The sequence below is a fragment of the Pantherophis guttatus genome, chromosome 3 (genome assembly GCF_059756535.1).
Source record: "Pantherophis guttatus breed Tessera chromosome 3, ASM5975653v1, whole genome shotgun sequence".
NCBI lineage: Eukaryota > Metazoa > Chordata > Lepidosauria > Squamata > Colubridae > Pantherophis > Pantherophis guttatus.
The window spans coordinates 172,786,516-173,074,873 of record NC_142065.1 but is presented as its reverse complement, the minus strand read 5'-3'; the positions used below and the strand labels follow the sequence as shown (position 1 = coordinate 173,074,873).

Sequence of the window (288,358 nt, the reverse complement as noted above, 5' to 3'; positions counted from 1 at the left end):
GTGTTCTAAATTTCTTTTTTTATTTCTTCTGGATGTTGATATAATTATTGCAGCATGTATTATAAGTGGCCCAGACATATATTCAAAGAAAACTAGATGTCATTATCTTCATAAGAAAAGAAAAATCAGTGAATAAAATTGTCCTAGTCCGTAGTGAAAATGAATTTCAATACAAACAAAACAAAACAAAAGGATTTTAACTTGCATTATAGTGGGATTTTTTTCACAGATGCTAGGGCATTTCTGTTCTCAGTAAATTGTCTAGAAGATCTAAAAGCTATTTGTATTGGTAACCACTGTGATAGTTAAATTTGAAGATTATTTCCAATATATATCATTTGTAAGGTATAAAAAATAAAATATCAACATTCCTAAAAGGTATGTGCATAACCCAGAAATCTTACTTTCTAAATTTTAATTTTAACACTAAAATGAATGTAATTTCATTACTATTTAGAAATTTGACCTATTATTTGCAGAAAATTTTTCACAGAAACTTTAACTAAAACCTTGTGTCTGGGAGGACTTCTACAATGTTATGTGTGCAAGCTACAGAGAACATTATCTTGCCTCATGTACTGTACAATAAATTAAGATAGCTAATTAATCCTTTGTTAGATTTTAAATAGTATAATGATTCTATCTGTGTACAAACATTAAATACAGGATAAATATCCCTTTTTCATTACTTAGCAATCACTGAGCTATATTATGGTGTGTTTTGGAAGTTCTGTACAAAAGAGTATGATTGAAACTACTTGGAATGTGATTACTTACTGTTGTGATGAATTTTATTGATTTTAGTTTCTGGGAAAGAAGACAATAAACCAAAAATTGTGCTGATTTAGCAAAAGCTAAAGTCTCTATTTGGTGGTATGCATTACTGAGAAACTACCATTCTGGATAATCTCAGAACATACTAAAATGAATATTTCTTGAAACTTCTCTAAACATTTTTTGATATTTATCATTAGTTGTTTGATATATAATTCTATGAACTATCCAGAATATATTAATTATAAGCCAGGTTTCCTTTGCAAAAGCAAACAAAATTTTTCTACAGCTTGGAAACCAGAATGGCCACATTCACAGAACACACAAAGCAAATAATCTGCATTGTGGTTTAACAGGATATGTAAAGATATGACTTTCCAACAAACATTGCACTTGCTTCATTGGCCCTGTGTCTTTAATTTGTCAGAGTATTGGATTAACTCAGAGGTGTCAAATTTGTGGCCTGCAGGCCATATGAGTGACCCGCTTGCCATGCCCACCCTTAGTTTAGCAAAGGGGAAAAAATCATGATACGTCACATAACGACGGGACAATGCGAGTTTTACACCCCTGGGTTAACTGGATACAAAGTGAACTGTTACATCAACAATGTCACCAGCTACAGCTAAAAGGCATAATGTATAACTACTTTAAATAAAGTCTCAGAGTTTTTTAAAAAAGAGATTTGCTTATGTGAAGGTTAAGAAAGATAATCACATGACCCCGGGCCACTGCAACTGTCATAAATACATGCCAGTTGCCGAGCATCTGAATTTTGATCATGTGGCCATGGAGATGCTGAAACAGTTGTGTGAAAAACAGACATAAGTCACTTTGTTTTCAGTGCCATTGTAACTTTAAACAGTCACTAAACAAATGGTTGTAAATTGAGGACTATCTGTATTTATCTCAAAAGCTTGCTTGCATACATCATGCAAGCATTTAATAAGCATTTATAATTTCATATAAGAGGCTTAATGAGGTGCTGTTGAATTGATTAAATTGTAGACATTAAGAACTCTTATTCCTCATGAGAGGTATAATCTATGTCCTTAGCGTGATTTGTTTAATTTTATTGTTGGAACTTTTATTTTCAAATCATTTTATTGACTCTTTTTTTATATAACTGTACACCGGAAACTTGCTAATCAGTTGTTGCTTGAGGGAAAAAAAAAACCATGCCTTTTAGTAAACTGTGGTTAAATTATTTCCCTGATATTTTTTACAATTCAGGATCATCACGACATGTATGAAATCTATAAATGAAAAAAACTGAACTTTTGTTGAAGTAACAGATAATGGCTATTGGGCCTGTCATAAAATGAGGTATTTAATTTTATGACCTCTAGATTTACATAACAGCTGTATTATTTTAGTCAATGTAGTGCTATTCTTTTTCTGAAATATAAAAAAAGAAATCTCTGATTCAGTTCACCATTTGTTTGTTGAATGTTTAGTGCTCTTTGTAAACCCAGTTACCAATTTGAAAGAATAATTTCTATCCTTGTCTAGGAAAACAAAGGACAGACCCTATTTTTGAAAATGTACATGATAGTTGGGTTCTTAGGCAGTAGTGAAATCCGAACCGCTCTGCTACTGGTTCGCTGGCCGCGCATGCACACTGAGCGCTGCGTGTGCATGTGCAGTGCACACCAAATCCGCACTCTTCATGCACACATGCGCAGTATTTAGTTTAGTTTAGTTTAATGCGATTTATATGCCGCCCTATCTCCAATGGACTCAGGGCGGCTCACAACAATAAAATGCACAATTGCACATTAAAACAATATAAAATTAAAAGTCCAAATTAAAACAATTTAAAATAAATTTAAAATCTATTAACCCCCCCCCCATCAGTCCAGGCTGCAAAACAGCCAGGTCTTCAAATCACGGCGGAATGAGTGAAGGTCAGGGGCCATCCGGAGCTCCAAAGGAAGTTGGTTCCAAAGGGTGGGTGCGCCCACAGAGAAAGCTCTCCCCCTGGGGGTCGCCAGCCGACATTGTCTGGCCGACAGCACACTGATGAGGCCCTGTCTGTGGGAACGCACCGGGACACTCCCATCACAACCCGCGCAGCCGCATTCTGCACCAGTTGAAGCCTTCGAGTGGTTTTCAAGGGCAGCCCTAGGTAGACAGCATTGCAGTAGTCAAGACGGGAGGTGACCACCACATGAGTAACGGTGCATAGGGCATCTTGGTCCAAGTAAGGGTGCAGCTGGTGCACAAGGTGGACCTGGGCAAATGGCCCCATGGTCACGGTCGCTACATGATCTTCCAGAGACAGCCGTGAATCCAGAAGGACACCCAAGTTGCGGGCCCTATCCACAGGGGGTAACATCTCACCCCCGATGGTCAACGATGGGATATCTCGATTGGACCCAGAAGCCGGTACCCACAGCCACTATGTCTTGGCAGGGTTGAGTCAGAGCCTGTTCCTCCCCATCCAGGTCTGTACCGCTTCCAGGCAACGGGACATCACGTCAAGGGCATCACTAGGCTGGTTCGGGGTGGATATAAAAAGCTGGGTTAAATCAGAATACTGATGATACCGCACCCTGAAACCACGGATGATCTCCCCAAGTGGCTTCATATAGATGTTGAACAGGAGAGGCGAGAGGACTGACCCCTGGGGCATGCCACAAGTGAGGGGCCTTATAGCCGATCTCTGCCCCCCTGCCAACACCGCTTGCGTACGGCCCGAGAGATAGGAGGAGAACCACTGTAGAACAGTGCCTCCCACTCCCAACCCCTTGAGTCGTTGCAGCAGGATACCATGTCGATGGTATCAAAAGCCACCGAAAGATCCATACTGCGTGTGCAGTATGCACCAAAAGGAGGCTTGGGAAGGTAAGTAGAACAACGGGGGGGGGGGGGGAATCAGCTGTGCAGCGCAGTTTAGCTTTGCTAGAAAGCAGGAAATCCTGCTTTTGTAGCAAAGCTAAACCCCACTGCACAACTGATCGTGAGAAATACTGGCTTGGAGGAATCGGTAGCTTTTTTAAAGTACCGGTTCGCCCAAAACGGTAGCTTTTTAAACTGCCAGCTCAACCAAACCAGAGCTAACTACCGGTTTGCTCGAACCAGTAGCTTTTTTTTTTACTACTTGTTTGCCCGAACTGGTAGCTTTTATCACTACAGGTTTGCCTAAACCGGAGTGAACCGGTAGTCATTCACCCTTGTTCTTAGGCTTTCCTTTACTTTCTTGGGAACAAAAAAAGGACATACAATAACACATGATCCCCCATCAGAGTCTTATTTTTCTTTGCAGCCCTTTCTATAATAACTACTTGATTATCTACTGTTATGTGGTTACATGGTCAGTCCAAGAAGTGCAGAAAAGAAAAGCAACATTTGGGGGAAAAAATCATGCAAGAGCAATATGGAGTACTTTTGCTGTGAAATTAACAAGCAAAGGACTTAGCCACCTCATATATATTTTCAAAAGCACGTGTTGTTTTATCTGTAGAAGAACAAAAAGGAAGATGTTATTCTTGCAACATTTATACTTCTGTAGATGTACTGACAGTGAAAGACTTATATCCTTTCCAGGCAGAGTCAGTAGCAAGATTCTTCTACAGTCTTCCCTGAAGTTAGAACTTATTTTTCTCAGGGTAGTTGTCTGTGCCATTCATTTAGAGTTGCCAGCAAAGTTTTATGAGTTTGAGATGGAATATGGCCTGCCTCAAAGAAAAATCCACATTTACAAGACTTCAAATATAAAAATCTCCTTTTTTTTTATAACCTTGTAATCCTTTAATTTGGGGTAGAATCAGGGCTACTGGATGGAGCTGAGCATTTACTGGCTGGATACCATATCTGATGCCATGTAGGGTTTGCAGCAGATATTTAGAGACTTAAGACAGGTTTAGAATAACTTTATTGTCACTTTGAATATACACTAATCGGCATAAATTAAAATGAAATTATGTTGTATGCAGTTCTCAAAGCATCTCCATCTCTAATATAAAGATAAATATGATTAGATAGATAGATATAGATAGATAAATTCAAAATTATGCATGTACCCATATATATTATAAGGGTTGGAAACAACACAGTCTAGTTCAAATGTATATGTGTACATGGCGAGAGAAGTAAATCTTGCAAATTTACCAGACGGTAAGTTTTGCTAGAAATACTTTGAAAGCTCCTCACAGAAGGGAGCAACAGAAATAGACCGTGAAGTGGGTGTGTGGGGTCTCTAACAATGCTTTGAGCTCTACACACATAGCGCTTATAAACAATATCCTGAATGATAGGAAACAAGCTTCCTATAATCTTCTCGGCTGTCCTTACCACTCTCTGAATGGACTTTCTATCTGAGGTACTGGGGCCACCAAAGCAAACAGTGATGCAGTTTGTTAAAAGACTCTCAATCATGCCTCTGTAAAAAGTGGCCAGGATAGAAGGAAAAAGATGTGCTCTCCTCATCCGATGCAGAAAATTTAGATGCTGGTTTGCACGGTTCACTAAGATATATTTTCTTTGTACCCAAGTGCAAAGAAAGTGCACCTTGTCACTATCTAGAATTGAACTCTCAACTTTCAAAGTGGGAGGTGAGTGTCTTCACCACTAGGCCACTACACTGTTCTATTTACAAAACTCCAAATATAGATTAACATCAGTGGTGGGATTCAAATTTTTTTAATACCGGTTCTGTGGGCATGGCTAAGTGGGTGTGGTGTGGCTTGGTGGGCATTGCTTGGTGAGCATGGCAGGGGAAGGATACTGTAAAATCTCCATTCCCTCCCCACTCCAGGGGAAGGTTACTGCAAAATCCCCATTTCTTCTCGATCAGCTGGGACTTGGAGGCAGAGAATAGATGGGGGCAGGGCCAGTCAGAGGTGGTATTTACCGGTTCTCAGAACTGCTCAAAATTTCTGCTACCGATTCTCCAGAACTGGTCAGAACCTGCTGAATAATACCTCTGATTAATATCCTACTTTGCTCACAAGACTATTATGCTGCTCAGAACAACTTTCCTACTACTTCCTGTGTTATATAAATAGGTGTTTCATGCAACTTTGCTTCCCCTTCCTCATTATTATTGTATTCCACACATATTCCACTCAGTTTCCTAAATCCATGTACAGAGGTGGGCAGAACCAAGAGGAAGAATCTATTTCATTCATTTTACTGCAACTTCTGATCTCCTATTTTAAGAAGGACCTAATGACTATTTGCAGGTAAAAAAAGCAAGTAAAACTATCTGAGGGTTGGGTTCCTTCTTTACAAAAATGTTTAAACTTATAATTTTAAACAAATGAACACAAAAGATTGAGTAAAGCTATGATATATTTATGTGTAATTTTTCTGATTATCTAGATCACTAGTGAAGTTGAACAGCAACAGAAACAATAGAATCAAAGGAATTATTTCTTCACAACATAAATAATATCTGGAAACCAAGGCAATTAATACTGATGACTTCAAAAGAGGATTAGAGCAATATATGCATGATAGATTTATAAACTGCTTGCATTGTAGTTCATGTCAGTATAAACTAGAAGAAGCTGGACTAAAGGTGTCTACTCTGACCCAGCAAGGCTGTTCTTATCTTTATAGCTGTAATTGACTTAAAACAGAAGGATATAAAATAGAATAACATGGCTGTTTTTGTGCTGTTCTTCTGTTCTATGTTCTCTTTTACCAGAGATAGAAAAAAGATTTGCTGCTGTATATAAGTTTTTGCTTGCATCGTTTTTCTGTAAACAGAAGATGGCAGCAAACAAAAATTATTCCTAGGCATATGGTTACACATATTATCTCATCTATATTTAGAAGCATAGAATTGGCCTAAATATAAGAATTTATGTATATATGCATATTGATATACTGCATTGAGCATTGTATACCAAACTGCAGAATGAACATTCTAGCAATGTCCAGACCTAATCCAACATTAACCACTCCACTTGTGTGGTTGATAACTGGGTTTATTCTATAGTGCCTCCAGGAAAAGGCAAAAGTCTGCCAGTTCCCCAGCGTGCTCGTTATGGAGAGATGCCACCCACTCAGTTGCTTCCCCCTCCAGTACCGCTGTCACCACCACAACCATAATCCACTGTGACGGGTACTTCAAATGGCTGAACACCTGGTTTAAAAACAAAGCCAGGCATTCAGGATCTCCATCAAAACTAGCCTTCATGGGAGGGGGTTCCATGGGCATTGGATAAGGTGAATAGCCCATTGGCCACCCTGGACCCTGGTCAGGCTGTAGTTGGCCTGGGACCTTAGGTGCTGTCAATGGGGCCTGGTGGCCATGGGGTGGGCCTGCTTGTCGCAGAGCCTAGAATGATGGGGGCCCATCCCCACTTGGCCTGTCTTTCCAGTCAACAAACCCTGCTGACCTCTCAAGATCCCCCATTAGGAACTCTGTTCTGGACCCCTTGCCATTAAGGCTTCTCATAGTCTGGGGCAGTATCCAACCAAAGCTTCGGACTGGCCAATCCTGTACTGTAAATACTACCACACACAGAACAGCACACTCTGCTAGAGAGAAGTTCTCTGAAGTTGGGTTCCAACATGAGTCTGAAAACTCAGAAGACTAAATCTATTGTCCCGGTGAGTGACCCAGATTGGATCCTGCAACATTAGCCTGAGACATGTATATTCACCTTCATTCATGGACATTATTTTATTCACAGTTATTTGAAGAGCTTCAAATTGGTTTAGGAGCAGGGGAGGTAGCTATTCCTACATGTACAATTAAATGCCATAATTTCCAAATAATGATAAATGAGAATGAGAGTCTCCAGCAGACCATGTATGCAGGCAAAGCAGAATATTCATAAATTCAGAATACTTCAAGAGAGTACTTACTGGTTGATGGTAGGAAAACCAAAGAGGGCAGAAGGCCATTAGGGAAACATGTTATACCAACCTCTCCTCATGGATTTAATTATCACTTATGAAGAATTTTTTGACATATCCTGACTTAACAATGTCAAATGCTGCAGGGATAGATAATTATTTTCTAACAATTTCTTCCATATTGTTTCTGGTAGCCTAAAATTATGCCATAATCATTTAATAAAGTCATATCATTTCTGTCCAACTACTAGGATGCAGTTTTTCATTTCAATAGCTCCCTGAAAATGTTTATAATTCATGATTTTCTAATAGTGCTGTATCTTCAAAATATGAACCAGATGATTATTGTGAGGGCTTGAGAAATGTTTCACAGCCAGTGTAATAGGATACATATAATTTATAAACAGTTCAGTGAGACACTTTACACCCAAGGAAAAAATATTAATATGTTCAATTAGACACTATGGTTATAAAATGCTTTCAAATAATCAAAATATAAGATTAAATACACATTAAGATGTATTATTACAGCAGAAATAAATACTGCAAGTGTTTCTATTTAAGATAAATTGAATTCACTAGACTTCTGGTATTAAGTATGTCTTCAAACCACTAAGGTTATATCAGATTATGTGCTGCATTTGTTTAATATTTCTTAGCTATTTGATAATGCCTCAGAGAAAGATTTAAAGAATGTAGGCACACTATAAGTAGTTCAGAATATTTTATGTAATATTGTAACTGAGAATGTATGAGCGGTAAATAAATATTGTTTATTACCTTAAACTAATAGGTGTCAAGGAAAAAAATAAATAAAAAACAAGAATGAAGTGCTTTAAGAAAGAGAAATCTTACCCCTTACAATTTAATGTATCTTTAGTTTAAAAATTAGCTGTTAGTTTTAGCTAGTCCTTAATATGCTTTCTTTACTGTACTGTCATTCAGAATTTTCTCCATTATAGTAACATGTAATAGACAAAGTAGTGCACAGCCATCATAAAAACAACTATACAGTTAACAATATGTATGTATAATACTAGCTGGATACCCATGCTTCACTACGAAACTATGTGATTGGGCTTGATAAATTGAACTAACCAGTTCTGGATTAACGCCCAGGTAGATTCCACAACGGATGTCTCTCTCATTGTCATCATCACCAACAAAGTATATCTGGAGAAATGAAGGCTGCTGCTGAGGCCCAGCCATGATATTCCCTATCCTGTGGTAGACCTGCCCCTGCACTTTGAATGTTGGCATACAATTTCCCTCCTTCACGGCTCTGGCTCCAAAATACATCATTTGGAAGTATCTGTTGTACTTCTGGGCAGCGGAAAGAAAGTGGTCTGCTGTTGGATGCTAGTGGGTGAGAAGGCTGTGTAAGGGTTCAGGGTAGGCCTCAAGGGGAGGGAGCTGGACTTTACCGCCACTGCAGCACATCCCGGGAGTCTCATCCTGCCACTTCAGGTCACGGCACCAGGCACAGGGTAACCAAGGTCCAAGATCAACAATCTTTTCCCTGGAGTAATCAATCTGAAGTTCATATTTAAAACCAGACAAATACTTATTAGTCCAAGGCATTGATCTGATTTGTGATATCTTTTCATTGTATTTAGCTGTAGCTGCCTGATTAACGTAGGGATTATTAGAGGCATACTTTTCTACAGCCTCTCTATTGACTTCAGGATGACTTTGATAATACTTTTTTGCAGCTTCCCTTACTTGTGTTTTCCTAATCACATCTGTAAATCTTTTCCTCTGTTTTTTCCCTCTAACTGGTATTACAGTAGAAGGAATAGATTCGTCTGAACTGAGGAGGTCAGTGTAAGAAGTGATCTGGGGCTGGGACACTATGCAGGAGAAATTCGGTTCAAAATACATTGGCTCAGTGGTGGTCAGTGATTGAAACTCATAAGGGAATAACTCTCCCACCACCTTGAGTTCAGAAGCAGTTCCATAGGTGGAAGGCATAGACATTTTGGTGAGGTAGTGATTTTTAGTACTGTAAGGAGTCTCAGACCACTCCTGAGAGAAAGAGTGGAATGTCTGCCAGTTTGACTTGAGTAACGGAATGTGAGGCAAGTGGCAGTTGGAAGTTTTCAGGTGGGGAGGGGGAGTAGAACGTCTAACTCCTTAGCATCAGAGCATGTTAATATACTGTATTTGAATTTACTGTATATGAAATACTAATGATCTGATGGTCATTTTGAAAAATCATTTCTTAGCAAGCACCTAGAAGCCAAGAGGAACTTAAGTACCAAATTTCAAGTTTGTAGGCTTTACTGTTCTGGAAATTTTGTGATGAGTGAGTGGATTTTGCTTTTATATATATAGATTCATATCAGACATGAAGTATGACAAAATTTCATTTCAATCTACCACACAATTCTGTAATTTTAGAGTGGATATATGACAAAGTGATCCAGACAGGAGAGGAAAGTGGTATATTACATTTAACTTAATAGCATACCATTGTATGTGCCTGATTAGCTTCCAATTTCCTCATTCCTATGTTCAGGAAGGCAAGGAGTGTAGCCTGGCCAGCCAAGAGAAGCCATCATACCCATTCATTATTGGCAATGCTTTTAAAATGAATGGAAATTAAGTAAATGGATTCAATTTAATTCAAATTTTAATTAATTAGGAAATGAAGACACACTATTGATTGTTAAACCATAGGAAACATCTGGGCTGCATTAGATTACAGAAGCCTGTCCTTCGGATTGTTCTATTATATTGTTATATCAACATTAAGGTAAAGATAAAGGTAATTTTTTTTTAAAAAAAGTAATAATTTCAGGAAAGCTGATCTAGAAAATATATCTTCTGCCATTCATATTCTATACTTGGACATAATTATTTTACTTATGTGCTATTTGTTCTCAACTGTCGTAATTTTTACTTATGGTATATTTACAAATTCAATTCAATTACTTCCTTGGGTCTAGCTATGCACAGTAGTTTAATATTAGAAAAGCTGCTTTTCCACTTTTCAGTATTTGCTGAAGTATTGTGAACACCAGAAAAGAAAGTGACTGGCCAAGAAGCAAGTTTGCATAAAATATGACCTATGCTGAAGGGAACTTTAATATTTTATTTATTTATTTATTTATTTATTTATTTATCTATCTATCTATCTATTTATTTATTTATTTATTTATTTATTTAATCAATCTATCTATTTATTTATTTATTTATTTTTCATTTATTTATTTATTTCGTCAAGCATGTATTTTATGACAGATACAAATGTAAACATAATTATAAATACATGAAAAGGATATGAATAAAAGAAAATATTAGGACAGAGATGGTAGGCATGCTGGTGCGCTTATGCACGCCCCTTACAAATCTCTTAGGAATGGGGTGAGGTCTACAGAAAACAGAGGTTTTACTTCACAGTAGGTTGTATTGTCAATTATGCCAATTATGTACCTATGCTTGTACTAGTAATAGTGTAGGCAAGGCAATTGGGATAACTTGCCTCTAATCCTTTGAATCTGTTTTGCTTCCTGCAGGCAATTGCAATGTTCTCTACAATTAATAGAACTTTTTCTCATTTAATCAAAACAATTCAAAACTATTGTTATGTGATACTAGTTTCATTAAACATGAGTTTGGAATCTACCAATTTGCTTGTTTATAAACTCAGCATGACTTTTTTAAAAAACTAAGAACCTTTATTAAGGTCATCATTAACCATTTGAGGTACTGTAGGTTCTCTAGAATTTATCTTTCTTTTTTCTTTTGGGTAAAATGTGAATTTTCTGTTTAAAATTGGACATATTGATAATATAATTATATCATCACAGGATTAAATAATTAGATTTAAGCAAAGTAGACTTGGTGGATAAAGCCAAAATATGTGAACCTGCCTCCTAAAATAGATAAGCGTAGGAAATGTGAGTTCACGTTCCTATATGTAAACCAGACAAGGCCAACTCTTCAAGACAGCCAGAATAATGTAGTGATAGCCAAACTTTTCATATCCAGAAAGTCAATGTGGTGTGATGATTAAAGTATTTGAGTAGGACCAGAGAGAGCCTACTCAAATCCATTCCCAGAATGAAAATTAATTAGGTAACTTTCAGCTGAAGGATGTACAGAGGCAGTAGGATGAAAAAGTCATGATGGCAAATATAACCAATATGTGCATTAACCCATAGAACCCATATGGCTCTGATTGTGCACTTGCACTTGCCATTCTTGTTTTTGCTCTTTCCTACACATTTTTCTGCTGAGCCAGTAATTCTTTTGCAACCACCCTACAATACCTCAGATGGTTACATGGTGGGCAAATGAAGGGAGATCCCTTGTAATTTGCCTTCAGCTCTAGAAGGAAATAAACTTAAACTTTCACAAACAATTATCCTATATACAGGTAGTTCTCTGTTAATAGTAACTGGTTCAGAATTTCTGTTACTAATGGAGCAATGAAGTTATAAAATGCAACATCACATGATCTCAATACTTAACAATAGCAATCCTAGCACTTCCCATTGCTGTCATTGACTGAATTCCACCAGTCATTAGGAAAGAACCTACCCTGATTCAAGCCAATCCCAGATCTAGCCTGGCCAGACTCCCTCCTCTTCAATTCTCCCTTCCCCACCTATTCCCCCATCTCTGTCCTATGGACACTTTATATTCTACCTCCACTGTTGGCTTTGGTGCCCTGTACTCCACTCACCCTGCTACCCTGTGCTTCGCTTGCCATTCTGGCCTGCCAGTCTAGTTGCCTTGCAAGAAAACCATGCCTACTGGTTTCCAAATGATTTGTGCTATTCTCATAATACTGTGGAAAATCTTCAGAAAGCTTCTGAGGCCACTTGAAGCATCAAACAGTTGATTAACCAATGGCCTTAACTTGTGGAATACCAGTACAGATAAAATACATCTTAGTGAGAAATTTATGCTTTATGCTGCTCTCTATTTTTACACATTTTAGAAGACAAAAGAAAATCAAGAGGATATTCTTTAGTCAAGGAGCAGAAGCAGGCAGGGAAGTTGCAGAGTGATGGAGAAATGTGTAACAAAATAAGTAGCCATTCAGCCCTCTCACAACAATAAAGCTTAAGAGCACTATATATATAAAATGTAATATTGGAGACAAAACTAGGGCAAAAGAATAATGAATGCCTGTAAAAAAGTTGGCTTCTGAAGGCTAAGTATTATGTCAGCAGGAAAGAAACCATTCTGCTCCAGTAAAAAATTGCAGCTACTACTTTCCATTCTAGATCTATAGCAATCTGAAGCAAAATATGACATCATAAAGTGCACACATGATAAAGTGGGGAAAAGCTGTGTAATAGTGCCATGCTACTTGATGCTACTCAATTTTTCTTAAAGTACATATGGAAGAAAAGTGTAGCCTGGTCCAATAAATGGATGATGTGTACATTTCACTAGTAGTTATGCAGTATGAGACTCTAGTAGCAAGAACAAACTCCCATACAGAGCTGAGGTGAGAATTTTTACATATTTATCAGTGTGCTGAATTCTTACACACAAACATCTTGAGAGCAATAAGGAAGGTTCTAAATGTTATTTCCAAAGCCCTAATAACTAAGTCTTAAGAGAACAGTTTTCACTATAGCTCATAGCAACTCATAATTCTTCTTCTGTTGCAAGCTGAGCATTTTTTTTTCTTTTGTTTATTTTCCTGAGTGATCCTAACTAGCACACATGACTTTAGACATATTATTATGGAGGGCAAAATAAATCATGATGAAGGACATAGGAAATTATTCTTTGGCTTTCACTAGTAAACTCCTCGAAAATGTGAAAATACAAGAGAACATCCTGTTACTATGGCAACCATGCCTCACTGGCAAGACAGAATACATTGGCCTAGTTGTGTCAGAAATGAGGCGGGGGAGAACATGGCTGCAAAAGTTTTTATTTACTTTTCATACTTGGAAAAAAAATATCCTCATGGGCACCAAATATTTAGGTTCTCATTTCAGCTTAGTCCTATTAATCAACAAATATGTGAAAAAGAAATATGTATGTAAGCAATCAAAGGTGTTAAAATGCATGAAGTCCTTGGAGATTATTCTCCATAACAGAATAAGTCTTCAAATGTGGGTTAAGTGGGGTTTTACAAGCCTTGGAGGAATACCAGAAAAAATTGATAATGAAAAAAGAAGAAATGTTAACTTTCACTGACAATGTTTAAGAATAAAAAGGAAATTTTGTTTCGGAAGATTCTGTTAGTTGACAACAACAAGCTTGTAGAAATGATCTATACCAATTAGAGTCTTTACATATCAGCTGCTAAACACCTGAAACCATGTTAATTTCCAACCGAATGATGGCAAAGTCATTTATGGCTATTAAGAATGATGTTGATAAGCATCCTAGCAGGGGTGAAATGCTCCCAGATCGTACCGAATCACCTGATCTGGTAGCAATCTTGGCCGGTGGTTTGGCGATCCGGTAGCAACGGCGGAGCATAGCTCTGCCCACCCGGCCAGGTGTCATTACTTCTTGGTTGTAACCAGGAAGTAATGTGTTTTTTATCTTCTGCGCATGCACAGAAGGTTTTGCACATGCACAGAAGGCTTGCGCGCACCTGTGACACGTGCGCGTGCTTCCGAATCAGTAAGGAAGATAAGTAGATTTCATCCCTGAATCCTAGGCTTGATTTCTTTTCAGAAAGATAGATCTATCACTTAATTTTAATTGCTGTTTATCATCATCTTTGTTTTCTGATTGAGAATCCAGTTCTCATGGCTCTTGAAGCTAATGCTCCAGGTTATGTGGTATTTACGTTCAGAACATCAGCTGTTAAAATATTAACATACTTAGCATGCATATTTGAAAGAAGGTTGTTGTAAGCACGTATCCATAAATTTATAACAGAATCTGTAGTCATGACACCAGAAAAGGCAGGATTTGATTGTTCAGATTATTACATCAATTGGACTAATCTTTTTGTATACAGTAGCCAAGTGCATGGGGATTTTATTTGTTAAAATTATTCCCCACTCCAATTTATTGTGTTCATGTATAAATGAGTCCGATATGGTTCTAGACTGACAATCTAGACTGACAATCATTCATTGGTATCCTTCAGTCTCAAGAGACTATGGTATCATGCTCTGGAAAGAGGTCCTAAAACAGCATCTAGTGTGACTAAGAAGGCCAATTCGAGAGTGGCAATCCCTTCCACAGTCAGGGCAGATACTGTCCCCTGCCCAGCCCCCAGATTTCGCTGATTCCAGGACAGCCTCTTTGCCTCAGCCTGCCAAACAAGTGTCTCTTCGAATTGGAGAAGGCCATGCTGCATCTTTAGCCTCCAAGCTGAATGATCGGAGGTCAAGGTTTCCCAGTTGTTAATGTCCATTCCCAGGGCCTTTAGGTCCCTCTTGCAGATATCCTTATATTGCAGCTATAGTCTCCCTCTGAGGCGCTTTCCCTGCACTAATTCTCCATACAGGAGATCTTTCGGAATCCGACCATCAGCCATTCTCACAACATGCTCCGGCCAGCATAGACGTCGCTGTTTCAATAGTGTATACATGCTAGAAAGTCCAGCACGTTCCAAGACTGCACTATTTGGAACTTTGTCCTGCCAGGTGATGCCAAGAATTCTTCGGAGACAGCGCATATGAAAGGTGTTCAATTTTCTCTCCTGCCATGCGTAGAGGGTCCAAGACTCACTGCAATACAAGAGTGTGCTCAGGACACAGGCTCTATAGACCTGGATCTTTGTATGTTCCGTCAGCTTCTTATTAAGCCATATCCACTTTGTAAGTCTGGAAAATGTGGTGGCCGCTTTACCAATACGTTTATTTAGTTCAGTATCTAAAGAGATAGTGTCAGAGATAGTTGAGCCAAGGTACACAAAGTCATGGACGACCTCCAGTTCTTGTGATTGTAATACAGGAAGATGAATCCATGTCCTGACCCATGACTTGTATTTTCTTCAGGCTGAATCATCCTTTTAATACTTGTAAAACAAGGTATGAAAATTACACTACATAGGATGTGTACAGAGCCCAGGGTTGTTGCATAATAGCTTCATTAGCAATTCCTGGAATATTCCAACTTTCCCCAATTTAATGTTCTCCAGATATACTAGGAACAAAACTATTCTTTTTATGAATTATATATAAATTTGTGAGTTATAGACTTATATAAATAACCTTCAAAGGAAGAATATACTGTATTTTTTGGAGTATAAGACATACTTTTTTCCCTCCTAAAAGAGGCTGAAAATTTGGGTGGATCTTATACTCTGAATGTAATCCCGCCCACCTGCCAGCTCCCACCCTTTGGCCTCTGCGCATCCTCTTCATGGCTGCAGAGATTGCCACCGACAATGGCTTGTGTTTATGGGCTCCACGCATCACGTTTTCAGCAGAGATGGTATTCAGCAGGTTCTGACCAGTTCTGGAGAACCAGTAGCGTAAATTTTAAGTAGTTCAGAGAACCGGTAAACACCACCTCTGACTGACCCTGTCCCCATTTATTCTCTGCCTCCCGAGTCCCAGCTGATCAGGAGGGAATAGGAATTTTGCAATAACCTTCCCCTGGAGTGGGGTAGGAATGGAGATTTTTCAGTATCCTTTCCCTGCCACACCCACCAAGCCATGCCACACCCACCAAGCCATGCCCACAGAACCAGTAGTAAAAATTTTTGAATCCCACCACTGGTTTTCAGCCTCCAAACACTCTGTTTGAGAACCCTTCAAGGTTGGGGATCACCAAAGCACATAGCTGCTGATTTCCGGACGAAAACGTGATGCGTTTGGAGGCTGAAAACATGACATACAGTGCCCAAAATGGCTACCCGGAACAGCTGCTGCCTTTTCTTACCACTTCCGTGCTTTGCCTGCTTTAGTCACTGGATGATCAGATGTGCTTTTGAAGCTGTTTTTCAGCCCCAACACGGTGCTTGCAAGAAAAGCACCGTAGAGCCTGTAATTCAGTGGACTAAAGCACTGTTATTAACATCTGCTGCTTGCAATTACTGCAAGTTCAAATCTCACCAGGCTCAAGGTTGACTCAGCTCCATCCTTTCAAAGGTAGGTGAAATGAGGACCCAGATTGTGGGGGCAATAAGATGACTTTGTATAAATATACAAAGTATGAAGGCTATTGTTTAACGCATTGTAAGCCGCCCTGAGTCTCTGGAGAAGGGCGGCATATAAATTAAAGCAAAAAAAAAAAGTGATCTTCTGCGTTTTGCCTGCTTTTCTAATTGCTGCTCCCTTTGACTATCAGCTGTGCTTTAGAAGCTGTTTTTTAGCCCCAACCAGCCCCAACCTCAAAACCAGTGAGCGAACTAATGTGCTGAAGCTGACCAGGCTAAGGACGCTAGCCAGATGCATACTTGGTAGGCAGAATTTTTTTTTCCTATTTTCCTCCCCAAAAAATAAAGTGCGTCTTACACTCCAGTGTGTCTTATTCTCTGAAAAATACGGTACTTTAATAGAAATGATGACTATTATAGCATTATTATTGTTATACCTTTTGTTCAGCCCTTTCCATCATTAATGGTTACTGTATCTGTCAATTTCAACCACCACTATTGTTGATATGAAAAGTGTAAATTCAGAACACATAACAGATTCATTGAAATGAAAAGGCTGGACTTTAATCAAACAATCCCATTCTTCATTATTTCTTCCCCAAATGCTATGGTATGGATAAGACTGTTATTTGAAAAGTGCAAATGTAAAATTCTTGTGAAGATTTCACTTCATTGGCTTTGTATGTTCCTTCATAAGATTCTGCTTAAGAGAAAAAGGAAAGAGACACAAACTATATTAATTTATCAGAAAGGGAAAAGGTTGAACTAAATCTTATTCATAATAAAGAAAACAAAGGCAAATGCAGGAGAAAAAAAATCAACATATTTGATGTCTTACTCAGGAATTTTACCACTAACTCAGGAATAACCCAAGGAATCACCCAAGCATCTTAACTATACATTTGATGCTAATAATTGGTATAACTGTTGGTATAGTTTGCATGTAAAAAGTTTGTAAATTGTATACAGACTTGCAACCACAATTGAACCCAGATTGTATACAGACTTGCAACCACAATTGAACCCAGATTGTATACAGACTTGCAACCACAATTGAATCCAAATTGTATACAGGCTTGCAACCACAATTGAACCCAAAATTTCTGTTGCTAAGTAAGATAGTTGTTAAATGAAGTTTGGCCCATTTTATGATCTTTCTTGCCAGAGTTGCTAAGTGAATCATTTCAGTTGTTATGTTAGTAACTGTTGTAGCCCGCCAGTGGCCAGCAGAGCTGGCAGCAGTTCAGACAGTGAGGAGGTTCGGGAGGAATATGACCAGTTTTGGAGTCTGGGGAAGGCTTGGATGAGGGCTCTGAGTCAGAGGCAGAGAGGGGGCCAAGGCCACCTGGTAGTTCTTTGCTGCCTCCAGAGTCTCCAGAGTCTGACATCAGCAAGGCAGAAGAACAGCGGGAGCCTGTTCCCAGTGTGCGCATGTGCAGAGCTGGCAGAAGACAGGAACAATTAAGAAAACAGGGTCAATTTGGCAGTAAGGCTTGGAGATGATTGGCCTCTCCCATAAGACATAAAAGAGAAGTGAACGGGATGTGAGCTTTTGCAGGAAGCAATTAGTTCATCTGACCGGTAAAAGATTTGGAAAAGTTCTGTTTGACTCTGTGCTAAGTTTGGCCTTGCCCTGCATGTGGCAATTAGTTCTCTGGCAGCATTCTAAGGGAGATAAGGTGGGTGTTTGTAAACACTTCCCTGAAAGATGGTTTGAGAAGCCTTTCGGACTGGGAATGACAATAATTCACAGCTGTATGAATAAAAGAGGTTTGCCGGGACTAAGATAGTGCTGTATACTTTCTAAGGAAGCCTAGGTCAGAACAGTAACATGGCTGTTGTAAGTGAATCTGACTTCCCATTGACTTTGCTTGTCAGAAGTTCTCAAAAGGTGATCACATGACCCTGGGACCCACAAATATGAGGCATTTGTCAAGCATCTGAATTTTGATGACCACAGGAATGCTGCAAAGGTCGTAAGTGTGAAAAATGGTCATAAGTCACTTTTTTCACTTTGAACTATGAATTGTTCTAAGTCAAGGACTATCTGTAATTGCTCTATTAGCCTTGCACTGCTTCTTTCTAAAAGATTTAATGCTAGCTGCATGCTGATTTTATGGATCACACTCTTGGTTTTTTGCTTACATCTTTCATGAGCAAACAAATTGGGTCATGAAATGTCTGCAAGCGAATAACCAAGCTCAGGAGCACCAACAACTCCACAGGTATTGTTTATTGACCTCTACTGGAGTCACATTCTTTTGCTGCATACTAAATGCTGGTTATGTTTTCAATTGTTTTGCTTATTTTTAACGTGAAGTTGATTTGTTTTCCCCAAATTGTTAAGAATACTTGTCTCAAGTATTTGTTGATAATATCCCAGTTTCCATTCCACGTGAATATAAGAGAATTTAGCAGGAGAGGGAATAAATTAAAATTGACCTAGATAGAGAAGCTCATAGCAACCAGTCCTCAATCTTAGCTATCTATGAAGGTTATCTGTTTTGGTTAGGCCAATGAGCTTGAGCAAAATGTTTGAATCCTATAAAGGAAATAGATATTGTCAACAAAATAATGTGAGTATACTATTTTAGAACTGATAACACTATAAGAAATATAAAATATCACAGGTCAAGATTCTATGAGTCTCAAAATTTAAGTGTGTGTGTATGTGTGTGTGTAAACAATGGTACCTTGGTACTCAGCTTTGAAACTCATCAAATTTGGTACTCAACACTTTTTGATATGAACATTTTGTCCCAGTACTTATCGTTTGTTTGGTACTCAATGCACAAGCTAGAACTTGTCAGTGTTGACTGTCTTGTGACTCACTACATTATTCCTATGGGAAAAATTTGTTTGGTTCTCATTGTGCCTCCCGGAACCAATTAATGTTGAGTACCAAGATATCAGTGTATACATATATGGGTATGTTAAAACTAAGTTTCATAAAGTGTACTCACAACTTAAATCTATGAACCAAAAGTTTTCCTTAATTTTGTTGCTCTAGTTATTCTGGCAATAAGGATCCTCAAATAAAAACTTTTTTATTAAAAAAAAAAAAAAAAAAAGGATCCTCAATTGGTTTCAAAAGTTTCATAGAAATGCATACCTCTTCTTTCTGTCTACCAATCCAGAGAAATAGGGCTGTGAATATTTTTCATCAGCCGGAAAAAAAACTGTAGCTTTCAGAATCACTTTAAAGACATATTGCTTTGACAATTTTGATTAAGACAGTCTGGGCACCTGTGCTAGCTTTTGCATTAATGGCTTTGCTTCTGCTGACTTTGTTGTGAATTTGAATAAATGAGGCCCTAGTTCAGTTTAATTCCTTTTTGTTTTATTTTTTTCTTCTCTTCTTATATAAATTTACTGAAAGGGTTACAAGGATCAAAACAGCAATCACAACATATAACACTTTCTCACATTGGATAAAATGAAAACTTACTATCATGATTCCTATCCTGATGAAAAGACTTTGAAAGCAGGGGTCAAATCCAGCAGGTTCTGACAGGTTCTGGAGAACTGGTAGCGGAAACGTTGAGTAGTTTGGAGAATACCACCTCTGGCTGGCCCCAGAGTGGGGTGGGAATGAGGATTTTGCAATATCCTTCCCCTGGAGTGGGGTGGGAATGGAGATTTTGCAGTATCCTTCCCCTGCCACGCCCACCAAGCCATGCCCACAGAACTGGTAGGGAAAAATTTTGAAAGTTTGAAAGTTCCTGATAATCTGCTATTCATTTATATCATTTCAGAATAAATTATTCTACGGAAAGTAAAAAAAAAAGAATGAAAAAAAACCCCTACCAGATACAGGATGGTTGGTAAAGGTGTTTAAAAGCAGGAAGAAGCTAAAAGATCAAAACATTACTTCGTCCATTAAAACAAAAAGCTTCATTAATAATTTACAGGTACATGATTTAAAGATTAAGATTATATTACATATTAAGTCATGAATTGTTTTAAACATGGAATATTGAAGAAGTCACACTGAGTCCTGTCACCCATAAAATTAAATAAGTCCCAAGTTAGTATAATGCTGTGTATGATCCTAGCAAATTAAACCCTCTCTCCACCACTTGGTAGAGAAAAAAAATACAACTATTTTCCCCAAAATAAGACATCCCCTGATAATAAGCCCAATTGGGCTTTTGAGCGCATGGCAATAAGGCCAAGCACTTATTTCAGGGTTCAAAAAAATATAAGATAGGGTCTTATTTTCAGGGAAACATGGTACTAAGAGCAGGAGTATATATATATTTTTTGCAGTTAAATCTCAAGATTCAAAACAGGAAATAAAAAGGAGATATTTGGAGATTGTTTTCCCTATCACAGTATAAAGGATAAATTGTAAAATAAAAAATATTTTTTCCACTGCACTTTGTTATTATGGAAGTAATGTGGGGATAATACAGGGTCAGCTACATGAACATTGAAGGGCCCTCTTTATCTCCTGATCATAAGAAAGAAATATGCTTGTTTGGACATTTCACCAAGTCAGCTAAATTCCATTTTTGTTAATACATAACATCTGAGAGACTAAGCTGTCACAGTTGCAAGAAATCCATATGAAGCAAGAGTCACTTATTAACCAAAGCATCAGCAATCACAAAATTAATAAAGGCTACTAGAAATTAATGTAGGAATTTAGTAATATAGAAAACTGATGAAAGTATCAATCATCACCTAACAAATATATGTTAACCATATATGGAAAGCTGCTGTGCTCACATCAAACTCTTTGTCATGTTAAAGTATAAAAGCAATTGTATCAGAGCTCTTCTTGGTTCAGAATTGCAGATACAAATCTGATTCTGAAACTGCGCAATAAACTGTCTCTGGCTGACCAGGAATGTTGTTTGGTCTCATCATTCCATAACAGAAGTGTTCGAGGCTTCTAGGAATGGTTTAAAAACTAGCACTAACACAGATTCTGGTAGTGAGTAGCTGCTGCTAACAATAGGCCAATAATGCTCCACTGAATTTTGTCTGGTACAAAAGAATGCAAGGTATCTTTTTTTGCTGGTCTCATCCATTCTTCCAGTCACTACAATTGAAAAGAAAATGCAACTGATCTTATATTTGTTGGGTTTTACTTGAAGGTTCATAATGCCAAGTTCATTTTATTCATCATATAAATCCTAGTCATGAGTTTGGTTTCATGTTCAAACAAAGAATGTTGCATAGCTCAGGTGTCAAACTCGCTGCGTCATGTTGCCGTCATGTGATGTTTCACAATGTTTTCCCCATTCATGGAGCTGGGGTAGACATGGCTTACATGTGACACATCTGGCCCATATGCCGCCAGTTTGACACCCCTGTAATATATAGCCTTTCTTATAGTTAAAATGATATAAGGACACTTAGACTATTTCCACATGAAGTTTCTCTGGAAAAAAAAGTAGCACAAAAGGTAGAAGACAAACTCTTCCAATTAATATTTTCATGTAGAGCAGTGGTCCCCAACCTTTTTATCGCCGCGGCCCGCTGAGCGCGCGCAGGGGTGGAGGCACGGCCCAGGAGCTTTTGCGCACGGCCCATTGCGCACGGCCCAGGAGCCTTTGCGCTGCAGCGTTCATGTCCCCCGGCCGCTGCGCGGCCCGGTGCCAGGTACTCCACGGCCCGGCACCAGTCCGCGGACCGGGGGTTGGGGACCACTGATGTAGAGTTTTAGTAATTTAGAACTACCCTTCTAAAATATTGAAAATTGTTGCAAGGCAGCTAATTTTTTTAAAAAAACCAGCATAACCAGAATCTCATCTAGAAACCTTACGGTATCTTAAAGCCCCATAATTTTACTTACTTAAGCATTCCACAGATATTTTAACCTTCAAGTTGTTACAAGCTGGGTTGCATGCCTTTAATAGTTGCATTGATAGGACACACCTTCAGCAGGTGCAATTCCTAAATCACATGTCCCAAAGGTGCTTTTTCAAGAGATAACTGGACTTTCTGGTTTTTCTTTGAAGATGTTTTGTTTCAATTGACAACTATACTATGTAATAAGGCACATTAGGCATACAATTATTAACTGTAAAAAAGAAACCTGGGCTTGGGGAAGGAGGGAAATAGTGTCCTGTTATCCCAAGGTGCTTTTTCAAAAGGCAACTGAAGCTGAAGAAGCTTCTTGGATGAGAAGTGAAACATCTTCAAAGAAAAACCAGAAAGTCCAGTTGCCTCTTGAAAAGGCACCTTTGGTACAACCATGACCTGGATGACTGAGAATTTCCATAGATAGTCCTAAACCACATCTGTCAAAATTCCCATTTCCAGCATAGCAGGTTTGTTATCCTTTGCCACGATTACCTCAGAGAAGGATAATCATAGAAATAGAAAGCCTGCTCCTTGTTGAAGAGAGCCCTTTGTGCTAAGAAATAGCTTTCTTGCTGTGGGATAAGAGGGAACACAATAAAAGTGATGATTTCATTATGTTTTATAGCCAATTTTCTTTCCTGCTTGCTTAAAATACCTGCTAGGAAATTAAGTTATAATTGAAAATGGTGTTGATGCTTAAAGTAGCAAAATATGTTACTAGAAATGTATATTTACTTTTCATGAAACAATTCTAAGAAAATAAATAGATTTTGTTTACTAATTTCATCTAATTTGAGGTTTTTCAAACTTAAAAATGGAGCAGCATTTAAGCCATGAAAGACGAAGAAAGAATTTTCAGAATGCATTTCCTGAATTACGTCAAGTATTACTGATTCTTGACATGTTTGAAGGTAATATAAGCTCATTGGAAAAAAAAGAATTATACTCCACAGCTTAGAACAAGCTGCTTCCTTCAAACCAAAAGAAATTGTAACTGATAACATGTCTTGTGACATCATGACATAAGCTCCACAAAAGTACAAGGGGGTAGCATTTGTGTCATGACACTATGAGGCACATTTCATTTCTTGTCTCTGTGAGGTTGCCCGTGCTTCAAATTACATTGTGACAAACTCTGCAACTAAAATGTCATCCTAAAATAGTCAAACTAAAACTTGTAAATGTTTCCATACAGCACTGAAGAAATTGTTCACAGTTCAATAATCCCAACCAAGGCATTTTGCTTCTTGAAAAGAACCTAAATGTTTCTCCTCTTTTCTGCATTTAATTCTTTGGACCCAAACTCTTGCCTTCATTGATTATCACCCTATTATTCAATCTAAAGCAATCACTTGCTAAATGGCAATGGCAAGGCAAGCCCAGCCTAGCATGGAAAAAAAAGAGTTCGAGAATTTAAATCTTAGATCTAAATTTTCCCATACCATTAGATAGTTGCCAATTAAAATCAGCAAGAAGCAAATAAAATCCTTGAGTATAAACTCATATATATGTATGCATTCATATACCATGTTTCCCCTAAAATAAGACCCTGTCTTATATTTTTTTGAACCCCGAAATAAGGGCTTGACCTTATTTTTTGGGGGGTCTTATTATTTTGAGGCACAATTTGGGGTTGGCAGGTGGGGAAGGTGGGGAGGGGGAGAAGCGAGGGGCAGGCAAAGGGGGGGGAAGAGATGGCAAGAATCAGGGCTGATGCCAGCAGCTGATTGAGGCTGCAAAAGCAGCAGAAGGCCCCACGTGTCTCGTGCCCCCTTCAAGAACAGTCTTACCTCAATCGGTTGCCAAGAGCTTGGCCCTGATTGAGGGTCCCTGCAGTGGACCCTGCAGTCCGGCGCTTGAGAGGGTATTGGGGGGGAAAGCCCCTTTATGCAATCTAGCCTCTCTTTCAGGTAGACAGGAAGCCCCCTCCAGCTGGTTGAGAATCGGGCAGTCCTGGGGACCGCTCCCCGGCTGGACATGGAACTCCGGCAGGAAGGCATCTCCTTTGGGCTACTGAACTCCAGCCGGCATGCCTACTTGGTGCTGCAGGTGCCAGGCTACAGTCTTGGGTCTGGTGGGTGCTGCAGCTCTGAGGCCAACTCTGCGCAGAGCTGACACAAGAGTTGCAGCGGCCACCAGGACCAGGGCCCGAAAACTGCCTGGCTCGGCATAGCTGTAGCCCGGCCGGCCCCTGCAGCACTGAATAGGCATACAGGCAACGATCAGCAGCCCAAACATTTGACAATGCACGCCAGTGCCAATCAGGTGCCCAAACACTTTTCACCTGCTTTGTCTCCCTCTGGGCGAAAAGTGCGCAGCAGTTCAAGAGATCAAATCTCTCTCTCTGTGTATGTGAATGACAGAGAGAGAGAAAAAGAGAAACGGTGGAGTGGAAGCCTTCCCTGCCCAAAAGCAACATGCAGCCTGCAATTCTCCTTACTATGAGAGGCTGCATGTTGCAAAGAAGAACGAAGCAAGGCGGTGCAGGGTGGGGGTTGAGGACAAGGCAAGGCAGGGGTTGCAGAGCTGCCCCAAGGCCCCGCATCAGCTTACCTAAAGGCCCTTCAGCCAGGCCACCCATGCCAAAAAAGTCTCCCCCCTCCCCCTCCTCCAGGGAAGCCACATCCCTTCACTAACTTGCTTTCCAGCTCCATTCTCCACTGCGAGTTCAGGACAAGAAAAGTAGTCTGTTGGATGAGGGTAAAAAAAAATACTGGTAGTTCAGACCTTCCAACTTCTCATGAAGAAAAAAAAATCTCATGAAGTTGGAAGGTGTTTTTATTATTATTATTTTTTTGCCCTGCATGTGACAGTGGAGAACGGAGCTGGAAAGCAGGTTAGTGAAGGGATGTGGCTGCCTTGGGAGGTTTGGGGAGGTGAGGGACCTCTATATGTGTGTGTGCGTGAGAGAGAGACAGAGAGAGAGAGAGAGAGGGTGGGGGTTGGAGAGAACATTGCTGCCAACCCTGGATAACTCTCTGAGGTTGGATCGGATCTCTCTCTCTTTCTCTCTCTCTCTCTCTCTCTCTCTCACACACACACACACACACACCGTTCTTTCTTTGGGATCGCAGCACAGACAACCCTGCCAGAATTGCAAGGCTGAAGGCTTCGGATGGAGCATTTTGGGGATGTGTGTCTGTGCTGCAATCCCAAGTAAAGAAAGATCAGCAGGAAAAGGGGAAGGCCAGCAGCTGGGGAGGTGCTCTGGAGATCTGGGCTGATTGGCTCAGCTGATCAGTGGGCAGCAATTATGGGGCTGAACCTCCAGGAGGTGACCAGGGAAGGGAAGGGCTGCCTCCTGTGCTGGCCACACCCACCTCTTCACTGGGACATATTTTTGGGAGAGGGGGTATATTTATTCCCACCCCAAAAATCAGGCTTGGCCTTATTTTCGGGACATGTCGTATTTTCGGGGAAACACGGTATTACCTTAAGAAATACAAAATATTTATATTTGATGCTAATGTTAGTTTTACAACTTTGATTAGCATAATTTTTACCAAATGAAACTTTCTCAATTACTCTCCTATTAGTATGCCAGACAGCAATAACTACAAATAAAACATATTGAAATCCAGTTTATTTTCAAAAATAGCTAAGGTCGGGTATTTCAGAATTCAGTTCAATATAGTTTGTTCCTATATCAACCTTGTCTGCATCAGTTTATAAAATATGGTGCAGGAAGCAGCTTGTGCAAAATGAAAAACTGAGCAGTTAAGCACAAATGGATAAAAGCTATACGAGTTATGATCAATAGAAAAACCAACAACATATCTCTAAGCTAAAAGCCTTAGTTTGGTAAATTAATTGTTTCCATTTGTCTATAAAATAGATAAAACTAAGTTGGGACAGGATTTAAAATTAGCATTCATTAAGGACAATAAGGAACAATTTCTACTCTCCTTTACAGTGACCATTACTGTATGTTTTGAAAACATCCATGATGTGCTGCCAACCCAAAAGGTTCAAGTTCTGGCACAGCTAAATCAGCCCAGAGGAATGTGAGAAATGATTCCATAATCAGTATTTCCAACTTTGTTCTGGGATTTAATTAGAATAATTAAATAGTTAAACAGGTGTCCATTATTAAACTATATACCAAGATTACTAAAATATAATTCCAATATCCATGCAACAGGTTAGGCAATGAATAGAAACACAGAAATCTAGAAAACTGATGGCAGAAAAAGACATTGTTTTCTTATTATTTATTACATTATTTTTATATTTTATTTTTATTTTAAATTTTTATCAAATGTGGTAGTAAAGTTTAAGGTTTTCCTTTTCCAGTTGAGTCTGACTTTGGGGACAGTCCTCATCTCCGTTTCCAAAGAAGCCAGCATTTTCCAAAGACATTTTCTGTGGTCATGTGGCCAGCATGACCATATGCCAAGGTGCATGGAATGCTGTTATTCCTACCGAAGTGGTACTTATTTATCTACTCACATTTTCATGCTTTTGAACTTTTAGGTGGGCAGGAGCTGGGATAAGTAACAGGAGCTTACCCCATTGGGTCTCAAACCCAGGTTATCAACTGAGAAGCTCAGCATCTTTAATCGCTGAGCTATTGTGTCCCCTTGTCGGATGGTAGACATGTGTTTATCCCAAGCATGTTTAAATTCAGTTACTGATTATTGATCCATTACCCGTGTTCTTGATTTTTGCTTAATCTTTAAAATATTGACTTCTAGAACCTTAATATATTTAGAGTTTTCAATCATATCCCCTCTCTTTCCCACATGTCCTCCAGACTGTACATATTCAATTCCTCCAGTCTCTCCTGATATGTTTTGTCAGACCTTGCACCATTTTTGTTGAGTGCCTCTGAACTCACTCAATCTTATCACTATCTTTTTTTAAGTGACTGTTTCCAGTGGACACAGTCTTCCAAATGGGGTATAACTAAAGCCCTATATAGAAGAATTAGGACCTCCTTTTCCCTTTAGTTATAGAAACCCATAAAATAATCCATGGGAATTATTTTTGGAATGTCTTAGAACAGGAGTGTCAAACCTGATTTCATTGAGGGCCACATCAGGGTTGTGTTTGACTTCAGGGGGTTGGGGTGGGAGTAGCTAGGGTGGGCATGGCCAGCTTGACATCACTCATGTAGGGGGTGCCTGTGGTGGCCCTGCAACCCTTTGCCAGTGAAAACAGGCTACATTTTCGCTGGCAGAGGCACCGCGGGCTGGTCCTTCGCTGTTTCCAGGGCGGTCCTGTGGGTTAGATCTAAGCACCTCATGGGCCAGATCTGGCCCACAGGCCTTGAGTTTGACACCCCTGTCTTAGAACATATTGTGACATACTGAATCTTTGGAACATAGTATACACTTATTACTTTGTTTCATTTTCAAACAAATGTCCATTCCTCTTAGCAAGTAAGATTTTCTCAGATTTCAATGAAACTTTGGCCTGCATTTTAATTTCATCTGGGAGTAATTTTCATTTATTTCCAAAAACAGAGTAACATTTTCTTAATATAAAGCAACCAAAGTATTGTAACACTGATTTTATTGTTTTATTTTTATAATATTATTTTTTTCTTAGTAAGGGTATTTTGCTTCCCCAAGTGCAAATGAGATTCTGAATTAAATGTTTTCAAGACTATATATTCTTAAATGAAAATGCAATCCCATAAAAATTCTGGAGTTGAGCCTAATATACTAAACTTTTTCAGTCCTTGTATATACCAATTACATCACTATTTTTTTTAAAAAAAATCCCAAAATCTAGACAACCGTGAAGCTAAATTGCAGTAACTGAAAACCCATTAATCTTGTCTAGTGGCCATCTTTATGTTTGCATATCAGATGTAATAGGACTAAACTAGATATATTAAAATGACTTATCCAGAGAAGATTTCACCAGTTCTGTAAAATAGAACTAAATTAGTCATTGACAATAACAATTGTAAGTTATAATCATTACAATAATTTTAGTTATTAAAAATAAAGATAAATGTTGAACAGTTGGAATATAAAATATAACAAATTAGAAAAAGCAGATACAGGACAACCTTGGATAAAAACAGAGTTAAGCAAGGTCAGGCCTGATTAACACTTGGAATGAAAACAACCAGGAAATCTGAGAAGCAAGCGGGGAAAACAATGGTGAAGAAAGGTATTGAAAAAATATTTTATATTAGTCATTAAAATAATGACATGTCCAAATAGTCACCAAAGCGAAACCTGACTTCAAGGAAGATTTTATCTTTAATACTGCTTAATGCTGTTGCTTAACCCTGGTATCATAAAATATGATATTTTACATTCTGTGAGTATAATTTACAAAGTGGCAGATGTGCCAAATTACTCTTTCAGTTCAGCAAACCTAGGAAAATATTCCTCCTGTTTCAGAGTGCAAGAATTTAGGTGTAAAGTTAATGATCCTAAGGCAATACTTCAAATTGTTTTTATATGTAAAGCTAGGTGCAAAGAAGATATTTAAACAAATTGGTAAGTAGTGGGAGTGTCAAGGTTTTTTTTCTGGACTGATTGACTATGGAGCAATTCTATTCTGCTGAAAATTGACAAACCATAAAACTTGATGTATGTGTCGGTATGTTACTTATACAATATTTAATATATAAGTAAGATTAGTGCTCTGATGGGTCACCCATTAAGAAGCAGTATACCCCATCCTAGGAAATAGTAAAAATTAGAAGAATGTAACTCTATAACGGGTCAGTTTGAAATGGAGGAAATGTAATAACATATACTCGGAATTAGATACAAAAATCTGGCAACAAGAAGATAAGCAGCAGAAACTGCAAGTAGGAACGAAGGATACGTAGAGCCTAAGCAAGGTATATGCTCAAGCAGAGCACAACTCCATAGACAAACGGATATGTAGACTAAAAGCAAGATAGAAAGGAATAGCTTTGTGAGACTTTACTTCCCTATTTCTGGAAATCAATTGTATAAAAGATCATGCTTTGCTGTTCAGGATCTCAGCTCCTTTGGCAGCTGGGACCCTTTTGCTGAAGTGCTTCAATGAATGCTTTGTGAAAGTCCATCATTTGTATCTAGCTCTGATTGGCTTCTATGCCAGGCTGACCCATTTTTGGACAACACACTATTAAAATTTTATAATTGTTCATTGTTCAATTGAACAAGAGTATTGACCAGCTCTGATCACCCTATTAGGGAGAACATCTATGTGGGCTAGAGAGAAAAACCTTCTATGGGGTGCATTATTTATTCTGCAATAGTAGGTGCAGAAAAATAAGAGGACATTGCCTAGGGAGCTTCTTAGTCATCCAGGTCATGGTTTCCCCAAAAGTGCTTTTTTAAGAAGCAACTGGACTTTCTTATTTGTCTTTGAAGATGTTTCACTTCTCATCCAAGAAGCTTCTTCAGCTTCAGCTGCCTCTTGAAAAAACACCTTAGGATAACAGGACACTATTTCCCTCCCTCACCTACCCATGTGCTATTTTTTTTAAATTAATAATTGTATGCCTAATGTGTCTTATTACATGGTACAGTTGTCAATTGATGCTATTTTATCCATGATTAGTGAGTTATGGCTAGGAATTTAAGAGTGATGGCAACATTCACCTTCCAAATATTATCTAAGTAAATAAATAAAAAAAATAACTAGAGTGTGTATTTATTCAACAGTTAAATTTAATAATTATTAAATAGTTTTTGAGGCAACATGACTTATTTAAATGCCTAGTATTTAGTCTTTTTAAATATAGAACAGATGTTCTCAGCAGCTGAAATCTGTATGCAGATTTTAATCTAACATTAAAACAGTTTCCTTTCCAACCTGCTACTTTCCAGATGTGGCAGGATTACTGTCACTGTGCTAAGTTTCTGGCCAATGAGTCTAATGAACTTGGAAATCTTCCCACAATTTGACAAAGCAGCCCCTGCTTCTTTCATGCCTGCTTTTCAAACTTCAATGTATCTGCAAAGGATAAATACAATTAAACAAGTTTTTATGTGGACAGCACACACAGAAGTCAGATATTAATAATGTGCAAAGGTATACTGTTGCAGCAGTAAAATAAGTGTAAATTAGTTAGCAAAATAACTAATAATTGCCTTATTTCATTTTTTTCCACAAATTTCAGAGGACACTTTCTGCGCAAACATAAATTAAAATGGAAAGCACTGTGAAGTATTTTTTTGTCACGGTTCTGTCAGTTCTAATAATTTCCTATTTATACTAATATATCCCAGAACGTTGGGCCTTGAGGAATAGCATACTTTTTCCTATAAATTTTGCAGGAAAAGACACAATGGCAATATCATCTCACCTGTGTAAGGTCATTATTTATTTTTGTGTTTCTATATAGGTAGTTCTTGACTTACAGCCATAACTGAACCCAGAATTACAGTTTTACTTCATGGCAGTCATTCAGCAGGTCACCACATGACCATGACCTGATTTTACAACTTTTTTTGTGGAAGTCATTAAGCAAACACCATGGTTGTTAAGTGAACATACTTTCCCCATTGGGAGTTTTTGCCTGAAACACTGAAATTGACAAAAAAAATTCAAACTTCAGAGTCATGTGACTACAGGACACTGCAAATGATCATAAATGCAAACTGATTGCTAAAATGCAATCACAAGGGAAGTCACAAGGGAAGAACTTTGAAAATGGGTTGGAAGTAGCTCTGGGGAGGTCCATCGTAACTTCGGATGGTCGCTAAGTAATGACTACCTATATGGTTCTGTGATTCAATAGCAACACTGGACTATGTTTGAACTCTCATGTTGGCATCATATTTCTAAATACAGCAGATATTGTAACACTGGAGCTTGCTGGCAAACATTGTTTAGATATTACCCTCATCAAAATGACAGCACCAAATGAGAATAGATTTTAAACATATGAAAAACTCATTTCGTTGGTGTCATTCCCTGCTTCCAAAAAAAAAAAAAAAAAGCCAAGAAAGGACCTGCCAGAAAATGTAAACTCAATAGAATGTATATTTCCAAATCTCTGAATTGTGATGCTCAATTCTCTTCGTGTGTATATGTGGAAATATGAGGTTCTTCATTTTTATCTTTTTAACATTTTTATTTATTTACATGAACAAAGCTGGGGAAAGTTGACACCTGGAAAATGGAAACAAGTGTGACTTCTTTCCCTTTAATGTATGAAAATGAAATCATGAATTATACAAAAAATTATGGAACTATTATGCAAAGTAGGGGGGTATCATAAAATTATCTCTGTTCAGTAATGATAAAATATAAAACAAAAATCTTTAGCTGTGGCATTTAACATCTAACGAATCTTTTTAGCTCCTTTTACAGAATATTGCCCAGGGAAGTTAGGAAAGGTGTTTTCATATTAACAGTAATGTGCAAAGGAGCACGTAATGGTAATGAGGTACTGGTAGCATTTTAAAGAATTCACTCTTAATTCTGTGTAGAATCTGAATTAGTTTACTCATGTAGTTCTATGTTGTATCAATATTAATGTAAAGATATGTAATACCAGTAAACTCTGGGATCTTTTTTTAGTTTAATGAAACTGAATTGCACATACTTTATTTCTCTATTGCTCCCAAGGAAAGCTTAGACATTTCTTATCATATAATGTTTGGCTAGAGAGTTGAATGCCAGGAAGTTGAGGAGAAAAAACGCAAGACTTAATAAAAGTATTTCTACCCTCACTCATAAGCATTGCAAATTTTTTTTACAGATGTTTACAAATTTAAAAAATAGTTTTCGAATAGATATTATTAGGGAAATAGTAGTTTCCCAAAATTGTGTTTAGACATTCTTGTGCAGATTATATGATTGTATGGCTATTTGCAAGTCATGTGGCAGAACCCATGCTTTAAAAAGTGAGTGTTGAAAGAGCAAGATCAGCATCAAATTTGATTTCAGTTTTGAAGATGATTATAATTGATACAAATGCTTCCTAATTAATGATGTCACCTTTTTTTAAAAAAGCAACTTAGAGTGGGGTTGTAGTAGATTATAGGAAATAGTAAGATTTAGTATTTAGTTCTCCCCGCCCCCCGATTTTTGCTGTAACTCAGTCTTGAGGTATTCTACATGCAGAATATAATACTATTAGTATTCAGTAAAGTATCATGTGAAGTGTTAATACCACTTTATAATGCCTTGATAAGACCACACTTGGAATACTGCATCCAGTTTTGGTTGCCACAATGTTAAAAAAGATGATACTCGAGAAAGAGTGCAGAGAAGAGCAACAAAGATGATTAGGGGACTGGAGGCTAAAAGATATAAAGAACGGTTGTGGGAATTGTCTAGTCTTATGAAAAGAAGGACTAGGGGTGCCATGATAGCAGTGTTCCAATATCTGAAGTGTTGCCACAAAGAAGTGGGGTCAATCTATTCTCCAAAGCAACTGAAGGCAGGACAAAATGCAATGGATGGAAACTAATCAAGGAGAGAAACAACCTAGAACTAAGGAGGAATTTCCTGACAGTTAGAACAATTAATTAGTGGAATAATTTGCCATTAGAAGTTGTGAAGGCTCCAACATTGGAAGTTTTTAAGAAGATATTGGACAACCATTTGTCGGAAATAGTATAGGGTTTCCTGCCTGAGCACGGGGTTGGGGATGGACTAGAAGATTTCCAAAGTCCCTTCCTTCTCTATTATTCTGTTTTGTTCTTATTTAACTAATAGTATATTATATATTACTCATAACATTTGTCTTATATGCATTATAATTGTCTTGGCATTTGATTTTTATTTAGTCATTTTACAGTAGATATTGCTATTTTGCTTCATATACTATTAAGGCTTTCCCTCTTATCTTTTTAATTCCATGGAAATGAGATGTTATATCAAATGAAATTAGAACAGGTTTCTAATTTGGGAATTCTTCAGTTTCCAAAATTGTTTTCATCTGGAGCATATTAATTTTTTTAATACTTTGCATGTACAATTAAATGCCACTACAATTGCAAAACATTGTTCTCTATGTATGTATGTGTTATCTAATTATATAATAAAGTTCCTATAAAAAGTATCTTTAAAAATTGAGTTTATTAAACTTCAGTGGCATTTTTTAAAGTTAATAATGAGTAACAGGCAAATAACCTCATTCCCTATTAATTGAAAAGTAAGCCAGTGGAAGAAAATAGAAGCTTTTATAATACAACTTTCTTGAAAATAATAAACCTGATTATTGTGAAAGTATATTTAAATTGAGGAGAGAGGGGAAAGGTTCATCTACTAAAGGATACAAGCTTTGTGAGAGTGGCTTCAACATTTGGTTCAATTTGTGCTCTTCAGTAACTCTCTCTCCCTCTCCCTCCCTCCCTCCCTCCCTCCCTCTCTCTCCCTCCCCCCCCTCTCTCTTTTGGCTGCCTGGTGATATTTCTGGCTTGTACTTAAGTACATTTATAGATTAGGAACATGATTTTTCACTATTGCTCTGACATTTGTTTGCTTTTTGGAAGGCTTAAAATATATAACTTAAATTTGTCAGAAGAAGGCAACTAGCATTCATAGTTTCTGTTTAGGCTTTTTAATACTAACTTCCCTGTCCTCATGGGCATCTACTGAGATACAAGGGATCAAAATGTGGACATATGTGTGGCACATGTGTGGCACAAATTATGACACATCATGAAAACACCACCCACTGATCAAGATGGTGCAGTTTCTGCAGTTTCACTAACCTGCTCAATTCCTATAGTACCAATTGAACAAGTCATTATCAAAAGAGCTACTTTTGTTATCAGAGAAGGTCTATATTGTGGCAGACCTGAGTTATAAGATGAAAGCTTGAAGTCTCAAAGCAATTCTCCCAGAACATTGGTTTGCACACTCTAGTTCAGGGGTGGGTTCTACTTACCTTTACTACTGGTTCGCAACGGGACCGCGCATGCACATGTGCAGATCTCCCATGATGGTGCTGTGGCGGGTGGTCGGAGCCTCCCACCAGTTTTACTACCAGTTCTATAGAACTGGACTGAACCAGGAGCAACCCACCACTGCTCTAGTTCTATATCCTAGCTGCTTGGTAGTTTTCAGTGCAACCACATAATTTCTAGCAGGATGCCAAGCATATTCCCCATGGTTCTGTCATGTGAAAGAAAGAAATCTTCTGCAATGGATGTGTCGTATTGGCAAGTGAAAAGGGAGAAATGATCAAGACAGAACTAAATTGTATAGTATTATTTATGGCCATGTAAAGTGAGGAATTGAATAGAGAGATCAGCCTCCATTCTTTCATGGGGAGATAGGTCACACGAGATGAATGCTTTTATCACAAGAGATAAATAAAACCAAACATTATTTTTTAAGAGAGAATATAGAAAATTCCTTTTTAAACTTTAAGGAATGTACAAAACAGCAACCGATAGAGAAAATAGAAATTCTGAACTACTGAACTTATAGACAGCATCTTAAAATAAGCTTGAACGTATAGATTTCTTATTTATCCAAAATATGATCCTGGTTTGTTCCCATTTAGAAGTTAACTTTGAGATAAAGAAGTTCTGGGCTGCATAAAAATGCACTATAACTGAGCTTGAGTAGAGACACTAAATAATAGAGGTGATAAAGTTTAAATAACAACATGCATTTTTTTAAAAAAAGTAATTCTAGAAAATATTTTAGTTAAAGTTATTACCTACTCCTTAAAACCCTATTCCTGCTTGCTTCCCTTATCTTCCAGGTTCTTGTGGATGTAGTAGTAAATACAACACTTGGGAGAGCAATGCAATTTATCTCCTTTTACCTAGCCTTGGTACACAACTTCTACCTTTCCTTTCTAAAGTAGCAGAGGAGAGGGGCTGAGGAGATTTTTCCTTTTGCAACACACTCAAGATTATGCCTGAGAGAAAATGTTTATTAAGAATGTCTGCTTGACACACAGCTAGTAGTCTGAAGTGCTGTAAAAGGAGGCTCGCCTCACAATAGATTAGCTCTTAATTGCTTGGATGGCATTCAAGAAAGTTCTCATACCATCTTCCATCTTTAAGGTGATAGACAGTGATAGTGAAAAAGATGTGATTTATACAGATCAGTGTTATAAAAATTGCCCCAGACTGACTGAGAACAGATTATCTCAATGGAAGGAGCACAGGAAGCTCGATGCATGTATTACTAATTTAATAAAATCTAATAAGAGCTTTCAGCATAAAGTCAAGTACTTAATACATTAGTGGTTCATTAATGTGCAGTAGGATTTCCAAAACAAAAGGAAAAGCATCAGCTTAATAAAATACTAATAAGTGAAGTACTTATCATGACAAAAGCTTACAGAGTACATGCTGAAAGTTCTCTCCATTTCGTTCAGCTCATACATACTGTTTCTCAGTAAAGAAAGCCTGATCTACTGGAGTCATTTAATGGAGAAAGAGTAAGACTCCCCAGGTCACATTTTTTAAAAAATCCAACAACCTAAAGGGATTTTTGGTACACAAAGAAACCTGGATTTTGACAAGAATGGTCAATTTTCATTTTCCATGCACTTTTGTTCTCAGAACATTGAAAAGACTCCCAAAATGGTTTCTCACCAATACTATTTTTGGCTCTTATAAAAATCTTACTGAAAGACAGAAAACTTTTACTGTTCACTATTGAGCCTACAGTACGTTAAAATTCAAGTGTCCAACTGATTATTTTCAATTGCTAGCATTTATTTTTACATAGATACCCTTGGCTAAAACAAAAAGATGATAAGATGTAGAAATTATCTGCTGCTTTCTCTTTTCCTCCTCGTTTTGTTATTTTTTTTCTTTTTTTCTTTTATTTGTCTTTTTTTTAATTATAATAAATTTATTAAGTATAGTTTCTTGGCATTTTGGCTAAGATCAAGAGTATTAAGTTGATAAATTTTCAAAAAGGATGATAGATTTTTTTTAATCAACAGAGGCTCTGCTTCATTGCTGATATTTGATACAGCAAAAGCCTTTATTAGAATCATACTATCGAGTGCATTTCTCATAAAAAGAAGCAATGATTACAGTTAGATCCCTGCAGGATAAAGTTTTAAAATTATTAACTCTTTATGCATCCCATCTATCTCCTGAGTAATGTAGAACTTTGGCCTGCTAAATATGAGCTCAATAAGAACTCATCACGACAGATTTGTTATTACTTTGTACTGAGGAAAGGGAAGTATGGGGCTCAATTTCAAAGGCTCAGCAGCTTTCTTGGAGATCTAGGTCTCTTTTATTATGTTCACAATGCAAGGGTTCAGGATGAAGGACAGCTCTATTTGAGAAGCTCAACCCATCAAGATTTGCATACCAAGAACCATTGTCAACAGACATTACTGATCTGTATAGTAAGATGCACAGTAACTGCATCTTCCTAGGGTTAGTCTGAGCTTGTTCTTCCTTTTAAAATTTTAATAGGTCCAGACACAGGATCAGGATGTCTATAACATCTTGGCTTGAAAGTGACAATGTAAAGATAGGTGACAGATACTGCACTGCATAGATACTGCAGTTTCCTATAGAATTTGAATAATATAGTTGATTTGTGTTCACATATCCAAAATGAATCATGTCTGTTAAATATCTTCCATTAAAGTAAAATCACAGCTGATTCTTAGAAGCCTCCTATTCTATGCTTTTATGTATCAGTTAAATTTTATATTATGCCATTCTTTAAGCTAAGTGAAATGTTTCATAGTTTTATATATCACCAAAACATGAATTTTAATTATAATTATCTTACAGATTTCATACTTTAAAAAAAATCCATTACACTAATTCTTCAATAATCAACCAGTTGGAAATAGGAAACAGGATCTTATCATATCATGGTGTCAGTAATAAGATGTAGACGTTCATGAAACTGCCAATCTCAAAAGAACTAATCTATTTATGCCCAATTCTTTGGTTTTTTCCTTCTGTAAAACAATTATTTTATTACTGAAACAGCAAAGCACTATATCAAGATATGTCCTTCCTTCCTTTGATACCATGCTGAGAAACACTGTGCTTTTTTGAGTATTTTTTTTTCTGTGACTGATATTTAGTGGATAAACTATGACCAACCAACCCCCCCGCCCAGATGATTATTGTTTGTTAAGGATTGGTTCTTTTAAAAAAGAAATACAGACACACATAGCTGATGTCTTCATAAATTATCAATTACTTGCTCTGTCATAAACTTTCACTGTGCTAAATGGAAATGACTTGCTTCTTATTGACAAATCTGCAGGTTATGCATTCCTATTTGTTTATTTTGCTTGGAGAAAAGCCTATTTTTTCCATTTCTGAATGATCAAAAATGTTTTGTCAATGCTACCCAATGGGCCACTTTCTGAACAAAGAAAAGGATCAGCATTTTTTTCACCAAGTATCAATCTTACAATCATGATTATGAATTCTTCAAATCTATGGATGCATGTTATCCTAGAAAAACATGCAAACATTCTGGAGACAAAATGTTTAATGATTTTTTTTATTATTAATGCCATCTTTTATTTCAAGATGAATTCTGTAGTGAACATACTTTTTTTTTTTTGTTTGTTTAGCATTTTATGCTACTTCAAATGTTAACATTTTGTTACTGTAACCAACATGGCCTTGGTCATTATTAGTATATAGAATCTCTGAACAGTAATTTCTAAATGTAGTAAACCAAGGTAATTCATTCTTATTATAGAGGTTATTTCCAAGATCTGTTTATTTCTAGATCCATTATGAATAATGTGCAAATGTATAATGAAGGTGCTATATCATGCTATCACACACATACTCCACACACACACACACACGACAGTTTCTCCTTCTCACTAAAGTTTTTTAATCAGGTTAAGATCTTAATTTCATGTGTCTTTTCTCCTTAGTTTGTAGGAAACAAAAGCCACAAGGCTTTCTGAAGTGGATTTAGAAAAATATTTGGAATTATTTAGATTTTAAATAACTTAATTTTCCACTGAAGTGCTTTGGTTAAAGGCCAGGGCCAACCAGTTTAGGATACTTAATTGGTATGTCTTTTGGCATCTGTTTAAAAGTCCACTTTCTTAAACATCATTAAGATGGCAATTATGGAAAGATGTGGTTGCTTTTCCTTAAACATAATATTAATCTATCTGATGAAACACTGTGGCATCTTGCATTTCAAAGACATCTTTGAGCATTTACATTTAAAAATAAGCAAACCACTGAAACCGATTTCAGTTTATTCATACAGTACATCCTGAAACAAACCAAAGCTTTTCTTATTATAAATTCTGCTTCTCTTCCCATTTAGAAACAGATCACTGAGGAAACCTGTTGCTGTTTGCTTCTTTTTCTTTAATTTTTTAAATACTTTCTTAGTTGGTTGGGTGAGTTGCTATTACACTTTTCACTCTACTAAATGGCTCTCCATTTGCAGATCTGCAGGCATCTAGAAATTAATAAACCAAAACTCTCAGGAACCAGAGCCAAAACTGAAGAGTGATGGATTCTCTGCTGTTATTATACTGTATAGAAACAACCAAAGGGACAAAGAACAGCTAAGTGACGATATAAGAGACTTTATCTAACTTAGTGAAATTTCAAGGAAAATAAAGTGGGTTTTTTTTAAAAAAAAAAATGCATACGCTGAATAAGCATTAAAATAGTGCAAAATTATTTGGTGAATCACAATCTAGGCAAAGCTTGAAATGTTTCCAAGTTGTTTTGAAACTCATTTAGTTAGCATGTAAGTAAATTTTGTTTCTGACATCTATTTTCATGTTTCTCACTGTTTGAAAATGTAATGCAAATTGCTTTGTTAGAACAGCTCAAATTTGCATCCTAGAAAGACACCATATAATTTCTCACAAAAAAGTGAGAAAAAAACCCCATAGAATTTCTTGCCTATCTTCTCTGCTAAATTAATAATTAATTCTGTACTTTAGAAATTTCATTCTTTTAAAATAAAGGAAATCTGTAGCTTCCAAAATGTACATTTAAGACAGCCTATGGCTCAAACATACAAAGAGCTGCATTTCTTAAGAGTAATATCACTAGATATAGTCAGATTGTCTTTGGATCCATATTGTTATTCTCTTTTTATAATGATTGTTAATGTGCTTGTGAATATTTCCAGTGCTGTACAGTGAATAATTTCCTTCTTGTTATGTCATTAGTTCCTTTTCATAAAGTATTTGCTTTTGCTGATAATGTCTGATGAATTGTTTTGAGAAATTCCTATTACTTAATTAATGTAATAATGAATGTACAGGTGTCTCAATAAAGGCAGTAAAAGAATGTTAATTATAGAAATTTTAAAATGCACTATAAAAACAGTATTTCAAATGAAGCACTCATTTCAAACATAAGAAAATATGCCTTTTTAAAAGCATAAATCATAAATATTGAAATTATCTTGTTTAGGCCCAATCTTTAGCAAAAAAATAATGGTTATTTTGATTATCAGATTATCAGAAATATATTGCAGGGGTGAATAATTTCAAAAGGATTAATTCTTTCCATTGTACTTTAAAACTAATTTTATTTTATTTTTTTCATTTTTATATGAGAGCAAACTTCACATTATAATAACCCCAGCGGCCACTTGTCCTCTACTTAAATTAAAGTCAGTGGGGCATCATTGTAGGTTGAAGATAGTTGATTTTTTTTCTTTTGAACTCCCACATGTAGGACTTAATTCTTTCACTTTTTCACTTTTTTTATGATCTTGTTTCATTTTATTGTCTACAGCTCCCAGGAAAAATATACAGAAAGGGGAGAAGGTCATCTGACGATGAAGGAATCTACACTAGAAAGCAAGGAAATGAGAAAAAGGTGCTCGGGCAACAGTGCAAGTCCTTGGCAGAAACATCTTTTAAAAATAATCCCATTTAAGAAATAACTCATCATTGAGCTGGCCCACATTAGCAATTAATTTAAAAGCAGCCCAAATACACACACACAATTCTATAAGAGCTGTCAAAGGACTCAAATATTATCCATTATATCTGACAACTCCTAGAACAGAGTGTACTTCTTTTGCTGTAGCTTTCTATCTACTATATAGAAATGTTTGTAAAGAAAGAAATAGTAGGTTGTTCCTTAGGACTACAGCTGAAACCCTTTTTCATCTTACATCTTTTCCCTTGAAAACCTTTTATTGAACCCCAGCATGTGGGACTACTATCTTGAGATGATAGATGTTTTCGAAGATTGCTTTATCCTAGCATCATGCTATTTCATTGATAGAAATCCAGAGCATTTTTTGTCCTGTACTACTTTTTGTTCTCTACTACTGTAATATAGCTGGCAACAATTAGTGGAGTAAAATCCGCAGGGACTTCTTTACCTTCTTACTCCTAAGGAGCTCTTATAGAGTTTATATCAGTGGTGAAATCTGAACCGGTTTGCTACTGGTTCATTGGCTGCGTATGCACGCTGAGTGCCAAGTGCGCGTGCATGCAGAGTGCGCATCAAATGCACCCTGCGTGCATGCATGCATAGTACCTGCCAAAAGGAGGCTTGGGAAGATAAGTAGAACACCTAGTGGGGAATCATCTGTGGTGCATGAGCTTGGAAACCTTTTAAAAACCTTTTTAAAAGCATTTTTTACTACTGGTTCTCCAGAACTGGTAGTAAAAAATGCTTTAAAAAGGTAAAAAAAGGATTCCAACGATCACAGCTGTGGCACGCGATTGTCTGAACCTTTTTGTTTTTTACTTTTTTAAAGCATTTTTAACTACCGGTTCCAGAGAACCGGTAGTAAAAAAGTGCTTTAAAAAAGTTTTTAAAAAGGATCCCAAGCTCGCGTGCCACATCTGTGATTGTTGGAAACTTTTTTTAACCTTTTTAAAGCATTTCTATTTTAAAAATGCTTAAAAAGTAAAAAAAAAATGTTCCAAAGATCAGCTGAATGATGCGTGATCCTCGGAACTTTTTTTTTTGGTACTTTTTAAGCATTTTTTTTACTACCGGTTCTCCGGAACCGGTAGTTAAAAATGCTTTTAAAAAATATTGGTGCATACTCTGCATGCGCGCGCACTTGGCACTCAGCGTGCATACGCAGCCAATGAACCAGTAGCAAACCGGTTCAGATTTCACCACTGATATAAACTCTATAAGAGCTCCTTAGGAGTAAGAAGGTAAAGAAGTCCCTGCGGATTTTACTCCACTAATTGTTGCCAGCTATAGTACAGTAGTAGAGAACAAAAAGTAGTACAGGACAAAAAATGCTCTGGATTTCTATCAATGAAATAGCATGATGCTAGGATAAAGCAATCTTCGAAAACTTCTATCATCTCAAGATAGTAGTCCCACATGCTGGGGTTCAATAAAAGTTTTTCAAGGGAAAAGTTGTAAGATGAAAAAGGGTTTCAGCTGTAGTCCTAAGGAACAACCTACTATTTCTTTCTTTACAAACGTTTCTATATAGTAGATAGAAAGCTACAGCAAAAGAAGTACACTGTTCTAGGAGTTGTCAGATATAATGGATAATATTTGAATCCTTTGACAGCTCTTATAGAATTGTGTGTGTGTGTTTGTGTATTTGGGCTGCTTTCAAATTAACTCCTAATGAGGGCCAGCTCAATAATGAGTTATTTCTTAAATGGGATTAATTTTAAAAGATGTTTCTGCCAAGGACTTGCACTGTTGCCCGAGCACCTTTTTCTCATTTCCTTGGTTTCTCTGGAACCAGTAGTTAAAAATGCTTTTAAAAAGTAAAAAAAGAGGTTACCCTGACTATCACTAAGTGTTGAATTTTTTTATACTTGAAGAATGTATTTTATTCTCCTTATGTACACTGAGAGCCTGGAGACCAAAGACAAATTCCTTGTGTGTCCAATCACATTTGTCCAATAAAGAATTCTGTTCTGTTCTGTTCTGTTCTATTCTAATTTCTGGTCTTCCTATTCTTTTAATTCTACTAAACCAGTCCACTATTTCAGCTATGTATCTAATGACTGGAATTGACCAAGTGTTCATTGCCTTGATGATAATTCCTCCACTGAGTTTGGACCTGAAGATCTTCTTTACTCTTATGATGTATTCACTTTTAACCCTTTTCCATGTATTTTAGGAAATATACTTCAGTGTGCTAGATGTTGTCATCTTGAAAGATGCCCAGATATTTGTAGTGAGGGATATTCTTATTTTATTTATTTGTATCCTATCTTTATTATTTTTACAAATAACTCAAAGTGGCAAACATACCCATCATAGCTTCTTCCTCCTATTTGCCTCACAACCACCCTCTAAGGTGAGTTTGGCTGAACAAGAGTGAATGGTCCACAGTCACCCACCTCACTTCCATGGCTAAGGTGGAACTTGAAGACAGGGTCTCTTGTTTTCTATCATGGTACCTTAATCACTACACCAAACTGTTCTACCGCTACCCAGCAATTATGATGTAAAATCCATACTTTGTATGGCAACAATAGCCACATTTCCCGAGTACATCTTTCCCATCTAAAAAAATCAATTCAACTCTGCTGTAAACTCAGAAAATGATTTCATTGCATCTATGGAAAAATGGACTGGTAATAAATGACAGTGCACATGATTGCTAGATCTTAAAATATCCAGTACTTTCCTCCCACTAATATAATATGTGCTGTTGATTGGTTGAGCATTTCTGTATGCCCCGTTTCCTTTCCTAATAAGTATTAAGAATGTCTTTCTGCTGGCCAGCGAATATATGGCAGGGTATTCATTTTTGAAGGTAGAGGAATTTTGTAGATAATAATAAGGAAGTCAATAAAATTATTTGCACACTCCTGGACTATTTTTTTGCTCCATAGCAAAGATGTGACATTTTCTGGAATGAGCAGGGTATCCTAAAATTAAAACTCACTGAGTATTCATTATATCCTATGTCCTTCCACCTATAAACTTGCAAGATGAAATAAGAGTAAAGAGCAATATTTTCCATTGCCCTCAATGTTTGTTTTTAATATCTACCTATTTACCTATCTATCTACTTCCATCCATCCATCCATCCATCCATCCATCCATCCATCCATCCATCATTTAGCTATCCGTCTGTCTGTCTGTCTATCTTCTATCTATCTATCTATCTATCTATCTATCTATCTATCTATCTATCTATCTATCTTCTATTATCTATCTATCTATCATCTGTCTATCTATCTCTATCATCTCTTTTGTCTCATCTATCAATATTTACAAACACATGCACATACTATACATATACACATATACACATATACATATATAAAGCAGAGTATCATGATGTGATGGAAGCAGTGATGTTTTTGCAAAGATTAAATGTTTAGAGATATGTAATAAATTGTGTTAGGGTAAATATATTTTCGCAAATTTTCCCCTTTTTTTACCTCATTAAATTTCATCAGCTTTTTAAAACTTCTCTTTTGAACCATCCGTAAGGTTGTTTGTTATGAAAGAGAAGAATGTTGGTATATATGTATGATCCAAACTTCCTGATCATTTCAGTCTCTCACAGAGAATTGGGATGACTTTGGGGAAGGTTAAGATGGGAGGAACTTTGCAATTTCTTCTTTGCTCATTTTTTAATATTTCCAAAGTAGAAGGTTTCAATTTAGGAAAACCTCTAGAGTGGATGTTTAATTTGAGGTCTCCAATTCAAGCTCTCTTCTCCCAGATCATATATCATTAATTTATTACACCACTGATTTACAATAAGAATTAAGATAATAATGCATAAATTGCCAAATAGATACCTACAAGTTATACCTACCTACAATTATTTTAACATAGATAATAACAGAGAAAATCAAAAACAGATAAATTTGACAGAGTTGTTTGGCTTCAAAACTCATTTTAATTCTTTAAATGTTGGTAATAAAACTTAAAAATTGAAATGCTGTATTAAAATTTGAGTTAGCCTGCCTCACTTTTAATCCAGTAAAGAGCTCATGGAACCCTTTCATGGTAACAGAAGCATAAATCTCATGTGGCACATTTACACAAACCTACTCAACAACTTGTCTAATAAACTGTGATAATATATTTCCAAAATGCCGTATTAAAATTACATCTATGTGCAAAACTTCTAGATCTCACTGGAATTCTTGTTGCTATAGCAATAGCTAGATATATTTTGTTGCTTTCTTGGGAAATTGTATAGGAACTTGAGCACCTGTAAATCAAAAACATTTGATAGATCAAAGGTCTGCTTGTGGTCATGATACAAGAATAACTGCCAAAAATGTCTATGAATATTGTTTATGTTTTTAATTAAGAGCTAAAGATTGGAGTTTGATGTCTAAAACAAAATTGTAAAAATTTAGCGCCTTACAAATTTGATGCATGTTTTCTCAGAAGTAAACAAGCTTATGTTAACAAGCTTATGTTTCCAAATACATATACTCCACTTTTAGAAATGAATATCAAGTTGGAAATACTGGGAAATTACACTTTGTTCATTACTTTTCAATTGAAAGTAAAACATTTTCAGATTTAGGTAACAATTAACAAGCTCTGCCAATCATGAAGATGTTTTGTACAATTTGAATTTTCTCATTAGACTTTAGTGGGATTTGATCTGTCCATCTGAGAGTCTAGTGGAGGAAGAAAGAAATTACTATTCAATATATGAAGAAGATTATGTGGCAAAAATGGGATGTTTCGTGAATTCTTATTAATAACAAACATTGCCTATTATGAGCTTTCAAAGACCATGAGTATAGCATTTTAGTGATTTTATTCAAGTTTGGAAGAAATGATCTAAGCAAAAAATTCAAGACTTAATTCTGAACAAAAAGAAAAAGAAGCAGGAAAAGCCCTATTGAACTGCTGACTTTAATAGATAGGTCATATTATAGTCCCAACCATCAAGAAAATTATGTTTATGCAGGACTAAATCAAACTGGATTTGTGGAGTTAGAAGGGCTTCAAACTTGCAGCTTGGTGGCCTAAAAGTAAGATGTTTCCCTCCCTCTTGGAAAGTTGAGAGTTCAATCCTAGCTAGTGACAGATGTCTCTCTTTGCAGGCTGCAAATAAACTTTGCAGGGTGCAAATATTTGCTGTGGACTCCACATAGGTGTCAAGAAGGGCATCCAGCCAGCAAATGCTTATCTCCATTGGGCCATCCTGACTCTACTCCAAATAGAGAGATCACAGGAGTAGTGGGTTGCCCCCGGTTTGGACTGGTTTGCAAGAACCAGTAGTAAAACTGGCAGGAGGCCCTGCCCACTGCCCCGGATGTCATCATTGGTGATGTGTGCATGCATGATCCCGTTGCGAACTGGTAGTAACGGTAAGTAGAACCCACCCCTGGATCACAGGGTCATAAAAAGGGGGGCTCACACTCCAAATTCAATTCCTAGAGAATAATTGCTTCATTAGAACTTGATAGCACAATTAATAACATAATCAAGATTAAACATAAAAATACTATTAATATTTCTTATCATTAGAATTGATATTTACTTTACCTACCTACTTTGTCTAAGCATTTAGAAAAACAGCATGAGGATACATAATACATGTTGCAAAAAAGGGACATTGACAAAACACAAAGAAGGAATGCAATGGTCACATTGAATTGGATAAACATTTAATATTATATTTCACTAATGAGCAGCAGGGGTATATGCTAACGTAATTATACATCTGTTGGTATGCACCAATAATTCTGTTATTATTGCTAGTGAAATCAAGAAGTGGGTTATGTACTATTAGTTTACTTTATTTTAATGAACATTCTCTTAATTTTAGCACATCATATATTTTTTACTCTTGTATACTTTCATTGTTCATATTTGATTTTTTTAAATATGTGGTTTACATTGGGAGAACATATGATGTTATTGTTGCTTTTAATTGTATCATGAATACAATGTTGTCATATTCTCTATATTCTATACTATAAAATTATACTATAAAATTGTTATCTAGGACTGTTATCTAGGCATCATGGAAACAACAGGAATAATGTGGAATTGAAATTTTCTCTTGCCAATGGTTTCTGATTCCTGGTTCTGATTTCTACTTATTGTTTGGTTAATAGCACAGATTTCATTTGATTGGAAGTGGGGTGGGAAGAGAATGAGATATTTTTTATCTTCAAAACGAAGTTAACTCTGATCAAAGCAACTGTAGTTCTCAGGGTTTATTTATTTAATTATTAATTTTTTTTGCTGCTCATCTCATGCGAGATGACGCTGAGTAGCTTACAACATTAAAAGCAATAAAACCATAAATATATATATATGTATAATTAATCACAGTAAAAATACAGATTATGATTAAAACATGGTGAGGGAGGGGGAGATGGGTTCTCCTATTGGTCCATCAACCATTTCCAGTATGATCCTAAATATAAAGCAATGGCAAGTAATAATCAACACCTTATACTCAATAATTTCACTCAGCAGGATGGTACACATGTATAACTACATTATGGATATCAACAATTTTGATGCTGTTATCAATTTTCTGTGTTTGGTAGGAAGAAAATATGGAGCAAATGAGATAACAAAAAAAGTGCAACATTGAGTAAATCTTTTTTATCATTCAATACCAATAACAGTAACTCCTCTGGTGCATTTTTATCTAGTCCTGGCCTGGATAACTCTCCACAATTCTATGGGATGTAAGAAGAATTAAATCAGTTTTTGTGGAATTGGGATCGTAGAAACACCCAGGAGCATAGAAAAGTCCAGAGGCAGATGCATGAATAAATGTCTTAAATGTATTTATTCATATAATAAAGCATACTAACTATGTACAAAGGCTGTCTTAGTATTCATTATAGGATAGGGGGCACACAGTGTGTGTGACTACCCTGATCAGAGATCAAGTCTCAAGGGGAACAAATGCGAAAAGAGAGAGAGCAAGGTGGAAAAGTTTGGAGGAGGTTTTATACTCAGGGTAAGCCTCTCCTTTCCACATAGGGCTGGAGGCACTCTCTGCCTCCACTGGTGTCTATATGACACATGTGCCAATGGCTTGCAAATACTTGACAGTTTTATCTTCAATTAATATAATATAAACAAGCTGATCCATGTTTGGATTCAGTAGAAAAAGTGCATTGGATAGTTATATTCACATGTTGCTTATGGATAGGAGCATATTATTAATCAGACAGAAAAAATAGAACTTGCAAGAACAAATCTTTTTGGTACTATAAACTTAAAATATTTTAAAGAAATGTGACTACTAAATGAAAGCATAATGCACAACTCTGATTTGCATTGAGTGTGCCTGTGCATAATGAATAACATCAGGCCTAAAGGATAATCAATGAATGTTCTGGTAGCACATGAACATTTGTTGAGCTGCTATGATAAAACAGAGTCCCACACCTAAAATCCAACATACAAAGGAAAAAAAAAACATTCTTTGTACCCTGATTGTTCCAATTTGTAAGCACGTTAGCAAAATAGGATCACTAATGTGTACAAAAATACTAAACTAATTTGATACAGTTTTAGAATATTTTTTCAAGATTTATTCCTTCCAAGACTAGTCATACATTCTTGCATCAAAACACTAAAAAGATTATGGGAAACAGTTATCCATAGTATGACAAATCTATATATTCCATTTTAATGACAAGACTGATACGTTATAAAAACCTAAATAACACAGAATAGTTTAATATATTCTCTATTAAGCAGTTTGTTGGTCTACTAGGTATAGTTTCAAATTAAATCAGAATTGAGGTGATTTGTTTCTTAGTAAAATTTTCAAATTTATATAGTGTAGAATGGCAGCTTAGGGAGTGTTTTTCATTTGCTGCAAGGACAAATATAGATTTCCCACCGCATTATGGGAATAAAGACCCTTGGATCCAAATTGATGCCTAGTTCTGTTTATTAAATAAAATTCCTAATTGTATTTTTGTAGAGATACCTGTACTGATTCAAAGGCTTGGAAGGGCCAAAGGCAGTTGGAGAAAAATCAGTAATCAAGGATATATCAAATATTTTAATAATAGTTCAATCTTGAAATTGCTTTCTCCATATAAAAAAGTCAAGATGACAGTAAAGCCATCTAATCAAAGCCTTGTTCCTTTTTAGTTCATCAGGCAGGATTGCAGAGGTGTAGTCACTGCATTTTATTTTAGGTTCTACTTTCCCTCTGGATGTCCCTGAATATGTGCTTATTTGTTGAAGATATAAATCCTTATTTTCCCTACTTCCCGTGAGAATCAGTGATTTTATTTTCCAATAGCTGGATCATATCTGAGAGAGAAAGAGGACTTTGTTTCTTATTTGTTAGGATTTTAGGGATGGGTGTTAATGATTGACTCTGATTCAGATACTTCTTTAAAAAGGGAAGGAAAAAGAATAAGTAATTTGTCTATTTAAAAAAAAATATCCCAGTGAGGGATTACCTTGATATGGTTGTGGAATTTAACGTACTCCAAGGAGGATGAGAGCTATGCCAAAAATTCAACCATACCTCACAGATCTCAGCAGAGGCCAGCAGTTGCAGGACTAATGGAAGAAAAGCTGTTTACGTGTTGCAAATATACAGAGACTGAAAACAAAGACATAATGATCTGTTATTACAAAAGATCAATGAGAGTGAGGATATCTGAAAAGAATGCACCGGTTCTGGAAAGAACAACATCAAGTAAAAGAAATAACAGAATAGAGGCTAGCAGATCAACACTGATTTATAATGTGAAATAAAGTATTCACAGAAATAGAATTGGAAGAACTGCAAAGGTCTATCCAGGGCAAAGAAATCAAAGCCTTGCCAAAAGTAACTCAAACTGTAGAGGCAAACAAGAGCCAATTAGTAATATAGAAGTTGGCACCACTATTGAATCGTTTTCAATCCCAAATTAGGCACCCTCTTCTCTGCCTTCGCCTTAGAAACCACAAAGATCACTAACTGAAAAACAAGATGAATTGGAACAATAAACATCTGAGCATCTAGAACAACACAAACACAACAGAATAAGGTTGTCTTAACTGAAGTTTGTTGCAAAAAAAAGCAAGCATACAGTAAGTATTAAATGATGCCAGTATCCTAATATCAAATACAACCACCAGTTCACTGCAAGAAAAAACAACAACTAATGTACAGCATGGCTGAAGTTGTAGCTGAATACATTGGATGAAAAATCAACAAACAAGAAAAAAACTCCACTCTTCCACTCTTCCAAGCAAAGTGGAAGAGAAGATTGGGAAATAAGATTAGCATGCTAAACTGAGATACAAGAAAGCTACAACAGAGGAAATAAAAGAAGCTGAAAAAGAAAACAACCAAAAAATATCTAATCAAGAAGCATCAGCTAGAAACAAGGAAGATCAATGAAATACAGCCAATACATTTAAATTGCACATTATAGTCAGAATCTCCAATTTCAGTTGAATCAGAAATGTTTATATCACTCCATGAATGGAGAGATTGCAATGAACCAATCTATAACCAATAAAGGAAAAAACAGTGCAGTTCTGGGAGCAGCTATGGGACAAGTCAAAGCAAACAATGCAGCATGGATGAAGGAGATGGGTGGGAATAAAAAAAATCACTGAACTTAAAAAAAAAACTTTTAATAACAGCAGAATAGGGATAGCAGAATACAATAGAGAAAAGGGCAAAAGAAGATCAAGAAGTGGTGAACACTGGGGACCTGCATGGTTTTTGGTTGAAGCATTCACTGTTTGCCAAGCACTTTAGCAACAGATGGCAAGGAGGTGAAATTGAAGACTGGTTAACTTTTGGTAAATATCACACTGACTGTGAATATTACACTCAAAAAATTGAGACAAGATTTTTATTTTGCTGGTATAATGTTCATGATAGGACTGTAATAGAGCCTGTCAATTACAGTTACATGTCATGTCTCCCCCACATCCTTGCTCTCCCAATAAATTATTAAACAAATACACAAGTTGTTAATCAGTGCCTCAGGGCTGAGGGAGGCCCTTGGAGGCCTTGTGCTCTGGGCCTCCCAAGACCTCCCCCATCCCTGCAAGACAGCCTATGTTCCCCTTCCCATTCCTTGGGTCCACACGTGCCTTTTCCCACTCCTACCAGTTCCCTCCAAGCTTTAGGCCTGATTTCCACCCCACTAGGCCAAACATCCTACTCCTCACTTACCTTTTGAAGATTTTTAAGGCTTTCCAGGGACTGGAATTATTGCTCGGCTGCAAGGTATAATTCTGGAAGTAGCTGCCATTTTGTCCCATTCAGAGAACTTAGTGCTACATTTTGGGGCCTTAATGAGGTCCACATAGTGCTGTAGAAGCTTTCTGCAATATTCAGAAGGTTTTGCAATGCTGTGCAAAGCTCGTTAAGGCAGGAAGGAAGCAATTTGTTTGTAGGTTATCCACAAGTGGGGCCCTCCTTTCAAAATGAGGTGTGGAGAACTTCAAAGATAGATAGGTGATGGGCCTGTGGGGAGCATGCCCAAGCACTTCAGGGTCCTGTGTGGTGGGATGAGAGGGGAGAGAGGCAGGGTTGCTGCAGTGTCCCTGTTTTAGTTGTAATGACTGCAGGGCACTGCCATTGTAACTTTGAAACAGGGTGGCATGTAATTTTGAGGCATCTGTTATAACTTTGAACATTCATTAAGTGACCTGTCATATCTTGAGGACTAGTGTATGTTATTCCAAAGCCGATTGCCAAAATCAGTCCTTCATATTTAAAATTTGCTGATTTTAAAGTGCAATGCTCAGTAAGTCTGCACAGTGATGCAAAAAGTTCTAATGGTTGAAAGAGTGTTTTTTTTTTCAAATGATACAAAACAGCTCCTTTAAGATCCTGGTGGCTCAGCAGACTAAAAGCATTGTGATTAACACCAGCTGTCTGCAATTACTGTAAGTTCGAATCTCACCAGGCTCAAGGTTGACTCAGCCTTCCATCCTTTCTAAGGTAGGTAAATTGAGGACCCAATTGTGGGGGCAATAAACTGACTTTGTATAAATATACAAAAGGATGAAGGCTATTGCTTAACGCATTGTAAGCCGCCCTGAGTCTCCGGAGAAGGGCGGCATATAAATCAAATTAAAAAAAAAAAAAGATGTGACCAGATCTAGTACATAGTACACACAAAGTTGACATATTACATAACAACACAAACAGGGCCAGCTCTAGACATTTTGGCACCTGAGACAGTCATATTCTGGTGCTCTCTGGTTTCACTTATCTTCCAATTTTTTAGGCATTTAAAAAAGACTCCCTCTTGTTGCTTTTTTTTTCTTTGAGTTTTTAAGATTTACACTTTTGACTTTATTTTCCCCCTCAGACATTCCCTCCCTGTTGATACTGTGAAACTAAATTTAACTCTTCAGTGGGCACACTGGTTAGAATACATGATTACAGCTTTTTATTTTTTATTGAGTTTTGGGAAGTCTTTTCAATTTTGGCTCCCTATGCCCTAGTCTTAGCCTAGAGCTGGCCCTGAGCACAAAACCTTGAATGTACAGAGAAGGCATATACAGTAAATATATTATATAAGCAGATACTTCAGAAATAGTTTAAAAAAGTATTTTATTTTTGTTTTGATTACGGTTTATTACAAATCAAGGAAACAAAATGAAACAGGAAAGGTTTTATTAGAGGTACAGTGAGAAGCTTAAACAACTAGATGACTTATGAGTCACAAAACATTACAAATAGCCACAAATGTAACTAAAAACAAAATAAATATTTAGAACGTTTCATGAGGTCTTTTAAACTTTAGTATTTATAAAATATATAATACTTTATCTTACATTTGCTCTGCCATTTTCCCCAGTCAGTATTTAAAATTTATGAGATATTACAACATACAAAGCAATGAGAATAAACCTAAATCATATCATTTTTTATATAAGGGGAAACATAGCTGACATTATTTTAATATTCTTTGCCAAGAAATTGTATCTCCTTCAAAAATAGTCATTTTCCAACCCTATATATATACATATTACTTAGACATAATTATATCATAAAGTGAGAGAAAAATACCTTTAAATATAGAAATAAATGCAACCATGTTGTTCAGTAATGTCTGAGAATTTAATATTATAAGAATGATTAAAACTCATAACTTTAGAATATTTGAATGGGATAACATGTATTTAGATACATACTTTGGCTATAATCCAGTGATCAATTAAACTTTATAAGTAAACCTTTTCAATACTTTAATTTGCTGCTCTGTCACTGATTGTTCAGTGGCTCTGTTTGTATCAAAAGGAAGAAAGCATATATACAAACACATTACATATTTCTTCATTCAGTGCAGATATATGCTAGGGGTTTCGTGCTTGCACTGATAAGACTGCAATCACTGTGACTTTGTGTGCACACTGATTCATAGAGCAATTCGTCAACAGGAATAATCGATCTCTGAACTGGAGGTCAATATCTGAATTCAAGCAAATCAAAGCATTTTCTCTTTTGTAACATAAAAATTATAGATTTCATGAAATTTTCAGTTATTTCCATAGGGATTCATTTTCTAAGGGTGATTGATATCATTAAAACACGGTAAATTATTTTCATGAAAATCAGATTAACATAATTGTCAACTTTAAATGTCTGCAGACTCTAAATAAAGACCCCATTATTTCAATTCAAATGACCAGCCATGTGCTATAATATTATCTGCCATCAATATTTCTATTTAAATGTTTCCTTGTGCCCTTTGCTCCTGTCTTCAATAACACAGAATAGCCTAAGGATTATTGTATAATAGTGGTAGGGAAAATAATATACAATTTGTTGAGAGTGGCAGCAGAACTGATATATTATTGAAAAACATTACCGAATCTACTATTATATGAAATGTTAAGAATATTTTATATTTTATTCACTTGAAGAGTATATTACAAGGTTATTGTAAGCACCACCAACAATGGCATCAGACTGCTTGCTTCTTTATATCATTAGTTTTATCGTCTAAAGTGAAGGAGCCTTCATGGTTTGTATCTAGTTGTATGCAGGCTTCTGTAAGATAAGGTGCTCTAATGTACTATAGATTTCAATAGAGTAGAAGAGTAGTTGCCATATTAGAAACTGGGATTCTGGAGTCACTATAGTCAGAGCATTTGCTTTGGAAGTGCCAGAGTCCTCTACAGTTCTCTAGAACTTGTAATATACCGTGTCTTCTCTTTTAAAATGGCTTATATAGAAAAAAATAGTTTTAAAGAAAAATAGGTGACTGCTCCTTCATCAGTGTGAAATCTAAAATTTGTTACTACCAGTTCCGTCGGCGTGGCTTGGTGGGGAGGTAATGTGACTGGGTGGGCGTGGCCAACTTTTTTTTTTTTACTTTTAAAACCATTTTTTCTACAACCTCTTTGGCTGAAGAGGTTGTAAAAAAATGCTTTTAAAAGCCTCTGACGATTCCAGCTGAGTTGCCTGATCGTCAGAGGCTTTTAAAAGAAAAAAGCCTCTGCCAATCAGGCAACTAAGATGGGATCGTCAGAGGTTTTTAAAAGCATTTTTTCTACAACCTCTTCAGCTGAATAAGTTGTAGAAAAAAATGCCTTTAAAAGTCTCTGAGAATCCGAGCTGAGCCGCGCGATCATCAGAGGCTTTTTTTTTTTTTACTTTTAAAAGCATTTTTTTGGCCAAAGAGGTGGTAGAAAAAATGCTTTTAATTTTTTTTAAAAAGCCTCTGATAATTGCGTGGCTCAGCTGGGAATGGGGGGGGGGCAGGGATTTTTGCTACCGGTTCTCCGAACCACCTGCCTCCATCGCTACCGGATCGGGCGATCCGGCCCAAACCAGGAGCATATCAGCCCTGTCCTTCATGACTACATACTTTGATGACTTCGTTAAATATTAATCCCATTCCTTCTCTTGCTATCTTCATCTTTTTCAATTAGGAAGTTTAGCATCTTAAATACCAATTTCTTTTACATCTGAATACTCTGAGCTATTTTAAACTCTCTCTCTCTCTCTCTGTTTGTGTGTGTGTGTGTGTGTGTGTGTCTGTGTCTGTGTGTGTGTATGTGTCAGTTTTCAATTTTCAAATCAGTTTTTGAGTTAGTTCCTGCAGTTTTCTTGTCAAGATATTTGGGGGGGGGGCGGAAGGGGGGGCGGGCCCTCTTTCTTAGGGCTGAAAGAGAGTAACTGCCCCATGGACCCCTAGCTGACATTGTGCTTAAGGAATGACTGAAACTCGGTCTCCTAATATCACCATTCCAAATTGTCCATTAAATAATGCTACCTATACTATGTAACCTATGCATCCTCCTCATTATCTGAAGCTCTGAAAATTTCAAAAAAAAAAAAAAAGGTTTAAAAGTGCCTATTGAAACAATTAATCTTAAATCTTCATATTAAAATAAACAATATTTGCTCTATGTTGTAGCTTTAAAAATAGAAAGGTGACATTTCATTTAAATATACTCTTTTCAAAGTAACTTATATATTGCAACCTTAAGCTATCGTTTTCGGTTACCATTACTCTATTACTGGGATCCAAGGTCTTCAAATTTACTATGGGTTTTCTGTCTCGTGCTTTTTCACCCAGGAGCTACCTTGGAGGATTGGAGGCACCATGAAACAATATCATAGATACTTCTTCTCTACCTTGTATAAGTTCTTTAGAACAATATTTCTAAACCTCAATTACTTTAAGATGTGTGGACTTCAAATATTCATTTTAAATGATAATGCTACATTTTTCAAACATTCTCCATATCAACAAATTATATAATCATTAAATAAATGAAGTAGGACTACATAATTAATCTCTTAATTCTATTTGGATATGTAATTCAAATAGATCTATTTCAATGTCATATTGTTTTATGGCTTTTAACATAATTTCATAACAGCCAGTTTGGGACATATAACTAGGTATACTGGTCACAACTATAAGAAATTAATATATTACAATTATAATTGTGCAGCATGTAAAGAGTGGCATTTTTAAGGCACAATCAAGATAATTTCCATTAATGAATATTCATTGTTACATGAATTACAAGTTGAATAATAAATGTAACTGTTTTATATGTAATCATGCTTTACACATATACTTGACTTTTTACTGTTTCTATTAAAGTCAATATATTTATTTGTTCTAATTATAAATATTTAGATTGTTTTCTCCCAAAGATAGCAGTTGTGAATTTATATAATGAGTCAAATTTATATATTGATTCCTTGATTTAGATAATTCACAAAATGGACAAATCCAATGACTAATGGATCATTCTGTCAGATGTTATCATGAATTCGTAATTCTAAACAATATGGAATAATTTCACTAAATGCTTTGATATACTTCCTACAAATGGCTGTGTTTGCATCAAATGGTAGATGCTAGTGAATCTTGGCTTTGTTTTCCCATATCATAGGCCATCTCTCTTTGTGTCAATATGCTACGTGTACAAGAAGAAGATTTTGATATATCACATGTTACATTGCTAAGTAACATCCTGGCAAAATGTTATAATATTCCGATTTCACAGAATTTGTATTCTACTATTCAGCATATACAAGAACCATGATACAGTTTCCTGATTATAACATATATTATTTTGTTTAGATAATATCGATAACTCAATCTTTAAACTTAAACTTTAAAGTATTTTCTTCATTTTGTCCTGTTTTTATATATTTCATGGAGCAGAATAGGAGATTCACCTTGGAAATCTTTCTTCTTGGCTTTACAAAATGTACTGTATCTTTCATGATATGTGGAAATTGTGTAAATGTTGTACACTAGGGTCACTACTAAATAATTTCCCCAATTTTTGAAAAGCAGGCAGATCAGTGCCATTGTGCAAGTAACATATTTTCTTCTAGTGTACCAATTTTATTTGCTATCTCTAATAAACAATATAAACTGAAACACAAAAGAAAATTTTCTTTTCTTTGAAAATGGGGAAACGTGGGGTATAGATCCCCTCTAAATTACTGCTATAAATTTCAAACCAAGATATGCTTGTCTAGCTATAATATGAAATGTTGGTGACATTAGGAGTTAAAATATATTTCTTCCTTCCAAATTTAATGATAGCTAGAAATAATTGGAATGTAAATAACTAATAATAGAATAAAACTTTTTAAAAATAGGCTATTATTTTACATTATAATATATTTGTGCTATGTTTTTACATTTGATCAAAATTCAGAGAGGCAATTTTCTAGGTAGCTGATTTTGTAAAGTGAACTCATTTAAACTGTTTTTGTCCATGCGTACTAATATGTTTATTAATCTAAATAACTACTGTGGCTTTGTACAGAAGGTGGCACACAGTTTGTGGAAAATCACATCCCATTTTTTTGTAGGAAAATATGATGGGGCAAAAGAAGTAGGAGATGAACCACCTTTGGTGGAAAATAAAATAATAAAAAACTTAAGAATGCTCTGGAGAGAACTGAGGGTTTTTTGTGCATTTTTTGATTAATGGCAATAGAGAATTGTACATAAAATTTGGTTACACTGATTTAAATCTTGTTTATGCATCCTAAATTTGTGCATGATGATGCCCAGTGAAAAACTAAGTTATTCAATGAAAAGAAAATCATAATTGTTCGTTGGAACCCTAGCATATTATTGACTCATATAATAGTTCAAAATTTACAATTCCATCTCAGCATTCATCATAAAATAATTTAAAAGGCATGCTTATAACTCCTTTTAGGTATTTTGTGTGTGTGCACATAGTACACAGAAAAGGTTATATCACAGTGGCTGGCTCTTCTAATGCATTTAGAATGATTGCTTTATTGTCAGAGAACTCTCTTCTTATTCATATTATTCAAATGTGTGGAAATACTGTAAGCACTTTCAAATATGAGAATTGAAGGAGATCTCTCTCTCTCTCTCTCTCTCTCTCTCTCTCTCTCTCTCTCTCTCTCTCTCTCTCTCGCACACACACATACACACACACACTCATTAGAGCAGTCATGTCTCTTTTTTCAGATTGACATGCCTGCTCCCTAAACTGCTCTTAGCTACCTCTGAATGTATGAAGAGCCACTTGGCGATGCCTTTTCCTACCATGAATTATGAAACACCTCTTTTGAAGGATCTGCCCAGTCCTTACATTATGAGCAAAAAGGGTTCTTATTGGCATACTCAGAAACATGTTTTTCTAAACACTTAATATTTCACATATAAGGAATTTATTAAAATCAGTCTATAAATATTATAGTTGAAGATGATACTTATTAAAGAACATATCTAGAAAGGGATTATTATATATTTAGGATTAGAATGATAAGAATTCCATTTTAGGTTTTTCTTTTTAGAACTTCTCAATTCTTTTCTTAACTACTATGAGAATAAAAAAAAAACTTGCTTATTGTAGGGTGATTTTTTAATAATTGTTAGTTAAGCTATAAAAGTGTAAATAAGTTCCTTATGAGAATAAGGGACTTATTTCTTAGTTGCTTTTTGGTAGACAATATGAAAATTGCATTTAAAAATTAAACTTTGTACAAGATTTTATTGTAAATCAGTGAGTTTGGGAATTAAGAACCAAATTTGGCAGATTATAAGATTTTTTTTTATAAAATGTAATAACAGGAGGCATAATGTAACATTATCTTCTAATTAAGTCATATTAAAACCACTCTGAATACTAGATTTCATCAATAAATCAAATCTGTATCTAGAAATACAATACTTTATGGATTTAAGGCAACCTTTCCAAAAGTAATGAACCCAAATGTACTGAGATAGAAACTTTTGGAATTTTTCTACAGAATGCTGTTGGAAGCAGGTGTGCACACAGGAAGGCAAGAGATAGCATAGGTTTTAGGATGTTGTTATACAAGTGACATGCATTATGTACTTTGCATCAGTATGACCCATGTCATTGACACAATGATTCATGTCATGTCAGTGTGTCTTAGAATGGACACCTGCATCTGGAAGCTGCTGTCCTGGTATATTAAGAGTTGCCAGGTCAAAGCAATCTGATTTAAAGCTAAGACTTTTAACTATTCTTAATTTAAATTTAAGCTACGGTTTCATTCTAATGCTTCAGTTTCAATATTCTACTCCAGAATAAAATGTTAAGTTTGAGAAAATGTAGATGTTGTAAATGCTCATATTTTTTAGATTGAATGACAGGGGACACAATAATTTGCTATAGTAGGAAAAGAGTTCCCATACAGCAGGATTTGCAAACTGTTAGCCCTGAGCTCTTCCAGTTGTGAGCATTAAAAAGAGGCAATAGGAAACATTTAAAATGAAACCAGAAAGAAGAAGAAAAGTCTAACCTTTATAAATCCAGGGAAAACCAGAAAATGACACTTCCCGTTCCATTGTTTGTAATCCAACATTTTATACAGACAAAAATAAAATATATTGGGGCATTCTGACAAATGCTACAAACATTCAAACATTTTGTTTTTATACAACAACTATGTAAGAGGAACACACAATTATGTTAAGTTCCTCCTATGCCCCCATAAGCCCTTTTCTGCTCTCTGTGAACACAAAGTCTAACAGGCTTATATTGTAGGTTTCAACTGTGAATGGCTTCAATATATTTAGATTTAATTTTAAAACTGTTGGCCTAATATGGCTATACGTTGATCATTACAATAATGGCTTGAAAGCAAAATAAAAATGAACAAATGAACAAAATTGCAATGATATTTAAGGTGCTTTCTTTTTCTTTTGTTAAGGAGTTATCACTTTTCATGGCCAGTTCATGGGTCTTACACACTCTATGCCTTTTACTTGTCATTCTTTCATATATAGTCTATCAAGAGAATGTTACTTCAAATACAGAGCTGAGTAAATTGTCATATAAAAACATTTGGAAACAAGGAAATGATACTGCTCTATTATTATTGAGATTTGAAAATTGTATTAAATGCTTAAGCATGGTGATGTATCAGTTATTTTTGTTTCTTTTTCTTTGAATGCTGTCAAAGCACAATCAAATTATAGTAAAAAGATATTGTTCCACAATGGGATTTTCCAACTTCATTGTGTACTGCTGCTTTGTAAAATTGAGTTTTAATTTATGATCCCATATGACCATATTCTGTAGAAAGATGTCACATGCCTTGAGTCGGTTCTAATGCTTGCTGTTCTTCAAGGAATAAGCTGATAAATATTTATACAGCAGTCTTACATACTTGTGGAAGGATACAAGTACAAGACTGGGAGTTATCAAGTCATATATTTTAATTTGCAGCTGCCAGATGATGTGGCAGTAGTAGTAGCAGAAGAAGAAGAAGAAGAAGCAACAGAAGCAGAAGTAGGGGCAGTTGTGGCTTGACTGCCAACATAGAGTGGGTCCAAGCATGCCACTTTAGCTGCAAAGAATGAGTGGATGCAATGCAGAACTGCAAATAAATTTGAAAATTCCAATTCCTGAAAGTGAAAGCAAAATGATCAGGTATGAGAGACAAGCCCATTTATTTAGTTATCATATATTGTGATAAAAGCACCAAGTAGCGGTTGTAGAGACACAAACACAAAGGCTTAGGAAAATCAAATATATTCATAACACACCCAGTTCTATTATTTATTGTGAAACTAAATGTTTTTGTCTTACTACAAAATTACTTTCTTTGCACCCAGATTACAAAACTCACAGTTTTTATGATTTTAAAATATAAATTTGTAACTATAATTATTTTATATTTTCAAATAATTGGGAAAAGGTAGTTAAATAAAAAAGATACTATGTGATGGGTATAATCCTTGTGGTTTGCTCTTTTAAGTAGTCTAAAATAAATTTTAGTTTACATACATTTTTAATCAATGCAGAAACTCAGAAAATTTCTGATCATAAAATTGTAAAATTTTTTAAAATCTCTGTGTTCGTGTATATCAGAAATACAAAATATCAGAATATTGTATATAAAGAGCCTTTTTACCCATTTCTTTGCCAGGCTATTCCTCAAGCACATCCTGATTTTGGTCATTAGAAGTCGAAACAGGAGACCTTACAACATAACCCACTGTGACATTACTAATTTTTTGAAATTTAGATTTTATCTTATGTATCCCTACTGAATAGGAAAAATTACAAAAGAATAAAATTGAGCTTTATGAGATTTTTCCTCAAAGCCTCCAATCTCCAACTTTTCAGCAGCAGAAGTTACTGCCTATATGATATGATGGCACAACTAATGTATCATTATTGGCCCCTATCAGTCCTGATATTTTAAAAGAGAAATAAGTGATTTTTCTACTTTTGTCTGCTACTCCTACTTTGTGTGTGTGTGAGAGAGAGAAAGCTAACTCAACATCTTTGAGTTAGCTTTCACTCCCAGTAACAGTATGGTCAAGTCCCTGCAGTTTTCTTGGAAACATTTTTGAAAGTGGTTGCCCTTGCCTCATTCCTAGGGTTGAGAGAGAGTGACGGCCCATCCAGCTGGTTTCAGGCTGAATATAGGAATAGAACTTATGGTCCATTAGTTACTATCCTGATGCTTTAACCACTACACCAAACTGCTTTGTCTTCTCTTAGTTAGCCATAGTCATATTGCTGTGCCAATTCAGTTCTGAACTCAATACACAATGCTCTGGCCAGTTTTGGACTCAGACAAATTGGTTAGAAAAGGGTGACAGTAAGTACGTCCTGTTACTTAGTTATCAATAGTTTGATAATAGGAAAGGAATTTTGTTCTTCTCTTTACCTTTGCTTCAATCTGCTTAGTGTCGGAATTTTGAAATAAAAATTTAATTTTGCTCTTGCCATCATCTGAAGACCCTTTAAGCTGGGAAAATTTGTACCGCCATAGTACAGCCTAAAGGAAACAAACAACAAAAACACATATATACATTAATGTACAAAACTGCTACAGAAGAAAATGCATATCTGAGAAATTTTCAACCTGCCAATATTAGCAAATATATATATTTTCTCTCATCTGAAGTGAACTTTTTAACTTCAGTGATCCTATTTAATAACAGAAGAGAGACATTGTGAAGAAAAAAAGTTATTTAGTTACATTTTATTAAACAAATGGCCAGTGTAGTAATCTGGCTCTATTTTCTAGTCATCTTTATTACTAAAACAAGGTATCGGTTTCCCATTATGCAATCAGTGATTTGGTAACTACTTCATTTATAGCTGTTGGCAATATAAACTGAGAGAATGCCATCTACAGGCAATCTGAAGATATATTAAGAAACTGTAAGTGACTCTTGCTGCTTTTAACTAATAAATGGAAATTTTGAATGAGCATTAAGATGTATAGATCATTTGAAACTAAAATATCATCTACAATGCAAATCTGCACTATGGAACAATTCATCCTTTCTTTTAAACCAAGATTGATGAAGTACTATAAGCGCCACCTACCAAACACATATCTTGGATATACCAAGATATTTACAACAGAGTTCTCAATATGCTAAAGTCAGACTGGAACTTATCATGTTTCATACTCCATATGTACTCAATGTATATGTATATGGGTTGAATGTCATTCCCATATGACATAGTTTTGGAATCCTTCTCTGAGATTTAATATTATCCTATGTTAAGCATAGTTTTAGCTTAATACTGCATTTTTTAAAATTGGGGGAATATTGTGGAATGTTCTGTATCTCAATTTGGTTGATGTCATACAATCACAAAGTATTGAACCTCCTTAAGGGACAAAACATAAGAGACACCATCGATTGACAGGGCTTGTTTCTGTCTTGGAAAATTACAGATTAAGAGAAAGAGTGTTTTAAACAAAGAGAAAACACTCCTGTTAATTAGATATATAATCCTTTGTGTGGTATACCAGTATACATATTATGAATATACTTGCCCCTGAAGAAAGGCGAAGCAAAATTTAGGATACAACAAAAGTAAAACAGGTATTGTATGTCGATTAATATGGGAAAACAGTAATCAAAATGGTATTGTTTTCTTCAGCAATAATGATAGATATTAAAACTCATCTATAAAGTCATAACTTAGCCACCCTGAGACAATCTATGTTGGCCAATATTCTGCCTATAGTAATATATAAAAACGAAAACTTAAGAGGCAGGATAAGATACAGATATCTATCTCCTAGTGTTAATCCTTGAGCTAATATCATATTTCTTCTCTTCCTCACATTCTCCCTCCTGCCCTCCCTCTCTCCTATCTATCTATCTATCTATCTATCTATCTATCTATCTATCTATCTATCTATCTATCTATCTAATCTATATTTCCCCCGACAAGCATACCAAGAAAATAATTACATAAATAATAAAAAGAAAGGGTAATTATGTATATATTGATGTACACACAGATATATCGTGTTTCCCCAAAAGTAAGACCCTGTCTTCTATTTTTTTTGAACCCTGAAATAAGTGCTTGGCCCAGGGGTGAAATGCTCCCGGTTCGGACCGGATCGCCTGATCCGGTAGCAATGGCGGCAGGTGGTTCAGAGAACTGGTAGCAAAAATCCCTGCTGCTCCCCCCCATGCCCAGCTGAGCTGCATGATCATCAGAGGCTGGTTTTTTTTTTTACTTTTAAAAGCATTTTTTCTACAACCTTCCCTACAATAGGGAAAAAAATGCCTTTAAAAGCCTCTAATAATCCTAGCTGAGTTGCCTGATTGTCAGAGGCTTTTAAAAGCATTTTTTTCTACAACCTCTGGCTTGGCCTTATTGCCATGCGCTCAAAAGCCTGATTGGGCTTATTATCAGGGGATGTTTTATTTTGGGGAAAACAGGGTACATGGACAAATTCTATGCTATAGAACTGAGTTCCCCAACCTTTCTGGCTTTGTGAACCAGTGGGCGAGGAGACAATGGTTCAGCCCAAGCAGTGGGCAAGTGCATGGCACATGCAGCTGCATTTGCATGAGCGGCGGGCACATGCACCTGCCCCTCATGCAAATGGAGCATGCACGCATACCTGATACTCAGGCGAGTGGGGATGCACATGTGCACTTACCCGCCACTTCTGTGGCTCAGTTCCAAAAGGCTCAAGGCCCAGTAGTAGGCCAGGGCCTGAGAATTGTGGACCCCTGCTATAGAAACTCTCTGCCATACATTTTGTTATCACACCTATAAAAAAACAGTTATGTCTTTGGTTACACCCATAGTTTTTATGCCATTGGTGGCACCTGTGGAGATCCCTCAGTTTAGATGGGCATTTGGTGATCAAAAATGTTGGTCTCAGTAACAGGAATAACACATAACACACACATCACAAAACTATGAGATATAAGACTAAAGAAATAGTAATATGAGCAATCTGGGAGTGTTCAACATATGTGTGCTGAGAAAAATTTGGAAATATCTGAAAATCTTTAGAAATAAATTCTTGGAAATGAATAGGCAATTTCAGTCAAACCAGTCGAATATGTGAATTGTATAAATTTTGGCATATATTAGATTTCTACTAATTTTAAAATAGGTAGTTGCCTTTAAATATAATTATAAATCAACATTAATTAGTGAATGATTATTAAATCAACTGTTATTTCAGAAGGGTTTTCAGAGACAGAACATGGATGCCTTCTCTATACTTCAACATTCCTTTGTTAAACTTATGGAGCAATACTGCTCCATTAAACTAAAAAGGAGAGACAAATAACTTTAGGAGCAAATGTCAAAAGATTGAAAACTCCATCCATTAAAGAATGTTCCTTGCCCCAGTGATCCTACGGAAATTACAGCTTTCATTTACAGTTTAGCACCACCTGATTTGCTGATATGTTTTCTGCTGCTGTCTTTTTGCTGTGAAGTAGAGATGGGAAATTTGTCTGGTTACTTCCAACTTCCAACAAACCTCACTATTGGCTCTGGTGGCTAGAGATTGACACTTCTGGTAGCTGAGTGAGAGGTGGGACAAAAATGGCTTCCCTGTAGTAAATAGGCTTGAATTTGGTAGAAACTAAGCATTTACAATCCATTTGATTCAAAACTTTTGATATTTTGACATTGAGAAAAAAACACTAATAAATCCATAACTGGGGAAAAAAAATAGGCTTGAATTGGATTTTCAAAGTATGTGTATGACTAAGGAATTATCTACAAGCAATTGCTCAATAGCAATTTTTTTTTTTTTTTGGACAACCCTTTGGTAACTGTTCTGTTGCAACCAAAAGTCCCTGAAAGGGGTAAAAATGGTCAATATGGGCACAGGATCCAAATAAGAGGAATGAATATACACAATGCTGATCCCAAAATGTTTATATAAACTTTTAGCAAACTTGGAGCAGTAAGGATGCAATTTGACTAAGCTTCCCAGTGTTAGGAATAAGATGTTGGCAAGTTATCCTTTTCTGTGCATGCTGGTGGATATTCTTATGCATTGCTTTATACTTATAAGAAGCATGGAGACCAGAAGATGATGCTAACATGAAGCATATTCTAAATCTAAAAGGATCTGCAACTGTTCAGATTTTAAGATCTTCATATAAGATATTTCTGGGCGGTTCAGTATGGAGACTGTAAAATCTTTGCTCCAAAGGACTTCACCTATTGCTTATTCTGATATCTCTGTGATGCCAATTGACAGTTTCCTTTTTTTTTTTTTTTAAAGAAAGGGCTTTAAATTTGAATATTTTTAAACAGCAGATTATGCATTTTCACAACTTTAAAAAATGACTTTGTTTTGTATCTTGCTTACATAAGATGCACAGGAACCATACTTGAAGAAGAGAGTGACTTAAAATAAATGAAGTAAACCACTTAACATTCATGAATAAATGCAGACTGCCTGAAGGAAGAAGCCAAAATAAATAAACAAAACACAGAAGTGCTATAACTGCATAACTGAGCAAGATTTGCTAACTTGACTCTATATTAGCATGTAGAAATTGTGCTTATTGATTTATTTGATTCATATCCTACCTTTGTTTGTACAACTTTGTATATAACACTTCCTCCTATTCTTTTCCCCACAGTTAACCTATGAGGCGGGTTGGGCTGACAGAGAGTAGCTGGCCCAAATTCATGTGGGCTAAGGGACGCACAGAATTCTTGGTCTCCAGACTCCTACTCTAGCACCTTAATTGCTATTCCATGTGACTTTCCATATAATAATAGCCTAACAAATGGTCCAGTCTTTCTATTATCAGACTGATTTAATGTATCAAGTGTGGCAAATGTTAAGTATGGTAGCAGATAACCTTCCCTTCTAAACAAATTACATTGTAAGAGGAGTTATCATTTGGGAGGCCAGATCCCACAGAATAAAGTAGAAGCAAGTTTGTCCATTGTGCTGTAGGAAAATAATGAAGAATGGAAATGGTTTCTTCTGCATGCTGTTTAACCAGGTGGGACACTACTGTGCTCGCAAGGCATTTTTTCCCCTATTTTTTGTTTTGTTTTGTTTTTACTGCAAATGATCTCATGACAAGTTTCAAAAGAACCCCATTCTTATTCTTTTTTACTGCATCAAATGGGTTTTCTCAGTATGAAAACATTTAAAAAGAAAAAAAAGTAGCTTCAAACATGTATATTATAAAGCCGTTCTATTTAGTTATGCCTTGAATTACCATCCTTGCATCAGCCACACTTCCTGCAATTTTATACTCATCATGAATAAAAATAGCCTGCAGTATGCTGGGTGCTGGGTTTGGCATGGTGAAAAGCTGTAATTATTTCTAGGGCCCTTTTCCTTGCTTGGCACACACATTATTTAATTTTAATTGGAAGCTGCACAATTAGCTTCAATGCCTATTAATAAGACCCAATTTCAGAAAATATGGAACTGCTAAAGCTATTTGAATTCTAGAGCCAGCAATATTGAGAAAATAAGACCCATTTAGTACAGTAATACTTTAGCAGTGGACAGCCAAATGTCTTGCAGAGTCAAAAAAATACAACATGAAAACAAGTGTCTATGTTTGTTTACTGCACAACAAGTGATATTCAGAAGCAAGCTGGTTCTGAATTAAAATAAATTGTTTGACCTGTGGGTGCCCCTTTTCCATATTCAGGATGAAACTTCCTCTAAGCAGTATTCTAGGAGTTTCCTCTGTTGCTTCCTCTCTCCAAATTCCTCAGAGAACCAGGAAGCTGCAGTGGGCCAGTGATTGAAAGATGACCATTCAAGTGTTAGTTGCCCCAGCTGCCCTTTATTCCTATGGACAATTAGCCAAAATCCCTACCAGACTCTTGGATAACTCTACAGGAACCATTAGAATAGAATAGAATAGAATAGAATAGAATAGAATAGAATAGAATAGAATAGAATAGAATAGAATAGAATAGAATAGAATAGAATAGAATAGAATAGAATAGAATAGAATAACAGAATTGGAAGGGACCTTGGAGGTTTTCTAATCCAACCCAGGAAGGAAACCCTACACCGCTTCAGACAAATGGTTATCCAATATCTTCTTAAAAATTTCCAGTGTTGGAGCATTCACAACTTTGCAGGCAAGTTGTTCCACATTTTAATTGTTCTGTCAGGAAATGTCTCCTTAGTTCTAAGTTGCTTCTCTCCTTGATTAGTTTCCACCCATTGCTTCTCGTTCTACCCTTAGGTGCTTTGGAGAATAGTTTGACTCCCTCTTCTTTGTGGCAATCCCTGAGATATTGGAACACTGCTATCATGTCTCCCCTAGTCCTTTTCATTAAACTAGACATATCCAGTTCCTGCAACTGTTCTTCTGCATTAACTGCCTGGTTGGAGTGATTTAATAGGATCTTTTTCTGTGGGAGATCATGTTGTATCTACCCTGGGGGAGGGAACAAATCTAGTGCATGACTTCTTATGTCTAGTACCAACTATTCTAGTTAATCATAAAAGGGATGGATGTTTTAATATGGTACTCGTTGTTCTCTTCTATGTTCTCACCTGTTAGTTATGGGTGAATTTTTACTAATGTGTTTGTATTGGGAGTTTCAGCAGATTAAAAAAATCAAGATGGAAGCTATGACCAATGCAAAACATATAAAAAAGAGTGAGGTATAATTTTCCAGTTGTGCCTATGATTCTATTGAAGAATTATAGATGCCCCTGGTTTTGGGAATCTGTGTGTCTGTGTATTCTATCTCTATTTTACCAAATACATTTGGATATAATAAAGTAATGTCTTTCTAACTTCGTATATTGCATCTAGTTTTGGTTGCTACGATACAAAAAATGTTGAGACTCTAGAAAGAGTGCAGAGAAGAGCAAAGAAGATGATTAGGGGACTGGAAGCCAAACATATGAAGAACAGTTGCAGGAATTGGGTATGTCTGGTTTAATGAAAAGAATTACTAGGAGTGACATGATAGTAGTGTTCTAATATCTATGGGGCTGTCACAAAGAAGAAGAGGGCCCACCTATTCTCCAAAGCACCTGAAGGCAGAACAAGAAGCTAATCAAGGATGGAAACTAATCAAGGAGAGAATCAATCTATAACTAAGGAGAAATTCCACGAAAGAACAATTAATCAGTGGAACAACTTGCCATCAGAAGTTGTGGGTGCTCCAACACTTGAGATTTTTAAGAACAGATTGGACAACCATTTGTCTGAAATTCCTGCTTGAGTAGTGGGTTGGACTAGAAGACTAAATTTCTTTTCAGCTTTGTTATCCCATTTGTTATCCCTTTGTAATTCTAGTCCAAATTACCTTTGTTAGCTGAGGACTACCTATACTATACCTATACTATTTGCAAGGAACTAAATGGCAATTTGTAATTAATCAAGAAGAAATTTTGTTGATGTATTATATTAAGAGAAACAACTTATACTCAATATTATCTGTTCTGATAATATTATTGTAAAATAAAGCTTTTTTTAATAGTATTTTTATTTATATATAAATATTTTGAAAACAGTGTATTGTCCAGTCATTTCATTTTACCAAAAAAGCAACAGATATAGTAATAATGACAATAATAATAATATACATAGTAATTATAGCAATATTGTTATATTAGCTTATTTATGGTCATGTTCATTATACTAGCATATTTATAGTCATAGACAACATTCATCTTTTACACGCACATAACAATAATCTTTCTTCATCTAACCTCTACCTCTTATATCTAACCATTGGTAAAACCTATCCCATGTTAAGTAGTACTCCGTATCTCCTTTATCTTTTATTTTCAATGTCAGTCTATCCATCTCTGCAGAATCCAATATTTTCTGAATTATGCTTTCATCTGATGGGGTGTTCTCATAAAGCTTTAATTGATCATAATCAACCTGTCCTTTGAATGATACCAGAAAGATAATCTATAAATTAGGAGATAAGTGTAAGATCAAGCTTCAGTTTAAGAACATTATTATTTGGGGGAGACTAAGCAATGAGATTTCAAAGTACCCCATAACATGTTCTATAGAAGTAGAAATTCATACATTATTTATTATTTTTATTGCTATGTACATGACTGCACAACTCAGGTTGCTCAGACAACTGAAAATAATTTATATGTACTGGCTAATATCTAGGGTTCAGTAATAAATAAAACTCAGATGCTTGAAATCTGAATGTCCCAAATATTAATAATGATGAAATATCTGGGGTTTTTCAGTGAAAATGCCATAGAAAATAATAACTGGTGTACTGTGTTCATGTCAGATTATGAAGATATTGAATGACACAGAGTATTTCTACCTCCAAATTAATATTGGAGGTAGTAATAGTGAGTAAGAAATAATTCTCACATTTATGACGGTTGCAGTGTCCCATGGTCATGTGATCCCCTTTTGCAATCTTCTGACAAGCAAAATCAATGGGGAAGCCAGATTCACTTAACAACCGTGTTATTAATTTAACAACTGCAGTGATTCACTTAACAAATGTGGCAAGAAAAGTTGTAAAATGGGGCAAAACTGATTTAACAAATTTCTCACTTAGCAACATAAATTTTGGGCTCAATTGTGGTCGTAAATTGAGGATTACTTATATTGATCTATGACAGCAGACTAGTGAATACAGATCTATATTCCTCCTACACAATTATAGTATTAGATATATGGAATGGGAGTTCATAAGCTGTAAACTACTTACATTTGAACAAGACCTTTAATTAGCTTTTTTTATTCTTGAAATATAATAATTTAAACCAAAGTGCCTGGAAATTGATTAAAGCTCACTAATAATTAGTATGTTGAAACCCATTAAATAGCTAGTTGAAAATTAATTGAAAGACAATTTTTAAATAATTTGTTGAGCTACTTGTAAGTAATTATGAGATAAATGAAATGATTTGTAAGTAATTGACTTAATTTGATTTAGCGTATAATATGTTAACAGTGAATAATTATTTTTTTCTAATGACTGGGGAAAATACGTAGGAATACAAATATTAAGAAAAATGATGGGTTTAATGTCTAATACATTTACAAGAGGAATAAAGCCATATTCATTAGAAAAATTGGTCAAAGAGATTTATTATGTTAAACTTGTACTTTGGGAAGAAGTTAATATTGTTTAGATGGAAATGCATGAAAAAATAGAACAGAGGGAAATGAATGAAAAATAAATTGATAATGGCTTTTTACAAATCAAAAGAAAAAAGAAATATGTAACAAAAATATGTCATGAGAGAACAGCAATAAATACAATACAAAAATTAACAAATAAGAGTAATATTGCATGGTTAAAATTATTAAGCTAGATTAAATAAAATACAAAGAGCTCAGTCTGAATACAGATCTAAATCATTACTACTATAATGAAAATGAAACCTATGTACAATAAATCATAAATTTTGGACCCTGTAGACAGGATTTATACCAAAAGAAGCCATCCCTGGATCCGGCAATATTGGCCAACTATCGTCCTGTCTCCAACCTTCGCTTCATGGTGAAGGTTGTTGAGAGTGTGGTCGCGCGACAGTTTCCACAATTCCTGGAGGAAACATCTTATCTAGATCCGTTCCAGTCGGGTTTCAGGTCTGGGCACAGCACGGAAATGGCATTGGTCGCGTTGGTTGATGATCTCTGGAGGGCTCGGGACAGGGGTTGCTCCTCTGTTCTGGTCCTGTTAGACCTCTCAGCGGCTTTTGATACCATCGACCATGGTATCATGCTGCACCGGCTGGAAGAGTTGGGGGTGGGAGGCACTGTATTGCGGTGGTTCTCCTCCTTTCTCTCCGACCGGTCGCAGTTTGTGTTGGCAGGGGGGCAGAGGTCGACCTCGAGGCCTCTCGTCTGTGGAGTGCCGCAGGGATCGGTCCTCTCGCCCCTTCTGTTCAACATTTATGTGAAGCCGCTGGGCGAGATCATCCGTGGCTTCGGGGTGAGATACCATCAGTACGCTGATGACACCCAGCTGTACATCTCCACCCCAGGCCACCCCAACGATGCCCTTGAAGTGATGTCTCAGTGCCTGGAGGCTGTGCGGATCTGGATGGGGAGGAACAGGCTCAAGCTCAACCCTTCCAAGACTGAGTGGCTGTGGCTCCTGGCATCCCGATATAGTCAGTTGACTCCATCACTGACTATTGGGGGCGAGTCCTTGGCCCCCACAGAAAGGGCTTGCAATCTGGGAGTCCTCCTGGATACACAGCTGTCCTTGGAGGAACATCTGACGGCTGTAACCAGGGGGACCTTTTATTAGGTTCGCCTGATTCGCCAGTTGCGGCCCTTTCTTGATCGGGATTCCCTGTGCAGAGTCACTCACACCCTCGTCACCTCTCGCCTTGACTACTGCAATGGTCTCTACATGGGGCTCCCCTTGAGGGGCACCCGGAGGCTCCAGCTGGTCCAGAACGCAGCAGCGTGGGTAGTGATGGGAGCAGCATGGCGCTCCCATGTAACACCGCTCCTGCGCGAGCTGCACTGGCTCCCGGTGGTCTTCCGGGTGCGCTTCAAGGTGTTGGTTATCATCTTTAAAGCGCTCCATGGCATAGGGCCTAGCTATCTTCGAGACCGCCTGCTGCTACCGACGACCTCCCAGCGACCCGTGCTCTCCCACAGAGAGGGCCTCCTCAGGGTGCCATCAGCCAAACAATGTAGGCTGGTGACCCCCAGGGGGACAGCCTTCTCTGTGGGGGCACCTACCCTCTGGAATCAGCTGCCTCCAGAGATAAGGAGAATCCAAGACGTCAGTGCCGTCCGCCGTGCCCTTAAAACCCACTTTTTCCAGCAAGCCGGGCTGGCTTAGGAAGAATTTTTTTTAAAATTTTTAAATGTTTAATTGGTTTGTGGTTTTTTAAATTTTGGGCCAAATTTATATAGATTTTAATTGTTTTTAATATTTGTATTTCATGTTTTTTAATTCTGGCTGTGCTCAGGGAGAAGGGCGGTATATAAATTGAAAAATAAAAATAAAATAAAATAAAATTATAGTAAAAATTGGGAAAATTTTGAATTGTTTAAACAGAGTTCCAAATGCAAAAAAGGCTACACCTACAATTTTTTTTAATGAACAGTGTTTTCTAACAAAGATTATATTATTATTATTATTACACATACACCAAACAGTAAAATACAAAACATAAATAGCAACATTATATAATATCGACAATTATCTTTACTTTTAAATTCAATCTTCCTAATAATTCTCTTATTCTTATATTATTCTTATTCTTATTCTTATTAGGGTGTAATGCTAGTTTACCTCGTTATGGTGCACTGTGGATAGCGCGACAATGTGAACTAAACAAACTAGCCAGACTACTCTGTAGAATTTCTTGGCTCTCAAAATATATGTCCATGTATGTCCATAAAATAAGTCCATGTATAATTAATTAATTAATTAATTAATTAATAGCTTAAAACATAAAATAGAATTTAAAACAAGAATTTTCATATCTATTTTTGAATACTTATTAACTGAATTAACTGAAAAGAATTCTAGCGGTTAGAGAAATGCATTCCTGCTATGGTTGTGTTATTTGTGGGCTGTGTAAAAAGAAAATACATTACTGTTGATTGCGTTCTGTTCTCATTCAGCTGCAAATATTTAGCTCTGTTTATAAAGTTTAAATGTTACTAAAATTATAGATCACTCTAGCCATTTTTTCTGGGCTGGCTGCTAGGTAGTATTTAGTAGTCTGGTAGATAGTACTTAGGCCTATTTCTGGCACTTGTTTCAAGTGTCCATTGTCTCCTGGGAAAGAAGAATTGAACCGTTTTTGAACTTTATTTCTTTAGAAAAATGTTCAACAACTTGAGTGAAAAATACTTTGCTGAGTGATTTGACAGAAGCACTTACCAAATATGCAGTTTCAGTATTGAAACTGAAATTCTTAAAACTCTAAGAAAAACTTAATCTGACGCAAATGCACACACATGTGTTGTAATGGAATACAGGATGTGCCCTGTGGATAGTTCCAAACCAAATTTAGTCTTCTGATCAGGTAAGTAGTTTGGAAGAATTAGTAGTATTGCCTGACAAGACCTGAAGCATGTTTCTGGACTGGCAAAATCAGCAGAAAAGCACTGATCACCCTTGCAGTAATCATGGTAATGTGAGAATTGAGAGTATGTCATGAATTTGTCAAAACAAATTACTTGCTTCAGGTGAGTAAGCAAAGTATGTTGCCATAAGGTTAGAAAAAATATTTCAAGGACTGAGTCTGTATCTAATGGTTACTGTCTGCTAGGGCCGCTGGTATTTCTCTTTGATCAGTACGTTGTGCCAGTGGGGTATTATGATTAATTCAGTTGTATTAAGTTTTCTCTGCTACAAAGATATACTTATGAACCCATAATTACATTAATATCCTCTGTTCCTACAGTTTCATATCAGCTGGATTTCATCAAAGAAAACAGTTTCTCTAGGTGGATATTGGTTTACATTTTATAGGAAAGAAGCACAAGAAGACACAAAATATAAACTGCAGGATCCAATTTGGGTTAGTCACCAGTACCAGAGATTTAATCTTCTGAGTTTTAGGACTCATGCTGGAACCTATCCTTAGGTTAATTTTTCTCTTGCCAGAATGTGACATTTTGGTGAGAGAGAAGTTCCCTGAGGATGAGCTCCAGCATGGAAGCTTGGAAGACTACACCTCTGGTCCCGATGACCAGATTGGATCCTGCAACATTAACTTGGGACATGTATACTTGCCTTCATTTGTAAAATATAGGCTCTTCCTTGCTTTGCTATTACCATTGCAGAACTACAACCTGATTTATGAGTAATGTGGAGAGTGCATTTTTTTTTTTGCTATAACAACTAGATCAGAACAATATCATCTAATCCTGAGAGCAATCTATAAATAGAAAGCTATTTCAGCTTGTGTCATTTGTTCTAAGTTGGGGTAGGGAGATGGAACTATTCTAGGCACCTTAGTCTAAAATCCTTAGAAGTTATAACTGTTGTCAGAATAATTAATTGTTAAGGGAAGGCATCTGCTCTGGTTTTGTTTCCCTGGGCAAGTATAGTCTCTACTTAACAAACTTTTGAGTTGCATTTTTTTCCCAATATGAACAAACCTGTCTGTAACTCCAACCTAGAGGGTCTTGGCAGTCAGGAAAAAACAGGACAGGATTAGTTTATGGTGCACTGCATATATACATTTGGCAGCACAACTGCACAAGTCTCATATCGATGGCTGCATCCTACACCTGAAGACAGTGGAGATAGGTACAGAAACACATGAAAGAGGATCCAAACTCCTCAGGAAGGAAGAGGATTGCCAAAGGCAAACATGAACAGCAATCTTGGAGAGTTAGCCTATGGAGTCTGTGATTAATTGGATGGAGAAGAAAAAAAGTTGAGTCACACCACGTGAGACCATCCAGGATAGTCCAAACCCACATGTACCCTGAACTCCCCAGAGGGGCTCATGGTAGGGGAACTGGGCAGAATGGTCAACAGGACCTGGAGCTATGAGTTTCTGTGCTGTTGAGAAGCCCCCACCAAATTAACCCCTGTTTATCCCCATGGAGAATGGTGTAGTGTGAGCTGTCCACCATTGTTCAAAACTAACCAGTGTACACCTCATCTCTCTGCCTGTGAGTTGTGTTGGGTGGTGGCACATCATTGTCTTGTTGGTAGGCCTTAGTAAGAGTTCCAATGGCCTGTGGGATGACCAGTACACTCTGGTGCCAGTGGCCAAAGCTGCAGTGGATCAATGTCAGAGAGGTCTTCCAGAACCAAAGCCAGGCTCCTCTACCACTGAAAAAATGTCAACCTTGACCAGTGATGATTAACCTTTTCTGGACCGAGTGCCTAAAGCATGCATGTGAGCACTTGAACCCCAAAAATGCAATGCATGCATGGCCCCACACACATGCACATGTGGCCCCCCTGCATGCCCCCACCTCCGCACATGCACTCATGCCCCCACATGCTCCCCGCCCCCCTGGCAGAGGCCCAAAGACCATCTGGTTGGTGGGAGGCGCGCATGCATGCACAGTGGAGCTGAACTGGGTGCCATAGGTTCCCCATCATGGACCTAGACCATTCCCCAAGAGCAAGGATTGAGAAGAAGCTGAGGCACTCACTACTACTTTGAGGGTATGAGGGTTATTCTGCATGTTTTTTTTAAAATGTTGATTGGATCTATGAAGAAAATGGACTTACAAATAGCTTCTTGAAATGTAGCCTGTTTGTAAGTAGAGCACTGTAATTCAAAAATATTATCTTTTCATGCAGTAGTTTTCATCCCATTACTATATTACAATTTTATAGCAAAGAGTAAACGTGACAGTATGATATATTTGCAACTGATCTTGGTAAACTGCAATAATCAGCAAGATGAGAAATGTAGCTCAATTTAGTTTGACCAAATTACAAACCAAAACTGGTCCATCTCAGACTCCTGGTGATTCAACATGAATGCAATCTTCTATGTTTTTCCTCTTAAATTCATTTTAGGGTCACCAGTACTCTGATTAGGAGGCAGTATCCATTCTTTCAGCATAGGAATTTTATATTCCATTGGATTATGGAGAATGTGGCAGTAGGATTACGGATATAGTCAGTAGTCCAGAAAGAATGGGGAGGAGACCAGAGAAGAGTAGATGTGTACATCAGATACTTTATAGTACAAATACTTTTAGCTGTGATCACTTTTTGCATTGTTATCTCTTGTTTTCTACTTATTCAAATATTCTGCTATGGCAGAAGAAAATAAAATCCAGTGCTTCTTTTTAAAAAATTCAGACATGAGAGAAGTCTATAAGTCATAGTCTCAGAAGGCCTATTTTTACTAGAACAAGTTAGATGCTGACATTACAAAAACATAATTTCACAATTCTATTTTTTTCAAAAAAGATCTGCATATGATTTTATAATCTTTTTTTTTCAATCAATCAATTTTCTTGATTTTTTTTCTCCCTGACACATGATTCTCTCACCAGAAGTACTTTCGCCAACATGTTTTACCTTCTTCAAGTACAAATGACCATAGCATCACATGCTGACTATTCACCATTTTCTTATTTATTTTCATTCATCAATCACTGAAATAACTCCATCATGTGATTCTTGGAATTGGAGCACTGATACAAATCTCTTGTCCTTACCTTTGTTGCAGCATCGAAGCATACAAAGCCCATGCCAAAGTCTATGGTAAGCCCCATAAGATGACTCTCCAAAACACAGGCATATGTCTTACACTGGAAAAAAATCAAAACAATGCAACAGATTAAAAGGCATTTTACAGGCTATATTCAATTTGTAAAATTGTGGTTAAAAGAAAAATCTGAACATTAGTATACATCTTAGAAATGAGTCCAATAAAATGCTTGCAACCATATGTAGTGCAATGTGAGAAATCTCATTTTTCTCCCCCAGAAAGGGTGAAGGAGTCCATCTCCTTGTCGGCTACTTGTTCTTAGCTGCAATCATTGGCTTTGCAAAACATGAAACCATCTTTAATGTGCTATTTCATCCAGAGCAACCCCACACTAATCTGAGGGACTTTGTCTGCCAGATAGCATGAACATTTCTCAGGATTCAATTTGAGTCGGTCACCGGAACCAGAGATTTAGTCTTCAAAGCTTTTAGACTCATGCTGGAGCTCATCCTCAGGGTACTTCTCACACTCATTTTGGTAGAGAAGATCCCTGAGGATGGGCTCCAGCATGAGTCCAAAAGCTCAGAAGCCAAAACCTCTGGTCCCAGTGACCAAACCAGACTGGATCCTGCAACATTATCTTGGGACACATATATTTGTCTTCATTCATGAACAGTCCTTACCATGGCCAGGAAGATGATCCTGTGCCCTCTCCCCCAAAAGTGAGCAGGTCATTCTATAAACGGATCACACAGTTTTATTAGCAACAATATGAAACAATCCATTGTTGTATTCTGTAATTTTTGTTGTTGTTTTTTTTACTTTCCAATCATGCTTATCTTCTAAGTCAAGAAAGAAGTTAAGAGAGGAATGCAGAGGATGTCATTCACTTTTTATAAGAACTCTGTTGACCAATGCATAGGATGGGATTATTTCACAGCTGGCCTCACAGTAATTGCTTGTAAATGACCAAAGATGCTTTTTCAAAAGACAACAGGACTTTGTTTTTCCTTGAAGACATTTTGCTTCTCATCCAAAAAGCTTCTTCAGTTCTGATAGTAAATGAAACGTCTTCAAAGAAATACAAAGTCCAGTTGCCTTTTGAAAAAGCACCTTTGGGACAACCATAACCTGGATGACTTGAGAGTCTGCATAGACATTTTGCTTGAAAAGGGTCTTCCAAGATATGTACCACTATATCTGTTACTAAGCAAGATAAAGAATAAGATTTAACTCAGATGTTAAGGACTGTGTATAATTCATGCACTTGGTATGTCTCTATAAATGGTGCCCACAGGTTTGGATTTTAAAAAACTATGCCTTGTCTCACTGGACGTCTAGCAGTGTTTTCATTTCAGGCCCTTGTGTATCTCCGAAAGTGAAGCCTTGTTGTTTGCAGACCTGCTTCTTTGTAATAGTTTATTTCTGACAACTGACCGAGTTTTTAAAAAAAGTCCTGGAAGTGAATTGGGTATAAGCAAGCACCTTGGCTTGTACTTGAGTTATATGTAGAAAAATATATGCCTTTTACTAAAAGATAACTTGGAACATGCTAAACTAATATCAAAAAGATTGTAGATTTACAAGGCATAGTATTCACATTAAATCACTAACACATTTCTATAACGAGGCTACAATAATTGCTAATAAAGTCTGCATAAAACATATACCAAATTGCTTAAGAGGAAAGGAAGGTTGAAATTGCTTCCACATGAATTCTCTTTTATTCTTCTTAATCAAATTGATTATAGATTCATGTCTTAGTTTGGCAGATATTTATAGAACAAATAGATAATCTGAGACAATCCTATAGTCTTTTCCCAACTTGTAAAATATTTTCTTGGCATTCACCTTTTCAATATGTGCTTTCTTAAGGTAAATTACATAGCCAAGTAATACATTTAGTATCCGGAATATCTTCACTTTGCAACATACCATTATTTCCAAAAGTTTGCTTATCTAAGAAACAGACAATGGATTTATCACTTGCACTCTCAACGTTTTATGGCTCCTTCTAAACCTGATTTAAACTGATACAATGCCACAGATGCCAGAAAAGAAATTTAAGTTGCTTTCAATCAAAATAGTTGTCATCTTATCTTCCCAGTATTCTTCTTTAATTTGACAAGTGCCTTTTTCCTTAGAGATTTTGTATAGGTGATACATTTGTATTGTCATCTAAATTATGTATTGAAGGTGATGCTTTTTCTATCCTGTCCTTAATAAATGAGAAAGTTATTTTCTAAACACACTGGCTACCCACCTCAATTATGCAATATAGTATTTCTGTGAGTACATTCTTCACCTATAAGTCTATCAATGCCAAGCACAATTCCTACCAGGAAACATTGAAAGGTTAAATATTATAATGGCTTTGAGCAATTATTACAAATTGGTAGAAAGAATTTAACATACATCATAGCTCAAATGGCAAAAGGTCAGTTTTCAGCCTCTTACTTTATGGCTTTTAATCTTAGGCTGCATTTCAAATACAGTCCTCTGCTTATGTTAATTAATCTTTTGCAAAATTAAAATAAGAATGCTGCCAAGACAGTACATAATACCAGAGGTCTTTTCAATATCAGAATCCAATTCAAGGTGACGGCTACCCCCTTTAAGCACTTATATGGTGTGCATGGAAGCAGGTTATCTGATGGACAACCTCTACTGAAAGTATTTGCCCATCCCACCAGAATGGAGAGAGTTCCCTTAAACATTGCCACTTTGTAGGTCCTTAGAAGTGAGCCTTTTCTGTTGTAGCCCCTGGAACAGATAGCCAAATATCCACCCTTTTAATCTTCCACAGAGACCTTGCTCTTTCCACATGCCTGGTAGATAAGCAGGGAAGGATGAGAATGTAATGAGCTGCATCAGTGAAGTGTAGTTGCAGCACCAAGTTTTTCTGTTTTGGCTATTATTGTTTTTGTTTTAGCTGTATATATTGCTTTTATTCCTCGGTTGTAAGCTACCCAAAGTTTGGTAGCTAAACAAATGCCATTAATTAGTTAATTTACAATAAACCTTCTGCCATACAGAATGATTTTTTTTGCTTTTAATTTATTAATTAATTAATTTATTAATTAATTTTATTTCTATACCGCCCTTCTCCCAAAGGACTCAGGGCGGTGTACAGCCTAATTAAAAACACAAAGACAGACAATATTTAAAATAATTAAAATTATTAAATAATAGGCCTAATTTATAAAACCCCGAATTTAAAAACCCAATTTAAAACCAATTAAAATCATTATATTGATAGCCCAGCCTGGCGGAACAACATGGTTTTGAGGGCACAGCGAAATACACGGAGATCAGAGATTTTGTGAATTTCTGGGGGGAGTTCATTCCAAAGAGCAGGGGCTCCCACAGAGAAGGCCTTCCCCCTGGGTGTCGCCAGCCGACATAGTTTGGCCGATGGCATCCTGAGGAGACCCTCTCTGTGGGAGCGGACTGGCCGGTGGGAGGCTACTGGTGGCAGAAGACGGTCTCGAAGGTACCCAGGTCCAATGCCATGGAGTGCTTTAAAGGTGGTAACCAACACCTTGAATCGCACCCGGAAGACCACTGGTAGCCAGTGCAGCTTGCGCAGGAGGGGTGTTACGTGGACACAATGAGTTGCGCCCATAACCACCCGCACGGCCGCATTCTGGACCAGCTGGAGCCTCTGGGTGCTTTTCAAGGGGAGCCCCATGTAGAGAGCATTGCAGTAGTCCAGTCGGGAGGTGACAAGGGCGTGAGTGACTGTGCGTAAGGCGTCGCGATCCAGAAAGGGCCGCAACTGGCGGATCAGGCGAACCTGATAAAAAGCCCCCCTGGCCATGGCCGTCATATGTTCTTCTAAAGACAGCCGTGCATCCAGGAGGACGCCCAGATTGCGGGCCCTCTCTGTGGGGGGTAAAGACTCACCCCCAATAGTCAGCGATGGTACCAGCAGACTATATCGCAGCGCCGGAAACCACAGCCACTTGGTCTTGGAGGGGTTGAGTCTGAGCCTATTTCTCCCCATCCAGACCCGCACGGCCTCCAGGCAGCGAGACATCACATCAAGGGCATCGTTGGGGTGGTCTGGAGTGGAGATGTACAGCTGAGTATCATCAGCGTACAGATGGACTCTCACCCCAAAACCACGGATGATCTCACCCAGCGGCTTCACATAAATGTTGAACAGAAGGGGCAAGAGGACCGACCCCTGCGGCACTCCCCATGCAAGGTGCCTCGAAGTCGACTTCTGCCCCCCTGTCAACACGAACCGTGAGCGGTTGGAGAGGAAGGAGGAGAACCACCGCAAAATGGTGCCCCCTATTCCTAACCCCCTCAACCGCTGCAGCATGATACCATGGTCGATGGTATCAAAAGCCGCTCAGAGATCTAATAGGACCAGGACAGAGGAGCAACCCCTATCCTGAGCCCTCCAGAGATCATCCACCAACGTGACCAATGCCGTTTCTGTGCTGTACCCCTGCCTGGAGCCTGACTGGTACGGCTCCAGATAGATAGCTTCATCCAGGTGCCCAGGCAGTTGTCGTGCCACCACACTCTCAACAACCTTCGCCACAAAACGAAGGTTGGAGACCGGACGGTAGTTGGCTAATTCAGCTGGGTCCAGGGAAGGCTTCTTGAGGAGGGGCCTCACCACCGCCTCTTTCAAGGCAGCGGGAAAGGCACCCTCACTCAGAGAAGCACTTATAATCCCCTGGAGCCAGCCTCGTGTAACCTCCCGGGAGGCCAGTACCAACCAGGAGGGACACGGGTCCAATAAACATGTGGCAGCACTAATCCTACCCAGAACCCTGTCCACATCCTCAGGAGCCACAGGATCAAACTCCTCCCAGATAATGTTCTCAAGACCTGCCCTCGTCTCCTCCCCTGGACTCACCCAGTCGGAGTCCAAGCCTTCCCGAATCCGAGCGACTTTATCATGCAGGAACTGCACAAAATCCTCAGCTCGACCCTGCAAGGGATCTTCCCACACTCTCCCCCCCCCGAAGAAGGGAGTGGGTCACCCTAAACAAAGCGGCTGGGCAGTTCTCTGCAGATGCAATAAGAGCGGAAAAATAGTTAGATTTCGCCACTTTTATCGCCACTAGGTAGGTCTTGATATAAGACCTCACCAGTGTCCGGTTGGAATCGGATTGACTAGTCCTCCAAATGCTCTCTAGGCGTCTTTTCCGACGCTTCATCTCTCTCAGCTCCTTGGAGAACCAAGGAGCCAATTGTTATTTGACACACTGCAAAACCATAAAAAATTCAACAAAGTGATTATCTGTATGACAGGTAACATATTTTCTCACTTGTACTCATTACCAAAAATATAGAGTCTTAAAATTGGGTCTCTGAATTGTTCTGCTTGAAGACCAGAGCCTAAAGCATGATTTTTATGGTCAAGATTTGCAATTTGAATTGATTTAGTAAGAAATGTGAAAATTTGAAATAATAATGTATTATACTGCTCAATGAACCTCTTTTCTGAAATTAAAAAATGTAGAGACACTATTAAAAAGCGATCAATGTGAATTAAAAGAAACATGTAATTTGTAATTTGTAATGTGTAACGTGTAAAAAGTCAGTAATTTGAATATTAAAAGTGTGTAAAGGTCTACAGGGTAAATGAAAACAAGTTTTTCAAAAGTTCCTGGTCAGAATGCAAAATAGGGAGTCATAACAGGAATGCATTATGGATTAGAATGACATATTATTTAAAAATGCAATACTATGAACTATATTGATTTCATTGTATGCTGGTCTTTGACCATAATAATAGTTTGATTTGATGGTTTCATTGCCTTTTTGCAATGACTATAATGACTTAGCTAGAAGAATGTTGAGATATTTTTTCATATTTGAGATACACAGAACTATTATAGCTATTTATATCTGAATTCATACAAAAACATTCTAACTTTGCACTTTGTTGATGATTCTTCATTTATTTATTTATTTTAGACATACACATATACACATTTTTTTTTGCAAATTGTAATGTGGAGAGAAAAAAAGGTAAGATATTTTACTAATCAAACAATTCTCTTATTCATTCTGTTTATGTAACCCAGTAGGATTGTATCCATGGAAACCATCCTTCAGTTACTCATGGTTATTTATGGCTTTAATGATCTGCCAGATGCGTAGTTTACCAAGAAGAATCAGTTCAGTAGGAGCCATACCCGTCCCTACTGTTCAAAAAAGAAAAGCAAATCCACATATATATAGTCAAAATTAAATACACACATACCATAAAAAATGATCATCGAATGTAGGTGAGGCATATATGACATAACATTGGCTGAATGCATATCAAACAAAAATGTCTATGAAATATATTGATCAGATGGGGCAAAATTTTCTTAGTGATGTTTCCAGATATGATTTGACAATACTCTTATGTAGAGTATTGACTACACAAATACATCCTCTATCCTTGGAGCATATGCTATACTTCTCCAAAGTTTAGGTAAAGAGGAGGTCGTTATTCTGTAATGGAAAAAATTTTTTTTTTAAAGGGGTTTCTGTGGGCCCCAGTAGGCTTTTTAACTTGCCATTTCAAAAATGGTCTCTTTAAGTTTATTTGCCCTCTTACACTAAAATCAATTCAATTCAATGATTTCTGTTTCCCAGAAGTCTGCTCTTTTTATTCATTTTTATTGTCTTGAGTTTTATCTGTTACATAATGAGTTCAGAGCAATTACTGTGTTCAAGACCAATCTTGTGAGGTAAGTTATCCTTATAATATCTTGCCCAAGGTCATTCAGTAAGCTTTCAGTAAGTTTCCGAGATTTAAATCTATCACATAATACTTTCCTGAAAATAAAAAGCCTTGCTGAATAGTCTGTTTTCCTGTTCTCAATAAAATCTAAAAAAATGAACAAAACCCATCATCTCTGCTAGTACCACAACTTGTTGTTTGGTTTGTTTGAGTGTATCAAATAGCCCAATGTCTCTCATTCATCATCTGAAGGCTTGGGATGCAAGAACTAGCTAATGCATATTTGATTTAAATCTTTTTTAACACAAAGTTCATTAATATAATATTAACAATTTAGAGATTTGAAAGGGTTATTTAAATCATCAAGCCCAATTCCCTTACTTAGTGCAGTAATCCAATTTAAAACAACCATGCTCATTTTCTGCCTGAATATATCCAGTGAAGGGGAAACTCACCACCTTCCTTTTAATTTTTTCTCCTATAGATTTCTTACATTTAAGAATGTTTTACAACTTACTAATTGCCCTGCAGTAACCTAAATAATTATGCTATATCTGGCACTCTGAGATAAAAGGGTACCTTCTACTATGTATTTCCCCTTTCAGGATATTTGAAAAGTATTATCATATCCTCCTTTGTTAGCTATTTTCGAGAGTAAACTTTTCTAATTCCCTCAGTGTCTCCTTATTGAGTTTATATTCTCTTGAACCTATATTGCCTTTCTCTGTACCAGGACTGTGGTCTGAGTACATGAGGTGAGGTCTGACCAATGCAGAATGAAATCTGTGTTGATTTCTGTTTTTCCCCTAATTCCCCAATCTAGTTTACAGCCCTGGAATTCGCTTAGCTGCTTAGTTTTTTGGGATCAGCTAAGGTCAACCAGGTGTGGAATGAGTATTCCTTATTATTTATAAGCTCACTTTTATTGTGTCAATCTATTTTCTTTTTCTTTCATTTTATCTGATTCCCAGAAACTGCTTGGACAAGTCCCTGTAGTTTTCTTGGCATGGTTTTGCAGATGTGGTTTGCCCATTTCCACCTTTCTAGGACTGAGAAAAAGTGACTGGCCCAAGATCTAGCTGGTTTTCTGCATAAGGCAAAATTAGAATTAGCAATCCCGCTAGTTTATAGCCTGATAATTTAGCAACTACACCAAACTGGCTCTCAATCTAAACTTGCATTTGCCTTTTTAACAGCCATGTCACAGTGCCAAATTTTAGTCAATTTGTGATTTCTACTAAGTTTTTATGTGCCACTAGAAAGTTAAGTAGCTCCCATCGTACAGCTTTGCATTTGATTTTCTCCTTTATAAATAACTTCTTAACCTATTAAATTAAATTCTGCTGTTTTCAGCCACTTATCTAACCCATGAAGTTCCTTCTAATTCACTGTTTTCTAGAGTTTTCTCTAATTCACTTAGTTTTGAATCATCTGCAAGTTTTATAAACCTTCTATCTACCTTATACAAGTCAGGAATGAAAATGTTGAAAAATACAAGGCCAATTACTAATTCCAAAGGTATTCCCTCTAATGACTTATTTCAGTTGATGATTAAACTGTCAGTGGACACCCTTTGAATACAAATCCATCTAACAGATATGTAGATCGATCAAACAAACATTTCATCCAGTTCATATTCAACTAGCTTGCTAATCAGAAGGCCATCTTATTAGAAGCTTTATGATTACAATATTCCAAAGCTAGTTTTAAGAACAAAACAAAACCCTATCACAACTGTACTAGCACAGTCACCAATCACATAAGGACATAGTTTTAAAAAATTCTAAATTGAGCATCCTGTATGTCTTACCTGTATTCTCTCCACTTCTAAAAAAGTTGCTGATTGGAAGGCCTTTTCCCATAGTATGAGGTCACATTCTAATTCCACAGAGAAGTAGAGATCCTCTCCCATTTCAGATTGTACTCCAAAGCAGTGTTTTCGCCGATCCAGTATATCACTGTCCTGATGAAAACCTGGAGTTATATAATCTTGCATACATCAATTAAAATTTCTTCTAGTATTGATGCACATGTTAGATGCAGAACAAAGTACCTACACAGAGTAACGTACCATGTAAATTTTATGCCTTTATTTTAATTATCTGGGTCTATATAAATTAAATTAAGAATATACTGACTAAAACATATATGGTTCTCTTATACAGCTGAATTTACACTAATAAAATTTAAACATTATACGTTCCAGTTTCAAAGGCAAGTTGTGATGTTCAATTTAGGAATTGTTTCCCAGTCCAAAGAAATGTGGGTATAAGTTGACACTCCTCACAAAGTTCTGTATCAAATCATGTCCTTCAGTATCAATGCACGTTCTCTTCTAAAAAAATATGAAGGCTCATTTCCTTACTCAAGATGACTTGATCGTTGATTAAATTCCACACATAGATTTCTTACGTTAGATTCCAGCTTCAAGATAATTTTTATACTCTATTCTAATATTGCCTCATTAAGGTTTGTATTTCTTGTTGTTTTGTCCTTTTATTTTGATTACCACTTTGAAATGTGTGTGAAAATCTTAGAGGTAACTGTATATCTGTAAGAATTCATTTAAACAGGCAATCTTGCTATGGTTCTTTTTTTAAGACAAATTATTATTTAATTGCTAGTCTGAAAAAATTAAAAATTAAAAATGTCCTCCCTTAAAAAAGGGAGGTTATTAATTAACATGTCTGTGGCTAAAAGTTGTCACCTTGAAAATAACAAAGTGGAAAGAAAGCGATTGAGTAGATTAGATTAGATTAGATTAGATTAGATTAGATTAGATTAGATTAGATTCTACTACTATGTATACCTAAACTGGTAAATTCATGTGTTAATTAGAAAAAAATGTAACTTGCTTTTGCCTTGGCTGATTGGAGATAATCATAGCCATATTTGAATACATATTATAATAATCAGCCTGTGAATCAAATTAGAAATCAGGAGGAATTAAGAGTAGAAAAAGTCTCAGCTTGTTTAACAGAAATTACTATTGAACCTCAGTCTGTGATCTGTAAATGTTACTGAGCTGCACTTTGCAAGTAAAATGCATACATACTGTACATAAAACTTCTGTTAAAACATTATTAAAAACTTTAATAACAAAACCAGCAATAGTTAAGTACTGCCTGATGCTGGAAAGTAAGGAAATAAACAATCCACATTTATTCACACACAAGGCATTCTCAGTACAAATTTGAAGGTATAGCTGCATTGTATAACGTATCTATTATATTTGTTAATAGTCTTAAAATGGGGAACTTCATTCCTCAGCTGTTGGCTAAATTATTCTCATTGCTCAGCAGTTTATTCTTTTACAAAAAATATCATCTCACTGAACTGGATGTGACCTCAAAAGTCATCTGGTGGCTCAGCAGACTGATAGCATTGTGATTAACACCAGCTGTCTGCAATTACTGTAAGTTCGAATCTCACCAGGCTCAAGGTTGACTCAGCCTTCCATCCTTTCTAAGGTAGGTAAATTGAGGACCCAGTTTGTGGGGGCAATAAGCTGACTTTGTATAAATATACAAAAGTATGAAGGCTATTGCTTAACGCATTGTAAACCGCCCTGAGTCTCCGGAGAAGGGCATCATATAAATCAAATTAAAAAAAAAACGTCATCAAATCCAATTCTCTGTTTGATGCAGGATCCACTGAAGCATTTTGGACAAATATAAAATATTGGACAGATATCCAGCCCCTGTGAAGATCTTTAGTGATGGGCAACTTACCACTTAGGAAGCAAGCTATTCCACTGCCCAATATCAGCTATTATGAAGAAACTTTTCTTAACAACTAACCTGAATCTACTTCCCTGTAGTTTCTCTCCAGGCAATAAAGAGCAAGTCTATTCCTTACTCTCTCTGACAACACTTTAGATATCCAAAGACTGCTTCATATCTGTCTTCAGTCTTCCCTTGTGCAAGCTGCACATATACAATTCCTTGCAATGTTCCTCAGAGGACTTGGTTTCCAGTCCCCCCCCCACCTCTGAGATTATTCTCATTTTTTCAATAAACTTGTCAATATCATATTCAATAGTGTTAGCCTGTGTATTGCAGCACAACATATTGAGACAGACAACCTTTCCCACTATTGAATTGAGGTGCTCTTCATTCATTATTCTATGTTGGGTCAGAAGAAAAATATCCACCTTCCCTCACTGCTGATTCCTAACTTGCCGTTCTTTGAAATCACAGCAGTACTCTGATTTTGTTCCAAGGTAAAGGTTGACAAAAGCGAACTTATTTTTGTTGCATCCGTAGCCAAGCCATTGTCCAGCAACACGGAAACGTTACCTATTGGCTGAGACATGACAGCTCAGCTGGTGGGAAAATAAACGCGTGCCATTAGTTACCCATTTGACAGGTGCTGTATAAATAGCAGCAGCGACAGAAAGTTGCCTGTTGCTGTTCTTGCTGTTCTAGTTGCCTGTTAGCTGTTTGCCCTAATAAAGAGAATTGTCTTAAAGCCATCTCGCCTCAGTTCCTGGCCTCATTCTCCTGAATAGAAGAATTTTTATACACCTTCAGACTGTCTTTGGATCACATCAGAATAAAGGCAATAAATGCAAATTTAACATCAAAACAGCTAAGAATGATACAGGCCTGCCATTCATGGATTCATCATCGATTCAGGATGAGATGAAGGCAATGTGATGGGAACATGGTAAAAAAAATGATACCAAAGCATTTTAATGCTATGATTAAGGCCAATTCCTATCATTTTGACACCCTAGGCAGTCATATTCTGATGTTCCATTATCCATTTTCTGGATATAAATTTGAAAAGCTGATAATCATACAACTCGCTTGATCATTACTTTCCTATTAGCCTTCATCTTGCTTTGGTAATATTATCAGCTTCCTGAAGTACATAGCTGCAATAATAATTTCTTTTTCGTGACTTGCAAATCCTGATTGCTATGCTGTTCACATTCATTCAATTGATTTGGTGGATAGGTGTTTAGAAAAGCATAGAAAGTTCTACAGCAACAAGAAAAGTTTATCAAATTTTATAGTCAAGACATACATATCAGAGGTTTTTATTGCTGGTACCCCTTAAAGGCAAAAGCTTATATTGTTTTTGTCTAGAATCTTTGGCCAATTCTGGCTAAATGCATGTGAACAACATAACAAAAAGCACAGTGCCACAAGATTCTTCATCTGAATTTTTATTACATACAATTCATCTGGACTTTTTGTTCAATTTTTTAATCTCTGGTTTGAGCTGTAATTCTAAGTAAATTAGCTTTCACTGTCACTGTATAGCCTTCGCTGTTAATTATTTATTCTACCAAAGATAATTTAACAGTTGAAATTCCTTTAAAAAAAAAGGCAGGATATGTGAGGAAAAAGCAAAATTCCATGATTAATTTAGCTACCAAAACTCCCCATAGTAGCAGCAGTGTAAGAGAATGAGTGACAAAACCTGAGGATGGAATCAAAAGAGGAATAAGCCTAGAGTCTCTATGTAGCCACAAACATACCAAGTCCAACCCCTCTTGAATTCTGTTGACCCTTAACTAACACCAAGATAATGCTAACTGTTAGTTCAGTAGTTTCGTGTACATAGGCATAATTAGTAATAACTCAGTTTAACTGGAATTTCATGTGTAATCCAGATCTTTCATACCTGACAAGTAGATATGATTGATATTTTCATCAAATGAAATAGTGTAATGCTTGTACTTGTAATATTCTAGAATAATAATATCAATACTTGTCTTCTATTACAAGAACCTTTTGTCAATCTCACATTTGTGAAATATAGATTGAACAGATTGTGAAAGGGAAGGGATAAAATGTTCAAGAATGTTTCTAAACAAAAACATTTAATAACTACAACCACACAATGTCAAACCTGATAAGTTTAAATTCAACCAGTTAAGATTGCCCACATTTTAAGGCAATGTTTCATTCGTTCCAAAGGCTGCAGCTTTATAATGACTAAGATAATTGATTCCTTCTGTCTAGTATGGTATCTTTTTAGCTCTTCTAGCAGATAGTAGTTACATAATTAATTAGTATGTGTGTACTCCCACTAAATCTTTTCCATAACTTCATCCCCATGGCAGAAAAGCTAAAAGCTATCTAAATCAGTCCTAAAATTCAAATTGAATAAAATGCCAAGCAAAGCATTTCATTGAATTGAAAGAGAGAAATCTGTCAGTTGTTGCTCTCTCATATTACTTTTTCTCTGCTTACAGTTTATTCTGATTTATGTATTGCTACCAAATTCTAATCCTCCCAAATCCATAACCTACATACTGTTAATTCTAAGTCAAATCCTTCTGGTTGTTTTGTATTTGAAGACTTGGTTATGTTGGTTGATAATACCAATGCCATTGCAAATATGTTTGATATTTCCACTTATAATATTCCACCTGCAATTTGGGAGGTTTATGCTATAATAAGAATATTCTTAATCTCAGCTCTGATTCTAAGATCAGATATACCAATAAAAGATGCCACTTTCATTCAGTGCTTAGTGATAAATGGACAAACTTAATATTTTAGAGGATCGGATGGGTCAAAGGTAAAGAATATAATGTGAACAAAACTAAAAATACTATTTATTTCTTCAAGGGATGGGTCACAAAGCTGATTCACACACATATCAGTCTAAATGATATCGTGGACACTCTAGGAACATTATTGATTAAAGCAGTAACAAATTCAGCCACCAAGATATTTGAATAAAAATGCAAAAGAAACATCAGCATATACAATATAAAAATACATATACAAAAACTACAGAAAATATTTTGAATATGATTTAGATTATAACCTTTCTTGATTGAATGTTATCTGTAGGTGTTGTGGAATGCGTTACAATAAAATGGTGCACATTGCAAGAGAGGGATACAATATGAGGACAAAATGCATGATGCTTCCAGAATAAGAACCACATCCCCTTTTTTTGAAAAAATAAATTTTTCCGTCTACCATGACCTATTTTATCTCATAGCTTTAATCTGAGAAGTAACTGAAAAAGGCCTTCTGGGCAAGTGGCCATAGTTATCATCTTGGTTTCTCTGACTCCCTCCAATCCAGATGCTTTTAACCCACACTATAAAAGAGCTGTTTGCAAAAGACTATATTTATCAGACAAATACTATTTTAAGGTTATACAAAAGGCATACTATATGAATGGTAGTAAGTGATAAAGCCTCTCTGTGTAATTTTTTTACAGAGAGGTTTTATGCACAAATGCATAGTCATAATAAAATAGAGCTTAGAGAAATAAGAAATTAAGAGCTATTAAAATTGATAGCTTCATTCTATCTTGTTTGTTCATTCTACATTCACTACTACTTTTTAATTTAGCAAAGAAAGTGCTGCTATGTGGGTGATTAGGAGTAAATGTTGATGATCGCAGTGTATACAAGTTCACAAATAAAAACAGCTTTAATTTAAGAAAATAAACTATTCTCCAATCTTAGACCTACATTGGCTTTCCAATTCCAAAACCAATATACATTTTCTCATTTTCATTAAAAATAAGCTTCATTTTTCAAGTTAACAGAGAGTCCTAAAAACACACTTACATCATGAAGGAATAAACTTGGCCTGGGAATTGGAAAAGAATGAGTGAATTGTTAAAGGGTGGGGGTGGGAGTCAGAAAAGATTGCTTAGCTCCTGAGGTAGAGTAAAATACTGTAGAAGGTAAAGGTAAAGGTTTTCCCTGTCTAGTCATTTCCAACTCTAGGGGGTCATGCTCATCTCCATTTATCCACTCGCATTTTCATGCTTTCAAATTGCTAGGTGGGCAGGAGCTGAGGCAAGTAATAGGAGCTCACTTCATCACCTGGTGCTTGGGTCTCAAACCTGGGCTATTAGTTTTCCAGCTGACAAGCTCAGCATCTTTAACCACTGAGCTATTGCGCCCCTACTGTAGAAGATAAAGTCCAACTATCCCAACTTAACATTGTCTGGTATAAAAAAAATCCAAAATTTAGCCCGGTATTTTTTTTTCCTGTTCCAAATCCACAGCAACATTCATTGTATGCTTTCTCTGTATTGTTGTTGTTGTAGTAGTTGTTAGTTGCGAAGTCATGTCCGACCCATCACGACCCCATGGACAACGTTCCTCCAGGTTTTCCTCTATATTCCTTCTCTGTATTAGATTTCAGTAACTCTCGCATCTGCTCTAAACTAAAAATGGCCAATTCCTGTATTAGGTCAGTTTTCTAAATTAAATAATCAATATTCTGGCCTTTAATTATTTGGGTGAGTTTTTCACAACCCTCCCCAGTACTGGAATATTTATTTTGAAATGTGACAATTGAGTCTTAACAGTATTCAAAACATTTACAATAGTATACTTTTGTATAGTTGGGTGAAATTATTATGATCTTGGGTTAATGATAAGAGAATGGCCTCAGATTTGTACAAGATTTCTTCTATGGCTTTATTTCATTGATCAAAATCACTGGATAGATAGAACCAAGAATTTATAGAATTCCATAGGTTGACTGAATTTTATATTCTTCATTATATGAATAGTTTTGTAACCACTCTTCAAAATGAGATGACATCAGTCTGATAATTTTTAGTTGTAACTTCCATTCCATTTTTCTATATTGGTAATTACATGCAAACTCCAGAACAGAATTGATATATTTTGTTAAGTCATCAATATAAAATTCGACTTGACAGAAGTTACAATGTTCAGTGAAGCAGAGAAATAATGCCATCAGTACAGCTGACTGTGGCTCAAATGGCTATTACCAAGAGGCATCATTAGGGAAAGAAAGACAGATTGTCAAAAAAAGAAAGGACTTGAAAAAGAAAAGACTATCTTTGGAAAGTATGCTAGGGCGTGCAACAAGAAAGCCAAAAGCAGAAACAAAGGAGCAGATTTAGGATATAAGGCACTTATGTCTTCTCCAATAAATTGACATAATTCAAAGGGATTGGATTGGTACTAATTATAGCATTCATGCAACTTTTTATGTGAAAAATATTCTAATGCACACAGTATACCCAGGATCATATCTCATGTTTAAATGACACTCACTAGACACTATTTATAAGATTGGAAAGAATATTAAATTAAGTTTAAAGAAATATGTTGCTGACAAGTAACTTCAGAGCTGAATGACCAATTACCAGGTTCCAACTACTTGCAAAGATATCTAGCACTTTGTGTAAAGATATCGTAACTTGCTATCATGAAGTGACATTTAGCAAAATATTATTCTGAATTCAGCTTTTAGTAAAAGCCATTAGCCAAACAGCAGTTTCTGCATATATAATTCCAGAGATAATATATTGTGAAGCACAGTTGTACTTCAGCATAAACAATTCCAGAAATATTGTATATGGAAGTACTCTTGCATACGTACACATAAATACTGGCTAATAGTTTAATATCTTCCAAATAAGTTATTATTATTTATTTGCTTGATATACGTCTGTACATTTAACAGTGTAGTTAAATTCTAGTTTACAATGTTTTCACAAAATGCAAAAGCACAGATGGCAAAATATCAAATAAGAATAGTTGAACTTCACAGTTGATATTATTAAAACTTCTTTCACTAACACTATAAGTCAGTTGAACTTCACAGTCAGGGGTGTCAGACTTGCAGCCCGCAGGCTGGATGCATCACATGCTGGCCACTCCCACCCCCATTTTAGCGAAGGGGAGAAAAGTTGTGATACATCCAGGGGTGGGATTCAAATCATTTAACAACCAGTTCTCTGCCCTAATGATTTCTTCCAACAACCAGTTCACCAAACTATTCAGAAAGTTAACAACCGGTTTTCCCGAAGTGGTGCGAACTGGCTGAAACCCAGCGCTGGATACATCGCATGATGATGTGTCATCACGAGTTTGACATCCTTGCTATAAGTAGTCCTCAACTTACAACCATTCATTTATTAGCTCTTCAAAGTTACAATGGCACAGAAAAAGTGATTTATGACCATTTTTCACACTTACGACTGTTGCAGCCTCTTCCTGGTCACATAATCAAAATTTGGGCACTCGGCAACTGGCATTTATTTATGATAGTTGCAATGTCCCTGGGTCAAATGATCATTTGAACAAGCAAAGTAAATGGGCAAGCCAGATTCACTTAACAACTGTGTTACTAACTTAAAAACTGCAGTGATTCACTTAACAACTGTGACAAGAAAGGTCATGAAATGGGATAAGACTCACATAACTGTCTTGTTTAGCAATGGAAATTTTTGGCTTAATTGTGGTCAAGGACTACCTGTATGGTACTTTTGAATATTATTAATATGAAAAGCCACCGCTGACCACATACTTAAAAAACTGCTGCTTTGATAGCCTTGAGGAGCAAAAAGTTGGATGGTATGTAGAAATGAGCTACCTACTACCCTGACTTTTGTAACCTTAGGATAAAAATAAAGGAGTAAAAGATTTGCTTTGATTTTTCATTATCCCTCATGGCCATTATCCCTTCAAGGTACTCTAGACAAGAAGCATCAACTATGAATACTAGCTCTGTCTTTATTGTGAAGTTACGTTAACAGGATCTTGCAAGTCTGAAAATATTTCTCCCGTCCTTTTTACTCTCCAGAAAACCAGGGAGGGTCACTTCTGAAATGCTTCCCAGGTCCCCTCTTCTTTTGTGGAATGAAATAGCTCTTGCATGATGATTGTCTGGCCTGTGTTCTTCCTCTGGTTTCCCAAAATCATTCCCACATACCATTACAATGGCAGACCGCTCAAAATAGTTTTAGGGCCCTCCTCCCCTTGAACTAAGGGTATTTTGCCATGATCTTAAAGAAATTAGGATATTGTATATTGCAATAATTTCTACCCAGTGTCCATTTCTGTGGAAATTCATCTATGCTTTATATCTAGGCTATTCTTCTTTTTAATTATGTAAATGAAATTTATTTTTATTCTTCGTACCTTGAATATTTTGTACATGATCTCATATACAGAAAATGTTCTTTCAGCCCGGGTCCAGTCCCACGTTGTAACCTTGAATAAAAATGTACACAAAAACTAATTACACTTATTTCCCATACAATTTTGAAAAGCAATTCCACCAACCCACCTACACCTGCATATGCAAAGAGATGGCAAGAAGGCATGCTATGATTTATAGAAAAAAATGGTGATTTTTTAAAGCTATCTAATTTGAATTATTTCTGGCTTTGAATGTACCCTTCTTGGAAGTTGGTATATAGAAAGAGAGCTATTTTTAAGTTGTTCCTGATGAAAACGGAAGAACTGCAAAAGGAGGAAGACTTTCTTTTAATTTATGAATATAAATTAAATGAGGATCTATTTTCAGATCAGTTTTCCATTAAAGTTGTACTTATAAATCATTTCTCATTACTGCTATCATTATTGACTTTTTACCATTATTATCTTTTCTCTGTCATCCTTTCATACTTTTTTTCCTGATACAATATTGAATGAAAATCTCTGAATTAACATAAAACCTCCAAATCAATGTACCTCCCCCTCCCGATCTCTACATTTAATTATAAAGCAAGATACAGAATGATACTTACTGGAGGTGCTAAAAATTTATAAAATGAAGAACCCCTTAGTGCAAGAAACTTTGGTGTGTACATTCGGTCCTGAAGAGAATCTTGTTCCCGTTCCTCAGTCCAGCCCATGTAGACTATCTGGCATAAAAAAGAGCATATTTTTACTTTCTACAGATTATCATTTACAGTAGTGGCCAAAATTGTGGAAACCTTTTGGGAAAAGTGTATTTTTGAGGTTTGATGGCTAATAACACCACTTTTGGGGGGAAGTTTCAAGATAATCATATTCCACTGCTGGAATGGCCTGGGAATAGCCCAGACCTTAACCCAATTGAAAATCTATAGAGCCTACTAAAGAAATTTGTTAGTCAGAAGCGACCCAGCAATAAAACCCAGTTAATAGAATCAATCATTAAATCTTGGTTTCACATTATAACAGCTGCAGAACTAAAAGTCTTGATTCACTCCATGGGAAGATGTTTTAAGGCCGTAATTCATGCTAAAGGTTACCCAATTAAGTATTAACTGACATGGTGATAATTTTTGTATATCTCATTTTTTCTACGTGTTTCACTTTTCTTCTTTATACTGTAACTGCTATTCTAATAGCAAATCCTTTATAAAAGTTATTGCATTACATTCTTGATTAAAGTAACTTTCCACTGATATATAATTTTATGGTACTAATCCAAAAAAAAGTGGTGTTATTAGCTAGTTTTGGAAAATACACTTTTCCTAAAAGGTTTCCACAACTTTGGCCATTACTATATATAAAAGACACACACATTGAATATTCAAGAAGACTATAAACCTAACAGACGATTTACATAATCATACAGAAATTGGAAATTCACTGGATAAAATCACATCTTGTGAAAATCCCCAACTGTGCATACAATATATGATTATGAATATACAGACTCATGCTATATCAGTAAGTAATCACATTCTGAATTTGCATCAGCTTTGTTTGTAACTATAGAGATTAGTAGGCATTTTCACCAGAAGAAAAGAAAAAAAAAAGAAAATAAATAAGTATGCTTGGTTTTATGGTATGATGCCATGAGGATGGAGTTGCAATAAATATGCTTAGATAGGATTTAAATTACCGCTTATGTGATTCTTGCAAAGATGACAACTTTGTTATAGGAAACTGATATTGAATCGTTTATATTTGTCATTCATCAAGTTGTTAAATGATAATAATCCTTAAGTACCTATTAACCTTGTAATGAAAACTGAATCTGCTTCTCAATCTTGAGCAAGGCATTTTGAACCATTATATACAAATAAAATTAACCATGAATGATTAAAATGATTAAAGAGGCTATTTAATACAGTAGTAAGAAATGTTGTTCATTTAAATATGTTTTCTTGAAATAGGTTTATGATACTTGATAAAGATTCTAATACTGTCCAAACAGAACAAAGCAATTTATTCTGTATAAATTCAATGATATTTTGTACAGGATCTAGTATTAAAGCATTCATGAAACTTAACAGCAATTGCCTTTGAAACATTATCCCCTTCTCTGTCTATATGAAATTAGAGTGATTTTACACATAACCCATTCTTTGGTTAAAAATTTATAAACATAAAAAGGCACTTCTGATTCAGACTGCATATCAGCAGTCAAATTATTAATGCAAAATACCAGAAACTGTATTCATTTGCTTCCTCCTAAAGCAAGAATTCAAATGAGGAATTTAATCCTATACATTTGGTTTAGCTTCTGCTGCTATTCCATAATAACATTCATATTGTTGCCACTCAAGGCAAAGTTTCTGTAAAATTACTTCAAAATGATGAAGCACGATTTTTACAAATCAGTAGGATGTTTTTACAATACTAAAATATAATCTGAGAGGATTATAAACCGGATTGTAAAATGAATGTGGAATATTGAACACAGGCATAGTTATTACTCCATCAATAATATTAAGGTTCAGGTCATTAACTCTTCCATCCTCCATCAAAATAGTCTTTCTTCTATTTTTTTTTTAAATTTTTCCATTCTGAATCATCCAAAAAAATGTTTATGCTGGCAACTTCCATCATAGAATAATTCCATGTCTAAAAATGTATACATTACAGTTCAAAAAGCCATCTTGTGAAACTTCTGGTTTGATGTTTTGATCCTTGTATTTGTGATTCACATTAATTTTGACTTTTATTAAAATGATGAATTTCATTTACTCAGTGATGTATCGTGTTATACCAAGAAATTAATGGTAGTACTGAATATTTTGGTCAATGAACAAAATAATGATGATAGCCAGGTATATGTATTAATACGGTTGGTCACACAGTCAGCCAAATGTTTAGACTGGCTTTGTCAAGTCTTATCCAAGGACCTGAACTAAGCAGATGTTATTGTTTAATAATATTGAAGGTACCACCACAGGATATAAAGTGTTCCAAGTAAGGCTACCTTTTGCAATTAACTGATGTGATTTTGTGACAATGCCAATGGTGTTCAAGTGGTGCTCCAGATGTTTTGGAATTATACTCAAGGGTTTTTTTACTATTGGGACTAACTTTTTTTGCTACAATCATTCTACTTCTATTTACATATCTTCATACTTTGTGATTTTTCTCCAGTTCTTTCTCTTCTATTCTGCTGTCTCCAGATACTGCCATGACCACTATCCATACTTTTTTGTTTTATCAACAATTACTAGGTCTGGACTGTCATGTGGCAGATGCTTGTCTGTTTGAATTTTAAAATCCCAGAGTAGATAAAGATAAGGAGATCTCCTTCTTCTTCTTTGTTTTCTATTGCTTTCTATGTTTTGTGGTCCCAACAGTTCTTATTTGCAGGCAAATAGTATTTCTTGCAGTTATTTCAATGCACCATTGTTGCTACTTTGTCATGCCATTGTTTGTAGTCAGTCTCTTGCAGCAGCTAATTAGATGGTCCAACTAGGTATTTCTTCAGCTTCTCTGCAGAGAAGGCATTTCCTGTCACTGTCTTCTCAATGCTGGTTTTGTATGCATTTGTTTGTAAGGCTCTTTTAATGCAGACAGAATTATTTCTTTCTTGCTTTCCTGCTCTTAGCCATTGCCAGGTCTTGTAGTTATCTGCATGGCAGCTAGTATAGTTACTTGCCATGTAATACTTTGCCTTGCTATACTTCTCTTTTATTCTTGTTTGGTTTTTCTCATATCTAGTGTAGCCTCTTTATATTCAGTAAGCCTTCACGGCAAAATAACTTTAGTGCCTCTTCTTCACTATCCTTCAGATAGTGAAGGGTATTCTGCCAATGCCCTTTTTTCTTCTTCAACTGTTGGTGTTCTTGCAAAATTTCATGCCCATCTATGGTCTTTGGTTGCGTGGATGAAATACATGATTCACTGTCATTATTCTTCTGAACTACCTACCCAAGGCTTTTATTTCTGCTTGAGTCCAATCCACTTATATCTAATGCATATCTGCATATCTAATGACTGGAGTTGTCCAGATGTCTAGATGTTAATCAACTGCATATCTAATGACTGGAGTTGTCCAGATGTTAATCACCTCAATAGTATTTCTGCCATTGAGTTTAGATTTTAAGATTTCATTTTTCTGATGTGTCCACTACTAACCTTTTCTGTGATTTCAGTGTGCTTGATTTTGCCTGGGTATTTGTATCTTCATCTAGAGTCTTGATATCATTTTCGTAGGAGATCTTGACTTCTTCAGTTTTCACTATTTTTCTCTTGTTAATGGTATGGGTGCACATTGGTCAAGTCCAAGCTCAATTGCGATCTTGACTCTATATTTAAACAATGTTAAGAAGCAATTCTATTTCAGATTATGTATTATCTATTCATCTTCAGATTTGTTTATTTATTTATTTATTTATTTAAATTTATATGCTGCCCTTCTCCAGAGACTCAGGGCGGCTTACAATGCGTTAAGCAATAGCCTTCATACTTTTGTATATACCTGCTTAGTAGGGCTTTTGTCCCCCCAAGCAGTGCTCTTTTTTTATACAAAGTCAGCTTATTGCCCCCACAATCCAGGTCCTCATTTTACCTACCTCGAAAGGATGGAAGGCTGAGTCAACTTTGAGCCTGGTGAGATTCGATTTGCCAAACTGCTGGCAGCCAGCAGCCAGTCAGTCAGAAGTAGCCTGCAGTACTGCATTCTAACCACTGTGCTGCCATGGGTCCTATTGGTAAGCAGGTAATTTGTCTATAATTGCTTAGTGCTGCTCCTTTGGATCTTTCATTATCAGGTAGCTTTTACCTGAGGTTAACCAATCTTCAATTTCACCTTCTTGCAGTATGTTACTAAAGTCCTTAGCAATTGTGGATATATACCAGTCAGATGGTTCAACCAAAAACCATGCAGTTCATCTTCATGTGGTGTTGACCAATTCTTGATCTTCCTTGCCCTTTTCTCGACTGCTGTTAATACAAGTTTTAAATTTCAGCTTCCCTTCCCCCCCCCCCCCCGTTTACCTCCTTCATCCATGATACACTGTTGTTATATTTCTTTGGGTTGTCCCATAGCTTCTCTCAGAACTGTACTGTTTCTTTTTTATCAGGTGTTCACTGGTTCCCTGTAGCCTCTTCCTTGATGGATTGGTCAAAATATTTCTGATTTCAGTGAAATTGGAGTGTCTGCGTATAGTATGCAATTCGAGCTTCATAACTACTCATTTTCTTGGCTATCTTTGTCATTTGCTGGTTTATTATTTCCAGTGCTTTTATAAATTTGTACACAATACCTTTTCCCTATCTGATATCTTATTACATGACATAACCCTCAATTTATCTATTTTCTTGTCAGAGACTTTTTCTTCATGACTCATGATTTGCCACTGCTTTAAGGTATCTGAGGGGCCATCTTAGCCAATGTATAATCATCTTTGTCTTGAAGGATTTCACCAGCTGCCTCTTATGAAGGCAGGAATAGGATTGAATATGAGTGCTTTCTGTCACTCCCACTAAAGATCCTTGAGCTTCAGAATTACTGGATGGCAGTATATTCTCACCCCACTAGCTATTGTTGGTGGCAGGAAAACTGTTATGCTCTTCTGGCTGCACAGTTATTTTCTCCAATCATTTGCAGAAGATGAGGGAGGGAGGAGGAGAGAGAGATGAAGAAACTTTACTGAAAAACAGTATCTCCCTTTTGATACTTTTTTTCTTTCTTTCTTTCTTCCTTCCTTTCTTTCTTTCTCTTCCTTCCTTTCTTCCTTTCTCATTTTTTCTATATTTCCTCCTTGTATATGAAATAAAACACAGAGAGGAAACTGCTCTCAACTTTTATCAGTGATTATATTTTCACAACATGAAACTACTTTTTACTACATCCCTCCAGCAGTCATGGTGACAATATTTTCTTCAAATGATTTAATGTACCTGTAGTTCCAAACACACACACACACACACACACACACACACACACACACACACACACACACATATATAAACAAACCACCCAAACAATATGAACAGTATACACTATTTATATTTAAACAATGTTCTTATGCTGTACTTGTTATTATCTTCATAAGTTAATATGTGTCTAATTTTAAGCCATCCAACTTCTTTGAAAATGAAATATTTCTCAATTACCTGTCACATGATTTATTTCTAATAAGTAGAAATGTTATCATTCATTTACCACTAGTAGAATTTTATTATGTTTCTTTCAAAATAATTCTATATTTTGTTCAAGGACATAGAACCTTCTTTATCAATCTCAATAGAGTCATTTTACACAGGCCTTTGCTTTGTACTTCTTTAAGTCTTTACTGCAGGATTTATCATATATTAGTATGTTGCATGCTCCTCTCATTGTCCTCTAAAATCAATAGCAGAATGTTTTCCATTGTAAAAATCATAGCTGCAAAATATAAATTAAACCAGGATTACACAGAAGAGACGGGGTGGGTCAGTGGCTAAGACACTGACCTTGTCGATCGAAAGGTCGGAAGTTCAATGGTTCAAATCCCTAGTGCTGCGTAATGGAGTGAGCTCCCGTTACTTGTCCCAGTTTCTGCAAACCTAGCAATTCGAAAGCATGTAAAAAATGCAAGTAGAAAAATAGGGGCCACCTTTGGTGGGAAGGTAACAGCATTCCGTGCGCTTCTGGCACTTAGTCATGCTGGCCACATGACCACGGAGACATCTTCGGACAGCGCTGGCTCTTTGGCTTTGAAACAGAGATGAGCACCGCCCCCTAGAGTCAGGAATGACTAGCACATATGTGCAAGTAGAACCTTTACCTTTACACAGAAGCATGGAAGATTTACTGAGCTTGAAATAAATTATTAGTGCTAAGCATTGGATATAAAGTTAGCTTTGGGTGAGTGTTTAATTTTCTGCAGCACTCACTTAAAGCAATAGCTAATGTCTGCATAGCTAAATAATACTGTATCAACCTCTGTAGCTACCAACAATAGCTTGCTATTTAGTCATGAATACTACAAAGCAGTTGAGATCTTTGAAGACCTAAGTATTCTTTTATTTTTTTGTTTATGCACAAATGACTCAGCCATTGCTTGTACTCTGAAAAATTAATCACTGTAACCTATTCTACTTTAACATTCACAATAACTTGTTTCAACTTTTTTTCAGAAGTTACAAGTCTTCACTTAATCTATCTAAAGATCCTTTATCTCATGCTTTCGCTATACCTATTAACAGAGTGAATTATTTCATTTAAGCTTAAAATCAAGTTTAAAATCATTTTTATTAATGTTTGAGTGAAGGTGTGTTTTCTGTTATGAAATTACATCTCCCAGAAATCCCAGCTAAATATCCTCAAGTTTAAGTCTAATTAATGCTTAGTTGGAATATGTTCTGGAAATCTCACTTTTATTTTCTTGCATTTTGAGATAGACAAAAGATTCTATGCATTAATTAATGTTTTATGATCTCAGATAAATCTGCCTCAAGGGAATATAAAACATATTGCCAGTGATTATTAACAAAAATCTACTGTTTCTGCATCTTATAATATATCACTCTTCAAATATTTTAAAAATTCAAATTTGTGTAAAAAAGAACTAGGTAGATAAACATCGAAGTTAATTGAATCTGACAATAAAGATATAAGATAAAAATGACAACATAATTATGCAGCAGAGAAAATATCATTTATCTTACAAAGAGAAATCAGCACTTCTAGCTGAAAGAGGATAAAATAATCAAGAAATATAATTCAATTTTCAAACTTTAGATTATACACACACAAATTTAATTATAATTATGCTGTTATTATGTTATTATGAGATAAAAATATTTTCTCATTTTACTCTTTTATATAAGAGTAAAATATAAACAGCTTAATGACCTATGAGTATCAGCCATCCCAAATAAACTAGAGAGGAAACACAACTAGGTGAGATAATACTACTTTATTTTTTGTTTATGTTAACAAAATCTTGCAAGTCTGAAAGTGCAAATCTCCCACTGTCTCTTTTTACAGCCTGATCAATTATAGTGAAGCAATTGCTGTGTTCCTCCCCCTCTTGTCTGATCATTTCCTAGGCAGCATCTTTTCCACTCATCCCTCAAGGTCATCCCCACAAAGCATGACTATAAATATATATATATATATATATATATATATATATATATATATATATATATATATATATACACTATATATGCTATATATATGCTATATAAATAGCACTACAAGGAACTTGAGTAGCTAATAAGATGTTGAAGAAGAATTTCAAGCATGCTGTTTGCCTATGCATAAGAAAGTTCAATTTCCAATCCAGATAACATTGCTCAAAAAAATTAAAAGCCGTCTTCCTAGTTTTTGGTAATGATCATTTCATCTAACAATATAACTAATGTAATATTAGTTACACAATTAGGTGCAAGCCCAGGAGAAAGAAGGTTCAATAATCAATTAGAAAACCTCTCAGAAAACTTAGAAGTAAACTGACCAATTCTTTGCTGTGAGGTTTTGATAAGGCGCTGAAATAAGCACACAAAACTAAGCCACTGTCAGTTAATGTTATTTGCAGAGTGCTGATGCCAAAATAAATACTGAACAAGTATTTCTTCAAAATTGCAAGCAGTAGTACTATTATTTATACCAAAAGAGATTTGGATATATTATTGACATCACATTGATCATTATTTCTTTTGATAATGCATGTTTTCATGGGTAAACTAACACATTACATTTTACATACCTACCTTCCTACCTACCTACCTACCTACCTACCTACCTACCTACCTACATTTCTTCTTGCTTACACCTGAAAATTTCTTTTTTAAATTAAAGAAGCTTACTGTAATGCAGTTAAGAATACCCATATTGTAAATAGCACATCAAAACTTTGTAAGCATGTTTTCTCAACTATTTAATTGTTCCTTATTTATATTATGCACACTGACTCCTAATTGTTCACAATGTCTCTGGTTTGTCTTTAGGAGAGCTCTGATTTTGTAAATCCCTAATGTACACTTATGCTTCTCTATGTATTCTTTAAAAACTATGCTAGTTTTTGAAACAGCTCCACAGCTACAGATGTACAAAAAATAAATAAATTGGGATGGGGGGGTGGGCAGGATACTGAAAAAGAAAATATTTAAAAAATATTTGTAGAGTAAAGCTCTGGTCCCGCTGACTGACTCAGATTGGATTTTGCAACATTATCCCAGGACACCTATATTTGCCTTTATTCATGAAAGAAAATACTGTTCTAATGTTTGAGCTAAAGTCTCCTCTCCCTAAAACATTGTTTTCATTTCTTATTGATTATTTTTTCCAAATTCCTGATGATATCTGACAGCTAAACATTTCATAATATCTTTCCTCTTCAGAATCAATAATTTAAAAATATACTTCAGATTTATATTTGAAAGATAGAACCTGACATACACTGAAGTATACTAAATTAGTATTAACATTGAGGGCATAAGGGCAGATATGGACTCAGAAAGAAAACTACTGTAAGATTTGGGGCAGGATAATATATATTTCCTCTCAGGTTTTTTTTTTTAATTAAACTTACAATAGGAGACCATATTTCCTCTTACGACAGAAGTCCATCACCTGAAGCCTGATGAATAACCAATGACACAGTTGTGGAACTGATTCTTTTAAATAAAAACAAAGCTAAATTAAACTAAATCCTATCACATTTCTTTCCCAGATAACTAATATATTCCATTTTCTATTAGATAAAGCATATTTTCTCCCAAAGAGAAATGCAAATTCAGATATTAATGTTTCAATTTTTTAAATACTAAAGTAATTATACCCAGAACAAAGTTTTGTTGGAATCCAAGGATAAAGGAACTTCTCCATTAAGAGTGGAGACAGCAGCCATGCTTGGGTAGTGACTCGTACGATCAGATTGGAGGACTGAGCCTGTAAAATTTGACAAGTCCCGCCTCTGTTGCCAGGGATCCCAGCTTTTGGCTCAGTCCTTCAGACTGGACAGTCGTGTGGTTTTCTGTCTCTGACAATTTTACTAATTTTCCTATTTCTCTTTTTCAGATGGTTGATATCAAGGTTTGACTCGGATTTCTCTTGGACTATTCTTTTGTGAGTGTGACTAATTCTTTGTCCCTTTTTACCTCAGCAACCAGAGTTGCTGGGTTGCTAGGGAGTGGGGGTGAAAAGGAATTCCCTCTTCCCTTTCTATATTAATTTAAAAAAAAACAACAAAAACCTTCCCCTGACTGAAGGGATCGTGGAGCTTCGCGCCCCTTCCTTATTTGGTCAATCCCTTACCTCACCTTAAATATATTGTGATAGCTGGAGGAGTGTTTGTGCTCCCTACATTGTGTCCCTCTAGTCACAGAGCTCCACATTATAGCCTGGAAGCCATTTTGTCTCATTTACTGCCATTGAATTGTAAAGGAGATTTACCATCTCCAGCCTGTGTCTTGGCTTGCTTTATTATCTGATTGCCCTTTTCGCAGCATTTCCACTTATTTAATTGATTTGAAGGCTCTGAGGCAGTTTTGTCTTGCGGAGTTTCGCGCCCCCGTTTTTGATTGACAGGCGGCCATTTTGAGTAGGCATTCACCCGAAATCGCTGCGGAGCCTCGCACTCCCCTTTTTGATTGACAGGTGGCCATTTTGAATGATCATCCACTCAGAATCGCTGCAGAGCCTTGCGCCCCCTTATTTGATTGACAGGCGGCCATTTTGGATAGCAATTTACTTGGAATCGCTGCTGAGCCCCTGTTGCCAGGGGATTTCAGCGTTAGAGTGTATTTTATTCATTTCTCAGCAGAGGCACATTGAAACTGGTCAGTTTCAAAGGTTAGTGGAGCTTTCCGCTCCCGGGGGTGATCCAAAGTCACCGTCTTAGCCGGTGGGATCCTAACAATTAAATAATGATACCAGCTGTGGAGCTTTGTGCTTCCATATCGATTCTCCCAACAACTATAGCCATAAACTTTTCCATTTGAGGAGTTGTCTCACTCCCTGATTCTTGCCGCTTGTCGGCAGTTTTAACAAAGCGCAGAGTTGTCCCTGCTATTTTAAACTGCCTCACAGCTGATTGAAGCTAATTAACATTTTCGCTATGAGGTTTGACTCTCTCTGGCTATCTCCGTTTATCAGAGCTTTTAGCAGAAGCTACTTTCCCCCTAATAGGCTGTTAAAGCGCTACTGCTGCTTAGCCTAACTGCCTCTCAGCTGATTGAATTTGGGGCTGGCTGTGAAGTGGAGTTTCACACTCCCAAAGGCTTGCCGCTTGTCGGCGTTTTTTACAAACAGGCTTACTGCTTATTAACTGACTGAGACTAATTGTGTGTAGTCTCTTTACTCTGACAGTGCTTTAATTATTTGGCCAAATTAGACTATTTAAAACAGATCTACCTTCATTTGAGACTGAGCAGTGCTTCAGTTTTTGACAGTTACGACAGCTTGAGCTCTTAGGTGACTGCTCGGCCGCCATTTTATTTAAGGGCAAGGGCACAGTTTTTTTCTATTAAGCCTCCAATCCTTAGTTCTATGCCGGCTATAAGCATATTCTGCCCTTATAAACTAAGATGCTACATCTGGCTACTGGAAATTGAGTTGGCTATATAATTTCAATCTATAACACATTTATACTGATTTAAACTACCTTTAAATTTACATTACCCTGTTACAGGGCTGATAAAATTTTAGGGGTGTCCTTTCAACCCTATTGATTGATTAAGGCCAGACATGCCTAAGGCTCTGGCCAAGTCAAAACATGGCCGTAGTGCCATAGTGCGTGAGCAGTCAGTGGCTTCTAAGATGGAAGCTTCCAAGCATACACAAGGGGAAGGAGTAGCAATTAAGCCTTGTTCTGAGGCTCCTCCTAAGAGCAAGGAGAAGCTACTAAGAAAACCTATTGTCAAAGACAAAGGCACTGGTTCTGCCCCATTGGCTATAACCATTGGGTCTCCAGGAGAATGTAGACATGCCTCCTCTCTGACCCCGGATCAGATGTCAATGCAAGATTTCCCACTATTAGTTGAGTCATCTGATTTATGGGGATCTCCTCCTTCTGTTCGGAGTAACAATAATGTGGAGTCTAGCGCTCCTATCCTTATGGTGGCACAGTTTGTGGATAGCTAGCTGTGACAGCTTTCAGAGTTAGAGTGTTTTCTTTCATAACTGATTCTTCGGATTTGACCTTGGATGTCGTACTTGGCTATTCTTTTGTTTGCTGGACATTCTGTGAACCTTTTTACCTCAGGAAGCCTCAGATTACAATTCTGAGGTCTTGTTGAAGCCATTCTGCCATTCCATCCTTTCATCGAACTGGTAAGTTTCTGTACATTGGTGGAGCTTTCCGCTCCCATGAGTGGCTCAAAATCACCGGCTTTGCAGGTGGAGCCCTGCATTTTAAACAGTGGCTTCTCTTTGTGGAGTCTTGCACTCCCCACGGTCTTTGGGCAGCCATTTTGTCACTGCCAGCCGCATAACTGTTAGTGGAGTTTTTCGCGCTCCCTGCCTCTTGCCGCTTGTCGGCCTTTCACCGAGGCGTGGCTTTTCTCCAGCAGACTCAATAGAACCACTTCTCAGCTGTTTGAGACTAGCTGCCGGGTTCTGAGTGGAGTCTTTGCGCTGACTATGACCACTTGTCGGTTCTTTTCCTCCAGGCTCTGATTCTTTCCTGCAGAAATGAACAGAGCTCTGCCCGCTGTCACTATTAACCGCTTCTCAGCTGATTGACCTTGCCGCCGGCTTCGAAGTGGAGTTTTCGCGCTCCCTGGAGTTTGCCGCTTGTGGTCAGATCACAAGGGCTTGGTGAACTGTAAAATTGCCCTGATTTATTCCTGCTCAGCTCTTTGATTTCTCTTACCGGTCTGCATCTCAGCTGTTTGATATTGCTGATCTGCTCAGTAACGGAGCTTGGTGATCCCTGAGTTGGCAGTTTTGGCTGCCATTTTGTTTAGGGGTGAGGTGACACGTTGAGCTTCTCTCAGGCCTCCAGTCTTTCTGGCTGTCCCTGCTACCCTGGCCTAACCTTGCCTTCAGCCCTTTTGGCAGACATTGCTGCACCTTACAGGCTTGGAGTTAATTGCCTTCTCCTTTCTCTGTTGGTGCCTCGCATATTTATCACAGGCTGCATCTAGAATTTGACATTCCCCTGATACAGGACTGCCTTGCTTAACACGGAATCTATTTTCCACTCCTTAGGTGTTATACGGCCTATCATGCCTAAGGTTCTGGCCAAGTCAAAACATGGCCACCAGGCCACAGTAAGGGAGCAGTCAGTTGCTTCCAAGCATAAAGATGCCAAGCACACGCAAGGGGATGGAGTATCCATTAAACCTCAGTCTAAGTTTTCTGCTAGACGCAAAGAAAAGCTTCTACGGAAGCCTGTAGTCAAGGCCAAGGACAGTGGTTCTACATCATCTATAACAGCCAGGGTTTCTCCAGGGGAACATAGACGTGACCCCTCTCTGACCCCAGATCAGATGTTGCTGCTAGACTTCCTGGTGTCAGTTGAGTCAGCTGATTTATTGGGATCTCCCCCGTCTGTGGGGTATCAATGCTGTGGAGTCTAGCACTCCAGCTGGGTGGAGGGTTTATCCACCTGTATCTTATACTCTGGTTTGAGCATCTATGGAGGCCAGCCCAGCCCGAGACCATGATTCTACCTCTTTACATCCAGAGGACATTCAATGTATGATTGCAGCAATGGTGCAACAATCCCTGTCGGCTCATTCTTTTTCGACTGCCAGACCAATTACAGTGTATTTGGTCCATTCAGACCATTTGGCTTCGCGCAGATGGTGGCGGTCTCCAGCCAGTTCTAGGGGCTGCCTTTTCTTTGAACCGCAATGGCTGGTGATTACGACTGATGCCAGCACGCTTGGCTGGGGAGCCCACTGTCTAGATCAGGTGGCCCAGGGCACTTGGTCGACACCCGAGTCATCATTAAACATCAACTGGCTCGAGTTACATGCAGTTTATTTAGCCCTTCGAGCCTTTCAACATCTAGTGTCCGGATCTCACGTCTTAGTTCTTACAGATAATGTGATGGCAAAGGCGCACATTAATCGCCAAGGGGGCACCAGGTCCAGAGCCCTTATACGGGAGGCCAAGAGATTGGGTTTCTGGGCGGAGCGCCGGCTGGCTTCTTTGAGGGCAGAACACATATCAGGGGAATCGAATATATGCGCAGACTAGATAAGCCGACAACTAATTGATCACGCAGAGTGGCGTCTGAATCCTCGTTTGTTCCAGGTTCTGTCCTCCCGGTTCGGCACTCCAGTGGTCGATTTGTTCGCATCACCAATGAACTCCCAACTTCCACGATTTTTCACGAGATTTCCAGCACACCAGGCGGAGGCTGGGGATGCTCTGCGCTCCCGTTGGCCCCACGGGTTGCTTTATACATTCCCCCCCAATTTCCCTCATCCCGAGGGTTCTGCAGAAACTCATACAGGAACAAGCGGAGTTGCTCCTTCTAGCTCCACACTGGCCGCGAAGGTCGTGGTTTGCCGACCTTCTGCAGTCGCCAGTGCCTTCCCCCTGGAGACTTCCCTGCCCGTGGATTGCCTATCTCAAGGGGCGATACTGCTCCCGGATCCCCAGTGGTTGCAACTGACCGTTTGGAGATTGAGTGGGACGCGCTGCTGCGTGACAATCTCCCGGCCACGGTCATAAAGACCATTCAGGTGTCTAGGTAAATACGGACCGTATTTACTCAGCCACTTGGCGGGCATTTTCTACTTGGTGTAACCTGCACGGCGTTTCTCCCATCCGGGCCTCCATAGTTCAGGTTCTCATGTTTTTGCAGGACGGCTTAGACAAGGGTCTCTCTCCCAATACTCTCCGACGACAGGTGGCGGCTCTCACTTCAGTCCTAACCTACAGCTCCCTTCCTTCATTGTCACAGGAGCCTTTGATTCGTCGCTTCCTCAGAGGAGCCTCTAATTTATGCCTGCTGGTGTTACATAGGTACCCTACTTGGGACCTTTCTATTGTTTTGACTTCTCTCACAGGTGCACCGTACGAGCCATTGAAATCTACCAGCCTGCGGCTTCTGTCTTGCAAAGTGGCCTTCCTAGTGGCGATTATGACAGCTAGGACGATTTCGGAAATTGCAGCGTTATCGATGAGTATCGATTTATGTGTCTTCCATGCAGATTGTGTGGTCCTAAGGCTAGATCCTACTTTTGTTCCTAAAACTAACTCTGTGTTTCACCACATAGGAACTTATTCTTCCAGACTTTTGCCCTCAGCCAACCACTCTGTCAGGCAAGAAGTGGCACAAGTTGGATGTCCGGAGGGCTCTCCGGATATACCTCAACAGAACGGCAGCGATCCGGCATTCGGAGTCCTTGTTTGTCTCCTTCCTTCCTGTTTCCTTAGGTTCTAAGGTATCCTCATCTACCATCAGTCGCTGGATTCGCCAGACGATTGCTACTGCCTACGAGCTTCGCTCTTCTCCTTTACTGGCAAGGTTGATGGCGCATTCAACATGCAGCGCAGCAACATCCGCGGCCTGGGCCATGCAAGCGTCATGAGTGGACATTTGCAGAGCGGCAACCTGGACTTCTCCTTCTCCTTTTGTTAAGCATTATAAGTTGGACAGGTTTGCCCCACAGGAGGCAGCCTTTGAACGTAATGTGTTACAAAGGGTTATTGCGGGAGGAGAGTCATTGGCCCAGACTGAGCCCTCCCTTGCCTAACACTGTGAACTTGGGTATGTCCCAAGCATGGCTGCTGTCTCCACTCTCAATGGAGAAGGGGCGTTGGTCCTACCTGACACGCTCCTTCTCATTGGGTGGAGACAGCAGCCATCCCCACCCGTTTTCAATCTGGGTCTTTGGGGTATTGTTTTTTTCTCTTTCTGGTACTCTTCACAAATGTCTCTGCCACACGACGAGCCTTTTTCCTTCCGTCTTCACCAAAAGCTGGGATCCCTGGCAACAGAGGCGGGACTTGTCAAATTTTACAGGCTCAGTCCTCCAATCTGATCGTACGAGTCACTACCCAAGCATGGCTGCTGTCTCCACCCAATGAGAAGGAGCGTGTCAGGTAGGACCAACGCCCCTTCCCTAAACTATCACCCACATACAAACACCAGTGATATTTTTATGGGCTGAAAATGTTCAAAATATAACCTCTATAAAAAGTCAACGGAAGCCTTTAAGCAGAGCAAAGGGGATTTGATTTGGAAGGACAGAAAATCAGCAGCAACGCTACATTGTTAAATTTGAGAAAAATAACCTAGCTTGGTTTCTGTGAAGAATATATACCATGGAGAGGTAGAGACAATACAATCTGCCTTGGAAAAGCATGTCTCTGAATGCATGAGGTATAGTGCAAGGAACCTTTATTTTCACCAGGAACAAATGCATAGACTACTTTCTGTTCTATTGTCACAAACAAAAGCTAAAGGAGGTTATTTACTCTAGTTGTGGATACTGCAAGGAATAAACTCTGAATAACGTTTCTTTTGATCAATATTTTCCTTAAGTAGAAAAATATCTATCTCAGTTCCAGAAAAATCAAGGAATTGTATTATGGAAGTCTTTGATATTTATTGTGCCTTTCCCTTCCAGACAAATAAGAGATGCACAAGATATTAATTTATTTATACAAGCCACATTTCTTAAAATAATGGCTTTAAAAAAATTCCCTCCTGTTTCTCTCCAATTTTATTTTTGAGAAGATACTCAAAATCATCAATTGCAAGCTTGATTTCTTGTTAACATCACCATAATTTAGCAAAATATAAAACACATCTCGCTTGAGTGGGGAAAGTTTGATCAAAGCCTTTCTTCTCCAATAGTACATTTCTATTGTCCTGGTGTTCATGTTCTTCCTCTTGTGAGGAGATATCCAGCCTTCTACATCACTTTATTTCTATATCTTTCAGCAAATGCTATAAAGAGAATTCTCACCTTTTCCACCAGCACAAAAATTAGAAGAGACTTATGTACAGATGCTACACAGATATAGAAATCTCTTCCACTCTTGGAATGCCACATTATGTGATGACAGCTGCAAACAGCCCAGAGGAAACCAACTTGGGTGATTCTCCTAGCATGGTTGAATAAAAAAACCCACATTGCTTCAGAAATCAGCTTTGAGGGCATGCTTCTTTGATTCTTTGCTGAAGTGAACAATCTTTGAAGATTTGAACTGCCTAATTGTGTATCTCAAGTAAAGTAAAGTTCTTAAAATGCATAGATAGAGGAGTCTGCAATATTTAACTATATTTATCAAAATAATTATTGTTGGTTCTTTAATCGTAAATACTTCTTACATCTACTGTCAGTAAGAAAATCTGCCTCAGCAGAAATATGGACCAAACGTAAATATTAAGAAATTTAAAGTCCATAATTTCTATAAGCTAGATGAAACTATAAGATGCATGTATACCATATTTCACAGATTGGTCAATAAGTAAGACTTTAAATTGCTTCGACGCAAGGCACTGATAGTTTTTCTATCCTGCAGCTCCTACAATAAACAGCATGGCTGTTATTTTAGGCTATATATTTGGAGGTTTGTGGCACTGGGTTGAATGTATTCATTATTATTTGACAGGATTTCAATACTCTAATATAGGGAGAAAGCAAAATAATGCCAGATTGCTTTCAAACTATATTAAGAATGTCAAAAGTATCTTTCTTCACTAATGTCTTCTAAAAGCTTAACTATACAGCAATAAAATAATTTTCCACATAACATTTTTTATTGGAACTTATCCTTCAATATCTATCTATCTATCTATCTATCTATCTATCTATCTATCTATCTATCTATCTATCTATCTATAACATTTCACCATATATTATAAGACATGCCTTACAAAGAGCAACAGTCTAAAGGAGACAATTCACTGTTAGTTTTGCCTGATTTGAAATTCTACCCCAATATTTTTAAATCATCTTAAAGAATAAATAAGAGTCTATTATTTGGTTTTATAGATAAACTCAGTGTCTAATGGATAATCAAAGATGACCAATAATCAGATGTTTCTAAAAATCTTTTTTTTATATATTATCATGAAAAATACATTATCATGAAAAACAATACAACTTGTATGTATGAAAACCTGTAATACTTTCAGTAACCCATGACCTAAAATTAGTTCTACAGCTCTCATTGCAGCTCCTACAGCATTTCTATGTTCCAGTACTGAAATCTTCAGATGCGGAGAACCTATTTCCCAAGTATGTTTAGAAATGTCCAATTAGGAAACTGACCATCAACGTTATGTCTATGCTGCACATATTTTAGTAAGAGTAATGGAGACAGAAATATAGAGAAATGCCTAAAGGCGTTTAGAACTTTTGTCATTATGCCTACATACTAGTCTGGAAAAGCAACAATGCAGGTAACAATCCTCCAGGAATCCCACAGAGAATCACAGACTGATGTCCTATGGCTTTTCAAGAGAATTTAAAGTGGTAATGATTTTTTTCCATTTGTTCTACTCCCAAATCTCTTGCAGAAATCCTATTGTTTCATAAACAAAGCCTTTATAACAAATGCAGTCCAAGCTCCCATCTATGCAAAACAATCAATGTTTAGTTGCAGACAGCTGACAATGCAATATGCAGGAATTATCACTGCATAATTGACACCCTGGTGTGCATTTCTGCTTAATTTAACAGCAAGAATCCAACTCCCCTATGTGTTTTTATACATACTTAGCATTGTTGTTTCAGCTTTGTGCCTTCCTCTTCATAATGAGGCTGATCACTGTGTTCTTTGATAACAGATGGTTGCAGGACAAATGTATTTTTAGATGTAGATGTTCAATACATGTCAGTCTGGGAATGCAGAATTTGAATTTTGAACATCAACAGTTATAAAAAATTAAAATTATTTTTATCTAGTAAAATACCTAAAGAGTATTTTATGAATGTGTTCTCTGTTTTTTCAGTCTATTCCCTCTTGACACATTCTCCTCTCCACCCCAACACTTCAGGCCTAATTAATTAATTGACTTGTTATGCTGGCTACCAGCTTCACTAGCTTCAAAAAAGGTTGGACCAATTCATGAAGTTAGAGTGATCAATAACCTTGATGCAGCATGGCTCCCTCTCAGATCCATCTTCTGGGACAATAGGACAGTTTGTTGGCCACTGTTAGAACAAACTTTTAGTATATTTGCTTGTTCCGCTTTCCTGTTGTTTTCCAATATACCTGTTTTTCCTTTGATAAATAAATACCAGGAAAATAAAAGTGCTATTACAGTTGTTATAATTAAGCCACTGCCTTATTCTAAAGACAAACCTTTTTTAAACATGTTTTGAGATTATCAGCATAAATCTTCTGATAGTGTGAATGTGAAAACCTACAAAAACAAATTTTCAGTTCAAAAAAGAAATTTGGAAGTTCTATTTTCTTTCTCCCTTTTTAAGAGCATGAAATAAAGTTAGGAAAGAAAACATACTTCAGTCATATCTTCAGTCATATCTCAGACACTGAAATTTAAATGATGTAAAAAAACATTGACTGTCTTTTGATCAGAGTTAAAGTTAGAACTTTACCACCAATTTCAAGATGCTGGAACAGCAATAAACATTATTTGAAGCTCTACAAAGTGCAAAAAAGAACTTTAGGCAGAGATAATTCAAAACCTAGGCTTGATGCTGTTGTGAGTCTCTTTATTCTGAAGGGCTTCTTACATAAATATGGATAATTGTTGAAAATGTACTGCTTTTCCAACTACTTCCATCTCTCCCATGTGCTGACCTTTTTAGTTACTGATAAACAGCTGTTCAGGAGTGATGTATTCCAAGAAAACTAACACACCTGTGCTTTGTGTCCTAATTTGTCAAGCCAAATATAGAAGCCAGGGGTGGGTTCTAAATTTTTTTACTACCAGTTCTGTGGGTGTGGCTTATTTTGTGGGCATGGCTTGATGGTCATGTGACAATTCTTTAGGATTTAGCAGAGGTACTGGTCTACCAGGCTTTTAACTGCTTGCAGAGCTGTACCAGTCTACTCATTTGTTTTTGGAGGCACCGGTCTACCACCATACTGCCTTTTAACACTGATCAGCTGTAGAGCGGCTCTTTGAAGCCCCATGGCAAAAGTTTAAACAGCTTTTTTCCTTCTAGCCGATCAGCTGGGACTCAGGAGGCAGCAGTAGATTGAGGGTGGGGCCAAATAAAAGGTAAGAATAACGCAGGAGGCAGCGGGGCAGGGGGACAGAATCAGTTCGGTGACGTCATATCATTACCGCTACCGGTTTGGCGGAACCGGGCAGAACCGGGCGGAACCCACCACTGATAGAAGCCCTCATATGTCACCTTCTTGTTGTCTAATAAAGCCTTTTCCCTTCAGAATACAATAGAAATTTTCTTTTTAAACTGGCCTTTTTTTAACTGGCCTTTCATACACACACACACACACACACACACACACACACACACACACACACACATGCACCCTCTCATTATTATGACCTTTAGCTGTGTGAAATGATGCCTCATAGGTCTTTTTTTCGAACCAAGGTACCTCAAATGGACTATCTTTTAAAATATTCCTAAAATCTGGGAACCATCACTCTGGGGGAAGGCACTTTGGGAAAGTTGAGGCTGCTTCAGTGTTACAGATTTCAATGGTGGGCCACTACTGTGATCATGTGATCTTCATTTTCAATATTCCATGACATCTCAGTCAGTTTTTCAATCTCTCTCTCCCTTCTCTACCCAACAACAGCCATATTGCATGCCTACTGGAAAGGAATTGAGCCCAAATTTTCTGTTGTTCAGTGAGACATTTATTAAGTGAGTTTTGCCCCATTTTACAATCTTGCTTGTCACAATTAAGTGAATCACTGCAGATGTTAAGTTAGTAACATGGTTGTTAAGTGAATCTGGATTCCCCATTGACTTTGCTTGTCAGAAGGTCAGAAAAGGTGATCACATGACTCCAGGACACTGCAACCATCATAAATCTGAGTCAGTTGCCAAGCATCTGGATTTGATCACATGATCACAGAGATGCTGCAACAATTGTAAGTATGAAAAATGGTCATAAGTCACTTTTTTCAGTGCCATTGTAACTTTGAATGGTCACTAAATGAACTGTTGTAAGTCGAGAATTACCTGTATTTTACCAGATATAGAACAACTGTGAATTAAAGTTTCAAAACATATATTCATTCCTTACCTGCTGGTTTACGGGAAAATTCCTGTTGATTTTTTTAATCTATAAAAGTAAAAAGAAAAATGGATTAATAAATAAATTGATTCAATTATGATTCAGTCACATGGAACAAAATGGCATTATTACATACTTCCTCTGTGAAACTGACATATATATTAATAGGTTGTTTGTTTTAAAAATGATTTTAAGGTGTGCAAAGGGCAGAAGGGATAACCTTGGGGAACAGGGGAAAGAGCTACATTCAAGACAACAGTGAGATAAAAGGTATCTGAGTCTGGACCAAAACTGAAACCTAATAAGTGTCTCAAGACCACCATCAACCTCTGTTCTCATGAAGCCAAGGGGGAAGTTCATTCAGACTTGCAACACCCTGTTACTATAATCTTATAATAAAAATTAATATGCAGATGCTTGGCTTCCTACTCTGGTCTATCTTGGTGGATTGACAAAGTGCCATTCTTGAATTTTGTACTTAAATGTCCTATTATCAAATGTATCATTATTATTGCTCATATTATTATTATTCTATTAAAGTATCATTTCAGTTTACTTGATTTTATATGAATTTAATTTTGTAAATGTCTGCTAAATAATCTTTTTTCTAAACATCTCATATTTTGTATGGCAATAATCAGAAGAAAATCTATATTTTTATTCAGAGAAAAAGTAAAATAGACTGAGAGGTAAATACTGAATAGATGAATGCTAACAAAACGCTATCACATAACAGACGTGACCCAGCTTCCTGCTTCCAGAAACTATTTAAAAAAGAGAAAAATAACAAATCTCCAAAGGATGATATTCACCTGGCTTTTGAGATCTAAAATAGATCTGAACTCATTCTAGGTCAATATGTATTTTCTATACCGTCTCTATTGAGCTCACAATGCAATTCTACTCCACATTATTCTCTGGTTAAAAATATACTGTCTTCTTGGAGAAAACTGTAAAATACTTCTGAATACATTCACCTTAGGCACTTCCAGAGAAAGGCAGAATACAGATAGAACAAAACAAAACTAAGAGTACAAAGTAAACAACTCAAATATATAACACACACAAAAAAGAAAAGACACTAAGCTGAACCTAACTCTATGTTTTTTTAGACTATTGCCTGTTTTTAACTATCCAGCTTTTGTACAAAGATTGGAGCGGGGGTGGGGGTTGTTACATGGAGCAATCCAGATTGGTAAACCACATATCTCTGTGTGATATAAGGCAAAAGGACAAAAGCAAAATGTGCCCCAAATAACCTTGTTATCTTCTGCAACCCATTAGTGCATAAGATTGGGGGGGGGGAATTTAGCATTGCTTCAATTTACATATCTTCTTCTTAGTTTACACACACACACATACGTTTACAAGTGCATCATTGATCTGGCAACAATTTATGAGCATACCTTTTTAAAATAAGTCATATAACACCAGGAAAATTATTTTTTTCCTAGAAATTTATTATTGTTCTTAGACTTTATATAGTTTAGGAGCTTAATAAATGCTTTAAAGGAAGAGTTTTCATGTTCAAAGGACAACTATAAAAAATGTCATTTATTTATTTATTAGTTAGGCATAAACATTTATTTCCACAATTAAAGTTAAGTAACAGTTCTTTCCCATAAAAAAGAATATGCAGTGGACAGCATGAACATTCCTTTTGGAATGCTATTTCTAAACAACTAAACATTAAAACAACAAAAACAGGTTATTCTGTTTAAATGTTTTGATTATAGGAATGTGTGTGTGCATGCATGCACATATATTTCTCTTTCTCTGTGTATTTACACACACATACACACACTGTAAATGGTGCTGTGCAGTGGTGGGTTGCCCCCAGTTCTATAGAACCGGTAGTAAAATCAGCGGGAGGCCCCGCCCACCGACCCCAACATCATCAAAATGCTTCTGCGCATGCGCAGAAGAGCGTGCACGTGCATGAGTGAAGCAAGCACACACGTGTGGCCCCGCTGTGAACTGGTAGTAAAGGTATGTAGAACCCAACCCTGGTGCTGTGGTCAGAATGCAGTATTGCAAGCTAACTCTGCCCACAGCCAAGAGTTCAATCCGGAGAGCCTCAAGGTTGACTCAGGCTTCCATTCTTCCAAAGTCAGTAAAATGAGGATCCAGATTGTTGGGGTAAAATGCTGTCAGTGTAAACAGTGCATAGGAGCTGTAAAGCACTATGGGGCAGTATATAAGTCTAAGTGCCATCGCTATATATGTAAAACAGTGTCCTATTAGCTGGAAGTAGAAATGGAAACCATTATATTAAAAGTTGGTCCTTTGTCAATCATAATGGTATCTTTCCACAATGTTGCAACAATCTGCATTCCTTGCTGTGTTGTAAAGTATAAGTATACAAGCTCTGAATTTTATCTAAAGTATGGTGTATTCATTTCTCAGAATTTCATATATTTTTACCAATAGCTGTTTGAACTGAACTCAATATTTAAAAGATCCACTAGTGTGTCATTGTGAGAATTCTTTGTTTTCCAAAGACTAGTCACATCACACAGTAGCTGGTAATTGTACACAATTTATTATTGTGGCTCACATCTCTCCTAGCATTAGGTTGTCGTTCTGGGCTAACTCCATCTTCCTAATCCTAACCCTTGCAACATAATACAGTTACATAAATACTTAGTCCATAGCTCGTGGTCCTGGCAGTTCACCAATACCCTTCTTGCTTTCTGTAATACAGTAATTGTGCATTCCAGAAATTGCTTCCTGATTTCTCATCTACTTGTTTTGTTTCTTCTTTTCTCTTGTACATACCCAAGGCTTTTGTAAGCTAAGGGCCTGGGTGGGTTGAGTCTGCCTATGGACATCACCTTGTTTCCCAAAATGCCGGTATGGCTCAATTAGCCAGATATCTGCAACAGTACCCTGCATGCTTTTGTCTTGGGGAAGGGAATGATTGACTGACTGAGCTCATCTTCTCTCAAATTTCTGAGATTGTAAACTTTTACTGTCCTTTGAGAAAAGCAATGAGCTGAAGATATCCTTGGGGACGTGGGAGTGGAAAGCATTTCTTCCTGGCTGCAGCTGCTTTTCTCAGCTGCAGACAGCAACCCCAGTTTCATACCTTTATATCCCTCCACACTTTTAGAAAAGCAACATTATTTTCTTCTTCCCTCTAACATTCTTTTATCAGGCAACTGACAATCTTTAGCTAAATTTCCTACCTTGCCACATTCATAACAGAACCTATTCTCCCTGTGGTTTGTTTGATCTCCCTTGATGGGAAAAATGTTGCCTTTCCTCAGGTACTTCCTTTTTTCTTTCCTTTTTCAATCTCACTGTCTCTGTATAGTCCTTCCAGGTACATTGGTAAATGTAGCGTTGAAGATCTTGCTGTGAAGAAGAATCTTTTTCTCAGAGCATGGCATTGACAAGAGGTGAGATGTTGAAGGAAGGTAGAAATTAATTTAAAATGACAAGCCTAAGACAGTGGGGGCACATCTATCTGCTTCATGCAGCACCACAGCTTGCAACTACATTTTGTGCCAAGATTGTTTCAAACTGAAAATCCTTAGACTAATGATTGAGAAATATACAAATGCCTACGTTTTAATATCATTTGATATTGGTTACATTGCAATAATTGTGAGGCTAATTAAAAGCTTCACTAAAACGTTTGTTCTTTCACAAACAGAAATAATAATTAAGATAAAGCTATTAGAGTATATGTATAGATATACATCTGATTACAATTGATATTTTACAATAACTTTCCCTTATGCTTCAAAATAAGCATTTAATCTTTCACCCATACTAATAATTGATCAAAGTTGAGGGAATTTGTGGTTTATATTTTTAAGGCATTCATTTTAGGTTTATATTTTTAATGTACTTCATAATATATATGAATATACATTACTGGCCTGCAAGACTAATCAGAGCTAGGTTGGAGATAAACAATTTCTACATACATTATGTACAATGTCCTTGCTATGGCTAGTCATAATAATGCCTAGTATGTCAGTACTATCTACATTTGGAAGTCTGCACTGAGGTAAACTTATTTGGTTTGCATTCATATAATACCTGCAAAGGAATCTGTAAACTTCTTAGAAACGAATATGGCCATTAAATAATACAGAAGATAGAAAATCAGAGACTGACAGCCAACCTCTCTCTGACATCACAATCTAATACTTTATTGCTTCTACTGTCCTTCCCCCGAGGTTGCTGCAATTATTTCTTTCTACTCTACACTTCTTTCAGATTCAGCTGTTCAGATTATCTACCATTCAGTCTAGATGAAAGCACCACTACGATTTTGTGCTGCTTATCTCTTAAAAATAACAGCAGCTTCTGGAGTCATGTAGCTGAACAATAAAGAGAGAGAAGAAATTCTGTCCCATCTTTGACAGTCTTTTCTTATCCTATTATTTTTTTTGGCCATCATTAGAAATGCTATGAAGTAAAGCAGAATCAACTGGCAGATAATCACTCACCATGACTCTGTACATCAGCAAGCTAAAATATTCTTGGAGTCAAGCTAAGTGGTAATTTATAAACTTTATCCCAGACCAATATGTTGGCATGGCTTTTGAGCAACATATCTGCTGAGACTATTCAATCCTACAAAAGCTTCATTTATTTATTCTGAAATTCTCAATAGAACAAGAATCCATAAATTTATGGTGTTTATACTTCTGAAATACTGAAAAAAGGTATTATTGCCAACATCAAATAAGGATGAAATTCAAATATAGTTCATCCTGTTTTGTACCTCAACTTATTTGAATAGCTACAGAAGTACTTCTAACTGCGTATCAAGTGAAACCACAATCAATGACCTAAACCAAATTATCTTATACTAACAAAAAATATAAAAATGGTTAAGTTGAACAGTGCTAACATTACCATGTGAAAATGAGATGAATACAAAATATATCTAATCATATCTGATCCTCTTTCCTTGATTAGGCAGCCCTTATCCCCTGGTCATCTCACTGCTTTACATGAGGCTGCCTTCATAGACCACCCAGAAGCTTCAAATTGTCTGGTACATAGCAGCATGGACAGTGAGGTGCATGCTTCAGCATGTCTACGTAACATCTCTGTTTCACAAACTACAATAGGTGCCAGGCTTCTACTGAGGTTAATTATTTGGGCCTGGTTACTTGAGGGACCACTTGTCTCTGTTAGTATTTGCCGCACAATTCAGTTAGGCAGGTTAATGTACTCTGAATTCCTTTGACTAAACAATTCCATCTATAGGGACCCTATAGATGGGAGTGCACCTTTTCTGTAGCAGCATCTGGTCTCTGACATGAAATTCTTTCTGAGGTTTTTATTCGTGAGGCCAGTGTTATTGGGAATCTGGCATATATAGCAGGGGTGAGATCCAGCAGGTTCTGACAGGTTCTGGAGTATGGGTAGCGGAAATTTTGAGTAATTTGGAGAATGGCAAATACCACCTCTGGCTGGCCCCAGAGTAGGGCAGGAATGAAGATTTTGCAATATCCTTCCCCTGCCATGCCCAAGCCACACCTCACCCACCAAGCCACGCTCACAGAACTGGTAGTAAAAAAATTCAGATTTCATCACTGCCTAGAAGTCATTTCATTTTGGCAGATCTCTACTGATAGGTATTTCAGTATTATCAAGTATTATACTACTAAATGCATTCAAGTGTTATATTCACTATAGTATAATAAATGCATTCGAGAAGTTGTGGGTGTTCTAACATTAGAGGTTTTTAAAAAGAAATTGGGGAACCATTTGTCTGAAATGGTATTGGTTTTCACACTTGAGCAGGGAGTTGGATTAGAAGACCTCCAAGGTCCCTTCCAAGTCTGTTATTCTGTTAAGAAATTACTAGTCATTCCTATCTTTTGGCCCATTTGATTGTGATACTGTCTAGCAAAACAAGATAACAAAACAAAAACCATTGGTGCAAGGAGAAAAAGAACATTTATCCTCATATTGCTATAAACACTCATGTTTGATTTCACCTCAGGATTTTGGCTGACACCTACAAAAGCAAACAAGCATTTTGGAGGGAAACAGGAAAATATACTAAAGTAGAGTTCATCCATGACATCCAATAGACGTCATGGTTTGTATATTTATTGCTAATTGGGATCCAAAGTATAAAAGAAAACAGAGAGATACAGGTCTCTTTCTTCCAGTCATTGTTTATATTTTTGTAGCTCAAATCTGGTAATCCTACACCAAAGAGAAGTTGTTATCCAGGAAAAAATAAGATGTCAACATTCTTTTTTTTTTTTTTTAATTTGATTTATATGCCGCCCTTCTCCGGAGACTCAGGGCGGCTTACAATGCGTTAAGCAATAGCCTTCATTCTTTTGTATATTTTATATAAAGTCAGCTTATTGCCCCCACAAACTGGGTCCTCATTTCACCTACCTTAGAAAGGATGGAAGGCTGAGTCAACCTTGAGCCTTGGAGAGATTCGAACCAGCAGAAATTGCAGGCAGCTGTGTTAATAACAGGGTGCACTAAACCACTGTACTATCAAGGCTCTTCCGTATTTCATATACTTTAATCCTAGTCTTACAATTGGGATAGTGTTATCCATTACATTTGAGAAAATAAGCTAATGTAGGGTACATAGTACAGATGTTATGGCATGAATCTCTAACAGAAAAGAAAAGTTAGGGGGAATTCAGGAGAACCATCTGTCACCCAATTGCCTAATATTTTTTCCTAAATATATGATTTATTGTATCCTATCTTTACTGGTTTATTGTAAGGAAGATAATCATTACTTGTTTCTTAACAGTTAAACTCCTATGCTTAGTGTAATGGTATCAAAGTGAATTGTCTCCCTTCTCTCCTCCCATTTTTTTTTAACCAGTTTATGAATTTATGTTAGCTTACTAAATAAGTTATGTTCTTGCAAAAATAAACCCTCTAGGACCAATATGATAATCATCATCATTTCAGCTGGCAGTTATAATTACAGAGTTAATCAGAGGCAATTGTAATTTGGTTTAAAATGCTGGATTCAACTGAGAAAGTTATTATTATGAATATCAAAAATAGCCCGGAACACAAGTTAAAATTAATAACATAAAATTATTTAGCATAAGCATAAAGGTTAGAATTATTCCCATTTGTCAAGGTTATAGAGAAATGTATAGTCAGATATAGAGGCAGCATTATATGGATGAATAAGTAATAATGTAACTGGCTTGCATAGTATAAACTTTGCATATGGTAGACAAATTATATGCTTGTGATGTTTCTACAACACACCAAATTTTCAGTATTAATAAAGTGCTTTGTAAGAGAATATACATTTCCATGAAATACATATTTTCTCAATGGATTTCCAGCATTACAGCTAAAATTAATTCTAAATACTTTCAGATAGAGAACATTTGATAATAAATGAAGTAAAATATAGAAAATAATACTTCCCTTTATACAGACTTAGTAGACTTCATTTTTAAAAGATTATAACAAGAAAGACTGGGGAAAATAAATATTTGAAACTCAGTTAGTTTAGACTCTAAATTTCTGGTTTGTGAATATTGAACAAGACCTAAAGAGGTAGGGAATTAGTGAAGTGAAGGGATTGAAAAGGATAAAAATAAATAAATAGGGATGACACTGAAGAGAGATCAGAAATATTTACAGACCCCTCACATCCTGGACATAAACTATTTCAACTCCTACCCTCAAAACGACGCTATAGAGCACTGCGCACCAGAACAACTAGATACAAGAACAGTTTTTTCCTGAACGCCATCACTCTGCTAAACAAATAATTCCCTCAACACTGTCACACTATTTACTAAGTCTGCACTACTATTAATCTTCTCATCGTTCCTATCACCCATCTCCTTCCGCTAATGACTATATGACTGTAACTTTGTTGCTTGTATCCTTACAATTTATATTGTCTGTTTTCTAATATGATTTGATTGCTTATTTGTACCTTATGACTATCATTAGGTGCTGTACCTTATGATTCTTGATGAACGTATCTTTTCTTTTATGTATACTGAGAGCATATGCACCAAGACAAATTCCTTATGTGTCCAATCACACTTGGCTAATAATATTCTATTCTATTCTAAAGAGAAACCAAGATAACTATTTACATTATAATGTATCTGATCTAACGGATCAAATGCAAACATTTGATTTCAATTGGTGATTCCATAGTATTGACTGAAAAAGTTTATACAGCATGAACTTCCTCATCTGGTTTTTAAATTTATTCCATTATTCTGAATTTACAATGTAAAGGAAATAAATCTAGGAATCTATCTCATGTAGTGTTGTACTTTACTAGCAGAGACAGTCTCCTATTACTACAAAATAAAGAAGCAAAATTTGATCTAGTTTTATTTTCAGCTCTAGTTTGGAATTGTGAAAAAGGAAGCAATACTAATAATCATAAAATAGATTGTGAAGATAAGATTTGTTTTGCAATGAATTTTCACAGAATTTAGTTGGTAATAGACTTGAGTAGGTTTCTCTGGGGAAGTTTTAAGCAGAGTTGATGCACATAAAACTCGGCACTTGGCCTGTGAGGCACTTATGAGAATTGGGATCAAATGTATGTGGGAAATATGATAAACCTCTAAGAAATATACTTACATTGTGCTTTGTGAGATTGGAGATATTAATTGCTATTGCTTGCAGCCAGTCAATACAGTCTTCAGCAGACAAACACTGAATTATTCCACTGCAAATGCCATCCACAGCAACTACTTGGAATGCATTTTGCCTGTAAACATGAAATAGATTAACTTGGGATCTAATCCAACACTGCCAATTTAATATTACCAATTTAATAATATTGCAGAACAAATCCATCTCACTTATATACTTTCACAATACAAGTTAGCCACCAAACTCTTGCTGTTTTTTAAACTATTATTATCATATGATTCTATCTATATTTAGCACTTTTACATGGCATATGATGAGATAAAACTTGGCAAATCATGTAGGACCAGCTGAATACAAATTGCTTATAGTGTTGCTTTTCTTACACAAAAAGCTTGAAAATGTAGGAGTTTGGCAGATTGTAGAAGCTGTAACGGCTGGTACAAGGTGCTTTTCAGACATTGTGGTATAGTTTGAGTCTGCTGATTCTGGCTCAGAGTTACCTGTGACATTTTGGGGGGAATTTTATAGATCTATACAGCGTCAGTGATATATTTTTCCACAAGTAAAGAGGCATACTTTTTGCAAGGATCTTAATTATGACTTTTCTACATAAATATTACATAGATTTCTGAATAACAAATGTTTATTTCTAAAAATAAAACATATCAAATTACTTCTTAAGCAAGAATGAAGTATGGTTGGCAAGTTTGCTTATATTTTTTTATAGTTATATTTTATTTGTATTTATTTTCTTCTATTTACATTTGAATTATGTGGCTTTTTTAATTCTTTGTCTTATCTTTCGTTCCCGTTGAAGGATTCCAAACCATCTATAATCACTAAGCACATTTCATCCATCCATCCATTTATATGACTCATACAGTGGTTCATATATGAGACATAACCTGGCCAGCTGACAAAACAATAAAAATGTTTTAAGAAACAGATAACCACAATAAAAACTATTGGCACCCTGACGCAACATTCTCCCATACATGATTGTTTTGTCTTGCTGGGGTCCAGCCTCATTTTGCCCCAATGCTTGCAGCTCTTCAAGGCCTTCAATAAAATAAAAATATTACCTAATATTACTGAATATTACCTAATATTCCTAATATTACTGAAAATGCAATTGGTGATAGAAGGCAACTAAAAATAACATTTAAATTCTATACACTCTACATAGATAAAAGTTGCACTGAGTTTAGTGTTACCCCTTATTGCTCTCTAGTTTTCTAATTCTATTCTGTAGTGGCCATACAAATAGAATTTTAAAGACAGTACTATTGTCTGAGCTTCAACCTGGATACAATAGTAAATCTCTTTGTAGAGCATAATCAGCACTCAGGAGCTAGCAGTGGAAAGAGTGAAGGACAAGGTTCAGGTAGAAATAGTGCTTTTATTGCAGGCACAAGAAACCCCACTAATAAAGATCAGCTGCTGGAGAATCCAGCAATTCAGCCAGCTATATATAATTGCTCCAGGGTTTATATCTATCTTTTCCTTTTGTGGCTCTTATATAGTAATGGACTTCTCATTTCTCAACTTTGGAGAGCACTTGACCTGTGTCTTGATAATAGCTCTGTGTGATATCAATCTTTTTGGTTCCAGCCTTGGAACTTTATCCTTTACACCAATTGTGCCTCATGTTCATTCTATCAGTGCGCGAGCTGCACTGGCTCCCAGTGGTCTTCCGGGTGCGATTCAAGGTGTTGGTTACCACCTTTAAAGCACTCCATGGCATTGGACCTGGGTACCTTCGAGACCGTCTTCTGCCACCAGTAACCTCCCACCGGCCAGTCCGCTCCCACAGAGAGGGTCTCCTCAGGGTGCCATCGGCCAAATTATGTCAGCTGGCGACACCCAGGGGGGAGGGCCTTCTCTGTGGGAGCCCCTGCCCTTTGGAATGAACTGCCCCCAGAAATGCGTAAGATCTCCGACCTCCGTGTCTTTCGCTGTGCCCTCAAAACCTTGTTGTTCCGCCAGGCCGGGCTATCAATGTAAAGATTTTAATTGGTTTTAAATGTGGGATTTTAAACTTGGGGGTTTATAATTGACCCAATTATTTAATAATTTTAATAATTTTTAAATTTTGTCTCTTTGTGCTTTTAATCAGGCTGTACACCTCCCTGAGTCCTTCGGGAGAAGGGCGGTATAGAAATAAAATTATTATTATTATTATTATTATTATTATTATTATTATTATTATTATTATTATTATTATTATTTATCACCATCATAACTACCTCCTCAAAAGTTATCTAACATTAAATAAGAGAATATTTATTTGTAAAGAATTGATGACATATTTTAGACTGAGACCTAAGTGAGGGAATGCAGGAAGGAATATTTTAGAAAATTGTGTGGGAATGATTTGAATGTGTCAAACAGTAAAAATGGAATGAAAGCTGAAAATTTTTGTGACTTAGAAAAATAAATGATTAAAAAGACATCACAAATGTGGTAATAATGTTGAAATAATAATAATAATAATAATAATAATAATAATAATAATAATAATAATAATAATAATAATAATTTTATTTCTATACCGCCCTTCTCCCGAAGGACTCAGGGCGGTGTACAGCCTATTAAAAGCACAAAGACAGACATCAATTTAAAAATAATTAAAATTATTAAATAATTTCGGCTCAGATTTAAAACCCCAAATTTAAAACACCCAATTTAAAATCATTATATTGATAGCCCGGCCTGGCGGAACAGCAGGGTCTTGAGGGCACAGCGGAATACACGGAGGTCGGAGATCTTATGCATTTCCGGGGGCAGTTCATTCCACAGGGCAGGGGCTCCCACAGAGAAGGCCCTCCCCCTGGGTGTTGCCAGCCGACATAACTTGGCCAATGGCACCATGAGGAGACCCTCGCTGTGGGAGCGGACTGGTGGAAAAATGGCAATGTTTCAGGATTAGTGAGGATAAGCCATGAAATGTCAAAATCAATATAAATTATGGAATGCCTGTGATGTTTTACCAAATATGCAAAGACTGCATCTTTACCTGGCAACTGGAAGAATGCCATTGCTGTTCCCCTATACCAGGTGTGGGAAATGATGGCCCTTTTATGACTTGTGGACTTCAACTCCCAGAATTCCTGAGCCAGCCATGCCAGCTCAGGAATTCTGGGAGTTGAAGTCCACAAGTCATAAAGGAACCATCGTTCCCCACCTCTGCTCTATACAAAGGAAAAAGTAGCAAGGTACGCAAAAGCTACAGGCCTATGTATCCAGGGGAGATGTAACATTAGAATTTTTTATATTGTTCCTTACTCATTATCTGTATTCTTATAATATTGCTTACTCCACCCCCCCAAGAAATAAAGTGATGAGCATGTACGTAAGTTTACAATTACAAAATTCAATACAAGTATAGATAAAACAGGAAAATAATAATACATCAATGACAAAAACAAAGCGATTACTATATTTTATATGAAAAAATAGTACTTTAATAAAATAAATCACAAGAATTGTCTCTTACCCAATCCAGCCTGAATAATGTAAAACAACTAAAGCTTTCATATTGGCTGGCAGAACTGAATTTTGTTTCATGAGGACGATGATGATGACAATTTTTTTCAAAAATTTATCAGGGAAAGAGTTAGAGGATTTGAAGTTTAGCTCCATAATTTTATGATTCCTGTATTACAATATTTGATCAAAGTGAAATTAAAGGATAACCTGTGACATATCCATCAACGTAAGGGAATGGGAAAGCCACCCAAGTGTTCCATATCACTATGTCTGGCACATCTACGCTGACTGTTAGAATACGCTGTGAATTGATTTAGTGGCACAAAGTAATAAGTAATTATAAATTCTACAGAAAATCTTTATATGCTGAAGCAAAATGAACGCAGAGTCTTCAGCTAATAGTCTTTTTGGCACTTAGCCTAAAGAAATATAATGGATTTAAGTAGCCATAGAGGAAGACCATGTTTCAAGATCTCAACCTGTCTTTAACTTTGCCAACTGGAAATTTTGCAACTTGTCCATCCATTCAATTTAATTGATGTACAGACTAAAAACAGGAAATGTAGAACTTGTTAATCCAAATCAACCAACCACTCATAACAGGTGTATCACAGAATGGCATATGTATCATCATCAACAACCATCATCACCACTAGGTGATATCTACTTACCTGCACATATCTGATCCTGGGAGATACTGAGAAAATCTTGAATGAAGAAGGGGAATTAATCGGAGGTCACACCACCTCTTTTCCCACCTAATACCTGACGATGTCGGCCATGAAGAACATGAAAGTGTATCCTGAAAACAGATGTGAAATATCTTTGATGTTTTACTTCATAATAAGTATTTATAATTAATAAATATTTAGTCTGCTTCATTGTTCTTGCCCAACATGCATGGCCATTAGATTTTCCTTTCAACTGAAATATCATTAGATTTTGTCAAGTTGTGTTTCATTATACCCTACTGAAGTTAAGTACACCCTGATAAATTAAATTCTAGCACTTTTTGACACCACATAACTGAGTGATAGTAAATATTTTTTACTTTTTTCAAGCAGACTCCTGAGAATACTGTGGACAGTCAAGAAAACAAACAAATGTATCATCAAACAAATCATCCCAGAATTCTCACTTGAGAAACAAATGACCAGGTTCAAATTATCCTACTTTTGACATATTATGCAAAAATCTAGTCCTCAAAAGAAGGATCTATTACTGATAAAGGTGGAAAGAAAGAGAAGATAACAATCAATAAGTTAGATGGACTCAGATGCAGTAGTGATTTAAGTTTAGGGACATGATGAAGGTATCTATTTATATAGCTGTAAAGAGTCAACACCAAGAATCAACCAATCCATCAATATTTCATTATGAATAAATAAATTGGTTGTTCAATATTTTAATGGAATCCAAAACTCATTCTGTCTTAATCTCAGCATTTTTGAATCATATCAAAATCTTTGTTTTCCGTTTTAAGAGTAACTATATATAATGGTGCTTAAAAGTATCTGTATCCTTTTGAATTTTCAATATTTCCACATAAATATTACCTAAACAAGTCCTAAAACTAGATAAAGATAACCCAATAAACAAATGAGATCCAAAGCTAAATGTTTGTACGTGGCAAAGGCATGAGAACATCTAGGATGATAGTTAATTTGAATGGAAAATTAGAGCCAGGTGTTTCAATCAATGGGATGATATTCAGGTCTGAGTGTCAGAGGTCCTTCCTTATTTAAAAAAGAAAATTCTGAGTATTCCCCATGAAAGAAACACATCACACACTTGCGCACCTTCTGGTTTCTGGTTTCACAAAGTGTGAAAAAAAATGCAAAGGCTCCAGGAAAAGGTACATTAATGAATTGTTGTAGAAAAAAAAAGTCAAGATGTTCCTGATTGAATCCATCTAGCCTGTTCTAGAAACTTGCTGAATAATAATGCTGTAAAGAATTTTGATTGTTGTTGTTTCTTCAGTCTCTGGGCCAGTCAGTACTATGATATATTAACCTTGAGAAAAAACATTGAAGGTATCTTTCACAGTCATAATCCTCCGGATCCCATCCAATTAGCACAGTTAAGGGGGAAGATTTACTTATATTGGCTTTACAAATTATTGTGTTTCCTATTGTATATTAACAAACAGTAAAAACACTACTCATTATTAACTATTTTACTGAATACTTCCAGTACTGGGATAAAAACATTTCCAATCGTATTCATATTTTAAGCACCCTCCGTTTCAATTCATGTAAAGTAAAATGTTAACACGCTCTTAGATTGTGTTCATACTTCTTAATCAAAAACATTTTCAAGTTCCTGACAGTCTCATAAATCATTCTCTTACCGTATTATTGGGATGATAGTTAAGATGTAAACCACTGTCACACAGAGGTGAGGATGTGCCACTACTTTGATCACTAGGGACACCTAATAAAAAATATAATCTATTTAAATACATGCCTGAGTTATAAAGACTTTCTAGTCAAAACTGACATTTTTCTAGCATGGTTAGAAGTCAGCAACAGATAAAGGAAGAGTATTTTCTCTGTTTTGTGGAATGTTGTAAAGTATTGTAATGATAACAATCTTAGATGTGAGAATTTCATGTAAGACACTCATGTAACTTACTGCAATATTCATTTTAACCATTCCTTTTTTTAAAAAAAAAATTACAATTACCTGTATTTTTCAGAGTATAAGATGCACCTTTTTCCCCCAAAAAAGAGGGTGACAATCTGGATGCATCTTATACTCCAAATGTAGCCCCCCCCCCCCAGCCTCGCAAACAGAGATTCCAGAGGCTGAAAGAAGTCTCTGAAAAAAAGCCTCTGAAAGGCTTTTATCTAAAATAATACGGCAAGCAACAAAAGAAGAATCAGTAAAGGTTCTAACCAAACTATGCTAACAAATATGGAGAATGACACAATAACCAACAGATTGGAAGAGGTTAATCTATATAGCAATATCAAAGAAAGGAAATCGACAGAGTACAGATAGTTCTTCAGAATAAAAGCTTCTGAAAGAAGCTTCAGAAAAAAAGCTTTTTTCTGAAGCTGTTTCGGAGGCTTTCAGAGGCTGAAAAAAAAGCAAGACACAGAGCTCATAACCAACGAACCTGTTGCTAAAATTCACCTCTGAAACAGCTGATTGGGGGTATTCCAGCCAATCCACTCACCAATCAGCCTTTTTCTTATTTTCCTCCCAAAAACTAAGGTGTGTCTTCTACTCCGGTGCATTTAAACTCCGAAAAATTCAGTATATGATGTTGGAAGGCCCAGTATTTTATCTGCTTGCAAATCTGATCTGCTAAATTTCCCCTCTCCCAAATAACCAACTCAGGAAAGTAAAATGCATTAAGAGCATGAAGTAGCCATATAAGTAGTCATATGTGTACCCTGAGGAAAGCCTTTATTTGTTTTATATGTAAGACATATTTTGATTGGTATACTATCATGTTATATGTAATAAAAATGGAGTGGCTTTATTTGTAAAGAGCAGCAATTTTTGATTTAGTATGTAAGAATAACCAGCAGTAAATTTCATTCTTGTCTTGCCAGAAAATATTTGGAAATGTTGACATTCCATTTCAGATTAGTTATCATTAATTGCAAAGTCCATATGCTGACAAAATGTGTTTCAGATAAAATCCAATTTATTGTTATGATCAAAGATCAGTAATGTTAAAAGAACTTGAACAAGGAGAATAAAATAAAATAAGTTTAATTTATATTAATAAGACAGAAAAAATGATAAAATAAGCCCAGAGTGGAAAATTTATCACATTTGCACTAAATTTTGCCACATTTTCACTGCAGAAATTAGAATTTGGCTACTGTATTGGTAATAGCATAGCTGGAACCTGAATGAAGATTGGTATAGCCTTCTTTTGTGTATATATAATATATATGCAGATCCCTGTAAAATTTGCAGTGAAACCGCACAAGTTGGGTGGTTTCCATTTCTCCAGAGGCACATGGGCAGATATGTTCTATTGATAGAATGTTAGTAAACCTGACCTGTAATTGTGCCAATAGTAGCATATGGTGACTGGCTTTGAAGAAATACTTCCTCAGCCTGGGAAAGGTCATGTAGTATAGATAACTTGCGAGTTGCCTTTCAGTATCAGGGTTCTGGTATTCTGGGAGAAGATGCTAGCTTCAGTTTACTCAAGCAAAATATGGTTAATTTTAACTAGGGTTTGCTGATATTTGCCAACTTCAAACAACCCAACTTTAAATTACCCAAGACATCTATATACTACTGGAACTCTTATGACTGTAATCTTTAGCTGGAAGAAGCAGTGCATCATTGGGCAACAATTTTTGAACCATGGTATCTTAAATGGACTAATTTCAAAATGCTTCCAATATCCAGGACCCATGACTCCCATGGGATTGAAATTTAGTAAATTTGATAGCTTCAGTACTGCTATTCTGCCACACCCAACACCCAGAAGTTCAATAGACTAATCCTGCTCTAACCTTCCATAGGCTGGTAGAGCAGCCCCTCTTTTGGGCACTGGAAATCAAGTAGACCAGACCCACCATAGATGCCAGAGGTATGTCGGCCATGTCAAGCTTGCAGGGAAGTCAGAAGTCATTCCCACTCCCATTGAATTTTTGTCCTTGGTCATTCTATTTAGCTATTATAGTTCTTAAACAAAGATCATGAGTTGTCTAGTAGGCTATACAATTGGCTTGCATGAGCAAACATAATTAAGCTTAAACATAATTTGATATTCCATATATGCTAATTGATTAATTAATTAGGTTCTACTGGGAGATTATTTAGATAAATGTCTGTATCAACCCATTTTAGTAATAACTGTAAGTCTTTGAATGATATTCCAGTGACTGCCTTCAACCATCTTATCCATTTTTTTAATGTATCAAGAATATTTTTCTAGGTCCACTATCCACTTATGTCCAGATACAGTATGCTAATAAGTATTTACAAGATTCTGAACTTGGATATGCTGTTTGGAGTGGTGTTATGTTTGGAACAAAATACTCAGTATTCTGGAGTTTATGCCATTCTAGGATAAAAGGGGCATTTTGCTTTACCCCGTTGTTTCAAATGTTTCCTGATCCTATAATCTTTTTCTCAGGGCATAAAAATATGAAGCATGCATTAATCAATAAAACAGCAGGTACTAATTTTCTGGTTGATGTGCAGATAAATCACAGACTTAAATCATGCTGTAGTTCTTTGTTTCTACTGGATCAGTCTGAGAGATAAATACTAAGTACTAGAAACCTGAAAAAACAGAACTATATCTTAAAATACCCAGCTATTCACATTGAAAAATCTTCAAGATAGCCTTGCTTGAAGAGTTGACAAAACCCAGTTCAACTTCCCCATGAGCGCTGACCAAAATATAGCAACAGCAATAGCGCTTAGATCAGTGGTGAAATCATCCGCGGGTTGCCATTTGTTCTCTGCCCATGCATGTGTGGTGGATGCCAAAAGCACACTGCACATGGGCATGCGCAGTGTGTGCCAAACGCATGCTGCACATGCATGCACAGTGCACACCAAACATATGCTTCACATAGAAAAATGAGGCTTAAGAAGGTAAGTAGAACAGCAGGGGGAACAGCTGTACCGCGCGATTTAGATTTGTTAGAAAGCAAGATTTCCTGCTTTATAGCGAATATAAATCGAATGGCACAGCTGATAGTTGGAAACCAGTAGCTTTTTTTTACTACAGGTTCACCCAAACCGGTGCGAACCAATATTATTTATTTATTTATTTGTCGCATTTCTATGCCGCCCAACTCCCTGGGGACTCTGGGCGGCTTACAACAAAAAATAATGCGAACAATATACCATAAAAGTTGTTTTAAAAAAAACATTAAAAACCCATACACTCCATTCATGGCCGGTCTCGCAAGATTGCAGCAGCAACTCCCATAACATTTCACCCCTGGCTTAGACATATATACTGCTTCATAGTGCTTTACAGCATACTCTAAGTTGTTTGTAACCCAACAATCTGGGTCCTCATTTCACCAATTTCAGAAAGATGGAAGGCTGAGTCAACTTTGAGCCAGTCAGGTTTCAAACTCCTGGCAGTGGACAGAGTTTGCCTGAAATACTGCATTCTAACCACTGTGGCATCAGGACTCCCACCACACCACCCCAGCTGCATATAAAGTGCAAGAACTCTAGACAAATGATAAAGTCTAACCATCCTCACAGCAAGTTTTAATCACACGAGAAGACATACTTTTCAAGCAAAGATTACATTTCATGTTGTAATAAAGTATAGGTGATAGAGAGAAAAGCTCCTTCTGAAATATTTTCAGGAGAGAAAAAAAAAATCTACTGAGAATAGCTGTGACTGCATAGATGTCAAATCTAGCAAAAGAAGGCCAGAGACTGGATCATTTTTTTATGAACATTGTTTGTTTATCCTGCTTTTCCAAAGAAAGGGTAATAAATTTTGTACTGTGACAACTGACAAGTATCAATGACTATTGAGAACAGTCTTTAAAGTAGGATTGCAAACAGGGGTTCTTAAGAACAGCAGATACTTGTTTCAAAACCTTTTTTATGCTTACATGCACAATCTTCATTAAGGGGCAGTTTCAGAAATGCAGGCGCTCTTTTGAGAAAGGACACAGTTAGGGTTACCTCTTCTCCAGCATTCCGAAGAACTTGGACCTAAGGAATAAATGAAAAGAACTGAAACAACTTGGCACAATATTGGGATTTAGCTTTCCTTTCTTGCTTATTTAACTGAAGAAGAAAACTGTAAAGTAAGATTGATTAACATCTTTGCTATCTTTAGACCTTCTTTTGAATTCTTCAATGATTTTTTTTTAAAAAAAGCCTTTGTCCAACCTAAATTTCTGCTTGACCAAAGAAACCCCACACTTCATTGCACATAGATTTGAACTACTGTCAGTAATTAGGAAAGAATCAGGGGTGAAATTCAGCAGGTTCTGACACATTCTGGAGAACCAGTACCTGAAATTTTGAGTTGTTCGGAGAACCGGCAAATACCACCTCTGGCTGGTCCCAGAGTGGGGTGGGCATGGAGATTCTGCAGTATCTTTCTCCTGGAGTGGGGAGGGAATGGAGATTTTGCAATATCCTTCCCCTGGAGTGGGGAAGGAATGGGGATTTTGCAATATCCTTCCCCTGGAGTGGGGAGAGAATGGAGATTTTTTAGGATCCTTCCCCTGGAGTGGGGAGAGAATGGAGATTTTTTAGGATCCTTCCCCTGGAGTGGGGAGAGAATGGAGATTTTGCTGTATCCTTCCCTTGGAATGGGGAGGAAATGGTGATTTTGCAATATTCTTCCCCTGGAGTGTGGTGGGAATGGAGATTTTTCAGTATCCTTCCCCTGCCACGCCCACCAAGCCAAGCCCGCCAAGCCATGTCCACAGAACCGGTAGTAAAAAAAAAAATTGAATTCCACCACTGGAACGAATGGGATTTTTTTAAAAAAATGGAGTTTATATCAACAAAACTCCCTAAGATCTAGAAAGCTAGATCCTAGAACCAAGCAAAATAAACATCTTGTCTGCAAGATGTTTCTAATCTGAAACAACAAAACTCAAAACAAGGACAAAGTAATATCATAGCAATTCAATCATTCAAGACGTTCCAAGCAGACCTCAAAGGGACTGTTTTAGAAACATAGGACCTTTACACCACCACTGGGTGAGAAATAGTTGAAATCACATACTTGCCGGCAATCTCAGGTCTTTAACATGTTATAATCGTTAAGTGATATGTTACTTGTAATCTGACTCACATATAATCCTGTGTCTATATATCCAATCTACCCTCCCTTCCCTTTTACCCCCACCCACTCTAATTTGAATCTTACATCAGTTTAGCATTCTACTTCTGGTGGAGTAAGCTGCAGCTCACAAAAATATAGTTTATTAAAATGTGTTAGAAAAGATGCTATCAGATTCCTTCTGGTTTTGTTTTGTTTTTTGCCATCATAGATTAATGTGCAAAATCTGTATCCCATAGTAAATCAGCTCACTGACATATTCCTAGACCATTTCAGAGTCTGTATTTATAGCTCTCATTAATGTTCTCCCTCTTCTGTCACTGTCTCATTTTCCCTTAGGCCTGACCTTCCATGGTTTAACATTGTTTTCTTCTTTTTGCTGATTGCATATCTTGCACAATCCTTTTAGCTCATTTAATCTTATTTTGTGTTTTGTGAGACTACGGCTATATTTTCCATGCACACAATGGAGGGTAGTTGTCTTAACATGAATACTATTATTTGTAGCTGCAGCATTTCCTTGCGATCAAGTCAAGTCCTCTGTCTCAGATATTTGCATATCTAACCACACTGGACTAGCAACACAGTATGAATTTCTGCTGTTTGATTGGAAGGGACTTAGTGAAAAGACAATCTACAAACTTGACTGACAAAAGCTTTTAATGGTTGGTAGAAAGATAGATCAACCGGACATGATTTACTTATGAGTTAATTGCTACTTTTCTTTAAAACTAGGATACAACTTTTCCTCTGGTGCTTTGTATTTGTATTAATAATTACTTTTCATGATATACTTTACAACATTTAAACTCTGCTGCAAGATGTTTAATACCCTGTTTCCCCCAAAACCAATTACAAATTAAAATTGAAGGGATGGAATCAAACCAGCCCAGCTAGATGAAAAAGATGTGTTTTCAGGGCCCGACGAAAAGTCCGGAGGTCTGGTATCGTGCGTATCTCCGGGGGCAGGTCGTTCCAGAGGGCAGGTGCTGCCACAGAGAAGGCCCTCCCCCTGGGGGTCACTAGCCAACATTGCCTGGCTGACGGCACCCTGAGGAGTCCCTCTCTGTGGGAGTGAACTGGCCGGTGGGAGGCTATCAGCGGCAGAAGGCGGTCCCGTAAGTACCCCGGCCCTATACCATGGGGCGCTTTAAAGATGGTAACCAACACCTTGAAGTGCACCCTGAAGACCACAGGAAGCCAGTGCAGCTTGCGCAGGAGAGGTGTCACATGGGAGCGCCCCGTCGCTCCCATAATCCCCCGCGCGGCTGCATTTTGGACCAACTGGAGCCTCCGGGTGCTCCTCAAGGGGAGCCCCATGTAGAGAGCATTGCAGTAGTCCAGGCGGGAAGTGACAAGTGCCTGAGTGACTGTGTGTAAGGAGTCCCGATCCAGAAAGGGACGCAACTGGCGAATCAGGCGGACCTGATAAAAAGCCCCCCTGACCACGGCCGTCATATGCTCTTCTAAAGACAGCCGTGCATCCAGGAGGACGCCCAAGTTGTGAGCCCTCTCCGTGGGGACCAGTAACTCGTCCCCAATAGCCAGTGATGGCACCAACTGGCTATATCGGGACGCCAGAAGCCACATCCACTTGGTCTTGGAAGGGTTGAGTCGAAGCCTGTTTCTCCCTATCCAGACCTGCACGGCCTCTAGGCACCGGGACATCACTTCAAGGGCATCGTTGGGATGGCGTTCTGGTGTTTTTCAATACACATCACATTAAATAAAGCAAAGAAAGCAATCTGTGATCTAGGTAGTTACTGCCTACCCAAACTATTCAATAGCACTTCTTTTCTTGCATTTTTCTGAGAAGCAGTAAATTAAACACATGTGAATCATTCATTATTATGAATGAAATAACCTTTGCAGTTGAGTGTCCATGACAAAAAGCAAAATACTCTTAGAGTCATACTATATATACTACCACACCGGGGGGCGGGGGAGAGGATCAAGATTAATTAGTAATACAATACAGCATTCCATTGGGTTACTTAAGAAACGAATCTGGAAGTGAAAATAAAAGATAAAAAATAAAAAATAAATAAAAAGAAAATTCTGAACTTTGAAGATTTGTCCTTCATCTCCCTGGAATCCTGAATGATTTGAGTAAAAAGGATACTAATGAAGAATATCATCCTAGTATCCAGAAATATTAAATTTAGGTGTCATCTCAAGGCTTACGCTGCAATTAGGCATATATAATTTACTTTCCAGGTAACTATGAACAAGATAGCAACTACTTCTTATTTTGTCATAAGCTGGAAATGCAGTGTCTCAAGGAGCACCTAGAATGAACTTAAATGTGCCTCATGTCTCTTAAATAATCTTTGCATTCCAATGTCTCTTTCTAATAAGTTTACTCTGCCTGTTTTGAAGCTGATGTTGAGTTATAACTGTCCCAGGTTAATTTTTACTTGCTCCTTCAATAGCAGCACTTGCAATTTCTGGGTCAAAGAATCCAATAACTGGCACTTTCATAAACAACCACACCGTACAGATTTTTCATCAGCTCACAGATAGGGTGCAATATATCCCTATCTTAGACTAAACTCCATCCTGGCCATAAGTGAGAAATCACCATGATAGCTCACACACAAACATATGCACACACTTCCTCAATCACAAGAAAAGATGGATGGTACATACAGAAACATGACATTGAAAAACTCAGGAGAATATATATGGATCCTGGTCAGATAAAAGAAGCAAAAAGACACTATCATGCTTTCTTGCCAGATAATTTCTCCAGAATTAGATAGATAAAGTTTATCTGGGATTCCCTATAGAGAATAGCGATCCTAGTTATGAAGCTGCTCTCAAACTATCTGGAAATAGTTTTCTCATTCTTTGGACACTGGAATGAATATGAATACATTTAAAATATTTAATAATGTGTCTCAGCAGTTATAATACAGTGAAATATTGGTTATCACTGTTCTCAAAATGGGATTGCTTGGATTAACATATATTAGTCAATTTTATTTTAAGCCACTTCCTATACTAATCTCGAAATTCAGTTTTACAAATTCAAAAAGTTCTTATTGAGAAGCAACTTAATTGGTAAAACAAAACCCTTCTAGAACATCAATGAACTTTTCCTTCATCCCCAGCTTAGTTCTTCAGAACTTGACAATAGCATAAACCCAAATCCTTTGACAGATCTGTTTCTGATAAATATTTGAAGCTATCTTGGTTCATACTGGAGGCCATTCTGCCTTCAGAATCTGCTGAGAAAGATACTTCTGTACTGCAGTAAAAAAATTACTCTAACACTTTCAAACCATATGAAATTTGCTTTCCTGATTACTTAAGTCCATCCACATAATGATAGCCTTTCATATACAGATGAATAATTGTGCTGCATTTGTGGTGCATGGATGGTAAATCTCTTGAAAGTAGATTTTGCTTCCTCTCATATACATTTTTGCACATTTGTAAGCAGTTATATCAGCAACACATTGAATCTCATGAATGTATTTTTAGCTCCATTTCGATTAGGCAAAACACTAAAGATGAACTGAACTGCAGTTTAAAACATTCAATGCATATCAAGCAAAAGCAACTTGTCGAAGTACTTTCTACTAACTTGTACCTTTAGAATGAAACTTACAATGTCATTTTTCAGTCAACCTGTTCTATTTATCTGAAAGAAGAATCACTTTTCTTCTGTGTGTGCAGGATTAATCATAACTGGTAGTATTTATACAGTATAATGCCCATGATCATATTTAACAGAATGATGGCATCTGCAATTCAGAAACTATTGTAATCTGGGGATATGATTATTAGCCTGCATAGAGCATAGCATAAATTTTTCTGTAGTGTTAATATGAATAGATTTAATAAAGTACTTGTATAATTTATTTGGGTAAATGTATGTGCATGTATCTGTGTGTGTTTATATAATTTAACATTCAACAAATATATTTATTTTTTTCCCTAAATTAGATTTTTTGTTTAAGACACATGCGGAGAGAAAAAACCCTGCTTAATAGATGATGTTTCTAGATTTGCCTTTTGACAAATAATTATAAAAATGCAAGCTATCAGTTCAGCATTTTAGAGCTATTTACAATAAGTGTAACTAGCATTTATTGATCAGAACATTTGAGGACAAAGCAGAGCATACGAAGACATTTGCATGGCATTTTGCACTCTTTGGAGATTATAGTTTTTTCTTACAATTTGTCTTTAATTTTGTCCCACTGTGGCTTTTCTTTTACTTCCATTTCATATTCCTAATTAGAAAATAATGTTAGTAAAAGATACCCTTGACAGCACTTAATTAATATTTAGGCTATGATTTCTATTGGAGGCATGTTTTTATAGATAAAATCATTTCAGCTATCATTTTACCCTAGACAAGAATCTACGGTTTCAAAAATTGTACAAAAATTGCTAGCATGATATTTGAAATGCTGTTGCAATAATCAACAAATGCTTCCATAGACCAGCTTTGGCTGCCTTGATACTCTTTACATGCATTATGAGAGTAGTTCCAAAATTTTTCAGCAAGCATGGTCAGAAGCCAGATTTAGGAGCTGAAGTCCCAGGTTCTAGGTGTATCTGGAGTCTAGCATTTCAGAAGAGTTATTTATTTAACCATTTTATCAGAATAATCATTAGTCTATGAAAGACTAAAAGAATAGCCATTAACTATAAAAGGAAACCTTACAAATGCCCAGGTAAACCCAATTGTGTAAATTCTATGTAAATCCTAATATGTAAACACATATTTAGGATTGTTTTTATTGAAAAAATATGAAAATAACTTAGTGATATAGAAATATTTCATGTTGAAACAGAATATGCAAAACAACAACAACAACACAATACTGTGCATAGCTTTCAAAACCAATTGGAACTATCTATAACTTTATTAAATATTAAATTTATTTGCTGCCCACAATGCTATCCCAAGCAGCTCTGGGCAGTTTACAATGCAGCAGCTTTAACTAACTTTACATTTTGCAGTGATATTCAGAGGGGTGTGTGTGTGTGTGTGTGTGTGTGTGTGTGTGTGTGTGTGTGTGTGCTGTTCTGTAAACAGAACAAAGCAACATTCTGAGTGGTTTTGTGAAGCCTTACTCTTTATTTATTTAGATTTTCTTTATCATGCCTTTATTATTTTTACAAATAACTCAAACACATCTTCCTCCTCCCATTTTCCCCAAAACAACAACCCTGTGAGATGAGTTGTGCTGAGAGAGAGTGACTGGCCCAAGATCATCCAGTTGGACTAACTCACAGTGTCCCATTTTCTAGCCTGGTGCCTTAATCAGACCAGACCAAACTGGCTGTCTTTTATGTAAAGCTCTCTTTATGCAATATATTGACTTAATCAGTGATGGGTTTCTACCAGTTTGCCCTGGTTCGGGTGAACCAGTAGCCAAGGCAGGAGGCTCCGCCCACCCACCCGGACGTCATCATGGATGCTCTGCACAAACGCACGCTCACAGTTCCGAACCAGTAGCGAAGGTAAGTGAAAACCACTACTGATCTTAATGTGCTCTGTCACCATTCTATGAAAAACAGCTATTTTTCTTTTATGAGACTTGGATTAATTTAAATAATTCCTTTTACATATCAAGCTATAATTCGTCACAAAGTTCTCTGTGTTTAGTTAGTTTTTCAAGGTAGAGTAACCACTTACTGTACATTTTTCTTGATGTAACCATCACTATATTAATTTATAAGGGACAGATATGACAAATTATTTAATATCCATATGGGTTTCTAGTGCGAGATGACTAACTTAGTGTTGACAAACAGGCATCAAAATGACAGAACTATGTTATGTTAGCCTTGTATTGGAGAAGTAACAGATGGCTTATCAGAAGGAAGCTATGCATTTGTTTGAGACAAAAATTGAAAACAAGGCAACTATGTGGAAATCAGATTGAAACAAGAAAAAGGTACTGAAAAATACACAAACCTATTTACTCTGCTGATTAAATATATATATATATATATAAACCCCAACAGAAACATCAAAACAAAAGAATACAACAATACTGTAACATAATATAACATTTCTCAAAATGTGGATCACAGTCTCTTGCAAGGAGACCCAGGAAATGCCTTCCTTACATGTATTTTTGGGCAGTTTGATTGAAAAAGTATAAATGCAAGACATGCAATTGTTCCAAAGCTCTATATGAAACCCAAGTGTTGTTTTGAGGGTTTTTCCCCCCAGAAAACTACATTCTTCTCTTAAAGAAAGAACAATCATGCCTGAAGGATATGATGCTTTTATGCAAAGCTCTAACCATCTGACCTGACATTCACTGCCCAGAAAAAATTACAATGGATGGTGAAAAAAGAGCAGATGGAAAGAAAATAGGGTTTGATTATTCCAATAAGCCGAGAGACAAGTCTCAAGCAATTTACATTCTGCCATTGTTCTGCAAGTTGTAGCATTTTAACAGAAGATGGTTTAAGCCAAACAAATACCATTTTTTCCTAATTTACTAGGATAAGATTACCTTCAAAGTGAAAGTCAAATGTAGGAATTTCATTAAAGTAAGCAGGTTTATACTTCCAATTAAATATACAGCTTTAAATGTTATCTTATTGCTTGCTTCTAAAGAAATGATTTTACTTTGTAAACTTATACATTTATATCATAGTTTTATTTGACATATAGATTAAAGTACAGGTAGTCCTTGATTTATGACCGAAATGGACCCTGCTTATGATGGTTGTATGGCATGATGGTCATAAAATGGGTCATTATGGCACCAACCTTTTTTAATGAGGGTTTTTTGCAACAGTTGTTAAGTGAATCATAGTGGTTGTTAAGTAAAGCCACGATCATTAGGCAAACCCATTATTCACTATAGGACATTTTTTGCTGAAAACTAGAAATAAACACTGCTTTTCATCAAAAACGTAAGTCATGGTCACGTGACAGTGAGTTGCTGCAAAAGGCTGGGTGACCACGAGGTGGTGGTAGTCGTCAAAATTCCAGAATCAGGTCATAAGCACCTTGGGAGGGGTCCATTATAATTTCAAATTTGAGGGGTACATTGTAAATTTTGTTTCTACTGAGTCTAGTTCCAATGAAATAATTTATTTTCAGTGGGTAGGGTACTTATAAATTGTAAAGGGTTAATTGTAACCCTGTACAGGACTGCAGTATAGTACCAATAACAATAGTACTTAGGCCTATATACCGCCCCATAGCGCTTTACAGGAAAAAATGTTACTTTTTGTAATTTGCATTCCATTGTAAAATGTTTCCCTAAAAATAAGACCCTGTCTTATATTTTTTTGAACCCCGAAATAAGCGCTTGGCCTTATTTTTGGGGAGGTCTTATTATTTTGGGGAGTGTGGAGCAAGATGGGGCTCCTCTTGCCATCTTACCTGATTTCCAGCTCTCCGTTTAAATATTTTCGGGGAGGGCTTATTTTAGCGCATGCACTCAAAAGCCCGATTGGGTTTATTATCGGGGATGTCTTATTTTCAGGGAAACAGGGTATATTCTGCCTGTCTACATTTAAAATTATTACATTACTGTATAATAAACATAAACAAATATTTAAGTGCATCAAAAAAATGTAGGTCACAAGAAAAACAGAATGTTGCTGACGCTATGAAATGACAGCATTGAAATTATAGTTCTTTTCACATCAGTTTCAGATGATAACTGGTCAAACCCTTTCAAATCACAGCTGACATAAATGCTAAGCAATTAAAACCTCTTTATATTCTTCTAAAAGTTCCCTTGGTCCTCTCTTTCAAAAACAAGCAATGCTGCTTTTAAAAAATAGACCTTTAGCAAAATGAAACATAAAGTTGATAAACACAACTCTATGCTGCTAGGTCACTTGGAGACTGCATGCATTTGCCACCTTCATTAGGAAAAAGTGTAGCCATGATGAAAGCTGTAAGAAGCTTTTCATGAAGGTGTGGGTGAATACTATCTCTGTGGAACAACAAGCAAAGCCTTTCTTATTTATGATATGATTATTCCATCTGACAGTTGTAGTGAAAGAAACTGATGCTTTATTCCAGAAATGTATTAAGATATCTCAAAACAGAATCACATTATGCTCTTTTAATGGCCTGAACAAAAGCTTTCAGAACTTTCTGAAAATTTAGCCAAGATTTGAAAACTAATCCAAATAGTAAAGAAGTCATCTGTCAACATTTATGCTATTTCCTTCACTTCTTTATAATAAACTTTAAAAACAGAATTTATTTATGTTTCTTTGAATAGGGTACCATCTCAGAAGACTCAAAATCCAATCTTGCTTCTTTCTGTTCTCAAAGAGATATAACAGAATAATAGAATAATAGAATAATAGAATTGGGAGGGACCTTGGAAGTCTTCTAGAGTAACCCCATGCTCAGGCAAGACACCCTATACCATTTCAGACAAATGGTTGTCCAATCTCTTCTTAAAAACTTCCCTTGTTGGAGCATCTACAACTTCTGGAGGCAAATCATTCTACCAATTAATTGTTCTGTCGGGAAATTTTTCCTTCATTCTAGGTTGCTTCTCTCCTTAATTAGTTTACATTCATTGCTTCTTGTTTTTCCTTCCAAGTGCTTTGGAGAATAGGTTGACCACATCTGCTTTGTGGTAGCCCTCTGCGTATTGGAACACTGCTATCATGTCACTGTAGTCCTTCTTTTCATCAAACTAGACGTATCCAATTCAGTGGTGGGTTTCACTTACCTTTGCTATCAGTTCGCTCGCATTTGATGTCGTCCAGGCGGGTGGGTGGAGCCTCCCACTGCCGCTACTACCAGTTCGCACAAACTGGGGCAAACCAGTAGCTACCCACCACTGAACCAATTCCTGCAACTATTCTTCATATGTTTTAGCCTCCAGCAAAAATACGATTTTTGCATTTAAAAATGTAAACTATATATAAAGCCTTGAAGATTGAAAAAGGTATCTTTTGAGAGGTTTTCAATAAGTCTTCTCATGGCTTTTTGTCAGACTAAACAATCTTCACCTTATGGTTAACTTTAATTTTATTGGGGGAGAGGGGGAAAAATGTGAAAGGAAATAGATTGAAGCATTGCTGGATACAAAAATATATGTGCTGTAATATTTTAAAACCTAATATTTAAAATAAAATTATGGGATATTCCCCTAAAGACTTTCAAACTACTCTGGCTTTAAAAATAGCTATTGTCAACTAAATAAAAATGAATTGTTCTATCAGGAAAATCCATCAGGGATTTTGAAATTATTAAAATGAGATATTTTACAAGTTTTATAGTTGGTACTGAAAGAAAACTATAATGTGATACCAATTTAAAAAATCACCATGAAGAATATCTTCAGTTTAAAAGATTTGATGAAAACAGCATCTTGTTCTTATATCCAACAGCTATTATTTAACAGATCCATATTAATAGAGTCAAAGCTTTATTGATCAAGAAAATTAAAGCAGACAGAATAAAATTACATTCCTTGGGGATATCAAAATCTGTAAACCATCAAGCTGCTTTACAATTAGGTCTCTATTTCCTTCCCATGTATTCTTATCTAGATTCCTAAAATAGAATTCTCTGAAATTCTTACAAATTATATTTTAAAAATGAACTTGTTCCTCTACATGGGAAGAGGCAACAATAACTTATAGTTATCTGTCTCTATAAAATATATTAAATTACATATTGTTTGTCTCATGGAAGAAGGAAGATCTTATTTAATGATTCTCATATTACTGTTCTAAGATAGTCCTTGACCTATAACAGTTGCATAACAACCATTCAGAGTTACAATAGACCCCTCCCAAAAACTACTTATGACTGGATTTTGAAGTTATAATGTTTGCACACACACCCTCACAATAGTGGTCATGTGATTGTGTGTTGGATGCTTGGCAATCAGGTCACCTTTATGGCCATTTTCAGCATTCCACAGTCGCATGACTGCAATTTTTGACATTTTTTGTCAATTTCTGTCATTTATTTTTAGTTTCCAGCAAAAAAAAATAAATCCCTCCCACTGGACAGAATGGATTTGTTTAACAACCATGGCATTTGCTTAATAACTTCTGCAAAAAATGTCAAAATCGGCTCTTATCATGCGATGCCTTGACATATAATTTCAATGACTTAAAACCACAATTTGACTTAAACCACATAAGTTGAAGACTACCTGGAATAATATATTCAAAGCAGTGGAAACAAAGCAAATGTATCCCTGTAACTTTTTAAAAAAAATATTACAATTTTAGGGTGTATCTGTTTGTTTTAAAAGATTATTCCCTACAGTACTGTATATCATCATCAAATAATGGTTTTACTGAACAAATGAATCAGACATCAAAAGAAATGCTAAAGAAATTTGCTGGGCAAAATCCTAAATCCTGGAATACTTGGCTACTATACTTATTATTTGCCTATAGAGAAGTACCCCAAATGGACATAGTCCATTTGAACTATATGGTAGGTGACCTCATGGTATTCTAGATGTTATAAAAGAAGGGTGAGTTAATAGAACTGAAGGTGATAGAATTGATTTCGTAGCCAAATAACATATATCCGTGTTTGTGTGTGTATGTGTTTGTTGTGCATGCTTGTGTACATTCTTATACCAAACTTCTTTCTTCTTAAGAATTTAGATAAATATATATTAGAATGGTTGGAAAATTTTTAAAAAATTTTTCAATGGGTTCAGGAAAATTTAAAAATCAACTCAAGAATCAACCTGAGTTTCTCAACTTGACTGATTATCAGATTGAACCTCCTGAATACATTCTTAAATTCCTTGATCATACACCCTCTAATTTTTAAAGATAGCTACCAGTAACTAAAATAGACCTTAGTTTATTTTAGTTACTGGTAATAAGACCTTAACAAGAACAAGTACTATGACCTGAATCAATAGTTTGATGGGATAAGAGAGACTTTAACATTTTTAACTCCCATTATGGTAGCAATCTGGACCAGAGCTAGACTTCCATACCAGCTATTTACATTGAACTAAAGTTCCTATTGACACAAGTGAGAATTTTATTTATGTATTTAGTTCAAACAGTTATAATGAGGTGCAAAAATAAAATCTTCACATCAAGCTTGTGATTTTTATATATATCTTATATCTGTAATAACTTAATGGAAACTGTGTATTCTTGATTTTGTCTTGTCTCTCTGACCCTTTTATCTTGTATATCATATGTTCTGAAGATAAAACATGAGGAAAGATTTTTAATGTCCTTGTAATGCCTGAAGGTTTAAAATAACATCTAAAAAATCCTTCAAAATAAATTGCTGTCCTGTGACACTTCATTTGTCTTATTAAAGTAAGAACTATATGAGAAAGAGTGTAGTCTTACAATATTTCAAGCCTACATAGAGAGCTTCTCAAACTAGGCAAGTAGTCTCAAATGTTACAGGCAACAGAAAAATGGCATTTTCCCTCTTCCTAGAGGACTGTAAATAAAATATGCTCAAGAAAAATTTTCATTTCTATTTTTTTTAATTGGGGAGAATACAAAAGTCAGTGTTTTCCCACAACTTTGTGCCTACAAAATATCTCCAGAAAAAAATGGAATGGCAAAATCCTAATGTAATATGAGTGATGTCACATCAGTGAAGAAGGTACACTATCTAAATATTATAATCATTTAACAACCTCAGAATAAAATAGAGTTAAATTATATAGGAGCATAATGAACAATTAATAAAAGTGCAGCAACATCAATTTATATTAGAAACTGTAATGGATTAGAAAAGGTTATAAAAGCTCACCACTTCTTCATGCCTGCATTTTCTTACATTAATTCCATTAATCTGTTGAGGAAGAAATAATAATTTGAGGAAAGGGTATGCAGAATAAATAAATAGGATTTGACTAACAGACAACTTGTTTACCTACCTGTAGAATTGCATCTCCTATGAATAGTAGGCCTGAGAGTTCCGCTGAAAGAAAGAAAGAAAGAAAGGAGGGAGGGAGGGAGGGAGGGAGGAAGGAAGGAAGGAAGGAAGGAAGGAAGGAAGGAAGGAAGGAAGGAAGGAAGGAAGGAAGGACATTTTTCATTTCAGTCTTCTCTATAATTTTCCACTGGCAGCATCAGTGGGGCAAAATATAAATAAAACAATGAAAAATAATTGAAAAATAAACTGCAGGTTTATCCCATACCCAAACAGAGTGCCTTAACTAATTTCCCTAAAAATCTAAAAGAAAAATCTGAGCATATATGTTCACAAATGGGAAAAAAAAACCTTCACAGTGAATAAAAAGTGGACTGCCTCCAGTTATCTCTGTCCAACTTACAAATCTGCAAAGACGTCAGATGCCCACATCCAAGCAATTAAACAATGTCTGATCTGATGGGATCCAGGTATTCATCTAGTTCATTTTCAGGAGCTGGATCAGCACATTATATAGACTCAGTGTAATTTTATGAAGTGCATGTTTTGCTCGTTTGGTTTATGTTATACTTTTATTGTTGTTGTTTTTAATACTACTGCTTTTAATCTCTGTTAGTATTCTGAGTCACTTGGTGAGCGATGAACATTGAAAATGTTGTGCTCACATTTATAATGAAATTCCCTCTCCCAAAAAACAGACTGTGAATCAGGCAATAAAAAATAAAAGAAGAAAGAAAAACATAGTTAATTTTATTAAAGAAACTGAGTAACAACTTACTTCTTTGTTCTTTGGAAATTTTGGAAACAACCACAGGAATATTATGCTCTGCTCCTCCCTATAAAAGAAAGAGATCATACTTCATTGAGTCTACTGTTAACTTATAAATACTCTATTACTACATTTCTTTTGCTTTAGCTTCTTTTTTGAAAATTCAAAATGAGTAAAGTAACTTTCATCATTCTTTTTGCTAGTGACCGCATGAATGCAATCAGTCCTTTTGTAAAGAAGAAAAAAAAATGCTGCCAATATTATGATATTCTGCATACACAAAAAAGAAATGATTGACAAAGGAATACAAATTCATATAGCTTTTCCCAGATTTCTCATATTATGGCATCAAATCCACTTCATAAAAAGCAAATGGGCCTAATTCTGAAACAGGGATGGTGCTGTGAGCAATTTCTTGTCCGGCTGGCAAAGAAAATACAAACAAAAGCATACAATTGAAGGATTGAATGGAATGTAAAGTTTTCTCTGGTTTCTTTTGATTTTTCTATTCTCCATTCTTACACGCATAAAAGTCAATAAGAAAATGAATAGAAAATCTGGCACAAAATAAAATAAGAATTCAAAGATAGTTAACAAATGACTGTTTCACATTGAAGGGTAAAAAAGAAATGAAAAGCAAAATAAATTGGAGGCACATTTTTCTATTTTTTAAACAGTCCATTGATTCATATTGCCAGGAAGGAAAGAAAGATGAAGGATTTCAAAGTATAAATTATTTTTTAAACAGTCCTATTTGGCTTTTCTATACCAAAATTCACTATTCAAGAATCAGAACCTTTGGAGTTATTTTTTTTAAAAAGTTTTATCTTAATATTTATTGGCTTTTTGAGATTTTTTTAATGTGTAAAAATAAAACTATTCTGTGTGCGTTGCATGCAATACGTAATCAAACCTACAATCAATAGTCATGGGAATTTCTTTGTGTTAGAGATAGCTCTGAAAGTGAATACTATTTATCACTTTAGAAAAACAGATTTAGAAGTACTGGTATATTTTGATTGAACCAATTTTGATAACACAGAATCTTAAAATGATAGTGTGAGTTAAGCGGAAGCTCAAAGCAACAATCGAGACAGCAATAAATGAACTGTTTCTAAATTTTAAAAAGGTAGATTTTGATGGAAGCTTTCAGAGAAAGCGTCACTGAGGTAATTCTGAAGCCAGGAAGAAGATAATGCAACTCTGGGGGTTAAGGAAAGTGATTCTTAGGCTTGAGAGGAAGAAGAAGGGAGAAGCTAATCAGATAAGCCCATTCAGTCATTCTTTGTACATTCAATGTGATATGAAAATATCTGAAAACAGCTCTTTGCAGTGGTGCAGGCTACTTCTGCTGACAGCCGACTGCCTGCAATTGGTCAGATTGAATCTCACCAGGCTCAAGGTTGACTCAGTCTTCCATGCTTCCGAGATCGGTAAAATGTGGACCCAAATTGTTGGGGGCAAAATGCTGACTCTGTAAACTGCTTAGAGAGGGCTGTAAAAGCACTGTGAAGCAGTATATAAGTCTAAGTGCTATTGCTATTGCTCCCTACTTCTGATTATAGTAATGGTATAAATGAAGATACAACGTTCATACTTAAAGTGCTGTCATCTGTACGAAGTAGCTTATTATTACCATGTGAACTGGAACTCTAATGGTAAAGCACTCATCCATACACAAAAGCTCTCTGCTGCAGAGAAAAACCAACAATGCATAGAAACTAGCTCTTTGTGATGTCACAAGTGTGATTGTCTCACATGAAATGCAGACAACAGAGAAGGAGCTGCTTGCAATTTCTTGTTGTTGGATTAAAGAAACAAGGGTAACCCCTAAAAATAAGTCTTCAGATCACGGCCTGTTCCAAAGAGTGACAAGGGTAAGACAAAACTTTTGCATCAGACCCTTAGCTGTTATTTTGAGATAGTCAGCTATTCATATCACAAGTTTAGGTTTGGAAAATATAATGGTGGAAAATGATTAGAAGAACTCAAGAAGCAGAAACAAAGCAACTATAAAAGTTAATTTCCTAATTTGCTAAAAACATCCATAAATATTGATGTTTTGACTGAAACTTTTAGTAGCGAAAGATGACTATCAAAAGCATTATATCACAAACTATTAATACATTTTCTATTTCAGGCTTTATGCAATTATTTCAGGGGAAAATACTTTCATGATTTATATTTATCTCTCACTGCATGAAAGGACAGTAAATTGCAATTTTGGGCAGCACTCTATTTTTTTTTTTTAATTTGATTTATATGCCGCCCTTCTCCGGAGATTCAGGGCGGCTTACAATGTGCTCAGCAATAGCCTTCATCCTTTTTGTATATTTATACAAAGTCAGCTTATTGCCCCCACAACTGGGTCCTCAATTTACCTACCTTAGAAAGGATGGATGGCTGAGTCAACCTTGAGCCTTAGCGAGATTCGAACCTGCAGTAATTGCAGGCAGCTGGTCTTAATAACCAGCTTAATAACAGAGTGCCTGTTTATTACATACTTTTTTATATAATAATGGAATAAGGAAGTGCCCATTGCATTATCTTTCAGTCTGGTATTCTCAACATATTTTTCAACCTTATCATCATAAGAGAATTGGATAATTTTATATATCTAACGTACGTACAGCAAAATTGATAATACCAAAATAATATTTTCTGTTTTATTAACAAGCAAGTTTCAAAGAATGCAGAATTGCAGATTTATTCATTGGTTGTAATGTGACAGCTATTTTAACTCTTTTACTGACCCATTTTAAGTTCCACTTAAGACCACACTTTGAGTGACTGTCTAAAGTTTTGTAAAAGTAAATAAACCTCTAATAAAAGCTTTCATGATACACTGAATGGACAAAGAAGAATATAATACAATGACAACCCTTTAATCTTATTAAACATATTCCCCAAAATATAAAATCCATGCTTGATACAATCAGACACACACACACACACACACAGCAATAGAAAGAATATCATACTACCTTTATACTTAATCCAAATCCTCCTACAGTTTGTCTTCTAATTGTTACAGTTCTTTCCTGAAAATAAATCAGATTGAAACATTTCCTTAAAAACAACTACAATCACACTGCATTGTCTCTTTTTGGCTTTGTGCTATATAACCATTATCGAGTTTTGAATTTCATATATGTATTGTCATATGAAATTGCAAAACATATATACCTAAAGTGGCAATCTGAATGACAATACACAAATACAGGTAGCCCTTAGTTTAATGACCATTTTTCAATGACAGTTCAAAGTTACAACAGTGCTGAAAGTGAGGTAGTTATGACTGGCCCTCAAAGTTCCAGCCATCATTCCCTCATATGATGGAGATTTGGTTGCTTGGCAACTGGCTTTCACTTATATGGTTGCAGTGAGTTTGTTCCCATAGCTTTTCATGGTTCACCATTGGAAACCTTCCCTGCTAGCTTCCCACAAGCAAAGTCAATGGGGAAACTATAGCAAAGAAGGTTGCAAATCGTTTGGATACGTCTCCTCTACATTGCAGCAGCCACCCTCAGCCCCTTGCATCATGTCTCGCTGGCCCATTGTGCACTTTCATATATTCTGCAGTAGCCACAAGAGATGCCATGCTTATATCATGCCATGCTTATACCATGCCAGCATCTTGCACTCTGCAGCAAGAAATCCTGTCTCCACCCACATGTGACATGCTGGACTCTCCTGCACCCTGCAGCAGCCACAAGTTTCATTATGTTTGCACTGTGCCACTTGGCCACTCTCACACCCTCCTGCAGCCAGCAGCAGCTACTTACTTGACCACCAGCCTGCTTGCCCATCACCACTGCTTGTGAGCAGGCTGGGAGTTTTAATTTCCTACCAACTTTGCTTGTTGAAAGCCAGTAGGAAATTGGCAGGAGATACCCACCAAATGACCTGTGATCCTTGCCTAACAATAGCAATTGGAAGTTCCAGAATTACCATCCCTAAGCAATGTGGTCACATAATGTCATGCTTTATAACTGCATCATTTAGCAATGGAAATTCCAGTTTCATTAACTGAGAAGTACTGCACTTAAGTTGTATTTGTTTATTTTCTGGGTGATTCAACTATAAACGCATAACACAAAGCTATATATGCAGTCATTTTTCAACATCTAAATCTCTGTAATTACGCATTAGGTCTTCTCAAATGTTCTATTGACCAACGTAAGGCAATGTTTTTTTAAAATCAGCATTATGAACAGCCTTGCTGCATTGGGCCAGAATCTGCATAAATTCAGCATTTTGTTTCTCATATGAGCCAACCAGGTGTATACAGGAATAATTAACTTGAGGCCTTGGCTATTAACATTATTAGCTTTAAAAGGAAATTGAACAAAATCACAGAAAATAGCTCTTACATTTTAACACTGTTCCCATGTAGCAGGCATTTGTAGACAATTTGCTGCAATCCAAGTATAATACACTTCAAGATGATAGACCTGCATTCTGTGAATTTAGGTAATCCTCTTTAAAGTTATCCAATTTAATACCCATCACCACAGATTAATTATATTCTGTACGGAGAACAATGTAAAACATCTCTTTTAAATATTCCCAGCAGCTTCCTGGAGTCACTTCTTCTCCTAGTATTTTGAGAGATCAATTCACTGTCTTCATACTATGATGTTATATAGCTTGACCACTCTACAATTTTCTCTGTTAAGAGACCCAAATGGTCTAATCTTTCATAATGAGGGAGATATTCAAGCTTCCTAAGCATTTTGTTTTCCTGTTCTGAATTTAGCTTTCATTATGCTGAATAATTTGATAATAATCTGTGGCCAAATTGCCGGTGTTGTGTTGGCAACTAATAAGAATAAGAGTGAACATTGTGTTTTTTAGGAACTGATATTAAAGAAAAAAAAAACATAAAGAGGTGTGACAAATTCAATATTTTGATTTGGCATAACAGCCTATTTAATGATTTATTTTATTTTATTTTATTATTTTTTCAGGCATCCAAAACTGAGTGTTTTGACCGAATTGTTCAAACATGGATATGTCACCCACAACAGGGTCTTCTATACATCATTAGATTATAGCTCTACAGGAAAAATGTTAAAGAAGAAATAAGGGAAAACAAGCTGAATTAATAATCTTCCAGCAAAAAAATTCTTTGGAGCCATCCTCACTCAGTGAGCCTTGCCTATATTTTGGGGTCCAAGATCTGTGGAACTTGTTACATCGACATTGTAGATTTTGTTTGGAATTCTGTGTGTACTGGTTGTTTTTTCCAGTTCTTTTTATATCCCAATACATTTCTAACCAGAGTTTTATTTTAAAGAAATTTCTCCTTCAAACTTCCCCATGTTAAAGCCTACATGATGGGAGTGCTACCTCTGGTATTTCAGATTTGTTGTAATGTTTATTTCTAGGTTTTTTGGATAAGGAAACCCAAAGTGCCTTTTCTGATTTTCCTTAAGAGATTGGTCCTTTACGGAATGATGAAGAACTTTCCAGCCGGAACATAGCCAAAGATTTAACCTGAATAGTGCCAGTTTATCTTAATTTTAAAAAAAAGAAAAAAGAAAGCAAAAGCAAAGGAAAACAAAACAAAACTGGGAAGCCACTGGAAGAAGTATCTTGGTGAAGTTTGAAATTTCCCCCCCTACCTCGTACATGTAAAAAAGCTTCTTCAGAGGAAAAAAATCCTGGAGCTATTTCTCTGGTAAAAATAGTAAATTCCATTATCCAATGGATATAAACTAGGTAATGAATTGCACATAACTTTAACCTGTACATAATGTTCAAGAAATATATCAAGTAGATGTTCCAGCTTATTAGATAAAATTGTGAAACTTTTAATATGTAAAATCAGATATAATTCGATAATAGGTTTTTATTGGTATATTACATAGGATAATTCATAAGGTGAAGCCATGAATTCTCTTCCTAAATTCTCCTCATTTATCTTTACTTGCTTAATCAATCTTTTAACCTCAATCATCCAGTGCTGTTCAGTGTATTCTTAATAAAACATTTTTTCTCTGGCTTCTTTATCTTAAAGCAATTTATTTATTATCCCATTATACCATTCCATTCTTACAAAAGGTGCTTGAAATGACTTATTCTGAATGACATTATGCTATTAATATATTACAGTGGTGGGATTCAGCCGGTTTGGGCCGGTTTGAGTGAATTGGTAGTTAAATTGCTGGTTGGCCCCTCTCCTTCCCTTCCAGGAGTCTCCACGCACCACATTTTGGTTCCCAGGTAAGTGCAGGGAGGCCTACTAGGCCAAAAATGGGGTGCAGGGGGAGCGGTATGCTCCCCCGTGGTCCATTTTTGCTCCTAGGAGGCTTCAGGTAGGTCTCCTAGGCCCAAAATGAGGCATGAGGGGTGCGATGCATTCCCCTCCCCCGTGGTCCATTTTTGCTCCCAGGGGGGTGCAGGAGGCTGAGTGCTGCCTGTCACACCCCCTGGTCATGCCCACCATGGCCATGCCCACCCAGCCAGTCATTAGGGCAGAGAACTGGTTGTTAAATTATTTGAATCCCACCACTGTATTTTTATACTATCTATCTGCACTCATCAGATTGTGGGGGAACAATGTAAAATTAAGAAGAAGTCATGGAACAAGATGTTAATCAGAACCAAAATGGAAGCCAGAAGCAAGCCTGAAACCAAAGATCAAGAGATCTTATTCCAGAAGAAAGAAACAGGAAGTCTTCCTAGTTTATCTCCCTGAGTGCTGTTTTTTTAAAGACACAATATTCATTCTGAATTCAGTATATATCACTTCATCTACTTTGCTATTTCTATGTGGAAAAACAACTCTGAAAGTTCAAAATGTATAACAGCTTTAATCTGGAAGATACTATGAATCATGTTACTTACTCCAGAATAAAATGGTTCACCAGACACACAGATGACATCTTGTTCTTGAATTGTCAAAATATCTTTGGCTAAGTGCAGCCGCACTTTGAAAGGCTCCTGATTACCATCCTGTAGCAAACAAATCCCTGTCTTTGACTTTAAAAGGCAGAAGAAGAAAAAAGTTTTATTAGTTGTCTAATTGTTTATGGACTATTTATTCTAAGGATCAAAAATAGTTTCCTTTAGTTTTTAATTGGAATATTCAGTAAAACCAATAAAATAAGGTATATCTCAAACGATCCATTAAAATTCTCCCAATTATCAGAAATATTGAAACATGCAAGGCAAAAATTACTAATAAAAGTTTGGAAACTCAGACATTAAGTAACATTTAAATATTGAAAGTATCTGGGCTTCGTACATGGATGAAGGACTAAAACTTTTAAAATGTGATCATAAACTAAAAAACCCTTTTGTAATAGCAGGGCTTATGTTTCAGTATCCTACATAGGCATATAAAATACAATTTGCACATTATTTGATAGAGTAGCAACCTGATAATTTTTTGTTAAAGTTACAGCATTTGATTAACTAAAATTATTAGGATTACTCAACAGCCAAGACCTTAACTGGGATCACAGAAACACTATAAAAAGTTCCACTAATGATCCCTCTGTTTTATTATTATAATCCAGTAAATAACTCTTCAATGTCCAAAAACAAATTCAATACAAGTGCTTTTCAGATTGTAGCCTAGATTTGTGAATTAATTAATTAATTAAAATTAATCCACAGCTATTCTGGAAAGACCAAGGCCCATATGGCTATTAGAAATGTTGTATAACCTACAAGGAAAGAGCCTGGATAGCTCAACAGACAGAAGCACTGTAATTTAACACCAGCTGTCTGCAATTAAATTAAGATCGAATCTCGCCAGGCTCAAGGTTGCCTCAGCCTTCCATCCTTTCTAAGGTAGGTAAATTGAGGACCCAGTTTGTGGGGGCAATAAGCTGACTTTGTATAAATATACAAAAGTATGAAGGCTATTGCTTAACGCATTGTAAGCCGCCCTGAGTCTCTGGAGAAGGGCGGCATATAAATCAAATTAAAAAAAAAAAAACAGGTTGTAAACTTTCTATTTCAAAACTTTTCTAATTTCTTTTTCTAAAAAAAATAAATTGACTCATTATTTTGCTGATGTTCATCTTCTTTTCATTGGAATTTAAGGGTATGTGGGATTTTCTGGATGGACAGTTTATATGCTTGGAGGGTGCAATGATCTCTGACTTCATCGTCCTTTTCCTCTTTTGAATTTCTGACAGAGATATTCTGACAGAGATATTCAACATCTTACAACCTCTTTGTAGAGGTGTATAAGCCAGGTGCATAAACATCCAATTATGGAAATCCCATTGGAAGCGAACTGTTTCTTGAAATAAGGAACAAGTTTGTACACCTATTCAGTACATTATAGACTCTAATACTCTTCCTCAACCAGATCAGCCTTCAGTTGTACTGGTTTTAAATACAAGGAAAAGTAGTCCAGTACCCCTGGAGGGCTGTTATAAAATCTGCAGTCATTATGTCAGCCAATAAATGTTAAATATTAAGAGTAAATGTTACATTTTATCCATTCCAGCAAACTCATGTCTGAGCATTGTGTGCAGACCTGGAATCAATGTCATGTTCTCAATTTTAGAACTTTATGACTGACGCTGGTTCTTCACACCCCTCTCTCTAAATTTCTTGTTTCTTTCAATTTGAACTTCATGATAGCAACTTAGAAAACAAATATGGCTTTCAGGAAACAGAAAAAAAACAACAACCAGGAATGATGGAAAACAAATACAGAGTGACATTTTAATCTGTTAATCTCCACCAAATAAGGTTAGCTGGATGACAGAAATGTGTGTTGATCTGTATTTTGGAAGAACAGTTCCTAATTCATATGATGGTTTTTTGGCATAACATTTCTTGAAAAAAAATGTATATAGTTATGTTGTGTTGACTGTATATTCGTCTCCTGGCTAATTACCTTATAAAATCTCCCAAGCAGCTTGATGAAAAAAGCTAGGGGCAAGAATTAAATAACATCTAACTATACAGTAGGCCTAATTAAGCATCACAGTGAAATTAAAATAAGAGTGAGCAGTGGGACGCACACAGGCAAAACCTATTCGGAATGAATAAGGAAATCAAGCATGAGAAAAGCAAAAACAAAACACATCTCAGCAAACACAAAAACACAGTTCATTGATATGAACCCCCTAGTGTTATTTCACAGTACAATAGCTGCGGCTATACAATACATCCTTAAACTATTATTCCAGTTCTGACTTTAAAAAGCAGTGATTTATATAAATAAGACATGTTTTAGCCTTTAGAAGGAATAGAATTCTAATTTATTTCAGATCTACAATAAATCGTGCTGATTATATTTATATAATCTGAAATTTTTCTGGCAGAAATTTTTCTGGCAGCCAGCAGAGTGTTTGCTGGCAGCCAGAAATAATAGCCTAGAAACTAGTGGATTGTGATTTTACTGAACTAGGGCTGCATAAAAATCTTGGTTTACGTAGGAAGAACCTGGCTAAAGAGAAATACACATAAAGGCCTACGAAAAGAAAAGAAAACATATATGCATGCATGGAGCTTGACCTTGACATTTAATTATCAGTAGCATCGATTTCTGATCCCACTTTGCAGACACACTAATTTAATTTAATTTAATTTAATTTATTACATTTCTATGCTGTTCAATTCCCAAGGGACTCTGGGCGGCTTACAGCAAAAATAATGTGAACAATGAACATAGAAAAATTATTTAAAAACATTATAAAAACATTTTAAAAAACATTAAAAGCCCATGCACACCATTCATGGCCAGATCTTGCAAGATTGCAAAGCGAGATCAACGGCCCCAGGCCTGCCGGAAAAGCCAGGTCTTCACCGCTTTCTGGAAGGCCAATAGGGTGGGGTAGTCCGGATCTCAGGAGGTAACTGGTTCCAGAGAGCTGGGGCAGCCACAGAGAAGGCCCTCTCCCGCGGGCCTGCCAGCCGGCACTGTTTAGCTGACAGGACCCGGAAGAGACCAACTCTGTGGGATCTTACCGGACGCTGGGAGCTACTTCAGGGATATTTAGAAGAACACATCCTGGGCTTTTGTCTTTTTTCACTTTTTATAGTAGCTTGCTAATTCAAAACTGTTTGTAATTATCTGAATAGTTTCTAATCATCTTATTCCATTCTTATTCAAATTTATCCATTATTCTAAGTCTCCTTCCTTTTACTTACACTCTCAAACTAGAGAGATATGGAAGTTGCATCATGTCCTCATGTATGCGGTTTTATGAGTTCTGTCCTTTATTGGTGATGGAAAGGAATTTCTCTATACATGTACCTCATACATGAAAGCATGACCTAATATAATACCTGTATCTCCAGTCTGGGAGTTTAAGAAAAAAAGTATGCTATATCGAGTATTTTAAAGATGGCCTCTATATATTCCACCTACCAACACTCCTGAGCTCCAGAGCCTGAAGACCTTCTAAAACTAATGCACTGCCTATAATCACATAAAAAATGCAATGACCCATGAGTTCAATTCCTCATACAGGGAACTGACAGATGAGCCTCATATAAATTAAAGCTCATATTCTTTTGTTTTGGGTTAATGCTAATAAATTCATTATTAGTCATACTTAACACTTTTTTTAAAAAAAATTCTAGCATTATTTATAATTAGTTCTTAATGATGCTAGAATATGGAAAAGAAGGAAGTGGAAGATTAGGAGATAAATGTAGAAAAAGCTCGGTAAAGAAAATGAAAAATAAAGGCTTTGCATACCACATTCATAGTCCAATGGTCAGCATGGAATTAAAGGGGATAAAAAGAATGCATGCATAAATGTGTCCATGAACACATAAAGAGATTTTTTTTATGGTTCATTGTTTTCTTATATATATATGGTTATAATTGTAGATATGATATTAAGTGAAGTGTAGCCCTATTAAAATCATCTTTGCATTTGTATGAAGCTTGATTTTGTAAACACAAAAGCATTCAAAGAATGGAAGTTTGAGAAGTCGCTTGTCCCTGCCCTGGCTATGAAGCTGATAAAGTTTTGCTTTATTTTTAAATATGCAAATCTCCATTTAATAATTCATATAATACCCCACACAAGGTTTTTTAATGAGAATAAGCGAGATAAAATAAGTACATATGTACATGCTTAAGTTAGAAAAATTTGCACTACCTCTTCACATGCAGTCCTGAAATCCATGTGCTATGGCACCAAGAGATAATTGTCTAAAAGAAGGGGGAAAAGATATTTAATAATAATAATAAAAAATGAAGACAGCAAAGAAGAAATATGCCCAAATTTGAGGTATTCTAACAGTTATACATTAAATACCATTTAAGGCTAGCTAAATGTCTATTCTCAATCATCCAGGTCAGGGTTGTCCCAAAGATGTTTTTCAAAAGGCAACTGGACTTTCTTGGTTTTTTCCTTGAAAACATTTCACTTCTCATCCAAGAAGCTCATCCAGAACTGAAGAAGCTTCTTGGATGAGAAGCGAAATGTTTTTAAGGAAAAAAAAGAAGAAAATCTAACTGCCTTTTAAAAAGCAGCTTTGGGTTAAGGTAGCTAATTTAAAACTACCTCCAAATGAATTTACATACGAAATATCATCCCACATTCTAATTTTGCTTATAAATGTAAGCATACAGGCTTATTCTATTTCAGTACAAAATAATTTTTAATAATGTAAATGCCTAGAAGAAAATCTGAAATATTAGTAAAAAACTGAATGGTATTAAAAAGAAAAAAGAAAAGGATAATAGAAATAACATTTTTGTATATCTGTGTACTGGAAAAGCCAAAACAGTGCATCTATTCCATCTGCATACTTAGTGTAAAAGAGTGAGGTTTGTATTTATGGAAATATCTGCCACATTATTTAATTTTGCACACAGTTTTCATAATCAAGAAACAGTGTGAGCATATAAAACCTCCAGACATGGCTAACAAATAAACCCTTTGTATTATTATTTTTATTTGTTTTGTTTTATTGTTATTTTAATGGTTTTAACTGGTTGCTTATTGTACTTCACCCAGAGTTAACATTTGTGAGACATCGAAAAAATAAATCAAAATACTATGAAATCGGTTACTATGAAATAAGTGTGAAAATGATAGCACCACCAGACAAATTTATTGAGAAAAAAATTATATCATGAAATAAAGCTTGTCATTCAAACAGTTGAGGCTATTCAAAGATTGTGTTCGGAAATGAATTAATCTGTAAAGTTTCTTTGATTGCAGTTTTCTGGAGCTGGACCCTGCTTTCTATCTGAAATTTCATCAGATTACAGAGGAATTTCCTGTACTTTTCAGCCAGTGACTTTAATCTTTAGGACTGGGATCACACCTATCAGCTTCCCATCCTAAATTGAAATTCACTATTACATTATTTATATTTAATTAAAAATGGAAATAATGCAATTTTTAAAAAAAGCAAACTAATAATACAAATACATTATATTTCAGAGTATCAGTTTAACAAATATTGAAATAGTTTAATTATCAATCTTTTACTTTTCAAGCCATATACACTAAAGTAAAATACTTTGAGTAAAATACAAATCACGTGCTAGAAAGCTTGCTTCTGAGCTAAAAACATCAAAAAAGGAATGTACAGCAGATTACTGCAATGCCATAGCTAAAACACATGCACAATGCACAGTGCATCTTTCAAAGTCTACACATTTCGCAGATACTGTAATTATTTTGCATACATACAAGTGTAAAATTTTGAAGCTATAGTATAAAAAAATAAATACAAAACAATACAAAGTATTCATTTTTGTAGCATATTATATTGATCTAAGTTCACTATACTACATTAAGAATATATGTAGCCATATGCCCCAGTCATACAGGCAGTCCTTACTTAACAACCATTTGTTCAGTGACCATTTTAATATAAGTGCTGAACCACAAGCGGTCCTTGTTTAATACAAGTGCTGAACAACTGTGGCAGCATACCAATGTTCATGTGATTACAATTGGCCACCTGGTGACCATCTTAAAATTATAATGTCATAACATCCTGCAGTGACATCATAATTTCTGATCGCCTTTTCTGACCTTCATTGCCACCTTCCAACAAGAAAAGTATTTGGGGAATCAGAAGGAGGTAGGAAATGGTGACTATGTGACACCGTGCTTAATGGCATTGCAGAATTTGCTTAATAACAGCAACAGCAACTGGAAATGCAGGAACTGCTGTCACTAAGCAGCACAGTCACATAATGCTGTAACTCAGTAACCAAAATTACAACTGTTAAGTTGGACTACCTGTAATATTATATATATTTGGTATCGTTAATACAGATTAAAGTATATTTTTGTCAGGCAATAATATATACTAACTGAACTCACTTTAAAAAAGGTCTTCATTATTATCTGTTAATTCTGTATACTGACAAGAAATAAAAGTTGGAAGACAGAATAATCCATCAGTCTAAAAATAAAATTAAGTCATATAGTCTGACCTTTAACTTTTCCAAGCTCCCTCTTTTAGTAAAAGAACTAAGAAAAACCAGGAAAAAATTGCAATATGACAAAGAGACTTACACATTGCTATTTCAGTTTCATTTTCTTAGCTATCACTACTGTGTACAGATTCTATTTCTTCCAAGATGGAAAGTTCATTTTTATCCTCTTGGTAGACTTCCAATCAGAAAAATAAAGGTTTGCTCAGATTGAGTCAAACTTTCTGCTCAAATAAATCCTCTCTAGTGAGGATTGTGATACTGTAGATAAAAAAAATTATGTTATGAGTTGTTAGAAAACATTTTGGAAGAATCAAAGGTCAGCAATATATGAGCACTCTGTCTTGTGGCATTTATTATTCTAAAAGAAAGTATTTCATTGGCAGGTTGTTTTTTTGAAATTCAATTTTTCAGTCTATCCAAGGTATTTTTCCAACTGTAGTGCAATAAACCCATTAACAGTACAACCACCACCAACAAAAACTGAACAGTATTGTAAGAACATTTGTAAGAAAGAGAAGACAAATATCAGTGCAAACTGGCTGCAGGATCTGGAGCAGATCCCAGAAATCTTCCAGAACAGAAAGCAGTCACCATCACAGTAGCAGAAATGCAACAGTGAGTCACAAACTTGAAGAGCTGGACATTACCTGACCCAGACTTGATCCAGACCTACTGGCTAACAGCAGTACATGAATGGCTAGCAGCACAGATGAACCAACTGCTAGTAGAAGGCTTCCACCAGATTGGCTAACACAAAGAAGGATAGTGCTGATCATAAAAGAGCCTCATAAGGGAATCCCCACCATTCAACTACTGGTAATAACTTGCTTCTCCACCACACAGAAAGTCTATCAGCACTAAAGCTGCCAATTTGCATGTGGGCTAGCAAATGAACCCAATTCAGAAGTGCAAAGGGAACAACGCCAAAGGCTCAGAACAATTATATCACCTTCCCAAAATATGCACCTATTTATTTCTTATATTTTTAAGAATTCTTATATTTTTAAAACATTTTTGCCCATTTATTATTTTATGTAATCTATTTAAAATATGCACTTTCATTTAGTGTTCTGAGACACCAAGAGAAATAGCCAAAACCAACACGATACTTATGTAGCCAGGTAGCTACAGAAGTCAAAAAGCTATACTGTATTGCAATTTTACAGTTACACATCACATATTTTGATTATGTTTGGATAGAGATTGTTCAGAAAAGCCAACATATTACTGTATAAAGCTGTATAGCAACAGCTTTCAAAGCCAAGAATATAAAATTGCTTCGTGCAAAAATATTCACATTGAGGACATATTGCTGACTACTGGGGGTTAGTTGTGAAATAATATACTGCAACTATCTCATGTCAATTGTGTCTGCTGTTTTATTAGTTAATTAACTCTCCAAATCTTCATGGTTTGGTGAAATTATTTTTTAAACAGGTGAGTCACAATATGTTATGTAGGAATGTGGAAAGAATTGGCTCCCTTCTCAGCTCCAACTTAGTACCAACTTTCAAGTCATCAAAAGGAGAATATTACAAATGGAATATACAAAATTTGAGATTTTTGAGGCAGAAGAATTTTTTAGACAGTGGTGGCAGCATATGGCAATTCCTAAATAAAAATGAACTGCTGTATTCTCATTTTTCTTCTGTCTTCCATCTGACAGACACTCAAGTTTTCAAGAATAGCAGATTCATTTAACTCAGCTCAGATGGGATGTGCAAATAAACAACACCGAATAGGCAGCTTGGTAACTATACTTGACAGTCCCTTGGCAGACAACTTTTATATAACACTGAAAAAGCATTTTAAAATACACAATTAAATCATTTTTGTTGCAAAGGGAAATCAATGGCATGCTACTGTGTGCTCCTGGAAGCAAAGCTTTTTTAATTATTATTCACTTATATAAATAGGCTTGTATCTAGATTTCTATAAAGGCCAAAGTTTCTTGTAGTTAAAAGGAGAACTGGGATGAGATTGAAGTTTCCCAATGGAGGAAAGGATGAGATTGTGTGGTTCCTTCTTCCTCCTATGGGTTATCCCAGTACCGATTTCCACACTGTTCAAATGTCTTCTAGACATTTGGAAAAACAGCATCTATGCTATATAGCAAAGAAAAGCCTTTGCCCTAAAGATACAGTGTGCAACACGAGCAAGTCATTAAGATCATGTAATTATGAATTTGACCTTAAAACTGCTTTGCTATGAAGGTCACATTACTTAAAAGCAGGATAATGTATCAACTCTATTTTGGTGAAGTTGCATTGCTGTTGTTTATTGGATATTGGCTATACCAGAAATCTTACATGCAGTTCTAAGGGTTCTTTCTTTTCATTATTGCACAAGAAAATAGCACAAAAGAACTTGCCCAATAGATTAATGCTTTCACATATTCCTATCCTGTAAATTGGAGCATTATAGAAATGAAATACTGTCAGTGGTTAAACCTTGTCAGCACAACCCAAACAAGCAAAACTAAATTCTGAATTTTCACCCTCAAAGGGTGAACTGAATTATTGAATAACATATATATTATTAAGAGAGGCTAAGCAAATGAGAACACTGAACACTTGACAGAAATATATTCTTGTAAAAAGACTACATATAGACAACTTTCATTATTTGTTTTTAAAAGCTTGAAATGCAAAAATGCAAGCAGTCTGCAATCTGTTTTGTGTTATATTCACGGTCTGCCTAGAAATAGTGCAATATATCTTATAGAGTGGTTCACAAGCAGATTTGCCAAGCCTTTCTTTTTGCTGTCAGTCTGATCTCTATTATTTTCAGTCTTTCTGTCATCACTGCTCAGGTTTTTTGCTTCCTGTTTGTATGGTGGCTCAGTGGACATGGATAAAAAGGTATTTTTGCTGCTGCTGTTGCTGCTGTCATGGCTTTTCTATTGTTACTATCTTTGGTTTGTACTCAGTCTGTTTTCTGATGCTTCTCTTGTGTTAAATGCAAGATTGGGGGTAAAATAGACCCTAAAAGTCTAGAATAAAAACAGAGGTGAAATCCAGCAGGTTCTGACAGGTTCTGGAGAACCGGTAGCGGAAATTTTGAGCAGTTCGGAGAACCGGCAAATACCACCTCTGGCTGGCCCCAGAGTGGAGTGGGAATGGAAATTTTGCAATATCCTTCCCCCAGGAGTGGGGAGGGAATGAGAATTCTGCAGTATCCTTCCCCTGGAGTGGGCAGAGAATGGAGATTTTGCAGTATCCTTCCCCCTGCCATGCCCACCAAGCCACGCCCACCAAGCCACACCACAGCCACCAAGCCATGTTCACAGAACTGGTAGTAAAAAAATTTGGATTTCACCACTGAAACACACGTATGTGTGTGTTTGTGTGTGTGTGTGTGTGTGTGTGTGTCACAGATACCTTGTTTGGAAAGATGAGTAGTACCATCTGGTCTCAGGTTCTCCCAAGGTTTCTTTGTTCAGAACTAGAGATATAAAGGATATGGAGACACAGGACACAAGTAGCAATTTGTCTCACCAAAACAAAGATTTCTAAATGTGTGCCTCAAGTTGGGTGATTGAAACAGAAATAGGATCCTGATAGTATAGAATCACCAATGGCCTTTCTAACTAAGCTGAGAAGGACCCTACAATTGTTTTATGTGAGGGCTTAAATATTTTTGTTGACAACCGTTTTTTGAGGAAAAGTTCAGAAGGTCATGTCCCCCATGATTAGTTATAAATTTATCTCAAATAATATCTCCCCCCACTTGTTACACATTGAATTTGCTTTTCTGCACTGATGAAGGTGCTCCTTGAGTGAAGTAACCAGTTTTGGTTCATTTGTCATGGATGGATCATCAGCTGGTTAGCTACAGTAGATAAATATTTCCTTCTTCTGCAGAGGTACAGGATTGTTTTTTAAAAAAAATTTTATTGAAAATTATTAAAAATTACAGGAAAAAAAAGTATAACAATATGGATAGAATTACTCTGATTTCTCTTCAGATCGTATAAATCTTTCACCTTTTATAGGATTGGTTTTTCAGGCCTGGCTGCAATGACTTATTGCTGTTGGGGGAAGACGAATTTTCAAAATTCAATGGAGGAAAGCTTGCTGATGTGCCAGACCTTGCAGTTAAGGCACTGCTGGAATATCAAGCTATCCTGGGCAATTAATCAATTGACTCCTAAAGATATTATGTCAACTCACTGGTCATAGGTCTCCTGAAGAACTGCAGGGAATGAGGAGTGGACATTTTTGATTTTATAATGGTGGCATAAAACCAAAAGGAGAAATGAACACCACGAAACACATAGAGCAACCTATGCCATGGCAGTGAAGGAACAGAAAAATATTCCCCCCTCTTCCCCTGTTTTTTAACAGAAAATCATCCAAGCAGGTTTTTCCAGGTAGTTCAAAGACTGACATAGTCTTTTAAGAGCCTTTGAACTGTTGAAAATGTCACTAAGGTACTGAATGAGTTATGGCCATGACCTGCATTTTAAATTCCATTTGCCAGGTACCGGCTGAGAACAATCATGTTAAGGAGACACTGTTTGATATTCATGCCTTCCTTCCAAAGGTAGTGCCACCTGCCTTGAAGATATCCCCATGTGGAAATAGTCATCACCCATTCTCAATACATGTACAATTCTACATAGCAGTTAAAGGTTTGTGATATATAATTCAAAAATGCATTCACATATTTAAACCACAATGATATTTGCAACACTATATTAATAAAAATAAGGATGCTGAACTAAAATAAGGGCAACAAGGTCATATCATTTGAGTTAGTGTTCTCCTCACCCATTTTACACTTCTAACTTAATGAGATGTCTGGTGACATTTAAAAAAAGACTGTGCATGTGGGAAAATCAAAGCATCATCTGTAATCTACATGTCAGGCTTGACGGATGCATATTTTTACATTAACCTTTAACAGGGAAATTGGACAATAGCTTACACAGTCAACAGGATCTTCAGCAGCCTTCAAAGTCATAGTTATATAAACCTCAGTGAAGGAGGGTGAAAATATCTTATTTCAAAAGACTTCATTGTGGAGCTCCAACATTATTAGGGCGAAGAACTCAATACATGTCTTCTGCTTTTTCATGAGATAAGCATTTTGGTTTTTTTTCTATACCGTATAGTTTTGGTAAACTTGTAGAGATTAAATCTTGTAGAATTAAGGTACAACCAAATAGTTGAATGATTTATGATTTTATAGAACATTTGCATTTTACTGTATTTAAATGAATCTTCTATTGCAATCTTTTATTATTTTTTAAGTATTTTAAAATTGTTTTAATTGTCAGTTGTATGCCATCCAGAATCACATTTAGTGAAATGAGTGGCTATATAAATTTTAAATATGTGCGCATGTGTGTTTGTGTGTGTATTCACACACACACACACATATAATTGAAGCGGCTAGATAACATGGGGGATAGAGTGTCATCTTTTGATGCTGGAGACAAATCTTGACTGGTATCTATCTTAGCCATTAGTGTCCTATCTTATCCATTGGTGAGCAAAGACCTCCTAATACTTCACCTGCCTAGCTCAAGATATGAAAGTGACAAGAATTAACAATGTCATGTCATCTTGGAGGTTATCCTGATAAACAAAGCCCATGCCATACTTTGGAAAACCAGAACAATCTGATGATATGTGGGCTACTGAACACACCAAACATGGACAAGCAAGAGAACCTGGAATTGATGGAATGCTACCATAACAGGGGATCTAGTGGGATGGGATATATGAAACTAATGATATGGGTGGACAGAAGATTGATATCCATAATAACCGAGGAATAGCTTGTTACCTAATTCTTCAACATAGTGAAGAGGAAGCTGCAATTACAATTTAAGATAAAGCAAGTACATATTACAACATGGACTCAAGAAGACCCAGAAGAACAATGGAATGTGTAGCTAATAATTGAAGCTGGAACATCACTGCCACCCACTCTATTACAGAGTAAATCAGCTGATATGAGACATAAGATCATGGATAAACTAACTACAATCAATCCTCAAAACCAATAACCAAGTCCCAACGGAGATGTACCATCAGATAGTATGCTAGAAAATACAATAGAGATCTCATAACAATCTCTACTAGCACCAAAACTCAAACCAATGAACTGCTTTGAATCTAGATAAGGAGGCTTCAGGATCTAATAGCAGAACAGGTACCAGTCACAATTACAGTAGCAGACATCCAACAGTGTGTCAATATCATGAAGAGCCGAACAGTATCTGGCCTGGACACCCAGACAACACATAGTCTGAACATGATCCACAACTAATGGTTAAAAAAACTAAAAGCAACGCATGAATGCCTAGCATCACAAATGAACCAGCTGCTAGCAACAGGCTGTTACCCACACTTGCTAATACCAGGAAGGACAGTGCTCATTAAACAAGATCCCCACAAGGGAACAGTAGCATTCAACTTCTGGTAATAACCTACTTCCCCAACACATGGGAAGTCCTATCAGCATACAAGAACATAAGGATTAGCACATGAACCCAACTCAGAAATGCAAAGGGAACAACACCAGAGGTTCAAAACACAAGATGCTCTTAAATAGAGCAGTCACCCAACACTCAAGGTCTAGGAACACCAATCTGAGCACAGATTGCATTGATTTCAGAAAACCCTACCAATTCTTAGAAGGACTAAAGGACAGCACTGATGCACTGATCATAACAGCACAAGAAAAGGCACAATATCCACAGAAGTCCTTCGGGAGAAGGGCGGTATAGAAATCTAATAAAAGTCAAAAGTCAAAAGAAGCAGAGGTCTACAAGTCTGGACAAGACCCAAGGTGCAGACTGTGCATGCAGAGACACTTCAGAGACAATCTAACATATAGTGGCAGGGAGTAAGATGCAGGCAGGTATAAGATTCACTAAACTGCACAAAGAAGTAGCTGGCTTTACATACAGGAACATGTGCACAGGACATATAACAAGTCCTATCTGAACAAGTCCAGATAGGAGAGTCCACAATAAGTCATGAGAATAAGAGGGCTAAGATCCTGTGAAGATTTGCTAAAATATTTCTCTCCATTTACCCTGAAAATTGGGGAATATGGTTCTATTTCATTTATTCTGATAAAGTTTTGTTCATTAACAGTTGAAAGATACCACTACAAAGAGTAAACTATATTTTTAGCTAGAGATAAACTTCACTCTGTCTTGGTTTGCAAGAACAAAGTGATAATTGATTTATGAGTAAGAACATATGGGTGATTAGTCTTACTTACTTCTTGGTGATATAGAAGAAATTTCTGTGCCCTTATAAAGAACTCAGATTAGTCTATTAACCTTTGTTTTCACTTTTTCAAGAAAGAAAACCTAGACATTGAATTATGCACATATCCCTAATGCTCGTCTATCCATTTAAGATTAGTACATACATCCATTATGAATTTAAAGCCCTTGCCATTATTAAAAATTATGTTGAGCATAATTTCTACTGACAAAATGGAAACGAGCATTATGAGCAAGTCACATTTAAGGCACATTTAAGACTAGATTATCTATTTATGTTATTTGAAAAATATGTTGCCAAGCTACATTAGGGCACATGTCAAAATGTCAAACAACATTATTAAGAAGATAATGACCCTTTGAATCAGAGCAATATCAGCATCCATCAAATTGTAACTGCACATGTTCATGCCTGAAACAAATAAAATTCAGTTCAAGATACAAATATAAACATGTTCAACAGTAGAGATCAAACATTAGACAAGGTGATAAACTACAGCTATACATAATTCAAACTACTGACCATTATGCAGTGATTGCTAGTAGAGGAAGACCATACAAAGCTATTTCCAAAGGTCTCTAGCACTTTCATAGGACTGGAATTAACACAGGTACTGAAATTTTATAAAAACGGTTTACAAAAGAGCACAAGGTATTTTATACTGTACGCTCAGTAAATGTATGCCCACAGTTCTCCCAAAGTAAAATGAAGCTTCCCTTAAATTATACATAAAGTCAAGGTTATGTATAATCTAAATTTAAACAACACATGGAAACATGGCAACCAAATCAATTTATATTTGGAATCCAATCCTAAACCTTCACAAAATAATAAAATCAAAAAAATCAAAATAAGATCAAAATATAATCTTGATCAGCACTCTGGTACAAGACAAAATTGCCCAGACAGTATTTTAAGAAACATAAAATACAAACAAACAAAGCAAAATAGATAATACAGTAGAAAGATGTGAATCAGCATCCTTTCAACTTTCAAAAACTTCTTGGTCAGATTTTGCTGCCTTTTCATTTTACAGTATCTCATAAATTACTCTCCTCCAGTGTAATTATTCTGATTCTTCTCCAAGATGATTGTTTCTTTTCTTTTCTTTTGGTTCTTATTTCAAAGCACTGAATACTTCTGTGGCAGATTTCATTCTATTTATTTCCTCCATTTAAAATAATACCTTCCTTACAATCTTGCTTGCTCTTCTGATTCAATCTCTTTTTTTTTGTCATAGTTTTAATGAAATCAGCCAGAATTGAGGTCATCCATATTGATTTGTGTCCACCACCACCCCAAAAAAACCTTTCACATTCTTCACATTAAATTTATGAACCATGAAATAACTATTTGTGTTTATGGTGAACACTTTAAGTAAGCTATTCTTAATACAAATTGTTTTGAAAACAATTACTTTGTAATGTTCTACATTCACCAATCTTTTTCTTTGATCCCAAGGTCAATTCTTGACTTCCTTCTGTATTTGTATCATGAAACTGATTCGTGTTTTATTGAAAATGCTGTATCTTCCTGCTCTTGGTTTAATTGTTATCATAAGATTTCACTTTGCAAAAATCAAGACAAATAAATTAACTAGTAGCAATAAACTGATGCTTTCAGCTTCAGGGACATGATACTTAAATACTACACACCCAGTCCAAGCTATTCTTTGCAGGAGATCTACTAATACAATGAACTGTAACATACCACTTGAAGATTAGGTAAAGCAGGACCAACAGGAAAGCTGGCAGCCATTCACAGACTCTTTCAATCATGATTCTTGGTGACTTTTTATGGGCAAGCTGAAAAAAAGGATAGAAAAAAACCAAGGATGTATTAGTTAATTATCACAGGAAATAAGAAAACAAAAAAGAACTGATGTTTTGTATATTGAAGAAAATGTTACATCCCATTGCATGGGAGGAAAAACTGATGTGTCAATTGTGTTAAGAAAAAAATGGATCTATACTGTAACACAATGCCCGATATTGTTTTGGCGAGTTATCATCAAATTCAGAGAAGCAATGCTGAACAGTTTAAGACAATATTATATTTATGTCTGTAATGAAATGCACTATTTCACTTAGAATTACTTCTCCTGGCCAGATGTTTGATCTATCTAGGGCACTTCACTGATGAATGACACTCTTTTTTCAGGCAGGCTTTTTTCAGCTGGAGATGCACAGGAGTTCCCAAACAGACTGCACGTAGCTCATCACTTTTCAAGGTAAATAATACACATAAGGCCATTATGTTCAGAGTCTAAAATTACCTAATTGTACCACTGACACTGTTCGCTTATTAATCAGCTCCATTTTCATATGTTTCACTGCTAGGACTCAGAGTTTTACTTTAATTGCTCCTCTGCCTATCCTCTCAACTTCACTATAACTATGTTTTTTTTTCTGATAAATAACTAATTGCTTTTGCTTGGTAGTTATAAGGAATACATTGTTAGCAAGTTACTTCTTTTAGTATTTTTAGAAGAAAACTAAAAATTAATTTTTTTCTCAGCAGTATGACCTTAGAATTTAAAAAATTAGAAACATTTTTCTTTTAATGCTTTAGACTCATCAATAACAGTTTATCTCATATCAGTTATTATATTTGTTATCTTCTATTTTTAACTTCACAGTGCGTGTTTGCGCATGTCTCTGTGTTTGAATCTTTGAATTAGTCTTGACTCCTAGCAACTATCTTGACAATTCTCTGCTGTTTTCTTGGCAACATTTTTGGAAATGTTTTGCTCCTGCTTTTGCTGAAAGTTGAAAGGGAATGACTGGACCAAAGTTAATCAGCTGGTTTACATACGTAGGGCAGGACTATAACTTACACTCTCCCAGATTCTAAACCAGTGCCCTTAACCACTAAGCCAAACTGGTTCTCAATTTTACCTAAGGCCTCAATTCATTTACATGCCCATCAATTTATTCTTTTTTAGAGGAAGTAATATTATGCAAATGAGTAAGGTATAGTAACACAAGGAAATTAGGAAATAAGAAACAGAAAAGGAAAGCTACCAACACTATTACCTATATATCCCCATACATTTTTAACCTTGCAAACCATCACTGTTTCTGACATGCCTATAGTCTGATTCATACATTGTGTAATATTATTTAAACTTCTCCCATTTTTCCAAGAATCTCATAAATTCCATGTAGCTTTGATTTGTTTGATCTTCCCTTTCTTTTTCTTCTTTTGATATTTCATTCACTTGTTCTATATTTATTTCTTCATTATATCTTAGTCTTAGTCCAAAACACCAGAATAGCAAAGGTGAGAATGTATCAGAACCAAATTATAGAACCAAGGCAAGGAAGATTTTGAAGACAATAATACTGCCCTGCTTCTATTTATTTAGCCAAAAGCTTAATGCCAAGGAATAGATAGTAAACTCCCTTGATACCAGAGAATATAAAGTATATTTCCTCTACCTGCCAAATATGAGAGGAAATTTACTATCTGTTACTTGGTATATGCTCTGTCTTTTCATTTGGAGGTTGACTTCATTTGGAGGACCATGGTGGCACAGTGGTTACAATGTATATTGAAGGCTAACTCAGCAAACTGCCAGCAGTTTGATCCTGACTGGCTCAACGTTGACCCAGCCTTCCATCCTTCCAGGGTCAGTAAAATGAGGACCCAGACTGTTGGGGGCAATATGCTGACCTTGCAAACTGCTTAGGGCTGTAAAGCACTATGAGGAGGTATATAAGTCTAAGTGCTATTGCTATTGCTACTTTCCTTTATCATCTATCACATCTTCTAGCTTTCCACCCAAGCCTCCAAATCAGGGGTGAAATGCTACCAATTTGCACCGGTTCAGGCAAATCGGTAGTGGTAAAAGCTACCGGTTTGGGCAAACTGACAGTAAAAAATCTCTACCAGTTCGGGCGAAGCAGTAATAAAAAAAAAGCTACCGGTTCATCCAAACCAGTATTTCCGACAATCAGCTGTGCCATGCAGTTTATATTCTAAACTGTATGGCACAGCTGTTTACTCCCTCGCTGTTCTACTTACCTTGTTAAGCCTTGTTAAGCCTTTTTTTTCTTCGCAATGAGCGCATTTGGTGTGCCCTGCGCATGCGTGCACACAGCATGTGTTTGGTACACGCTGAGCATGCGTTCTCAGCGTGCTTTTGGCGCATGCACAGGCAGCAAACCAGTGGCAATCCACAGAAGATTTCGCCACTGCTCCAAATCAATGGACATCAAGCATGCATCATATCCATATAAACTCTTTTCTCATCTAAGTATATTCTTATGCTTGTAAGTTTTTTCTTGTTATTTTTCTTAAGAAATCTCAAATAAAAATGACCTAAATGTTTCATTTGCTTATGTTTTGCCATATAAAGCTGCACCAATCTATTCAAAGGGGAGAAGTTCTACCTACTGCTATTCAAATGTGTTGTAAGCCTGAATAGATAGGATTGGTTAAGGGATTCACACCACATGGAAAAATATATGAGCTGGAAACACCCAAATATGAACTTTGGACACTAGGAATTCCAGTTGAATTTCATAAACTATTTTAAGTTGCATTGACAGTTTCTCATGTATATAGACAGAAAAACTGCTAAGCTATTGTTGGACAGATTTTTTCACATTTTTTTGCTCATTTCACCAGAGAGCAAATTCCAAGTTTTATCAAACAATATCATCTTGTTGGATTGGGGACTTCTGCTTTTTCAGTTGTAATGTTCTTGCTTTTTCCTCTCAAATTCTACGTTTTGATTTCTTGTTAAATGAATTTTGACATTAATATGACCTTTGCTGAGGTTTAGGTCAGTTTTCTACTGTTTTTATTGTATTTTTCTCTACCGTGCATGTATTCTACAAAAAGGCAGATTAGAAATGTGGTCAAATTAAGAATCTTTTTTGTTTTGAAACAAATTACAGTCATACTAGATGTAAAGCATTCCAGACTGAGTCATCATTATTCAAGGTGATGCTTTTGATGCCCTTCACAACTAAATGTTTTCCTAATGTTTTATTTATTTACTGGAACAAAAGCTTGATGTTCAGTTTCATTTCAAAGCTGCAAGCCTCATTCATGCTACGTGAAATAAAAGGTAAAGGTTCAATAGTACCTTCTTTGACCATTTAGTCTTGCACTATAGCCTAATATGTATTCAGTCACAATGACAAGCAGCTCTCCTGACAGTTACAAGCACTAAACTAAATGAAAGAATCTTCTAATGGACTTATCAGGGCTAGATCTCTTATCATGTTGTATTTTCCTCTTCATTACACTCATGATGCCATATGTTCAATAAGTGCATTTCCAGTACATTCAAAACAATTGATTAAAGACTAGTAGGCCAGGATTTGATGTAATAAAAATTAAAAGTATTGTCCAAATTGTTGAGAAAGCTATTTGAAACTGCTTTCTTCATTCATGCATTTTAATACAATATTTTAGTTATTTCTTTCAACTAATTCATCTCCAGAAATTCTTAATTATTTAATTAAGAAGAGATATACCAAAAAGGGAATGTAGAATTTTATAAGATACATATAAATATATTAATGATTTAATGATCTCCAGTAAGTGTATTATCTCAAGACAGCTGTGGTTGCACAATTCTAAAATGTAGACTCTAGAAGTCACTCTTTCACTGGTTAGACTGCTTTCTATAGAATTCACCAAAGAGTTTCAACACAAATGGTCTGCTGCAAAATAGTAGTATGTTCAAAAAGAAAAGGTATATAAACACACTCTCAGTAAGTTTTTACCACTATGTTTGAGAAGACTCCTCAAATGGACAAAAAAACCCATTGCTTTTTAGAATAAGCGTCTATTTTATGAGCTGGTTTCCAACATTGTGATTCTTGGACTATATTCCCTAATAATGTGATGGTTAAGAACTTCAGCAAATAGCATTTGAAAGGGCACAAGAAACTATCAGTTTGAGCTACAGAAAAATTGTACATGTATCTTCCTTTAGTTTTCATGAAGAAATGGCTCAAAATCAATACAGTGATATACAAGACTGATCTCTCCAATTGCCATACAAGTATTTGGTTACAATTATTGCAGCTAAAGATGAAGGTATCAGTTATTGTATGTAATCAGCACTTCACATACTGACATTGGTTAAGAAAGAAAAGAAACAAGCACTCATATTCCTTTATACAGCTACATAAGAGGAGCTACTGTACATAATATATTGTGGCAGTGATACACAAAAATTCAGAAAATCTAACAGAGATGAATATTTCTTTCCTCAGAACTGTAATCTTTAAAAATGAAATGTATTCTAATGACCCACTGTGAGACTGTAGCAAAGCATTTATGGACAAGGCTTTGTGAACATTTAGAATGACATTTTCTATGTTACAATAATTTCATCTTCCAGATTGCCTTGCCAGATAGAGCTACTGAAACATGAATATAGCTCTACCCTGTTGAAACAGATAATACTGTTCTTTGTTTCTAATTACAATAGCCCTTTGTAGTTTAATAAAGTAAAGATATAAAACACCAATGAGGATCAAACTTTCAAGGATAGCCTCCAGAACCCATCTCTTTCTTAAACATAATCAATATGCTGCTGGTTTAAGGACATAATATTAAGTCAATCGTACTTGGTTCAAGCTCCAAAATGTCAGGACATTCAAACGTAAAGCAGGTATTTTAACAGTTGTTCAATTCTTAAAAAAAAAAAATCACAAAAAAGACAAGAAGCTTTAAAGTAAACACAATTATTGGACACTTTTTTTGATCCTAGGAACACCATGCTCTCCATGCAAATATGGCCTTGGAGTCCCAAAAATGAAGGTGGGTATATGAAGGTAAGTTGAAGGGCTGTGCAAACCTTTCTACAATAGGTTGCACTTTGATGGCAATCTCAGTGGAAGTGTTTTCCTTGGAAGTACACACACACAGACACAGACACACACACACACAGAGAGAGAGAGAGAGAGAGAGAGAGAGAGAGAGAGAGAGAGAGAGAGAGAGAGAGAACATATAAAAGCTCTTGAAGCATCTAACCCAAACATTTGAGAGAATGCAGCATCTCAAAAGCTTTAATTAGTGAGTTGCAAGGATTGCATCAGACATAATCCCAAAGCATCCCTACAACGAGATTGGCCAGTTAAAATCAGGCACAATGTGTAAAAATTGATAATGGGGCATGTCTACTAACCCATTAAAATCACTGGCTAGTGTTTGAGGAAAGGGTCTGAAACGCTTCTCATCCAGTAGAAAACAGGATTGTATGCACTTCTAATAGCAAGGATGCTTTGCTGTAAAAATTCACATTTGGGAGTTATCAATGTAATGATGTAAATTCCGTTTGAAACTAAACAAGGACTCTCCATGTAGATATTACACTGCATCAGTACAAAAGAACTTGTTAGTGCTAAATTCTTTACTGTACAGACATACAGTCTTTTCAGGTTGATTCAAAACAGGTAAAGGGAGCCTCTCTTGTTTTCTTTTATGTTGATTGGTATCAATTTGGCTTCATCTGATTTTCCGCGATGAACTTCCATCAAAATGCACAAATTCAACTATTAAACAGATCCTTACTGATGCTGGGATCAGGCTTCTTTCTTCAGCCACTTCATAAGTGGCTCATTAACCTCTAAAATGATCTACTACCAAAGTTCAGTGCCCTAAGCTAAGGGTGCTGCCAATTTAAAGAAAGTCTTTATGCCAAAGCATCTCAGTCCTGGCAGCAGTTTATTTGTACCGAAGTGGCTTAATATGAAGGAAGCAATTACCTATGATGATATGACAGCACATTACTCATTTACTAAGTTCTCATTTACTAAGAGTGAATCCAACTCACTAAGCCAATCTTTACATGCTTTCTGGTTACTAACTTATGCCATAAAATCCCCGTAATTGCTTCAAAATGTTATTCATCATTTCAGCCATAAAATAAAATGTTAATAAAGATTTGGATTGCTACCAGTTGAAAACTAAATTATGGGATTTGGAACAAGGAAGTTTCATTTACTTATGAAAAGTCCAAATAGAAATCCAAGGTTTGAAATTCAAGCCAAGCTTTTACTTAATTAAGCACCAAACCTCTTCGTAATAGGTTTCCACACAGGTCGAGTACATACTTCATTGACTATATATGAATTGTATATATGACAATATATGAAAATTGAGGATATGCACTGAAATTTCTAATATGACAAAAATGGGTCTTGTATTTTTTATAACATTCTGAATTTTTCCAATTTAGTATTTCTCTCACAGATATGGAAATCACATATATGGAAACAACAAAGCTGCAATATTGAATGTTAGAAAAATTTAACAATCAAAGAAACATGTTGATTAAGTCAACTCAAGAGAGCAAGAGAATTGTGAAAGCTATCATTTTCCAAGAACTTTTATTGAGAAATCACAATCCCATTAGCAGTGATAGTATTGGCCAGGAATTCTTGGGATACTACTTTTAGCATCTCTAAGCTGGAGGAAATGATCAGTTGCAGTAGACATGTACAGAAGATCATACCAAGGGTTGAAGTTGTTTCCAACTCCACCCTGTTAATTTTAAGAATTACTAGGATATTAAGAAGCTCAAATCTCAGCTTTCTAACAAACTAAAATTTTATGTGATATTAGCTTCAGTCTCTTCCTTCCATTTGTATTATAGGTACAATTCCAATCAATCTACTTAAGCGTGTATATTTTTATTTTCTTCATTTTAAAACATTTGTATGGCTGCCCATATTGTAATAACAATCATTAACACCTACTAAACAATAAAAATATAAAAGACCAAAAATAAAATCAGCAAATACTGTATAAAAATTCATGGAATCCCAGAATGTGGTATTGATATGGATGATTAATACATTTTAGCATTAAGGAAATCAGAGTAAATGTATATTCTTACTGAAGTAGAACAGATCATTTTGGAAAAATATTCTGAAATGCATTACTAAAAATCACAACTCTGTATACTGTGCTCTGAGATTCTATGCACACTAAATGACTTTTTGTTATTATGCTGTCCCCCAAGTAAGATAATAATAATAATAGGAATACAATGGTTTGTTCTAGCATTATCTGGCTTTATCTTAATAGGAACCATGTCAATCCAACTCTTTTGATAAACATATAAGTTCTTGCAGAGCTTATTTAATATATTTGGGGTTTTTAGGGTGAAGGTCTCTTCTTTATTCCTCCTGCATTTCCTATAACATATAGTTGTTTCCTAAAATTGACAAATTAATGTTTCCCATTTGCACAAATGATTAAAAGGAGAAGGCATAGAAAATGTGATAGGAAAGAAATTAATGAGCTGATCCACGAATCATTAATATTTATGGCTAGTTTAAATGCATCCTCATATAAAACATTGCACTGGTATTAAGTATCATATCATATGCTGCACATGCACATATATCTCTATTGATGCACTAAAATCATCAAAAGCACTATATTTTCTTTATGAGACAGCATTGCACAGTTCAGCAACGCAAAAAGAAATAAGAAAGCATTAGTGACATTTTCCTCTTGTTAAAACATTGTAGATAAGGTTTATTTTACTGATGGAAATGATACTCTATTATCTCTGATGTGTTGAATATACTAGCAGAGTATATTGTTTTTAATCTTTTTTGTTGCCTGCCTTTAGCTGAAGATATTTCAGAATACTTAGAATTTTTCATTATTGACAAACTAAGAAATCAAATTAAGATTGCAGTTTCTTATGATCCTCGTAAACATAGTATAAGTGTAAAGATTTAACAAAAAATTAGGTGAATTATTTGAAGACATTTTTAACGAAATGTCAAGCAAGATAAAAATGGAAGAATGGAAGACATTAGCATAAGTTTTAATGAGCTGAAAAAGTGAAGGATATTGCTTCACTTTTGGCAGGATATGTCAGAAGGAAAGACCTTTTTTTGAGCTCATCAGAGCCATGGAAAGTTTCTCCTGGTCTCCAAAGCAAAAGCAAATAATAAAACAAGGCAGGTTTCATTGATCAGGTGAGCTCTTCATAGGAACTATAACCCTCCCCCACCAAATGGGTAAGGAGGTCACCTTGTCAAATACTGAAAATCCATTGTCAGATACTAAAAATAGGTACAGTCTCTCTGAAGATCAGCAAATAATCGTTGAGTTGCAGGAGCAGCTAAAAACATCCAAAGCTGTTATTGCAGTGGGGGAACATTATGCCTCCCCTACACACACAATTGACTTCTTATAGGTAGAGAAGTGACTGCTATATGACTTGGAAAATTATAAACTTCAAATCATTAAAAGCTGTGGGGATAAAGTACAAAGAAGCAAAAGCTGAGGTTCTGTAATGTGACTGATGAAGCAAACTTTCAAAATAATGTTTGCCATACAAAATAATTCTGCATGGTGGAAAAACTAAGGCATTCCAAATATATAATAAGCTCAGAAGAGTGGAAAATTGTAGAGACAAGTATTTAAAAAGACAAATATTTTCCTTCTAAACTTTAAATCTGTTCTCATCTTATTATTCCAATGGCTGCTCAATCAGCAACTCAATGTGCCCCCCCCCATATTACTCTGTCTACATAAGTGGCCTTGTGAACTCAGATAATCCCTGTGCTTCTTAAAAGCACAACTTGTAAACCTTTAACATGAGCTATATTGATTCTCTTAGATAGAAGAATGGGGATGCTACAGATTCCTTCAAAGCATTCTAGAATTCTTAAAAGCACTTGGTGCCAAATATAATTAATTGTAGAAATAGAGAATTGAAAGCTTTCTTGGCTGGCAAAAGCAATGGTGACCTGGTGAGTAGCTAAAAATAGGATAAATTAACTGGCAGGTTAATAAGAAATCTTTTTACTGTCACTTCCTCCTAGCTTCTCTTTTTACAATCTGTACTGTACAACCTATGAGAAAGCACCTAAAATTCTGTTCAATATACAGCTATATTGGGTTATACCAAAAGTTCCATCCAGGAAACAGTCCACACATGGAACTGGTCATGGATCAAGTGGAGTGATCCATGACCAGACAACATGCGTATTTTATCCAAATACAGATCTGAGAGACATGAGAATTAACACACACATGTTTGGGGCAATTCAAATACATGTACAGTTGGGGAAGAACCCCCATCCCTACTAGACTGGATATGTTTCATTTTGGTGGCAGCAGGTCATCTAGGTACACAATTGTTAAACAAGAGGGATAGTCATGTGCAAGCTCCATATGCCATCCTTAGATTATAATGATAGTCATGGGGGGATGACAGCCACATGCAGGGTGAATACAGCATATCTAGGTGGCAATAGAAGACAGAATAGAAATGTCCTGCTTACATGGTAGAAGCAACAGGTAGGATATATATGCCATGTTTTCTTGCTGTCATCATTGTTACTTTCCAATTTAAATGAAGTTTCTTTACAAAAATTCAAAAGAGGCATAAGTGTCCCTTATGAACAGCATTCTCCCAGAATTATGCAAACTTCTTAGTATTTTTACAAAGATTTCACAGTTCACAAAAGTACTGACATCCCGTTATATAATACAGCAGGCAAAACCTCTTTTCTGAAACCTGGTAAATGGTCGATAGCTTCTGTCAGGTCAGCTGCCACAATGTACACAGAGCACCTTCCTCTGTTCTTGAACAAGATATGTCAGCTAAGATAAAGTTCCCTTCTTTTAGTGAATATTGCTTTTTGTTTTAAAACCTAAAAACAGCTTCAGTTTAAAGGCTGAAATCAAGACAACTTTGTGAAATTAAACATACCTTCAAATACAGAATTATTAACTGTAGATCTTTAGTAGGCAATCACCTCTGTGATAATGAAGTTAATAAATTTATTTGACAATTTACTTGTCACAACTTACAAAAGAGAAGTGGGAATCTCTGTAGTCCCACTGCTTTTTTTTTTTTTTGTCTTGAGATCTGACTGAATGAACAAGCCTATGGCATTTTCTAAGCCAGATTTTCCACTGCTTTCTTCCTAGGACTGAGAGAAAGTGATTGAGCCAAAGACACCTAACTGATTTCTGTGGTTAGTGCAGGACTGGAACTCAGGTCTTCCCCTTCTATGGTAAGCCAACACCTTCACCACTAACCCAAATTAGCTCTGTTTTCCAGAATACCACAAAAATAAATTAAATTATTTTATTTCAGTTCTACAGAACATCTCAGAATAAAAATATCAAATCAAGATTTTGCCATAAAACAGTCAAAACTACCCCAAAAATGGCCTGAAAATGGCCAGAAAAACAGCCTGAAAAAGGCCCAAAACCAGCCCCCAAAATGGCCTGAAAATGGCCCAAAAATGAATTGAAACCAGCCAAAAAACAGGCTGTTTGGGGGGCTATTTTCCGGTCTGTATTTTGGGCATTTTGGGTCATTTTTCAGGCCAAAAATGGCCAAAAAACAAGCCGAAAAATGGGGGGCAGCCAGTGGTGGCATTAGCCCCAACTGGCTGAATCCTACCTCTGCCTTTGAGGTGAGTGGCCAGGAGGCAGGACTGGGTGTGATGAGTGATGTCACCCACCCAGTCACATGACTAACCAGCCACATCTACCCAGCCAGAGAACCAGTTGTTAATTTATTCAAGTTCCACCACTGGGGCAATATGCTGATTTAGAGAAGACCGTCAAGAATTATGAAGCAGTAGATAACTCTAGGTGCTATTGCTATGCTAATAAAGGAAAAAATGACTTCTTTGGCAAACTTGTTTTCTGCGGTCTTGATGATTAAGAAAGCAAATAGGATAATGGCTAAGGATAAAGAGCCTGTCTGTGAGAGAGAAAGAAGAGCCAAGGAGATGTGGATAAACAGAAACATGTACCAGGTAGAAGGTAGAGGGTAGAAACAGAAACATGTACCAGGTAGAGGGTATATTTTCAGTAAGTATTGCATCTCTATTTAAAAAATCACCTGAAGAGTATAGAACTTCTGCATTTTTTGTTGATTTGGTTTATTTGCATCTTTGCCAGAAAGAGGTTCTAAGCAGAAGGCTTTTTAGCTTAGTTCAATTAAACTGCTGTGACTACTCATAAGCTGTAAGTCTTCAGATCAGCCACATTGGTAGATAAATTGGGCCATCTGGTCTTCACTGCAATGAGATGACTTTTCCATGTTTCTTTCACAGGGTGTAGAACAAATTGGCTCCATACTGACATGGTCAAGCAACCTTATGTTTGTCTCCAAAATGTACATTTTGAGCATAAAAATGAACCACTAACATTTTTTTGGCAAACCTAAGTGCTGATTTAATGCTGAAAAGATACATTGATAGTCTTCCACTACACATTACATGATCTCCTTTTCTCCAAAGACTGAATAATCTAATGATGTAATGCTAATATTTCTTAACTGGACCAATGAACCCTATTTTCCACTATAAACACATGAATCCAGGTAGGCTAAGGTAAAACATCCAGGAAGGCTAAGGTAATCCAAGTAAAACATCTGAAGAAATGATTAAGAAACAATTAAAAAGCGTATTTTGTACATGTATAAGCATCAATGAAACAATCATCAGATCCAATATCTAGAACCAATGCTCAGGGGAAGAGTCAAGTCTTTAGCACCTTAAAAAGGGTGGCAAGTTTACAGCCATAGTAGGAGATATGCTATTTTGTAGGCACTGCTACAGAACAACCATATTTCCTGGGTCCCATTAGCTGACACTCTTTAATAGAAGTGACCCAGAATATGCCTACCTCGCCATAAGTAACAAGTTTCTATATCATAAATTTTGAATTGCATCTAGAAATGCACTGGGAGCCAGTGCAACAAATGGAGTAAATGTATTACAGGGAGAACTAAGGTACTGTATATCATAACCAACTGCACCATTGCATTATGGGACAACTGCAGTACTCTTCAAGAGCAACACACGTAGAGAGCTTGTAATAGTCTAAATGGAAGGTGGTTTAAAGCAACAGTGACAATAAATAACTCCTATTCCAGGAAGAGGTGAAAATGATACACCAAATGGAGTTATGAATGTCTTAAGCCAAGGATGCCATCTACTTCTGTAGCACGACAGAAGAGTCTAGCAGGATCACATCAGCTTTGTCTGTCAGAGTGCTACCTTTTCTAGAGCCAATATACCTAGTCCCAAATCAATAATCATTCAGTCATGTTAGGGATTAGCCTGACCCTCTTTCTCATCTGAGCCGTTAAATCCTCCAGAATCTGAGAAAGCATTGAAATGATATAATTTGGCTGGCATGGGAGCATCATGTATAATGGGGTGCTGTCAATATATTGACCACTCATCCAGTGGCCTTATATAAATGTTAAACAGGAGTGGAGACAGTAGAGCCCAATGCAATCATACACATTAGAAGTTTATGGCGAAGTTATCACCACATTAGCAATAAAGAGGAATATTTGTAACTCAGGGTTGAAATGAGGGTCCTAGGTGCTCTTCTGAGCTTGGTTGTTTTCTTGCAGCCATTTCATTATCCAAACCAGGTACCATCATCAGTGCTAATCTGCATGTACTAGCACTGCATGAAGTTTGGGTAATGAAATATCTGCAAGAAAACAGCCAAGCTGAGAGGGAACCAAGGATCTTATTATCAACACATTGTCTGGAACCAGAGAAAGGAACACTACTGCAGCACCATGCCTTTCACTTCCAACCCCTTAAATTGGTCCAGAAAGATAATGGTCAATGGTATTAAAAGCCAATGAAATATCAAGGAAAGCCTCACCTACTAGTATCATGTCTTAAAAATGGTTTCTTGAGGAGAGGTTGGACTAGCTGCCCTCTCAAGTCCAGATGGGAATCACCCTCTCTTTTAAGGATGAATCCACCATCACTTGGACCCAACTACACATTGTCTTCCAGGCAGCTTTAACCAACCAATATGGACATGTATCTAAAGCACAGGTGGCCAAGCAGTCCAGAGGATCCTATCCACTTCCTTAGAAGCTCAATTTCATCCCAGATAACCAAGCAAGACCATGCATTACTCATCTGCAATGATATTGCACAGCTTAATGTAGCTTAGAGTTGATCTGAGCAACCTTATTTGATAGATAACTAGAATCTCCCAGAAGTTCTAGAAACAGAAGTTCTCTGTGATCTGTGAACAGGAGAGGCATATATGTTAATATCCACTATATCCAGATGGCATTCCCATTTTCATATCATAATATGTAATTACCACCAACAGGTTCAGGTTCACAACTAACATGTTGGCTATGAAAGTCCGAGACAACTCCAATTCTATACAAAGGGAAAGCACTATGCTGAAAATAACCAGATATGAAATCCTCTTTGGAATTTAGGGATGAATGCCGATTGCTGTTACAATATCAGCCTCTCTACATGCATTAACTTCCTTGCTGGCACTGTTTGACTGCTATGGAGTCAAACAGCACCAGCAAGGAAATCATTGCATGTAGCAGCTATTCCTAAATCTACAAATATGGTTTCATATCTGGTTATCTCCAGCAGTGCTAAAAGATTCTTCCTGATCTAGTAAATGATCTTGGTTTTGTAAATGATCTTGCTTTTCAAATTCTATCATCTTTCTGGAAGTCTCTCCCTTTTGAGATTGATTTTTGTGATTATTTTTTAAAAAATTTCAGTTGTTTGCCAGAAAATTCTTTCCTTTATTGTGCAGTTCTTTTTGTGTCTTAAATCTATTTTATGATTCTGGATATATAATATTACCATATGCAATCATTACTATCATTGTTACTATATTTGTCCTTGAAGCAGAAAATGTTTGAGGCTACTGATTAAATTTCCTGATTTATTCATACTTTTAAAAGATTCCATATTTGCAACAGGCTTCTTTATTTGTATCCTAGATTCTTCTGAAATGCATAACCTGACCTGCTCTTTCTATTATTTATGTTCTATTAGATCTATTATTCTAGTATCCATGACAGAAAGTTTGCTCTATTAGTTCTAGATTAGTTGTAGATTAAACTAGAGTACTGTAGTCCTTGATTAATCCTAGATTGTTGAATACTTGTCTACCTCGTTCCTTTGAATCGTATCGAATTTTAAAACTTATTCTCAATTTTTTCTGCCAGATGAATCTGTTAATTATTCTTTGCCAATCCTGCAGGGGTTTGCCTAAAATTAGAATCAGTGCCATTTGGAATAGAAAGTTCATTTTGGGTAATATATTAATTTTTAATTATTGCAATAAATTCTAGCCAACAAATTTTCAAACTTCTCTATCTTTTGATATATTGTTTTATTTCTTTCCATAACTTGTTGTAATTGTTTTGAAATGTATTTGTTACTTCCTGACAGATGAAGTCTTAGGTATTTCACTGTGTGTTGATAAAATTATATTTTTATTTGGAATTTCTTGTGATCAATAACTATAATTTCAAATCTCTCCTATATTAATTTGGGTCACCTCTATTTTATATTCCATGTCAAATATTTGCATTTTATTGCTTTCTTTCATTTTTTAACAAAATAAATATTTTGTTTATTTTCCCTGACGTTGGTTTTTCTCCTAAGGAAGAAAGATCTGCATTGTGCCTCTATGTTACACAGCCATGAAATAGCGTTATTAATATTATTTCAATTTTGCATTTTCATTGTTTAATCACAGAAAAGAGCACAAGATGTAGTTGCCTTATTTCTGTAATCCACACATATTAGGAATTAGATAACATATGCTTCTGGAAGGTAATGATAGGAGGAATAACCAAGCTCTTCCAAAGCAAGATATGGGACAAATGTGTGAATATCTAGAGAGCTTTTATAATATGGACCTTCAAACAACCTCAGTAATTTATTAGGATCAAGACCATCCCTCCCTCCCTCCCTCCCTCCCTCCCTATCTATCTATCTATCTATCTATCTATCTATCTATCTATCTAATGTTTTTGTAGATTTTCATGGGTACAGGTATGCAAGTCTTGGCATTTTCGGGTCTTTTCCCATGTGAGATTGAGAGTATCTTGGCGACTTGGGACCTCATTGAAATATCACCAAGATACTCTCAATCTTACATGGGAAAAGACCCGAATACGCCAAGACTTGCATATATATATATATGTGTGTGTGTATGTATGTATGTATGTATGTGTATATATATATATATATATATATATATATATATATATATATATATATATATATATATATATATATATATTTGTTTTCTCAGGTTTTCGCGGGTGTTTGTATGTAGGTCTTTGGTTATTCGGGTCTTCTCCCACGTAAAATTGGAAGTGTCTTGGCGACGTTTCGACGAAGTCTCATTCGTCATCTTCAGGCTGGTGTTCTCGGCTTCGTGCTTCCAGGAGCACGAAGCCGAGAACACCAGCCTGAAGATGACGAATGAGACTTCGTCGAAACGTCGCCAAGACACTTCCAATTTTACGTGGGAGAAGACCCGAATAACCAAAGACATATATATATATATATATATATATATATATATATATATATATGTGTGTGTGTGTGTGTGTGTGTGTGTGTGTGTGTGTGTGTGTGTGTATGTGTGTGTATGTTCCAGCATAACTCTGGAACGCCTAGAGCAATTTCAACCAAACTTGGTACACAGATGATTTACCCTCTGGAAAAAAATACTGTAGGGGTAAGTCACCCCTAACACCCCTTGGGGTGTGTGTTCTGTTAAGATACAGCCTGTTGTGCCTTCAAATGGCTTCTACCATACTGCCTTAAAATGGCTTGAAGTTGCTCTTCCTATCTATTACAGGAGTGGGATAAATAAATACCTGGGCAATGCTGGGTTATCAGCTAGTTATTTAGAAACATGTACATTTCTGAATGTTCTATCTCTTAATCACTGAGCAAGTGATAGCATTTATTCAAAGTTGTTTGAATGATACAGGTAGTCTTGTCTTAATGTCCACAATTGAGTCAGAATTTTAGTCATGAGTCATTGTGGTCATAAGGTAAATTACAACATGATCAGGCTAGACTTTATCACAATGTTTAGACTTCACTTTCATGAGTCATTGCATCTGTTAAGCAAATCACATAGTTGTAAATTCTAATCCAATTTATTCAATGGGTGGGTTTTGACAATTTTTGCTGAAAAATGGCAGAAAACATTGCAAAACACAATCATGTGACCAAAGGACTCTGTGGACAGTTATAAATGCGAGCCAGTTGCCAAGTGCTAGAAATGCAATCACATGACCACAAAGGTGGAATAGCAGTCGTAACTTCTAGAACAGGTCAATTTTTTTCGAGTCCGTCATAATTTTGAACAGTCATTAAGCAACTGGTCATAAGGAAGACCAATGATATGTAAAATCTAAGAATGTTTTGATCTCTGTGCTTGTGTCATACAATTTATTTATGCTGAAAATATTTTGTACATTTCTGCAGCTATCAAGTCTTTTGAATGTATGTCTAATTTATTAGGAGGAGCATCCATCTTCTTTTTATTCCCAGTTTTGCACATTTCAAACTAATCTATCATATTGTCTGGAGAAACTTTGGCATCATGTGCTAACCAAACATTAAAAGTATTATAACTGAACAGAAAGCAGAAGAATGCATATCTATTTTGACTTTACAACATTTACAGCTCATTTTGAACTGGACATAATGACTGAGTTTTTGAAATCCTTTTTGGATTAAACAGAAATAATCCAACTCTTTATAGAAAGTTATAACTTAGTTATAAATGGTTATATTACTTCAGCATTAATAATACTACTTAAAAATTATTCTTGATTCAAAGTTTATATAAATGTGGAGTTTGACTGATTGTTCTAACTTTTGTGAGGACAGATCTTTCTCTAAAGAACACAATTACTTTTTTTTCCATTTACAGAGATTTTGTCTATGCTTTCAATTACAGAACACACAGTACAATTGGCACTTGCCCTAGGGGCTCGAATGTCATATGGGTTCATCCATAAATCTTCCATTTAATTTTCTGTTCCAACAGAGACCACAAAATTTATCAGAAGGGATTCTGGTTTGCATATCCTTTTTTTTTATAAATTTATTGAATCAGAAGTAGTCCTGATGCAATCAAGGTTATTCTATTCATACTGCACCAAGCTAGTTAGGAATTTTCGTCTCAACAAACACGAGAATTAGCAAGCAAATCAAACACTTACATAAGTTTTCCATGTGTCTCCCACCCCACCCCCGAACCCCTTTCCCCTTGAATAATCTCTCTACTTTTACATTTTATGGCAGTTAATATAGCAACTAATTGAAAAGTCAAAATTCATACAGAAGAAGCACCAGATTGATTATGATTATTAATTCATTTATTCAGGATTCTGTCACTGAATACAAAAGTATCATAGTGTTTCTACAAAAGCATTATTGTATCTTCCATCTAAGCAAAATAAATGTATAAAAAGAATTAGTTAGCAGCTGCCTCCTCTCACAATACCCATTACATTACTGGAATTTCTGTTTAAAAAAAAAACAAGTAAATAAAAATAAACTCATTCCCACTTTAAGGTCCCTAATGAAAAGATATAAAATGGTAATGAAATTAAAATGAAACCTTTATATCCAAATATATGATTATCTGGACATTTTCAGTCTCCTCCCTGAACCTCATTGGTTGAACTGATATTGTTGGTCCAATAAAAACAATATTTGAAACTGACCTGTACTTGTAACACCAGCAATGCCTGAGCTATAAGAAAGATAATTGTCTGCATTCCTGCATTGTCTACTTTTCATTTTAATACATTGTACCAGTCTATGTTTATTTCATGCACCTAAATTGTTAAGTCCAATGCTAATGTTTTGAGGCATAACTATTTAGATACCAAATTTATCTCTCTCATTCTCATACATGATAATCCATAAATGTAACTATTACTTTATAAATAGACTAAATTTAAAGATACTAAAATTATTGAAGTCACACATAGCCCTAAACAAATTCAAACCAATCACATTGTGTATTTTTACACAAACAACAGAGAGAGTTTTTATTGGCTATTATCAAATTTTATACAATATTCCATTTTCTTCCATTATTCTATTCTAAATAAAAAAAATCAATTTGTTCACTTTAATTATTTTTTAGCCAATCCTTTTGGATTGAAGCAATGAATTTAGTCATAAACATATGAGTCATTCTGAGAATGTCACACAATATAGAAAAAAACATAATTTATAGTTTTGTGAAAGAAATAGTGATGGAATGAAGTCTGCATATCAGAAAAAATTGATATACTCTATAACCGTGATGACGAAACTATGGCACGTGTGCCAGAGGTGGCACACAGCACCCTGTCTGATGAGACGCGCGCCGTCGCCTCAGTTCAGCTCTGCTGTGCATCCACATGCTTCTCCCGCTGGCCAACTGTTCTTTCGGTCTCTGTTGCACATGCGTGGGGGCCGGGACAAGTGTGTGGAGGCTGCGCGTGCATGTGTGAGGGGGCAGGGCTCGTGTAGTGGCGGCATGCGCATGTGCAGGGCGGTGCATGTGGGGGTGCCTTCACGGGGGTGGGGGCATGCACAGGGCCATGCATGCATTGCATTTTGGGGGTTGGGTGCGCATATGCACATTCGTGCATGTGGACGCACTCTTTGAGCACTCGGTCCAAAAAAGGTTAGCCATCACTGCTCTATAGATTCTTAGGGGAAAAGAATTTTATTGTATTTTAATTGGATTTTTAGAAAAATAATGTAATGAGAGAGTAGCTACTGTAAAGCCATTTATTCTCAAAATTAGATACTACCCCAAAAAAGTTAACTAATCCAAAAATTCCTTCCTTAAAACACACACAGAGCTCATAACATCAACAACAGACTAATTCAAATGAAAAAGTATTCCAAACTGCATGCCATTTTGACAAAGTTTTATTAGCTTCCAATTTTTTTTCACCAAAAATGTTTCTCTGAGAGCCTATGACAAACCACTTTTGTAGAATAATACATTTGTTTAAACTTGGTAAATAGAAAATTGCCAAACAATATGTTTCAGATTACTTATTTTACATTTAGTCATAATTAGATAAATTTATTTTTACATCACATTGTTATTTCGTTAATATGCAGAAAAAGGAAGGAGCAATGAAGAATTTATTTAATTTATTAATTTATTATTCTTTAAAATTACACTGAATTACATATTTTGAGGCTTTTATTCACTTAGAATCAGACTGATCTTTTTTTTATTAAGTTCTGAAGATATACTTTGGAAAGAAAAATAGTGTATATTCAAGTTGCTGTCAGGAAATATACACAGCATGTGGCTAAGAGGATAACTCCTGTCTCTTTTATTTTTCATCATGATTCAATTTTATTGCTAAGTGAAGTTTTAGATCTTGACTGTTTCAAGTATGATTTTCAGATCAAATGTGTTGCATGAATTATATAACTGAATCACTCTTTGTAATATGGATAAATAATCACTAATTAATGATCTGTCATCTTGACACAAAAGTAATTACTATAGCTTCAAAACAGAATTTGCCTCCAAAGTAAGTTTCAGATCACAATTCTACCAAATCCCAAGTGGTTTGTTTGATTTTGGCTTAGTGTATTGAGGAGCCATGTTTTTTTTTAAAAAAAAATGGCTAAAACAAACCATAGCATAACGAGATACTTAAGCATATCCTAAACTACAGTTTATTTAGTTTCCACTGAATTCATTTCACATTTCACATTGATTTTAATAGGGATAACTTTATCTGTTTTTTTATCTTTATCTTTTTATAATCATGTCATGTCCACAACTTTCCCATAGCAATAGCAATAGCACTTAGACTTATATACTGCTTTACAGTGCTTTACAGCCCTCTCTAAGCGGTTTTACAAAGTCAGCATATTGCCCCCCAACAATTTGGGGGATCAATTACCCACCTCAGAAGGCTGGAAGGCTGAGTCAACCTAGAGCCTGGTGAGATTTGAATTGCCAAATTGTAGGCAGCCGGCAGTCAGCAGAAGTAGCCTGCAGTACTGCACTCTAACCACTACGCCACCGTGGCTCATATCATAGTAAAACATAACCTTATATAATTTTGGCTTGCTGCATTAAGCAAAACAGACATTGTGATTTCTGAATCAAGTTTTGACTCAAAACGTCTCAAGTCACCCACCCCTGCTAGCAAATTATGCATTTCTCAAGAAACCATGAATTTAAAAAAGCATGGCTTAATTAAACATGTGAGAACCAGTGCAAAGCACAAGGCCCAACTCAACCATAGAGCTCCCTGGCTGATTTTGGTCAGTCTTTTTTACCTTAATCTATTCTATACAAGAATGTATAACAACAACAACAACAAAAAAGGAGGTCTCAAAGAAAATACAGTGTATCTTTACAATAAATAAAAAATAAATAAATAATTCAAATTTATTCCTTTGATTTGCTAATGCCTTAATTTCATTCAAAGCCTTTAGCCTGATTAAAAAATATATTCTTATTTCAAACCACTAAGAGTTATGAATGCCAATGTCCCTTACTTGAACTGTTTATTTATTAGAAAAAATGCAAGAAAGCCAAGCATTGCTGAATGTCTTAAATTTGTACAATTGTTTCCGGCAGTCTTTCCATTTGACCATCTTGATCCTGGCCTTAGCAGTCTTTCAGTGTGTCTGGGATTTGCTGCTTTAATGCATGAAAGCCCTGTATTTTGAGCGAAATAGATGACAGATGAAATTGTTTCATTAAATACAGACCGGATTTTTACAAGAATGATGAAGGTAAAACTTATATTCCTTTGGGAAAACAGATAAAAAAAAGTATTAAGAGGATGAGAACAGATATATTCTGCTAAATGGCTCAGAAGAAATGAGAATTCATCCACCCTGCTGCTGTAGTTATATAGCTATAATCCGTTCATAAACGTTCCGTGAAACACAGGTAGCAACAGTCTGTTCAGGGACCACACTGTTAACACATCTGTGAGCAACTGCATCAGGAGAAAGAATAATTAAATCCTTATCATTTCCGGTAATTCAATAGAGTAAATTACAAAGAAACAAGCTTTATTCAATGTATTTTTTTCTTATGTGGTCATTTCCTCATGAGAGGAGTGGAGAAAATGACACCGAAGCAAAAGTACAGATTTCTCAGCAGAAAAGAATGGAAAGAGGAATGGCGTAAAGAATGGAACAATTACCAATGTACAATACAATTTAGACCAAGCTGGAAAGAAAGGGCAATTACTCTTTGAAAAACAGAGACAAAGAAATGGGACCAAGAGAAACAGACTTCCTTTCAGGAATGGGGGCAAGTTCTCTCAAGAAATCTCAAGTTTTTCCTCTTTCCACTATGTATTCAAGAGGGATAGTGATATATATGTGTGTGTGTGTGTGTGTGTGTGTGTGTGTGTACATATATGCATGTTGTAGGTATATATTTATGTATGTATATAGCATATGTATATGTGTGTTATATATGTGTGTGGATAGATAGATAATTTCTCTTGAGAGCAGGCAACAGAATTTTATTTTTAATGTGGGCCAGTGTGATCACAGTAAAAAAAATGACAATAAAAATTATCTTATATTAAGTTTTATTGTACCATGGAAAAATTTGCATATGTCCATGGTTATTGCCATTATTGCCAGATGAATAGACATCTGGCACTGATATAACACAAATTATGAAAAAGTCTTACTATTTTGTTCAGATCTTTTTAACACTGTCTCTTTTTAAGTATCCCAGATATGCTTATGCAACGTCAAATAGCTTGTCCATTTAAGTTAAGGAGAGTAGTCTTGCAATTGCCACAAAAACCATCAATTGACACTTCATCAAAGGCTGCCACAAGATCCAGCTAACCAGACTTAGCACAGTTTGGTTTTGCTTGAAAAGAGAAATAAAACTCATTGTTTCTTTATTTGGTTCAGTTTGAATTTTATACAGTTGTCTCCGCTGTAGATTTTTAACAGCCTAAGGAGTGAATATATCTACAACTTTCATGTCCAAACATAGATTTCTTCCAGTACATAACTACTTTATTACATTATCACTTGTTATCTGACATCAAATCGTTTTTTCTCCATAATTTAATTAATTTAGTTTTAATTTACTTTATATTTTACATTTATTACTTTTATAAATAACTCAAGGCATACATGGAAAAACATACCTAATACTCCTTCTCCTCCAATTAAATAATTGTGGGCCCTCCCATACATATCACACAGCTATGGTTCTCACTGAAATCCTTCAATTCCTAAGACCAACACATTCCACATTTCATTCCTAAGGAATGAAAGTGGAATGAGGTTTCCTGAAATAAAATAGAGTAGGATGATTGTGAAAGGGAAAAAAAAAAGGAAATTGGGAATAACCATTTTCTCAGCCAAAGCAGGCCATTGTCAGCATAGACAAAAAACCTACCAAGGTCATGAAGAAAATGCAGGATCTAATCTAGGTCAGTCACTGGGACCAGAGGTTTAGTCTTCCAAGCTTTCGAACTCGTGCTGGAGCCCATGTTCAGGGAGCTTCTTTCTAGTAAAATGTGCACACACTCTGCTAGAGAGAAGTTCCCTGAAGATGGGCTCCAGCATGAATCTGAAAGCTCAGAAAACTAAACCTCTAGTCCCAGTGACTGAGCCAGATTGGATTCTGCAACATTATCTTGGGACACATATATTCATCTTCATTCATGAAGAAAATGGCTCAATTATCCAATATAATCTGGACAAATTTCCATGGAAAGAACTTTGGAAAGTTTGGAGTGCCTTCCAAACACAAAGACTTTGTTAACGTATGGGAATACTTGTTACTTGAACAAAGCACCTTTGATGCAGATGTACACCTTCCAGTGTAGACAAAGAGGTAAAGAAGACATTTTTCAGAGAGGAAGGCATAAAGAGAACATTGATGGAGAGATTGGATCAGCTGCCAGCATAAGATTCCTTAATATATATAGATCTGAAAGGTGAGCTCTTATATCCCTGCCTCATGTTTAGTCCTAAGGAAAATTGGGGAGGGGGTAATGACAACACTTTTCAAATATCTAGAATGTTTTGCCAGGAAAATGTCTGCTTTTTATTCCAAAGAGTAAAACGTAGTAGAATAGGTTAGGCAATCAGATTCCAAATGAATCTTAGGAAAGCTTTTCTAATGATAACAACAATTTGATAGTAAAAGCAATTACTAGAGATAATTACTGGCAGGTTTCCATTCTTTGGCTGTATTCAAAAAGAGGCTGAACAACCGTTCAGCATGGGTATTTTAATTTTAAATTCTGCATGGAATAAGGGATTAGATTTTGAGGCAAATTCCCCTTTCAAATATAAAATTTTAGGTATTGCTTTTTATTTAGCCCCAGTTTACTCATTGCCTAAATAAACTGAGCAAATTATAATAAATTAATCTTGATTATTACCTGTTTAAATCAAACTAAGATGTGCATATAGCTTTTCAAAATTTAATCACTCTACATGGTTTGAACACAATACTACTGTACTGTAAGATAAATTGAAATAGGAAAATACAGCTTTTAAGTTTCTCTTCATAACTGCACTGGGAAAGGAAATTATGGGAGTCATAGCTGGCTTGGTTGCCCCTATTATGATACATTATTATAAATGAAGTGGGTATAAATGATGTACCTTGACTTCAGTCTAGGTTCTTAATGTCACCTCTGCAGATAAGGAGTTTTTCCTTCTTTTGAGGGTTTCAGCAGCTCCTTATTTATGCTAGTCAATTTTTTTCTGGATACTTGCAAGAAAATTATAGTAATAAAAAGAATGGGGATTTTTAAAATGGTTTTCTGAGACTTGGCAAACTGTTTTGAAACATCTTTCCTAATTCATAAAATGTTCATAAACTTGGAGATTTCATTAATGCAAAATAACTAACTTTGATTAGCAGGAGTTGGGGGCTTCTAAGTAGAGATTTGCCAATAAAATATATTTTTCATAAACCTTGCCTACAGGACATTGGGTGATATATATCCTCTTGCTATATATTATACAGTATCTCCTGGCACTAGAATGACAGGAACTAGTAAGTAAAAAAATTATTCCGAAATAAATATATTGTAAATCATCTTTGAGTTTTAGTGGTTATTAGCACTTTTTATTAATACAGGATTACTGCAGTGGCATTAGTTTTTAATCAATGATTATGACATTACAGAAATATTCATTTATGTAGAACAACTTTCCTAAAAATAAAAACAATTTGGGCTGGGCTTACAAACTCCAGAAGTAACAGTGGATTGATAGCCAATTGATGACCACTGTAGTCCCGGATGCATGTATGGGAAAATCTGCACAAGAAGGCATAGAATTGCAAACGTAAATATATTGTTTTTTTTATAAAAAAAATCCTTGTAGTTCTCCACTTACAACAATTCATTTAGTGATCATTCAAAGTTACATGGCACTGAGAAAATGGCTTATAATTGTTTTTTACAATGGTTTTTTATAATGGTTTTACACAACTATTGCAGCATCCCCATGATCACATGATCAAAATTCACTTGGCAACTGATTTATATTTATGACAGTTGTAATCACCTGTCAGGTAAAGTCGTTGGGGAAGCCAGATTCATTTAACAACTCTGTCACTGACTTAATAACTGCCATAATTCACTTAACCACTGTGGCAAGAAAAGTTGTAAAATGGGGCAAAAATCAATTAACAAATGTTTCACTTAGCAACAGAAATTTTGGCCTCAATTGGGGTCATAAGTCATGAACTACATATGAAGACTTAATCAGTAGAGTCAGACATTTTGGAAAGTGAAGTTAAATCAACATAATAAAATGCTGCTATGAAGACAACTGCAGGAATTGATAAAAAAAAAAAAAACCAGCCAAACCATTTAAAATCTCACAGGATAGTGAATTTAAAGTGTTACTTGTAGCTTAAAAGTGTTATATAAAACAGAGCATCAGTCAGGGGAATGGAAAGTATAATTTCATTTTCTAATAGGAAAACCAAGCAGTATTCAACAAACTACTAAAGAATTGCACTTATTTTACATACTAGTAAGGTTAATGCTCAAGACTGGATAGTCCAGACTACAATTATAAATGGAAAGAGCACTGCCATATATACAAGCTGGGATCAGAGAGAGGCAGAAGTACCTGGGTTCATACTATTAACATCTAGTGTATAATGAAAAAAATAAGAGAGTTCTCAAAAGTTGTATATTTTTGCTTTATTGATTATACAAAGCTATTTGGTTGGTGTACACCAGAACAAATTGAAGATCATCCTGAAAATATAAGTGCAGTGAGTCACCTTATTAGCCTATTGAAAAATTTGTATGATGACAACAAGCAACAGTTATAAAGACACATGAAACAATAAATAGTTCTAAATTGGGAAAAGAATATGCTAAAGGAGCATACTGTCATCTTATTTATTTAATTTAAATGCAGAATACAGTGGTATCTTGGTAATCAACTGCCTTGAAAATCATCAAATTTGGTACTCAACACATTTTGACATGAAAATTTTTCCGTACCCATCATTTGTTTGTTGTTCAACACACAAGCTAGAATTTATTGATGTCAGCTGCCTTGTGATATATAGTTAAAATATTATTTCTAATGGGAAAAAATTGTTTGGTACTCATCATTTTTGGTACTTATCTCAACTCCCAGAGCCAATTAATGATAAGAAGGTACCACTGTATACCCTGAAAAATGTTGAACTAAAAACAAATAGAACTAAAACTAAATTCAACATAGATTAAAGTAAGGTTTTACACTTAGGCAAGAAAAAACAACTACATAGGTACGGCCTCCAGACCTTGAGTTTGACACCCCTGGTCTAATCTAATGAAAAGACTAGGGGAGACAAGATAGCAGTGTTCCAATATTTGGAACAAAGATGAGGGGGTCAAACTATTTTTCGAAGCACCAAAAGACAAGACAAGAAACAATGAATTGAAACTATCCAAGGAGAAAAGCAACCTAGAACCAAGGAGAAATTTCCTAACAGTGAGAGCAATCAACCAATGGAATAGCTTGCCTTCAGAAGTTGTGGGTGCTCCATCACTGGAGCTTTCAAAAAGAGACTGGGACATTCATCTGAAATGGTATAGGTCTCCTGCTCAAGCAGGAGGTTGAACAAGAAGACCTCCAAGGTTTCTTCCAATTTTATTATTCTATGTTCTAGAATTAAACTTTGAGAAAACATTAACATATATACTTATATGACATGACAGCTAGAAATAAGAAGACTTAAGAAGTTTCCTGTTGAAGGTGTAAGAAAGAAAGTAAAAACTTTTTGCTTAGTATTAAACAACAACAAAGATTATGCCAACAAGCAATCTAACTCAATGCAAGCAGGCAGAGAAGACACTGAATAGTAACAGACTTTATCTTTCTAGGCTCCAAATTTGTATTTAAATTTTTAAATAAAGTCTTTAATTTAAACATTAAAGTTAAATAAATGACAGTCTTACTTTACGATGTCTGCTACTTGTGAAACAGACTATGACAAGTGTAGGCAAGATATTAAAATACGAGGTAGCACATTGATAATAAAGCTATGCATTATGAAAACGATGGTTTACAATAAATAACATATGGCTGTGAAAATAGAATTATTATAAAATCTAAGCAAAGAAAAATTAATGCCTTGGAATGTGGGGTTGGAAAAATTTTCAAATTCTTTAGACTATAAGAACAAATTACTCAATAATAGATGAAGTAAAACTATTGTTCATTGGAAGCACTAATAATGAAATTAAAGCTTAGGGGGTTTTTTTGTGTTTTTTTACATATAATGTTAATACAAGAGTAATTTGGAGAAGACCCGGTAACTTGGAAAAAGGGAGGGTAATCAAATCACCCAAAAAAAGATTTGGGGTGAGGGAGTTATCTTTGAGTCACTTTTTGACTCCTGACAACTGTCCAGACTTGTTCCTGCAGTTTTCTTGGCAAGGTTTTTTAGACGGGTTTGCCATTGTCTCCTTCTTAGAGCTGAGAGAGTATGACTGGCCCAAAGTCACCTATCTTGCTTTGTGCCCAAAGCAGGACTAGTACTCCTAATTTGAACCACTATGGCAAACTGGCTGTCTTATAAACATCAAAGAAACAAGTATGAACAGGCAGTCCTGTCCAATGAGTTAGGATTAATAACGTAATGATAAAACAAGAACAAAAAATTAGATTGAATCACTGCCTTCTCACCATACCTTTCTTTAAATTTGGTAAAGAAAAAAACAGTGCTAATGCTTTAATAGCAATAGCACTTAGACTTATATACTGCTTCATAGTGCTTTACAGCCCTCTCTAAGCAGTTTACAGAGTCAGCATATTGCCCCCAACAATTTGGGTCCTCATTTTATCGACCTCGGAAGGCTGGAAGGCTGAATCAACCTTAAACTGGTCAGGATTGAACTCCTGGAGTGAGCAGTGAGTTAGCCTGCATTCTAACTACTGCATCATCATCACAGCTCTTAAAAACTACTTAATGTAAGGTAAAGGTTCCCTTTGCACATATGTGCTAGTCGTTCCCAACTCTAGGGGGCAGTGCATTTATTTTTTGCGTTTTTTATGTGCTTCGAACTGCTAGGTTGGCAGAAGCTGGGACAGGAAAGGGGAGCTTACCCCGTTACGCAGCACTAGGGATTCTAACTGCTGAATTGCCGATCTTTTGATCGACAAGCTCAGCATCTTAGCCACTGAGCCACCATAGCTCTTAAAAACTGCTTAATGTAAGGTAAAGGTTCCCTTCGCATATATGTGCTAGTTGTTCCCGACTCTAGGGGACGGTGCTCATCTCCGTTTCAAAGCCGAAGAGCCAGCACTGTCCGAAGACGTCTCCGTGGTCATGTTGACGGCATGACTAAACACCAAAGGCGCACGGAACACTGTTACCTTCCCACCAAAGGTAGTCCCTATTTTTCTACTTGCATTTTTTACATGCTTTCGAACTGCTAAGTTGGCAGAAACTGGGACAAGAAATGGGAGCTCACCCCGTTATGCAGCACTAGGGATTCTAACTGCTGAATTGCCGACCTTTTGATCGACAAGCTCAGCATCTTAGCCACTGAGCCACCACCTCCCCAAAAACTGCTTAGTAAACAATAAAATAAAATACATGACTACAAAACTGTTGGAACATCTGTCAATTTTCGCTGAGCAGCTGTCGGGACCTGGGAAGATGAGAGAGGATTGGAGATGAAAAAATGTAGCCCTCCCACCCTTCAAGAAGGTAAAAGAATGTCTCAATTATTAATGACTAGAGAAGCTAACTTCAATCCCTAGCTTCAATCCATAGAAATCTGTTAGATAAGAAAGCAAACCATTTGTAGGCATCTTGAAGATTGCTAATACTCACTATGGTTCATCAAAGCAGGAAATTGGAGGTAAACCTATGGCAAGACAAGTTGCCATGAGAAAAAAAAAAGTTTTGTGCAAATGAAAACTGTCAAAGATAGAGCATTTCCCCCGCCCACTTGGTGGTTTCTCACGTGTGCAACTATAGACATGTAAGCATCTGGAAAAATCCTAGAAGGCATAGCTAGATTTTTCCTGAATATAAAAAAGAAAAGTATAAGAAAAATTGCTTCATGCTAAAATAAGTACAATAGTGGAGCAATCATGATATGCAATTTATAGGATTTCCATCTGTTTGAGAGGCTGGACTAGTTCTCAAAGCTGGTCTAATTGGTTTTCCTGTACATTTCAGAGAGTTGGTTTATGTTATTGGTTAATCACTGTGGTTCCCGCCACCTCCATAATTCTGTCATTAGGATACTATGATTGAGCCGTGGTGGTACAGTGGTTAGAATGCTAGCAGTTTGGCAATTCGAATCTCACCGGCTCAAGGTTGACTCAGCCTTCCATCCTTCCGAAGTCTGTAAAATGAGGAGCCAGATTGTTGGGGGAAAATATGCTGACTCTATAAACCACTTAGAGAGGGCTGTAAAGCACTGTGAAGTGGTATATAAGTCTAAGTGCTATTTATTATGGTTTATGACCCAAAGAATATACTTTGAAGCGTAACATATTGCTATATAAAGCAACCAATTTTTCATAAAAACTCTAGAGTTTTTTTTTATTTTACAACTAAAGATAACCAAATGCTCATTGTAGGACTTCCGGTTGGTGACCCGCGGCGATATGGCGTTGAGTGAGTGAATGCTGCTCCTCAATTCCATCAGTCACCGTGTTTTGGGGACCCCGTGAGGGGCGTGGAACCCGGAGAGCCCCACGGACGAGAGAGCGAGCCGGGTGAGCATGAAAGCGGGCGCAAAACGCTGATCGCAAGACCGGGTGGCTCTGTCTAACCCAGCACGCGTGAGTCGGCCAAACTAATGGCTGACGCGAAGCTGTGGTAACCAGCAACCAGATGGAAGCGAGGGAGATCGGATGCTGCAGTGTGGATCGATACACACCTTTCCTGCATTGAGGAGAGAGGACATCAGGAAAGGGGTCGGCGAAATCGGGCGGGAGAGCCTTACAGATGAGAGAAGCGGCGATTGAAAGCTTCCTGTGTATTCTGGCAGAGAGAGAGCCCGACAAGCCGGCATCGAAATAAGAAAGAAAATTGTACTGACAGTGTGCGTGCCAGAGAGGATCGGTGAGAAAATTTAAGACCAGCACTTATTTCCTTTTTTTACTGTGAACACAAGTAGACCCAGCGGAGGCTGAAATTGAGTGGATCGAGTTTGGCTTTCTTTTTTGCACTGAACAGGAAGCTCAGCCATTAGAGTGACTTGACGGAGGAATAGCCTGCCTAGCGGTGGACAGTTTGGTAGTAAGAATACGATAGAGTGCTGAACCTGGAGGACTTATAGAAGATCAGAGACTGGGCAAAAAAGACTATATCCCAAAAAGGAATAATAAGTGTATGTGTGTGTGTGTGTGTGTGTATATATATATATATATATGTGTGTGTGTGTGTATGTATATATATATATATATATATATATGTGTGTGTGTGTGTGTGTGTGTGTGTGTGTGTGTGTGTGTGTGTATATATATATATATATATATATATATATATATATATATATATATATATAAAAATTTAAATTAACAACAACACTTGAGCCTTCAGATAATTTGTCTTCAGTATCCTGAATATTAGATCTGTATATACCTTGATAAATTGACTTCCTTTTTTTTTGACTAGATAATATAATACACTCTTAAGTTTTGATATTTTAAATCTTTCTATATATATATTTAACTGTTTAGCATTTATAGTATTTACCAGTATTTTTATAGTATCTAAAATTATAATTATACATTTATAATCGTATTTAAAATTAAGTATTCAAAATTTCTATTTATAGTATTTATAGTATTTTAAGCATTTAAAAAGTATAATATTGAGCCAAATTAATTGCCTTATTGATATATTGATTGTGAACTGCTGATTAATTGATATTCTGATTTGTATAGTATTGAACTGTCTAACTTATATTTACCAAGCCAATTTAACATCAAATATATTTAAATAACATTCTGAGTATAAGATATTGTGAGGAAGAGATTAGAATCATCGTATAGATATTGATATTGATTGCCCACCGGAAAACTAGCTATACTTGTTTACAAATTTAGAAGGAAAAATTAGATATAGTAATATAGATATATAAATATATATTTATATATATATTTTAAAAAAAAAGATAATAGAGGCGCTAAGTGGCGAATGAGAATTTGGAGTAACATCGACAGGATAATTAAAGAGCAAAAGAAAATTTTAAAAGAAATGACAAGCATGGCATCTACTGTGGGGAAAACAGGAAAAAAGACTCCCTCTAACCCCACTATAGCGACAACCTCTCCGGCGACACAAAAATCAATAGAAAGCCTGGCAATGCAAACTCTGCAAGCATCATTAACCCTGATTCAAGAAACGATGATGGCAATGCAGGAAAAATTATTAAATAACCATGTCGAATTAAAATCAGATATACATGCATTGGACCAGAAAATGAATGATATCCAAACATCAATAGTTAATAATGAACTACGAATTCAAAAAGCCGAAACAAGAATAGACCAAACTGAAAAGAAATTAGACATTGTGGATCAAGCACTAACCAGTCAAAATAAAGAGATAGAAGATACAATAATCCAATTGGAGATGGACCGGGCTTCCTTTTATTTGCGATTTCAGAATGTTGTCGAGGACAAAGAGGAAGACCTAGGAGAAAAAATGGCGGAGCTGATAGCCGATGCACTTCACCAAGACAAACAGGCAATAATTAGGGAGCTGGACGACGTATATAGGGTCCAGACTAACTATGCAAGAAGGAACAAGCTTCCTAGAGAAGTTCATATCCGCTTCGCACGGAAAAAAGTTAAAGATATTCTTTATAATATGGCAAGAGACGAACAGATTACATATCGAGGAAAAGAAATAATAATCCTAAAACAGATACCAAGAAGACTCCGGGAGATGAGGAAGGGATATAGATTTTTGGCTATACAGTTGAACAAAAGAAAGATACTATTCAGGTGGCTTCTCCCAGAAGGTATGCTAATAACCTGGCAAGGAAGAAAAATTAAAATAGAAAATCTGAGTACAGCACAAGACTTCCTTGACCAGCTAAGAGGCGCGGAAGAAGAGCAGGGGAGTAAGGAAGATCTAGAAATAGCAGTAGTGGAGGAGGAAGCCCTACATCAACAGAATACGAACGAGGCAACTGTAGAGGAGAAGACTGAAGAAGAAGGAGAAGCCAAAGAGAAGAAAGCGAGACCAGTAAGGGCCGTAAGAAATAAACAAGAACCAATAATCAGATAGGGGTTTAGAGATGAATGGCTTGAAGTTAATATCCGTAAATGTCAATGGACTAAATGATTACAAAGAGAGGAAAAGAATATTAACAAAACTAGGTAAACAAAATGTTGATATAATGTGTTTACAAGAGGTGCACATAAAAAAAGAAGAAAGTAAATGTTTAGAATATAAAAAATTTGGTCAAACATTTGATTCGCTGGCAGAGAAAAAGAAGAGGGGGGTGGCTATCTACGTAAAAAAAGGAATTGAAGCAGAATTGAAATTTAAAGATACAAAGGGTAGGATCTTTATGATTGAAATTAAGAGAGGGAATTCCAAGGTATTATTAGTGGGCATTTATGCCCCGAATAAAAAACAGGGAGAATTCTTTAAGAAACTGCATGAACAATTAGTGAAAATGGCATATACTGAAATTTGTATGATAGGGGATTTTAACGGCATTGTAGATCCGGAGAAGGACCATAAGAGCAATAAAGTTAAAAAAAATAAAAGGACAAACTTACCGAGAGCATTTTTTGAGTTAGTCGATGAATTAGATCTAATTGATATTTGGCGTACCCTGCACCCAAATGACAGGCAATATACCTTCTTTTCAAATGCACAAAAGTCGTGGTCCAGAATTGACATGGCATGGGCCAGTAGAAATTTGGGGTTGGAAATTGAAACTGCAGTAATTAACCCAAATGATTGGGCAGATCATAATCCATTAGAAATCAGATGGAAGTCTCTCCAGAGAAAATACCAACGGAGGTGGAGGTTTAATGCCAAATTACTGGGCGACAAAGACTGTATACAAAAATTCAAAGAAGAAATAAATTTCTTTTTTAAGGAAAATGAAAACAAAGGCACATCCCGCACAATAGTTTGGGACACAATGAAGGCCTATCTGAGAGGAGTCGTGATTTCATATATGGCACATAAAAATAAAGAAGAAAGGAAGACCCTGGAAGAGTATTTAAATCATATAGGAGAATCAGAAAGAAAACTCCAAGATAATCCAGAAGATGAAGCAGCCAAAGAAAATTGGATGATGTGGAAGCATAAAGTAAATATCATGGAGCAAGAAGAGTTGGCACAAAGAATGAAAAGAACGAAACAATATCTTTTTGAGAATACCAACAAATCGGGGAGGTGGTTGGCCTATAAATTAAAAAAGGAAAATGAAAGGGGAATAATTCATACTTTAGTAGACTCTAAGGGCAAATTACTGATTAACGAGGAAGAAAAACGGGATAGGGTGAGAGAATATTATGAATCCCTATATAAAGAAGAGGAGATATCGGATGACAAAATAGAACAATACTTGATAAAAGCAGAGCTCCCACAAATAACTGATGATGAGAAAGAAATGCTTAACAGAAAGATCACAATTGAAGAATTAAAAATAGCCCTTTCCAAATTGAAAAATAATAAAGCGCCAGGACCTGACGGATTTCCAGGGGAAATATATAAAAAATTAGAAGAAATACTCCAACCGAAATTAGTAGAAATTTTTAATGATGCACTGTTAGACCACAAAATTCCAGAGTCATGGAAAGAGGCGCATGTCACACTTGTGCCGAAAGAAGGTGCCGACCCAAAACAAATTCAAAATTACAGCCCAATCTCGCTCCTAAATACGGACTACAAATTATTCATGGGCATAATGGCAGAAAGAATGAAAAAGATTTTAAATAATTGGATATATAAAGACCAGAATGGATTCTTACCGGGGAGACAAATTAGGGATAATATGAGAATTGTACTAGACACGCTAGAGTATTATGAGGAACACCCTGGAAAACAGATGGCTCTGATTTTTGTCGATGCTCAAAAGGCATTTGACAATCTAAATTGGAAATTCATGATTAAACAAATTGAGATGATGAAATTTGGTATAAATTTTGAAATGATGATTAAATCCATTTATAATAACCAAAAGGCGAGTATCTTGGTGAATGGGGATAGGACTAAAACATTCCAAATTAGTAAGGGAGTAAGGCAAGGTTGTCCCCTATCCCCTTTATTGTTCATTCTGGCCCTAGAAGTTCTTCTAAGGAAAATTAGATTTAACGATGAAATAAAAGGATTGCAGATCAGGAAGGAGATTTACAAGACGCAAGCATTTGCGGATGATGTAGCCCTAATCCTTGAAGACCCTATAGAGTCGGGACCTAAAGTATTGGAGGAATTAAGTAAATATGGAGAGGTGGCAGGCTTCATACTGAACAAAACCAAAACCAAAGTATTGATTAAGAACACAACTGAGAGCCAGAAAAACGAGATAGAAGAAGTACTAGGATTACAGGTTGCCAAAAAAATTAAATACCTAGGAATTTGGATTACATCAAGATGTTCGACCTTGAAAGACGATAATTATATTCCCCTAATCAGGAAAATAAAACAAGACCTAGATTGCTGGAAAAAAATAAGACTATCACTTTTGGGCAAGATAGCCACAATTAAGATGAACATTCTCCCCAGAATATTATTTGTATTTCAAAATATACCCATAAATTTAGATAAAAAATTCTTTTTAGAACTAGACAAAATTATTAGAGAATTCATATGGGAGGGGAAAAAACCGAGATTTTCCATTAAAATTTTAAGAGGCAAAAGAGACATAGGTGGATTTGGACTCCCGGACTGGGAAACATACTACAGGTCAGCCAAGCTAGTATGGATAAAAGATTGGATCACCCTGGAAAATAAGAGAATTCTTACCTTAGAAGGCCATGACCTGCAAAAAGGCTGGCACGCCCACATCTGGGAAACGGAGAAGAAAAGGAAGACACATTTTCATAGACACAAAATTAGAGATTCCCTGATACAAACATGGACCCAGATTAGGCAAAAATATTACAAAAAAATCCCAAATTGGCTCTCAACGATGGAGGCCCTGACCCACCCAAATAGGTGGGAGAGGGAGAAAATGGGCAGATATAAAGATATCCTAGACGAAAGAGGGTGGCTTAAACCAAATGATATCTTACGAGAGCAAGGAATAACTTTAGATTGGTGGACTTATGCACAAGTAAAATCCAGATATCAGAAAGACAAAGAACAATATGGTTTAGAACTGGGATCAAACGGACTGGATAAAGTCTTGATGGGAACAAACAAAAAGATTCTGGCAAAACTATACAATTATATATTAAACGATGACAAGTTCGAAGATGTCACGAAGAATCAAATAATTGCATGGGAGAAAAATATAGGGCGCAATATAAATTTTGGGGAATGGGAGGAGGCATGGAACAGAAATCTTAAATTGACTAGAGCGGTGACATATAAGGAAAACCATTACAAAATGTTTCATAGATGGTACTTAGCCCCGGCCAGACTAGCGAAGATATATCCCAATATACATCCCAATTGTTGGAAATGTGGCCACGGTCAAGGCACCTTCTTTCACATGTGGTGGACATGCCCGGAAGCAAAAGGATACTGGAATAAAATTAGGAGATGGTTATATGAAATAACTGATGAAGATATTGCATTAACACCAGAGATTTTCCTCCTGGGAATAATAAAGAAGCCATATAGAAAGGAAATGATGCATTTAATGATCCATATAATTACAGCCGCTAGATTGGCATACGCACAGTATTGGAAAGAGAAAATTCAACCACCAGAAGAGCTTACAATTAAGAAAATACTCGAGTGCGCAGAGATGTCTAAATTAACCTATGAATTAAATGATGAAAAGTCAGTTTACTATATGGTGTGGGAAAGGTGGTACAAGTGGTTGCATGATAGAATGAAAGAAAGATCTAAAGGTGTATTAAATAATGGTTAAAAGTGAGTTAAAATGTCACCAAGTATTATCTATGGAAATAGTTAAAACACTGCACATCCGATACAAATTGAAAAGCTATATTATGTATATGTTGTTTTATGTTATTGTTTGAATGTTTGTTTGTTTTTTCTTCTTATTTCTCTTTTGTTTTTGTCCTTTGCTTTTTGTTTGTTTTTTTTAAAAGAAAACCTCAATAAAGTTTAATAAAAAAAAAAAAAAACCAAATGCTCATTGTATAGAATTCTTGTAATAGTTGTGATATTACATGCAGCTGTTTTGGTCTTTGAATAATTTTTGCCCTCAGCTCCATCGGATTTTGTCACTCTATTAACACTGACTGGCCAAAAAGCCTTTAAGGAAGATATTCTGTGTTTAGCCATAGAACTGATGCCAGTATTTTCTCTCGCTCCATTTACAGGCTATTTTTAGAATATCTTGAACTTCCTTCAGTAATCCTCCCAGTCCTATTTACTGTACACTTTGTAGGTTTTTGTGCTTTGAATTTCATACAGTTTGGAGACAGTGATTCATTTTCATTTCTACCAGCTTCTTTCAGTATTTGTCCCTCTTTTTTTCATGAAACGTTTAAAATTTCACCGCTTTCTAGAACATCCTTGGAACATTTTCTGTTCTTACAAAATTTGAATTTATTCAATAGAATGTTGAATAGAATGTTCTCCAAATGTATGCAGAAGAATATGCAGAAGTTTCAGCTGCTACAGAATGCAGCAGGATAAGCAGTTGTGTGCACTTCTAAAACAGTTAATGTTACACCTATGCTCCAGAAGCCTTGTTGGCTGCCAGTTTACTCAAAGGTCTAATTGAAGATGCTGTCAAATTAATCCCACATAAAATATTATATTTAAAGAATTTAAATGACCATCCAACTTGAATATTGCAACTCTTGTTAGTTTACAGAAAACAGAATAGAATAGAATAGAATAGAATAGAATAGAATAGAATAGAATAGAATAGAATAGAATAGAATAGAATAGAATAGAATAGAATAGAATAGAATAACAGAGTTGGAAGGAACTTTTTAGATCTTCTAGTCCAACTCCCTGCTTAGGCAGGAAACCCTACACAACTTCAGACAAATGGTTATCCAATATCTTCTTAAAAACTTCCAGTGTTGGAAGTTGGAACATTCACAACTTCCGGAGGCAAGTTGTTCCACTGATTAATTGTTCTAACTGTCAGGAAATTTCTCCTTAGTTCTAAATTGCTTCTCTCCTTGATTAGTTTCCACCCGTTGCTTCTTGTCCTACCCTCAGGTGCTTTGGATAATAGCTTTACTCCACTTCATTGTGGCAGCCCCTGAGATATTGGAACACTGCTATTATGTCTGCCCTAGTCGTTCTTATCATTAAACTAGACATACTCAGTTCCTGCAACTGTTCTTCATATGTTTTAGCCTCCAGTCCCCTAATCATCTTTGTTGCTCTTCTCTGCACTTTTTCTAGAGTCTCCACATCTTTTTTACACATGCACATGCACACCACCAACAAAATCCCTACAAGAAAGAACAAATCCAATTAAAAATGATCACTGAACACTGAAATTGTTTGATTACAGTTGTCCAGGTTTCACTTTCATACTCCTCTTCATATAGAAATTCTATTAATCCTGCCTCCAACCTGTAGAAACAGACAGGTTTTTTACAGGTTTTCTGGAGGCAAAAACAAAGTTTGGGCCAACTGTATGATGGGGAGAAGAGCCTAGTTAAATAATTGTCTGTTTAAGAACAATTGTTTCCAGACATGATATTCTGGTCACACAAGCGCAGGCGAGCACGTTAACCAAAGATATTCTGTTGGCCTCATATGATAATAGAAGTTTAATAATTGCCTGGATCTATATAGCCTGTGCAGCAAAAATACATGGTTGTTTGCTGATTTTAGGTTTGCCTGTGTTATTAAAAGACAGAATAGGAAGTGGACTGTATAGAGCAGGGGTGTCAAACTCGCAGTGTAAAGCGACGTCACGTGACGTATTGGGACTGTTTCCCCCTTTGCTAAACTGGGTGGGGGCGGGGCCAGCACGTAACACATCCAGACCACAGGCTATGAGTTTGAAACCTCTGGTATAGAGAGTTGTAAATGAAATGTAAGTTTTCCATTTTAACACTTTTTTTTAAAAGAAAAATGTTATAGAATAGTATATTTGTTATACTATTTGAGTGTGATTGGACACAAAAGGAATTTGTCATATAAGGAATTTGTAGTAATGTTTTATTTCATATTACTTTTATCTATAATACATGTATTATTTATTTCCATTCAAACTGATTTTCTTTTCCTTCCTAGCAAAGCAGAGAACAGTCCAACACTATAACTTATATATACATACACGTACACACAGAGCCATCCAGCACAAACATAAGAACCCATAAAATTTTTATCAAAAAATTAAAAAACTGCTAATGGAAAAGAATAACATATTTAAAACCTGTCATTAAATGCTTACTGGCATAAACATTTTAGAACCATTGCAAAAGAGAACTTGAAAATTTTCCTAGCAATAGAACTTAATTGTAATATGGCTTATATATATATATGTGTGTGTTTTCTGAGGTTTTCGCGGGTGTTTGTATGTAGGTCTTTGGTTATTCGGGTTTTCTCCCGCGTAAAATTGGAGGTTTCTTGGCAACGTTTCGACGAAGTCTCATTCCAGTTCTCATTACATCAACTCACATGTAAAAAATTCATTCCAGTTCATAGAGATCATAAAGAAACAAAACTTACAGCCCAGCGACCTACTTGTGAGCTTCGATGTCATATCACTCTTCACCCAAGTGCCAATCAAAGAAGCCTTGACAGCTATCCAAAACAAATATAACCCCCCCCCAAGCACATCCTAGATCTGACCAACCACTGCCTATCCAACACATACTTCATCTATAACTGACAAAAATACAAACAAATAGAAGGAGCACCCATGGGATCACCCCTCTCACCAGTCATTGCAAACCTCTACATGGAACACTTTGAAACCCAAGCTCTAGAAAAATCTATCACAAACCCAAACTCTGGCTCAGATACGTAGACGACACCTTCATAATCTGGCCACATGGAAAAGAAAAACTGGACAACTTCCTCACACACCTCAACAGGCTACACCCCAAAATACAGTTCACCATGGAAACAGAAGCGAACAACCAACTTCCCTTCCTGGATGTCTTAGTCTACAAAAAATCCAATGGCTCCTTAGGACACACCATCTACCAGAAGAAAACACACACAAACCGCTATCTGCACGCACTCTCACACCACCACCCAGCACAGATCAACTCCGTAGCCAAGACACTCATCTCCAGAACAAAACATGCATTGAAGAACACAAGAACTCAGTCAGAAAAGAGGAACCAACTTCTTCCCTGGTCCAACACCTCAAAGCCATAGGACATGATATTGACTTTAAAAAGACCAGAACTATCGCCAAAACTGAACACTTTAACAACAGAATAATCAGAGAAGCCATCGAGATAGAAAAATGTCCACACAGCATGAATAAACGAGATGATACCTCTCGCCTACCAGCCATTTGGAAACCCGTCCTTATTGACAAACGAGTCCCTAACACAAAGAATGACACCAGACCCACACTCACGAGAGCCACAAAGGATGTAACCACCACACATCCACGCAGAAAACAGACTCAAACTCACACTGATGATGAGTCATGATCCCGGACCAGAAGCCAGACCACAGCTGCATCATTAGCCACTTTAAACCCCTCCAATCCATACATGAAGCAGACTGACACCCACCATGAAGAGGTGGCACAGCCACGAACATGAAGCCAAACAACAGCAACACAACTCACCAGCTCAAATCCCCCTGCTACTCAGACTAACCCGAGCACAACCAAGCCCCCACCTAAAGAGAACATACACCCATCCAATCAGAGCACAGCCAAACCCCCATCCAATCAGAGCACAGCCAAACCCCCAACCAATCAGAACACACCTCCACCCAATCAGAACACAGCCAAGCTCCCAACCAATCAGTTCACACCCCCACTGGCAGTTAAAAGGAAGAAACAGCTGCGATCACACACATTGCTCCTAGAAGCACGAAGCCGAAAACACCAGCCTGAAGATGACGAATTAGACTTCGTCGAAACGTTGCCAAGACACCTCCAATTTTACGTGGGAGAAAACCCGAATAACCAAAGACCTACATATATATATGAATGAATGAATGAATGAATGAATGAATGAATGAATGAATGTCTAAACTACAGATCAGAAAATAGAGTTTCCAAAAAAAATTAGCCCAAGCAGAGTCATTTTCAATATTCTGGCCTAAAGTCCAATAAAGCTTTAAATATTAAACTGAATCCATAAATTAACAAACATCTTCTGCAGATTATGTGATCTATATATTATGATTAAATCAATAGTTATTGTGGGCCACCTTAAGAAGTCAACTCCATAAAATATTAAGTTTATTGTACAAAATACATTTGGTTACCTTGAGACAGTTTTCTCACAAAGCTGAATATACTGTCCCTGGGATATTGTAAATGTCAAGCTTAGTGAACTGTATGATGCTAAACTAATAAGCACCACAAGGGCTTTTGTAGAATAAATTGTGATACTGTATTTTAGAATCTAAAGTACATCAAATTTAAATACCATACTTCAATGTTTTCATTAGTTAGATGTCACTGAGTCAAATTCAATTCCTAGTGACTGTATGATCAAATGTTTGCTACCCTGACCTGTTTCTAAAGAGGAATAACAATTTTTCCAAGAACATTCCTATAATTTCATAGATCCTGTCAACCACTTTATCCATTGCCTTCTTCTTGTACTTCTCTGAACTTGTCAAGATGCTTTTGTGATCTATCATTTATTCCACTGTATATTCAAAGTATATAACTTTCTGTTTGCCTATCGTCAAACAGACCATCTTTGTTCACTCTTTACAAGAAACAAAGTGTCCAAATGGAATTATTTCTCACTAAGCATTGTATTCTAAATAAAATGTCAAATAAATGGACACTGACAACTAGAATGATAGAGAATGATGTCTCCATCTAACATGTTATTCAAAGTAGTTATTGAAACAGTACCATGAGCACCAAGTCTATTCTACTGTGATGTAAAGGAAAGTTTACTTAAGCATCTAACACTTCAAAAAATTGTTCTAGAAAACATATATTATAAACATTTTGTGTCCCATATTTCAAACAGGAAATCCCAGTAGTTTGTGGATTATAAAGAACAGACACAATCTCTGCCATATTAAATAGATTTGTGGCTTTGATTTGTCTCATTGCCTCTTCTGATCAAAAGGTTATTTAAAAAGGTGATCAAGCACCCACAGTTTCTTCTCCAAAATCCACACTCAATGACTGAAGATTTGGGATTCCTGCCATAGCAAATAATCTTTCTCTCTGAAAGAAATGGAAAATGAGGTGGGTCTGCCAGTAACCCTTGGCATCTTTCTAAGCAAGTGGTGGGATTGGAAACACATTAGACCAGGGATATCAAACTTAATTTCACTGAGGGCTGCAGCAGGGTTGTGTTTGACCTCAGGAGACCGGATGGGAATGGCTGGGGTGGGCATGGCCAGAGTGGGTGTGGCCAGATTGACATCACTCATGTCAGGGGCACCTGTGGTGGCCTGGGCAGGGCTGGGGGGAGCCTTCCTGAGCTCCATTTTCACTGGCAGAGCCACCATGGGCTGGTCCTTCACTATTTCCTGGGTCGTCCCGCAGGCCAGATCTAAGCACCCCGTGGACCTTATCCAGTCTGCGGGCCTTGAGTTTGACACCCCGTATTAGACAAATTACCAATACACATAAATTGGAACTCACCAAAGTTCAATCTCTCCCTGAATTCTTCAGTATTTGCATGAAACTCTAAGAGAATTCTAGTGGATTGTCTAGCACATACAAATGTTTTCCAGTCCTATTTATCTATTTTCCTTAGAGCCATATGGACAGCTGTATAAAGTAAACAAAAGACTGAATGAAAATGTATGCAAGAGAGTTTTGCTTTGAATAATAACTACTGGGATTTATTTTCAGCTCTGTCCTATGAAAATTATCTCCCATATTCCCTAGCTGTGAAATCAATTTATAGATAGCTAAAATTGAACTTTTACTTAAATGGAAAACAACAACAATTTAACTTCATCAAAATAATCACTTTTTCTGTCAATCAATTGTATACAAGGAATAATTACAAGCACTGAGATGTTTATTTCCAACTTGTTATTGTTTCTCTTTATGAAAAGCCTTCAAATAGAATACATGTTATTTATATAGCACAAATGCCCATATGGTTAAACTACACGCTCCCATTATAAAACATGAATATTCTAATTTTTTTAAACTAAATTTGCCAAGTTATTTGAAATCTACCAAGTATGTGCTCAGCAACATGCTCTGACTAATTGAGAAGAGGCTAGCATAAAGCAACAGATCCATTGAGAAGAGGCAAATAATTAAAGCATTAAATTATGTGCCACTTTTTTGGTTGAAATTATCATTTGTAAAATCACACCATGATTCTGAATGGGATTTATTTTTCACTGAAAATACTGTTTTAAAGGAGAGTGGTGTTGTCTTTCCTCTTTTTTTGTGAAGCCCTACTAAATTATAAAGATATTAATCTTAGATCCAATATTATTCTTATATAATTTTCAAATTCTAAGTAAGCTAAAATTCTCAAAACAAATGTCTTGGAAACCTAAATTTTAAGCTAGGGTGGTACCAGAGGTGGTATTTAGCAGGTTCTGACCAGTTCTGGAGAATCAGTAGCAGAAATTTTGAGTAGTTTGGACAACCAGTAAATACCACCTCTGATTGGCCCTGCCCTCATCTATTCTCTGCCTCCCGAGTCCCAGCTGATCGGGAGGGAATGGAGATTTTACAGTATCCTTCCCCTGCCACGCCCACCATGCCACGCCCACCAAGCCACGCTCACAAAACCGGTAGTAAAAAATTTTTAATCCCACCACTGGGTGGTACACAATGAAATCTCAAGTATACATCCTGCTCCATATGTGTGCTTGTTAAATCAATACATATTGTTATTAATACATATTTTACTGCTTTCAACATTCTAATTCTTGAATTTAAAATCATAAGATGTTCTGTGTTGTAGTATATGCAGACAGGTAGATTTCTGCACTGTTATCTTTCACTTCAAACAGTTATATTTTTATTTGTAAGAAATATGTTATTCTAGCCTTATTTAGCATACATAACAGCTGAGAAATAAATGTGGACTGCATATTAAAGAAAATAAATACAAAGAAAAGACATACTGCATTTATCTGAAAGGAAGAATAATTCTCCAATCAAATGTAATTTAAATTTAAGTCACCTCTGATCATCTGAAATTATGTAAATGACAGCAAACTTCTGTGGAGGGCAGGGCAGGAAGTATTATCTAAAATTCTGCATCAAATTGCATCAATAGGTTAAATTATGGTTTTAGCATAGCTTTATGTTTACTCTATATAGTATCTGTATATTCTTTATTGTATTTTGGTGCATTATTAACTGCTGTGAGCTACCCAGAATCATATATATCAGTGTGGCGGCTTTATAAATGGAATAAATAAATAAATTCAGTTTAAATTTCTGCAAGAAACCAATTACTTCAAAAGACCACTCAGTTCAAATTGAGGACTTGAACTATTTCTATCCAATGAAATTGTAAGGTCATCAATTAAAATTGATGTAGGACAAACATCAACAATCAGAAGTAAAAATCCAATTTCCATTTGATACCTATATAATGCTGTGAAGGGAATTGCAGATATGCTGTTGACAGTTCTAACTTTCATTTCCATTTCTTTCTCCAAGAGATGTTGTGTCTGGCAGCCAATTTGGGTAAGATGAGGGTGAACAAGCTTAAACTCATTCTGCTACAATAGGCAGAGAAGCTGATGTTTCTGTTTGGAGGTTTGCAATTACTCTCGGTTTTATTTCCGGAGGTTACATTGTTCTGATGGATTCAGTTACTACATGAAGAACCTCATATATATATATATATATAAAAAAAATAGAGAATGAAAAAATAGAAAATATATTGGAAGAACCACTAATACAACTTTTCACATTTTTAGAAAAGAAATATCAGGAAAACAATATTTTGTAAATATGTTACTTTTTTTGTATTTCAAATACAAAAGTGAAATAAATGTTTAAACTATTTTTCTTTCCGGCCAACCCAGTACTTTATTTCCAAATTTAGTATTACACAGTGGAGACTTTCAGCGTGAACATGGTGAGATAATGTCTCTGAGAGAGCGGAGATGGCATTGTGGCAGAATCAGCAGCCAAATGGATTCTTTTTGGCCCACCAAAGCTCTCTGCATAAAAGAGAGATTGTGAGATCATCATATATAGTCCAGACAGCTGCTGCTCATGAGTAAAGCAGAAAAAGTATGACCACAGGTGAGAAAAATAGTAGTGGGAACAGGTGCGACTTCCAGATTTCTGTCAACTTCTCCATTGAGTTTCCTTGTGGGAAGCTGCCAATGAGCATCAGAAAATTTCCTTCCTTCCTTCCTCCCTCCCTCCCCTCTTCTACCCTTTCCTTTCCTTCATCACTGTTCCTTCCTATCCCCCTCTCTCCCTTAAATTCCTGAAGACTTTCTCATTTACTTCACTTGTGGGACACCTGCAAGGAGAAAGTTGGTGGGCAATCGAGCATAAATTTGCAACTCCAAGTCAGCAGGCAGGTAAACCAGGTGGGGGCATGAATGACAGGGTATGCAATCAGGAGTGATGCATGGGAGTGTGTTAGAGGTACCAAGTGGGTTGGGAAGGGTGTGGAGATGTGCATTAGAGATGCTGTGCATGTCAGAAGAGTGTGTGAGTAGGTAACAAAAATCAGGAAGGGTGTCTAGCTATGTGCAAGAGATAATGCATGGGTCAGGTACAAAGCACAGTGGACAGTATGGGTCAAAAACAATGCTTAGGCCTCTCCTCTCTTCTCCTCTCCTCCCCTTCCTTTCTGAGCAGGCAAGTAATTTAGCAGGTAGCAAATGTAGATTATCATCATCATCATCATCATCATCATCATCAGTAACTTAAACGTTCATCCTCTTTCCTTAAAACATCAGCATATAATTATATTACTTGTATCACATATCACATAATCCCTTGATGTACTTTGCCATTAGCCTAGCAGAATCTCCATGACAATTCATGTTGATTAAAATCACTGTAAATCAGAACAGAGATTCTTTCTAACTAATCACTGAAACTGGATGGCTTCTACTTCTGAAATTTGACCTTTTATTTTTCATTTCATGAATGCACTTCTTCAAGATAGAAGCATAAAAGGGCTCCCAAACTTTCTACAGATATCAAGCTTGCAGAAACCAGCAAGGCATATAAAATCCTGCTTTGAAGTCCAGTGTTACCCTAAGTAATCCAAACTGCCCAGATAATAATGGATTTCACAACTCAATTCAGTGGTTTAGAATCAAAACTAGTTAAATGTGTTTCAGTACCATAAATATTCTAATTTCAAACTGGATTTCTCCTGCAGAAACATTTTTCTCTCTGCCCAACCTTAGCTTTATCTTCATAGGGGTATGATAAAGGTAGGGAACAGACAAAGTGGGATGTACAGAAGGACCATCTGCAGGTCCAAACATCAAAATGAAATCCACAGTTGTGCAGCTGCAGCTCAATTTTGGCTTTTTTGATACTCTCCCTTTATGAATATTATTGGGGTATGACCTTGGCCCCTGATCTGATCTCTCAGTCTAAGTAGTTTTGCCTGTAAAAAATGTGAGAGGAGACCATTTAAATATTCTTCCTATCACTTTTTAGTGTTATTTGGAATAGTAGCTATTTGAGGCAACTTAGGAAGAAATGAACACAAAAATAACTGTGTTGCTACTGTTGTTTTACATGTTCAACTGAATTATATTAATCAGATTTAACAACTTTGTTACCCTTAAATTTTAATTAGCCTATACAATCCTCACCAGTCAAATGCTCTTAATCTTACTAAGACTTTATAAATTTTAGAGTCCAATTTCTGAGTCAGGCTGATCAATGGGTAAACAAACTGGAGAGAAAGGGAGATTCATGCAAACACATTCAAAATAATGGGCAATGTAATGTACATAATACTAGAAAATTGCTGTGGGTAATTTCCAATTTATCTGCTCTCAACACATTCTTAGTCAATCCCTATATTCAAATCAGAGCAATCACAAACACCTCTCGGATCAGCTAGGGGGAAAATAAGACCTTGCTGTTTATGAAACATCAGCAAGTGTCAGAACATCCAACTGGCAAAAGGCAGGCAAAAGCAGAGAGACATATGACAGGCAAGTGATAAAAAACCAGAGGATGATGATGATGATGATGATGATGATGATGATGATGATGATGATGATGATGATTATACAGACAGATCGTCATTTGGAACATAACATGCCAGATATCACAGTTGTCAAGGGCCAAAGCGTACAATTTATTGAGATCACTGTACCAGGAGACACCAGAGTCGAAAAAAAAGAACTGAAAAAAAAACATGAAATATCGTGACTTGGCCATCAAAATTAACTACACGGCTATGGATAAAACATGTAACAGTGATATCCCGTTGTCATTGGGCACTTGGTACCATGTCCAAGAATTTTACAAAACACATCAAGAAATTGCAGCTTCCTGCAATAACCCCAGCGGAACTGCAAAAAACTGTGCTACTCAGAACATCATATATTTTAAGAAGATACTTGATTGATAATTAGGACGCTGACAGCAACCCGTATCAACTATTAACACCAGTCATGTTGGTACTTGTGACACATTTTTGTGTTCAGTTGACTGAGTTTCATGTTTAATGAATAAAAGAGACTATAGTAGTAGTAGTAGTAGTAGTAGTAGTAGTAGTAGTAGCAGCAGCAGCAGTAGTAGTAGTATAGATAGTCCTCTTGCAACAGCTTGTTTAGTGACCATTCAAAGTTACAATGGCACTGAAAAAAGTGACTTATGACCGTTTTTCACAGTTACCACCTTTCCAGCATCTCCAAGATTATGTGATCAAAATTCAGATGTTTGGCAACTGGTTCATATTTGTGACCGTTGCTATGTCCCAAAGTCATGCAATCACCTTTTACAACCTTTTAACAAGCAAAGTGAAGGGGGAAGCTAGCTAACAACCATGTTACTAACTTAACAACTGCAGTGATTCACTTAACAACTGAGGCAAAAAAGGTCGTAAAATGGGGCAAAAATTACATCACAAATGTTTCACTTAACAAATTTTAGAAATTTTGGGTTCAATTCTGATCGTATGTTGAGGACTACCTGTGTTGTAGCCCGTCAGCGGCCCGTGCAGATTGTAGCTGATTCCGACAACAAGGAGGCTGGTGTGGTGCTGCGCTAGCAACCTGTGCAGCTGGCACTCGAGTCGGACAATGAGGAGGCTGGAGAAGATGTGGTGCCAGAGGCAGGGATTCAGCCAGGGCCTTCAGAACCTCCAGAAGCTCCTTTAAGTGAAGGAGAAGAGGAGGAGCCTCTTCTCAATGCACGGGTGTGCAGAGCTGCCAAAAGGCAGGAGTGGCTCCTCAGGAGGAGGTCTCCTCGAGAGTAAGTCTTGGGGCTAACTGGCCACTCCCTTAGCCTATTTAAGGAGGAACACCGATTGCTGCAAGCTGTAGGGAACAACTTTAGTTCACTCTCCTTCGCATCTGGATTCTTTGCAAAATTGCTTCTGGGCTTTCTGCCAACCCTAGTAAGACGGTGATTACCTTATCTTAGAATTCTTGTAGGCTGTTAAGACAGTTTATTAACAGCCTTTGGTTGAAAAAGACTGAGTTGTTTGAGTAAAATAAGCTGTGTATAAATTTTGTGTGTGCTGTGTTCTTTGGGGTCTGTAGCTGGGGCAAAACAACCTGTATAGTATAGTATTAGTATACTAATTATATTTCTAAAGTAAACTTTCCAGTGCCACTGGGGACAATATTGTGGATAATTAGCCTGCACAGTCCCACAGGAACTTGTATTTTGGTTGCTTCAATTTTAATTCCTGAATGTATACAACAGTAGCTGAATAGTGATAGAAAGCAGGATGCCAGGAACCCTTATATGATGCACCATGAAAGAAACAACATGGTGGATGGTATGAGGACTCCAACAAATAGACCCAAGCAACAATGAAGTTTTATGGATATTCCTGTATTTCTTTTATATCACAGAATATTTTAAAATCAAAAATTGGGATTTATTTTTTCAACAGGCACAAAATATATAAAAAGTACTGCAGTTTTGCATGTTAAGTGCTGCAGTAAAAACTGCAAACTGCAGGCTATTAATATTATCAAGCCCATGGTTCTTTTTGTTACCTTTACAAATTCGATATAACACGGTTAGTGAATAGCAAACAAAATAGCAAGTAATTTCTATTGTATCAATAAAAATTAGATTTCCAACTCTAATCCATATTGAAAACATGTAAGAAATTAAACTTGTTATCATTAGCATCGTGGTTGTTATTGTTTTGGTTTTAGGTTTCTGTCAAATAATCTGACACTGTTCAGCAGAATATATCCAAATGGGAATTTAGCAGTAAATTAATAACAGAAACAATAAAGAAAAGGATTATTACTCAAATTGGTTTATGTACATCCTCTTTCTAGAGAAATCTATTGGCACAATCACTTGTATCTCTCTTTGTTCAATTCAATTTGAATCCAGATAGTCATTACAAGTGTAATCAGTTTGGTAATTACTTTCTGTATCTTTTCTGCAAATTGTCATGATTCTCTCTATAGATTAGAAGAAATCAGAAATTGCAAAAAAGAGAAGAGGGGAATGCTGTTTCAAACCAGCTGTGATATTAAAAGAGCATTATGATTAATATGCACATTTTTTTAAAGAATGGGAGAGGGGGTTTCACTTTGGGAGAAAGGAGAAGAGGTTAAGGTAGAGGAAATGAAGTTTCTTTAGAAGCCAGTTGCTTTAAGCAATGGAGTCGGGGAGTCAGGGAAGAGGCAATTTTCAAAAGCATCTCATTAGCTCAGGATTAGATTAATTTTTACTGATTTTTATTTACTGTGAGTTTAGCACTTGTCAACAGCTAGTTTTATTTTGTTAAAAAGGTCATGCATGAAACAGCAGACTATTACTTAAAAATTATCTTTAGAAACTGAATTTATACTAAAATATTTGCATTATTATTAATAAAATATGATGCCAGCTTCCTTTACATATATTATGTATAATGAATAAAATAATGCAACATATCACTTACAATTTACAGAGTAAAGGGGAAAGAGAACTATATATTATCACTGTTGAAAAATCAGCTGCCCTTTGACTCTTTTTAAGTCTTACAGGAGTTACAGCATCCAAATTTTGGAAATTTTATTGTATCTTTCCATGCTGACTTTTTAGTCCAGTTTTTGTACTGAGAAAACTTGGTAACCCTAAATGTAAGATTATTCTTCTTCTTCTTCTTCTTCTTCTTCTTCTTCTTCTTCTTCTTCTTCTTCTTCTTCTTCTTCTTCTTCTTCTTCTTCTTCTTCTCCTTCTCCTTCTCCTTCTCCTTCTCCTTCTCCTTCTCCTTCTCCTTCTTCTTCTTCTTCTTCTTCTTCCTGCCCTCCTTTGCAGACTTCCAGATCAAGAGTGGTTTAGGAAATCTAAATTTTCTTTCAAATACTGTAAACAGCCTTAAATCCAGCCACAAAACACTAATAATCAATGGCCAAAACTATCCTAGGATCAGGATTAAAACGTAAACTGAATTTCTGCCATTGAGAGATGAAATCTGTAGCCTGGGAATTCTACTTGAAAACCACTGATTATCACATAGTTTAGTTTAATATACTAGCCAGATCTTTGTCTGTCAAAAGGATATCAGGTTTAATTACATATGTTTTTCTCACATCTCATTAGATTATTCCCATGCCCTGTTACATGTAGCTGTTTTTGAAAAGAGTTCTGGAACTGCAGCAAAATGCAGCAGCTCGTATACTGAAAATATATTTTGAAATACAGCATACAACTTCATGTTATTTAAGTCACAATAACTTTTCATCCCTCCCTAGATATACAATGAAGGTCAGATTAACTGAAATTTCTTCTTCTCCTATTTTTCATTTATTCGTGGGTAATATTTTAACTCATCTTTTCTCTAAGCGCTCAACCTCGTAAAAAGGGATTATAGCATTATCAAATCTTGCTTCCAGCAAAAGGCAAACCATGATTTCTTCCCAATTAGGGAACGTAGAGTCTAAGCCACACTATAAATGGCTGATTTAAACCTTGCTATAAAGAATGGACTAAAGTCCTTCTAGCTGTGCATTATTAATGTTGCTTTATGTGTCAGCAATTACCCCAAAATGGAAGCCCATAATGCTTTTCAGCAACTAAGACTTTAAAGATGCAGATTTTAAAGCTGCACCACACAAATTTAAATATAGGAATTTCCATACAGTATTTCTGCTGTTTAGGTTCATCCATTGAAAATCAGAGTCCTGGATGGAAAGAGAAGTGCAAAATGTACAAGTTAATTTAGAAAAAGCTAAGGAATAAGAAACACGATTGCTGATGAACACTGTATAACTGAGAAAAACAAATAAGGCCAAAAAGAAGACAATATGTACTTCTTTGCCAATAGAAAGGCAATGTGTCATCCTGCCAGGCCATAGAATCTCTTTAAGATAATAGTTATCCCAGGTCACCTCATAGTCCTTATGCAAAACCTTTTCACAGACCAGAAATCCCCAACCTGATTGAATCTGAGTGAAACAGATTGATTTCAGGTTTACAAAGGAAAGAGACAAGGCTGTGTACATTCCTTGCTTATTAAACCTAGTTGATGAATACAGGGCAGTACATGAAACGAACAAAATGTTAAAAAGTTATCATATTTATGTAGTTACTTACCAAGCACATATAAATTATATAAAAGTAACTAAAATATCTTTACAATCCCCAACTCATGTCACAACTTTTGAGCACCCCAATGTTTGGAAATTGAAAGTTGAAAAATTTGACACGCCCTAAGGGGGATGCCTCTGTAAATCCATGTGACTCTACTGCTTTGTGTCCTTCACTGGTTACCAATGTGCTTCTGTGCACAGTTATCACTTACAGATAGTCCTCAGCTTATGACCATGATTGGGACTGGAACTTCAGTCACTAAGTGATCTGGTTATTAGTTGTAACACCATGTAACTGCAGTGCTTAGTGACTCAGCTGCACTTGTTAGGCTAGGTTAGGTGCCATTGTTAGACAAGGACCTCACACTTCTCTTACCTGCCGCGCACAGCTTTGCTTCAACACTTCTCACTCATCTATTTTCCTCCCATCTCTGTCCTTTTAAGTGACCTGCAAACTGCTTGAAACTCCTGTTGTGCACAAAAACAGCCATGCACTGCCTCCTAGTGCACACCACTAATCTTTGCCATTTCTTTCCTCCTGTTGAGGACTTAGCACCAGCAGCCGTGTTGGCCATCTTTGTGGGCACAGGATATCTAAGAAGCCAGACTTCTCTTGCATGGCATCTGGGGCCAGTGGCTCTTCAGGATCCTTAGTGGTGGCTGATGAGTCCCTGAACCACAAGCATTGTCAGCCAAGATAATAGGTCCTCAGTCAAAGCTTAAACTTACACCCACCCTCCTCTGTCCTCAGCATCTGCTAGCACTGCCTCAACCATTTGTTCATTCATTCATTCATTCATTCATTCATTCATTCATTTTCTATAGCCACCCAACCAAGTAACTCTAGGATTCCTTCGTTCTTCTAGTCAGTATTTGCAAAGAAAAGACTGAGCTTTCACTAGAGAGAACAAGGAAAGATGCAAGATCTAAAAGTGGGTATGGTGCTGATGCAGGCATTTCACATTTGGCTAATAAGCTGTTTTCCTCTTTGCAATACCCAACTGAAGCACTTTATCCATGTGCCTCTCCCCGATTGGCTGAAGAGCCGTGGTGAGGCAGTGGTTAGAATGCAGTATTGCAAGCTAATTCTGTAGTTTGAATCTCACGGGCTCAAGATTGACGCAGCGGTCCATCCTTCAGGGTCGGTAAAATGAGGACCCAGATTGTTGGGGGCATATATGCCGATTCTGTAAACCACTTAGAGAGGGCTGTAAAGTACTATGAAGAGATATATAAATCTAAGTGCTATTGCTATGTCACATGGTGCTCCCCCTCTGCTTGAATGGGGTACTCTGCATGCCTATCCTAGGTAGGGCATTATCTTCACCCTGTGAATTTTGTTGGCTTTGCAAAAGGAAGGCTGGACTGAGAGGGAGCAGAGAGCCTGTGGGTAGATTCTGTCAGTGCTGGGCTTTCCTCCTCCCCTCACTAAAGCCCTCCACCCCTCACTAAATCCCCAGGTTTATTTTCTAGGAGTACTTGCAAAACAAGCTGCAGAGTATGTGTTGCACTTCCTGGAATCCCATGCCCCTCATCTTCCTCTAGTTCTGCCACCCCCCAAGCAGGCCTCACACACAGCCTCCACTTTACCCAAGGAACCGCCACTGGCTTTCCCTGACCTACCACATATATCTCATGGCTATAGCCTTGTCCAGTGCCTGGATCCTGTGCAACCAGCAGGAGGAAGGAGATAGCAAATGTGAACTGTAACCAGTAGGAAGTGGCAGCAAAAATACATGGTGGAATGCAGGATAACCAAAAGGGCAGAGATGGGGGGAAGGTAGAGGGTGGGAGGAATTGAAGCACTGCAGTCGTAAGTGCAGATGGGTCCAAATTTTCAGCAAGTGACCAAGGGGTTGTTCCGATGGCTGTAACTTCAGGCACTGGTTATAAGTCCCTGAAGTTCATTTAGCACCACTGTAACTTTGAAAAGTCACTGAACCAACAGTTGTAAGTCAAGGACTTCCTTTATAAAGCCCTTCATGACATAGAGGCACGAGTTATTTGATGGACCATATACATGCCTTGGTTTCTATTCTGCCATCTACAAGTCCAGATGTTTCCAATTTTCTTTTTATTGCTTTTCTGTTTTTTAATGGTAAGCCACCCATTCCAATCTCGTAATTCTGGAGTTCGCTAACCTCTAAATTTGAAGAATATGAGCATAGTTATAAAACTGGGGGAATAAATATCAAACTGGAGGAATAAATATCAATATCCTGAGCTATACTGATGACACTACTCTGACAGCTAAAGATGCAAATAATCTGCAAGCTGAAAAATCAAACAGCATAGTAAAAAAAAAATAGGGCTACAGTTAAACATAAAGAAAACTAATCTAATGACATTCAGCCTTAGAACTGACACTGTCATTATTAAAGTGGTGGATAATTTCTGCTTTTTATGACTATTAGTATAAAGAGTCTAGCAGTGAGGAAACATATCGCAGACTACTATGATACAAATGAAAGTCTTGGAAACGATATTCAGAATTATCTATACCTACAAAGTTCAAAATCATCCAAGTTTTCTTTGTGATCTCTATGGAAGTGAAAATTGGACTGTGAAGAAGCAGGACCATAAGAGTTTTTAGTTATCAGGGATAACAAAAACAAAAACAAAAAAAAATGTTGATATGGCAAATTAATCCAGAGTTATTACTAGAGACACAATGATCAGGATCAAATTATAATATTTTGGGCACATTATATGAAGATCTTAAGAATTCTTTTAAAACTCCATAATGCTGGAACAGATCAAAGGAAAGGAAGGAATAGCAAAAATAACTAGAAGCAAATAGATGAAATGCTAATAAAAAATTTGAAATATGAATAAGTGCTTTCTCTTTAGTAGAACTGTCTGTTGTCTAATACTGTTTTGTATGCTGATTTGCTTGATTGTTCTTGATTTAAATAGATGTGCCTAAATGTAACCATGCATCATGCTTAGTATTAAAATATAAATAAGATACTTAGCCTTTGATACCAAGTCAACCAATACAAGAAGTTGTTTATGGAACTAGATCTTACTCCTTTCTGTTTCTATGTTTTATTTATTTATTTATTAGTCCAATTTATATGCGGCCCTTTTCCATAGACTCAGGGCGGTTTACAATGCATTATAGCAATAGCCTGCATACTTGTTTGTATATACCTGCTTCTTAGGGCTTTCAGGCCCCCTAAGCGGTGTTGTTCTATACAAAGTTGGCTTATTGCCCCCACAATCCAGGTCCTCAATTTACCTACCTCGAAAGGATGGAAGGCTGAGTCAACATTGCCTGGTGAGATTCGAACTTGCACTAATTGCAGGCAGCTGGCAGCTAAGTGCTAGCACTTAGCAGCATTTTAGTCCACTCCACACCGAGGCTCTTTCATGATATGTCATTTCTGTAGCTGTTTTTCACTAAAATAAACAATGTTTATTTGCACTAAAATAAACAAACATGATGACCTAATCATGTGACTTGCAGCTATCCCATTTTTCAAAAATATAATTCTCATATGATCAGCAATGACTTTTAAAAAGTAATGAAACATGTAGACAGAGGTGGGTTTCAGCAGATTCTGACCAGTTCTGGAGAACCAGTAGTGGAAATTCTGAGTAGTTCGGAGAACCGGTAGTAAAATTCTGACTGGCCCCACCCCCATCTATTCTCTGCCTCCCAAGTCCCAGCTGATCGGGAAGAAATGGAGATTTTGCAGTAATCTTTCCTTGGATTGAGGTGGTAATGGAGATTTTATAGAATCCTTCCCCTGCCACGCCCACCAAGCCATGCCATGTCCACCTAGCCACACCCACAGAACTGGTAGTAAAAAAATTTGAAACCCACCACTGATGTAGAGAGAAAGAATTATCCTGTTGATAATGAAACCAACAGAAGCCCAAGGCACTTTACATAATTTCTTGGAATGAACATAATAAAAAAATCTTGAAGTTTCAAAGAAAAAATGTCCTGCCTTCCATTTCCACATATAGTACCAGAAGGCTAATAGTGCTGAATCATAAATTAACCTTAAATCTGAATTTAGAGTTACAAGCAACCTCAATCAAAGAAGTATGTGTAAATGAAGTTGTGATTAAAACCCCATAATCTTGGTTTATGTCCTAATTCAGATATTATGCAAAGAATAAACATACTATGTCTTAACAAGTGCTACAGATCAAATTAACATTTATTCTAGCAGAATTTGAGAATTGTCTTCACTGACATGTATAGGATCATCAATTTGTGATAGTTGTTCTAAAATACTGCAATCATAAGCAATGAAAAAACATGTCATCTCACCTTAACTAATCAGTTTTCAATGGCAACAGATGTAACCGATCTCTGTTGTCACTGTTGTTGCTGAAAAAATGAAATTAGTGCACTTAATGTAACATTGCTAACAACACATTTCTTCACACTTCTCCTACTCTTTGCTAATTGCTAAACCCCAGATAACTTGTAATTTATTCAGCAGAGAAGCATAGCCCCAATCTGGCTCTGCTTCTTCTATCTGTTGGGTTCACCTCCTTAATCAGGCATGACTTCCTAGTATGGCCCTCTGATTTCTGACTTGTTTGAATTTATATGTCCCCTTTCCACTAAAAATCCTGTTTAAAAGAGAGAGAGAGAGAGAGAGAGAGAGAGAGAGAGAGAGAGAGAGAGAGAGAGAGAGAGAGAGAGAGGGCTATTCATGCCAAACTTCTGCTCTTTCCACACTGAAATGTTGATGCATGTCAGAAGCAGGAAAAGCTCCAGCTACATTAAGATTGCAAGACAGGGTACTAAATCTCATCCGTATCTTAGTCAGGAAAATTAACATCTCTTGATCCTAAGTCCTGGATGGTGACTGCTGTATATCTGCCAAAACCAGCCTTCAGCTGCATTGTGATAACTTAGAAACGCTACAGGTTCTTCAACCACTTAGATCTTCATTTTGGTCCTGGAGCCATGCCATCATTTGTGTGAAACATAGGCTGTTTCTCTTTCTCAAAGTCTGATGGGTTTATCCAAGAAGATTCTTAGCTGAATAATTCTAAAGTATCTAAAATGGTATTTATAATTCACTGATAATAAGTATTCGAACTCTAATCTTGAAAATAAATCAAACATAGCAGTTCCTCCGGGTATACATCTGAGCTGTTTGCTTACAGTTGAATCAAGAGATTTGATAGCTCATCACCCTATATTAATAACCTAAATAGTTTTTTCATGAAGATCCATTCCACTTATAGTTATGTTACATCAAGGTATAATTCTGGATGCCTGAATCTAGACATATATCCTACTGCTTTCAGCAAGGTTTACTTCAAAATAAACCTTAATAAATTTGCATTAAAAATAAGTGATATAAAATTACATAATTTAAATTAAATGATAGATGATACTAACAACAGCATTAAGATGACAGTTTAATAAAGTGGATCTAGGGTAGAAACCAGGAGATGTTGAGTTCTAGTCCCACACATGAAAGGCACACACTCTCTCTCAGCCCAATCCACCTCACAAGGTTGTTGTTGTAGGGAAAATAGGAAGAGTACAATAGTGGCCAAAACTGTGGAAACCTTTTGGGAAAAGTGTATTTTTGAGGTTTGATGGCTAATAACACCACTTTTTTTTGGGGGGGGGGGGAGTAGTACCATAAAATTATATATCAATGGAAAGATAATTTAATCAAGAATGCAATGCTTTTCAATCTTTGTTTGAGAGATAAAAGTGGCTTTTTTTGTGGAATTCTAGATTTTAGGTCAAATTCCTGCAGTCTCCTCCAAACAGTCCTTACACTCAACTTTACATTGCGTTGCACCATTTCATCTTGTTATACACCCAGATGATTTTCTTCTGTCACGTAGGCACAGTCTCTTAATTCTTCTATCATCACTTGCTGTTGCGCACCTTTTCCTACCTTTACCACTGTGGTTTGTAGTGACTGAATCTCCTTATACCTCTTCAAAAACGTAGAAATGCTACCTTTGGTTAAGTTTCCACCAATTTTTCTTCGAATTTCTTTATAACTGTAGCCTTGTTCACTTAATAATACTATTTTACATCGCTTTTCTGGCGACCAGTCAACTCTTTGCACCATTATTCACCACCTGCCTTAAGTTGGGTGATATCTATCAATAAAATATTTCTGGAAATTCCAATTCCCCCCCCCCCATTGTTTTCTAGAAACAATGGAGTAATGTTTTTCCCCATTTATTCCAGTCTTCACATATAGCATCTAAATAATACAAGCATTCTGAATACTCTGAATATTCATTATTCTTCAAGCTGATTACATTACAAAAGTTACCCTAGTTCTTCTTGACATTTCCATATACTCTGCATGTATATTTTGAGCCATGATCAGGAATCAAATGTCTTAGTTATGGTATTTAAATTGAATTTTTAAAATATATGACATGTTCATTTAATTATCCTGACATCAAAACTTTGAGGAAAAACAATACATTATTTTCAAGAAAATCTTTACATGTTTTTCTTTCCACATTTTTGACATTCATACCAGCAAGCTTTACAGGGAAAAATTTTTCCTTTCTTTCACTAAGGAATTTAAAATGAAATTATAATTAAGCTATAAATTAAATTATATTACAAATTAATTTTACATTAATCATAGACATCTGATATAATTAATCTGTCAAAACAATTGTATCAACCAGGATACCTGCTTTTAAATTACACAAACTACTACACACTATTCAATAGTTAATCAATTTATATTTAACATACAAATACAATACACAGGAATGGTTTATACCAGGGGTCAGCAACCTGAGGCTCTGGAGCCACATGTGGCTCTTTCATCCCTCTGCTGTGGCTCCCTGTCACTCAAAATATGCATCACAACTGCCAATGTGTGACACCCGCCAGCACAGATTTATTTGAGCTTTTCAATCCCCGGTAGGCCAACCATGGATAAATCCAAGAAATGAAAAGTTTCTGAAGAAAACAGAACATTTAATTCAACTACATATGCTAGTTTTGTGGCTGCTCAAGAAATAATCAGGCACAGGAACGGTTTTGTGGCTCCCAGTGTTTTCTTTTCTGTGGGAAACAGGTACAAATGGCTCTTTGAATGTTTTAAGGTTGCAGACCTCTGGTTTATACAAATCTTCTAAAAAATCTAGATGGATCTAGATGGATCTTCCTAAATTCTATTATTTCTGTGTAAGTTTATGTATTTGTGCATGTGTGTACACATACACACATTTTTAATTTTCAAAATAGTTAAATAATCAGTTGAATTTCAGTATCAGAAGTGCTGAAAAAAAGTCCACTTTCTTAATTATTCATGTATTTTACTGTATTTTTTAATATGTGATCATGCAATATTAAGTACCTTCAACTACCACAATAAATATAGATTCGAATCAGGGATGAAATCCAGCAAGTTCTGACAAGTTCTGGAGAATTGGTAGTGGAAATTTTGAGCAGTTCGGAGAACCGGCAAATATTACTTGTGGCTGGCCCCAGAGTGGGGTGGAAATGGACATTTTGCAATATCCTTCCCCTGCCACACCCACCAAGCCACACCCAACAAGCCACACCACATCCAACAAGCCACGCCCACAGAAACGATAGTAAAAAAATTTGGATTTCATCACTGATTCAAGTGAGGTTGAAATTAAAACTAAAAAAGGAATGTATTTGCTAACTCAGATAACCCAGATATTGGTTCCATCCATTTCTAAATCAGTGCCACAGAATTTGGCATTATGACACAGGTAAACTTCAACTAGGCCAGAAATCAATTCTACTCACGTTTTCATGCTTGGCATTACTGATTTTAATTATTTTCATTGATATTTTACCACTCTTTAATTTAATTTGGTTCATATCTGCCCTGGATATATTTATGAAAATGAAGTACAGATGGAATCTATAAATTATTATAGATATTGCATTTTTGGAAATTCTCCAGACAGATAAGCTTTAACCTTTTAACTGGAAACATACAGTATACATGGATCATTGGTATATGATGTTGAACAGTTAACTTGTCAAGGTTTATGCTATGTCACATTCTGGCTCTTATAAAGGAAATTTTAATTATGAAAATTAAAAAAACACAGACATTCATTTCTTAATTTGAGGATGATCTTTTTTTAATGCAGTATGCTTCCTAAATGATTTCAGTTTATTGATTACAGTCCCACACCTTAAATGTCACAGAAAAACTCTTGATTGAAAAACTCTTTTGTAATTAATTATATTCAATCTCTGCTACTTAATATTTAAATGTTATTCTATTTTGACATGTATCCACTGGATTCTAAAATCTTAGTGTGCACTTAGAAATTAATAACATTTCAGCTAATCAGAAAAGTAAGCTTTTCTGATTTTTGTATTTTTCTATAGATCTATTAAAACCTATCCCTCACTTCCAAATATAAGCTTTGTTGCCAGTTGACTATTGTGTACATAGTATTGTAAAAATTTCAACAATCAATTTCCACAGATCTTAAAATTGTCAAGGTTAAGAAACACTGCTGTGCTTTAGACTAGTTATACTAACTATGTATAAATATTCACCAACCGCTTTAATCCTCCATACTGAAAACCGCTAATTGCCAGTTTTGCCAAAACTGGTGAAAGTAAAGTCTTGAGAGATAAAATATGAATGATTTAAAGTGAATAATAAAATGTATAGACAGTGTGGTCCTCTTTATATCACAAGGAAAGAGTCTATCAAATATAAACATGGAGAACAGTTATAGGTTTTGTATTCATATAATAAGGTATCTGCAGCTCAAACTTTTTTAATGTTGCAGTTTCCTATCCTAGTTATTTTCGTAGGTTGTATATTCTGTAGGATGAAAAAATACCTAAATGCTAGCCAAGTATTTGAGGAGGAGAATGGGTTAAGAAAACTAAGATTAAAGTCATAATTAAAGTTTTCAATTTAATGTTGGTAGTGAATCTTATGGGACGTTTCTCATAGTGCTGTAATGTTATTTGTGGCATGTGATGTTATTTTAAGAAACAAAGATGTGTTTGTTACAAAATCCCATTGCAAAATAAAAGAATATCTTTCATTGTTTGTAGAATTAAATATTTTGTCATTAGTAGATTGATTAACTTTCAAACATAATTCCACATAGATGCAAAGGGTTTAATTTTTTTGTCAAGCATTGTCTTCATGCCATGTCCCCTATAATTACCATTTGACAAACCGTTTTAATTTATAAAACCAAAATATCCTTTTACATTTTATTTAGAGGTGCCTTGGCGACATTTCGACGAAGTCTCATTCGTCATCTTCAGGCTGGTGTCTTCGGCCTTGTGCTTCTAGGAGCAAGGCTGAAGCACAAGGCCGAAGACACCAGCCTGAAGATGACGAATGAGACTTCGTCGAAACATCGCCAAGGTACTTCCAATTTTACGCAGGACAAAACCCGAATAACCAAAGACCTACACACAACACACACACACACACACACAAGTGCTTTTCTATCGAGACACCTGGTCTACCCCAGCACGTGGGAGGGAGCATACTGCATCCTTTTCGCCTTTCAGCTCCAATCCAGGAGCCCTCAAGCAGTCACATTCACGACAAATCATTTTATACCAAATTTATATTTCGCTGATAAAGAAATAATAGACCAGGTGTCTTGATAGAAAAACACTTAATCTCTCCCATGGCTCAAGCTGATGAAGGAAGGAGAACTTGTGGCTCAGAGGTTGATACAACTGCCTAACATGCAGGTAGCCCAAGTTCAAATCCAAGTAAGGGTATGGCTAGCTGATGAGAACTAAATAGATCTATACTAGTCTCCCTTTATTTCTTTATCAGTGAAATATAAATTTGGTGTGTATGTATGTATGTATGTATGTATGTATGTATGTATGTATGTATGTATGTATTTCTCTTTAGCCAGGTTCTTCCTACATAAACCCAAGTTTTTTATGCAGCTCTAGTTCAGTGAAATCACAATCCACTAGTTTCTAGGCTTTTTTTTCTGGCAGCCAGCAAACACTCTGCTGCCCACTGGGAGACTAAGGAGTCTCCCTTAGTCTCCTTAGTCTCCCAATGGGCAGCAGAGGTGTTTTTCAGGCAGCCAGCAAGCACCCTGCTGCCCATTGGGAGACTAAGGAGTCTCCCTTAGTCTCCTTAGTCTCCCAATGGGCAGCAGGGTGCTTGCTGGCTGCCTGAAAAAGTCTAGAAACTAGTGGATTGTGATTTCACTGAACTAGGTCTGCATAAAAATCTTGGTTTATGTAGGAAGAACCTGGCTAAAGAGAAATACATACATACATACATACATACATACATACATACATACATACCAAATTTATATATAAAAATATAGATAATTAAACAGGCAGCAATCCAACAAACTACTAAATCCGCCAGGCAGCAATCCAACAAACTACTAAACTACGTCACCAAGCATTCCATACTAAGGGTAAGGCAACCTAATGTCCCTGTGCAGTTGGTACATCACACAGAGAAGAGAGAGCTGTAATATACATCTAGCAAATTAAATTATTATTTAGTGAAGATACTGTACAAAGTCATTTAATCTGGTACATATTTAAACTTTATAGTATAGCCTTTAAAAGAAGAAAAGCATCAGCAATTAACAAAGGAAACCATCTAAGGGCAGTTCAGCTATCTCACATGAACATTGTAGTTAAACTATCACTGCATCAAATTGATTGAGACTTCCGCTGGCACCACCGGCGCCGCTGCAGCTCCTTTGTGAGCTCCTAACCCCGGGATCTGTAAAACCGCCAAAACAGTGTAAATCAGCCGTTTTGGGGCTGGAACTTCCCCCTCGGGCAAAGAGGGGGAGGTGACTGCTCAGGTGTATAGGGTAGAGCCCCCCAAAACCTCCAGGATTAATCCTGGAGGTGCAGAGGGTGAGGGCTCCCCAAACGCCTGGAAAGCAGCTCCAGACTCGGGATTCCGTCCCTGACAGAACAAGGCACCGTGACCATCCCTGCGAAACAAGTGATTTCAAGGATCGATTTTTACGCAAGCAGAACAAAACAGGAGAGCTTCTCGCAAGTATTTTTCTTTCCTTTAACTCTGATGAATAATGAGTCCTTTCAGATTCGAGTGAAAGTTTTAAAGTGATCCAAAATGGCGCTGATAGAGAACGGAAGTCTAAGAAGAAAGTGATTGTTAAAGCTTGTTTGCGCTTGTTAAGGTCGTTATAGCTGTCAGTACTTTGAAGCTTTGCTGAATGAAGTGGGAATTTAAGTTTGCAGCATAAGAAAAGATGGCAGAGGCAAAGATTTTTGAAGAGAATGGAGGTTTCTCAGCACATAATTCAGCAAGTGTACAAACACTAACAGTGGATTTTTTGGAAGCATGGCAAAAATCATTTACGGAAAGACTGGATGAGATCTTTGAGAAGTTTATTACTTAAATTGATAATAAAGTTGCAATGTTGAAAGAGGAAGAAGAAGAAGTAATTCAAGTAAAAGCGCCTGAGGAACATGGAAAGGATGTTTCCCAAATTATGAATAAGATGATGGGCTTGAAGGAGGTTAATCTGGAGATATGGAGAGAGATCTAACCAGAGGTTTTGATGCAGATGAGAGGAAAAGTGCCGGGAGAAGCTTGGATTTTCAAGATATCAAGAAGGATTAGAAATGGAACATTACAATTTCTTTATAAAAATGGACTTTTAATCCTAATTAAAGAGGTGTGTTTCTTAAAAGGAATTACTTTGCGAGCTGCACAGGATTGGAAGATAAAATTACAGTTGAATACACAAAAGCTTGTAAAAATAAAAGATGGTGGAATAAAGCGGAAGAAGAAGGCTCGGAAAAAAACCAGGGGGAAATGGAAGTGGAAGAATTCTATTCCTCTTTGTTAGGCAGGATAACATGGTGAATGATTGTATTGGTATTCAAGATTTTTATTAAGGATATGATTTGTTTGGCTTTGAAAAAATTTTTTTACTTATGACTGGATGTTTCAACTGTTATATAAATGTGAATTTTTATAATTGTATTGGTATTCAAGACATGATTAATTTTTATTAGGATATGATCTGTATGGTTTTGAAATTTTTTTTATTTATTATTGTATTGGTATTCAAAACATGATTAATTTTTATTAAGGATATGATCTGTATGGTTATGATTGGATAGATTATATCTAAAAATTACTTCAAGTAATGGATTAAAAAAGAAACTTTCTTTTGGATGTTAAATTTAAGGTTATAGATTTCTCAATATATTTCAAGGGCTTTAAATTGTATATTTTGTTTTACATTAATGTTATTCTGTGGAGAAACAAGTTGGTTTTGTTTATTGTTGAATTAATTGGGATTAACTACCTTTAAGCAAGAAAAGTTATATTTTGTTTTGAACAAGGAGAGTTAAAGTACAAGTGATAGATAAATCTATAGTTAGTTAGTTTGTGGGGTCTTTTATTAAGGTTTGTTAAATGTTTTTACTCTATATTTGTTCTGGGAAGTCCAGGAGAGGGGTGGGGGTTGGGATAGGAGGGGGGAAGGGAGGGGGGGAAATAAAAAATGATTGATTTTTTGTTTAAGTGTATATGATGTATGCTGACTATGAAATAAAATTTGTTTTTTTAAAAAAAAAATTACGCATTTGATTATTTCTATCTGCTTTCATTAAACTTGAGGAAGAATTTCAGGTAGTAGTAAGTAATGCAGAATAGTATAAATAGACTCAAAGAAATAAGAACATACATATCCGTGGATTATTTTCCATAATGAATTGAGGGATTTTATTTTATTTTATTTTATTTTATTTTATTTTATTTTATTTTATTTTATTTTATTTTATTTTATTTTATTTTATTATTTTATTTTATTTTATTTTATTTTATTTTATTTTATTTATTTTATTTTATTTTATTTTATTTTATTTTATTTTATTTTATTATTTTATTTTATTTTATTTTATTTTATTTTATTTTATTTTATTATTTTATTTTATTTTATTTTATTTTATTTTATTGAATTTCTATACTGCCCTACTCCCGAAGGACTCAGGGCGGTGCACAGCCATAAAATAAAACACATAGATATACAAAATTTAAAATCGAATAAAATGAATTAAATAAATTTGGCTGAATTAGTACCCATAATTTAAGATACCCATTTTTTAAAATACATTAAGAATTTAAAAATTTAAAATTTACACTTAAAAGGGAGAAGATTTAGGCGAGGCCAGATTGATGAAATAAAAACGTCTTCAACTCGCGGCGGAAGGTGCGCAGATCCGGAATCCTCCGTATCTCTGGGGGGAGCTCATTCCAGATCGTCGGTGCCCCCACAGAGAAGGCTCTCCCCCTAGGGGCCGACAGCCGACATTGTTTGGCCGACGGCACCTGGAGGAGCCCCTCTCTGTGGGAGCGTACTGGTCGGTGGGAGGCTGTTAATGGTAGTAGGCGGTCCCGTAAGTAACCAGGTCCTAAACCATGGAGCGCTTAGGGTAACAATTTCCTTTCTTCTATTCATACTTGCTTCATAAAAGTTACCTCCCTCAGTTTAGATTTCCAAGGAGTATGGTAAATCTTATGGACAGATTCCTTTATCAAGTTTATAATATATAAGAAAATTCTAATAGCCTGGAAGCATCATAGTTCTAATCTATACACTATGCTTTTCTCATCTACAGTATCTGAAAACTGGAATCACACGCGTGTGCGCGCACACACACACACACATGTTTACAAGGTGATTTGTGTGATCTGCTGACTAAAATTCTATACTACATACTTCATCATGGAATTGCAGCTACCCTTCCTTGCTGTCACGCTAGGATTATTTAAATTATTGGATTTTTATTCCTAGTGTTTTTATTGCAATACAGGTTTTGGGGTTTTTTTCTTCTGTTTCGTTTTTTGGATGAACCAAATTATTGTGGTCCAGTGCATAGTCAGCCAGATTGAATGTGGTTTTTTATCCATCTCTTGAGTCCTTCTCAAGGCAGATGTTGCCTGATGGTGTTCAAGTTATTGTCACAGGCTATAAGCTTTTCCAAGTAAAATTGCCTTTCTCAATTGACTGAGGGGATTTTGTCAATGCCAATGGTGTTCAAGTAGTTGTTATTCATCAATAATTTTGGGATTGTGCCCAAGGTACTAATTGTGCTAGTACCTATCACAATTAGTACTAGCTTTCTTTTCTTTTGCCACAATCACTCTACTTCTGTTTGCTGGTCTTTGTCTTTTGTAATCTTCTCAGGTCTTTCTCTTCTGTTTTGCGGTCTCCAGGTACTATCATGTCCACTATCTAAACTTTTTGTCTTTCATATTGACAAACTGTTAAACCTTGGATGCTTGTGGCAGATGCTTGCTAATTTGATTTCTAAAGTCACAGAGCATTTTAATTTCTCCATGTTTTATTACATTGTGATCCCACCAATTCTTGCTTGCAGGCAAATGCATTTCTTACAGATATTCTAAAGTGTACTTGTTTCTACTTTGTCATGCAATTGCTTGTAGTCAGTCTGTGTGACTTTTTTATAACAGCTATCTAAGTAATCTTAGATAAGTGCTGGTATTGACCTATAAAGCCCTACATGGCTTAGGTCCGGGGTACTTGCAGGACCATCTCCTGCCTGCTTTCCACCGTCCTGTCCGCTCTCACAGAGCCGCTCTCCTCAGGGTACCATCGACCAGGCAATGCCGTCTAGCGATGCCCAGGGGTACAGCGTTCTCTATGGGCGCCCCTACCCTTTGGAACGAACTACCCACCGAGCTCCGGACGGCCCCGGATCTCCGCTCCTTCCGTCGAGGCCTGAAGACTTGGCTATTCCAATGAATGGGCTGATGCTGATTCTTGGATTTTATTATTTATTGATTTTAATTTGGTTTTAACGGGATTTTATTATTTTATCATTGTATGTTTTTAACCTGTGTTCGCCGTCCTGAGTCCTTCAGGAGAAGGGCAGCATATAAATACTGCCAAATAAATAAATAAATAATCCACTATTTCTTCAGCTTCTTCAAAAAGGTGGTATTTACTGTCTTCTCAATTCTGGCTTTTGTTCTTAAGGCTTAAAAACTTATGCAGCCAGAATTAGCATTTTTATCTCTTTTTTCAATTTTCCTTCTCTTAGCCATTGTTAGGTCTTCTTATATGTTTTGCCTGCTAGCTGGTTTGAGTACTGGCCATGTAATACTTTGCCTAGCTACATGTTTTTTCTATTTGTCACTTGGCCTTTGTTGCAAACCAGTTTGGTCTCTCTGGTATTCAGTAAGTCTTCATGGCATACTAGTTTCAGTACCTCTTCTCCACTGTCCTTCAATATTCTTCCAATGCCTTTTTTCTTCTTCAACCATCTGATGTACTTGCAACAATGCACACCCACCTATGCTCCCTAGGAAGTTGAGACTGAGCGTTGGTCTTACCTGATACGCCACTTCTAGTCACTAGGAAACGCCGGTCACTAAAGGGTTACAACCAAGCCAGTAGCTCTAGGACCGAGTCCACCAACAAAAGAAGCCCCGCCTCTTCCTGTATCCAGTTTGAGACGAGGACGAAAGGTAGACTGTCGTGTCTGTAGAAAAATAAAGGAAAGGTAAAAAATCCCCAGGACCCACCCCCCTCTGTCAACAGCCAAAAGCCAGCACGAGAGGTGCCGGACCAATTGGGAGGGGGTGACCGGCGTTTCCTAGTGACTAGAAGTGGCGTATCAGGTAAGACCAACGCTCATTCTCAGTCACGGAGGAAACGCCGGTCACTAAAGGGATATACCAAAGCCCGTGTACCTATTGGGAGGGAGAAGGCCGGCGCCTCTCCTGGTCCTGGGAAGATACCCGCTGCAGCACACGTCTTCCAAAGGAGGCTTCCGCCGATGCATAAACATCCAACCGGTAATGCCGGATAAATGGAGATGGAGACGTCCAAGTAGCGGCTCGGCAGACCTCCTCGAGTGAAGCTTGGGTAGACCAGGCAGCCGAAGTAGCCGCGCTCCTGGTAGAGTGGGCTGTAACACCACGAGGCACTGGCAACGATTGAGCTTCGTAAGCTAAAGAAATGGAAGCCCTGAGCCATCGACCCAAGGTAGTAGAAGAAACCTTTGACCCCATGGACTGGGGTTGGAAAGACACAAAGAGAGCCTCGGAGCGACGAAAGGAAGAAGTCCTGGAGATATAAATCTTGAGAGCCCGACGAACATCAAGCTTGTGCCATACAGTCTCCAAGCGATGACGGGGGAAAGGACAGAAGTTGGGAAGAATGATCTCTTGAGAACGATGAAAAGTTGAATTGATCTTTGGAATAAAAGCTGGATCCAATCTCAAAATTACTCGATCAGGATGAATAATACAGAGATCCTGGCGAACTGAGAGGGCAGCCAACTCCGAGATCCTTCTAGCCGAGGTGATAGCCACTAGAAAGGCTGCCTTAAAAGACAAGAACTTCAGCAAGACTTCCCGGAGAGGTTCAAAAGGAGGACCAGTAAGAGCTAACAGAACCTTATTCAGGTCCCAGGTGGGAAACCGATGAACAGCCGGAGGACGTAGATTGGTTGCGCCTCTGAGGAATGAACGGAGGAGAGGATGAGTGGACACCGACTCAGCGGTGCCGCAGGTGAGGATAGATGAGATGGCAGAGATTTGCCTCCGGAGGGTATTGGGAGAAAGCCCCGAAATGAATCCATCGTGAAGGAAGCCCAGGATGTCAAGAATGGAAGCAGCAGTAGGAAGGACCTTCTTACGGCGACACCAGGCAGAGAAGGCCATCCAAGTGGCATTGTAAATACGGTTCGTTGATCCTCGACGGGAGGCCTGGATCATAGAAATTATTTCCGAAGGCACCCTGGCTGAGGACAGGAGGAACCGCTCAACCTCCAGATGGTCAGCCGGAACCACTGAGGGTCTGGATGAGCTAGACGGCCCTGCCACAGAGATATTTTGTCGGCCGGGATCTGCCAATGGGGAGCAACAGAGAGAGCCATCAGATCCGCAAACCACGGTTGTCTGGGCCAGAAGGGAGCCAGAAGGATGAGCTCGGCTTGTTCCTGCAACAGCTTCCTGATGACCCTGGAGATGAGGGGAAGAGGTGGGAAAGCATAGAGAAGAAGACCACAAGGCCACGGGCTGATCAAGGCGTCCACAGCTTCGGCTCCCGGGACAGGAATCTCGTGTAAAACCTCGGAAGCTGGTGGTTGGATTCGGACGCGAAGAGGTCCACTGCTGGAAGGCCGAAGCGATGCATGATGTCCTGGAACAGAAATGGATCGAGGCTCCACTCCGTCTGGTCCACCACCGATCGACTGAGAGCATCCGCCTGAACATTTGCTGACCCTGAGATGTGAGAGGCGTGGATGGATGCCAAGAGACTCTCCGCCCACCTGAAGAGACAAGATGCCTCCCTCATGAGAGCCTTGGAGCGGGTCCCTCCTTGCCGGTTGATGTGGGCCTTGGCAGCTACGTTGTCTGTTCTGATCAAGACATCCAGACCTCGAAGGAGAGGAGCGAACTTGCGAAGAGCTCGGAAGATGGCTCTGAGCTCCAAGATGTTGATGTGAAGTCCCCTCTCCTGGACCGACCATTGCCCTTGGGCCAGCTGAGACCCCAGGTGAGCCCCCCATCCGAAGAGGCTCGCGTCCGTGGTGATGCTCACGCGTTGAGGCACTCTGAACAGGCATCCCTGAGCAAGAGCCGGAGAGGTCCACCATGCCAAGGACCGGAGAACTTGAGGAGTCAAGGGGACTCTGGCCTCTGACATGCTCCTGTGAGACCGTTGAAACGGAAGTAAAAACCATTGAAGTTCCCGGCTATGAAACCGAGACCAGGGAGTGATCCCGAAGGCAGAAACTATTTTCCCTAGCAAGCGGGAAAGCCCCAGGAGGGAAAAAGAGCGAGAGGCCTTAACCTGACCTACCAGCTCAACAATGCTGTCCTGACGATCCTGAGAAAGGGAAACCTGCAACCTGACAGAATCAATAACAGCCCCTAAATGCTGAATGCACGTGGAGGGAACTAGATTGCTTTTAGAACGATTAACCAAAAAACCATGGGAATGCAGGGTCTGAAGGGTGACCTGAATATCCTCATTACCCCTAACCTCAGAACTAGACAAAATAAGAAAATCATCTAGATAAAACAAAACTCTAACAGGAAAAGATCTCATATGGCCCGATAAGGCAGCCATGATCTTTGTAAAGACCCTAGGAGCTGAGGAAAGGCCAAAGGGAAGGGCTCTATACTGATAATGCCTACCCCGATAACAAAAACGGAGGTATTTCCGATGGTCCGGAAAAATGGGCACATGGAGATAAGCCTCCGTCAAATCGATGGAAGACAAAAAATCACCTGGACGGATCGAAAGGAGAATGGTCTGGAGGGAATCCATCTTGAACCGACGATAGACTATATATCGGTTCAAGGATTTAAGATCCAATATGGCCCTCCAGCCTCCTGAAGCCTTGGGAACTAGAAACAAACGGGAATAGAATCCCTGGCCAACTTCCCCTAGGGGAACACATTGAACAGCCCTAATCTCCAAAAGGTGTTGAATAGCCTCATCTAGCAGAACCCTCTTGGACCTGACATGAGAGACAGGGCACCTGACAAACAAGTCAGGGGGAACAGAAGAGAACTCAAGGGTCAACCCAAACCTAATAGTACGTCTAATCCAGGGGTCTGAAACTGAACAATCCCATTGGTCAGCAAAAAATGCTAACCTACCTCCAATTAAGGAGTCAGAGATAGGAAAAGGAGAACTAACGGGACCTGTGAAAGGGACGCCCCCTACCCCCCCTGAAGGGTCTGCGGGGAGGGAAACGGGACCCCTGCCTGACCTGGAAATCCTGCTGCTGTCCGCCCCTGGGCTGAGGGTACCGCTGAGGCCTGGACTGGAAGGAAGAGAAGTCGGAGCGAAAGGAATGGCTTCGAAAGGAACCCTGCTGACGAGGATCAGATCTTCTCGATAAGGCAGGCAGAATCTTGCGATGATCCTTCGTCTCGATGAGGAGTGGGTCCAAGGCTGAGCCGAAGAGATAGTTCCCCGAGAAAGGAGCTGAAGCCAGTCTCCACTTGTTCCGAACATCTGCCTGCCACTGACGAAGCCACAGGAGCCTACGAGAAGTGACTGAAGCCCCGATAGCCTTAGCTGAAAACCTTGCCGCATTCAGAATAGCATCAGCAGAGAACTCAACAGCAGCTAGGATCTTGTTGATGTCCTGGTGAGATCTCATATCAGAAGGAGGCAGCCTTTCCTGTAATTGGCGAAGCCAAAGGATGGAGGCCCTGTTAAAAAAGGAAGCTGCCGAGGAGGCCTGAATTGACCAAGCAGAGGCCTGGTGGTCCTTGACCAAGGAGCGTTCCAACTTCTTATCTTCAGGGCGCAGGAATTCCTCTGACGGACCGGTAAGAGGAGATGCAGAAGAGAGGGCGACGACGGGAGCATCTACAGAAGGAACTTGAAGAATATTAGCAAAATCAGATGCCATATTATAAAATCTTTTATCTAGACCATTGGGAACCGGGCCAGAACTAGGAGAAGACCACTGTCTTTGAACGACATCAGAAAACAGCTTGGGAGCTGGAACGACCTCTGCACGAATGGAAGGTTCCTGAAATAATAATGATGAAGAGGGATGCTGAGAAGATGGTGTAGAAGCCCCTTGAGAGGAAGGAGTAGAAGAAATTCCCAGGCCAGTAACATTTTGAGCTTTAAATAGAAGGGATCTGAATAATTGAGGCTTGAAGAGACCAATGAAGGAAGGCTGGTCTGGTTCAAGGCCTTCATCCTCCGAGAGATCTTGATCAGGGGCAATTTCCCCCTCAGACAGGGAACCTTGACTTGCATTTTCCGGGGAATCCGCCCTTTCTTCACATTGCACAGGATCAGCAACCATCTGGGCCCTCACAGAACGACTCTGCTGACTCACATAACTGGAGGCCTCAGAAGAGGCCCTTTGCTGAAGGCCTTCAGCAATACCCTGCCTAATTGAAACAGAAACAAGTTCAGCTAGGGCAGGAGTTAAATTTACAGGAGCCTCAGACCCCTGAATGCAGGTTTGGGCTTGAGCCTCAGGAAATTCTTGCCTTGGGGGGGCCTGAATAGAAACAATTGGAGATAGAGGCCTAGCAGCAGGAAAAACTGAAGAAGCATCAGCAGCTACATTCTCACCCAGATTAGACTGATCAGGAGAAAAATCATGTTCAATTTGAATTTGGGAAGAAGGAACAGCCACATTGGAAGTGGGGAAGGCAGGAGATTTAGAAGGCCCCACAGAAGGAGATGAAACTCTAGAGGCCTCTGAAGCAGCTTTTTGAAAGGCCTTTTCCATGGCCTTATGCCTCCTGGTCTGTTCTCTTGATGATGTAGCAATATTAGCACTCTTGGAGTGAGTGGATCTAGTAGAAACTCTGGCTGCCTTGGGAGGAACAGAATCCCCTGAGGAACTTTCTTTAGGATCAGAAGAATGGCCCCTTTTTCCTTTGCTTTGGGATTTATTGCTCCTAGCATCAGCCATGATAAAGCAGAAATTTACTTTTGCAGCTCAGAATAAATGCAAAGGATAGAAATCACCCTTAAATGCACCCACAGGGAATAATTGGAGGTTCAGGTAACTCACTGCGCCAGGAGAGAAGCAGAGTAGAATCCAGGAGCCAGGAAGATTACTCAGGAGGCAGGAAATAGCCACTAGCCAAAGGGCTTAACAGCGTGGCAAAATTGGGCGTGGAAAAGCCTTCGCGCCAGAAGTTAGCAGCCAGAATCCTCCAACAGCAACAGGAGGCAGGGAAACCTCTCCAAAAGCCTCCAAAATCCTTTGAAAGTGCTGCAAAAGATAGGGCGATGCAAAACGCACGTGGGCGTTGCTGCAGGGCTGCTCAGGGCCACTGGAGCGTTTCTAGCACTCCCCAGCTGATTCCAATAAAGTTTAGCCACTTTTGAAGAAAACTCCAGCAATTTGAGCAGAAAGGAGCAAACTAAGTAGAAATAAGCCAGCAATGGCCAAATAACTCCCCCACAAAGAGTTAATGAGAGAGAGAACTAACAGACACGACTGTCCTCTACCGGACCGAGTCTAAAAACTGGATACAGGAAGAGGCGGGGCTTCTTTTGTTGGTGGACTCGGTCCTAGAGCTACTGGCTTGGTTGTAACCCTTTAGTGACCGGCGTTTCCTCCGTGACTGAGAATATCAACATCTCTGCATGGATGAAGGACCTGATTCATTTTAAATATTATTCTGGTCTCCTATCCAGAGCTTATAGTTCTCTTTGAATCCAGTCCATGATTCCAGATGTTTATGTCATGACTGGAATTGCCAAGGTCATAATTATCAAGGCATTAATGGTATTTTCTCCACTGAGTTTGGATCTTAAGTCTCTTAAAGATATAATATACTCAACATCATAGTATCATGATGTATTCACTTCTAACATTTTTCTTGACTTCAATGTGATGTTTTCAATTTGAAGGATGCCCCACAGATATTTCTAGTGTTTGTCTTCATCCAGACTCCTTATGCTATTTCCATAGGGCATCTTGATTTTTTCAGTTTTCACTATTTTTCCCTCTTGATGGTAAAGATGCACATTTATCCACTCCAAAGTACATTGCAATATTATACCTGTATATGTGGAGAGTGTTTCAGATAGTGTTTTTCCATACAGTTTCAGATTGTCAATGGAAAGGAGGTTGGATATCCTGGCATATGTTTTTGATGTTTGACAGCCATGGCCTGACTTGTTCCATATTGTTGTCAGAGGAATCAATGCAATGATAAACAGTCGTGATGAGAGTGAGTCTCCTTGAAAGATTTCTCTCTTGATATTAAACTCTCCCAATCTATCACCACTGACTAGCAACAATGTCTTCCATTGGACCATTGATCTCTTCACAAAGCTTGTGATATTTCTATTGACTCCTGCTCTTTCTAGGCACTTGATTATCAAATCACATGCAGGGAATCAAATGTCTTCTTATAATTAATCCATGCTACATTCAAAATGGTCTTCCTTCTTTTGCAGTTTTCCAAAATCATCTTGTTAATTAGAAGCTGATCTTTTGTTTCTCTGCTGTTTGGGCAATTTCCTTTTTTGCTCAAGTGAAAATAGCTTGTTTTCACATAGACACTGTAGAACTGCATCAGCTACCACACCAATTAGCACTCTGAATATCGCTAATAAGCAGGTAATTGGCCTGTAGTCACCTGGTGCTGCCCCTTTGTTGGATCTTTTATTATAAGGTAAATTTTGCCTGATGTTAAATAATCTTCTTCCTTTCTCTGTGTTGCTAAGTAGTTGGCAAACAATTAGATGTTTTAACGAAAAACCACTAAGTTGATCTTGACCTGGTGCTGACCAATTTTTGATCTTTTTTGCCACCATTTTTGATGTTATTACATATTCTTTTATTTCAGCTTTATTTCCTTCTCCACCTCCTTTATCCAAAGTTCATTCTTGTCATATTTCTTTGAGTTATCCCAGAACTGCACCCAGAATTACACTGCTTCTTCTTTATCAGATGTTGATTGATTGCAATCTCTCAATTGATGGATAGGAAGTAATGTTTATAACTTGACTGAGACTGGAAATTCTGCCTATAATGTGCAATTCCAGCTTCGTATCTGCAGATCTTATTTGCCCTAGCTTTAATTTGCTGCTTTGTTCTTTCCAATGCTTTCTTAATCTTATTTTTATTTTTTATTTTTTTTATTTATTTGTGAAGTACGTATTAGATAATATATATAAGTATGAATTGAATACATAAAATGAATACAAATAAAGGGAACATTAGGACATGGACGGTAGGCACGCTGGTGCTCTTATGTACGCCCCTTACAACCTCCTAGGAATGGGGTGAGGTCAACAGTAGACAGTCTTAGGTTAAAATTTTGGGAGATTTGGGATGAAACCACAGAGTCAGGTAGTGCATTCCAGGCATTGACCATTCTGTTGCTGAAGTCATATTTTCTGCAATCAAGTTTGGAGCGGTTCACTTAAAGTTTGTATCTATTGTGTGCTCGTATATTGTTGTGGTTGAAGCTGAAGAAGTCATTGACAGGTAGGACATTGTAGCAGATAATTTTATGAGCTATGCTTAGGTCATATTGAAGATGGTGTAGTTCTAAGTTTTCTAAGCCCAGAATTTCAAGTCTGGTGGCAAAAGGTATTTTGTTGCGAGCAGAGGACTCTTCTTGTGAAATATTTCTGGACACGCTCAATTGTATTAATATCCAATATGCAGAACGGGTTCCAGACAGATGAGCTGTATTCGAGAATTGGTCTAGGAAATGTTTTGCATGCTCTGGTTAGCAGTGTAATATTACCGGAGAAGAAGCTACGCAAGATTAGGTTTACAACTCTTAATGTCTTTTTGGCGATGTTGTTACAGTGAGCTTTAGCACTTAGATAATTAGATAGGAGTATTCCAAGGTCCATGACAGAGTGAGGGTCAACTACAAGGTCGTGTCCACTCAGCTTGTATTTTGTGTTCTGATTCTTTTTGCCAGTGTGTAAGACAGAGCATTTGTTGATTGAGATTTGGAGTTGCCAATTGTTTGACTATTCCGACAAAAAGTCAAGGTCCTTTTGAAGGGTAACAGCATTGTCTGTGGTGTTAAATAGTTTTACATCATCGGCGAAGAGAACGCAGTTGCTTATAATATGATCGCAAAGATCATTTATGTATAGTATGAAGAGTGTTGGTCCTAGAACGCTGCCTTGGGAAACACCACTATTAAAAGGTGCAGGATTTGATAGGGCACTCCCTATTTCGACCACTTATTGTCTGTTTGACAGGAACGCAGCTATCCAATTATGTAGGGGTCCAGAGATGCCGCAGGATTTTAGTTTTAGAAGTAGTTTGTCGTGTACCTCTGAATCAAAGGCTTTACAGAGGTCTATGTAAATTGCATCTATTGCTTTGCCCTGGTCAAGATTTGTAGTCCATATGTTTTTGCAGTGTAGAAGTTGTAGTTTACAGGATAATTTTTTTTCTGAAACCAAATTGTTTATTAGAGAGTAGGTTGTTTGTTTCTGGATGGAGGATAATGGATTGGTTAATGATTGATTTCATGACTTTGCAGGTGACGCAGCATAAAAAGATTGGTCTGTAATTTTCAACTAGGCTGGGGTCTCCTTTTCTGAAGATAGGGATGACCATGGCTAGTGACTATACATTGTGTAGGGAGGAGATCCCGAAGGATTTTTCAAAGATTATGCTTAGGAATTCTGCTATAGCATTGGAAAGCTTTTTTTAAGAAGTATGCACATAGTCCATCAGGTCCAATAGATAGAGATGGTTTTAGTCTGCATAGTGCCTTTTCAACATTGTCTTCTGTGAAATCTATTTGTGTTAGATTGTTGTAGTTATTAGTGGTATGACTGGGGAATGTTGGGCATGAGCCATTGCTGTTTACCAAGACTGAGCCAAAGAATGTGTTAAAGAGGTTTGCTTTAACTGCTTCATCATTGCATTTGTAGCTGATATTTCTTGATCAGGTATTCTTTGGTCTTCTTCAACTTTTTTTCTTTCACGTGTTCTAGTTTACTTGCATCTGATATTATTTTTCAGCCAAATCATTTTGGTGGTATACTGTTTGGCTTTTTTTCTTCTTTGCCGATTTTACATCCAAGGTATTCTGTTCTAACTGCAGCTATAAACCAATTGTGTTAGTTGGTTTGTTTCTTGAAGTGAGTTGGTTATTATATTTGATATTACAGTATTGGTATCTTTTAATATTTCTGTTAGCTGATTTCTTTGCAATAAGAAATTTCAGTTCAAACAACCTTATTCTGTTGTTTTTGTGTTGTTAATAGATGCTCGGTTATTTTTTGTTTCAATTCTTATTTTGTATTAGAGGGCTTTGTGCTTTCTGAGAAGACGGTAGAGAAAAAAATGCCTGGTATGGGAATAGAAACAATTCCATAGCTATGCTGACTCCCTCTACAACCAACTTCCATACCCCACCCCCTTCCTGGATTTGCCTCTTCAACCTGAGATCCTCCTATCAAGGCTTTGAGTTCTTCATCCTTTTGTAGGCCTTTGCAGTTCTTCTTCTTCTCCTGTGAATACTTTATTTCGTATTACAAGTTGATGTTGATTTGCTAGCCTTTGTTCTGTTATTTTTGATTCTGGATATTGATCTTTCCAGAACTAGTGCATTCTTCTCAGATACTCTTTGGGTCTGATTTTTAATAACAGGCATTATTTCTTTGTTTTCAGTCTGCATGTATTTGCAATGGATAAACAACTTTTCTCCCAGTAGTCCTGAAGCTGCCAGCCCTGATTTCTCATCTAAAAGTCCTGTGTCTTGTAGCCAAGTTGTCTCCAGATGTCCAGGAACTTCAACACCTGGTACAACTGTTGTTGGCCAGAGCAATGACAGGTCTGGTATGGGTTTCTGTAAATTACTTCTCACCGTGTCGTTTATGAGACAGGCATTCTTTGTCTGACTCAACTGATTAGACTTGTCCAATATGGTTGAATCTCTGACATAGATCTCATCCTTCTCAGAACACATAAGACCCCCAACTACATTAAAGTAGTGCCTCACAGGGAATTATTATGGTTGGTCACAGAGTCAGCCAGATGCTTATATTTATTATTTAACACTTTTATACCATCTGACTCTCACCATGAGGTCACGCAACATTCTTTCAGTATTTCTTCTTTAACTTTGTTATTAGTATCAAGATCAAAAGTGAATTTTTTGAGCATAGATGCAAATTACTATATTCTGTTCGTGGGTCAGTGATAGGACAGACTGAGGCAAGATAGAATAAAAGTAACAGGCTAACATTTATTTACTAACACAAGACATCTAACCAGAACAGCTGAGACGGCAACCATAATCTTCCGTCTGATAGCTCCTTTTATATGAAGCTACATACTATATACCAGGGATGTTAAACTGGCAGCCCACAGACTGGATGCGTCATGCAAAGGCCATGCCCACCCTGGGTCTGCAAAGCCAAAAAACGTCACGATATGTCACGTGATGCAATTGAGTCTGACATCCATGCTATATACCTACATCTATTTCTAAACTTAAATGTGTGTTTTGCCTTAAACTTACCTGAAAGTAAGTTTCAAGCATAAAATAAAAGCCCCCAAAATATTTTCATTATAACTGGCAAAATCCTGGCTACTATAGTTTTTAGATTCTTTTTAATTTGGTTTGCATTGAAGTCCCAAGTAAAAATGCTTCAAGGATTACAAGCTTACCTAATAAAAATTTATGCATATGTTTTATCATGAGTCCCTATAACACATGCCAACTATTTAAACAAAAGATATGCATATGTTTACAATACTTGTGTTAATTGATATACTATGTTTACACAAAACTCACTATTATATAAATATGGAAATTACCAAATAGCATAAGCATGTATGTACAAGACAACAGAATAAAGGTTTGTCAATGTTTTTGAAACATGAAGCTAATATATGCTAATATATTAGAGCTAATATAATATATGTTCTTCCAAAACTACAGAAAACATGACATACAGTTACCTATTAATAAAGAGGAAAGTAATTCAGGACTAGGCAATATCAGATTCTAGTCTGCTATACACTTAATGGCAGAAGAATGGCAAACACAACAATTATACAAAATACAGACATGTACAATTAGGTTTGTAATATCTTCCTACTTCTCTTTCATCGGCATTTCTGCATCTACAGTACCTAAGATGTCTGTTCTTGCAGTTATACTGATTACTGATAGGCCATTGCTCTCTTATCAGAGCCACAAGAAATGCTTCATTTTGAAACTGATGTGCAGTTTCTGCATCATCAACTAGCCAATCAGAATGACAGTTTCCCAGTCCACATTTACAGTTGAGATATAGATAGATATTGTCACGGTCAGCCATAATTCAAAATGAAGAGTCTGACATGGGACAGGAGGGCTCAAAAGATATCCTTGCGTAAGGTCCATCCAACTTTTTAGTTCTTCTGTTAAAAGTTTTGCTTGCACAAACCCCTCCTGTAGCACTGCCTAAAAACCCCTGCATGGAGGCTGTCCTCAGGAATAAAGCTTGCCTCAAGAGTCTCTTTCACATCAATGGTTTTTTAAAATTATTTTTGCTGGTTCTTGCAAAAATAATGGGAATTCTTTAAAAAGTTCAGGATTGTCTTATTTTCCACCTTTTTGTCTTTGAAATCACTGGATAAGTAAACAGAAGGAACTTATTCATATGAATAGTTTCAAGTTGGAATAAGAAAACTGATTTTTTAGAACTAAACTGAACCCAATACAACACTGATTTTAAAGTTTTATCAACAATTTGTGTTGATAAAAATCTGGACTGCCCTGCATTGCTTATCCAAGATGAAGCTTCTGCCACACAGTTGATTTACTTTTGACAGAGCAGGCAAGTGATTGATCTTCACCTTCAATATATCCATTTCTAGTGATATTCTTGGAAGGACAAAGGAAAAGAATGTCAAAAACAAGGCTACTGCTTTAGGTGCCTTATGACCTTATGCACACACAATCATAAAGGATAGAGCTTGCAGTAAGGCAGTGTGACATTGCTTTCATCATTTTGATGAAAGTAGCAAGACCCTGCTAATGCCCATGTCCATTTCTGTGATTTGAAATATTCAGTAATTGACCATATTCTGATATATGCTTGCCTCTTAGATTCTGCTTCCTGTTCCCGCTTCTCATTTGTTGGAAGAAATGTCCTTCTGGGTTCAATTCCAAGTGGAGAGAAAGACACTGAAAACATGGAGACTGCTTGGAAGGATGATTTAATGGAGCAGAACCTTTAAGCATATGGTCCTGGTGCAGGTGAACACATGGAGTGAAGAGTGAGATATATTTATACCCTCTCTTGGGCCTTGAAAAAAATGTATCCTATTGGTTGTCAGACTCCGGGGGGGGGGGGGGGCTTGACTGAATCTTGCTGGGTGATGCAATGAAGAACAATTTCCTATTGTGGCTGAATGGCTTTGCCCTGAAGGATAATCCCATCATCCTGGAGCTGAGGTCTCTTGTTTTGCAGATAGACTGGCCCAGTCTTTTGTCTTGTAGATAAGATGGCACCAAAATATCTGTTGGGAGCAGGGAACTGGGGTCTTCTGTTTCTGTTTTCTTTAAGATTTTTATTTCTCTTTTAGGGGAAATATTCTGCCTTTTTAATATTTCCTAGAATATTTCATTCTTCTAGGAGAGGGGTGGGTGCTAACTTTCTACACATTCTTTTTTTTTATTAAAAAGTTTTATCAAATATTACAACAATTTTTCCCCTTCCCTCCTCCCCCCTTCCCTCCTCCCCCCAGCCCCCTTCCCCCATCCCCCCTCTCCCTCCAACCCCCCTCCCCCCACCCCGGACTTCCCAGAGCAAATACAGGGTATAACATTTAGCAAACATAAATTAAAATATGCTAACTTTCTGTAGGCTCTTAATTCCCTCTTGCTCTTTAACTCCACTTTAACTAACAAAACATAATTCAAAAAGGAAAAGTTGATTTCATTCATAAGCTATTTGAAGCTTTTTAGTCCGATATTTCTACACATTCTTAATGCATGTATACTCAAAAAATAAAAAGTGAAGCTGAAATGATAGAGTGGCGGGTGTCCCTGATAGGATGGATAAATACATAGAAATACATTTCTTTTCCTGTAATTAATTTATTACAAAAGTACAGGTCCATCAAATTTAATTGACCATACTTATGGCAAAAGAAAAACAGGTTGATAATTTGTAGCCCTTTGCTGAAATTAATGGAGCTCATCATACTGTTTTGGTTTTTATTGGAACATTTTTGCTATCTACTTGGTTCATTTCCAATCTGAGAGTCCAGACATCCTTTTCATAAAGAAAGATTTTCTATTTGCACAAATGACTAAGATCCAGTGCTAAAAGCACCAGCATTTTCAACACTATTTCCCATCGCATTCCAAAACAGCCCTTTTCCCAAGTCCAAACTTTTTTGACAGTCAACATTTTACATTTTAACTATTGTAAAAATAATTCACACAGCTGTAGAAACCACTGAGCAATTTACAGCTTTCTACTAGCATTACAATTGTGTCATAACAAAAAAAAATTTCAGCACTGCATAGCTGACAATTATTCCAAATATGATATGTTCATATGTCTATTTACAGATTCTCCAAATTATTACTTACTCCCACATATAGAATCAAAACTAACATCCGAATGTGATTAAAATGGAAAAAATTGTAAGGTATTGAATGATAAGGGGAACTTAAATCCAAACAAGAACTGATTAATCAAGAGATCCATCTAGCATGGTGGCCATATGTGCAAATACAATCAAGATATGAGAAAGATGCACGAATGTACGGTTTCTATAAAGAACCAACAGAACTAGACCAGTTATTACTAGGGACAGATGAAAAATTAATTTAAAAAATTTATAGCTACTTCTTGAATATTAAAATGGAAAAAGAGCAAATGAAAGAAACAATGATAACATGGGCTAAAAACTTTGGTTATCCAATAGACAAATGGCAGAAATTGTGGGATAGAAACTGTAAATTAACGATGTCAATGGCCTATAAGGAAAATCTATATAAAATGTTTTATAGATGGCATTTACCACCAGCGAGGCTAGCAAAGATGTTTGAAAACTTATCAGCTAAATGTTGGAAGTGTAATCAGAAAAGAAAAGAAAGAAACAGAGTAATTTTTAACATGGGATATATATTTACCATTGGTAAACAGAAGTTAAAATTTAAAAAGAATTTACCGTATTTTCCGGCGTATAAGACGATTGGGCGTATAAGACGACCGACTTTTCCTGTTAAAATATAGGGTTTGGGCTATACTCGCCGTATAAGACTACCCCTCTTCCAATGCACACCAAATAAAAATTAAAAAACATCAACTGGCTCACCCACAATGTAAAAGCAGCTGTGCTAGACCCAAAATGGCCCCTGCAACAAGCAGGAACCTCACACAGCCACAAAAAGCCCAAAAAAACAACTTTCACACTTTACACACACACAACACAACACAACACAACTGGCTCACCCACAATGTAAAAGCAGCTGTGCTAGACCCAAAATGGTCCCTGCATCAAGCAGGAACCTCACACAGCCACAAAAAGCCCCCAAAAAACAACTTTCACACTTCACACACACAAAACACAACACAACACAACTGGCTCACCCACAATGTAAAAGCAGCTGTGCTAGACCCAAAATGGCCCCTGCAACAAGCAGGAACCTCACACAGCCACAAAAAGCCCAAAAAAACAACTTTCACACTTTACACACACACAACACAACACAACACAACTGGCTCACCCACAATGTAAAAGCAGCTGTGCTAGACCCAAAATGGCCCTGCAACAAGCAGGAACCTCACACAGCCACAACAAGCCCAAAAAAACAACTTTCACACTTTACACACACACAACACAACACAACACAACTGGCTCACCCACAATGTAAAAGCAGCTGTGCTAGACCCAAAATGGTCCCTGCATCAAGCAGGAACCTCACACAGCCACAAAAAGCCCCCAAAAAACAACTTTCACACTTCACACACACAAAACACAACACAACACAACTGGCTCACCCACAATGTAAAAGCAGCTGTGCTAGACCCAAAATGGCCCCTGCAACAAGCAGGAACCTCACACAGCCACAAAAAGCCCCCCAAAAAAACAACTTTCACACTTTACACACACAAAATTCCACATACAGCTTTGTGAGATTTTTTGTGTTTGTGTAGAGTGAAACACTACAGAAACACACTAAATCTCAGAAAGCTGCACAAATATTATTTTATTTTATTTTATTTTTATTTTTATATGAAAACTAAATTTAAAGCTTCCTAAACTTTAAATGGCTAGGTCTAAAAAAGAACAACTAAAAAAAAAAAACCCAATTAACTATTTTTTTTAAAGCTCCCAAAGGGGGAAAACACTTACCCAATAGAACAGGGGTCTCCAACCTTGGCAACTTTAAGACTTGTAGACTTCAACTCCCAGAATTCCTCAGCCAGCTTTGTTTTGCTGGCTGAGGAATTCTGGGAGTTGAAGTCCACAACTCCTTGCCTGCTTGATTGCAGGCAGGGTGTGGCTTGCTGATGGAATGGATTCAGGCAAGCGAAGCAAGGCAAGCGTTGCGACTAGCAGCTAAGATAAGCCAGCTGGAGGGGGAAAACTTTTTTCCTTTTACATGGCTCTGGCGATCCCAGCTGCATTGCCTATTAGCAGGCAACTCAGCTGGGATCGTCAGAGCTTGGATCGCCAGAGCCATGTAAAAGGAAAAAAGTTTTTTCCTTTTTCATGGCTCTGGCAATCCCAGCTGCGTTGCCTATTAGCAGGCAACTCAGCTGGGATCATCAGAGCTTGGATCGCCAGAGCCATGTAAAAGGAAAACACTTTTTTCCTTTTACATGGCTCTGGTGATCCCAGCTGCGTTGCCTGATTAGCAGGCAAAGCTGAGATCATCAGAACTGGATCGCCAGAGCCATGTAAAAGGAAAAAAGTTTTTTCCTTTTACATGGCTCTGGCGATCCCAGCTGCGTTGCCTGATTAGCAGGCAAAGCTGGGATCATCAGAACTGGATCTCCAGAGCCATGTAAAAAAAAAAGTTTTTTTCTTTTACATGGCTCTGGCGATCCCAGCTGAGTTGCCTGATTAGCAGGCAAAGCTAGGATCATCAGAGCTTGGATCGCCAGAGCCATTTAAGGCTCGTCAGAGCCTTTCGGGCTGGTCTGCCTGGTTACAGGAGAACGACACCCAACGTATAAAACGACCCCCGACTTTTGAGAAGATTTTCATGTGTTAAAAAGTTGTCTGATACACAGAAAATACGGTAAAGAGATAACAAAAAATTGTATTGAAAATACCATAAGATAGACAAACTAATTGTTTTATTATTTTATGATTAATATTGATATGTTTATTAAGATTACTAGTATGATTATGGCTATTGTTGTACTTTTACCCAAAATTAATTATGCCCAGACAACACGCTGTTCAGATAGACATGGATTTTTTATGTTTTTAAAGAAAAAATGTACCAATAAAACATATATTTAAAAACAAATGTTGCTTTCATATTAAAAAAAGCCCTAGCATTCAGAAACCTGTTTTAGGCTCTTTCTCCTGGATAAATCAGCCTTATCTCTCTTTCGCGCGCACACACACACACATCATACATACATACATATTCTCAGGTGTTGGATTCAGAAATTTTAGCAACCGGTTCTCTGCCCGGTTGCTGGGTGGGCCTGGCCATGGTGGGCATAGTGTACTAGGCCTCCTGTACTACAGGAGGGCATTTTCGCCTTCCCTAGACTCCGGAGGTTTTCCTTGAGCCTCCGGGAGTGCAAAAACGGCTTCCCCAGGGCTCTGGAAGCCCCCGGAGGCAGAAACAAGCCCATTTCCTGACTTCTGAAACTTCCAGTAGGCCCATTTGTCGCCCTCTCAAAGCCTCCGTATGGGCCCTGCACTTTCCTGGCATCCAAAATGGGCATGGAGACTCCTGGGAGGGTAGGAGTGGGGTGGGCGGGGTCAGCCAGTCCTTGTAACTACCGGTTTGGTGAAACAGATTAAAATTAACTTCCAGTTCAGTCAAACCAGCTGAATCCCACCTCTGCATATTCTGTATCTGTAATAATACAGAGTATTTCTCTTTATGCTTCTTGAAGTTTCTAAATTTGTAAAGTTCTTTATTGTATTTCTTTACATTTCTATGTATGAATAATTATTTAGTATAATAGAAAATGAATAATTATTTAGAGACTATGCCAATATCCAAATCAATATGAAAAAAGTATAAAAATGCATCATTATATTTTTGGATTCATATTCACCAAAAATATTCTTCACCTTTAGCCATTTAAAAAGTTTAGCAATATAAGACATGTTATCTTTTTTTTTTCTTATATTAGGAACGAAGGTTTTACTTATATGCAATCTGTAGAATAATATTTTGTCAATGCCTTGAAAAGCTTTTGTATTTAAGACCTATACAATTTATAAATTGCAAGGAAACATACCATATTCATCTTTTAAATAGGCAGGATTAATAAAGTTTTTTAAAAATATATTTTCATAAAAGCAATAAGTGTGCACTGAAAACTAGACAACCCGTGACTCATTGGGTCATCCTTTTAGAGATATTTCCTTACCTAAGTAGAGAAACAGAATGACCATGGGCAAATTGCTATCATTTGGGGTTTAAAATTAAAGAAGAAAACATTTTATTAAAGACAAAAGATGCGTAGCAAGAAAAATGTATATGCTTTTTGTTTAACAAAGTATGCTTTTAATGACATTTGTGATTGATGCCATTTTTAAGAATAATCTAATGTTTTCACTTCTTTTTCTTTGGCTTAAACTTTAAAGTCATAAAGCAACATACAGCTGACCAATTTCTCCAGATAAATTAGCACATTCTCCATAGTTTGTCCTTGCATTTATGTATAGTGATAGCAAAACATGACTATATTGGCAACTGTGGACACTGAAGAAGGACATCTTAACCTTCTGATAAACTGAACGTAACTCTTGGAATTGTGACTATGTCAGATTTGAGTGCACCAATATTTATTTTTCCTACACTGAGATTCATTGGATCCAGGCTGGGGGCTCAGCAGCCAGGGTGCAAAGGAGGAAAGGGCAATCTCCCCCTCTCTCCTCCTCCTGCTGCAGGGCTGCCATGGAGTTCGCATAGGGCAGCTTCCAATTTTTCTCCCTCTCCTTTGGGGAACCCTGTACAGATGCACATCCAAAAGTGCTCCCTCCATGACTTTGGAGCCTCTAGCCTTGCAATCCTGTGCAGGGAAGGTGTAGGTTTGCTCTGAAGCTGCAGCAGAGTATTGTACTGGGAGGTCTCTGTGGTTAACATTGATTTGTGCATCTTGTTCCAGCCAGACGGGTGAATGCTGGGAGCTCAGTAGCCAGGGAAGATGGGATTTTGGGATGCAACGGAGGAAGGGGTGATCTCCCTCTCCCTCCTCTGTCCCGCTGCAGGGCATCACAGAGCTCGCGCAGGACAGTGTGACCGCTGGAGAAGGGGGCCCTGCCAGGCCGGCAGCAGGGGAGGTGCTCCGGAGGTTGTACATCTGGGCTGAGTTGCTCCACACCAGGCAGGAGCAGCCTAGTAGGGCTGCTGAGAGCAGCGCAGCCAGGAGGGTGAAGAGCCCCCATGAAGACAGCAGTAGCAGGTGCAGCAGGTCCAGCAACCAGGCAGAGATGAGGGGGAGCCAATTCCAATTAGCCATATGGCCTTCTGCCTCATCAAAGCAGTAGCCTGAGCAAGACCTAAGCTCCAGTGTCCCAGCAGCAGCAAGGCCAGCAGGCAGGGCAGGCAGAGGCTAGGATGTGTTGAGAGTTTGGTTTGTTGAGGCCACAGGCAAGTAGACAGTGAGAGGGCAGGAGGGCACTCCCACTGCCATCACCAATCCACCTGCCCTCTCACTGTGTACTTGCCTGCGGCCGCAACAAACCAAACTCTCAACACATCCCAGCCTCTACCTGCCCTGCCTGCTGGCATCCCACTGCCATCAGCCTGCATGCTTGCTGCCTCCTGTTGGTGAAAAAAAAATTAAACCCCTGAAAATAAGTCCCAGTGCTTATTTTCGAGCTCAAAAGAAAATAAGACTGGGTCTTATTTTTGGAAAAACATGGTAAACAGACAGACAGATAGACAGACAGACAGACAACTATAGATTGTATATTAAGGAGGCTTTAGTAATCACTGAGAATTTAAGGTGCTGTCTTGGTAGCTCAATCACAATAGCAATTTTGTATTTCCCAAAAAATGCTACCTGCACCCTTCCCCACCCCCACAAAAATTCCAGAGATTCAACTATAAAGTAGCAAATACAGTACAGTACATACTCCATTTTGAAATACATATTTATAGCTTCTGCTTATAGTCTATGAATATAGCTTGTGCAAAAAGAGTATGAAAAACAACAATCTGGAAATACTGATGTCAAAGCAGGACAGTCTAGAAAGAAGCCTGTTAGTCTGTCTTCCTACCTTGTCTGATAATAAAGATATTAATAAAAGTACAAGGGGCAGGAGAAAGGTTATATATTTTATTCACAAATGTAGATATAGGAAGCAAGTAATGAGTATTCCTGCATGCAGAACTTGTTTTTCTAAAACAGAACCCCTATGAATACATTCCTGTATCCCAAGTATTTTTAGCTTTCTGCTGCTGAATTTGTCTCATATAGCAAATATAGTTTGTTCTCCTTCTTTCTATCCCCTCTCATATACAGAGACAAGCACATACGCCTAATTGTCAATCAACAGCTCTGCTGGAGGAGATGCAGTATGTTACTATACTCAAGGAGATCCTACATTACGGGGTGTGCATAAGAGCACCAGCGTGCCTACCATCCTTGTCCTAATGTTTCCTCTATTTGTATCTATTTTATGTATTCAATCCATGCTTATAATTATATATATTACCTAATATGTTCTTGACAAATAAATTAAATAAATAAATAAATAAATTCTCCATCTTCTGTCCCTCACAATCTTTTTTATCTATTAATAAGGAAACGTAACTGTTATACCATAGGGCCATTGATAAGGAATTCTGGAAGGAATTCTTCTCTCTGTGTGTGTTTTTCTTTCTCTCGCACTGTAAGAAATGTTACTGTTTAGACAGAGATTTTCTGATTGACCACTATAATCTCTCAACCTAATTCACATAATCAAGAATGCAGTATGTTTTTAGTGTCACTGAAAGTGGAGAAGACCTAAAGTCTATATTCCTAAATAAAGAATATTTAGGAAACTACTTACTTTTATTTTGACTAAAAATTCCAAAGTTCCTTCCATTTGCAAAAGGAGCAAAGATCAACCTTGTCCTTGGGGCTTTTTTGGGTAAATAGAGAGATAAATGAGATTTCAACCAATAAATAATGCTCTGCTCTTACACACTGCCTGCCATAAGCCCACTAATTGTTGCTAGCACAAATGGATACAAACAAAGGGCATCTAGTTATAATATGTTACTTTCATAGCCAGCTAGGATGCCATAGAATTGCTTAGTAGCAATTAAACTCAACACTGCAAAAGCTGAGTTGGTAATCAAACCAATGCTCCTTGCAAAGCCTCCACTCATCCATAAGTTAATTTAAATATAAAGCAAGCTGGCAAAGTAGAATCTGCACACTGTGCATTAGGGAGGAGGGTAGCAAAAATGTTATTAAAGGACTCTCTTCATCATCTAGGCATGAGACAAATCTGATTAATACCAAGGTCATATCTTAGAGTTACTCCTTTCAGTACACTTAATAACAACTAGCATCCAAGGTGATGCTTCTAAACTTTGTTTTATATGATTGGAGAAACATTAGGCACAATGCAGAAGAAAAAAATATTGAATATCTCATACCTTAAGTGAAAAAATAATTTTTATTGCGTCATTCAAAAGCTGTCCATTTTTGCATATGAAATTGAAAGATTCATCTTCTATAGAACCTTGCAAACCTCTTTTTAGAATCTGGCATTATCTCCAGGGTTCAAAATAATTTAGAAAATATACAGGTAGTCCTTGACTTAGGACCATAATTTGGACCAGATTTTCAGTTGTAAATCATCACACTGATAAATCAAGCCACCTATTTGACCACACCTGATTTTATGTCTTTTTTTTTTTTGCAGTGGTCAATAAATGAATGTACAGCCATTAAGCAAACACCCTAGATTTATGCAAAACAATTTATATGTAAACCCACTTTTCTGAGTGGGTTTTTTTTGCTGGAAATCAGCAAAGAAGTCAGAAATCATGGTCACGTAATCAAGGGATGCTACAACTGGTTGCAAAGGCAAGCTGGTTGCCAAGTGCCCAAAATGCACTTACGTAATTGCAGGGCAGGGGAAGGACTGTCAGGTCATTTTATGATAGCCAGAAGTGTTTTATGGCCACCTAAAGCATCTGAACTTGTCCTTTTTTAATTTCAAATAGTCATTAAGCAACTAATCGCAAGTCTGTTATTTATCTGTGATTTTGGTCCTTTTGTTTAGCTATTTCCAGAACTGAAAAATATTGCTTGCAGTTATCTGTAGTATTTATTATCTAAAACAGGGATCCCCAACTCCCAGGCCACGACCCATTACCACACTGTGGTCTATTTGCAACTGGGCCATGTGAGCGGTGGGCCGGCGCGCACATGAAGCTCAATTTGCATGACCGGGAGCTGGGCAGACATGCATATGCATGCTGAGTTCAACTTGCACAAGTCAAGCTGTACATGCACGTACCCCCTGGCCCGCTGCTTGCTTGGCCTGGTTCCCCTCTCCCTCCCCTCCCACCAGGCCGCCAAAACACAAAGGTTGGTGACCACAGATCTAAAACATTAAAACAATCAAATATTAAATTCCACAACAAGCCTTAGCTTTGAAGTATTTGTGATAACAAAATTACATTGATTCATGTTCAGTCATCCTAAGGCTGAGAGCAGTCACTGTCTTGTTTTATTTCTTTACGATGAACAAGGGAATAGATAATACCCTTTGTTAAAGACATTCTGCCTAACTATTTCAGCCTAGAAGTACAGAAGTAGTTATACATTATTCATGACCTGTCTTCAAGATGTCTTTCTACAGCAGCTTTAAGCTGAAACTGCAGTTTAACTTCCAAAGTTAAAATTAAAAAGAAAATAATGGGAAGAGAGTCAGCCCACCAAACCACTTTCTTGACTACTCTGTACAGGTTAATGCCCATTGGGGATTTAGGAATTTTGCTTGAGAGACAACTGAGATCTTTCAATATAGCAAAAGCAGCTTAACTAATCTTTATCACATCAATTTCCTTTGTCTGAAGAGTTCACATTTGAGCCAGTTGAAAGAAAGAAACAAAGGATAATACATCCTCAAAAATTTTAGGTTTCTGTTCACTTTATCTGCCATCTTTGATGAACTGCATTTTCTTAATATGTGCAACATATTCCATCTTTTCCCTTTTATTCTTCTCATGCGAGTATCTATACTTGCCTTTTCTTCCCTATGAGCAATTATTATAGTCTTATATTTTATTAACTTTGTAAAATCACCTATATAATGAACCAGAACTCCAAAGAAATTTTCCTAGAATATTATTACATCAGCTTGGATCAGCTGCAGAGTTATGGTATGTCTATTTAACAGGCCAACCCAGTGCTAAATAGCTTGTATAAGTTATGCAGACACACCTTCTGTAAATTATCATATTAACATGAATTGCCCTATCAATATGTAAAGAATAAAATAATGCCTTCCTAGTAAGATATGAAAGGCATAAGCAGTCCAAAGTCCAAGAATTTAGATGAAAAACAGTTCCTCTAACAGTGTAAAACTTTAAAGTACTATTATATAATTTGTTCTCACTCCTATAAATAACTTTGGCTCTTTTTAATGAAAGTTGGAATATTCAAAATCTCACATACATCTTAAATATAAAAGGAACATTCAATTTTCCTTTTACACAGGTGTTATTAAATATGTTTATACTTTAAAAACAACTTTATGAAATTATTTCAAGCAGATGGAATGGAAATTTTATTTTCAATTTTATTTTCAATTTCCCTTCTATCATCAGAGTTTGCCGATGAACCGATGCCTGCAACCTTCAGCTTTATGATATGCCATGAAATGTACTTTCAAAAGCAGATTGGTTAAAAACCAAGATATTTTCCCCTTCTGTCAAATTAGAAATACAAAATTTGAAGATTTTGAAAGAAGCTTGCAACCTTACAAATGAAGGTTGTTCATCCTAATATATGGGAATGTGTGAATGCTGTGAATAATTATAGTATGCAAATATCTGAAAATCATCAAGTAAATTTGATATGAGAATGATGACTTAATATGAAAGGCCAGATACCAAATCACAGTGTCAGGCTAACATTAGAAAAGAGCTTCTTGGGTCCTTGCTCTTGATCCTTGTACGTTTTTAAAAAGTACAAGAAATAATAATAGAAACAATAATATACCTTCAGGTAAAAATGAATGAAAGTAAAAATGAAAAATACTATTGGCTCAAAATTTTGCTTGTGATATTTTGTATAGGACTAAAATATTGCAAGATTCCTATAAATTTCTTTTCCAAGAACAAATGTCCTAAATAAAGAAGCAAGATTCTAAGCCAGTGTCAAACTTGCGGCCCGTGTGCCGGATGTGTCACACGCTGGCTGTGCCCAGCCCACTTTAGCGAAGGGAAATACGTCACATAATGACAACATGACACCGCGAGTTTGACGCCCCTGTTCTAAGCAGTTTACTTAGCATCCAAAAGAATACAAGACTTCTTCTCAAAACATTATTCAAGAAAGCTAAATCTTACAAGAAATATAGCCCATAAAGATGAATAATATCAATCTCATTCAACATTGAATGAGAAACACTAACAGGAATACTATGATTTGTTAGTTGAAAGTTGACCACAAATTAAGTAAGGACTTTATTTACAGTTCAAATATTTGCTGCCTTTCCAACAATATTGGATTAGGGATTTGTGTCTGATCTTTTCCAATATGACTATGCTAGATTAAAATTGAATCAACATTCCTATAAAATGGAGGTTATATTTTCCTCTAATGTGTTTTTAAATCCAGATGAAAAATTTTCCCCAAGATATTTGGAAAGTATAATATTATGCTGTTAAAAGTCACAGAACTGACAACACCATGCCAACGTTTAGCACGATTTTATCTGGCAAATTTTATCTGGCAAATCTTTCAGTTTTAACATACTAACTTTTACAATCAGTGTTAAGGTTATTAAAAAAATATTAAGGTTATTCAAAAGGCATTTACTGTGCAGAATGAAGAGTATAATACAGTTTACAGTTTAACTGATCCTTATCAGCATGTTTGCTAGAAGTATAAATTCCACAGCTCTTACATGAAAATCTCAAAGACAATCTATTTATAAACTAGATTGATTATAACAGAATCTCACACCTGAAGCATCTTGAGTATTTTATCATTTTTACATATAAATCTTATGGATGTTACAGCTACCTGCTCAATAATACAAATATCTCTATGTAATCTGATTTTCTTATAGACGCAGTTTACATTCTGTTACAGACCAAGCATATTAGTTTCCCAGGACATGGGAACCATAATCTCAAATTTATTATTACAACCAATTCGTTTCCAGTTATTAATCTATCATTCTGTTGCTTATCAAACATCAAATTTACATACACATTTTACAATTAAAATGAGACTTCTAAAGAATCTTATAATGAGTAAGTTTGTGGAGGGGAAGAGTAAAGCAGCAACTGAGACTTCATTATCACCATGTACAATCAGTCATCCAGTGAACAGAAATTGTCTGTCAGTTATGCAATGTAGTTCTATTGCTCTGCATCTGAACAGGCTTTTTTACAGCTGGGAGTCTCATTTGGAACATTATTTAAAAAGGTATGCTCTTTTATATGCTTAAACGGCTCGCTTTGCACAGAGGAAAGCAGTCAGTTGTTAAGGAAACTGACTTAAAATGTTAATGAAACTATATAATATGGCATAAATATATAATACAGGCCTCACTAGGCTCGATACATAAAAGTTTCCAGGAGACCCTTCCTTTTTCTTATTTCTTTCTGTTTATTTTTGTTTTGCATCTTATATCTGAACAGGGTTGTGGGTATCAGGTAAATTACATATTTTTATATGCATGATATCCTTACATGTGTGAATTCATCCATGAAAGGTATAGCAAACAGGCCTTAGCATTGATTTTCAGAAGCACTTTAGTGCACAAATGAGTGAAATTTTTGAGATGACTATAATTAAGCAGGGAAATGGTGAAAGCATAAAACAGATGATATGGCTAACACAAGTAAATGGACAGGGAATGAGATATAAAGAACTACAGTAAATATTAACAAAATGTATTACATAGCCTATACAATACACCAAAAAATTGATTTCTCAATCCAGCTCATGAACAAGAAACCAATCACAAGTAAGATCTGCTTAAAATATATTTATTTTAGATTTAGTGACCCCTTAATCCCTTAATCTCAATCAGAAATCAAAATGCTAGAGACATCTGATTTTATTGCCTTCTGGGACAGACAAAAGACTATAAATGGATAAGGACTGTAAGCATTTCATGGCTGGAATATTGGAAAATGCAAAAGTAAAGTATGGGGTAATAAAGCATTCACAGTAATAATATTATCTTGGCTCAGAGAGCCCAATGAGAACAGATCATGGCAATTTCTTAGGTATGCAAGCAAAAAATAGTATGGATACTTTTCTAATCATTATGGTATTTAAGGGTTTGTTAAACAACAAATATTAGACAAAATTACCCAGAGGAAGTCTCCCTTTCCAACAGAAGCCATTTTAGGTATATACAGTATTTATTATCTGGGTAATATCAATAATATCTTCAAGGATATATCCAAAATGTAACAAGGAATCAATTCCTTGATATAAAGGAATCACTAACAATTGTCTGATGATTACACCACAATAAAATACATTCTTATTCCACTTAAAAGGTTCTGCACAACAGTTTTAATTCCCTTTGTTTAGGAAATCAAATAAATCTGTGCATCTATTTCCCAGCTCAATAACAATATTTTTAAAATCCATAGCTTTTAATTTAAGAAGCAGACTTTTCAGTGAAGTTGTTCCTTTTTTTATGAAATAAAAATAAGACAGATTATGTAAATATTTAAGCTTCCTTTAGCTACTATTTCACAATGTTTATTAATAGAGCTACGTAGCAACAAGTTATTTTCTTTTATCCAGCATCCTGAATATTTTCTAGCTAACTGTTCCAGCATTAGTGTACTGTAATTTTTATACACACCACACATACACATGTTAAGTGTTTTCCTATCGAGACACCTGGTATATAACAGACACCTGGTATATAAAACACTTAATCTCTCCCCTGGCTCAAGCTGATGAAGGGAGGAGAATTTGTGGCTCAGAGGTTAATACAACTGCCTAACATGCAGGCAGCCCAAGTTTGAATCCAAGTAAGGGTATGGCTAGCTGATGACAGCTAAATAGCTTGAAATAAATCTATACTAGTCTTCCTTTATTTCTTTATCAGCGAAATATAAATTTGATTGCACATATATATATGCGCAATTCAGGTGATGATAGAATAGCATGAACATTATTGTGGTCTTAAACCAGTGTTACACATAAAATATGCATATATCTCCTTTAATTCATTAAAATAACAATAGCAAAAAAAGGAAGAAGGAAAAGGTTAGGGTTAGGGTTAGAGTTAATATTAAAAATGTGGGAGGAATGAAGTTGTGTTAGACAATATTTGCTGCCTCGTTCTTATAGCAACCAGACATAATTTGGCTACACGCATGCAAGAGAAAGATAAACAAGTCATTATCTCTGCCTTGGTGTTCCTTTATGATGGACTGTGTATCATGTAAGCTTCTGAAGAAAATGCAATACAAATGAGATGTTGCACATTCTGTATGGCATGAAGTCATATGGGCAGAGGTGTTAATGAAAAGGAATCCTTTAATATTTACATCAATAACTGATGAGGGTAGTGCATCAGACCTCAATAAGGCAAATGCTCTGAAATGTTTATGATTTATTAAGGACTGGCAATAATCAACTGGCTTAGTACTTTGAAAGTATTATAATGGACTAGATCAAAAAGTTGTTCATAGCATTCAAAAGGCTCATTAAACTCCTGGAACCTCACAGTGCCACAGTTTGGTAGCTGTCTTTCTACCAAATTTTCCAACTGCTTTGCCATAAGTCTGGGGGTATCAACCGCCACCGCGGCGATAACGTTGAGTAGCTCAGGCAGGGTTGCTGCCACGTGGCAGGGAGCCAGGTACGTGATCAGCAAGCCCATCTGAACCCCATGGCTCCACTTCACAAGGAGGACTCACAACCAGCTGTCTGAGGTACAGTGGTCTCCCTAGGCCTAAGGCCTTCTCTAATAATAACCGCTACTCCCCCGCCCCTCCCCTGTGACCTCGGCTGATGGAATGCGTGGAAGCCTGGTGGGCACATTTCTACCAGAGGGACCCTTCCCTCCGGGCCCAATAATAATGTTGATAATAATTCCTGATGAGCATTTGTATAAAAAGGGTAATACAAAACAATGTGCTCTGTCTTTTCTATTATTCCTCCAACTGCATGGATACATGCAATCTCTGGTTGATGGAGATCTTTGGTATCCCCCTTCAGTAACAGCTATTGGGAGGGCATTGAATCTAGCCAAGAATAAGGCCCTTTTAAATTTTGCAATTTTTATATGATTAATGTATCTGATTGGTTGGAGAAGGTGTGCAGAGTGGCTCAAAAAATGTTGGTAGGTAGAACTACTAAATCTGCTTTCAGCTCTAAATCAATGACCTGCTGCTTGAAATCAACTAGCATAAATTCATAGCCTATCAGGGTGACGGCTGGCCATGAAAATCCATAAAGTTGTAGTTTGGCTTATATTGCCTGGCACCAGAAAGTCTGAAAGCTATTGGTCATAATTAACCTTTATTCCAGCTGACCAAGCCAGCTGAAAAAAAAAGAGAGGTGATGCCAATAGCAGAAAATGAAAATCCAGGCAGAAGTTTTTATTTTATGTAGACCAGTTTTATAGTTAAGCACCATTTGAAAAACATTACTTCCAAATAGCTCAGGAGGAAGGAATGACCAGTGGCAGCCTAACTGATTTAGGAGCTGGGCTTGCATTTTAGCTGAAAAGATTTTAATCACTGCAGGTCTTTCGAGGCATCCAGGTCATGGTTGTCCCAAAAGTGCTTTCTTTTAAAAGATTGAGAATCTCCATAATCATTTAGCTATGCATTTTGGGACAAACACTCTTCAAATAGTGTGGGAATATGAATGGATTTCCAGAAAAAAAATTGCAAACTACAGTATTCACATGGCCCTCAGGGAGATAAACCTCCAGGTTGCCTCAACAACTTTCAGAAAGAGGGTTAACGAAATGATTGCAAGGAATATAAATCCTTCCATTCCCCACCATTCAGTCAGAACTGAAGAAATTTCTTGGATGAGAAGCAAATTGTATTCAACCAATACAAAGACCAGTTGTCTTTTGAAAGAAAGCATCTATAAGACAATCATGACCTGGATAACTGAGAATTTCCATAGACATTCACCTTTTTTGTAGATTGGGATCACCAAACCTAGGTCCCAATCATCAGAGGCCTTAGCATGGTTGTCAATATAGATGATAGGGAAGCCAAAATGGAAAGCCAGCAATCTAAATTGTTACAAATGTCCTCTGCTGAAATGAAGTACTCTGGAGCTTTGTTTGATCAATGGCTTAATCAGTTTTATGATTTCATATCCTGACATAAGGGCCAAGACGGGAACAAATGCTTTTCATAATCTAATTCCCTCTTCATTTTTTTATTTTTTTATTTTATTTTGAATTTGTATACCGCCCTTTTCCCTGAGGACTCAGGGCGGTGAACAGCCAAATAAAAACATCAAATACAAATATTAAAATACAGTTAAAATATATATATAGATTTGGCCCCATTAATTAAAACGATAAACAAAACAAAACAATTAAAAAACCCTATTATTATTATTAGGGTTTATTATTCATATGGAATAATTCCACCTCTGAATAGAGCAATCTGACATGGGCTTCCCAAACTGAGGCAAGAATGAAATATGAAATGAATAAATTAGGGGATGGAGCATAAATCCATTATTAACATTTTAAAAAAATCCTCTATCATAATAGGCACAAAAGAACCATATGATTAAATATTCTGTGCATTGGGGTAGGGTAGCAAAAGGCTCTCTTTCTTTTAGATTCTGGACAAAATCCTGAAATATATCATTTAATCCACAGTTCCAATGGGGAGACACTCTCTATCATCTAGAAACAAAATTTAACCTTGGTAGAGCCTTGGTAGCACAGTGGACTAATGCACTGTTATTAACATCTGCTGCTTGCAATTACTGCAAGTTCGAATCTCACCAGGCTCAAGGTTGACTCAGCCTTCCATCCTTTCAAAGGTAGGTAAGTTGAGGACCCAGTTTGTGGGGGCAATAAGATGACTTTGTATAAATATACAAAAGTATGAAGGCTATTGCTTAATGCACTGTAAGCCGCCCTGAGTCTCCGGAGAAGGGCGGCATATAAATTAAAGCAAAACAAAAAACAAAAAAACCCTGGTTTAAAAGGTCACAATGTTGAAACCCATAAATGCAAACATTTCATTTGAAAAGTAGCTAGAAATATATCAACAATTTATGACAAATAACACTGTGTATAAATTAGGATAAGAGAAACATGAATTATATAATCTAAGACCAGGAAATCCAATAGTCAGAATATTATATTATGCCAAAATTCAACCATAACCAGAAAAATATGACCTTGTGTAAATATATGAGATTGTCTGGTATTGATTTTTTGTGTGTGTTCTAAGTATTATTAGTTAGAAAATTATCATTGGTAATTTCCAGTTTATTTGCATCCGACTCTTAATCAGCTCCTATATCCAGATGAGAACAAACACACACACACACACACACACACACACACACACACACACACACACACACCACTCAGTTCATCTAGAAGAAAAATAGTTTGGAATTTATTTATTAAACATTGAAAACATTTAATTGACGAAATGTATTAAAACCAGGAAGAGACCGAAAGGCATGAACAATAAACAAGAGACAAAAGGGCAGAGGACTTAATAACAATCTAGATTCTCAGTATTTATATATCAAAAGGCACAGGACTTTTACAGGGTTATTTGAAACAATACGAGGGCATTTGACTTGAACCATCCAAAAGAGAATGATTTTTTGTTAATTCCTGTTTTTATAAATATGGCAGCAGCAAAGCAAAAAGCAAAACATCAGATGATTCTTCCTCTGTCTTGCACAATGAAACATTTTGGTGTAAGGAGATGATGCATCCAACCTTACTGAATTATACAGCATCCCACAGGCTATCCTAGACAATTGTGATTTCTACACTTACATTGTTGATTGAAACAAATTGTGTTTAGTATCCAGCAGGTCACGCTTCATTAATAGCATTTGACTTAACTTCAGGGATAACAAGAAGTAGTTCATTAATTCTAATGCTTTAGATTGTAGTCTCAAAACATTCAGATTTGTTGATTTGTTGATGATAAAAGAGAGGGGGAGCACGGGAGGTTCAAGCATTTAAAAGTTTCTTAAATATGTCATATTTATTCATTACATATGAACAATAGCTGATGTACACAAGTTAAAATAAGTATAGGGAGTTGATTTATTTTATTGTATTACACTGGTTTTCAAAGGAGAATCTTCAGGTGCTCGATTGCTTTCAATCGAGCACCTGAAGCACAATTAACTGAAAACTAGTGCATGTCTTATTTTAAAAATAGTTGATGAGGCTAGAGTTGCTTCACAGAGTAAGATCAAATTTTTGTTATTAAATTAAATTGACTTAGCTCTGGCTGAAACAGGTCTCTTCTGAAAAGTCATACAGTATTTCCTATGCATACTCATACTGGAAGATGTGCGTTTTCAGCTTACAGAAGAAAAAAGGCATATTAGATAAGAAAAATCCAGAGGCCACATTTGTCATTAATTAATTCATATTTGTAGATATGTGCTATCCACAAGATCTCAACTAACAGGGTATTTGCTTAGCGTTTATAATTGTTTGCTAACATTCTCAGGTCTCCTGAGCGGCAGCTCATTATCTGTGTTGCTACAGCACAAAATCCATCAAGGAAATCTCATTGTTCTAATTCCAGAGAGTTCCCTGAGAAAAAGTATCTGAAGGAATAACATATGGAGAGTTCAGAGAGAAGGCAAAATCGATGCCAGGAAAATTTTCACAAAAGTTGTCAGGTTTGAGAGTCATAGAAAGCTCTATATGGTTTCAACAGTTTGTTGTGGTCAAATGGTTTCCTAAACAATCCTTTAATCCTGCCCAACATAATTGGTTCAGACCAGATCAGACCAGACCTGATCAGACCAGATTTCACAGTAGCTCCCAAGTAGGACTACTTGAGTTATCAGATCCTTAGCTGTGCTACTCCATCTTACTTTCTGCCCTTAAATGTACATATGTGAAAAATAGAGGCTTAGAACAGGGGTGGGTTCTACTTACCTTTACTACCGGTTCGCATCGCGCCCGTGCTTCGCTTGCACCCGCGTGTGCTCTTCTGCGCATGCGCAGATCACCTATGATGACGTCCAGATCCGAAATTACTCTTTAATGCCATTGAGTAGTTGATCTTGGGTTTTGTAGCACAACTATAGTAGCCAGTGTAATAGGCAAATACTGCAGTGTTAGCCACATTATGATTTACTCAAATCCTGCTGCTGCCAGTCTACCAGGATGGACTCTTGGAATCTGTGAGCATCCTGTTGTGGCTCCGATACCTGAGCCTGTGTCATCGGCAGGAGAGGACTCCGAGAGTGAAGGAGAGGAGTTGGCAAGGCCTCCCTCTCCAGGACCCTCCTCTCTGGCAATGCCTTCGGTGTCCGCCGAAGAGCAAGAGATAGGGCCGGGGCCAAGCACGTCCACGCAGCCACAGATGGAGAGTGATGAGGGTAATGAGTCTTGGCTGGATCCACGTCAGCGTTGCAGAGATAAGCTCGCGCAACAGAAGAAAAGGCGTGCCCGAGATTAGGCTGAGTCACTGGACCACACCCCACAGGATATAAAAGGGAGCGTGGTGGCCAGTCAAACCTTGTGACGAACAAAGCTGACAGTTTCCACACCATTCTGCATTGCCGGACTTTTGCTTTAAGACTTTGCTGGAGTATCTCTGGACTTGATTGTAATTATTGAGCTGCTTTCCTTTGATGTATCAGAAGTGGGGAGAAGTTATCTCTCCTCTTTGTAAATAATAAACTCTTGGCAGGCAGCCACTAGGTTGTTGCCAAGTTCCGTTATCATAAGAAAAAGGATTTTGCCGGCTGGTTTGGTCTTTAACTCCTGAACGTCTGTTGGTGTGTGTGCGTGGGGTTGGGGACAGAACACATCCCAACTAAACCTATGTTGCAATATTTTCAGGATCAGACTCAATAAAGATAATAGGAGTTAGAGCTTTAAATATATTTCTTTTTAATTATGATAGGCATTCTATATTCACTGAATATTCAAGGTAGAAGCGACGAGAATGGTGAGGGTGGCTCCTTATATATACAAGGGGTGGAGCTAGGAATGGGAGTGGTAAGTTATGAATACATTAAAGTCCAAAGAATAAGTTAACCTCTGATGTTCCATATATACATTATTTACACATTGGAGAATAAGGCATTTACATCTGACAAATCCCCCTCTAAATGCCGGTTCGTTACACAACACCAATTACATTCTGATTCAGGACAATATAATACATATAATTTAGAAGTTAAATATTTGTGTTGTTTAGAAGGTAAGGGTTTTGTTAATATGTCAGCTAATTGTTCAGAAGTATCGCAATGTATTGCTTTAATGAATCCGTCTTGAGACAGTTGTCTCACATGTTTAAACTTTATATCAATATGCCTGGACCTTTGTCCAATTGCATCGGATCTGGATATTTCAATGGCCGCTTTATTGTCTTCATGCATAATAAATGGTAAGGTGGGTTTCTTCCAAACATCAGTGATCAGATCATTGAACCATACAAGGTTATTTGCAGCTTTGGACAAACAAATATATTCCGCTTCTGTAGTAGAAGTGGCTACTAGTTCTTGTTTACCAGTATACCAGTAAACTGGACAATCATTCAATAGAAAAACATAACCAGAAGTACTCTTTCTGCATGATGTATCACCAGCCCAATCTGCATCAGCATAACAAGTAATTTTTGGTTCTCTGTCATTATTGGGTTCCAACATTAAACAAAAATCTAATGTACCCTTCAGATATCTTAGAATTCTTTTGACAGCTTCCCAATGATACAAGGTTGGTTTACTAACATATCTTGACAATAGATTGAGAGGTAATGCAATATCTGGCCTAGTCCAATTAGATATATAAAGGAGTGAACCTATAACTGATCTGTAAAATGTGTTGTCTTTAAACTCAGGGGAAGATTCATCAGTGTTTCTAAGAAAATCAGTTTGCATAGGGGTGTCACAGGTTTTAGCATTATTTAAGTTACATTTGTTTAGGAGTTCGATGATTTTATCTTTCTGTGTAAGTTTGAATCCCCTTTTAGTTTTGTTAATTTGCACACCAAGGTATTTATTCACTTTACCCAGAGATTTCAGTGAGAAGTGTTCATTTAACTTATTTACAAAGATTTCCCTGCTCTCTTTATGCTTTCCAATGTATAAAATATCGTCCACGTAAATTAATACAAATTCAATATGATCATTACTCTTTTTTACAAAGAAACAGTTATCAGCAGTGGTGGCGTTGAAATCCATGGTCTTAAGTACTTTTACCAAGCAATCGTACCATCTTTTGCCGGATTGCTTTAATCCGTACAGACTCTTATTTAATAACCAAATTTCGTTCTTATTAGTGTATTGACTGTGTGGTGCTCTTACATATATTTCCTTATCTAATTTTGCATGTAAGTATGCGGTCTGTATGTCATATTGGAATACGTCCAGATTGAGTGCAGATGCTACTACAAGGGCTGTTTTGACACTCTCTGTTCTCACTGTGGGTGAATATGTATCAGTATAGTCTTCTGGATATTTTTGTGCATAGCCTTGTGCAACTAGTCTAGCCTTGTATAAGGTATTGCCTCCTTCTAAGTTCTTAATTTTATAAATCCACCTGGTACCTATAATTGTTTTATCCTTAGGTGCGATCGCAGGTGTGAATACATTTAATCCTTGTAAACTTTCCATCTCTTTTTCCATAGCTAGTTCCCATTTTTCTCTTTCTTCATGTGGAAGTTTCAATACTTCTTCATATGTATTAGGTGTTATTTGTTCTCCATTCATATGCATTATGTAATCTTTGTATTTATTTGGTATTTGGTTTCTATTGTTTCTAATAGTTCTTTCAGGCTTGCTATGGTTATCATGCAAATATCTAGCTTCCTTTTTTGTTAATGTGTCTGTCTTTATTTTATGCTGACTATTAGTCCAAGTTTTGGTTTTGTTCTTACTTTTGTTAATATTTTGATTTTCTGTTGTTCCTTCCTCGCAAGATATCGTATCTTTACATTTATTAGGAAATATTTCATTAAGGTGCAATTTTGACCAATTGGCCTGTTCATGGAACACAGCTGTTCTGGATACTATAAATTTGTTATTACTATCAATAAATCTGTACCCTTTGGTTCCAGTTTCGTATCCCATGAATCTTAATCTCCTGGATACGTTTTCTCCCTTTCTCCTCAATTGTTTAGGTATGTGTACGTCTGCAGTGACTCCAAATATGTGCATGTGTGATAATTTGGGTTTTCTATTGTACATCACCTCATATGGTGTCTTATTCACAATGCTGGACCAGGTTCTATTTTGAGTGTAATTCGAATAATGTAATGCCTCTGACCAAAATTGTTTGCCTAAACCAGCATCCTCTAATGTGCACCTAATCATGGTTTGTAGTGTGGAATTTTTCCTCTCTGCAACTCCATTTTGAAATGCAGAAAAAGGATTGGACGTGAAATGTAACATTCCTCTATCCTTTAACCATTGGGAGAATTCTTTAGACATGAACTCACATCCCCTATCTGTCATAATTTGCTTTATTCTGATATTATGTTGTGTTTCTATACGTTTGTAGAATTCCTTAAATTTCTGAAATGTTTCATCCTTGTGCTTTAATGTGTAAACAAAACCATATCGGCTGTAGTCATCCACTATTGTTAGGAAGTAACGTTTTCTATAGGTAATTGAGGGACTTAATGGACCAACTAAGTCCATATGTACCAAATCAAAAATATTGTTAGTTGATCTGTTAGATTTTTTTGGTCTGGGACTGGTTTTTAGTTTGGTGGACTTACATACTGAGCATTCCAAATAATTTTCACAATTTTTTATTTTGACACCTTCTGCGTGTTCAGTCATTTTTTGTACTACAGGAAAGCTTGCATGTCCTAACTTCCTGTGTAAGATGTGAGCACACTCATCATGAATTGGTTTACCTATTTTTGGTTTCTTTTCCTTGTATGTATTTTTGTGATCATGAGTTATTCTACACTCATCATTGTCACTGTTACTGACATTTTCATCATCTGCTTCAATACAATCTTCCATATTTGAATCAATGTTATGTAAACATCTTTCTTTAGTTATCAGATAGGGTAGACCTCCTTTTATCATTACAGTACCTACATTTGTTTTGTTCTTTTCTATAGTTGCTTTCCCCTTTGAGAAAACTATATTGATATCAGATTCTCTGCTTAATTTTATGGCACTTAGTATGTTGTGAGGTATTTCTGGGATTAATAATACCCCCTCTATTTTCCCTAGACCAGGCAAGGTCACATTTCCTTTGCCTAGTACTTGAACCTTTTCTTGATTAGCTACCTTTATCACAAACTTATCTTCTATAAATGAAGATAATATACTTTTGTTGTTGGTGGTGTGATTTGTTGCACCAGAATCAATAAGCCAATTGTTATTCTCATCCTGCTGTGTTCTGGTGCTGTCTTGTTTATTTAGCCCATTCAGTGACCCAGATTTCCTCTCTTTTGAATTTTCTCTACCCCCTCTACCTTCTTTGTAATTTGGTGGGCTTCTATATTTGTGTCTATCTGTGGAAGATTGTCTGTAATTATATTTGCTCCTATATTCTGGTCTATGTCTCTCTCTTGAGACTTTGGGGCAGTCTCTTCTACTATGTTCCCTGGATCCACAATTGTAGCATCTAAAGGCCTCATTATGTTTATCTTGAAAGACTACTTTCCTAAAAGGTTTGTGGTCTGTTTGGTTACTGGATCGATTTTTTCTTGAATTGTCTTCTGCTATCAATTTGTTAGATAGACTTTCTATGGATAAATATCCCAAATTAATGGTATCTAAGTGTGACATAAAGCTATCCCATGATGGATCAAGTGAATTGATAATAACACTTTTCATTGTTTGATCTGAAATCACTTCCCCCCTCAATTGTAGCTCAGCTCTTATTTTGTTTAGATTTATCAAATGCTCACTTATAGAAACCCCTGGTTTTACTCTAGAGGAAAAGAAATCCTTAGACATTCTTGTGGTTGTAGCTACGCTATCGCTGTGAAATAGATTAAACATGCATTGAATTATTTCTGATACAGTTAGGTTTGGTTTGATGCTATGATACATTGCAGGAGACACGCTAGATATTATTATGAAAAATGCTCTATGATGTAAACAATCTATTTTTAAAGTCCAAGGTCTTTTTGGAGGGCTAGTTATAAAGAATAGTAAATTTTCTTTCATGAAAATAACCTGAAGCTGTTGATACCACTCTTGTAAATTAATGCCATCAATTCTAAGTTTTGGGAAGTCACTGGGTAAGTTACCTACATTATTCTGTCCATTACTTACAACCTGGGGCAGTCCGTGATCTCTCAAGTGCAGGAAATTACAGAACGGCATTGGGATGCTTGCAATGAGTCTGCGCGGTTCTCTGGCCAGTTCAAGTTCTTCTGGGTCGTCTACGTAGTTTCGCACATGCGCGTTGCTCATTTCTTCTTTGGTGGCGTCGTGGAAGGTTCTCTCCCTTTCAGCTCTCTCGATCCGCTCCTCCTCAGATGAGTCGGTCTCTGGCTCGGTTTTTGGGGTTCTGGTGGTGGTGACGGTTCTTTTCTTCTTTTTGTGTGCGTTGGTATTCGATTTTGTCTGTGGTGTAGGGCGAAATCGGCATGGCTCTCTGGGCTCGGGCGTCGTCGCTTTCGAAGTCAGGATGGGAGCGTGCAGGTCTTGAGTCGCCGGTTTGATTTCTTGCTTCTTCGTAGATGTCTTGGTAATTTTCAGTCTTGGCCCAAAAGCAGCAAAAAGCGTTTTCATTGCTGATTTTACTTGAGATTTTGTTAAATCGTCTTCACTTTCTGATTTTGGATCATCTGAAGAGTTTGAGACTTCTTTCTCACTTTCTTCGTCTGATAGTGTTTTTCGCGCCAGAAATTTTGAACTGAGCGTTTTGATTGGCTCTGCTCCATTCTCTTTTGAAGTTCGTTGAAACCAAGATGGCTGCCATTCAAAATTTCGCGCGGGATCACATCTTTTCTTTTTAACAACTATTTTCTCAGTAGTCATCTCACTTACGATTTTTTGATCTTTGGGTTTTTCTTTAATGACGTTTTTCTCTCTCGCTGCTCCGCTGTTCTTCAGCATCTCCTGGAGGTCCGCGATGAGACTTTCATCATTCTTTTGGCTTTTTAGTATCTTTAATATCTCTGACCTGAGTTCGTTATTTTCTATTTCGATTTCTTTCTGGTCATTATTTTCACTCATTAGTTCTTCTTCTTCAGTGGTGTATTCTTCGGATTCTCTCGAAATCGCATTGGTGGATTCGTTGATCATCTCTTGATCAGTTTCTATTTCTTTGCTGTAGGCCCTGGTGTTGGGCCTATCTTTCTTGGACATTTTTAATTACTTATTGAGTCAATTAACCATCCTCTGCTACCAGCTTGTTGCAATATTTTCAGGATCAGACTCAATAAAGATAATAGGAGTTAGAGCTTTAAATATATTTCTTTTTAATTATGATAGGCATTCTATATTCACTGAATATTCAAGGTAGAAGCGACGAGAATGGTGAGGGTGGCTCCTTATATATACAAGGGGTGGAGCTAGGAATGGGAGTGGTAAGTTATGAATACATTAAAGTCCAAAGAATAAGTTAACCTCTGATGTTCCATATATACATTATTTACACATTGGAGAATAAGGCATTTACATCTGACAACCTAGTTTCCTAACAAGACTGATGCTGAAATTTACAATTAGTTCCTGGTATTATCCAATGCTACATACCATACAGAAAAAAGCAATCAGAATTTTACCATATTTCACATTTGCGATATGTAACTTCTAATTTTAGTTTCCATGGATACTCTCTCTACATTATAATTCAAGCCTACAGTTTCAATGCCAATTATGATACACACATATACATTGTGTGTGTGTGTGTGTGTAACATACACGTTGTGTGTGTGTGTGTATTCATTTCTCTCCCATAAAAATGTTATAACAAACTATCATAATATATAATAGAGAAAGATAATTTTTAGATCTGGTATATTAACCCTATAAAAAGAGACATATGGAAGAATTATGCTGAAGTTCTATGTAAAATTTGCTGAGAGAAAGGACTACTCAATAGTTCTGAATAGATATTCATAAAATATACAGATGTGTTTATAACAGTTCCTTCTATGACTAAAAACTTAGAAAGTATTAGAACAAAACTCATTATCATAAGTAATCAGGGAAAGACATTGGGGGTTAAGACCTTTTGTAAAACAGACTTGAGCAAATAATGTTACTGCTTTTAGCAGGAATATCATGACACAGAGTGCTTAAAGCATTAATTTATGAAAGTTTAGAAGAAAGGCCAAGTCTCCTCAGTGTTCTCCGTTTTTATGTATAGTAGGGGTGGAATGGAGGATGCAGCTCAAGAGCCAGTTCCCTTCCAGGAACCGCACATACTTCCTGCATGGCAGAAAAGGAAATAAAAAAAAAAAGGATCTCAAATTCTTGACCATTTTGTACCAATGAAAAATACTATCTGGGCTTCATACTGATTAAGGTATTGGATTATAACTGGGGAGACCAAGGTTCTAATCTGCTTTAGTCCACTTCTAGTCCAGGTTCCATCAAAACCCTGTGGACCAGTAACTCTCTCTTAGCCCAATCTTTGTCACAGGTTTGTGGTTTTGAAGAAAAACAGGCAGAGGGAGTATGCCAGTTCAGTTCTTGCTTTAAAAAAAAAAAAGCAAGATATAAATCCAGCAAAGAAATAATCCAACATATAAACGCAGCTTTTTTCCTAGGAAGTAATGCTTGAAAGAGCTCTTAACTGACACGGTTAGAATCGGATGGATGTGGTCCTCTTGGACTGGTCAAGGCATGCTTTGCTTTCCTATGGGACCTTCCGAACTTCTCAATGCAAAGAAATATGTACAACTTTTAGAAATGAAATGTTCTTTAACATTTAATTATATACACAGAACTTTGCATAAAACGAAGAGTAATGACATCAATCATGTTTTGGTTCAGTATTATTTTAACCATATACATGTAATAAATGGTCATTCAAAAGCTCCATGCCCCAAAGTTAATCATCTTTGGCAAACTCTATCTTCCAATTAGTCTTCAAGGGAACAAAAGTTGACCTAGTTAATTCGTGGTACAAAGCTAAACTCAACATCTTTCTACAAATTTGCAAACATGCATAGTATTTATGTATATTTCTTTAAACTATTTTGTTTCCTTCTCTAAACTTTCTGTTTTTCCCTGTGTTGTTGTTTTTAAAGTCCAGTGCTGCATTCTTTTACTATTTTTCCAGTCACCTGAGGTAAATCCCTGGATTAGAGCTTCAGCATCCATCACTTGCCAGCATGGACAGCAGTTCTTGTAGTTTAATAACAAAAACTGGAAGATCACAAATTCCTGATGCCATCTTTAAACAGAGTTGTTGATTATTGAATTGTCTCAATTAGGAAAGCTACAGACTACAGCACTTTGCTTTTTACAAAACTGGTATAAAACCACAAGATATAAGTCTTTTAAAAATACCCTCCTTCCCCTAAAATAAGACATCCCCTGATAATAAGCCCAATCGGGCTTTTGAGCGCATGCGCTAAAATAAGCCACCCCCAAAAATAAGTCTGCCCTGAAAATAAGCCAGTTCCAAAAATATTTAAATGCATGCACAGCCAGTCCCCGCCATTTCTTCCGCTTAAGTTTAGGGAGACAGAGCTGGAAATCAGGTAAGAGGAGCCCCATCTTGTTCCACGCACCCCAAAATAATAAGACATCCCTGAAAATAAGGTCAAGCACTTATTTGAGGTTCAAATATATAAGATAGGGTCTTATTTTTGGGAAAACACAGTATGTATAGAATACATTGTATACTCTAGCCTGGAAATTACACAAACTTAATGAATATATGTTTATATTCAGAATTTATTAGGTTATAGCTTTAGATATATTAAATAAATGCTACTAATCCAAGGGTAGCTATTCCTTTTTTCTTCCCCACAAAACCTTTTGTGATAAGAAAAAAGGATAAAAGGAACTGAGAAGATTTAAAAGCACAAATGGAAAATCTTACTGTGTGGACCCTGTGAGGCAAGAACTAAATAATAGCATCTCTTCTGGAAGCACTGTTAGCTTGGTCAATACAGTGTGGCAACATAAATTGAAAACAGAAGTCTCTCAAACCAGAAAGAACATCCAAAATATCAGGTGAGTAAGTATGTATATGGTACATTTATAGATTTAATTATCACAACAGTGCTTTTATGCCTACCATAAATTTAATAGCTTTTACCCCAGGATATATAAAACTGATAACAAGGTGACAATAAGACATTTCAGGATGACTCTATGTATAAATACACATATCAGGAGTAAGGGATTTACAGTCCTGCAATTATTCTTGTGCTTCCAAATTTCAAGATTCAGCCACTAAATTTGAAGATAAAATACCAATTTTAGCAGTACAATTTTTATCTGTAGGACATACAAAATAGAAAAATATTATTTCAGAGAAAGAGAAGTGTTGGGAAACAAGTAAGTAAACATCCATCGCCTAAAAATGTGGGATAATAAACCAACAACTTAATCATGTTTACAGGTAGTCCATGATTTATGTCATTGGGACTGCAATCATTCAAAGTTACAGCAAAGTTGTGATGATTTGGAAAGCCTTTGGAAAGCTTCTGAGGCTTCCTGAAGCACTGTAAGAACATTGTAAGCACATTGTTTGGGAAACAGCATGAGTGGCCTTGGAAAGGCAGCTTGGCATGGCCAGCAGCTGCCTCACTTAAGACTAGTCTGGGAACACCTTGTTAGCAATGAGAGGGAGAAGGCAAGGCCAACTGGGCCTGGCAGGATGTTAGAGTTTGCAGCAATCCAACCAGCACACAAGTAAATAATTCAGCAGGATTCATGTATAAAATAAATTTCTTTATATACAGTAATATAAAGCATGATGTATGTATACAATACCCATGCAGTAAAAGCCAGAACCAGAATTCAGAATCCAGAAGTACAGAATCAATATAATCACAGAAGCAATAATGCAAGGACAAACCAATTCTTTTATACATAACAGTCAAATTAAGCCACGCCCAGGCTCCAAACTGTCTGAGTCACCAAACAGTCCCCATTGGCTGACCTGTTGCCATATCTATTCCAATTCACGAACTCTTATACACTGACACGGGGCATGTAGAGCTCAGGACAGTAGGGACAGATGGGGGTTTGCATTGTTGTGCTGGAGTGAAGTAGATGGTTGTGGGACCCATGAGGTAACACTCCTCAACATTGACCACCACTGCGGCTGAAGATCTGAGGGTGGTGCCATTAGCTGAGACTGCTGAAGGCCATCCACCCCCTATTTAGCCCCCAGCCCCATCAATACTGCCACTGCTTCTGAGCAGTGCCACTGTGGAGAGCAGCCAGAAGGTGGACTGGTGATGGTGGAATAGATTGGTGGTAGGAATTGAAGATGATGTTATACTTTATGAACTGAGGCTTGGGGCTTGAAAAAAACGAAGCTGGGAATGGCTTGGATTTGTCTGGGTCTTTCTCTAATGACTGGTGGGATTCAGTTAACAATGGCAATTTGAAGTGCTGGGATTGCTATGACTAAACAATGTGGTCATATGATATTTAGCAACAGAAATTTCAGTCCAATTACCCTTGTAACTACAGGACTACCTGTACTTATTTTGACCTATTAATTTGGAAGTTCATGTGGAGCACAAGTTCAAGACAATTCACAAGTTGGTATTGTGAATATCTAAACTTCTGTATATTCAAAAGTAATCACATTTTCCATGAAAACTGCAACTTGCACATCTCTCTTTCTTTCTCTTTCTCTTTCTCTCTCTCTCCCTCTCCCTCTCCCAGAAGTGTATCTTCCTGAACATCCTATTAATTTTGCCAAGAATGATTATTTGTCTTTTATTTTATTTCTATAGCTGCCCTTCTCAACAAGTGATTCTTCATATATTAATCCTAATTTATATCTGTTTTACTATCTTATTCTGACTCCAGAAGTAATCACAATAATTAGCATACTTTTGAGGTTAAAGCATTTACAGTAAGATCACAGTAGAGTACAAGTCTGCATTGATCCCAGGTCTCCACATGAACAAAGAATGGATTGGAACCAAGCCACACTCTAAATTATAAATCCCATTCCAAGGGAGAAGCCATTACAAGTGGTAAGAAAACTATGGAGTAACTCTTCGACAGGCACTGGCACTGGAAGGTGAGAGAGAACCAAAAGACAGCCATCCATATTTGTAGGGGTTGCACCAGTGGTGCGATTCAACTGGTGTAACAACCAGTTCACTAAGCGTGTACACCAAACACGTGTTCTGCGCATGCACTAAATGAGCACTCCACGCACATATAGTGCATTTCAAACAAGCTCTACAATTTACCTTCTACTGTCCCGGTGAATAAAACAGCTGCGGCGCGGCAATCCGCTCTGCCATGCCAATCAGATGGGCTTCAAAGAAAGGAGTATAGATCAGTATAGCACAGGGATGGGCAGGTGGGCCCACCTGAACATCGGAGTGAACCGGTTCGCTCTCAGCTGGTCATCAGAGCTACTGGTACGCCTGAACCGGTCTGAACCAGTAGAATCGCACCTCTGGGTTCCACACAGAACTTCCAGAAGCAATAACGTAGCTGAAGCTCCTGTGTCACCAGAGAAGACAGACAAAGCTGTCTTGAAGAGAACCTTGGCTCAAATACTATTTGGTTTTGTCATAGTTATTGTACAAGGGAGTATAAACTCTTCTGGGGAAAAAGTTGTTCTTAATGTTAGAGGAGTAACGGGAACATGATAACATAAAATTGGCAGCAACAACAAGCATGGGAGGAGGGGAGGTAAAAATAAATTTTGGGAGAAAGTAGTGAACCATGTAAATGTGAGTGTGTGACAAAAGCTAACATTTTCAAAGACTAAAATTCTTTTGAATTACTTACCTAGTACATGGAATTTGACAACTGGAAAATGTAAATGGATTCTCTGTGCCCTTTCTATGGCAAAAAGATGGATATTACAACACTGGAAAGATAAATGTATGGCCCCATTTACTCAATGGATTGAAGACTTGATTAGTCTTGCTATTTAGGAGTAGATTGCCTGTAAGCCTAGACTTTTTAATGGATAAAAGAAATATGGGACTCATTTACAAAAAACTCAGTAAGTTTCTTAAAAAGCAATAACTATTACAAATAAATGTATACTATATGTATATTTACTATATGTATATGTATATTTACACAATGTTTGTGTTTGATAATTAGATTTTTTTTTCTTTTTATGACCCTGTAATCCTTCAATAGGGAACAGATTTGGGGCAAATGGATGGAGCTGAGTGTTTACTGACCAGATGCCCTTCCTTCTTTTCTTTGTACTGTAAGGGAGAAACATCATCTGCTACCTAGGATTCAGCTGTCAACCTTCTGAGTGGAAGGCGAATGTCTTCACCACTAGATCACCATGCCACTCATATTTCAATATTGTATATATGGAATTATATATAGAGTTGTAACTGGTTACGATAACAATTAGTATTATTGTTAGAATATTATTATGTCATTATATATAACAATATATAATATAACAATATTATATTCTAACAATATAAATAATATAATTATTCTTTATATTGGATTTAGTTGTATCTTTTTCATCTATTTTTAAGTACTTGTTAGGTATTTTATTAATAATGTATTTTTGTATTTTGTTCCTTTTGTTCTTTTTTATTATTTTAAAAACAATAAAAACTGTAAGAAAAAGAAAAGTTTGAATGCATTTAAATAAGTTTCTCTCTCTTTTTTTAATATTGACACTTAAAACTCATATACAAAATCAGAAAATAAACAATAGGCAAACAGAAAAAAAAAGTTTTCATCCCCTTTGAGAGATTTCTGAATGTTTCCTAACTTTGCCACTGAAAATTATTGGAGCATTTTGTCCTCCCCAAAACTCTAATAATTTCAGTGGCAAAAATGTGGGTATAAAAATATACACAGAAGTCAGAGTGAACAAATTACACCACAGTTTGGTTCTTCATTTATTTCACAAACATAATCAACCAATATGCAGTGGACAATGTGTAACCTCTTTCTTATATTAAGTAACTATCTGTAGCTGCCGAAGCTGCAATTAAGCACTAGCCTAAATTAGTGATCAGTCTCCCATAGTGTAATATCCTCTATGGCAAACTGTTTCAACTTAGTAACATTTAATATATGAGTAGCATAAACTACTCACTACAGGGCCTGCCACAGCATCTTTACGGAATTTAGATAGAACTTTGACTTTACTATTCTAAAACTCTGAATTTGTTCTTTATCTATTCTCCTACTGACTTGCTTGTATGTTTGTGATGCACATGCACATTGCAACACAATGCACTTTGCTTCAGTTTCAGCTGACAGATTTCCTTTGAAATTCCCTGCATGCCCCAGATTTAGGAAAAAAAGCTTCTCCTTCCAGTTTTACTTATCCCAAATAATTAAATCCTAAACTGTAGGTAATCCTAATAAGCATTTGTAAACTACAATTTGAAACTGTATAGCTTCTATAAGCCTACTGTTGAGACTAAGCACATTTTAGTTCAGATATGCTTACCTGCAGTTACTTAAGTATGAACACCAAAATCACTTCTTCTAGTGACTATGGCAATATTATCTTAATAATCCTTGAATACAATTCTGAAAAAGTAAGATCTTCTATAAAGGTATTGTACTATTAAATGTCATCAGAAGGCAAACAAAACTTTTACATTTTAAAATGTTTGCTTTCTAATATAATTCATAAGTTCTTGTTCTATGCATATGAGCTGCACATAAAAAAGGCAGAATTTCCATCACATCATCGTAGTAGTTATCTTGACGTTTTTGACCATATCCTACAGACACACCTAGTAATGCATATATAGTATTCTAACATATTTTAAACAAACCCCAAGTTCCACATATACTCACTATTCTACCTTACATACTTTAATGAAAGACCGACTCACTGCCACAATATGGAGAACTACTATAAGTACAGTATTTACAGCTAGTTCAGAGGCAGACTGTATTCAAATTAAGCCTCCATAGAACAATCAATTAATAGGAAAACGAGCAAGACATTTGGTCACTATAAGGAACAAGTTACACTCATTCCAATATCTCAATACCTTTATATTGAAAATTCAGACCCAAATTCTCATTGATGTACCTTATGTACAACTAATTCCATTGGCTACTAGGCAGCCATTATGGATGAATCACTATCATTCAATAGCTTTTTTGTTTATTACCGGTATTATAGACAGAAGTTCTATAGAAACTTATAGAAATATAAACTTATTATATTTTTGGAATTATCCAGATAGCATACCTTTGTATATGGCAATTTATACAGCTTTTCAAAAAAGCAAAGATTCCCTTGAATCAAATGTGTTGCAGCTATCAGTGGGGACTTGGGCTGCATCAACAGAAGTGTAATACAAAGATGAGGGTACATAATAGTACTGATCTATACCTCAATGATGAAGCCACATTTGGAAGACTATATGCAGTTCTGGTCACCACAATGTGAAAAAGGCTCTTCTCTGTTGCAGAGAAGAGCAACAAAGATAATAATGGGTCTGGAGGCTATATATATATATATATATATATTATTTTGATTTATATGCCGCCCTTCTCCGGAGACTCAGGGCGGCTTACAAGGCGTTAAGCAATAGCCTTCATACTTTTGTATATTTTATACGAAGTCAGCTTATTGCCCCCACAAACTGGGTCCTATATCCTTTGAAAAACAGCTAAAGGTACTAGGAATGTTTAGCTTAAGAAAGAGAAGACTGAGGGGAGAAATGCCAGCAGTCTTCCAATACTTGAAGGCTTGCCACAAGAAAGAAGGCATCAATTTATTCTCCATTGCACCTGAGGGCAAGACAACAAGCAGTGAGTGAATGCACATCAGATCCAACCTGAAATAAGGAGGAACTTCCTGACAATGAGAACTATTAAACAATGGAACAGCTTGCCTCCTGGAGTTGTGGGTGCTCCATTGTTGAAGGTATTTAAGAAAACACTGAACAGCCATTTGCTCAAGCTGGTATAATGATTCCTGCCTTGAGCAGAAGGTTGGACTCAAAGCCTACGATTCTATGAAGCTCAATGTGGTGTCTATGCAATTTTATTGGTAGCGATATGAAACTGGTCTGCCACTCTTTTATTCTGTTAACTGTTGTTTGAAATTCCCAATTTGTTCTAATATTTTGAGATTTTTCTGGTCGTCTTCTGTTTATTGTTTATATAATAAATATTCATACTAAAAGTCTAACCCCCTTCTTAGCTTTTTGGGGTTAGCCATAGTTGATTATTCTGCCATTTGTCAGCAGTTCATTCATCAAGTCACTACCACTTAAGAAATTAACCTTTCTCTGTACTTAGCTCTTCAGTGCTTTTTTGACATTCTTGCTTCAGGCCATCCATAGTTCCTGGGTTTTACAGTCATATCTCTAACAATCAACAGTGATTATTTCTTTATAAGGGCAACAAATGGCTTTTACTTCCAAGAAGAGCTGAGACTGGTAAATGCAACCAAACTGATTGGTGGCTACATAAAACTGGAGGCCACTTTTGCAGAGTTCAGAGCCATTCATTGCCATCCTTCTCACTGTAGGAACCCCAAATGTCCTTTTCCAATATTTCCATAGATACTCCCCAGTCTCACAGAATGTGACCTTAAGACAACCATTTGAACCTGGCTTCTCCTAGAAACTAGAAGTTGCATGCAAAACTATCATTTTACAAGTAACTGCATTAAGAGCTGAGCTTCTCACATTTCTTTTCCTTTCTTTCTTTTTCTGGCTGTGGTCACTGTCTTCAGAAGATGTGCAATTGACCTCACTTGGCTCTTTCTCACTCATGCTTCCAGCTTTGTTTGTGAGTTTTGTCTACTCTCTGTAACCTATCTAGCCTGTTTAGCACTGAAAGTGGTGGCCTTTTGTTGTGCTTGCACATGAAGCTGTAAAAATCCACAATCAGCCTATTATATTTCATTCATTAGATTTACAGACCACCCAATTCCATTGCAACATACAACAGAAAAGAGTGAAATGCAATCCCCTCCCATACACCTAGTAAAAAACAACAGAATCCAAATGAGGAATCATCCATCAATGGGTTAACCACCCACTCTCTGCCAAGCTTCAGGGAAGGAACAGGTTTTAAGGATTTGTTTAAATAAGATAAGGGTGGGAACTAAACAGATCTCTAGGTAAATGGAGATCCTCTGTCCTTCCAGAAGATAAGTGCATCAACAAAAAAGCCCATCTCCTAGATCAATGAGGTGACCTTATTTGATCAACTAATCCTAGAATAAGATGACTTTCCAGTTTGTATAGAATGGGAACAATTATGGAAGATATTCTATCAGTAACTAGACCTTTCACATGAGGGATTTTATAGATGATAATCAGATCCTAAAATTGCACTCAGAACCCTACTGGTAACTGATGCAACTCACAAAGCAAGGGGGCTAAATGGGCTTGCTGTGACATGTCCATAATTGCCTGTGCAACTGTGGTCTGGATCAGCTAAACCTTCCAAGTGGTCTTCAAAGGTAACTCTATGTAGAAAGATATATAGTAGTTCAATGAGAGATGACCAAAGCATGAGTGACCATTTTAAGAGACTTCTGGTGAGACATGGTGCAAATGACACTAGATCAGCTTATACAATGGCCACAGTTCCTGGCCACAACTGGTGTCTGCTCTTGAAGATATCAAATTGTACACATATCTTGAAGGGGAACTACAGCCCTAATCAAGAGCAGAGATTGAGAATTTCCAGACTCAAAAAATAAATCATGTTAGAGTTGAATCTGAATTTGACATTCCCCATCCAGAGACACATTGTCCCCACGTACTGGGATAAGAGCTTGACAAGATCCTCATCAGTCCATGGTACAGATGAACACCAATGTCCATTCAAAACCCTTTCCCAATGCCCTTGAACAGTGATTCTTTAGTTAGAGGAAATTACCATTAAGGGGGTTGTTTGGATATATTCTGGGGAGTACAATTTGCAATTGCTCATTTGTGAGTTGAGGATCCATTTGGTGATAGCTATTGCAGAGATGCTTGTATAAAGTAAGAGAGTTAAGAGAGGGGAGGAAAAAGACATTGTTTCAGACTAGAAAAGAGGAAATTGGATCAACACAGTTTAAGGACAACTGCCCTAGACAATGACCAATGTGCCTGTATGCAGCCACAGAGGTACTATTCACAATGAACATCTCTTTATCTAGAACCAGCTCTAAGAAGACCTCAATTTCCTTGGCCCACTGTAGGCCCCAATCCTAGCAGACATGGCATATGTGAAGCCTAAAGCAGGAGGGTTGGCTTCAGAAACTGACCAATCACATGACGAGGGGAGCAGCGGTCCCTGGTGAAACCCTTTCATGGTACTTCATCAAAGATTGTGATTAAAAAAAACCATAGGAGCAGGTCAACTGCAGTAATTGCATATGTGGTTGCATAGACTGAAAACAGTGGTAGGCTTCTAAGACTTGTGGGAGTAAGAAACAGGTCCCTTGAGGGTGACATATATGTGCATGGATGTTTACAAATAGTGACTGGGAACAGCTACATTAGTACATTGGTTGGGCATTATGTTGTGGCCAGATGATAGAAAAGACAGTTCATACACTCAGAGCAGGTGTGCACCAAAGGCCTGATGTGGGAGCATGCTGGAAACATGGACAGTTACCAGAGGTGGCCCATGAGGATTACACGGAAAGTGGCAATTAGATTTGGCCTATGTGAAATTAAGGGAAAAGAACAGCTGCAGAGGAGAATTTTAGCAGCTGCTACATGTGTTCTGAGTTGGGTCTAATTTGAAGTAGATTTCACAAATTCTCCCCTTCTGTAACAAATGGCAAACATGGAGCACACACCTCTGCACCCTTAGGGCAACCTTGGTTTCACCAGTCAACATTTCAGGTAATGAAGCATAAAATCTGCCTTTCAGCTGGGCAACACATTTACTGCATCGAAGTCTTTGCAAAGGAAGACCAAGATCACTCGAAAATGTAGGGCTGCATTTAATGCAGGGACAGAGCCTTCCCATCCCTTTCCACTCTCAAGAGAACCAAATTCATTTAAAAAACAAAACGTGCCACAAAAAATGGGCAGGGCTTTCCTCTAGAAACAATACAACCAGAAGCACTTACTTTTACTGACTGCTGCCTCTTGCTGGAAACGGCGGACTTTTAACTCCTCCAAATCACCTCAGGAAACTTATTTCCCGAATTATTTCCCATCCGCTCAGTTGAGAGAAGCTTCGGAGAAAGGAGCCATCCCTTTGCTTCGGAGACGAGCAGCCCAGGCATGGAGGCTCAGGTGGCACTCGGGCGAGAATCCGCTTGCGATCTGTGGCTATCTCAAAACTAGGAGAGGACGGGTTCTTTAGAGACCCATCGGGAATTACGGCGGAGGGGTCGGAATATTTCCCTGCGCACATCCAAACACAGAGAAGAACAAAGCTTCAGCTTGTGGAGGGGGACTAGAAAGGAGAAAAGCCAGAGGCTGCTCAGATCCTCTTTCCAGCAGCGCCAGATCCTCGTAAAAGGAGCCAGAATAGCCCGTTCTAGAGTCGCCGGTGGCCGCGACGCTTCTTCCCCTGGCTGCCCAGTCTAGAGGCGATGTCCATGCCTGCAGGCGTAATCCTGGAACTAACGCGCCAAACCGCTCGGTATCTTCCGCCGTTTCCCCCCCTCCCTCCTCCTCCTTTTTTTTTTCTTTTTTCTTTTCCCAATGCCGCCCCCCTGATCAGCAGCAGGGGAATCTGGCCGCTCAGCAGCGTGTTGCTTTGAAACGACCGAGTTGCTGCAGGTGGAGCGGACGCCGAGAAAGACGGATCCGGAAAGCTCAAGAAGAGGGGGCTTTCCCCAGTGGCCTGTTGGGAAGGGGAGCGAAGATGCTGATGGGACGGAAGGAAGTTTTCGCGGTGCTGTCAATTAAAAGCCTTGGCGCCATTCATCGGGAAGTGACGGTTCTTCACGGAGCAGCTCCTTTCTGCAGCCCTTCGTTGTCTCTTTCTCAGTGTTATCTGAAATTAGCCGTCCGCTTCTCTGAAGCTGCACGCTCGCAAGATTTCGCCTTCATCCCTTCTTATTATGAGGGCACTGATTCGTCCAGTCTCCTCTCTTCCTTGCTTCTAGAGGCAGATCGTCGAAACCGAAGCACACCGCAAGGAGGTGATTAATTAATATGCGAATCACTAAGTTAGAATAAAACAAGAGGGGCGGAAATCTGTCATGATATGAGTGAGCTACCGCACAGCTAATAGAAATTCTAGGAATGAGAGCGAGGCAAACCCTAAAGTTCTACTTGGAATTAATAAACATGTGTTGCTTAAATTCTCGTCCACTTTTCACGCTGGAGAGCCGGAAAGAACATTTTTAGAAGTCTTGCTATTCATATTTTTCTTACCCTCATCAGCACCGAATTACTTTTGTTTTTAAGAATGAGTTTCGGTGCAAATTAAAATGTTGGGACTACGTTATCAACAGCAGCATCCAAGAAGTTATTTCCAGCGATAATGTACCCGGAAACAAGTAAATCCCAGAGATTTTATAAGATTTATCTTCAGATAACTACGAAAAGCTGCGAAATCAGCTGAGAACGTGCCACGAATGTGCAGTTTCAAGCTTCACCTTCAGGCCACTTGGAAAAATCAATCTCGGGTATATTTACCCCGATCACTCCCCAACTGAATGCTAAAATCTAAATCACAATAAAACTGGCTAAAAACTTAACGTTTCTTTTGATGTTTATATAACGGAAGCGAGGGATCTGAGGATGTGACAGAGTTTAAGTGCTACACTCACCGTCCAGCTCGATCACATCTTCAGTCAGAAGTAATAGAAGCAAAAAGGTGTTTTGATTCCACACCATTCTTTAAGGAACTTCCATGCCTCATTTACTTAAAATTCTGTGTTCTTTCCTGAAGTCAATAGAGCGGGGATTGCTTTACGCCTGAAAACAGGGCTAGACTCTATCAAGCGAGCAAAGTGTAAGGGAGTTAATATTACATTTAATTCACCCTGTCACAATGGCCCATCTGACATGAAAAAGCGGTAGCAAATAAGCCGGTCAGAATGGGGGAGGTGAAGTTCATTTTTCGCCTGGTGACAATAAATAATGGAGCTAAATGTTCTCGAACCGGTTTACCCCCAAATTGCAATAAATCCCGCAATATGACCTACATCTCGCGTCGGAAGATTCCGCTAGCCCTGGAAAAGGACAGCGGTATAAATTCTAGCGAGGGGGTGGAGCAGAAGGGTTATCTTCGTTCTGATTGGTGGCCGCGAGTAACGTCACGCTTCCAGACCTCCCTGCTTGCTTATTCTAACCGCATCTCCCCCTCCCACCCCCGCTTATCACTATAGAAAAGGGAGGAAGCGGGAAGGGAGGCGTCTTGTTGGTCTCCAGCGAGTTTTGTGTTTCTAATTAAAAGACTACTGGTTAGAAACCGTCTACACGAATAAGAGGCAGGCAGAGAGGCAACCACGGTGCCCCACGTTCTTCAGGCGGCTCAGGGAAGAAATGGGCTTCAGTTCAACAGGGCAGGGCCATGAACGGAAAAAGTAACAATGCGCCTTTTCAAGGGCCCCGGGATGGAAAAAAGGAATTAAGCAGCGCCCAAAGCCAAACTGCCTACGGTCTTGTTTATGGGAAGACCTAGTCATTATCCTCGTGGCGGGACTTACCGCGAAGGCAGCTTCTATCCGTCAAAATAGATGAAGAGGGAATATATCTAGTTGCTCGTGGAGGGGAGGATACCTTGCGGTATCTCTCTCACCCTGGTTTTCCATTATGGATTAAGTGGCCCTTTAATCCACGGTTTGGTCCTTAAAAAATGCTGATAATTGTAATCCATGTTGTCAAAAGGGCGTCATGTTTTTGAAAGCTGGAAGGAAAAACGAGAAAGTTGTAATTATTAGATAACACTATTGTGTTGTTTTGTTATATAAATAGGACGCCAGACTTGTTTGTGAGATTTCCTTTCAATTTCAGCCCTTCTGGCCAGCTATTTAAACAGACTTAAGACAGCACTTTATAGTTCCCCTAGGGCTAGGGAACCAAATGCTCCACACCAAATGCAGCAAACAGGCAAGGTTGTACAACCTGGAGTTAGGTTGCTGCTTCCAGAAGTCACAGTTGATCCCTCCTCCACTTCCTTCCACAGGTGGTCTTCACTGATCTGAGACTGATGCTGTCCTCTTCCCCCATTGTGTTTCCCATAAAAATGTGAGACTTTTGTGTAATTTGGGTAGAATGAGTAGAAAGTACTACTTTCTACTAGTACTAGTAGAAAGTAGAGTTTTGAGAATTCTAACACTATCTTTTTCACAGCCATGATAAAATACTTTTCTTCTAGCTTCAAATCCTATATGCTGGAGCGATGAGGTCAGAGAAAGCTGCTCTTTAGGGACACTTACTCTGCCTGCGGGCCAGATGCATCATATGCTGAAGGGGGGAAAAGTCTGGATATGTCACATGATGCCCCATGGTGACGTGAGTTTGACACCCCTGATCTACATGTACATCACATCCATTGCATACATGTAAAAAGGGGTCAAAGGACATCAATCACCCGCTTATGTTCATCAATTTTGAAGCCAGAAATTGTTACTACAGTTATACTTTATGCTGTTCTTACAGTTTTAATCTGTAGAGTTGCGGTGGCGCAGTGGTTAGAGTGCAGTACTACAGGCTACTTCTGCTGATCACCAGCTGCCAGCAGTTTGGCAGGTCGAATCTCACCAGGCTCAAGGTTGACTCAGCCTTCCATCCTCCTGAGGTT

The 288,358-nt window shown here is 36.9% G+C and overlaps 1 protein-coding gene and 1 long non-coding RNA gene across 5 annotated transcripts; one reads left to right on the top strand and one right to left on the bottom strand.

The window, feature by feature from the left end:
- Positions 1–51,735: 51,735 nt before the first annotated feature.
- SNTG1 (syntrophin gamma 1) lies at positions 51,736–286,804 on the bottom strand. 4 transcript variants are annotated; one of them, XM_060681983.2, is made up of 20 exons: positions 286,380–286,804; positions 284,721–285,769; positions 169,055–169,149; positions 157,789–157,841; positions 153,554–153,688; positions 149,686–149,742; positions 146,711–146,768; positions 145,937–145,980; positions 145,810–145,851; positions 132,898–133,000; positions 128,679–128,761; positions 127,000–127,130; positions 122,825–122,954; positions 114,245–114,283; positions 93,711–93,827; positions 93,100–93,171; positions 84,016–84,168; positions 75,510–75,602; positions 60,824–60,934; positions 51,736–59,549 (listed from the first exon to the last, which is right to left on the bottom strand). In XM_060681983.2, exons 4-20 carry the CDS (start codon positions 157,813–157,815, stop codon positions 59,346–59,348), a joined length of 1,599 nt encoding a protein of 532 aa, XP_060537966.2. In that variant the 5' UTR covers positions 157,816–157,841; positions 169,055–169,149; positions 284,721–285,769; positions 286,380–286,804; the 3' UTR covers positions 51,736–59,345. The 4 variants fall into 4 exon arrangements, with proteins under 4 accessions (XP_060537966.2, XP_034285635.2, XP_060537968.2 ...); XM_034429744.3 differs by having other exon boundaries at positions 284,721–286,786; XM_060681985.2 differs by lacking the exons at positions 149,686–149,742; positions 153,554–153,688; positions 157,789–157,841; ... (1 more) ...; positions 284,721–285,769; positions 286,380–286,804 and adding an exon at positions 148,338–148,388.
- Positions 148,482–151,925, top strand: LOC117672778 (uncharacterized). The gene is made up of 2 exons (XR_004593360.2): positions 148,482–148,578; positions 151,672–151,925. It is a non-coding gene; the product is annotated as an uncharacterized LOC117672778 (long non-coding RNA).
- Positions 286,805–288,358: the final 1,554 nt, after the last annotated feature.

What these genes read in the sequence shown, in the direction of transcription:
- SNTG1 (XM_060681983.2), bottom strand. Translation starts at nt 157,815, where the DNA reads ATGGATTTCAGGACTGCATGTGAAGAG. An exon ending in TAGGAGATGCAATTCTACAG is followed by an intron (nt 145,852 to 145,936) that starts GTAGGTAAACAA and finishes CTTCCTCAACAG; the next exon opens with ATTAATGGAATTAATGTAAG. An exon ending in CCAATCTCACAAAGCACAAT is followed by an intron (nt 114,284 to 122,824) that starts GTAAGTATATTT and finishes TTACTTTTATAG; the next exon opens with ATTAAAAAAATCAACAGGAA.